This window comes from Peromyscus eremicus, chromosome 2 (assembly GCF_949786415.1).
Source record: "Peromyscus eremicus chromosome 2, PerEre_H2_v1, whole genome shotgun sequence".
Lineage (NCBI taxonomy): Eukaryota > Metazoa > Chordata > Mammalia > Rodentia > Cricetidae > Peromyscus > Peromyscus eremicus.
In genome coordinates, this window is record NC_081417.1 from 49,357,460 (window position 1) to 49,645,817 (window position 288,358).

A 288,358-nucleotide genomic window follows, 5' to 3' on the forward strand; every position below is an offset into this window, starting at 1 on the left:
CATTTTCAGATTTATTCATCCAAAAATATGAACATGATCAATTAAGTGGTGCTAAAATAATCATTGTACTGAAAACTAAAAACATCATAATCAAAGATTTAAAAGAATGTAACAAAACAGCTGAAATACTAGTATGCTATGCAGGCTTGAAGTCACAAGCCTCTAGATCCTGTCCTCAGGAAAGAGGGGGCTGAGGCTGATAGACTGAAAGGCAGCCAGGCAACAAAGGTCTTGTCTTTACATTTAAAAATGAGAGGCTAGAGGGAGGACTCAGTAGGTAAACATGCTTGCCTTCAAAAACAATAATCTGAATTGATCACCAAAACCCAAACTGCGAAAGGAGAGAACTGACTCCTACAAGTTGTCCTATGAACTCCACATGTGCACTGTGACTTTTCTACCTACGTACATGCACGCAAAATAAATAAATGAATATTTTTATAATTTACAATAAGGAAAAATTGAAAAAACAAATGTCACGTGACTGTGAGTATGAAAAGATTTTCTGGACAGGAAGTCCCTGCATCCAAATTGTAGTTCTTACACCCAAAGAGCATATGATATTTTATTCATTACCTAATTTTCTGTACCTCAGCTTCCTTATGTGATATATACAGAAGTTTCTGTGGTGTCAGAGTTAATATATGTAAAACTCTTTGGAAAGTGACAGGAATACTGTAAGCTTTATACAAGGTTCCTAAAGTGATAGCTATAATTGTCCTTTATTATGTAAAGGAAACAAAAAATAATAGAATATAAGAATGCTGTCAATTTTAAACCTTTATAAACTTTGAATATTTAATTTTATTTAAAGAAATATGTAAAATATAGGATTAATATGTACATACATGTATATAGTAGCTTACCCCAGAAGACACATTTAAAATAAGTAAATACATTGACACTGCATGAGAGAAATATGCTTAAACTTGCCGTGGTGGCACTGATCTCAATACTTACATGAATTAGAAAAATGTAGGAGAATCAAAAAAAGCTTTGAGGCCAGCCTGATCTACCTCTTCCCTTTGTCATCTGTGGAGCCTGGATTCAAGGGACCCCTAAAAAACCTAAAAGAAACTGAAACACCTGAAAAAAAAAATCTGCTAACAAACATAAAAAGTAGAAATCTCTTTAGATGCATAGAGCTTTACACAAGATAGACTTTGAATATGATTTTTCCCAGAGGCTCAAGTATTTGAATTCTTGTTCCTCACCTAATGGAGCTGTTCAAGATTAATTTTGGAAATTTTAGGTGTGGGACCTGGATGGAGGGAGTGGGTCACTAGACAACAGCTCCAATTAGGTTCACTTCTAGCTTGAGCTCTCTCTGCTTCTTCATTTGTGGATGTAACAATTTGCATCTCAAGTAGCCACACCTTATTCAAAAGTAAGACCTGTATATCCTAAATCATGAGCCCAAACGAGCCCTTCCTACCTTAAAGTGTTTCTGTCAGGTAGATGAGTTGATAATGCCCAGATCAAAACATGAAGACAGTAATTGATAAAACATAATGAAAAGGACATGAGAAACAGACAGTACCCAGTGAAAATATATCATGTGTATCCAATTGAGGTTCCAGAAGATACATGAGGGAGAATGAATAAGTAATGTTTGAAGTAACACTGGCCAATAATTTCTGGTAGTAATAAATTATGTAGGAATGCTAAAGCAAATATTCCTAGTAACCATGTAATATAAATAAAACCTTGAAATATCATTACAAAACTATCAGACGAGCTTGTTACCTATGCACTCCTCTGGTCCCAGAAGCTTCTCAGGAAACAGGAAAGACAATGGCTTGAGCTCAGCAAAGAGACCAGATTGGGAAGTTCAGCGAGGGCCTATCCCAGATTCCTGGAAACCCCCAATCATATTAAATGTTTTTGCAGATTTAACTGTAGTATTTGAGTTCTGTGAAGTCACAGATGGGAAATACTACTCTGTATTTACTCTAACTTGAACTCTTCGTGATGTTTATGGACACTACCTTCCTATCACACCTTACTTCTTTCTACTACTAGTCTCTAAATTCCCACAGTTTTATAAATTGTTCTAATTTAGTCCTCAATGAAAAATATAACTAAGTCCGACTTTCAATTGCCAAAACCAAGTTATGAAGCACCGTTCCTATCTTAAACATTTAATAATTCACATTAAATGAGTTAACTTTCATTTCACCTATTTCCATATGGTAATAAATTAGTTGAGTCAATGTCGTAATACTTACTATATAGCCTAGAATGATAAAGAAATCATTATGTAGCCTAGGATGGCTTTGAATTTATGGTTGTCCTTCCTAGCATCAGAGTTATAGGAATATGCCACAATGATGGGTTAAATCCTTAATTATCCATTTAGCTATTTCTTCAAAGATCGACTTTTGAAATAATTCAACATTCTTAAGTAGGGGTGGATACTTATTTGAGGGAGATGTTGTTCAATCTGCTATAGAAGATAATCAAACAAATAATTTTACTTGAGTGTAAATATTTTAACTATGTCTTTAAAGACCATAAACACATGGTGCTCATTTGGTAGATAATCATAGCCAAACTGAGGAATATCACATACTTTAACCTGACATATTCTTTTATAAATTAGTTTCATACTCATATTATTTGAAGCGATGAATTAGAACAAGTATCTGGAATGCCAGACATTTTGTTCTTACTTAGAGTGACTGGTGCAGTGTGTGCAGGTGCATTTCAGGGCCAGTAAAGGCAGGTTACTGGCAGCATAGCACATCCTCTGACAATATTCCTACTTCCCACCAAGTGAAAGTTGAATAAACTCCCAAGGAAACTGAAGTCATAATATTTACACATACTGACATAGCACGTATCTCAAGACAACAGATTTGTTAAAGAATTTGTATTTTTTCATGAAGAATAGAAAATAACATCCCATTTAAAAATAAAAAAAGTGTTATTCATCAGGAAGAGGGCAGAGGTTTTTTAAAAGTTGGTTATGTACAACGAAGCACCCAATACAGAAAATAGCACACACTTTCATATTGGATATGACTTTAAAAACACATTCTTCTTAATCCTTTAGAAAGCTGACGACCACTTACTTATTCTCAATCTAGGGGTCCGCAGTAGACTAGAGTGGCTGAGTATTCCTTTCCTGTTATGAACTTATGTAAACGAGCTAGTACATACAGATTAAGCTACTTTTAAGAGTGTTGGAAATGTAGTTCTTACACCATATGCTTTGTATAAATCCTGCTCATTATGGGAGCAATAAAACATGAGGCTGAGATACTTCTTTATTGAATAGTTCATTAAATCTCTGTATGGCAGAGCAGAAAATCAGTAAGCATTCAAAGTAATTTGTGCCTAATTTACTTAAAGTATTTCTGATTTCCATTTGTAACTAATTGATAGTGTCGCAAGTGAATGTAATGATGATGAAGCTGCCTTAGAGTGTTATGTTAATAATTTATTAGGTTGCTTATATATTATAAGTTGAATAACATGCCTACATTTATTTTAAAAGTCATGACTTACTATTAATAGCATTTTGTTTTAGAGTCAGTAGCAAACAACAAAACTAGATATAAGGTTGACGTTAATTTGCAATTTTATTTGTTGCAGCTCATTGTGGGAAAAAGTTCCTGAAATAACAGAAAATCGTGCTGACAGGTGCCTATCCAATTTTTTCCCTTTCACTTCCAGATCTAAGAAAAGTACATTCTTATACTTTCAAAATTATTCTCCAAATAATAGCATCTTAGCACTTTTTCTTTTTTTAAACTTGGTTGTTCACACCTAGCTCGATTGCTAGAGTTAGTGGTTGTGGTTAAAGTAATTTCTGACCAAAGTCCTAATGGAATAATACTGAGATCACATTTTGACCATCAAGATATTTTACAGAACTTTTCTAAGATTTAAATGGTGAAAACACTTAAGAACTTTGGCAAGAATTTTGACATTGCTACATTACTCCTGGTTAGCTTTATGGCTAAGAGTCACTTTATATAATGTGTTCCTATTTTAAATCAATGTATTGAAGTATTTGGAGTAGAAACAAGAGGATAACAAGGTTCAGACATAGGACAGGTAGCAGGTATTATTCTACAAACCTTTCTTTTGATTGGATTGCATCCAAAAGGTCACTCAAAATGGTAGAACCAGACTTAAAAAGTTCATATGCTGATTAGATACAATTTGATGCCATGGCTACACTTAATCACTTTAACAACCAGTAGTAACTAAATTGAATTCATCACAGTTCTTGTGTACTGTGACCAAACATCTGACAGAAACAATGTAAAACCATAAATGGTTAATACAGTCTCTTTATTATAGAGGGTCCAGGATATCTGGAAGCAAATAGGAGTACTTGCACTATCAGAAGTATGCTCAGACCATGGTAAAATTGTTATTTATGGTGGCAACAAGTATTCAAGGCTAAATTAAATAAAATTTCTACTTATCCAATAACATACAGAAAAAGACATTTTAACGCATGAATGCAAGTTTTTATTGACTACATGGCTTTTTAAACAATTGTGCAGTGGTCGAATATTTATTGTATAGCTTCAAATATATGAATAATAAGCAAGCAAGATTTTAAACAAAAACATCACAATAATGAAAAAAGTGTAAAGTCATTGGTGGTGGCAATTGGTTCATTCTGGGTACGGGAGAAAGGGATGGAGACTGAAGTACCAGATGCTCTCAGCACAGTCCATTTTTATTCACTGTCAGGAAGATTTTTATATATGTTAAATTCTGTTTGTCTTAAAAATCTATCATGCTTCTTTTCCTTTTATGATTACATTTTATATATATATATATATATGGTAACTTGTCGGGGTTTCAATGCAAAATTATAACATTTTTATAAGATTCACACACAAAATCATAATTTGACAAACCAATTCTGTGAGTTCAAGGCCAGCCTGGTCTCCAAAGCGAGTTCCAGGAAAGGCGCAAAGCTACACAGAGAAACCCTGTCTCGAAAAACCACCAAAAAAAAAAAAAATAAATAAAATAAATAAATAAATAAATTAAGTGAATCATTTTTTCATTGAGTTTATAAATAGCAATATAATTTAAATTACCACTTGCCCATTTTATAAAAGTAAATTTTACTTGTTATTGCTCTACATACATATTTTATAATGTAATAATAAAATGTATAATGTAATACAACAACAAACCCTTTCCCTTTGAAGCTTTCTACAGCACCCTAGAAATATGGGGTGCTGAAAGCTGTTGGTGTTTTTGTCATCAGATTTTTAAAGACAATTTTCTAGAAAAGACACTTCCAAACATCCTTATACCTATCACTATGGACATAAGTGTTTCCACACTAATTTTATTTATTTATTTTACTTACTTTGTTCTGTGTGTGTGTGTTTGTGTTTGTGTGTGTGTGTGTGTGTGTGTGTCTGTGTGTGTGTTTGTGTGTGTGTGTGTGTGTATAGGATGGAAGTCAACACTGCATATCTAGCTCAGTTGCTTCCCACCTAATTTTTTGACAGGGATCAAAAATCTCATCAATTCACCTAGGCTGACTAGAGAGTGAGCCGCATGGATGCTGTAGGATGGTCTGTATGTCAAATCTGTTGCTCTGATTGGTCAATAAATAAAACACTGATTGGCCAGTAGCCAGGCAGGAAGTATAGGCGGGACTAACAAAGAGGAGAATTGAGAGAACAGGAAGGTGGGAGGAGACACTGCCAGGCACCAAGATGACAAGCAGCATGTGAAGATGCTGGTAAGCCACGAGTCACGTGGCAAATTATAGATTAATGGAAATGGATTAATTTAAGCTGTAAGAACAGTTAGCAAGAAGCCTGCCACGGCCATACAGTTTGTAAACAATATAAGTCTCTGTGTTTACTTGGTTGGGTCTGAGTGGCTGTGGGACTGGCGGGTGACAAAGATTTGTCCTGACTGTGGGCAAGGCAGGAAAACTCCAGCTACACATGGAACCTTTTGTCTCTGCCTTTCCAACTGTGTAATGGTTGGTGTGCCTGGCCACATCTGGCCTTTATACAGCTTATGGTATGTGCAGCAAGCTCTTTACCAACTAAGCAATCTCCCCAGCACTTGAATATTTTTATAATTTTAATTTAATAAAAACATAATGTCATTACATTTTATCAGAAATGAGAAAAGGCATTAGAAAAACCTGAATTTAAAGACTATTATGGAAAATTTTCCTTTATTAAATTGTTTGAAAGCAGCATAAAGTATGTTTGTATAGTCTTAATCTCACTGAAATCTTTCATCTATTTATACTGTGTATTGACAGGTCCACATGTAAACCTTGTTATATCGCACACCCACTAAATTGCTTAAAATACATGCCAGTAAGTATTGGTTAAGTATTACTAGAAAGGTTAGTTAAAATACATATTGAACAGCATAGTGTCTACTAGGGAAGAAATATTTGTAACCCCAGAGCTAAGATTGTTTATACAGCTTCCATAACAGATGTGCATGTTGGGGATTTTTGATTCACAGTGAAACATGTCTTGAGTGATTTGGATTAAGTTTTTTATCTGTATTATTGCAATGAATAAGTCAAAATTGTGACATAAATTTAATTTTTGCAAATTTTAATTTGTTGAAAATGCCCTACATATTTGAACAGGAAGATACCCAAATGAACTCATAGATACATACATAGCAGTAGAAGGGAAAAGTTTTAAGATTGTGCTTTTGACACTTAAGAATTGTACCATAATATGAATACAAATGAAAGCCAATGTAATATTATTCTATTCATGCAGATTTCAAATATGTTTGGATAATTAACAGTGCATAAAATGTTATTAGTTTGATTAACACACATTACCTTTCTATGTTTTACATATTAAAATCTGGTAGAGTTGGCAATATTTTACTAATTCTTAAACATTGCATGCATCAACACAGGAAAATAGGGGCAATTGCTTTGGGGAACTTTACTGTTATTTTATTTTGGGGCAATGGACATCATACTTGGTATTCAATAAATATTTGTAACACAAATGTAATAACTATGGAAAAGTTTAAGAAATAATACATCACAGCAGGCCACCTTCATAAAATATTAGATATCTCAAAAGGCTCCTGCTAAATTCTTTAATGTGAATTCTTTGGGGGTGCATTAGTCAGTTTTTGTTGCTGTGATAAAATGCATGACTAACGCAGCTTATATAAACGCAGAAGAGTTTATTTGACTAATAGTCCCAGAAAATTAAGAGTTCATCATGGTGAGAAGTATCACAGAAAGCACCAGGCTTGCAACGAGGGAAAGGAAGATGAGATTCCTATTTTCAAATGCAAGCTGAAACAGAGAAATGAACTAGAAGTGGTATGAGACTTTTAATCTTAAAGCCTACCCCCAAGTGACAATCTTCCTCCTGTAAAGCTGTACCAGGTAAACCTTCCCAAACAGCATCAGCATCTAGGGAACATAAGGCCAAGCCTGTGAGGGATATTTCTTATTCAAACCACCAAAGATTATTCTCTCTCTCTCTCTCTCTCTCTCTCTCTCTCTCTCTCTCTCTCTCTCTCTCTCTCTCTCTCTGTCACACACACACACACACACACACACACACACACACACTTTCTCTTTCTCTTGCTTCTCCTGCTTTTTTCATATTTAGCATATGATGCATCCCTAGGAGCTCCTCCACGTTATCTAAACTAGATCAGATGAAAACTGTTTCCCATCTCAAGTGCAAGTTTGCTAACTTTGCACCCTCCTCCTCTTTGTCAAATCGTAAATCCAAAAGTCAATTTTCCCAGAAACTATTCATGATTTTCTTAATGACACCATCCAACCATCCATCCCAAACACATACAAGATTCTTGATGTAATGTGGACATTGCAACTTTGCCAGTATCTCAATATCAGTTATGAAAATACCCCAGAAAGGAGTTATTTTCATAGAGCAGAATGATGCCTTGGGTGTTTGTAAAGGTGTTAGGAAAAACTGTGACTTTGGTACTTGGATGATGATGGAACAGTCAGAATATTACAGAAATTATATTAAACCTATATAAAAAAAAAAACATGCTTTCCTGGACACTTTAGGCTTTTTACCCAGTTTACTGGGTTTCCTTACTCTCTCTTTAAAGTCTCATTCCCCACATGCAGCTGCTTGTCAGTCATGTATCTGACCTCCATGCCAGCTTAAAAGGCATGGCTTCTCTTCTCCTTCTGCTCTGCCTTCTCTTCCTCCCCCTCATCCTCCTCCTGTTTTTCTCCTCTGGGTAACTGTTGAGGATTACCGCTTACATGACATTAGCTTTTTCTTGTGAACTCTAATAAAAGCCTTTTTGAAATGAAAAATAAAACACAACATAAAAAATTGTTGAAGAGTTCAGGGATAATTACTCTTAATAATTTAATGTATTCAAGAAACTTAAGCATCATCACATTACTTACGTTTTATTTTCTTACAATAAGATTTTGTCATTTTGCTTCTCATTATTTAATTTAAATGCTTGAATTTCTTCACTTTTAGAATCAGTCATTTGATAGTCTCTGAAATTTTCGTAACTATTACTTCTTGTTGTCACATTGGGAGAAATTTTAGCAGGTGTATTTCTTGTTTCTTGCATAGGGTTCATCTCTTCCCGGCATTCTCACTAGAAATGTGGTTCACTGATTACAGCATCCATTGTTCTTTTTTCCTCCATTCTGCTCTTTCCATTTTGTCACACTTGCTTTTCTCTTGGCATTTAGTTTGTAAAGTCCCACTGATCTCCCAGGAAGGACACGGAATCCTCCTCCTCTATTTATGTCAGTTCTAATAAAGGAGTCATCCAAAATAATATTTTATTACATTTGTTTATTTAGTGTGGGCATGTGTGTGTATGCCTGTGTCTTTGTGTGCCAGCCATCCCATGAATGTGGAAATCCCAAGGCATCAAGCAAGAGTCTATTCCTTCCTCATTGTGGGTCTCTGGTATTGAGTTCTGGTCTTCAGTTTTGATAGTAGTCATCTTTACCTACTGAGCCATCTGGTCAGTCCTCCTATCAGCTGTTCTTTAGTTAAGCTATTAATTAAAAAAGTCTAGCATTTTATTCTTATTTTTAGTGGCTTTTTCTCTGCTTCTATTATACTTTTGTTCATTCATATTATGTACCCATTTAATTAGAGCCCTTGTTATTACTATTTTACATTTTTTCTAGTAACCCCACACATATACACACCATATCTTTTTCATAGCTGATTCTGTATTTCAAGCTGTGGACTCTTGCTTGTCCCCTTGTTTTCCTTGGCTTCCTCTCTCTACCATTCGGCAAGCCTGTTTTTAAGACTGTGTCCTATCTAGTAGTAGAACATTAACACGCTCTCCCGTGCTGCCATCTCGGCCATGGTGTTTACAAGTGATTTTGTTTAAATCCTGGGCACTGTGGATGCTTTATCTAGCCTTTTTGTTCAGGGAAAAAACTACAATGAGGTAAGAATGGTGGGAATGCTTTTTTTTTAACAAGGAAAGTTTCACAAAAGTTTAGGTTGTTTGCAAAGACAAATCTTTTTGTTGGAGACAGTTTCTTGCTGTGTTTCACAATACTTAATCTCTGCTTGCTTGATATTATATGATAATGCACAAATCATAGTTGTGGGAATATATGAGGGATCCTGGATGCAAAATGAAGGCCCTGCTATGTCTATTATACTCTTTACACAATAGCACTGATCTGTCTGTATTTCTACCATTGTGTTTATTACACGCAACTTTCTACTAACCTGAGGAGACATCCATGGTTTTAGCAGACAAACCACTGCCATTTTCATATATGAGTATGTTTTCTAAGTTTTGTGCTGGAAACTGTTTTTTGTTTGTTTGTTTGTTTGTTTGTTCGTTTGTTTGTTTTTGGTTTTTTGAGACAGGGTTTCTCTCTGTACCTTTGAGCCTTTTCTAGGAGTCACTCTGTAACCCAGGCTGGCCTTGAACTCACAGAGATCCACCTGCCTCTGCCTCCCGAGTGCTGGGATTAAAGGTGTGCACCACCACCACCACCACCACCACCACCACCACCACCACCACCACCCAGCTTAAAAACTGTTTTAAGACTGGTTCAAGAAATGTCAGCTGCTTATCAATTTTTGATCATTTTTCCCATTTAGCAATGGTGTGAAGACTTTAAATTCTCCATGGGCTCAACCAGACATTGCATGCCCAGCACATTGGATTTTTTCATGTTAAATCTTCCTTCTTCATTCATACATATCAGTGTTTTTATACCCTGTTAGACTTGTATCTGTTTTGTTCCTTATCCATTCTTGATGACGCTACAAAATCTTATGGTCTTGGGATGTCAATGTGGCTAAAAGGTACAAAATGTGAAAACTTCTATTCTTAATCCTCAAATTTTCCCCAAGTCACAGGTTCATCCACTCAAGAATGCTTTATTCCTTAAAAATAATTTTGTATTTTCATAGCTGTGGGTCTGCAAAAATGGTTTATTATAAACTTTGTAATGAGACTAATATCAAATCTACAGCTTAAAAGATAAATCAATAAAATATGTGAAAAAATAAGACATGCAATGTGGCAATGTCTCTGAAGTCATTTGTGTCCACATGGTTAAACACTCATTTTCCACAAATATTTATGGGTGAAATGAGGACTCATATACAACACATATATGGCTAACTACATGTATTTATTGTGACTATTCATTCATATTCATTTCAGAAAGTTAGTCAATTTTGAGAATATTTTGAGATCAAATATTAATTTGTAGCTGGGGAGATGGTTCAGTTAGTAAATTATTTGCTATAAAAATGTGAGGAATAGCCCGGCGGTGGTGGTGCACACCTTTAATTCCAGCACTCAGGAGGCAGAGGCAGGTAGATCTCTGTGAGTTAGAGGCCACCCTGGTCTACAGAGCAAGATCCAGGACAGGCACCAAAAACACATGGAGAAACCCTGTCTCGAAAAGAAAAAAAAAATTGTGAGGAATAGAATTCAGATATTCAGCACACATGTAAATGTGGGCTTTTTGCAGTTCTGTAGTCTCCGCCCTGGAGACAGATGGATCCTGGGGTCATACTGGCCAGCACTTTAGCAAAATCGGTGAATTCTAGGCACAATGAGAGATCCTGTCATATACAGTAAACTGGAAAATAATGGAGGGTGTGGTGGTATTGTGTTCCCCAAGATATTGTGCACCCTAATAAACTTATCTGGGGTCAAAGAACAGAACAGTCACTAGATACAGAGGCTAGAAAATGGTGGCACTCACACCTTTAATCCTAGCATTCCAGAGGCAGAAATCCCTCTGGATCTCTGTGAGTTCAAGGCCACATTGGAAACAGCCAGGCATGGTGACACACACCTTTAATCCCAAGAAGTGAGCCTTTAATCCCAGGGAGAGATGACAGACAGCAGAAAGGTATATAAGGCATGAAGACCAGGAACTAAAAGCATTTGACGGGTTAAGCTTTCAGGCATTCGAGCAGTAGTTCAGCTGAGATTCATTCTGGATGAGGACTCAGAGGCTTCCTGTCTGAAGAAACAGGATCAGCTGAGGAATTGGCAAGGTGAGGTAGCTGTGGCTTGTTCTGCTTCTCTGATCTTCCAGCATTCACCTCAATAACTGGCCTGGGGTTTGATTTTATTAATAAGACCTTCTAAGATTCGTGCTTCAGGAGGGCAGCAACAATCCTCTCCCTCTAGGCTGCTACATATGCAACTTATTTGTACATACATGAGCAAACACACCCATCCACTCAAGACACAAACCACACAAGTACACACACATACACACACATGCACACATTCATACAAATTTAGGCACACACATACATACACACACACACACACACACACACACACACACAAAGAAATGAAATCTTATTTTTTTCTGTGAGAATTTGATTTGTTTTATATGCTTCGTATATACTTTTACTAAATAAAAATTATCTGTATTTTAATGCTTATAACTACCAAGAAGAAATTTCTGTATTAAAAATAATATTTTTCTTTAAAAATTATTGCTGACGATACAGGAGGATATGTGTCAAGAATGACAGCTTATTCTTAAGGAAACTGCAAGACTTTGGTTAAAAGTAAGGAAAAGTAATGATCTCTGAAAATCATGAATTAGCAGGCTTATGCTATGAAGACTTTTCAAATCCTTTTGTTTCAAGTGAACCACTATATAGTTTTTTTGGATACAACATGTTCCTTTCTGTTATTTTTAGCAAAATGGATTCCTTGCTGTGATAAGTAGAGCAATTGCTAATTTAACCTCAGAATGGATTCTACCAAAGCAGTCAGTCTTGTTTTCACTTAAGCTGTTGAATATTGCTCAGTGCTATATATAGTCTAAAGTGTTGTGTCCAATGCTTTATCTTCTTATACAATGGTATTAAAATAATTGAAGCAACATTATTTTATGATTAACATCTTTCTGAATTAATCCTCATAATCAAACTTTCAAGCAGAGATTGCAGGACCCATTTTATTGACAAAAAAGTTGAGTACCATAGAAAGTATTTGAGCCAATGCACCACAGTCATGGTATGTCAAGGTAGTATTTAACCTGAATTCTTTGAAACTATCCTTATTTTTTCCTTAACATTAAGGCCTCTTATTTGATTTTTTGTATGTTCATGTTTGTATATTTATATTTGCTTGATCACAAATACAATTATATATATATATATATATATATATATATATATATATATATATAATTTGTTTGGACCTTATTATATTAATTAGGGCAAAAAGAGAACATAGTTCAAACACAGACACTTCAAATACTAACAGTTTTAATATTAGTTGTGACATAATTACAGGCATAAACCAGGACTACATGATGCATGTGTTGTACACATGTACACCACTGCATGTGCTCACTCTAACATGTGAAGGCCTCTAGCAACAAGGTATAGCATGTCTTAATTGAGGGAGAATGTGATATGGTGATAGAAACCTGTACTTAGTCATCCTATTGGATAGGAGCTCAGCAATGTGCTAAGATACATTGCAGCTTGGTAAGAGAGATGGTCTCTGAAACCTGGGGATCCTGATAGGATTTACTCAAATCCACAACAATTGTAGTTCCAAATACAGAAATACTGTTTTTCTGATATTTTAATACAACAAACTTTCTTTTATTTTTAAAGGAACAATGACACAGGAATTGATTAAGTAGAGATAGTTTTACAAACGTTCTAAAAATAAGCTCACTATCAATGATTGAAATGGCACTTACTGAAGTTTTATCACAATGATGGCTTTAAGTGACTTAGATTAGTTGTTTTTGACAAAATAGAAGAGCAAAACACTACTCGATTCATTATCTATGAATTTTCCATTCATATTAAATCAAGGCAATTTTATCAAGCAAACTAGTACAATTTGTTTGAAACAGCCTTCATGTTTGACAAATTTTAAAGCTTCCTTGCAAATACCTCAGATTAAGTCAATAGTTCAAGAACAAAAAAAAGTCTCAAGCATTGGAAAATAGCTCTTAAAATTCATGTTTTATTAAGTAAGTTTCTACATAGAAATAAATGGGGAAAATCATTTTGTTTTCAACCTTAGTAAAATGAAACTTCATTAAATGACACCAACTGTAAGATTAACTTCCCTGAGAAAAATCAAATATTCTAAGACTGTTGAATCATCCTTCCAAATACACTGACAAAGAAATAAAGGATATTGAAAATTATATAACAGTATAAGCAAAAAAAAAAGGATGTATAGGTTCGTGGAGAATTTGAGAAATTGCATTTAAATATGTTTTCCAGTGTGGTAATACATGGGCTTATACGGCAAGAATATCTTGAATTATAAGACATTGTGTTCTACATAGAGAGTTCAAAGCCAGCCTGGGAAATTTAGATAAAGTTCTCTCACTTGTCGAGCATATAGGAGGCTCTAATTTCAATCCTTACCACTGTGGGGAGGAGGGAAGCAAACAATATTAATTTTTCTAATCATCCTTTTATATAGCTAATTCTGCTTTCTAAAACAAGTTCAAGGAAAATCACATTTATAATCTCTATGCAGTAAATACCACACACATGACAGAAAACTACATTTTGAAGTCCTTTGAAGATTATTTCAGTACATAGTTTTCAAAATCTGGGAGGTCATCTGAAAAAAATGCTGACTATTCTAACCAGAAAATAATATCTGTGCAATCTTCTCCCTTCAGAGATGTAGTGTGGGCATGCAGACCTAGCCCTTCCTCTCTGAATGGACTGTCTTTATTTAACAACTGACCTCGTTTCTGATGTTGACTATAAGTTGCAAATGGACAGACTCAAACATTCTTATAATTATGGACTAGATCTCATAAGCTTAACTTTAATGTAGAGGAATTATTGTTTTGTAAAAAAAAAAAAATGCCAAATAGAAAATGTAGTCAGTACATAACTGATTTTCCCTCTCCAGGTAAACAAACGCATAAATCAGAATGTACATAAATGTGTCAAGATTGAGAGATTAATCTCATAGTTAACAGTATAATAGGAATGTGAGCCCTTTATATATCTCTTTTTTCCTGCTCATATAACTAAAAATATATTCTTTTATTGTTTAGTGTCATTTTAACAAGAATGAGAAAAGTTTCCTTTTATTGAAAAGTTTTTCTTTCCCTCAAATAATATATTCTGATTCCATTTCCACTCCTTCTGCTCCTCCCAGTTTCTCCCAGTTGCCTCTCCATTCCAATCCTTCAGCTTCTATGGATAAATAAAACATAATAAGGTAAAATAAAAACAAACATATCAGACTAGGACAAAACAAACAAACTCAAGGAGAAGAGCCCAAGAGAAGGCACAAGAAACAGATAAAGATGTAAAGACTGACTGCTTTGCACACTAGGAACTCCATAAAAACACAACATTGGTAGCCAAAATATATACACAAAGAATCTGTAGTGTTTAAAAAAGAGAGAGAGAGAGAGAGAAATTAAAAATGTATAAATAAAATAAAAATATAGTTTACCCCCCTCCCCCCAAAAAGAAGCCCTCACATGATATAGTATGAGACAAGGAACCACCAAAGGTACCACTGAAATGGTTTGCTGTCTACCTTTAAGAGTAGATTGGTGAAGCCACCCAGACCATGCCAGACCTTTCCAGGTGGGTGTGGCAGAAGCCAGAAAGCCATCTGGGCTGCACTATTAAGAACAAATATGTGATGGAGAGGTGGGAAAGATAGACAAACAGAGTGGTGCACGCACTGTGGGGAGAGGCAGAACTGGAGAAGTGACAGCGGTGACAGGGGTGAGAGAGGGCTGAGGTTGTCAGTGGAACATGTAGTTGCCCAGTAAGGTCAGCAGGGTGGAGCTTACGCAGAAGCAGACTCAGTCCCGAACACAGCTGTCGCATCACCCCAGCTTTAGGAGGCCCAAGACGAGAAACGGTTCAGTCTCTTGACTGGACCTCCTCGTGATCCTCCTGATGTCCCTGGAGGCCATGTTGATGTCTATGATCCATGCTGCTGTCCCAGGCTGCGATGAAGTCCAATATCCATGTGGATGTACACAGTCTGTCACTGACTCAATTCTTCTTGATGTCCTTGGTGTGCTTTGTGAGGCCATATTGATGTGAATGGCCTGTGTAGCTACCTGAGGGCATATTGAGGCCCGTGGTCCCTCCTGCCCGAGAGGGTCATGAGTGAGTCGGTGGTCCTGATACAGCCAGGTGGCCGTGTTGACATCTGTAGCATGTGTTATCAATCAAGGCCATACAGACATCAGTGGTCAGTGCTGCCACATGAAGCAAAGTTGATGCCTGAGGGCTGTGCTGCAGGGCAGGGGCCATGTTGAAGTGAGTGGCCTATGTAGCTGCATGGGGTCATGATGATGTCTTTGTTCCATGCTGCCACTGATGGCCACGTGTGGGTCAATAGTTCTGATGTATCTAGAGTATGGGTTGATGTCTGGGGCCTTTGTTACAACCTCAGGCCATTCAGATCTTCCTAGTCTGCACTGTGGCCTGAAGTCATGTTGATGGCCGTGAGCAGCGCTGCTGCTGAGGGGCAAGCTGATGTGAGTGGCCTGTGTAGCCGCCTGGGGCCAGGATGATGTCCACAGTCTGTGCTGCCTTATCTGGATCTGTGGTCCTGAGGCAGCTAGGGGCAGTGGTAGTGGTCTGTGCAGTCAACAGAATCCAGATGGAAGCCCATGATCCATGCTCCTGTTGACTGTAAAGAGCAAGAAAGCTAGCTCTTCTTGCAGCGATATGGATGATGACTTCAGATGCAAAGTTGAGAGACAAACGGGAAGGACTTCTGTGACAAGCCCTTCCTTACTCCACACTCCATCCCCCAAAGTAGCAGCCTAAACAGGAAGACATCAAAGACAACTCTTAAAAAGTTTGATAAGTATGCAGAAGTGTAACTCTCCACAATTGATGGTTTCCGGTGGGGGTGCCAGAGGAAAAGGACTCAGTTCTTTTTAAGGAGCAGGCTACTAAGGGTTGGACCATGCTCCAGTGATCATAAAGAAAGCACAAAATAGACTTATCTGTTTTAATTACTCTTATTTTTAATTTTTTTTGGGGGGTCACAAGGGTGGGGGAGGGCAGACACTGAAGGACTGGAAAGTGAGTGTGATTGGAGTACATAATGTGAAATTCCCAAAGAATCAATAAAAATATTATGTTAGAAAGAAAGCGTAGATTGTTTACCCAGTGGTACTCCCTTTAAGAAAACTAAATTTTCATTTGCAAGTGGTTATCAATTGGAGATAGCTCTTGATTTACTCAAGGTTCTCCTTTACATTTTTCGAAAAACATTGGCTTACCTATAGGCAGAAATCAATAGAAAAGTATTGTTGCAAACCAACTTCTAATTTGTTTTTAGAAGGGCACTAAGCAGTTTTAGGAGTGATCACTCAAATCCCACTGGGAACTAAGTGGTTTGCAGAACGAAAACCCTCGTATTTCCATGAGGTCCAGTGGGCAGGGAAAAAAATCTTAGAAAATATAAAATAAAAAGTTGGAGATAAATTCATCCTAATGTATTTCAAAGTGACATGTTATGTTGATATTATTCCCTTTAGCAGCATATTTTTCTCTTCTATTAATTTTCCATGTATAGCAAAAACAAACTCAGACAATTCAGAAATAGAAGCATGCAGCCTTGGTGCAATTCTTTCTATTGGATGAGACAACACCTGGTCTTCTCATTAATAATGCTTTTTCATGCTAATTTACAGCTCTGAGATATAGATTGCAATCATACTCAGTACTGTACTTGTCAGTTGTTCCTCCTTTTGCTATGTGTTCAGGTCCAGATCAACATGGCGTGGCACTTCACTTTAACTATGCAGCTTGAAGAGTTCTTATCATAAATACCTTGCTGTGCTAATCGTGGGGAGAAAGCTGCATTGCATGTCTGGGTCTTTGAAGTAAGTAGAAGCTACAAAGACGATCTGGAATTCTGAGAAGTATGAGATTCAGTCCACATTTGAATTGCTCAGATTATATTTTAATGGAAAATGAAGCTTGAAAAGAAGAAATAGGGCATTCTGTCAGAGTATCTAGTTCAAAATGGTGGTCACAATCCACCAAGCTTTCCTAGTTGCTTCCAGCTTTAAAAGTTTTATTTTCAATTTAAATATTAGACTGTGCTGAAGCATGAAAATCCTCCCCACAGGCTACAGTGAAATAATGTACTGCAATACTAATGATTATATCTGGGAAACGGTTCCTGGGATGTGTTCCTTAAAGAAATGGATCTTGAAAGAGAACAAGAATATTGCTCAGCCAGTGAGATGGTGAAGAACGGCTGGCTGCATCTTTGAAATGGGTATTGAATTGCTACAGACTGCATGAATGCAGGGAAATGAAAAAAAAGTGATAGTATTATAATTCCCTGCATGAATACTGTGGAAAGACTACTTAAACTGCAAGCTGTGTTAACTTCCAAAAATAGAGCATGAAACCTAACAGATGAGAGATGCTACTTTTATTATTTCTACATTTATTTGATCATATAACAATGCATGTATAGGAGGGAAAATCATGCACTTAACTTTTTATAAATAAACCCTTTCACTCAGTTCAAAATATCTCATGTAACATTGAGGAAAAGAACACCAGTATGGGAGACTTAGATAATCAAGGGGAAAGCTGTTCAAATACAATCATCCAGACACTCAGAGTTCTTCACTGACAGACTTACAACATGCTTCTAATGAAAGAGAAGCCAATATCTACTACTGATTTTTTAAAGATCTTTATAAAATAAGGAGTTACAAAGAAATATTAAATGAACAAATATATATTTATCTGAATATTTTTGACACAGAAAACTATATACAATAATGTACTAAATACTTCCATCATTCTTATTTGCAGTACAATTTTAAATCTAATTATGACTTATAAAGGGCATACATGAATGGAGATTCATGTAATGGGATTACTTTTATTCATTTGTGCTTAAAACACCCTTTAATTATATGTTTACCCTTCCATATTGGAATATCATTATTTCAAAAATTTCTCATAATCAGATATATGGTGCTATGTAATAATATATTGATTTCACAATTTGCATATTATTTTAATTTTTTCTTGACTCTGACTTTAATAAAGCCCTAAATAACATAATGTATGCTTTAGTATTTCCCTCAACATGGTTGTAGAATCATTCATGCCATTATATAGTATAAGGACAGATACAAGTTCATTTGACATAAATAGTTCATTGTATGGTTGTAACACAGTTATCCACTATGCTATTGTTGAACATTCTTTGCCAAGTTATAACAAAAAGTGCCAATGTAACCATTTTATGACCCTGGAATGGACATATACATGTACACTGCTTGTAAGTGAGATTGCTGTGTCATATGATATGCAAATGAAAAATTTAGGGGATGCTGCCATATCTCTGCATAGTAGTAGAAAGATTCCAGTTTCACTTGGAGAATAAAATTAAATTTATTAGTAAAGTAATGTAATTAATTAAATGTCAGTATATGAAGAGTTAAAAAGAAACATGCATCTAGGAGGTTATAAGTCTACCTTCTCAGGTATGGCTGCATAGTTTCTGACCTACCTCTCCATTTGCACTAATTTTTATAGTTCTATTTCAATGGGCTACATTATATCCCTCTGAAATGATTTCATAATGGAAACACTATAGATCTTATTTTAGACAGAGTGACAATTTGGCTTTTCATTTATTTGGTTGTGTTTTACGTAATTATTGTGGAGGAAGAGTGGATATAATTACTATTTTAAAGAGTTCAGAGAAAATACAACTGTCAAAACCACAAGAAAATCCATATAGGAGACACTAGGAATTATAAGACAATATTGAGAGAGTTAAGTTATTTCTGTGTGTCATAGGATACTTCCAGCATTTCTAGGATATTAAAGTCACCCAACTTTTTAGTACCTAGTCTATTAAACTATGATGTCTTTGATAGTTTCCGTGTCCATTTGCAATTGAGTAGGTATCTGATGAAGTCATTCAGGAAACAGCTTTTCATTGAGCCTGATATATTCTGAAGACAAATGTTAAATAAATTAAACTTCAATACTATACTCAAATTTTTAAAAATTAAACTAGAATTAACGTTACTAGATGGATTTCGAATATAATAGTGCAGATTAATCATTGCAGCACTGATACATTTTAGGGTTTTAAATGTATGGAGAAAGAGTATGATACTGAAAAATGAAAAAACTAGGACAAAGTGGATTTTTTTCTTTCTTCATACAGTACTTGTGCAGTTATGATGACCTCATTTGGAGTGTAGGACCCCTAGGTAAATGGTAAAAAACAATAGTCAACTTTCTGCCCTCTGGAGAGTAATTATTAGAGCAAACTCTGTAATCAGCACGATGGAACATATGGTAGCTAGAGGGCTTCATCCTAGTTATGAGTGTTGATAAATAGCCCAGGGAATTCATGGTGTCCACACACAGGATAAAGCATCTACCCTTGTCTACACTCAAGCGATGATGCTCCAAGCATTATTTAATGGCTGGTTGTCTAAGCACTCAGTTATTTCAAATATTAAAACATACCTTCTAACAAATCCTTAGACTCTGTAAGTCATTAGATATCCAAAATAAAATAATATGAGATTATATATCCTTTTTTTTTTTTTACTTGGCCATTTGGTCCCTTCTTTCTCTGTTTCAATTTTGGAAAGTGTATTTCTAAGTGACATGAAAATAGGAAGTGGAGTACTAGTGCTAGAAAAAAATATGTTGTGAAAACAATTGCATTTGAAAATTAGATGAATGATCATTTAATGTTCATTACACAAAAATCTGCATTGTTAAGTCAGAAATAAATAGCACTACAGTATCATATATGAACTATCCAAAATCTTGTATAGCAAAGAATCTGCTGTTATCATTAAATTAGTACATGCAAGTAAATGGTAATGTTAGCGGTAACAATATGTTCTAGGCTGAGGACTCACAGAACAGATTCTATCCAACATTAGCCAGATGGCTTGGGAAAGGAATCTTGTGTTCATGTCCTGGCTGTCCAGGGACAGCAGGAAACCCCAACAGATCTGTGCTCTGTGCCCTAAATCTCTGCAGAATTCAACTGTAATTCCTCTGCTAAAAACTAGTATGTTATTTTCTTTATGTGCCGTTCTATAAAAATTTCTTTAGTTGATAAAGCAAAGAAGTTTGACTCACTATGAGCTAAAATCTGAAAGCATAAATGAATCTCACTTAAAAAATATATCACTTAGAATATCAATAACAAAAGGAAATTAGCTACTTTGTATGGGAGTTGAGGATGCCAAAGAAGGACACAATCTCTCAATCATATTTTTGACTACCAGAACTAAAAGTTTTCATCCATTGTCCACATCACAAAGTGGAAGAAATGGTAAAAGAGATGATGGCTGTTTCATATTTGCCCTAAACTTAAAAAAAAGTAGCATTTTCTTACAAACAGTTTTCAAAGTCATGATGTATGCTAATTTGTGTTGAAATATTTTATTTTCTGAAGATTACGAGACAAAATAAACTCAAAGTAGAATAAAGGCAAACTTCATGTGATACAATAACTTCAACCACAACAACAAAATTACATCAACTGATATGTCCATTATCAAAACTGGAAATAGACAGAAAGAAATAGGATATTAAGTAGCTTTAAATGAGAAGGAATAAACACAGGGAGATATAGACACATATTCATTCTATGTATACAAAGTGTATTATTTTCAGCACACATTGTACTTGTGTTCCTAAATTTTGGAAGACACATGTAACACATACTTTTTGAATACCAAATGACCAAGTAACAGTGTTTCTTATTTATATGCAATCATTTGAAAGCCCTCTTAAAATAAGTTCTTCTATTTTCCTTTGGGTACATCTGATCACATCTCTGCCTTATTGAGTCCTGGATTTGGATGTGATGAAAATTGTTTGAGAGTTAGTGCAGGAATGATTGTTTTTGTGAACTCCTTTGGGATGAAAAAAACATATTTCCTTCCACAAATGGTATTCACTCAATATTATTATGAATCTGTTATGAACAAATAATTCAGTCACCAATAATGAAATAGGTTTCTGCCCTAATGATAGCTATATTCTGGGAGAAGGCACAGTGTGTAGGGAGACTCCGGTTCTTACATGAAGTGAATTATTCACTTTCACCAGTGTTCTAATTTGTTAACTGTTTTATTTGGCATAAAAGAAGTGAAAAAAGCAAAAGGTGAAGATAAAACAGTAACTTCCTTCATCCTTCCTCCCTCCTTCTTTCCCTCCCTCCCTCCCTCTTTCCCTCTGTCCCTCCCTCCCTCCATCCTTCCCTCCTCCATCTCTTCTCAATGCACCTTCTTTCCCATTCCTTTGACTGGTCAACCCCTTCTCCCACCCCCGCCTTTCCCACAAAGTCTTTTGAAGTAGCCCTGCCTGACCTCAAACTTACAATTCTTCAATTTGCTAGTCAGGATTTTCAATTGCATGGCCATGTGTCTGCCTTATTTTTATAGAAATTAAAAACTTTATTTTATAGAATTAAAAAAATCTATTAGGATTATAACAATAAGATTTCCTTAATTGTGTAAACACAGAAAACAATTTTTGATGACTAATTGCTTTCTTTAGCATGGTAGATATGGGATTAGAAAACTTCTAAAATAACATTTCAAAATTAAAACTTCCTCTGAGCATTTTAACCAGGTATTTTCCAACTGAAAATACAAAGGGCCCTTTTTTAGGACTGTCAAATTAATGTTAAGAAATAGTTCATTACCTATATTTTTCAATATTTATTCTTTCAAATTCAATATAATTTAAGATGAATTTCTATAAGTAGGTTTCTTGTAATCAGGAATTGAATAATACTTCCTATTTCCTATTTGTAATTAATGTTTATGCTCCTGATCCTAGAAATACTAGCTTGCCTACTCTTGAGTAAAGAAATATTAATAGATATAGGAGGGGTATGCATTGAATTTTTAAAATGATATAATTGCCTATTTGAAGGGAAAATAGAAAAGTCTTGGGCAAAACATGTGTTCTCAAGATTTTGCTGTTTGTTTGCTTTGAAGAGATTTGTTACTATTTGTGTACTAATAAAAACAGAAGCAGCAGCATAGTTAGTAATACAGAAATGAGGCAACGTATGGCAGTCAGTGGATACACAAAGCACTGAAAGTATAAGATCAGTATGATGGTTGCCTAGGCAAAATATAAATTGACATTGACATTTCAGTGAATATTTGTGAATTCTAGATTTTCATTATTTGGAAAGTCTTCAAATTCCAATGTGAATTTGATATATAATATATACATTCCCAACTCTTCATGTCTGGGGAAGAAGTTTAGCAACATTGTTGTTGTTTTATTTTGTAGAGAAAGATACTTGCCTTGTGTCATGAGAAAACAAGTAGATAGGGATGAGAGGAAATGAACAGGTGTTGGAGAACATTAACCCAAATGATGGGTTATCGAAGGGGATGTTAAAACACACATTGTATGAAAGAATACAAGAGAATTTTCAGGGTTAAAGGTTTCATCATGAATGAAGTTGAGGGAATGATGGAGAGAATGGGATGGTGTTGGGAAAATATATATATATATATATATATATATATGTAAAAGCCCGTTTGGAAACCCACGTCACTAAGTTAGGAGAAAGTTAACAAGAACAGGGTTTAATATAACAGTGAGCGTGGAGCCAAGCGGCCTGCTTCTACATGTGCTCACTTGCTCTTGTGAAGTGTGACCTTTATCAGATGCTGGCTCTGTGTTCTTCAACTCTCATCTTCTAAAGTAACCATCTTTCTATACCACTAGTGTTCAAAATTACTCAGGATGTGGTATTTACCACAGCAGAAGAAAATGAATAAAGACAGGAATTGATACTATGAGTCTTCTCATAGCAAAAGTTTGAAAATATGTGAGTCTTTGGACAAAAGCATAATGAGTGGAAGCTGAAAGAATTTGTAAAATGGCAAGGATTAAGAAAAGCTATAACATACCAGGCAGTGGTGGCATATGCCTTTAATCCCAGCATTTGGGAGGCAGAGGCAGGTAGATCTCTGTGAGTTCAAGGCCACCCTGGCCTACAAAGTGAGTTCCAAGACAAGCAGCAAAGCTAAACAGAGGAACCCTGCCGTGATTAAAAAAAATCTAGCCAGGCGGTGGTGGCGCACGCCTTTAATCCCAGCACTCGGGAGGCAGAGCCAGGAGGATCTATGTGAGTTTGAGGCCAGCCTGGGCTACCAAGTGAGTTCCAGGTAAGGCGCAAAGCTACACAGAGAAACCCTGTCTCGAAAAACCAAAAAAAAAAAAAAATCTATAACATCACTAATGGGCTTCTGAGGGTGATTATAGTAAGAACCCCTAAGATGGGGAAGTGACAAGACCCGTGCCTTCTTATAAATTAAGAGGTTAAAGCCAAAATGGAGGGAAAATTATGATAAATAAAGTATCATTTCTGATGGAAAATGTTTTGACCTTGTTAAATGTTAAAATGGTAAAAGCTTTAGTAAAGTCCATATTTAATTTTAAACGTTTAGCTGATGTTTTGCGCATATGAGGTGATAAGTAATGTTTCAATAAATGTATTCATGTGTAATGTTTAAATCAAGTTAATCATGTTTATCTACTCAAACACTTACCATTTGTTTTTAGTGTTAGCTTTCAGAATTCTTGGTGTAGCTCTTCAAATGCAGTGAGCATTATTTTATCAGTAGTCATCCTACTGTGTGATGCAATATTCCCAAACCTTTGGTCATTGATCTCTAAGACTTAAGACTCATCTAGCAAACTTTACACATACCTCGCCTTTTTAGTTCTCATCTTCTATTGGAGACCACTTTACATTCTGATTCCATGAAATTGTTCTTTGGAAATTCCATAGGGAAGCAATCATATGAAGCTTGCTTTTCTGTGCCTGGATTGTCTCAGTTAATATAATGATCCCTGTTTCTCTTCTGTTGTTTATCGTGCAACTTTTAGTCTTTTTGCACTGAGTAGTATTCCACTTTGTGTGAATCATGTGTATGAATTCATTTAACAGTTCATGAGAACAGCATTTAAATTGTTTCTCTTTCATTTTAATTTGCTGTCCAGTCAAACCACCAAACCAATGATATTCCAAACATTTCCCTTCCATGAACACTGTTTTCACAGCCACTTGGAGCATGCATTTCAGGAGGAAGGAAAAACATTGCATAATGATTAGCTTTGCAATAAGTTAAAGGAAGGCATGAAAGGACCATGAGACATCGCCTATGAAAGCAGCCATCCTCACTGAGCACAGGAGATAAGGCCTAGCAGGGAGAACTCCAAAGGTAATAAAAATATCCTGACACATTAGGCAATGCTAAGTTCAAATTTTCTCCTGGACAGTCATGAGGGAAGCTTTACTGGGTGATAAATAACAAAGAAATCAACATAAAAATGTCATGAGACCTACTAAGAACAAACTTCTGTGTGCAATAAAAATCAACAAGTGTGTTAAGCACATATTTGCTTTCTGGATCCTCAACATTCATATGTCCTTTAATGGAACTTTAATCCTTAGTTGTTTCAGAAAATGAAGGAGGTATATTCATTGACCTGATCAATAATAATGTGTTTATCTTACTTTCACATATTGGAAATAAGATTGTAATTTTATAATATGCAAGAATTTTTTTTCCTTAACAAAACAGAGTTTCTCCATGTTATAGCTCCAGCTGTTCTGAAGCTCACTTTGTAAACCAGGCTGACCTAGAACTCACAGAGATCTCTTTGACCTGCCTCCAGAATTCTGGGACTAAAGGCATGTGCTACCATGCAGGGCAGCAAGAAAGTCTTAAAGTACTCTTGGATAGGTATCATGCATGACATTGTTGCCCTTGCCTGCATCTCATTGACATGCATAGACCAATATGGCACTTGGACTTTTCAAGTAATAAACTAATTAATGCTTGTGGAGAAAAAGCATGAATACCACTTGGGTATGAAGCTTCTTAGATCTTTTCTCACACAATCAAGATAATTATCAGGTTATTAGAGATTTGGGAAAAAAAACAGATAACACCAATAGAGGTATCTTGCATTATACTTGTGATACTGTATAGAATGATATTGTTTTTAAAACATTAAAACTTTCTGATTTATAACTAATTTTAAGTCAGATCCCAAATAAGAAGAATTTATTATAAAAGCTTTAGCCAATTTGTCTCTTGTCTATAGGCAAAACTGTGATAACATGCACATATAAATTAGGCTTAAAAGACATTATAAAATGAGTGTAATACAAAAAAATCTTAAAAATAATAGTACATTGTATAATAGTTTACTTAGAAGTATGTTATTTTTGTAAGTACCGGCATAAGTTAATACTGTGTCTCTTAAACCTGAGCAGCTTGTACTTGAGGAAATTATCAGTAGTCAAGGACTAGGACTGAAGAAGAATGATGCTAGCAAGTGTGGTGATTGCACAGCATCAGCGATGTCTTCATTTGAATTAGTGAATGTATATGTGTACAGCGTTTGTATGTGAGTGTGTGCATCTATAGTGTATATACATGTGTAGCTGAGTGTTCATGCACATGTGTTTATATATGTATGTGTATGTGTGTATATGTGGTACATATAAGTAAATGTCTGTATGGTGTGTGCATGTGTACATAGTGTGGAGGAAGACAATTTGTACATGTATATGTGAGTGTAAGTATATATGTGCAGGTGTAATGTGTAGTTATGTAGAAGTAGAAGGTCATACAGCAAAATGGCAGCTTTAGTGAATTCACACATTAAGTTGAAATACTGGAAATACTGGGCATCTGTTAATACATACCATCTGAGATCCAAAGATTAAAAAATAGAAATATATGACAGAAAATGCCAGAAGAAACCTCTAAGACACTGAAAAGTCACTAAATGGTGGATGATATGATTTGCTGCACACTTTGGAAACTTGTATTTTATTTGTTTTAAACAAATTACATGAAGTATCTTAGTACGTTAAAAATAATCATCATAATTAAATATTAATAGGAACTTTTTGTGAAGATCCTTGCATTGAGGAGAACAAAGATAAATAAACATACATCTTTATGTGCACAGTGTTCATTGTGGAAGGCTATCTTGGTAATTATTGACAATAGTTTTAGACTAAATAAAATGATTTTTCTGTATAGTAACCAATATAAAACATATTAACTTTTGATAAGCAACATAACTCTTCTGAAAGAGTAACAGTTTCAACATTAATATTAAAGATAACCTTGGCAGCATGCAGAGAGGATGACGATTTCAGTAAAACTTGGGTGAGGCAAAATACGGACTGTGAAGGCACAAAGCTAGGGTTGAGGCAGTGGTTGCTGACAGGATGTCAGCGACAAGGACTCACAGATGACACAGTTTAAAGGCTGGGAGAGAAAAGGAGCGCTGCAGATTTTCCTATTTCACAGGCAGAGCATGCTCTGGGTGCCTGGGGGTCTCTTACCTACTGTAAGAGAGAGGAAGATGATCGCGTCTCCTTTCCTGACAAAACTGGAGGCTGTTCGGGTGATTATCTGCCATCTGTTGTCTACAGCGGTTCACTGCTGAAGAGTCCTCTAAAGGGGGAGAAAGCTCATTCACGATGGAAGGTTGAATGTACATCCCGAGGTAGCTGAGCAAGTGCCCAGCTAATCCCCTTTGCACACAGGGACAAGCCTGCCACCAGCTCTAATTGATTCTGAAATGAATCTGTATAGAAAATTAGAAGGTTTTGGATTCCCATGTGCGCTTCAATAAAGAGCCAGGATGTTAGCCTGACAGCTGAATAGATTCAGAAATGAAAATCTGATAAGCGGCTTAAAACTGTACTTAAGTCCAGCAATGACTTGAATGCCTTTGTTAAGGGTGCATTGTGTGTTGTCACCTAGTTAATTATCTCTGAAGATGAGTTCCTGCGCAGGAGATGTGCCATTCTTCTACGGCGTTGCCTCATCACATATTTATTAACCCCAGCCCACCTCCTTCCCCACCTATCATTGCTGGAAGGCAGAAGGGAAGGATTAGGCCTCCTCGGCAGCTCCTCGGTGCTGTCAGTTCACTGTGCCAAACTTCAAATATGAACTGTTGCATGCCCTGTCACCAGCGCCGCTTTTCACGTCTTCATTTGCAAATGAGGAGCTGCCAGTGTTGAGGCCTCCTGTTTGCTTGTGGCTCCAGCACATGAAAAGCAAACACTGTCACCGCTGGCTACTTTGTTTATCCCTGGGCAGATAGTATATGCCCTATTTAGAGATTTTCTTCAAACCATTTTTTTTTCCTCTCTTTTCCTTTTTAACTAACCGAGATAGATAGTCACAGAGCTCCATGTCTTCATATTTTATTCAGAAAGCCGTCTGCAGCTTACAGAGCTTGCGCTGCTTTTGATAGCTATTTTAAACTGTATTTTTAAAACCAATTTGCACTTTTCTGGTTTATAATCTTTCAATTTATTTCTCCTAAATAACTGTAGGTTCATTTCTTGATTTATGAGTTTAAGATTTCTTACTCATTGATTTTTTTTTTAAATAAAGGATGAATATTTTCTGACAAACGAAAACAAAGAAGTAAATTTTTAAAATATAATACATTTTCAAAATACTGTTCCTGGTTTATTAAAGTTTCATCTTTTCAAAATTAGTTTGACAATGTCAACACAGCAAAACAATTGAGATGATCATCTCTTATTATTACCTTTTCCTGCAAGAGAGCTTAAAACCCATTTCTGCATGTACAGAGCACACCCATGCCTGCATATGAGCTACACAACAGTCTTTAGCCTCATATGCTGGTCACCTAAATGACAGAGTGCTAGTTGAACTTACAGTTAATAGAAGATACATTTTTGCTTTCTAAATATAACAAACTCATGTTGTGTACCAGGACAATAGTGTGAAATGAAAGAGAAAAATTTAGAGAAGAGTACTTGGTGACTAGGAAATCTGAAAGAACAGTAGACAGTTAAGAATAGTGGATCTGAGAGAGGTGTGTGAGTGTGCGTGTCCCTGCGCGCATGTGTGTGTGCGTGCGTGCGTGCGTGTGTGCGTGTGTGTGTTTGTGTGTGTGTGTGTGTGTGTGTGTGTGTGTGTGTGTGTGGTGAGTATGTGTGATTAAAATACATTAAATGAGATTATTAATGACTTAATAAAAACATTATTAAAATAATCTGCTTTCTATCAGATCTTCAGTGATTCTTATTCCCTATAACACAAAGGTCAAGTAAACATTTTGCTGCAATCTGTATGTTAGTATATTTGACTAGGTTGGTTAAAAAATGGATAAGAGAATGAAATAATACCAAAGGGACTATCTATTCAGATAGTATGCCAAGACAAGCAACTGAAAATGATGAGAAAATATGAGGGATATAGCAAGTGACATTAAATTGATACCAATTCTGCTTTTCTAGGCTGTTTATGTGATCATCAAGGACTGTGTCTCAATTTGTAACAAAGAAATATATACTAATTAGAAAGGTGAGAAGAAAATTGCCCTGAAGTACATCACTCTCACTGGGATTTACGTGGATTTTCTCTTAGGAAAATAGGAGACTTGTAGTCTATACCACAGAACAAGTATACCTGTTGATCAGATAGGGTGATGAGTGCAGAGATTAAAGACAAAGGAGTTTGGAATGGGGACTTAGCAGCACTCCAGTGTCCGTGTCCATGCTTCCGGAATCAAAGCATCAGCCCTGGGGTTACCTTGTGTCTTCTACCCAGCAATTAACATTTCCTACAAACATTCTGTGTCACAGACTTTTTATTTGTGGTAAGGAAGGCAAGCTTACGGCAGCAAATTGAACTGGCAGCCTCCTCAGCACAGTCAGCCCGATGGGGCAGCTGCTGAGCCGGCAGAGGTGAAAGTTCTATGAGACACTATCATTGTCTTTTTCACACAACTTGGACTATAAGACTTACAACTCTTTGCTAGTTTAATCCCTGAGTCTCGTTATTGTGTATCCTCTTTAATTGTGTGTCATTTTCTTTTCAACGTCTGGACAATAGCTATACTGCCACTATTATGGCAATATTGAGCAAAGAATGTCAGTTTTGCTCACCATTTTATTTTCATAATTGTTAAGTGATTACTTTTCCTGTTTGTATAATTTGTCCCTTTTACACATTATGAAACCATGTTCTATAAATTTAGGTACCATTGTTCTGAAGTTTAATTTTTTTGAGAATGATTTTTTTCTGATAATTTTAAATGTGATCTGTGATGATCAATTGTTGCCTTACAGAATACTTTATGCCATGACCTTTGTTTTGAAAATTATTCCTTAAATATACAGATCCAGGTCTTGATTATACAGGCTATAATGGTGCAAGTGTCAACAATTGCGTAGCTTTCTTCCAATCAATAAGAAAATTTCTCTTAACACACAGCAGGCTTTATTTGTATAATATGAACTTTGTACAGGTCACAATGTTTTAAAAGAAAAATGAGAGAGTTAACATCAAATCAGGCTGGATGGAGACTCATGAAACACAAGGCATAACACAGCATTAGCAAAGATACAGGGGAAGAACCTTTTTTTTTTTTTTTTTTTTTTTTGGTTTTTCAAGCCAGGGTTTCTCTATGTAGTTTTGGTGCCTGTCCTGGATCTCACTCTGTAGACCAGGCTGGTCTTGAACTTACAGAGATCCTCCTGGCTCTGCATCCCTAGTGCTGGGATTAAAGTCGTGTGCCACCGCTGCCTGGCTATCAGGGGAAGAACTCTTAACTGAGATTCACAGGGATCCTGGTTCCTATCTAGTCCTCCTGTAGGAGACTATCTTGGAAGTGCAGAGAGAAGCAGATTCCTCAGGAAAGAAATAGTGGCATGAAAATAGAAGTTTTTTCTACAGAATAGGAAATGGAAGGGTGAATCAATTAGAAGTTCCCCGTGAAATTTACCTTTCTCTGTGTGGGTACATTATTCTAGTCACCATCCTCCATATATCCTTCAGCAAGTCTTAGCAGAGGGAAGTTAACCATGGGCATCTTTTCTCAGTCTGAAAGAAACTGAAATATAGGTGTAGGAAGCAGAGAAGGTCAAAAATACAGCTTTAAGTTTGTATAGGAAACTAATTTTTTCCCATAAATTTCCTAGAGTAAACACTGGCTTTGTTAAAAAAAAAAAAAGGAAAGAAAAGAAAAAAAAGAAAGAAAGAAAAAAAAGTTATTTTGTTAAAGCAATAATTTCTGTGTGTACCCCAGGAAGAGAAGAGTGGGGTACCTTTGCAAGCCAAGTCACTGCCTCCTGCTGTGACAACAACCTCCACTCCCTGTCTTCTCAAGTACTATGGTTTCATCAGGAGTAGAAATGAGTCATTGTTACCTTCCTTCTCTGATAAACTAGGATTAGAAGAGACAGATTTTTCACTTAACACATCAATATATTTTCATTATGACTAGCAATTTATTGCTCTTTCAATATTCTCATCAGTTACCTTAAAATACTCTCATGTGCAACATTATTTTTCTCTGGTAGAAGATTAAGATGAATGATCTGAAAGCATATGTTGTAGCTCATACTTATGGGAATTTCTCGAGAGCATTTAAACTAGTTAACGTGAACAGAAGAGCATTATAAAATTAACAGTTACACAGTGTATATAAAAATGCATTGTATTGAAATTGTGCATTGAAAATAAAGCTTTCTGTAACAATGAAAGTCACAGAACGTTGTCATGTGTCTGGAAGTGTTTTAGTGAAGAAGTAAATAAATATAACCTGAACTTTAGTACTCCATTGAAGAATGCAAAGAAATGGCAGTACCTTTTCTTTGACCTGGTGTTGTTTGAGCAGGGGAAGTAAAACAGATCTGGTAAGAGAAAATGTCTTTAGGTATATATAGTAAACAATTATGAGAGATTTAGTGAAACTGGACATTGTTACAATATGGTAATGGTCATGGAGAGGACTGTTTGAAAAAAATTCAGTGAACAAAATTGGTGATGTATAGTGGAATGTGTGTTTTTGTATTATCAAGTACTACAAGTATAACAATTTTTCTGTACGTAAATGGAGCTTAACTTGCTTTCCTGTATCAGGAGTCAGCAAATAATACTTAGACAATATTTTAAGGGATTAATAACATACTCTGGCAAAAATCCAAACTTAACATTTCAGTAAGAAAGCATCAAACTTGATGAATTAAAATAGGTTGGAAATTGTTATTATAAAGGAAAAAAAATTAAAAAAAAAAGTTGACAAATGCAAAAACTATAAAGACAATGTCTGTGAAGCCTGGAATCCAAGAAATCAGTTTCAAAAGAAAAAGGTATAGGGAACTTGACCAGTTTTCAATATAAAAATAGTATTCCAGTATAATCCTGCTTGCATTTATTGGTTTAGAACCATCACAGTTCTGAAACAATAAATAAACTGGATAGAAAGAAGCTGAAACAACAAAAACCACAATCCAGTTGTCAGGAGAGACACTTAAACCCAGACTACTCTGCTGACAACTCTGGTTCTTCTGACCAAGTTTCTGTTTCCACGATGAGGCATTGCATCCTATGTTAAAACTCTAATGAAACATATGCTCCAATTTCTAACTTTTCTGGACACTGTAAATTTGGAAACAGGTTCATATTTTGATTGCCAAGAATGACACATCATGACTGGTCATGGAAGCAGGTAGGCCAACTTCATATCTTCACCTAATCCTTCTCTTCTCCAAGTCCAACCCCACAGTCTTATGCCTGGTTCTTCAGCATACAACATGGTGCCACTTCCCTTCCATTTTAACCCCATCTCTCACTGATCTCTTAGAACTTCTCCAATCTTCCCCTGATTCAACGTGTTATCCAAGCCACTAACCCTAGCAGACATTCCCTAGGAGCTATCATGCTACTGCAGCAAGGCAATCACGCAGCCTAACTGGGATTATCACCTCTTTCCCCTCCCCTCCTAATCCAATGCCCCAGTCTCACTCCATCTCTGGAGCAGACTACTTCCTGCAGCATCTCCCTCCTTTCTAACCATATGCAGCAAACCACACAGACTTTCTCCTCCAACCTTGCCCCACATCCATCTGTTATCTCAGCCACCAACTCCAGCCGGCATTCTCTGGAAACCCTCCAGCCAAGCCTATCAGAGAAGGAAGTAGGTCAGTGAAACACACAGGTAAGCTTCACCTTTTTTGCTCTCCTTCCTCTCCTCGGCATCTAATATCCCAGTCACATCCCCAATTCTTCAGCAGACTGCTTGTTGTGACCCTTCCTTACTCTCTGACCCAATTCGCAGGGGACACTATGAAAAGAGCAAATCTAAGAATAATAGGACTAGAGGAAGAAGAAGCCCAAGTCAAAGGATAAGAAAACATTTCAACAAAATCATAGAAGAAGATTTTTCTAAACTAAAGAAGGAGATGTTTTTCAAAGTATAAAAGAAACACAACACCAAATAGAATGGACCAGAAAAGAAATTCCCCTCAGCACGTAATAACAAAAAGAACTAAGCATGTAGAATGAAGAGAGATTATTTAAAGCTGCAAGAGAAACAGACTAACATATAAAAGAAGCCCTCTTAGAATTATAACAGACTTTTCAATGGAGACTCTAAAACACAGAAGGGCCTGGACAGATGTGCTACATACTCCAAGAAAACACAGATGCCAATATGGACTACTATACCCAGAAAAATTTCAATTACAATCAATGTAGAAAAAATGATATTCAAAGAAAAAAAAACAAATTTAAGCAATATCTACTTGTAAATCCAGTTCTAGAGAAGGCACTAAAAGGAAAACTCAAGGAAAACTCAAACCTGGAGAAGTTAAAAACACACAAGAACAGAACAAGGAATGAATAATCCCAGATTAGCAAACAAAAAAGTAAACACACACACACACACACACACACACACACACACACACACACACACACACACGCCAAAATAATAGGAATCAAGAAAGACTGCTAAAAACAGCTAAATGACACCTCTCAATGTCAATAGTCCCAATTCCTCCAATAAAAAGACATAGACCTACAGAATGGGTATAAAACAGTCCCAAATCCTTTGCTTCATCAAGAAGTACACCTTAACATTGAAAATAGATATCACCACATAGATGGAAAAAGATTTTTCAAGTAAATTAACCCAAATAGCAAGCTCTTGCAGTCTTTTTGGTATCTGACAAAACAAGCTTCAAGCCAAATATAACATAATAGAGATAAGGAAGGACAATAAATATTCATCAAAGGGATAATCCATCAAGAAGGCATTGCAATTCTTAACATCTATGCACCAAACACAAGGGCACACAATTTCATAAAGAAACACTACCATAGTTTAAAGTATATATTGAACCTTACACAATGATAGTGGGAAACTTCAATACATTAAGTCTCACCAAGAGACAGGTCATTCACACCAAAACTAAAAGAGAAATTTTTAAGCCAACAGATGTTATAAACCAAATAGACTTAATGGATATTTACAGAACTTTTCACCCAAACAAAAAAAATATATACCTCTGTCTCAGAGCGTCATACAATTTTCTCCATTGACTACATGCTCAGACACAAAGAAAATATCAAAAGATACAATAGAATTTACATAACACCCTGCATCCTATCTGACCACCAAATATTAAAACTGAATAACAAAAATAGAAAAAACAAAAAGTTTACAAATTCATAGAAACTAAACAACTCCCTACTGAATGAAGAATGGATAAAGAAAGAATTTATAAAATATTAAAGACTTTTTCAAAGTGAATGAAAATGAATATTCAATATAGCCAAACATATGGAATACAATGAAGCCTGTTCTAAAAGCACATGTACAGCATTAAGTACCTGCATAAAGATTTGGTAAGATCTCACACTAGTATTGTAACAGCATACCTGAATACTCTAGAAAAAAGAAGAAATCACAACCCAAAGAGTAGAGAGCCAGAAATAATCAAATTCAGGGCTGAAATCAATAAAATACAAATAAAAAATACAAAGAATCATTGAAATAATGAAGGAATCTTTGCCAAAGTAAGTAAGATTGACAAACCCTTAGCCAAAGTAACTAGAAGGCACAGAGAGAAAATCCAAATTTAAAAAATTAGAAATGAAAGGGAGATACAACAATAGATACTGTGGAAATCCAGAGAATCTTAAGAACATACTTTGAAATTTTTACTCCAACAAATTTGAAAATCTGAAAGGAATGGATAATTTTGTTGGTTATCTACTACTAAAGTTAAATCAAGATAAGATAACAATTTAAACATAATTATAATGTCTAGTGAAATAGAAGCAGTAATTTAAAGTCTACAGACAACAACCAAAAGTCCAGGGCTAGATGATTGTAGTAAAGAATTCTCTCAGGCTTTCAAAGAAGAGTTAATGTGCATACTCCTCAAATCACTCCATAAAACAGAAATGGAAAAACCATTGCACAATTTGTTTTATGAAGCCACAGTTACCCTGATGTAAAGATGGAATGATCTCTCAAGCTCATGGATCAGTAAGATCAATATTGAGTAATCTGATATCCCATTAAAAGAAATCTGCTGAATCACTGCAATGTACCATCAAAATTCTAACACAATTCTTCACAAATATTAAAAAAACATTCAGCTTCACATGGAAACATAAATTCCAGTATGTCTAAAACAACCCTTAATAATAAAAGAACTGCTGATGGTATCACCATCCCAATTTCAAGTTGTACTACAGCGCTATAATAATAAAATCATCATGTTATTAGCACAATGTTGATAATGGCACTGAATCTGAAACTCAGACATCAATTCATGCACCTATGGGCACCACAGATTTTTGGTAAAGACAGAAATTACACACTGGGAAAAGGCAGCATATTTTACAAGTAGTGATAGTCAAACTGGACTGCAACACATATGAGTCCAAATAGATCTGTGCTTATCACTGTGCAAAAACTCAAATTCAAAAGATTCAAAGACATGAACATAAAACCAGATACACTGAACCTGATATAAGAGAAAATTGGGGACAGTATTGAACTCATTGGTACAGGGAAAGACTTTTTGAACAGAACAGGTTTAGCACAGAAACTAAGATCAACAATTAATAAATTGGGACCAAAGGAAAGTGAAAAGCTTCTGCAAGGCAAAGGACATCATCATTCAGACAAAGCAGCAGCCTATAGAATGGGAAATATTTTAAAACAACTCTACATATGATAAAGAGCAAATATCCAGCACAAACAAAGAAACAAAAAAATAACCTAAATAATAAGAAAACAAATAACCCAGTTTAAAAATTGGGTACAGATATAAACAGAGAATTATCAAAATAAGAAATTCAAGTGGCTAAGAAACTCTTAAAGAAATGTTCAACATCCTTATTCACTAGGGAAATGCAAATCAAAAAATCAAAACTACTTTGAAAGTTATCTTAAACCTGTCAGAATGACTAATATCAATAAAACAAGTGACAGCTCATGCTATAGAGAATGCAGAACAAGATGAACACTCATCTATTGCTGGTGGGAGTGAAAATTAGTACAGCCACCATGGACATCAGTGTGGCAGTTACTTAGGAAGATATGAATCAATTTACTCAAGATCCAACTATACCACTCTTGGACATATACCAAAAGGACACTTCATCCTACCACAGAGATACTTGTTTAACCATGTTCATTGTTGCTCTATTCCTAATAGCCAGAATTTAAAAAAAAAAAGAAAAAAGAAAAAAACTAGACTTCTCTCAACAAACGAATGAGTAAAAAAGTGTAGTTTTACATAATGAAGTTGTTATGCAGGTGTTAAAAAACAAAGAAAGAAAGAAATCATGAAATTCACTACAAAAAATCATCCTGAGTGAGTGCCCAGACCCAGAAAAACAAATATAGTATGGCTTTGCTTATATGTGTCTATTAGTTGTTAAGTCAATAATAAACAAGTTACAATTCATAGAACCACAGAGGTTAGGTATAGAGTGAGGCACAGAGTGGGGGGGGTGAAGATTGATATTTTAACAAAGGGAACTACTATAGTATGTAGATGGATGGTATGTGAGGACTGAAATGGGAAGATCAAGTGGAGAGGGGGAAGAGATACCGAGAAGACAGTTGAAATTAAAAGCCATTTGAGAGGTAGAATGGGAATATGATACAGTTGAAATTATTTTTGAAACATACATATATGAAGGTAATTTAAATGAAATTGCCAAATAATGGGGGAGACAGAGCCCTAATTGGTCAGCCCTTGTCACCAAATGAAGACTCTAGTACTGTCATTGGGTTGTAGCTAATCAAATTGTTGGTGAAAGGGTTTCCATGGGAACTACCAAACAACTCAGGTTTTGACAAGACTACAGGTTGATCTATAGAAACTGAAAGCAAAGTCCTGTTGATCCAGACAACACCTACACATTTCTTTGTACATGGGAAAATCGAGCTCATGCTCATATATTGTGGTTACGCTTACAAGGTAGTATCTTTGGTACAGGAATGTACACTGTATACTACCAATTAAGAAACGTAATTAGCAACCTTGTCACAAACACTTTGATGTATAATGGTGTCCTACCTAGATATATGCTAGTTCATTAGTGGCACATAACCTGTGGGAGTAACCAACCAATACCTGGTTTGACTGAAGGCCCACTGTATGAGTTGGAAACCACATGAAACTGCTTGAGTGACCAAGACCTTGAGAAAAGATATTTCAAGGACCTAGGGAAAAATCAAATACTACTATTCTTTTTTTTTTTTTTAATTTTTGTTTTGCAATACAATTAAGTTCTACATACAGGCACAGATTCCCTTGTTCTCCCCCCTCCGTCCCCCCCCCCCCCCGCCTTCCCCCCAGCCTGCCCCGCATTCCAATCTCCTCCAGGGCAAAGTCTTCCCCACAGACTGAGATCAACCTGGTGGACTCAGTCCAAATACTACTATTCTTAAAAGAAAAAAAATACTAGCAATAAAATGACTCCTTATGATATATTCATGTATCAGAGCCTTGCTCAGTCATTACCAGAGAAGCTTCTTCTTGCAGCAGATGGAAACAAATTTAGAAATCCACAGCCAGACATTGTGCAGAGAATCAGAGACCTTAAAAACACTCAGCTCTAAACCAGACATCTTCATCAAATTCTTCCTCTCAGGGCTCGAGGAACTCTTAGGATGAGGTCGCAGAAAAAAATGTAAAAGCCAGAGGGGATGGAGGACCAAGAAAACAACCCTCAGGATCAACAAGATCAACACATATATAAACTCATAGAGACTGAGGCAGAATCTACATGACCTGCAGGAGTCTGTACCAGATGATATCCTGGAGCTGAACCAAGAGTACACATGCCTCTATCCCTAACTGAGAAGCTATCTCCAATATATAACATCTTGAAAATGAAATTTTAAGTTTATCTAAGGGAGTCTTACTGTAGAAACAAACTACCCTTAAGGGCATAGGCTATATGCCTCGCAGTAGATGGCTAACAAAAAATGAATCAAAAGCATCTTTGCAGGTTCTTTACCTCACTATGTTGTGTCAGGGCTTTTTCTTTTTAAAAGATATATTTTTAAATTTTATCTAAATATTTTTATTTTATTTACATACATACATATATAAAATGACTTCTAATTTAGTGCTTTTAAGGGATTTCTGAGTGTAAGAAAGAGTCAGGCTTTGTTTCTTGTACCATCTTTCGGACTATGTTTCATCTGTTTGTTTTTTGCTATCCTGATGTGTTAGGTTGAGTTTTATCTTTATATATATATATATATATATATATATATATATATATATATATATTCCTTGGTAACCTGTCTCTTTTCTAAGGAGAGACAGAAATCTATTGGGTCCAGATGGAGGGGAGCTGGACAAGAACTGAGAGGAATTAGATTGAATGGGAACCATAATCAGAATATATTATTTGAGAAAAAAATTATTTTCAATAAAAAAAGAAATGTCACATCATGAAATTGTGGCAGGAAATCATTTATTCTGATGGAAGTATCTTTTACCTTTGGAAAAGTCATATAATAGGTTTTGTCTTTCTACATGCTGTGAAAGATGTACTGTTCTTATATCTAACATTAGAACACGGGTAGTTTTGTCATGAGTGAGTAAGTACTGCTCCTTTTTATTTCATTTTCAAGTCATGTTATGGATAACTGTAATATTTTAGAACTATATTGATGACTGTAGATGTAACTTAGGATAAAGATGATTTCCTACAACTTGCAAGGTCCCATGTTTACCTCCAATGCTGAATCAAAACATGTGTGATCTTTTCCTGATTACTACATAGTAATATAAATTTGAGATAGTAAAGAACTGCATTTGCTAATTGACTTCCACTGATGCCAAGTCTCCGCACTTCTAGACTGATATGCTTAAAAGAAGAAGAAGGTGTGTCATCCACATGACAACTAATTTGCACTTTGCCTTATGCTGTCAAATTCTAACTTGTCCATTTTCAATTTTATTACTTCAGAACTGGGGCTGGAGATGTAGCTCAGCCTGTAAAATGCTTGACTTACAAGCATGGTGACATTAGTCTGCTCTCTAGAACACATCAAATCAAAGAAGTCCTGTATGGTGGCACATATGTATAGTCTCAGCAAGAAAATATATAGACAGTGGAAATCCTGGGGTTTTCTGGCCCACAAGCCTCTTTGGTAAGCCCTAAGCCAGTGAGAAACCCTTTCTTAACAAAAAATCAAAGTAAAGAGTGTCTGAGAAGTAATACCCAAATGAAGTCCTCTGGCCTCATTGTACAATTCCACACATGTGTACTCACACTAGCTCACTCACATACATACATGCACACATGTAAGAACATATATAAATAATAATCATAACCATTATTATCATAATAAGCTTTTAATTTTTGCACTTATGTTCCGGTTCCGGGCTCCTTTAAAATTGGCTAAGCTTTCTCTTTGCAGGTCCCTGTGTACATGGATATTTTATGCAAATGAATCAATGAAACAGATATTTGAATACTTGGAGAATATTTGCAAAGGAAATTTAGAATTATAACAGCCATTTCCTTACTTCACAATTAGCAAACTTTTTTACTTGAGAACATGTTTGAACAGAAAAGGAAGACACTGTAATGAGAACATTTTTTATGTTTTAAAAGAACTAAGACTATTACAAACAATGCCGATATGAACATAGCTGAGCAAGTGCCCTTGTGGTATGATTGAGCATTCCTTGGGTATATGCCTAAAAGTGGTATAGCTAGATCTTGGGGGAGATTGATTTCCAAATTTCTAAGAAACCCCCATATTGATTTCCAAAGTGGTTGTACAAGCTTGTATTCCCACCAGCAGCGGAGGAGAGTTCCCCTAGCTCCACATCCTCCCAGCATAAGGTGTCTTCAATGTTTTTGATCTTAGCCATTCTGACAGGTATAAGGTGGTACCTCAGAGTTGTTTTGATTTGCATTTCCCTGATAATTAGGGATGTTGAGCAAATCCTTGAATGTCTTTCATCCATTTGAGTTTCCTCTGTTGAGAATTCTCTGTTTAGTTCTATAGCCCATTTCTTAACTGGACTGTTGGACATTTTGATGTCTAATTTCTTGAGTTCTTTAAATATTCTGGACTTCAGTCCTCTCTTAGATGTGGGGTTGGTGAAGACCTTTTCCCATTCTGTAGGCTGTCGCTTTGCCTTGTTGACCATATCCTCTGCTCTACAAAAGCTTCTCAGTTTCAAGAGGTCCCATTGATTGATTGTTTCTCTCAGTGTCTGTGCTACTGGTGTTATATTTATGAAGTGATCTCCTATGCCAATGCGTTCAAGACTACTTCCTACTTTCTCTTCTAGCAGGTTCAGAGTAGCTGGATTTATGTTGAGGTTTTTGATTCACTTGGACCTAAGTTTTGTGCACGGTGACAGATATGGATCTATTTGCAACCTTCTACATGTTGATATCCAGTTTTGCCAGCACCATTTGTTGAAGATGCTTTCTTTTTTCCATTGTGCACTTTTGGCTTCTTTGTCAAAAATTGTATGTTCATAGGTGTGCGGATTAATGTCAGGGTCTTTAATTTGATTCCATTGGTCCACATGTCGGTTTTTATGCCAGTACCAAGCTGTTTTTATTACTGTAGCTCTATAGTAGAGCTTGAAGTCAGGGATCGTGATGCCTCCAGAGGTTCTTTTATTGTACAGGATTCTTTTGGCTATCCTGGGTTTTTTGTTTTTCCATATGAAGTCGAGTATTATTCTTTCCAGGTCTGTGAAGAATTGTGTTGGTATTTTGATGGGGATTACATTGAATCTGTGGATTGCTTTTGGTAAAAGTGCCATTTTTACTATGTTAATCCTGCCTATCCATGAGCACGGGAGAGCTTTCCATTTTCTGACATCTTCTTCAATTTCTTTTTTCAGGGACTTAAAGTTCTTGTCATATAGGTCCTTCACTTGCTTGGTTAGTGTTACTCCAAGGTGGAGCTCCAGGAGTCCAATTGGTGAGAAAGAGGAGGGTTTGTATGAGTGAGAATTGTTGATACCAAGGTTGGATAAAGCACAAGGACAAATAGCCAAACCAATGGAAACACATGAACTATGAACCAATAGCTGAGGAGCCCCCAACTTGATCAGGCCCTCTGGATAAGTGAGACAGTTGATTAGCTTGATCTGTTTGGGAGGCATCCAGGCAGTGGGACTGGATCCTGTACTCAGTGCATGAGTTGGCTGTTTGAAACCTTGGGCTTATACAGGGACACTTGGCTCAGCCTGAGAGGAGGGGACTGGGCCTGCCTAGAGGGAATCTACCAGGTTGAACTCAATCCTCAGGGGAGTCTTTGCCCTGGAGGAGATGGGAATAGGGGGTGGGCTGGGGGGAAGGTGGGGGGAGCAGGAGTGGGGAGAACAAGGGAATCCGTGGCTGATATGTAGAATTAAATTAAATTATTTTAAAAAATAAATTTAAATAAATAAATAAATAAATAAAAACAAAAGAAAAAAAAGAACTAAGACTACTCAATAGGGAGACCTTTATATAAAACGAATCTGCATGTGTTATGAGTGGCTTGTTTTGTTGTTGCTGTTATTTATGCTGTTTTATTGGAGACGGTGTTTTACTATGTAGATCAGGCCAACCTCCAAATCATGGAGATCATTCTGTACCTTCTTCCAATGTTCTGGAGCTGAAGGCATGTACACCACACCTAGCTGACTATGCTGTTACACAATAAAAGGTTTTTTGTTTGTTTGTTTTAATTTGACACTTTCTCCTATTTTCTGTTACCTGTGTTTCCTCCTTTCATTCCCTTGAAAAAAATGCACACTAATCTAACAAAATATTTTTCTGTAATTTTGTGTTCAGTTTAGAAGCACATAGTCCAAGTAGAGAGTAAAGCTAAAAGAAAATAATATAAAAAAAAAACATTAAATTGTGTAATTTTGTGAGTTCCTTACTGGGAAGCCAAGAGGTCCAAGAAAAACTGTTTACCAGTATATTCTGGCTACTACAGTCTTTTCATTCATACTTCAGTGATGTTCCCTGGTCCCTGGGAGTGACAGCATATGATGTACATGCCCCACTTGTGGATGAGTAGTATGCAGTCACTTATTTCCTTACTTCATAGCACTGGGGAAGGGAAAAACAGAAAGAAATGCCACTAAACTCTGTATCAAATACTCTGTCCATAATTAATGTAACTGGGGCTGTTTTCTAGAAAAAAGTGTTTCTAGAAAAATGTTCTGGATAAATAAGAATAACTGTGGGTATATTACAATTGATTACATTTTTGCCTTATTCTGCTGTCATATGTTTCAATGGTAACAAGGAATTATTCACTTACTTGCAACTTACAAAAGCAATGTAGTTTTACAACATCCTGAGTAAATATTCATGAAAAAAGCCAAATATTAAGTTAAATGTAAAAGATAGTATGTGTATTATAATTTTCATGATCAGGGTCTAATGCTATGATTATCATTTCATAAATTACTATTAATAATATCCATGCAAGTTCTGCCAGCATCAAGGTTACAGATTTAAAAAATCTTATAAAATCAAACACAGAACATTCATATTGATGTAATACATGTGTAGAGTTTTAGGCCATCTCATTCCATACAGATATTATGTCTAACTCTATATTCAACATAGATAATTTCTGCAACACAAAGGTCCTAAGATCCCTTGGAACTCTGAATTCTCTTGTCATGTACATTATCATTGACCCAAGGATTTTTTATAATGTAAAATACTGCAAATATTTGCACATAGTGATGCATATGATATTATTAGAACTGCAATCATACATTGTTTGAAAAGAATATTATTGTAATGTTTACAAGCTCATTTCTTAGCTAAGATGCCTGTCTTACTGAACATGTATAAGGATGGCATGTGTTGTATTTCTTTTGTTTCTTAATGGAATACAAGGAATTAATCTTCCCATACAACTAAAATTGCAATGAGTAGATTCCATTAATATAGAAAACTTAAGTTCAAATTTTTGTACCAGCTTTAAATCTTTCTCCTCTATTGACAGAGTAAATTACTTGCCAAACAAATATGAGGATGAATTAAAGTTATTTTTTTCCTTTCCTCTTTCATATTACTCTTCAACAGTTTCCCCTACCAGATGAAGATATAAAGAGAAATGGGAGTCACAAATTGTCCCATTGCTGAAGAGAGAGTGGGACAGTATCACTGAATGGTACTGGATAGTTCCACTTTCATGACATGCTAGTTTTCATCACTAAGCTCTCTATGAAATCAACATGTGTTCAGGATAGTACTCTATTTCAAGCCCTACCCTTTTACCAACACACTCTCTCTGTGGAGTATTAATGTCTCATATTGTTTACATAACTCCACTTCTCCACCTGCATGAAAGACAACTTTCTTCTATTTGCTTCAAGCTTCTTCTTTTAGACTAAACATTATACCCTCTTTTTATTTGGGAAGCAAAAGGAAAGTCTTTTATAGGAAATATTTTAATTTCTAAAATAATTTTTCTAATGCTTCAAATTGTCATGGTCTCAGAAAAAGTTGAATCACAAGTGCATTTGAGAATCTCAAGGACCACAAGCCTAGCCTGACATCCTATAGCAAGGATTGGGAGATTTTGAATCTCTTTTTTTCTGTTTCATTAAAATGTGTGTGCCTATATCATGGCAAAAGAGTCCACTCCAAGGTTAGGAGATGTATATGTAACTAAACATTTTAACCTTGCATAACTCTGTGAAATTATAAATACTATTGAACACTATATATACTTTATCTTTGAAACCAATTAAAACCTTAAAATAATGTTTAAGATTAAATTTATCAGTATTTCACTTAATTTACAGACATTTAGTGGATCTTTCAAAATATGGTAATAAAGCACTTGTATATGAAGTTAGGGCTTTGTTTTAAGTTAGTTATTTTTTAGTATGACTAGAAAAGTTGCAAGTTGCAAAGCAAGTCCTAAATCCAGCAGGTTCAATGTCACTGCATGTTTTGGGGTATAACAAAACCAAGGTTGGATAAGAGTATGTTCAGTGGAGGAAAAAAATGGTTTTTGTTAGTGTGATCACAATTAACAATTAGAAAATTGTTCTATATGTCGATATCTAATCCATGGGGTCATAAATCACTAAAGGTACATGTAGAGCTTATATTATATTATATTAAGTGGTCTTTGGTGTTAGATCATAGATTAGTTCCTAACTTTTCAGTTATGCCTGTTGTCTAACTTTTCTAGTTATGATTAGAAATGTTGGAGGTTGAAATTGCCATACCCAAACTTCTTTCTTTAACAGTGATGGAATTACTTCTACTATACACAAAGGTTTTAAGGATTATAGATAGTATGGACAAGAAACAAGATACATTATAGTAGTTACTTTCAGGTCAGTATTGTTTGAAGATGAGATTACAAACAAGGAAGAAAATAATTCCAAAGGAGAGTTGAAGTGAGTGAAAGCATAGGTAGAGTTATGCTATGACATGGGCATGTGTGGCATTTGGGACAAACTGCCATACATATAAATCTTATAGTTCTAGTTCCATTCTGATGTTACTGCTAATGTAAGTTACCATTCAGCTCCCAAATTGTAATGTGGTGTTGGGAGTTTCCAAAACACATTTTTTTTTGTGGTTAGGGTACTTGCATTCTCCAGACCTCCTGTATAGACAAAACTGCTATTTGACAGCCTTTAGCCACATTAGACATTTCGAATGAGCAGGATGTGAAAGGAATAGTGTGAGAGTGAAGCTGCTGGCTTCGTTCTGTAGTTACACTGAAAGTAGTTAAATGCTGGTCCTTTCCCAGACAAAGACTAATTTCAGGCTCTCTTAGGTGAAATCATGGAGAATAGTGATGGCATTCAACAATTTTATCAGCCACTAGTCCCTCACCCTCTTGGTGGTTTTAAATGAAACGAATGCATCACAGAGTGAAATTATTTGGACAGATGTCAGAATATCCCTAAAGAAAAAGCCCAGCCTACTGTGAAGGACTCCTCAGTTACCAAAGGCATACACAGAGGTGTGCAGACAAATCCTGTTACCCGGTAATGGGATTGATTTGCGTGTCCAGACGTGGGCTAGAAATTGCAGTTCTGCACAAGACATAGGCAGAAGAGTGCTTATGTGGGATGAAATTCTGTCTCTAGGAAAGATGGAATATATTTCCCTAAAGTCATTCTGAATCTCTCTCTAATAATTTGCTTGAAGGAAAAGAAAGTCTTTGCTGACACAGAAAATACAGGAGCTTCTTGAGCTTAGCCCTTTGAAGCAGTCTACAGCAGGGAGAAAGCACATGCACAAGAGAATCTACAGAGAAGAAGCCTGCAAAAAAGGATGGAATTCTGGCTAAAAATTACCTTTGATTTTGGCTAAATAATGAATAGAGGTCTGCAGTATTTTAATGTAAGACATTTTTTTTATTATGGAGACAGTGCAGCATTTTCAACAAAAAGATTTACCCCAGAATATAAACAACAAAACTGAATATTAATATATTTTCCTAATACTCAAAGGTTTATCTATAACTATTTACCCACAATTGTCCTAATCTAAATTTATGATGTCTTTTATTAGAGTATAATGCTTTTCTTAAGTGAAGTGTTTGTATTTAATTCTCTGATTGCTGAATAGCCAATGTCATGGATGTTCCCAACAATGTTGCTGTGTAACTGTTACTATGAACTGTATGAGTGGATGGCTATAGCTGAACTTACTCCAGGGTTCTCATTGACCAAACCTTAACCTCAACCAAATTACTTTTATTGATGTAGTCCTAGCATCTATTTCAGTTCCTGGTATGTCATACATACTAAGAAATAAATATAATGTTAAAAACATTATCCTACTAGTTCTTCCTTTCTGGAAAAAAATACTTTTCCTAACTACTTATCACTTAGTATGATTCCAAGTTTGTATCTCTGGCTTTCTGAATATTGATAATAATTTCAATACTTCTAGTAGGTAAATACTTTCAATTGAATCCTTCTAAAGTAACCATTAGGGAATGTTGGAATTGTACAAATTAAATGATCCTCTACAAATACAAATTAAGACGAAATAGAAAACCAGTACAACACAACCAATAAATATGAGAACTAAGTCAACAAGAAGAACAACAACAATGACAAAATCTTTAAGAAGGATGATATCCCAGTTTGCTTCCTGTTGCTATAATACACACATCATTACCAAAAACAATTTGGGGACGAAAGGGTTTATTGGGCTTATATTTCCATATCACTGTGTATTGCATTCTTTATTTTTATTATTAAGAAATTTTCTATTCATTTTACATACTAACCACAGATCCCTCTCTGCTCTCCTCCCAACCCCCCAGGCTTCCCCTCAACCCTTCCCCCATTCCCACCTTTTCCAAGACAAGGTCTCCCATGGGGAGTCAGCAAAGCCAGGCACAATCAGTTGAGGCAGGTTCAAGCCCCTCCTCCCTGCACCAAGGCTATACAAGGTGTCCCACCATAGGCATTGGGCTCCACAAAGCCCACATATGCACCAGGGATTGATCCAGGTCTCCCTACCTAGGGGCCCCCCAAACAGTTCAAGCTAAACAACTGTCTCTCATATCCAGAGAACCTAGCACAGTCCCATGGGGGCTCCACAGCTATTGGTCCACAGTTCACGGTTTCCACTAGTTTGGCTGGCCGTCTCTGTATGTTTTTTTCATCAGGAACTTGATGTCCGTTGCTCATAGAATCCCTTCTCTCTCTCATCAATTGGTCTCCCGGAGCTCACCCTGTGGATCTCTGCATCTGCTTCCATCAGTAACTGAATGAAGGCTCTATGATGACAGTTAGGATATTCACTAATCTGGTTACTGGAGTAGACCAGTTCAGGCACTCTCATGACTATTGCTAGTAGTCTAAAGTAAGGTCATCCTTGTGGATTCCTGCGAACTTCCCTAGTACCCTGTCTCTTCCTGTACCCATGAAGTCTTCATTTATTGTGGTATCTCTTTCCTTGCTCTCCCACTTTGTCCCTGTTCTAGCTCAAACCTAAGCTAGCTAACAAGGAGGACCCTAAGAGGGACACATAGATAGCCCAACAAAGGAGATCTACATGAGCAAAATGGGGGCGGGGGGGGTAATGGAGGGCAAGGAATGGGGGAATGAGAACATAAGGAAATGGGAGATTTGAGCTGGAACAAAGCTGGAACGGCCTGCATTCTTATACCACCCAATGGAACTGTACCTTCTCACATCCTTACATGCCATGCTACAGGCAATTTGAGAGAGGCGTCTTCTCAACTGAGATTCTTCTTCCAGATGATTCTAGCTTGTGTCAAGTTGACGACAACAAACTAACAGGCACAGGTGGTAAGGCAGAGCATAGAAATAAAACTTACTGAAGCCAGAAGCAACCTTGCACATTGAGTTTGAAAGGTAGCATTTTGGTACAGAGGGAGCCTGAGAGGAATTAACAATGTCATGGTAAAAATTTCTGTGGAGTCTAGGTAAAATTTCTTTAAAATGACAAATGTTTTCTGAATGGATAATCTCCTAAATTATAACTATAATTATAAATGAGCATTGCTTTTTTATTTTTTGAAATTTTCGTATATATAGTGCTTCTATACTGTTCCCCCCCTCTCCATTTAATTCCTCGAGTATTCTTCCCAGTGCTTCTTAATTTATGTCCTCTAATTCTTTAATCATAGTTTTTACAGATGTTTATATAGGTGCCTTTATAAGAACAACTTGCCTATACCAATGAATGATGCCCATATGTATTTTGGGCTGATGTCTTGGAATTATCTAGCTTATTAGGGGGCTCATGCCCATAGAAGACTATTCTCCTTCGCTCAACAACCATTTATTTTCTGTTGCTGTTCTAGGTTGAATCCTTGTGAGAATTGCGCCATTCACGCTGGTTATGGGAAGCAGAGTAATCCTTGAGTGACTATGTAAAGACTGAATGAAGTTCTGAATGGATTTGTAGTGTTGATATGGAAACAGCCATGTCAGAGACATCAATGCCTCAGAATCATGAGACTTGACAATATCTTCCCTTGGTGAAGTTGAGAAGGATGACAAAGACTTCTTCTGATCTAAGTACAAATGTTGACAGTGTATGCAAGTACTATTGTTCACAAACAATTGACCAGTTTGTGCAAAAAGTAGCAAGTGCAACTTCCTACTGGACGATGGTATCTTGAGACTGCTTCTCTACAGAGACCTCCTACTGAGATTAACTAACTCCTTCTCTTTGTGCTACACTTCATAAATGCCCCGAGGTTCCAGGTTGCTTGTGTAGTGGTGCCTCTCCATTAGAGTAAGCACAACTCGCCTGATCACCATTTTTTTGTATGTGTCTGTTCTTCATTTCTTCCACATCATTGTCAAGTTGCTAAACCCAAGCTGTGCAGAACACAAATATTGCTGTGCAATTGTTGTCATGGTTGGAGTCTTGTATAGGCAACCAGATTGTTGAAATTTTCTTTTGGTAGCTTTCTTTCTCTGTCATCTGTCGAGCACTATCTCACAACACAAGTTTCATCCTAGTCCTCTGACTCTTGAAATATTTCTGCACTCTCTTTCAAGATTTTCCCTGAGCCTTAGGTGTACAGGATGTGTTGCAGCTATATCAGTTATGGCTGGGCATAACACTGTCAATTGTTCTCTGCATTTTGATCAGTTGTGGTTCTCTGTCATGATCAGTATCTGCTGTGAAAAGAAGAATTTTGGTAAAAAAAAAAAAATGAGAGCTATGTTTATCTGTGGTTATAAAGATATGTACTTAGAGTGCAATTAGAAATTATAATGGATATTGTAAAGTGATAGTAGTAAGTTCTCTGTTATAGGAGAAAAGCAATCTGTAGCCCTGTGAATTGTAATGCCCATGTAAACCAACAGGGGACAGAATGACAGTCTACTCCTCAAGGTTCCTTAGTGGCATTTACGTTGCGGAGCTAACTTGTATCAAGGCCTGATCAGCCAGAATTCATACCTAGAACTGTGAAATTAGTCTACTATCTGTAGCTGGTAAGACCATGAAATCTAGATGTGCTTTGCTTTTGGAAAGATTTACTTTTTCATTTCCACTTAGGGTTTCTTAGTTGTTATGGGCAGTGGAAGAAATTGAACAGCCTTCAAAATGTTTCTTATGCTTGCTTATATTAAGGTCCCCTGAATTAGAACATTGAATGGTTATGCAAATGTTTGAAATGTTTTCATCTAAGCATACATGTCTCTGTAGGGATATGTCTACTTGCTTCAGCTAGCCTAGGATATCCTGAAGCTGGAGTTAGAGGTAATTGTCAGTGACCTGACTTGAATGATGGAAACCAAACTCACATCCCCTCCAGAAGCAGTGCATGCCCTAAAATGCTGAACCATTTATCCAGCCCACTTTTAAAATATATGAAAATATACAATTTTTATTTCTTTTGTAATTTTTTTAAAATTTGTTTTTTTTTATTTTGGATCCCAAATATAGTTTCCTCCTCCCTCCTTTACACCTACTCCCACTCTCCACCTTCCTCTCTGACCCTCAAATCCTCTTTTCCTGCATTTCTGTTCAGAAAAAGAAAGGCAGGCTACCCATAGATATCAATAAGACATTGAGTGTCTGATTTCCAAAATAACTATATAAGTTTGCACTCTCATTAGCAATGGGGGAGTGTTCCTCTTGCTCCATGTCCTCACCAGCATGAGTTGTCACTTGTGTTATTGATTTTAGTCACTGTGAATGGTTTAAGATGGAATCCCATAGTTTTGATTTGCATTTCCCTGGTGGCTAACAATGTTGAACATTTCTTCAAGTGGTTCTCAGTCATTTGAGTTTTCTCTTTGAATTCTGTTTAGATCTGTGTCCCATTTTTTTTATTTGGATTATTTGTTTTTTTATATCTAGCTTATTGAGTTCTTTATATATTTTGATATTAGTCCTCTATCTAATGAGGAGTTGGCAAAAAATCTTTTACCATTCCATGGGCTGCTATTTTGTCCTAATCATCCTATATTTGCCTTACAGAAACATTTAGAATTCTTTCACAGCCAACTAAGTAAACCTGTCACATTTATTGTTAGCATAGAATTCCCTAAGAATGGAATTGAAAGATGTTTAAAAGATAAACATTACTGCAATTTACTGTATTAAAAAAAAGGAAATTGAGTGTCAAGTAGCAGTAAGACTAAGCACATCTCCTTGTATTAAGGATTGGAGGGAGCAACTCAATAAGAGAAAGAGAGTCCCAAAAGCCAGCAAAAGAGTCAAACACAGCCCCTGCTCCCACTGTTAGGAGCCCACAAGAAAATCAAGCTACCCAGCTGTCACATGTATGCAGAGGGACTAAGTCAGTCCCATGCGGGCTCCTTGGTTATCTGTTCAGTCTCTGTGAGCTGCTATGAGTCCAGGTTAGTGACTGTGGGTGCTCTTATGATGTCTTTCTTTCATACCTCTGGCTCCTGCAATCATTCCTTTTTCTCTTCATCAGGATTCTGCAAGCTCTACCTAATGTTTGGCTGTGGGACTCTACATCTGTTTCCATCAGTTACTGGATGAAACCTCTCTGATGACAATTGGACTAGGCACCAATCTATGAGTATAAGAAAATACTATCAGGCATCATTACTTTCACAATTTTGTTTCTTAGGTTGTGTTTGGTTCTGTCTTAGGTATCTAGGTCATCCAGCCTGCGAGTCCTGGTGCTCTAGGCAGTGTGAGGCACGAACTCACTTCCCTGGCATAGGTCTCAGGCTGGACCAATCATTGGTTGGTCACTCCCAAAATCTGTTTCACCCTTACCCCAGCATATCCCATAAGTCAGACAGACTGTAGGTCTAAGGTTATGTGGCTGAGTTGGTGTCCCAACCCCTCCAGTGATAAACTTGCCTGGTCACAGGAAGTAGCCAGTTCAGGTTACATAACTCCTATTGCTTGGAGTCTTAGCTTGGGTCCTTGTAGATTCCTGGGAGTTTCCCTTGCACCAGAATTCTACCTGACCCTGAAATGACCCGTTTCTATTCAGCTTTTTCAGTAATCTCTGTCCCCTACACCCATACGATTCCTCCATTTTTTAATTAAATTGGTTTTCTGAAATACAGATTCTTGAGTTCTTTTTTTGTATTTTGGAAAGCAGCCTGCTGTCTGATGTGGAGTTAGCAAAGATCATTCCCATTCTATAGGCTGCTATTTTGTTCTATTGACAGTGTCCTTTGCCTTACACAAGCCTCTTAGTTTCATGAGGTCCCACTTAATAATTTTTAATCTCAGGGCCTGTACTATTGGTGTTCTATTTAGGAAGTTGTCTCCTGTGCCAATATGTTCAATGTTATTTCAAATTTTCTCTTCTATCAGGTTCAGTGTGTCTGGACTTATGTTGAGGTCTTTGATCCACTTAGATTTCAGTTTTGTTCAGGATGAGAGATATATACCTATTTGCATTCTTGTAAATTCAGACATCCAGTTAGACCATCACCATTTGTTGAAGATTCTTCCATTTTTCCATTGTATAACTGTGGCTTCTTTGTCAAAAATCAGGTGTCCATAGGCCAGTGGATTTACATCTGGGTCTTTGATTTGATTCAATTGATCCACCTGTCTATTTTTATGTCAATACAGTGCAGTTTTTTTAATTAAGAAAATTTTTATTCATTTTACATACAAACCACAGATCTCCCTCTCTTCCGTCCCTCCTCCTTCCCCCCCCCCAGCCTTCCCCTCTCATCCCATCTCCCATTCCCTCCTCTGACAAGGTAAGGCCTCCCATGGGGAGTCAGCAGAGCCTGGTACATTCAGTTGAGGCAATTTTTATTACCATAGCTCTGTAGCAGAGTTTGAGATCAGGGATAGTGATACTTCTGGCAGTTTTTTTTTTAATTGTAAAGGACAGTTTTAGTTATCCTGTTCTTTTGTTTGTTTATTTGTTTTTCAATATGAAGGTGAGTATTTTTCTTTCAAGGTCTGCAAAGAATTCTGTTGGAATTTTAAAGGGAATTGAATTGAATCTGTAGTTTGATTTTGGTAATATGACCATTTTTACCATGTTAATCCTATTGATCCATGAGCATGGGGAGATCTTTCCATCCTCTGACATATTCTCCAATTTCTTTATTAAAAGACTTCAAGTTCTTGTCATACAGGCCCTTCACTTGCTTGGTCAGGGTTACTTAAGATATTTTATAATATTTGTCACTGTTATGAAGGGTGTTGTTCCCTTTTTTCTTCCTCATCCTGTTTATTGTTTGTATATAGAAGAGCTACTGCTTTTTTCTCTTTTTGAGTTAATCTTGTATCCAGGAAATCACTAAAGATATTTATCAGCTGAAGTAGATCCCTGGTATAATTTTGGGTGTTGCTGACATATACTATAATATCATTTACAAATATGGATACATTAACTTCTTCCAAGTTGTATCCCCTTGATCTCCTTAAATGTTCTTATTGCTCTAGCTAGAACTTTAAGTATTAAATTGCATGGCTATGGAGAGACTGGACAGCCTTGTCTTATTCTTGGTTTTAGTGGAACTAATTTTCTCTCCGTTTAATTTGAAGTTGCCTATCAGCTTTCTATATAAGCCTGTATTATGTTTAGGTATATCCCTTATATCCCTGATCATTTGGAGATTTTTATCATTAAGGGGTGTTGGATTTTGTAAAAGGCTTTTTCAATATCAAATGAGATGGCCATGTAGGATTTTTTTCTTTCAGTGTGTTTATATGGTGAATTATATTGACAGATTTTCATAGATTGAGCCATCCCTGCATCTCTGGGACAAAGCCTATTTGATAATGGTTCATGATCTTTTGGATTTGTTCCTGGATTTGATTTTTGAGTATTTTCTTGAGTATTTTTGTATCAATGTTCTTGGGAGAAAGCAGTCAGTAATTTTTTTCTTTGTTGAGTCTTTGCATGATTGGATATCAGGGATTGAGACCTCATAAAAATAATTTTTTTTCCTTTTTTTTTTATTTTTATTTTGCAATACAATTAAGTTCTACATACAGGCACAGATTCCCTTGTTCTCCCCCCTCCTGCCCCCCTCACCTTCCCCCCAGCCCGCCCCTCATTCCAATCTCCTCCAGGGCAAAGCCTTCCCCACAGACTGAGATCAACCTGGTGGACTCAGTCCAGGTAGGTCCAGTCCCCTCCTCCCAGGCCGAGCCAAGGGACCCTGCATAGGCCCCAGGTTTCAAACAGCCGACTCATGCAATGAGCACAGGACCCGGTCCCACTGCCTGGCGACCTCATAAAAATAATTTGGCAATGTTCCTTCTGTTTTTATCTTGTGGAATAATTGAAGTGTAGAGTAGTAGTATATGTTATTCTTTGAAAGTCTGATAGAATTCTATGCTAAAACTATCCTTTGTGTTTGGGAGATATTTTTAATTAACATAATTTCTTTATTGATTCTTTGGAAATTTCACATTATGTACTCCAAACCAGACCCTTGGCAGCAGCTTGGGCCCTGATGCCACCATGGCTTCAGGTGGCAGCACAGGCCACTGAGATCAGCATGGTTCTAGCAGCTGCAAGTGCCTTGGACACCAACAAGGCCACAGGTTTGGCCCAGACCCTGGGCTTCTGTGTGGCCTTTGGTGGCAACATGGCCTTAGGACTTCAACACAGACCCCAACTATTTTAGGACCATGGATCCAGACATGTTACTTGCCACCAGCCAAGCCTGGATGTCACCATTGCCCCAGGTTGTAGTGCAGACCACTCAGATCATGGCTCTTGGACTCCAACATGGCTCAGTTGGTGGCCCAGCCCTTGGGCATCCACATAGCTTTTGATGGTAACAGGAGCCATAGATATCAACACTGGCTCGTGTAGGAGCACAGACCTAGATATTGCCCTCAGTTGCAGCTCTGGCCCAATTGTCATCATGGCATGAAGTAGCAGCATCATAGACCACCAAGATCTGTATGGCCCTAGTTGCAGCATTGCCCTTAGTAACAAACATAGTCTCAGGTGGCTGATCAGACCCTGGACAACCACACAGTCATTAGTTGCCACAGGCCATAGATTTCAACTCAGACCCTGGCTGCTATAGGGCCACAGACCCAAACATGGTCCTCCTCAGCAGGGCAGGCCTGGACAACACCATGGCTCTGGGTGACAACCCAGGCCACTCAGATAAATATTGCTCTAGCAGTGGTATGGTACTTGACCCTCTGACACCTACATGGCCACAGGTGGCGGCCCAGACACTGGCACTCTTGTAGTCCTTAGTAGCAGCATAGACTATAGAAGTCAACCCAGACCCTAGCTGTGATATGATCATGGACCCAAACATGGCCCTTGGCATTAGCCTGGGCTGGACTTCATTATGGCCATGGGTGGCAAGTAGGCCACCCATATAAACCTACTCCTCACTTTCACTTCTTCCATTCTTCCTCTTTCCAGGTACATGAACTGTTCTCTTTCTTTCTCATTTCTCCACCACAGTTTGCTCATCATAATGGCATCCACCCACCTGGTGGCATAAGCTCCAGGTAGGCCTGCAGAGGTCTTTATACTAGCCAAGGCTAGCCTGTGGGTACCTAGCACTCCACTGAGCCAAATTGTATCATCCAGGTCTATTGGTTCAGAGACTTTTAATGACTGCTTCTATTTCCTTAAGGGCTACAGGTATATTTAAAATGTTTGTAAAAATGATCTTGATTTAATTTTGTAAAGTGGTATCCATGAAGAAATTTCTTTTAAATTTTCCAACTTTGTGGAGTACAGGTTTTTGAAAACTGACCTAAAGATTCTCTAGATTTCTTCAATGTCTGTTGTTATATTCCTCTTTTCATTTCTGATTTTGTTAATTTGGATATTCTCTTTTTGTCTTTTAGTTAGTTTGAATAAGGTTTTGACTATCTTGTTGATTTTCTCAAAGAACCAACTCTTTGGTTCATTGATTCTTTGTATTGTTCTCTGTGTTTCTATTTTATTGATTTCAGGCCTCTATTTGATTATTTCCTGCTGTCTACTCCTCTTGAGTGTGTTTGTTTCTTTGTGTCATAGAGGTTTCAGTTGTGCTGTTAAATTGCTAGTATGAGATCTCTTCAAATATTTTATGGAGGCATTTAGTGTTATGAACTTTCCTCTTAGCACTGTTTTTATCATGTCCCATAAGTTTGGGTATGTCGTGCATTCATTTGCCCTGAATTCTAGGAAGTCTTTAATATCTTTCTTTATTTCTTCCTTGACCCAGTAGTAATTTAGTAGAGAATTGTTCAGTTCCATGAGATGCTAAGCTTTATGTTGTTTCTGTTGCTGTTAAAATCCAGCTTTAATACATGATGGTCTGATAGGATACAGGGTGTTATTTCAATTTTCCTGTATCTGTTGAGATTTGCTTTGCAACTGAATGGATATGTGGTCAATTTTGGAGAACATTCTATGCAGTGTTGAGAATAAAGAATATTCTTTTATGTTTGGGTGAAATATTTGTAAATGTCCATTATGTCCATTTGGGTCATAAAGTCTATTAGTTCCTGTATTTCTCTGTTTTATTTTTTTCTGGATGATCTGTTCATTGGTGAGAGTATAGTATTGAAGTCTCCCACTATCCATGTGTGAGGGTCATTGTGTGATTTAAGTTTTAGTAGTGTTTCTGTTAAATACTTGGTTACCCTTCTGTTTGGCATATAGATGTTAAGAATTGAGATATCATCTTGTAGGATTTTTCATTTGATGAATATGAAATGTCCTCCCCCAAATTTTTTGGTTAATTTTGCTTTGAAATCTATAATGTTAAACATTAGAAAATACCAGGTTGCTTCTTGAAGCCATTTGCTTGGAAAAAAAGTCTTTTATTTAACCTTTTACTTTGAGATAATATCTTTGATGTTGAGGTGTTCTTTGTATGCAGCAGAAAGATGGATTTTGCTTTTGCATCTATTCTGTTTGTCTGTGTCTTTTATTGGGGAATTGAGATCATTGATAATGAGAGGTATCAGTGATCGCTAATTGTTAATATCCCTTATTTTGTGGTAGTGTCTGTGTGTGTACGTATGTGTGTGAGTGTGTGTGTATGTGTGTGCGTGTGTGTGTTTGTATATTTCCTTCTTTGGGTTATACTGGTATTAAAATATTTATTGCCTGTGTTTTCATCAGTATAGTTAATCTCCTTGTGTTGGAGCTTTCCTTTTGGTAACTTATGTAGGGCTGAGTTCATGGATAGATACTATATAATTTGAGTATAACATGAAATATCATGTTAAATATCATTAACATCACATTTCTGGTGATTGAAAGTTTCCTGGGTATGGTAGTCTGGATTGGCATCTGTGGGCTTTTAGAGTCTGCAGCACATCTGTCCAGGCTGTTTTGACTTTTAAAGTCTCCACTGAGAAGTCAGATGTAATTGTATTAGGTCTACCTTTCTGTGTTATTTGGCATTTTCCTCTTGTAACTTTAAATTTTCTTTCTTTGTTCTGTGTGTTTAGTGTTTTGAATATTATTTGGAGAGGGTTCTTTCTTTCTTTCTTTATTTGGTGTTCTATAAGCTTCTTGTACCTTTATAATCATGTACTTCTTTAGGTTAGACAGTTTTTCTTCTATGATTTTGTCAGCACTCGGGAGGCAGAGCCAGGCGGATTTCTGTGAGTTCGAGGCCAGCCTGGGCTACCAAGTGAGTCCCAGGAAAGGCGCAAAGCTACACAGAGAAACCCTGTCTCGAAAAAAACAAAAACACAGAAAAACAAAAATATTTTTGGGCCTGTGAGCTAAGAATCTTCTACTTCTTCTATTCTTATTATTCTAATGTTTGGTCTTTCCATCATGTATCAGATTTCCTGGGTGTTTTGGGTCAGGAATTTTTAGATTTAACATTTTCTTTGACCAATGTATCTATTTCTTCTATTGTTTCTTCAACAACTAAGATTTTCTCTATCTTTTGTCTGTTTCTGATGCTTGCATCTGTAGTTCCTATTTGTTTACCTAGATTTTCCATTTCCAGAATTTTCTGTTTTCATTTTCTTTATTGCTTTCATTTCTATCTTAGATCTTGAACAGTTTTATTCCTTTCTGTCAACTGCTTTTTTTCCTGGTTTTCTTGACATTCTTTAAGAGATTTGTTGATTTCTTCCAATATTTTCATATTTGTTTCCTTGATTTCTTTAAAGGATTTATTCATTTCTTCTTAAAGAGTTTGGTTTTAAGATCATTTTCTTATGCTTCTACTGTGTTAGATTGTTCAGGTCTTGCTATTGTAGGATAGCTGGACTCTGGTGGTGACATATTGCCCGGGCTCTTGTTGTTTGTGTTCTTACACTTACATTTAGGCATCTGGATTTGGAATGAATACAGGTCTAGGAGCCAACTTCTAGATTTGTTTTTGTTTAATGGGTGCTTTCTTCCTTTGTTTCTGTTTCCTTTCTGGTCTTCTAGCTGCTGAAGTCTATTGTTGAATAGAGGGTCTGCACCCACAATGGGGACTGGACTTTTGATGGCCTGGGTGGCTTCTGATCTAGCAGGGAGCTGCTGTCTAAGTTTGCGGCTTGAATTCTGGATATACATGTGGTTTCTGATCTGGCCGGGGTCATCTGGGGTTGATGATCCTAGCATTGCTTCTAGTGGGATAGGAGATTTCTATCTGGTTTTCAGGATGATGGCCTGGCCTCTAATAGGTTAGAAAGTTTCCATCAGATGTTGAAAAAGAGTATGGTGATGAGGAAAGGAAGGGCTGTTGAAGTTATGCTCATGGATTATGGGTAAGGTTTGGGGGCAGTCTTATCTGGGTTTCAAGATGTTGGTCTGGCCAATAGTGGAGGAGGAGGTTTCACCAGAGGTGTGGGCTGGGATAAGTTGACAGAGGAGGGGCACTTACATTATCATATTTGTAATATTTTCATTACAAGCTAATTTGACTTGAGGTTCATTATATAACCACTTCACAGAGTGGCAGACTTCAGACAGATTACTAGAGCTAGATTTTCTTTTAGGCACAAATACATTTTAGCAATGAACATGCCGGATAACAGCAAGAGAAACAGTTATGAGTTTAGGCTTGTACATACTGTAATTCCAAAGAGACTGGTAAAATGAGTCTTTGAAAATTAAACTATCCTTAAATTGTGCTTTTTCCAGAAATTCTGCAAGTGTTTTTCCTGTTTTGCAGGAAATTGGGCAGTTGACCTCTATAAATCACCATTTCTTTTACACCAGACTTAGCATTTTTTTCTTTTATGAATTCTGTTCAAATTATAGATATTGTTATCACAGAGAAGATCATTTAAAGACCATTTTAAATCTTTTGCTGAGTTCAAAAAATGCTCAAAATCAATAGTATTTTCTCATATCTTCACTCTGCATTCGATTTAATAGCTGAAGTGGCCACATTTTACATCACAAGAAATTTATGTTCCTAAAAGTCACCTTTATCAAAAGAAATATGCTGAGGAGGCCTTATTTTTATTTTGAAGCTTTATTCTGTTTGATTTACATCATGCAAACACTGATTTCTGTATAGTATATCTGGAAAATGATGCCTTAATTTGTAAAATTATGAGCATAATAGGTTATAAAAGAATTTTTACAGAGCTTATTGAATCCTTATTCTTTTCTTGTTGAATAAAAGATGGGAAATAGTTATACACTCATATGTCAATTATGGGTATATGTTTAATTTTGTTTACTTTCAGATTTTTTCAATTACACCATTTCTCCCTTCTCTTACCTCTCTCCAAGTCCTCTTACATAGCCCCCATCCCTGCTTTCCTTCAATATGCCTTTTTTATTCAAGAATTATTATTGCAAGCATGTATTTGAATATACACACCTATTCTTATATATAATCTGTTGAATCTATATAATGCTGCCTGTATTTTTCCAGGGCTAACCATTGGAACTGGACAACAAATTTGTGTGCTCTCCCCTGGGAAAGACTACCTCTCCTGCTCCCGCTTTACTCAGTTGCCTATAGTGTGTGTGTGTGTGTGTGTGTGTGTGTGTGTGTGTGTGTGTGTGTGTGTAGGGTTGATGTCTCATGGGCTTTTCCCTGTGCAGTTTGGCAGGTTCATTTGTGTCACCCTTGTTCAATTTGCATTTGACTGGACATGCTTGTCAGGCTTTATGGGTGTAGCTTCTATACTTGCTAGGAGACATGATCTCACAGCAAATTCCCAACTCCTGTTTTTTTTATAATCTTTTGGTTCCTATTTCTGCAATGATCCCTGAGTCTTTAGTACTAGAAGATTTTGTAGATGTCTACAAGGAGACTGGGCTCCACAACTCTGCATTTTGATTGGTTGTGGTTTTCTATAGTGGTCTCTATCTGTTTCACAGTTTCTTCATGAAGAGTAAAGACGGCACTTATATGTAGTTGGCTGTTTGAAACCTGGGGCCTATGCAGGATCGCTTGGCTCGGCCTGGGAGGAGAGGACTGGACCTACCTGGACTGAGTCTACCAGGTTGTTCTCAGTCCGCGGGGAAGGCTTTGCCCTAGAAGAGGTAGGAATGGGGGGTGCCTGGGGGGAAGGTGAGGGGGGCGGGAAGGAGGAGAACAAGGGAATCCGCGGCTGATATGTAGAACTGAATAGAATTGCAAAATAAAAAAAAAATAAATAAAAAAAAGAGAAACAAAACTTTAGAAATTATTGTTCGAAACTAGGTTGATTTCATGAATTAGTATTTGTAGATTCTCCTCCAATAACGATGATTTCACTAGAAATGAGCTGTTCACTAGGTTTCCAGCCATTATACACATCCATAGGTCACAGACACTTGTTTGCAGGACACATGTTTTCACTGATTCTTGCAGATTCCAACACCAAAGGCATTTTGAGCCCATCAGAGTAAAGCATGTTCCTTGCATCAGCTGTGGCATGAACCTCTGCTCTACCCTTTTCCATAATGAACAGCTACAGAATCACAATGTTTATTCTCTTGTTAGCTTGCACCAAGTTATGTGTTTTAAATCATACATATTTTTCTATCAAGTCAGAAATACACGTAAGTGAAGAGAAACATTTTGTCATTCAATTTTTTCCTTTGAATTTATGCTTAAGCACTAATGTGCATATGTTATCTTTGTTACTATTTGATAACAATGATTTCTAATTTCAAAAACTGAAACTTTTGAGAGTTATGTTAATTTGTCCTGGAGACACTTTTTTAAAATCTGGATTTTAGTGAAAACTTCTAAAGATTATCTAACTGTACTAATTTTTGTTGTAAAGAGCAATATTTTATTTTTGTGTAATAAACATAAAGCCTTATGCAGATACATTTTTACACACACAACTTTCAAAATTTATGGCATTAGTATTATAATAAAATATCTCATTTGTTTTACATACACAAAGTATATTCTGCTCCAAGTGAAATTCTTTCCCTTAAATCAATTGTGTTTTAGTGTGCATTCTATTTCACACTTGGTCTACAGCTTTGGTGAACTTTCTGTGATTGTGTTTTGTAACAAATGAGATTTAGTTTTTCCAATGGCCAAACACTCAGCTGTGTGAAAATACATACAGTAAAAATCCTCAAGTAAATCATTGAAGCCAGATTAAAAGTTTTTAACCTCCCCCACTCAGCCAATGTCAAAAGAATTAGTGAAGACAACCAAATCTAAGACTAACTGCTAGGACTATCAGCTCACAAAGAGTACTGCAAGGTCAGAAATCCATCACCTTCTGGCATTGATATTGGTCTCCAAAATAGTAGCCTGATATAAAAAGAGTATGCAGCATAAGAATATCCATGTTTCATTGGGGGCAAAGTTTTCCCGACGGAGAGAATTTTGTTTTTTAAGTCACTGCAGTCCTTGGTGTTGTAGAGTGAGTACTTAGCTCTCACTTTATCGTCATCTTATTAGTGGGCTCTTTGCATATCAGGCCGTGTGGCCATGTAGATGTCAGATCATCAGGAAAGTTTGTTGATGTGATGACTATGTACACCTGTGTCCATTCATTTAGTGAAAGAGACACACTTTGCCTAAGCACTATTGACAATTTGTTAGTTTTTGTTTATGAATGATGTGAAAGAATCATACTGGGTTTCATTAACATTATTTTCTGTTTATTTATTTTTGAATGAAGATCTCACACTTCTGCCCAATTCATCCTGGAGCTCACCATGGAATCTCTCTTGTTTACAGCTTGGGATATTTCTGTCTCAGCCTTCTCAGTGATAAAATTAAAAGCATCTACCACCATGCTTTCACTCATTAACAATTTGAATTATACTTGTATTTTTAGAAGGAAAAGGCACTTCTGCCATTGTTCATGTTCTGTTTGTTACCAAAGATTTGCTTCCAGTGGCAGTAAATTAATACCTAAAGTAACTATGATATAAAATAAATTATATTTTTAAGCAAAACTTGAAAGTCATGAGAAATCATGTAAATTTCTATAGTGACTCACATACAACACAAATATGAGCTTTGAATCTAAAGTAAGTTTTAATGAGTTATCTCTCAATTTAAAATAAAAAATTAAATCATCAGGCAGTTTAATATCATTTAAACTTAATTCTATTAATAACTTAAAAACCAATAGAAATATATGTTAACTGTTGTTTACAATTGTACTATGATTCATAAAATATTAGTTGGAACATTTTATATTTTTGCTAGTTGTCTTTTATTTTCATTTACCACAAATGAATTAAAAATATATAAACACTAACATACCATTTAAAAATACATAAATTATGAAAATTTGTTATAAATCTTATAGCTCATTATCTTAAAAGTGTGTTTTAACTACTCATGTTTTAACCATTTTCAGAGCATATAACTTTTGCACAGTAGTGAATTTTATCATGCCATTGGCCATTGTGCATATTATGCGCTTACCTGCTTTTCAGCCATTCCATTACCTTTCATAGAATAAAAGGTAATATATATATATATATATATATATATATATATATATAGAGAGAGAGAGAGAGAGAGAGAGAGAGAGAGAGAGAGATTAATATAAGTACATCACTTCACTCTTCTCACCCCTCCCTCCAAATTTTTCTATGTTCCATCGCTTACTCTTCTTAAAATCAATCACTTCATTTTCCCCAACTGCTGCCAAGACCTCATCTCTTCTTTGATTTGTCCATTCTGCAACCATACAGTTCCTTCTGCATGTGTATGCCCTCCTCTCCCTAAACTTCACAGTTCTACCTTGTAAGATTCATTTTAATCACAGAAAAAGACTGATTGTTTTACTTTACAAAATTTACATTCATCTCAAGGATTTTCTACTCCATAAATTGAATGTATTCAAGAGTAATATGGATTAAAGTTACTAAGAAAACATAATCTATGTTTAAATGATTCACTACATCTTCTAAATTTAATGTCCAATTCCACTTCTGTTTTGATGTGCAAAACTATAAAATTTATTTGGAATTGCCTTTGTGAATCTATTTTAAACATGTATTTTTCTTCTTACTTTGTTATTGAGTACATTAGCTCCAGTTAAAAATACACATAGGAAACTTATTTTGTCCAGTTTTAAAATTTGGCAAAAAACATTATTCGGGAGAAAACACGCAACTACTGTTGATCATTTAAGCTCCTGAATGTATAATGCATATTTGGGATTAGCATAACAATGTTAGCTAAGGGCAATGTAGCATAAGAGTTTTCATTTTTAAGTCATTTATTTGAATATAAATCAGATCTCCAGTGAGGTATCTCTCAGTACTACCAGAAAACTATTTCTGAGCACAGTAAAAAATGAACTGAACCCTTCTTCATTGCTGGAAGTCTCATTAAAATTCACAAGGATAATACCAGTTTGTGTTGACATAATGACAATCACAAAATTCAAGTGGCTATAAATAGTGTAACTGCTACTCACTGTTTACTTTCTAGTAGAGGGTTTAGTTTATTTGATTTATTTAAAGTATTTATCAAATCTTAACCATAAATCACATAGGATATTATAGTGATGGTGACAAAGTACTTACCTATAAGTTATCAGTTCCCAGAGTGAGGTAACTAAAATTTCAACTACAATCTAATGTCTCTATTCTATTTTAAAGCAACCACATCTTTCTTTTTAGATATAAGAAGAGAATTACAATATGGTAACATTTGGCTACTTTTAATTCAGTTAGAGTGATAAACAAAAAATAATTGAATTTGCTAGAAGAATTCTTTTAGGTCCAGCAGATAGAATTTTGGAGACAAAGGTCATGCCATAGGGAAAACAGCCTGAGCATCAAAATCTAAACACTGAACACAAAAGAAATACAGTTTTTTTTTGTTTCATTTTTTTAAAGTCTTGCCTATTGAAGGCTTCTCACAGGAATGATCCTAAGAACATAGTGCCAGGAATATGAAAATATCTACAGAATCAATTTTTTAAAAACCAAATGTTCATAGGCTTCCAGTAGCAGCTTTTATTCTTTGTGACCAACTTATTTTTCTAAAATATGGATACAATTATTTATTTCAAAATATCTATTAATTATTTTTAGCCTGTATAGTTTTTTCTGCAGATCTAGAAAATAGATAGATAGAAGAGACTATCACTATTTTCAAATATCCTAGAGTTCACAAAAAAAATATTTCCTGAGATATTTCTGTTGCAGTAGCTTTTAAACACGTATGCTTCTAAACTGTTGAAATGTTAAAGCCAATGAAACTATGCTGTCAAGTCACAAGAGAGCCACACCCAATGCTTAGCATCAGAAGTAGATTGTTTATCTCAATTCAATTTCAAGGTAATGACTACTAGTTTAATTTTATTTTACCCAAAATTCATACTGAAAAAATAACAGCATAATACCTACAAATAAGATTGTTAGAGTCATTTCAATTATACTGATTATTATCAGAATTCATGAAAGATCTCTCATCCACTCATTATTGTGAATAAACAGCATGTGTTGTACCTTTCTAATGACATGTGGAGAAATAAACCTGCAACATGGTCAAATAATAGTTTATTTAGTTTAATAATACGACTTTCTAAACTGTATTAATTAATAAAAAAAAGCTGGAGCCAGATACTGGGGTGAAAGCCGAGAGATCAGAGGAATAGGACAAGCCATAGCCAACCTCACCTTACCCTCAGCCTCCAGAGAGAGCCATTTCCTGTATACTCACGCCTATATCTTTCTGTCCCTACCACCTCACTTCTCTCTGCCCAGCTACATCACTTTCTCTTTCTGCCTAGCTCTGTCACTTCCTGTCTTTCTGTACAGACCTCCAGACCTCTATGGTTAACTAGTTTTAAAATTTAAGGTGTGTACCACCCCGCCTGGCTCTGTTCCCAGTGTGGCTTTGAACTCACAGAGACCTGGATGAATCTTTGCCTCCCAAATGCTAGGATTAAGGACATGTACTACCATTGCCTGACTTCTATGTTTAATATAGTGGCTGGCTTTTTCCTCTGATCTCCAGGTAAGCTTTATTAGGATGCACAATATATTGGAAGACACAATATATAACCATAATTAAGCTATTGTTAGGTGGAAAACTGTGTCCATTCACTATTTTGGAACTATATTTCTTCTGGAATTATTTAAACACGTGAAACGAACTCTAGGCACCTGTTAAATAAGATTCAACCACATTCATATTTCCCTAGATGAACTGTGTTAGAAAGAAGTTGATGGAAAGTATAGTTTTGACCTATTGTAAACATTGAAACTTTGGAGGTAAGTATAAAAATAATGTATTTTAAAGTGAAAACTAAAGCTTCAGACTTAATTTCCTCATTCTTCTTCACACTGACACACACACAAATTTATACATTACAAGTATATCATAAAATATTATAATAACTGGATCAACAACAGGGAGGGAGAACAAGGAATAGGAGACCATGGTAAATGAAGACCACATGAGAATAGGAAGAAGCAAAGTGCTAGAGAGGCCCACAGAAATCCACAAAGATGCCCCCACAACAGACTGCTGGCAATGGTCGAGAGACAGCCCGAACTGACCTACTCTGGTGATGGGATGGCCAAACACCCTAATTGTCGTGCTAGAGACCCCATCCAACTACTGAGGGATCTGGATGCAGAGATCCATGGCTAGGCCCCGGGTGGATCTCTGGGAGTCCAATTGGCGAGAATGGGGAGGGTTTATATGAGCAAGAATTGTTGGGACCAAGGCTGGATAAAGCACAGGGACAAATAGCCAAACGAATGGAAACACATGAACTGTGGACCAGTGGCTGAGGGGTCACCGACTGGATCAGGCTCTCTGAATGAGTGAGACAGTTGAATGGCTTGGTCTGTTTCGGAGGCATCCAGGCAGTGGGATCGGGTCCTGTTCTCATTGCATGGGTTGGCTGTTTGAAGCCTGGGGCCTATGTGGGATCCCTTGGCTTGGCCTGGGAGGAGGGGACTGGACCTGCCTGGACTGAGTCTACCAGGTTGATCTCAGTCCGTGGGGGGAGGCTTTGCCCTGGAGGAGGTGGGAGTGGGAGGTGGGCTGGGGGGAGGGGGGGCAGGAGGAGGGAGAACGGGGGAGTCCGTGGCTGATATGTGGAACTGAATTGTATTGCAAAATAAAAATAAAAAAATAAAAAAAAATATTACGATAAAAATATCTAAATGTAATTCATACACATATGAATATATATGATGTTAATTACACACAACCATTATATATACTGTAAATATATGGATCAAAAGGAGAATATAATAAATATTATTTAATGAATCCCATTTTGCCACATTTAATACTCTCAATTAGAACTCAATGATTTATACAATAATGGTGTCATCATTCAGTAGATAATATTAAAAGATAGAGAAATTTGTCCTTATGTATAGAATTACAAAAAAGAAGGTTCTTCATCTTTAGAGCAATGCTGTCATCCCTCATTTACACTAAACATCCTCTGTGTAACAAACTTGTCTACTCATCTTATATGCAGTATATTTGTATTTTAGTGATAGAGATTTACATAAGAAGAACTTATTCTGTATGTTTCTCTGTATGTTATGAAGCTAGGTCAGATTATTAAGAAGTAATTCATAAATCAATGGAGGATTAAAATATTTATTTATGAACCATTTGTTTTTGGATAATTTCCCTGAATCCTTGTTCAATATCCATCCACCTCAGACTTTGTTTTCCTGGCAGAGCTCTTTTTGTTTTGTTTTGTTTTGTTTTGTTTTGTTTTGTTTTGTTTGTTTCTTGTTGCTCATTGGGTGTATTCTTTAGAGATTCTTGGCTTATCACTCTGTTTCTTTGTCATTCACAAGCCACAACCTTGGATATTTTGCTTTGTCCAGTTAGTCCTTTCATTTAAGAAGCCAAGTGGCAATATACACTCCTGTAAATATGCCTGTATATAGATAACAGATCTGTTTATTCATGTCTCATATCAACCCGAAATATGATGGAAATTGTATCTTCCCATATCAACAGAATGATGTGGCTACTTTTTTTCATTGCATTATTTTCTCCATGTTTCTCTCATATTTACTCTTTACAACAGTAACTACATGCCTTCAGAACCTTCCCTTTTTTTTGCCAAGAATGAGAGATTTTCAATTAGTTGGTTGCCACTGACTGATGTGTGAAAAGAAAGGTATAGTTACTTTTCTCTTCATTTAGTCTAGTTAATATTTGTCCCCATGTTGTTTCTGTTGCCTGGAAGACCTTGTATCCCTATTACCTTCTCAGGTTTGTCTTTAACACTTAATTGCTATCACTACTAAAAATAAATTACACAAATAAAATCTATAAGTCTTGATGATAGTAATTCACTTTTGAGATGTATTTAAGGAGAATAAAATTATTAAACATATTGTATTTAACCCTTAATATAGATTTATGTAAAACTTCTTTGTAAATATCTTGAGCAAGTAGGAGATGAGAATAATGAAAGTTAAATCTTAAGGTTTTATTCACCTGCCTTGCATATTGCAGTGGTGAGGATTAATCAGTTGTACCTCTCACTACTTGTTTATGAATTTATGCAATAAGAAGTCCTACTATATGTCATTCTTATAACATTTAGAAGTATGATTAGTGTAAAGACTTTAGAGCACTGATGAGCACATATAGTTAGAATAATTGTTACAATGACATTCTTTAATTGTTTTTAAAATATTAGATGGTGTATACATGTTGAACCAAAGATTAGCATTTATATGGCACAGTCCCTTCAGTTTTGAGAATATTTAGTTGTGATGTAATGGGAAAAAAATGATTAACTCTACCCAACTGATAAAGCAGAACAGAGTAGGTACTGTCACTGGAAAGATGCTTTTCTCAACAGCACTTCATATTTCCTTGCTACATTGTCTGTAAACCTTACTCATCTGCACATCCTTGGAGACTCAAATAAGTATATTCCATGAAAGTAATGCACACTCAGCATGCATGCATACACAGATGTTCCAGCTGTGTTGATGGTAGCAACCATATGTTGCCTGTTTCACAGGGGATGCTCAAGACCTCTCGTCTTTGCACAGTAGGAGTAATTGGGTTCAGTGGGAAGCATGGCTTTCCGTGATGGTGCAACGTATCAGGTGAGAATGCAAATGAGCTGTAAATAAAAGGAAATCACATTTGCGGTGCCTGATGGCAGAAATGGTATAGGAGGAAAAGGATCATTAATTGCAGTCAGAATGTGTGACAAGAAACAATCAGACGTAAGCAATCTAAGGCATGTGAAAGGAAAAAGAACACCCAGTGCAAACTAAGGAAAATACTCAAGTTACTTCAGAAAAACATGGACTTAGTGAATGGTACTTTTTAAATGATAAAATAATTAAACAAAGCATAAATACAATTATAGAATGACACTGACACTGCTGGAACTTTTAAGGAAGGGAATAGCTTTCAAATCATTGCTACCTACATAGTAATTCAGAGTCAGGAACTAAGAAATATCTATAGGAAAAGAAGAAATAAATAGTTCTTTGAGCCAGAGACGAAAACAGAGAAATAGCTGCTGTTATGCACTGACTTCCTTGATGACAGTTGCATATTGAAAAGGAAACCTTCACCAGGAACTCACAGCATTATAATTGTGCATACGTTGTCCATTACTCAGTTATACAGAGGTCTCTCTAAAATTTAGATTTCTTGATGTAGATGTAGAACATTAATTCTAAGATTTATTTGGAGTGTGGTTCTAAAGGAACTGACCAGATTTATAATGTAGATAAGGAATTACTTAAATTCCCAGAGCCTATGACTAGTCACCACACCTGTGCATCTCTCCTGGCTGAGCATTAGTTAATAATATTTATAAAGCAAAACACATCTTTCTGATATCTGCAAAAACTGCACATTTCCTTTTTTCATCATTTTTTTTCCTTGAGAAGTCTTTTCAAATTTTCCTTATACTTTATTCAACTAATAGCAAGAAAATGTAATACTGTTAAAAACTGCATCCATGCCTATTGGAAGTCAGTCATATGTGGATGTGAATACAGAAAATAATGAATTTACTATGCTTTATTTGAGAATATAAATATTGCCTCAGGTTAAATTGAACATGTTACCATATTTCTCAATTATTACTGACAGTGTATCTGTTAGTGATGTGATAAGCCCATTATTTATTGATTTGGTTATAGGATGAAATCGGTCAATAGGTAGTACAGAACTTATCAAGCTTAGTGAGCCTACTGTCATTCTGCTGTGTGTGAGAGATGTGAATCCAGAGTGTAGATTATACCAGAGAAATGATGGATTTGTTTACTTTTAATTTGAGACAGGATGCTTGAAATCTAGGAATGAATTAACATAATTGCTTTAAACAGCATTAAATTAATTTGTATTTCGTGTCTGGCGAAATATATGAACATTTGGACACATATATGAAATGTGGACACTTACGTTCACAAATAAAATTGTATTTGAATACAACCACAACAAACATCTGGGTATTGTTTATAGACACTTTCCCAGAATGATGCCAAAGTTAATTTGCTGTGTCAGAAAACACATGTACCATCCAACAAAATTGTACTGACCTTTTTATAGGATACATGGAGTCAACAGGTGACTTATTCCTTATCAGGCCTAGTGGCCTCAGTGTAATTCTGTGGGATATGATGAATGTGAAGAATGGGTGTAGACAAGAAGAGAGAAGTAATTTATTGTCCCGAGAAACCTCAATGAAGGGGGTCATGACACCATCTTTCAGGGACTTCTTTTCCTACTCCATTGTATCAGAGCAACCAGAAACTTCTATCATTCACTTTGAGACTCCTACAATGTCTTTCATTTTTTTCCCTCTCATTTTCAACTTCATAGACATTAAGATGTAAGCCTATGTACTTCTTAACAGGATATTTATGTTTGTTTGCGGATAGGAAAATAATGGTGTGTCAACGCTCTGATGAGCACAGGTCATCCATTACGGTCCCGCTACAGCCTGAGTCCATTAGCGCCAGGGTACGGCTACAGGGCAAGGCTGTTTCATCTTCTAGGGGCCATTGGTCATGTACCCTTGACCTTCGAGAAAGTCGCTTTGAAGAAAGGGTGGAAGTATATGGAGAAAGGTTATATTTGCAGGCCACACTTGACCAATTAGTGGGACGGTGCTAAGCTTAACGAACAATTATACAAATAGACAGTTTTCCCTATCCCTGAAACCCTTCTAAAAAAGAAAGGGGGTAGAGAAAACGAAAGTCATGAGAAAGTGAAATGCCCAAGGATCAAAGCATACTCAGCTGCAACTTTAAGAGAACTGAGAGAAAGATAGTTACAGTATTTTTGATCTAGCGCCACAGCTTAAGACGGGGCTTCTGGAATTTGCCTTCTTTGTTCTTTTGGCTTGAAGGTTTTAAATCTCTGAATGATGATCTTTTCTTTGCTTTCTATCTGTTCTTTCCTGAAAGACAGAGAAAGAAATTTATGCCACAGCAGGCATGTTTTCCTGAGAGGCGGTGGCTCCTAGCAAGGCTTATTAGAAAGTGCATCCACTCAAACATGGCAGTCTGGTATGGATCCTCTTGTGATGTGTTCAGCATGAAGTGCTCACGCAGATTCTGTCCTTGAAATCCAAAGGCTTTTTAAGATGACAATGATATTGTCTGACCTACCAAGTGTTCAGCAGCTCCTCAGTCACTTGATCTCCTCTTGATGCTATTGAACAAAACACTTCATGTTTTTATGTCCTAGTTATTGGTCAGTTACAAGTATTTAGAGGCCTTGCCAGAAGCTATAGCCTTTCTTTGAGGATCTGTGATATGCGGTGATTCTGCCCTCAACTCACCAGCATTTCACCTGCTGCTGTCATATTGACAGCAAAGGGCTCCCCCTGAGGCAGACAGAAATGAACGCTGTCTTGTTAAATATACTTCAAGTTTCAAGGAAGGTTCACAACAGATCCTTTATGAACTGGAAACACCTATTTTTTTTTAACTAACAGTATATTTGTATTATTAAAATTTAATGAGACATCATGTATAACTAGCCAATAGAAATAGAGAAAAATGAAAAGATGTTGCTGGAAATTGAAAGTCGTTTCCATGAACACACCCAAACTGCTGAAGCATAAGGTGCATACTCCTCCTGTCTATACAGCTACCATTTCATTTAATAATAAGCTTGCTCCGCAGATCATTAATAAAAGCAAATAATTCTGTTAAAACTCTGGAAAAATCAACATTTAATTTGAAACTGTTAAGATATGTTCCTTTATTTTATCTTTAACTCATCATGTGACATGAATACCAAGTTGTCAGGAATTATAAACTTCTACAAACCCAAGGCCTAACTCAAAAATTACTACTAAATAATTGTCTTTTACCTTCATTTCTTCCTTGGCTACTCTTTTCTTCTAATTAATGTTATAACAGTAAAATAAATTTTAGTTTATGATGCCCATGACTTTATTCCATATTTATATGCACACTTAAAGTATTTTGATATACTTCTTTTGATGGCTATTAAAATATACATTACTGTAGGTAGCTATTTGGTGAATGGTTTCTGAACACTCAAGATTGATGTGTTCTTTGTCAAGTAATTGAAGCTTTCATATAGCTCCTTACTTCTGGGTAAATATGCAACATTTATTCAAACTACTATTTTATTGACCACTCACTCCTTGTCAGTGTTCATTTTTTGTTGTTCCTGCACTTTTCTTATCACAAAAAAAACCTCTGCTGATATGAATACTGCTTTCTCCCCTTCTGGAAAAATTTGGAAGATTTTATTATTTTGTGTTCCTTTAATAAGTAGTACACTGCCACGCCAGTATGTGGCCATATTAGATTGTAACTGATGTCAAAATGCTTAATATAGTAACTTGTGGTCCTTAATGCGGGACAGCTATTTTTGTGTCCTCGCCAAATTACTTAATACATATTTTCTCCACTCTTTGGTATAATCAGACAATAGTTGATGATTTAGGGGAAACAAAATGGTATCAAATGTGGCTTAACTTTTAATTTTTCTGACTAATGATTTCATTGAGAGTATTTTTGTGTGTTAATTTTAAAAACTTGTTCCTTCATCCATGAATTATCTTCTCCTGTGACTTCTCCTCTCTCTCTAGCTGCATTATTCTTGGAAGATTTCCCTACTGTTTTGATATCTTAAAACATGTGTCCCTCCAAAACCACTCAAAGAGTACCATGGGTACCTGACATCTGAAACCTATTAAAACGAATAGTAAACTTTAAGAACCTTAGGCAGAAAAACAAAATCATTACATACTTTATTCTTGGTTGTAAGAGTTGCCGAGGAACCAAAATGTTTCATGTCCTAAAGTTAGGCAGTAAAATGTTATGGTCAGAAGTGTTAATTTATTTTAAGGAAATGCTTATTGATAAAATTTTTATTTATTTTTATTAATTTTATGTCACTTATAAGAAAACATGAGATGACAATACATTCTTGTATTGAAAGCTAATTTGGATTGAACAAATAGCAAGAAGGAGATAAAATATTTTAAATCAAAAGCTCATGCGTATGTTTATGCCTTGTGTTGTGTCTGTGCTTAAATTAAGTCCTTACATGATAAAAATATTTTCCAAAATATGCCTCTTTCTCTAAAATTCTCTATTTAATCTCCCTCAAAGTCATAATTTTTTCACTGAATCATAAATGATCGCAGGACATGGATTTAGAATTGTCAGTGAGTGGGTATCAGTATTTTGAAGAGGAGAAAATCACTTAAACGTCACTAAAAGTATGGCGTTTGTTTCTTAATATGTGTGTCTGCAAACCTAAGTTTTTAAAATATTTTTAGTTTGAAGAGCCCAAATCCAGTACAGCCTCAAAAACCTGTACAGATAAGAAAGAATACTTTTTTCTTCATTTTTACCTTTTAACTTGCCATGAAATCTCTAAAAAGTTCTTCTATTTTTTAAGATATCCTGTTTCCATTTCTTCCCTATGTTCAGAATTCAATCTGTTATCTTTTTTTTTTCTTGAAACAAAGGAAAAAAGTTACAAAAGTAATACTATTTATTTGAAGAGCGATTACATTTACCACTAAAGTCCTAGCTGTGTACCTTTAAAGATATCTATCAACACTTAAAGTTTTCCATTATAATATCTTTCGTAATCAATTACAAAACGTGCATGCAATGCACATAAGCATTTTCAGTTGCTTTAAAGCATTCTTCAAAATACACTCAAATAACAGACATTATAACAGAATTTAGAAATATATGGAATTCAGTTATTAAAATTTTCACTTCTAAAGTATCATGAATGAGGCTACGATCAGAATTTGAGAAAGACATGCTCCCAGTGTTCCTTTGCACCACCATGCAACTGCAGTGGGAAACAAGTTTTCAGTCTTCCACCAAAACGCCAGAAACAATTATGTATTGAAAACTGCAGTTTCAAAGAGAGAAAGAAAGGGAGAAAGGGGGAAGGAAGGAAAGAAAGAAGGAAGAAAGAAACGAGAGAGAGAAGGAAGGAAGGAAAGAAAGAGAGAGAGAGAGAGAGAGAGAGAGAGAGAGAGAGAGAGAGAAGAAAGAAAGAAAGAAAGAAAGAAAGAAAGAAAGAAAGAAAGAAAGAAAGAAAGAAAGAGAGAAAGAAAATGGAAGTTTCAGGAGAGAACTTAGCCAAATTTATCACTATGCAAGGTGGAGAAAAGGCTTCTAATTTTGCTACATTAATAGTAATTTAAATATGTGGGATTCCGTCTTGAAATGAAGTATAAATCAAAAGGTTTAATCTCAGTGGCTGCAAAATGAAAATACAAATCCTGAAAAGAAATGTTAGCAGGTTACGTTCTGAGTGTGACTGATAACATTAATTGCCGAGTAATTTGATTGACGCTGATTTTGCAGTATTCTTACTTTGAAGGACTCTGCAGTTTGTTTTACAATGTGCAGATTTGTTTTCAAAGTGTAACCTATTCTTTGTGAACTTCTCCAAAGCCTTCACGTGCCCAAAGAATCAGCAGTTAGCATTTTCTGCTTGAAGAGTCAGGACATTTTATTAATACTTCACTGCCTTGAAGAGACTTTTGATGCTGGATAGATTCACAAGAAATTTAAAGTCAACTTTAGTAAAACAATCTCAGGATTACGGTATAGGCTTAAAGATTTAATGGGTAACTTTTCAGCCTGAATAAGTTTAATTTTGACTTACTTTATGAATACAATGACAGTTTTAATATTGTTAGTAATATTTTATCATCAGTCAATGAAATAATTAATAAAATCTGTAGTTCTTCTGAAATAAGGTTGGGTTGAACTACTGCAAGGGGGAATGATGGAATTACACTGAATTTAATGTTCTAGCATATAAGCATTCCTGAAGTGTCAGTACAGATACAAAAGATCAGAATAGAGTGAAGAACATGAGGTTTCATGAAAAGAGAAGACATTTGGACTAAATAAGAGTAAGGCAAAGGAAGAGATTTTTAAGTAATGAATCTGGATAAACATGTCATTTGAATGCTTCCCATTTGAAGCAGAAGTTTTCTGATAGTCATCTTTCAGGATTCAGGAACATCAGATTTGGTAGCAAGGATGCCATTTAGTACACATGCAAGACACTTACCATTGATAGCAAAGTTGGTGATCATTTCATGCTCTCCCAAATGTCTTGATAGACTAATCTATTCTCTATTAATTATATCCATTTGCTGAGAATATACTTCTGTTCCAACTGAAAGCTCCAAAATTATCAATAATTGTTCACTGTATGATGTAGCTTAATAGTATCGATTTACAGTCAAACAATTGAGGATTAGAAAAGAAATATTGGAGCCTTAATTTTCTGATTTTGTTCTTACAGTTATTAACCAATACCAGAAAATATCTGTTCATTTCTATATAGAGACCAAAAATAATCAAAAATAAATGAGTCAGTTCTCATTTGAAGTATGCACTTACATTCCTAGCCATCCATTTTATAATCCTGCTATGTAGGTCTCCAGCCAATCAACAATGCAACGACCCCTTTCTCTGACATAATACTTTATTATTGGGAAATTGTACAAAATGTTAGGAAGTCACACTCGCTACCAAGACTTCCCAGGTCTGCCATGCCCCCATGTGCCTACCCAGAAAAAAAAAAAAAAAAAAGAAAGAAAAAATACACCACTTACAATTTGTGTTACCCGTATACTCATTGGAGCCTGGTCAAACTCTCAGTCTCCAGTCCCTAAAAAAAAAAAAAAAAAAAAAAACTAAGTCCATCCCTACCTTCCCCCTGCACTGTTGCGAGAAGATGTCATCTGTGAAGAGCTACACTTCGACATCCCTATCATAATTTTTAAGGTCTCACTTCAATGACTTCCTGTCTAGACTGTTTCTTTTATGGGGGTGAGCATGGGTCCAGAGGTGGTCACAGAAGTCTTTAGCATCTTTCATTCTCAACTAAGAGTCTGCAGTAGATTCCACTGTAAAAATTAGCTTCCTTGTCCATAAGAGCCAGATGAAACATGGATCATGGATTTCCACAGAATTTCAGGTGACAGCATAGACCATGGACATCAACACAGACTCAGGAGTCAGCACAGACCAAGGACACCAACATGATCTCTGGCTGCATCATGGACTACAGACATCAACATGGCTTCTGGCAGCAGCATGGACCATGCAGGTCTTTCAAGGAGGCCCAATCCAGAAAGTGAACCATTTTCCATCTTGGACATTCTGTCATTGCTAAGAGGCGGAGTGATCTTACAATTGGGCAGCTCATTTAGGGGCAGGGCCTGCCCAAGCTCCAGGCTGTTGGATGCTACCCTGTCAGCCAGCCCTACTGTTCTAGTTCTCTAGTTCCACGTCTCTTCCTCTCACCTCTTTTCCTTGGGTATGTACCGCTCAGTTCCGTAAATACTGGATTATCCGGTCTTGGATATCGTGTTGCCCAGAATCAGGGTGATTTTGCAGCTGGGCAGGGCTTTTGGGCTCAGAATCTGCCAAAGCTCTAGGCCTCCACACTCCTTCTCTGTCCTTGGTGCATACTGCCTGGTGACTTAACACACATGATCTTTGTGCTTGCTACCTGTGGGCATCGCTGTGGTCCCACAATCTCCCAGCAGGTGAAGGAGCGGTAAACTGCAGCAGCTCAGCCAAGTGGTAGGAACTTGAAGCAGCTAATCACATATCCATAATCAAGAGCAGAGATTAATGAATCAAAACATTCATGTGTATTCTAAGATCAACCACTGCTTTTCGTTCATTGCAGGGTGTAGTCCTTGAGATGGTGTTGCCCACAACCAGGGTGGGTCTTATCTCAATGAAAAAAAAAAAAAAAGGAAATCCAAAATAGGCAAGCCCAGAGGCCAACTAAATCCCTCTTTGAGGCTTCCAGGTAATTAATTATAGATTGTGTTGTAACTAACCATCATACCCTGTACAGCAGTTTTCCGTTTTTGTCTTTATCAGAAACACCAACCTCATTCATATTGATGACTTTCTAATTAATTCTGCATGATATCAGATGTAGGGCTGCCTCTTCCAAAACTTCTCTTCTCTTTGGAGACACAAGATATTTTTCAAATATAGCTCTGAGCATAACATAGCATATCAATATGTTCCATGTGCTTACTGTACCAGAGCTGAATGACCTCCTTGATGTTTGAAGTCATTCATCAACTATCTAAAGATTAGTATAATTTCCATTTATTATTTCTAGACTGGATAATTCAAGAGATGATGTTTCATCGCTTATCTATAAGGGTCCTGTGAATCTTTTTTCTATCTTGTCAGCCTCAGGATACTTTGAATGATGTTTAATGTTAGATTTATTTATTTATTTATCAAAGAAAAGAAAATAGTTATGGTATATATTATATTGCATATTGAAACTAATAAAAGTCTTTTGTAATATGGTTTCATGTATAAAATGAGTTTCTTTATGCATCTTTGTATTTATTTAGTTAGGTTGTACTAGATTTCTTTCTTTTCTTTTTTTTTTTGTTTTGTTTTGTTTTGTTTTTCGAGACAGGGTTTCTTTGTGTAGCTTTGCGCCTTTCCTGGATCTCGCTCTGTAGACCAGGCTGGCCTCACACTCACAAAGATCCACCTGCTTCTGACTCCAGAGTGCTGGGATTAAAGGCATGTGCCACCACTGCCTGGCTAAGTTGTACTATATTTCTAAAAGCTTAATGTATGTTGCTTATCATATTAGTTCCTTGCTACAATTTTGCTTGTTGTAATGTATTTCTGACTTTCCTTATATCATTTGATAAACCCTCAAAAATCATTTTAAAATAATTTTTTGCTTATTTTTTATTGTTCTTGGTAAATTCATATTTTGATGAGAGTCGCTCTTCCCCCAACTATTCCAAGAATCTCTCTACCCACCCTACCTTTGAGGCCACTTAACATAAAAAAATCACATGCCAAGTGTGCTATCCTTATCTTCTCATTTGTGTGGTTATCCAATGGAGCATGAACAATCTACCCGGGGTTATACCGTTAAACGGAACTGATTCTCCCTCTCCCAGCAGCAGTGGGGCTTTCTGTCCATTATTTGTCCACTTGAGCTTATGACGTTATTGTACATGGTGTCACCAACGCTGTGAGTTCATCTGAGTAACTGCCCTGTTGGGTCAGGGAAAAAAGAATGATGTCTTGTAGTCCACCATCTCTGGTTCACAGAATCCACACCCTCTACTGCAATGATCTATCATCTTAGAGAGAAGAGAGTGTGATATAAATGTCATATTTCTGCCATCTTTTTTTCCCACCATGACCACGTGGATCATCAAATCAATGAAGGATCTGAACATAAGACCTGATACCCTAAGTATGGTAGAGCAGAAAGTAGAGAATCTGCTTGGCCTTGTTGGTATAGGACAGAAGCTTATAAACAGAAACTAGTAGCATAAACATTAAGAAAATTAGTAGATGGGACCCTGAAAAAACTAAAAAGCTGTGTAAAAAAAGGACATCCTCATTCAAGACAGGAGGAACCCTACAGAATGGGGTAAAATCTTTGCCAGATATATATTTGACTGAGAAGTAGCATGTAGAAGATACAAAGAATTAAAAAAGTAAACATAAAAAACAATATATATATGGAAATAGATTCTTCTTTCTTGCAATACATCCCAGCCACATTTTCCCCTCCTTTCACTCCTCCAAGCTCCCCCTGAAACTTGCCTCTGTCTGCCTTCAGAAAAGAGCAGGCAAAGATGTACTACAAAATTATTAGAAACATTGAAAACTGCTCAACAGATTTAATCTCTCAGCTCCATCCTTAGCCATTAGAAAAGTGCAGTATAAAAGGACAAAGATCAATATGAAAGAAGAAGGATTAAATGGGATGGAGGATATGAGGATAGAGTATGGAATTTTGGGAGGAGTAACTAATAATGAAGGCTAGGTGAAAAAGACAGATTGAAACTTACTACTGTAGATATTTCCTAACACACACACACACACACACACACACACACACACATATATATATATATATATACACATACATATATATTTGTACACACATATATACACATAAAAATAGTGGATGAGGAGTTACCCTAAAATGGGGCAACAGTGCCCTTGTTAGACATGCCAGGAGTGCATTACTTCTTTTATGGTTGTTGTCAAGTGAATTCCCCTAGACACCAAAATGTGTAGGCTATTGCCAATACCTTTGTTTGTCCTCCAGATCTTGATAGTAAAACCGTATTGCTCAAGGCACCACTTAGAATCTGACAGAATTGAGATACCAAGCCAGCACTGCCTTGAAAGCTTCACTGCAACAAAAAAGCTTTCACAGCACTAGAGGATTCTCTACATAATACTAGAGGAGAAAAGTTAAAGTCATCTTACCCAACTCTGAACTCCTAGAGTTCCAACAAAGAGCAGTTTGTTAAGGCCTTTCCACTGGTACAATATTGTCATGAATAGTATAGGAGTAACCAATAATTTTCTGATTGCATTTAAGGGCTACTCCACTAGATGGCACCCATTTCTGATACCATTATCAAGCAGAACCTCTATAAGACAGACAGGTCATAGGCCCTAGGGGAAGATCCTCAACCATTCTGCCAAATGGATATAGTAGTAACTTGCCTCATAATGAACTGTATTCATGGATTATTGCACCTCTCAACTTTTATCAGAGAAGCTTCTTATTGTAAGAGGTAATGAATAACAATGACTCAAAAGACAGGCTTTTACTAAAGATTATTGAACATAAAAGTGTTATTTGATGAATTCTTACTGTCTTTGTATACAACATTCTTACCACAATGTCAAATAAATGTATGAAATCCTGTAACTCTCAAACTCATTATGAATTACTAGTGGTTTCACAGAAAAAAAAAAACCCTTTCTCTTTTCCAAATACAATGTTGTTTATTTTTTAGTGACCATTATTAACAGTATATATATATACATATATATGTATATATATACATATATATGTGTGTGTGTATTCATATGAATAAGAACTCCATTTAAAAATATATTATGCTGAAATACTTATGAATGAAAAAACAATAAAAGTCTGTCATAAATTGATCAAATCATCAAAATCTTACAGCTTAAACCAGTTTTTTTTCAAAACTAATGATGACTTGTTCAAGCTTCATGACCATCTCTAGGTGTTTGAAATAAATAGCTTCCTATTAATTTGTAAATATACAGCTATTGCATGCACTCCATTGTGAGTCTGCATGATTGTTTCTTTGTTGATTCTAAATCCAGAAATAGGCACCAGTAGGCTGAACTATTGTTGTGTTGCCAGCTGCAGCTGCACATTCTCAGAAATAGTGAGGAAAAGACTGAAAACTACACTAGAAGAGGTCCTTATGAAGGTCTGGATGTTGTCTTGCATTTCTAAGGATCCCTGTCAAACCACCTGCACCTGGATTCTCAAGAGGCATACTTGATTTTAGATGACAATAGTGTTGTTGTGAAATTTCTTTATCATGGGTACATAGAATATTTTAGCTGCTTGGTGTTATTTTTTGTTGTTGATATTATTTCTATCTTTACTTGTCTTTGAAGTTAGCAAAGAAAATCAGTTATGGCTTTTTTCACAAGGCTTTGGTCCTAAATTTAATACCTCTATGTGTGCATGCCTGTGCTTATAATAAAGTTCCACACTAAGAGCCTATTTTTTTAATGAAAATGATTGAAACACAGAAATTTCTAAGCATGTTGATTAGGAAAGAGAAGAAGAAACACATTTGTATTTGTATTTTGTGATTTTTTTTTAATTATCATGTAAAGGAACAATTTTTCTTATCACATTTCCATACCTCCTCTTGTTCGATCCTGGTTCCTGTCCCTCCCTGTTCTGTCTTCCACATTGTGCCTTTCAACTCCAGTGTTACCATTTCCATTTGCTGTCATGTGTCTAGGGCCCTCCCAACTTCATTCCTGTAAAAGCTACTTCCTCTCCTCAGCCCATACCCGAGTCACTCCAATAAAATATACTTATAGAAGAGTATAGTGATACATATGTATGCAATATAAAAGTACAGAATATTAGAATCTATGATTCAGCTATTAGAGAAAAACACAATATTTGTATTTGTATTTCTGAGACTGTTGCTTCACTTAATATACATTTCAGTTGTATCCATTTTCTTGCAAAATGCATAATTTCATTTTTCTTTGTGGTTGAATAAAATTCCATTTTTCCATGCACCACAGTTTCATTTTCCAGCTAAAGGCTAGTATGATTCAATTTCTGTATATTCACATATTTCTGTGTTGATGAAAGAGTTATTTGGATATATATCCAGGAGTGACGTAACTATATATTGATTTTCACAGAAGCTATACCAGTCTGTTTACCCCCATACAGTACAAAAGGGTTCCTCTCTCACTGAATCCTTGCCAGGGTTCATTCTCAATTGTTTTCTAGAAAATAGATCCTTTGTGCTAGTGTGAGATGAAATTGCCAACTATTTTAATTTGTGTTTCCCTAGTAATTCAGAATACTGAGCACCTTAAAAAATATTCATAGGCTATTTTTTTCTTCTTTCGAGAAGTGTTGTTCAAGTCATTGGCCTGTAATTTTATTGACAATTTGGGATTTTTTTTTTCATTTTAAAATATGTTTTAAATTGAAATAGAATTGTATTATTTTCTCTCACCCTTTCTTTCTGACTTTCCCTCCTAGTACCTTCCCTCAAACCACACCATTTTCATATTGATAGTCTCTCTTTTGTATCCTTTACTTTGTCTTTTATTTTATATTAATATATAGATTTTTTGTACTTTTTTTCTTAATTTAAGCCAAAGGAACTATAGAGAGAAAGGATAAGGAGGCAGGCCTTGGGTTTATTTAGTAGTGCCAGATGTCTTAGGTATAATTAAGGTTATCATTTCTGTTTTTATTTCTGTGGACCGTTCAGCCAGTGAATACACAAAAAGTGATTAAATTGCATAAGACACTCCCAAAGCCTGAAATTTAATATGCATCAATAATCTTCCAGTGAAAACTGTTACTTTAATAAAAGTATTTTCCTAGGGAGAATTTTAATGCTATTTGTTATTCAATTGGTTTATTTTATTGAAAATGTATTTTTTCATACAATACATTCTGATTTCTGTTTCCCCTTCCCAACTCCTCCCAGTTCCTCCCTATCTCCCTTGCCATCCTGAGTCACACCCTATCTGGCTCCCCTTAGAAAACATAAAAGCCCAGCCTGGTCATTGTAATGTGAGTTCTAGGACAGCCAAGGCTGTTACACAGAGAAACCCTGTCTCAAAAAAAAAAAAAAAAAAAAAAGAAAAGAAAAAAGAAAAAAAGAAAAAGAAAGAAAGGAAGGAAGGAAGGAAGAAAGAAAGAAAATGAGCATCTAGGGCATTGGTTCTCAGCCTTCCTAACACTGTGACCCTCTAATACAGTTCCTCATGTTGTGAAGATCCCCAACTGTAAACAGTTTTTGTTGCTACTTTATAACTGTCTTTTGTTACTGTTATGAATTATAATGTAAATATTTTTGGGGAGCTAGAGGTTTGCCAAAGGGGTCACAACCCACAGGTTGAGAACTGCTGGTCTAAGGACTAATAACAAAATAAAATAGTCAGAATAGAACTAAACCAACAGTCAGAATTAAAGAGGCAGAGAAAGCCACGAGAAACACCTACAGATGCAGAGACACATTCTTCTGCACACACAGGAAACCCATTAAAACACAATATTGGAGGCCATAATATACATGTAAAGGACCTGTAAGAAAAAAAGAAAACTTTTATGAGACAGAGAACCTCCAAAGATGCCACTGAGTTCCTTTAGTTTCTGATACCAACTGCTGTCCTTGGGGACTGCCTTTAAGAATGGTTTGTTTCCCTAGTGAGACTCATTTGGAGAAAATTTTTCATTTGCAAATGGTTATGAGTTGGAACTAGTTTCTGGCTTAGATATAGGGTGTATGTGCCCCCTTTTCAGCTCTAGGATGCCATCTAGTACAGCCCTGTGCAAGATGCTACAAGCTCTGTGAGTTCACACATGTGTTGGTCCTACTGTGTTTAGAAATCCTTGCTTCCTTGATGCCCTTTTCTAACTCCTACACTTTTTCTGCTGCCTCTTCCAAAGGGTCCTCTGAGACCTGAAGTGAGGAATGTGATGGAGACACTCTGTTTAGGTCAGAATGTTCCAGGTGCTCTCACTCTCTGCATATTGTCAGCCTATGTATCTCAGTATTTGTTCCCATCTCCTGAGGGAGGAAGCTTCTCTGATGGTGGCTGAGCAAGAGACTGATTCATGAGCATAGTGAAATGTTATTAGGAGTTATATTGCTAAGTTCCTTTAGTATAACAATAATATTTGGTTGTCCCTTAGGTCCCTGGCCTATCTAGTCACAGGTTCTTGGCCATGCATACAGTGTTGGGTATGGGTTCCATTTCATGCAGTGGGACTTACACAAAATCAGATGGTTACTCCCACAATATTCACAGCACTATTCAACCAGCTTAACTTGCAGACAGGTCACCATTGTAAATCAAAGGGGTTTTGGCTCACTTGGTGAGTACCTTCCTGTACGGAAGACACTAACACTTACTGGTGTGGGCTCTATGGGGGCACCAGCTGGGCTTCTGCATGTTCAGGGAGTTGTGTAGGTGTTGTCTTCATCAGTGGGTCCTCGCCGTTATGGAGACAACTGAGTGTCTTGACAACAGCATGTGTTGTTTGGAGATTCCTATGGGACTCTTTTTTTTTTTTTTTTTTTAACTTTATTCTAAGGGAACAAGTTCTGATTCCAGTGCACAGAACTGAGTCACATTCCAATTACATCTTAATGATAATTGTCTTTGTAAGACAACAACTTAATCACCTAACATAACCACAGCTGATTCTAAATCAGTGATTCCAACATGCAGCCTACTATCCATATGTCTTTGAGTGTTCCATAATTTTTCTGAATCAGAATTCCATTTTTTTTTTTAAGTTGGGAAGGAAACAGTTTATTTGGCTCACACTTCCATATCACCTTCCATCATTGAAGGAAATGAAGACAGGAACTCAAACAGGCCAGGAACCTGGAGGCAGGAGCTGATGCAGAGGCCATTGAAGGTGCTGCTTCCTGGCTTGCTCAGTCTGCTTTTTTTTTTTTTTTTTTTTTTAAATTTTTATTTTGCAATACAATTAAGTTCTACATACAGGCACAGATTCCCTTGTTCTCCCCCCTCCCGCCCCCCTCACCTTCCCCCCAGCCCGCCTCCCATTCCAATCTCCTCCAGGGCAAAGCCTTCCCCACAGACTGAGATCAACCTGGTGGACTCAGTCCAGGTAGGTCCAGTCCCCTCCTCCCAGGCCGAGCCAAGCGACCCTGCATAGGCCCCAGGTTTCAAACAGCCGACTCATGCAATGAGCACGGGACCCAGTGCCAGTGCCTGGATGCCTCCCAAACAGATCAGGCCAATCAACTGTCTCACCCACTCAGAGGGCCTGATCCAGTTGGTGACCCCTCAGCCATTGGTTCATATTTCATGTGTTTCCGTTTGTTTGACTATTTGTCTCTGTGCTTTATCCGACCTTGGTCTCAACAATTCTCTCTCATATAAACCCTCCTCATTCTTGCTAATTGGACTCCCAGAGATCCACCTGGGGCCTAGTCATGATCTCTGCATCCAGATCCCTCAGTAGTTGGATGAGGTTTCTAGCACGACAATTAGGGTATTTGGCCATCCCATCACCAGAGTAGGTCAGTTCGGACTGTCTCTCGACCATTGCCAGCAGTCTGTTGTGGGGGTATCTTTGTGTATTTCTGTGGGCCTCTCTAGCACTTCGCTTCTTCCTATTCTCATGTGGTCTTCATTTACCATGGTCTCCTATTCCTTGTTCTCCCTCTCTGTTGTTGATCCAGCTGGGATCTCCCACTCACCCAAGCTCTCTTTCCCTTGACCCTCGCCCTTCACTACCCCCACTCATGTCCAGGCTGTTCATGTAGATCTCATTCCATTTCTCTGTCATTGGGCGATCCCCGTGTCTTTCTTAGGGTCCTGTTTTCCAGGTAGCCTCCCTGGTGATGTGAGTAGCAGTCCAGTCATCTTTGTTCCACATCTAGTATCCTGCTATGAGTGAGTACATACCATGTTTGTCTTTCTGAGTCTGGGATACCTCACTCAGGATGATTTTTTCTAGATCCATCCATTTGCCTGCAAACCTCATGATGTCATTGTTTTTCTCTGCTGAGTAGTATTCCATTGTGTATATGTACCACATTTTATTTATCCATTCTTCAGTTGAAGGGCATCTAGGTTGTTTCCATGCTCTGGCTATTACAAACAATGCTGATAAGAACATAGCTGAACAAGTGCTCTTGTGGTGTGGTTGAGCATTCCTTGGGTATATGCCCAAGAGTGGTATAGCTGGATCTTGGGGGAGATGGATTACCAGTTTTCTAAGAAAGCGCCATATTGTTTTCCAAAGTAGTTGTACAAGCTTGCATTCCCTCCAGCAGTGGAGGAGAGTTCCCCTAGCTCCACATCCTCTCCAGCATAAGGTGTCTTCAGTGTTTTTGATCTTAGCCATTCTGACAGGTGTAAGGTGGTATCTCAGAGTTGTTTTGATTTGCATTTCCCTGATGATTAGGGATGTTGAGCAATTCCTTAAATGTCTTTCAGCCATTTGAGTTTCCTCTGTTGAGAATTCTCTGTTTAGTTCTATAGCCCATTTCTTAATTGGACTGTTGGGCATTTTGATGTCTAATTTCTTGAGTTCCTTATATATTCTGGATATCAGTCCTCTGTCAGATGTGGGGTTGGTGAAGATCTTTTCCCATTCTGTAGGCTGTCGCTTTGCCTTGTTGACCGTATCCTTTGCTCTACAAAAGCTTCTCAGTTTCAAGAGGTCCCATTGATTGATTGTTTCTCTCAGTGTCTGTGCTACTGGTGTTCTATTTAGGAAGTGGTCTCCTATGCCAATGCGTTCAAGACTACTTCCTACTTTCTCTTGTAGCAGGTTCAGAGTAGCTGGATTTATGTTGAGGTCCTTGATCCACTTGGACTTAATTTTTGTGCACGGTGATAGATATGGATCTATTTGCAGCCTTCTACATGTTGATATCCAGTTTTGCCAGCACCATTTGTTGAAGATGCTTTCTTTTTTCCATTGTGCACTTTTGGCTTCTTTGTCAAAAATTATTTGTTCATAGGTGTGTGGATTAATGTCAGGGTCTTCAATTCGATTCCATTGGTCCACATGTCGGTTTTTATGCCAGTACCAAGCTGTTTTTATTACTGTAGCTCTATAGTACAGCTTGAAGTCAGGGATCGTGATGCCTCCAGAGGTTGTGTTATTGTACAGGATTCTTTTGGCTATCCTGGGTTTTTTGTTTTTCCGTATGAAGTTGAGTATTATTCTTTCCAGGTCTGTGAAGAATTGTGTTGGTATTTTGATGGGGATTGCATTGAATCTGTAGATTGCTTTTGGTAAGATTGCCATTTTTACTATGTTAGTTTTGCCTATCCATGAGCATGGGAGATCATTCCATTTTCTGACATCTTCTTCAATTTCTTTTTTCAGGGACTTAAAGTTCTTGTCATATAGGTCCTTCACTTGCTTCATTAGTGTTACCCCAAGGTATTTTATGTCATTTGTGGCTATAGTAAAGGGTGATGTATCTCTGATTTCCTTCTCTGCTTCTTTGTTCATTGTATATAGGAGGGCTACTGATTTTTTTGAGTTGATCTTGTATCCTGCTATGTTGCTGAAGGTGTTTATAAGCTGTATCAGTTCCTTGGTGGAATCTTTGGGGTTGCTCAAGTATACTATCATGTCATCTGCGAATAGGGAAAGCTTGACTTCTTCCTTTCCAATTTGTATCCCCTTAATCTCCTTATGTTGTCTTATTGCTCTGGCTAGAACTTCAAGTACTATATTGAATAAGTATGGGGAGAGCAGACAGCCTTGCCTCGTTCCTGATTTTAGTGGAATTGCTTTGAGTTTCTCTTCATTTAATTTGATGTTGGCTGTTGGATTGCTGTAAATTGCCTTTATTATGTTTAGGTATGTTCCCTGTATTCCTGATCGCTCCAAGACCTTTATCATGAAGGGGTGTTGGATTTTGTCAAATGCCTTTTTAGCATCTAGTGAGATGATCATGTGGTTTTTTTTCTTTGAGTTTGTTTATATGATGTATCACATTGACAGACTTTCATATGTTGAACCATCCTTGCATCCCTGGAATGAATCCTACTTGATCATGGTGGATAATTGTTTTGATGTGTTCTTGGAGTCTGTTTGCCAGTATTTTATTGAGTATTTTTACATCAATGTTCATGAGGGAGATCGGTCTGTAGTTCTCTTTCTTTGTTGTATCCTTGTTTGATTTAGGAATCAGAGTAATTGTAGCCTCATAGAAGGAGTTTGGTAGTGTTCCTTCTGTTTCTATTGTGTGGAACAATTTAGAGAGTATTGGTATTAACTGTTCTTTGAAGATATGGTAGAATTCTGCACTGAAACCATCTGGTCCTGGGCTTTTTTTGGTTGGGAGACTTTTAATGACTCTTTCTATTTCATTAGGGGTTATTGGTCTATTTAAATAGTTTATCTGGTCTTGATTTAATTTAGGTATGTGGTACCTATCCAGAAAATTATCCATTTCTTTTAGGTTTTCCAGTTTTGTGGAATAGAGGTTTTTGAAGTATGACCTGATGATTCTCTGGATTTCCTCAATGTCTGTTGTTATGTCCCCCTTTTCATTTCTGATTTTGTTGATTTGGATGCTCTCTCTCTGTCTTTTGGTTAGTTTGGATAAGGGCTTGTCTATCTTGTTGATTTTCTCAAAGAACCAAGTCTTTGTCTCATTAATTTTTTGTATTGTTCTCTTTGTTTCTAATTTATTGATTTCAGCTCTCACTTTGATAATTTCCTGGCATCTATTTTTCCTGGGAGACTTTGCTTCTTTCTGTTCTAGAACTTTCAGGTGTGCTGTTAAGTTACTAGTGTGAGATTTCTCCAGCTTATTTATATGGGCATTTAGTGCTATGAATTTCCCTCTTAGCACTGCTTTCATAGTGTCCCATAGGTTTGGATATGTGGTGTCTTCATTTTCGTTGATCTCTAGGAAGTCTTTAATTTCTTTCTTTCTTTCTTCCTTAACCCATTGGTGATTCAGTTGGGTATTATTCAGTTTCCATGAGATTGTAGGTTTTCTGTAGTTTTTGATGTTGTTGAAATCCAACTTTAGACCATGGTGGTCTGATAGAACACAGGAGGTTATTCCAATTGTTTTGTATCTGTTTAGATTTTTTTTTGTGGCCAAGTATGTGGTCGATTTTAGAGAAGGTTCCATGGGGTGCTGAGAAGAAGGTATATTCTTTTTTGTTAAGATGGAATGTTCTGTAGATGTCGATTAAGTCCATTTGAGTCATGACATCAATTAAGTCCTTTATTTCTCTGTTAAGTTTCAATTTGGGAGATCTGCCCAGTGGTGAAAGTGGGGTGTTGAGGTCTCCCACTATTAATGTGTGGGGTTTTATATGTGATTTAAGCTTTAGTAATGTTTCTTTTACATATGTGGGTGCCCTTGTGTTTGGGGCATAAATGTTCAGAATTGAGACTTCATCTTGGTGGATCTTTCCTGTGATGAGTATGTAATGCCCTTCTTGATCTCTTTTGATTGATTTTAGTTTGAAGTCTATTTTGCTGGATATCAGGATGGCTACACCCGCTTGTTTCTTAAGACCGTTTGATTGGAAAGTCTTTTCCCAGCCTTTTATTTTTAGGTAGTGTCTATCTTTGAATTTGAGATGTGTTTCTTGTATGCAGCAGAAAGATGGGTCCTGCTTTCGTATCCATTCTGTAAGCCTATGTCTTTTTATAGGTGAATTAAGTTCATTAATATTGAGGGATATTAATGTCCAGTGATTGTTCATTCCTGTTATTTTTTGGTGGTAATGTGTGTGTACTTCTCTTCGTTGGGGTTTACTGCTGTGGCTTTATCTATTGCCTGTGTTTTTGAGGGTGTATCTGACTTCCTTAGGTTGGAATTTTCCTTCTAGTGCTTTCTGTAAGGCTGGGTTTGTGGATAAATATTGTTTAAATCTGGCTTTGTCATTGAATGTCTTGTTCACTCCATCTATGATGATTGAAAGTTTTGCTGGGTATATTAGTCTAGGCTGACATCCATGGTCTCTTAGTGTCTGCATTACATCTGTCCAGGTCCTTCTGGCTTTCAAAGTCTCCATTGAGAAATCGGGTGTTATTCTAATAGGTTTGCCTTTATATGTCACTTGGCCTTTTTCCTTTGGTGCTCTTAATATTCTTTCTTTATTCTGTACATTTAATTGTTTAATTATTATGTGGCGAGGGGACTTTTTTTGGGGGTCTAGTCTGTTTGGTGTTCTATAGGCTTCTTGTATCTTCATAGGCATTTCCTTCTTTAAGTTGGGAAAGTTTTCTTCTATGATCTTGTTGAATATATTTTCTGTGCCCTTGAGTTGGTATTCTTCTCCTTCTTCTACCCCTATTATTCATAGGTTTGGTCTTTTCATGGTGTCCCAAATTTCTTGGACATTTTGGTTCATGACTTTGTTGGCTTTAGTGTTTTCTTTGACTGATGAATCTATTTCTTCTACTGCATCTTCAACGCTAGAGATCCTCTCTTCCATCTCTTGCATTCTGTTGATTATACTTGCATCTGAAGTTCCCAATCATTTTCTCAGATTTTCTATTTCCAGCATTCCCTCTGTTTGTGTCTTCTTTATTTTTTCTATTTCCCTTTTCAGGTCTTGGACTGTTTCCTTCATTTGTTTCATTGATTTTTCTTGATTTTCTTTCAGTACTTTATTGTTCTCTTCCAGGACTTTATTGATTTCTTCTAATTTGTTTGCCCTTTCCTCTAGTTGTTTACAGTGTTCTTCACATTTTTTGTCTTTTCTTCTACACAAGCCTCTAGCTTCTTCATGATGTCATTCATAAGGCTATTTTCTTCTGCTTCTTCCAATTTCTGATGTTCAGGTCTAGGTGTTGGAGGAGGGCTAGGGCCTGGTGATGGTGTATTGCTATTCATTTTGTTGTATGTGTTTCTGCCTTGACGTCTGCCCATCTCCTTGTGGTTCGTTCTTGGCCTTACCTGCACACTTGGTTCAGACAGAGCTGACAGATTCAGGAAGTCTCTCTCTCTCTTGTCCAGATGGGAGCTCTATTGTCCAAATTGGAAGTCTGGGGCAGGATGGGAGCTCTTTTCCAGAAGGGAAGGGAAGTCTGGGGGAGGATGGGATCTCTCCTCTCTCTCTCTCTCTCTCTGTCTCTCTCTCTCTCTCTCTCTCTCCTCCAGAAGGGAAGTCCGGGGCAAGATGTGAGCTGTGGGCCGGCCTCTAAGTCTCATGAAGAGGCTTGGGGCTCGGGCGGATGAGCGTGGGGGCAGGACGTGGAGACTGCAGGGTCTGCCAGGGGTCTTGGAGAAGGGGATCCTTCCTGGTGGGGCTAGAAGGGAACCTGCCCGGTGGCCAGAACCTGGGGCCAAGTTGGGCAGGTCTTCTCCAGAGTGGCTGGTGCCCAGGGATGGGGTCCAGGGCAAGCTAGGGCACTCACCTGTGCTTCAGAAAGCGGGACTCCTTTTGCAGACATCTCGATTAAATGTATTCCACTCCTGATGCCGGTAGTTTCATTTGGTGACAAGAGATGTCCAGTTAGGGCCAAATCTCCCCCATTATTTGATGATTTCCTTTAGACTTTTATATGTGTATATATTTTAGGAAGCTGCTACTGTACTAGGTTTTCTTGCTATCCCTCAAATGGCACATTATTTTAGCCATTTCACCCTGTAATCTTTCCCTTCCCTCCCTGTCTCCACTTTTTATTTGCCAGCCCACCATATTCCATCCATCCACAACTGTCTATTTTATTCCCCTTTCCTAGGGAAATCTATTTGTCCTCCCCTGCTCTATAACCTCTGTGGTGCTATGGGTTGTAGCTTAGATATCACTGACTTACAACTACTATCCATATATAAGAGAATAATACCCTGTGTGCCTTCCCATGTCTGGGTTATCTCACTCAGGATGATTTTTTTCTAATTCCGTGGATTTACCTGTAAATTTTATTATTTAATTTTTGTAATGTCTGAGTAAATGTGTAAATGTACCACATTTAAATTATCTTTTTTTTTTTGGAGGAACATCTAGTCATCAATCCTATTCCATTGATTAGCAGTCTGGTTTTTTGTTTCAACAGCATGCTTTTTGTTATTAATATAGCTCTATAGGACACTTTTAGATCAGAGTTGCTGATGCCTATAGCATTTCTTTTCTATTATTTGGGAGTGTTTTTGCTATTTTGGATTTTTCTGTGTTTTCGTAGGAAACTGAAAATTGTCCTAATTTCTGCATATAATTGTGTTAACATTTTGATGGGGATTGCATTGAACATGTAGATTGATTTTAGTAGGTTTGTCCCCTTTAATATATTAATACTACCTATCCATGTACATGGAAATGTGGGAGTTTTTCAGTTCTTTATATATTCTAGAAATGACTCCTTGTCTGAATTAGAGCTGACAAAAACCTATTGCTCTCCATTTACCTTGCTTATACCACCATTGGCTGTGTGGAACTTTGAAATGCTATGTAATGGTGTTTGGCTATTCTTGAAGCTATATACTATGCTGCTAAGGTTCTATTCGGAAGATTTTTGTATTACAAGTATCTAGAAGTATTTAGTTCAGCATCTCAGGTTTTAAATTATCCTCTTTGTTCTACTTTAAAATGTTCTGACTGAGAAATAATGATCTAATTCCACTCTTCTACAGGTGGGTATGCATTTTTCCAGAACTGTTTGTGATTGGCTATGATGCAGTGCTGAGTCCGTCAATCAAATGACACATTTTAGTTTTGTTTTTTTTTTTTTTTCTAAATATGAGACATTTGTTCTCTGTGATTTTCTTTGCTGATCTTTAATTTGTTCATCCTGATGCATCATATACTTGTAGTAAGACATTTCTTTCCACTGCTTTCGTTGAGTAGTTAGAGATAATGCTCTGAACTGTGAACTGTTTCTGTTACATTTTAAGGTAAACAGTAACAATACTGAAAGTATTTATGTGATGGATTTCATGACTTCTGTATATTGGTATTTTGACCTGACTTGAAAGGATAGCCCAATTTATGCACTTATAATTTGATAAAATCAGAACATAGTCAAACTCACTTTCCAACATGATAAGATCTGTCATCATTTTTCTGAGCAGTTCAGCATCATTAACAGCTTGGGCTGTTTCTTATGCATCTGATCAAGGAGCTGTTCCTGTGGTTCAGTTTTCACCAGTGTTGATGGATAGAAATAATTTTTTCCTCTCTGGTGTCACACCTGTTGAGATAACTAGTTTCAGGACATGGATGAAGAGAAGGAGGTTCTAGAACAATGTACTGAAGAACTTTTAAGTCAAGAAACATTTGGACATACCAGTGTGGATTGCTCTTCAAGTAGCAGTTTTCCATTTTTCCAGTATAAAAAGCCACATGGAAAGCACAAAGAAAACAGGCATTAACCCAGTAGAGGAGTCTAAAGTAGAAGAGACATCAGAGCACTCTGTCACAATGAGCATATTGCCACCTTGAGCCTCAGTAAATCTCTAGTTAATCTGAGGGTTAAGGTTATATTTTTTTAAAAAATAAAACCCAAAACTCCACAATTTGAGCTTGTGTACAAATTACAATGGGAGAGAGTGATGTGGGATGGTCTGTATGTGCTCTGATTGGTCAATAAATAAAACACTGATTGGCCAGTGGCCAGGCAGGAAGTATAGGTGGGACTAACAGAGAGGAGAATTGAGAGAACAGGAAGGAGGGGAGAGACACTCCCAGCCGCCACCACTGCCATCAACATGTGAAGATGCCGATGCCGGTAAGCCATGAGCCATGTGGCAAGGTATAGATTTATAGAAATGGATTAATTTAAGATATAAGAACAGTTAGCAAGAAGCCTGCCATGGCCATACAATTTGTAAGCAATATAAGTCTCTGTGTTTACTTGGTTGGGTCTGAGCGGCTGTGGGACTGGTGGGTGACAGAGATTTGTCCTGACTGTGGGTCAGGCAGGAAAACTCCAGCTACAAGAGACTATATCATTATCACAGTAAATGTAGTTGAATTGAAAGTCCTTTAAAAAAATCATCCTTATAGTTCAAGTAGGTAGTAAGTTGGATTTCATTTGGGATTTACACTGAGTTTGTATGTTTCTAACTTATTATATAAAGTAGCTCTACTGTAATAAGTATTTTTCTTATATATTATTAAATACCAAATATATGTGGACAAAAGATCTCATGTCACTTAGAATACAGACCTTTGGGAATGTCTATCGGGGATATTTGCTTAGTTTAAGTGAGGTTTAAAGACAAGACCATTGTAGATGGCATCATTTCTTGGAATGGGATCATAGACCATATAAAAAGGGGAAAGTAAGGTGAGCACAAACTGCTTCTTAACTGTGGATATAGTGTGATTTTTAAGGTTTTATGTAAAACCTTAACTTCTGCATATTTTATAGGCTTAGTGATATTTCCAGAACAATTCCAAATTCCACCAAAAGAAAAATCAAAGACTCTTCTCACATAAACTTCCACCAATGTCTTATTCTGTAATTTGTTTGCTCAAATATGTTTTACAATGTCTAATACTGCATACTCACGAATACCCACATATATCCAATTTTTTTCTGCTCATGTGACCCTGTGGCTTTCATATAAAACTAAGCATTTCTTTTTAATAACTGCTAGTTTGTACCTCTAGCCAGAAGCTATTTGATATTGTTAGTTACTGAGATAAGAAGGGCCTGTGTTCCCTAAGAGAATAGCTCATGATAACTTGATCATCCTCTGGTGGAAGGCTACAGACATAAATATATTTGGTCAGCACAAATTGGTCTAGATTGAGGAAAAAAGTGAAAAACAATAAAAACAAAATAATGGTAAAGTTGGTTGGTAGGAGAAAGAAGTGTGGATCTAGGAGGAGTTGGGGGAAACAGAGTGAATAAGATAAAAACATACAGATTTCTCAAAGATCTAAAATAAACAAATTAATTAATTAAGTAAAGCCCACATACCTCTCTGTTGTTTTTCCCTTTTGCTAAGATAAATCACCATATTTGAGTCAATTTCAAGGACAAAGGAATTTTTTAGGCTTACAAGTCAATGTAATAATTTATACGTTTAGAGACCTTACAGCAACAGATTGAGGAATCTGATGCATCCACAGTCAAAAAGCACAGATAAATGAATGTTTGTGCTCCTACCACTTACTCATTTTTATTCTCATCAGCATCCCATCCCAGGGAAATACTGCCCACAGTGAGTACATCTTCCCACTGTAAGCCCCTCCTCTGAGGCACACAAGTGGCCAAATCCCTCCCCTGATTTTCTCCACCTGCCAGGTTCCACCCACAGAACACTCTAATTGCCCTGACAGACCCAGCTCCCACCTTACAGGGTAAAAATCCCAAGCTCTGGACTAGAAAACCCACCAATCCCCACCCTGTAAATCTCCACCCTGGAAAGCTCTGTTTCCAGGAACCACTATATAAACCTTGTCTTCTGCTCAGTTCTCTGGTGCTTCTCACTCAGGCAGAGACAGCCATCCTCCTGCGTTCTTAGTAAACACTAAAGCTCAGATGGAAAGGATTCCTGGCAGCTGGAAGTCAAAGAATACCACAAAGTCACACTGCACAACAAACCTTACACAAGATTTATTGGGAGGGGGAAAAAAAACAAGGGGGTGGCTGCCACTGCTCTAGCAAGAAACAGAAGCAAACTGAGTAGGATAGAGGGCTTATATAGAGCCTCTTGGGAAGGGGATGGAACTTCTCAGGGTGGAGATTGGTGGAATTTCATGTCCAGAGCTTGGGCTTTTAGCTCTGCAGGGTGGGACCAGTGTCCAGCAGTTAAGACAGAGTATTCCGTGGATGGAACCTGGTAGTTAGAGGTCCTCAGGGGAGGGGCCTAGCCTTCCTGTAGCTCAAGGGACTTACATTCCTCCCTCCTAATAAATCTCTTATGTGAAGTTTGTTGTGCAGTGTGAAATTTGGGTAGGCTTTGGTTCCTGACTGCCAGGATACCTTTCTCTTCAGAGCTGTGACACTGATACCCACCTCAACCTAATCATAATAAAGTCCACCAGGGTTCCCTGAAGCTTGTTCCTAAGGGAGTCTAGATCTTAGAAAATTTGCAATTGTGATTAACTCTTTTCCACCATCTCTAGGTTCTCAGAATTCTGATAAAAGGACAATGCATCTTAAATTTATTTTCACTTAGTCAAATCTGTCAAAGCAAGTACCCCATTCCAGATGTGACACCATGCCCAATATTGAAGCATTCTGGAAACAGGTAGGGGAACATCATTGCATGTTGCAGACACAACTACAGTGGCCTTTTAGACTTAATAGACACACAAAAGACATTTTTACTTTGTTTAAAAAGTATGTATATATATAATATATATTATATATATATATATGGATTATACTCTATTTGCATTCAGAAATGAAGTTTACTATATTTTGTTCCATTTTATTTTATTTCCAATTTTTCAATTCCTGGGTTAATCTTTTCTGAGAGAAAGTAGCTTTATATATAAAAAAGTAAAAATGACATTTACCACATACATTACAATTATTTTCCTCATTTGTTTACTAATCCTCCATGCAGGTAAATGGAGAAGACAGGGGGTAACTCTGAGTCTGGGATCTTCAGATCCAGGATTCCGATAAATACAGATCTCTAGTCCCCAGGTCCTGTACCTGTGACTAGATACACTGTCTTACAGCTGCCTCCAGTGCTGACTCCTGTGCCTTGTTATGAGTGTGTTTGTATTTAAAGGATAAATATTACCATTTAAGATCACCTATGTCTTTACCAATTTTATGCCACAAAACTTATGACACATTTTGTGTTTCATTGTGACTCTCTATAACACAGATTCCTTGTATAATGACAAAAAGTAACTTATCCAAATATAGGCTAATATGTCTATTTGGTTTAAAGATGTTTTCTAGAATTCATAGATCTAAAACCAATCCCCCAGTCAAGAGCACTGAGAGATAAGAGCACAGTTCAAGTGATTAGGCTGGGGAGGCTCAGCCCAATGTGGATTAACTGCACTATCACAGGAACTGCTACTTCAAGAATCATTTTTCACATAAGCAAGTTTGGTTCTCAGCATTCCTGCACTGAATGCACTCCCATTTGTCTTTCCTTCTTTTATTTTTCTTCACCCCTTTTTATAAGTGAGGTAACACACAGGTGTTTGCTAGCTGGTGACTCCTGGATCTCGGAGTCCCAAGCATTCAGAGCTATAAGAATCAAATTTTTGGATATTTAGAAATTATCCAATCTGTGATATTATCTCATAGATGAATAAAAAACAAAAGAAATCACTCCCTTTATTTCGTCTTCACTCCATTCTTCTCTACTACATGCGAACAATTTGTACCTCAAGGATGGTTTATGCTTGATTCCAGCCATTTTCTATTTTTTTTTCCTTTGGATTAAATCCCAAACCTAATGGAGCTTTTAGAAAACAAAAACACACTAAGTTGAATACCATTTGAAAAACATTGGCCTAAATAACTATAAACAAATAATCAATAGCTTTTCTCCAGATTCCTTGCCTTTACATTATGTGTGTGATGTAGCCAAATATTTTGTAATCATTTTGGCCATCCAACTGAACGAAAGAGCTCTAATTTGTTGTCAACTATGATTACTGGTATGAATTTTATGGTTGTTGATATTGATTGTCAAATTGACAATCTCTAGATGGGCCTAAGAAACGTAACTTTAGGTATGTCTATGCTGGAGTTTTTTGATTGCATTGCAATGTAAAGACCCTCCCCAACTGTTGACAGCAGAACTCCAATGATCTGGTTCCCAGACCGAATTAAAGGATAAGAGGAGTAGAGTTCTAGAACGCATCTAAGTCTTCTCCCTAACTGCAGATGCAATGGGACCAGCTGCCTCCTCTTCCCTGCTGTAAGGGACTCTATCACCAAGTTTATAACCAAATAAATACTTCCTCCATTAAGTTGACTTTATCTGGAATTTCCTCACATTAATAAAAAGTAACCAATAAAACAAATGTTTATATGTTTGCCCAAAGAGGAAAATGTTTTGGATGAAGTTGATGGTATACATGAGCTTGTAAATGTAACTGTAAGTTGTGACTAGAATCTGAGCTATCCCCTGAATTCTCACATGTTAAAAGACTAGTTTTTAAATGGCAGGTTTTGGGGAGTGGTTGGATCATGAGAGCTCTCTATGCTAAAGTACCATAGGATTTAGAAGATAATGACCTTCTGGATACAGGGTATAGTCAAAGGAAGTAGGTCAATGTGTACTTATCCTAGAAGGTATTCCTTGAACTTGGGTTTGCTTTGACTTCTTCCTGGCTGCCGTTAAGCAAACAGCTTTTTACTACAAAATACCTGTGCCTTATGTTTTAGGCCTTGCCAGCTAACAATACCAGACATATGGGTCATGGACTGAAACCTTTGAAATTATGAGACCAAATGAATATTTCCCCTCCAATTCCTTGACATTGTGCATTGTGTTATAGCATCAAAAGCTAACATAATATTTGTGAGACAGGTTTTTTTTTTTTTTTTTTCGGTTTTTCGAGACAGGGTTTCTCTGTGTAGCTTTGTGCCTTTCCTGGAACTCACTTGGTAGCCCAGGCTGGCCTCGAACTCACAGAGATCCGCCTGGCTCTGCCTCCCGAGTGCTGGGATTAAAGGCGTACGCCACCACCGCCCGGCTGTGAGACAGGTTTTTATTCTATAAAAGGCACTTTCACAAAAGTGGGTCATAGCTTTAAGGAAACACTTTTTTTTGTTTTACATAATGTGTACTGGCAGGATAAATGAAATTGTTCATCTTTTCCTAAAAATTATAAAAATAAACACATAACCCTTTACATAAAACAAAGTAGCATGTATCTTTAGTTCAATAGGTAGCAAACACTTAATCAGGAAACAAAATAACCTTCTAATAGGTGTCTAGGGGGAAAAAGGAAACAAACAAAAAAAAACCAGATCCAGTTGAGTGATTTCTTATTGAACCAGTTTGGTTTTTATGCCAAACTTACTTAGAAAATCACTCTCTCTTTAGGAAGTTAGTAAGCAGCTGGAGAATGCTACTTAATTATCCCATTAGTGCTTGTGTACATAGTGTCTAAGTCAGCCAAAAGATGGAACAGTGCTAGAGTTTGTTTCCATGTACGAACACTTCCTGTGCCCAATTACATGGTGAAATTAAGGTAATGCACACTTGTCTATTATTTACAACCTTTTTCATTGCTACATTGCTGTTTACAATTTGGGAATATGACACATTGGCTGGACTTGACTCTTAGGTACTAAGATATAATAACCTCTCCCAACAGTGTTTAATAAAATAAGTTGAAAGAATTCAGATGGATTTTTATACACCTATTTTAATGGCAAGAGTATTTAAATTTTAGTGTGAATACAATAGTTGTGATTTATTCTGGTTTTCAGATGAGCCACCGGTTGCCATTTCCTAATGAAAAGCCATTTCCTAGTTTCAGGGGTTTTTTCAGATATACTCACAGGTTTTACTATGAACAGCTGTTGAAGCTTTAGATTCCTTACTTGCTTGTATATAAATTTGAATTTTCTTTGAAACTTAAGCATCGGCTGTGGAAATATCTTGAAGACTATTAAAAACACAACGAGTGCCCTCATGACCTTGATCCTCTGTGAAATCTTTGGCAGAGTATGGCCAATTATCAACCAGCTACAGAAGATAACTATTAGTTTGCTTTTTACATAGAAAACAAATACATTAATTTTATTTAATGTATATTTATGATCTGGACTGCATACATTTTCTGCTTGCCCCTGAATCCCATACATTGAAATTCTATCTCCTAATGTAATAGAATTAAGAGGAGCAGGCTTTGGTAGCTTTGGTATGTAATGTGTTCATTCTGCTTACAGATCCTTTACAAAAGGGTCACCACAAAGTTTTCTGTATCTCCCTACCACGTGCTAGTAATAAGGGATCAACAGCAGTAAGGAAATATAATAAAGATATAATTAACTTCCATGATCTTATGCCAGCTACTTCCTTCTTCAGTGGAGCTGTGAATTTCAGGTGGTTATTTCTTGTCCATTTTAAAAAGATATTATTAAAAGATGCATTGTATATAAATGTAGGAGTGAGAATAAAAGAATTGCCCAGCAGAATGAAGCCATGTGGTGCTCTGTTCCTGGGTCACCGGCCTGCAGAACTATAGAAACAGATTCTGTACTATAGAAGCTTCCCAGTATATAATACTTTTGCACAGCAGTGAAATTCTACTATAACTAAAAGCCTTTTCTGAGCCTGTGAGTTCTGTGTACCCAGCCAAATGCCAGGAATCTGAAGGTGAGACAGTTGCAGACTTACTTAGACTGGTAGTTTTTTGTTTGTTTGTTTTTTCTTTCTTCTTTCTTTTTTGCTTGACTTCTCCAGTAACAGTCAATGTGCTGAAAAGATCTGCATTTCTTGAACAGCATTATTCTACCTCATTTTCTTAATGCTACCCTATAGGTTTGTCAGTATCCCTTTTATCGACTCCTTCAGCTTAAATTAAATTTAAGCAAACATATATTGTTCTCTGGGAATATTATTAAGTCATAAAGCAAACTTCCATGAACAGATAAAATATACTTTTGAAGTTATTATTAAAGTTTTATTGTGAGAGAAACCTTGCAATCTTGTAAGGGAACTAGTTAATTAAACAGAACTAACTCCTAGGTAGGAGGAAAAGGAAGGAAATCAAACTAAGTTGTCTTCTCTCATCAATCCAGGTCAAGTGCCCACCTACAGGTGTTCTTAAAAGGTCTCTTTTTGACTCATGATGGCTATCTTTCTCTAACAGTTCTTCTTGCCCATGAATTTACTCAGGAAGCAGGATCTTCTGCTATAGAAGCAGAGAAACATATAAATTAAATAGCTAACCCTGTTTCTTCTCAATACTTTTCTCCCACCTGACATTCATGTTTCTTGAGAGTTGTGGCAACCACTGAAAGAAACATCTGTGGTTCTGATACTTCCCATTGCTACCACCATTCCTCTCAGGAACCAAAACGGCCTGTGCAAAATCCAATTGCTAGATAGTGGAAGTGTGGCTATTTCAAATACAAGAGGCTATTTCCCTTCAGGTGCTCTCACATGGAAGGAGCACACTTGTGTTCATTTTTCTGTGTCTCAGTTGTGAAGGAGACTTGTGGACCAAAGCAACTGAACCTTAAATTACAAAAATTGATTGCTCCATGGGACCTGCCTTCTCAAATGACTGGCAAGAGAAATTGGCTTCTGGAAGTCCCTTTAACTTCTAAGAACTATGAGATAGGTATTCCAAGTCTGATCAGACTTAGTTTCTGCTCTTCCACTCTATTCCTCACTTGTTAATACATGTGAGACCTTAGTCCACATGGTGGCCACTTACTCTAGGTCTCAAATAATTTATTAGAAATAAGCTAGAAAATAAATAAATAAATAAATAAATAAATAAATAAATAAATAAATAAATGAAAACGCTGCCATGAATTCTACTCATGCCATGTTTGAATCTCTTTTCCTAATTGAGAAAGACTACAAGCATGCAGAGCAAGAGAAGATGTGAAACCACTATACACTCACGTGAGTTAAGGCAACTGGAAACACAGCATATAAAACTATTCAGGTTTGAGTGCAAAGTGCACCTAATAGGCAGCAATTGACCAAAGAAAGGTTTCAATCTCAGTTAAACTTAGGGAAATAATAAATTTATGATGTTTACTAATAAGACCATATGTGACTCAAAGGGAGTTTTGTGCTTTATTCGTAGAAGGGTTCCAAGGCAACTTCAAGTAGCCAAATATTGAAGTTTCCCACTACAGTTAATTGTTTACTTAATATATAACCCTGGAGAGAAGAGAGGCTACATAAAATCCATGACTCACCAGGCATCATGGTGCATGCCTTTAATCTCAGCACTCAGGAGTCAGGGGTAGGTGGGTCTCTGGCAGTCGGAGGCCAGCCTGGTCTACAAAGCAAATACCAGGACAGTGAGGGATGTTATGCAGAGAAACCCTGTCTCAAAAACAAACAAAAAAACAAAAAAAAACAAACAAACAAAAATTAATGACTTTCTTCTCCATTCCATGACAGAATATTAATTGGCTTGATCTCACGAGAATCTCTTAGAGGTCATCTCAGATGTTCTGCATTAAGAAAGCAATGATCATGTCTATGGAGGGAAAAGTTATACTACATGTTCTGATTATCAAATACATGGATTTTTTATTTGAATTTTTATGCCTTCTGTTGTCATAATAACTATAATTTTGTGTCAAAATGTCCTGATAAATAGGTTCCTCTTTTTACCGCTTTTTGAAATACCAAATGGGTCTCAGTAAGATCAGAATGTGAATATCTATGTCATAGCTCCTAGAAGATGATTTAATTATGGTCCAGACTGTAATTCTGACTTCATGTTCATTATTTATAGAACTGTAGGACGCTTTATCACAATACTATCCATCTAGAACAATGTCAGAATACAGAAACCTCTCATTGCTCTTACAATGCATTACACTTAAAAAAAATGTACATGCAGTGAAAGTGTGTATGATTGCAAATTTAATGTATACAAAACATTTCATTTGCATTTACCAATGTATTGCAGGTATTATATTAAATATCAGACTTTCTTATATTTATGTAATTACTACATCTAAATCATTATTTCTTTGATGGAGTCACAAGAGAATTGTAAAGGATATGTATTGACTTCTGAAAAGCACACAAAAATTATTTGAGGTTTCCAAGTAAATAATTACTTAGTTTCTTCAAAAGGTGTAACAAAGGGTTTATTGAGAACTTTATTTTAATATGTAAATAATAAAAGATTGCCTATACCCTAGCAAGCTATCAGCCTGACAATAAAGTCCAAACACACCACATAGATGTTCATGATTTGAAGAGCAGTCACAAAAACCATTTATGAAAAGTACTAACTCAAGTCACACATCCCAGAATGAGGCTCAGCATTTAACACATCAGCTTTTCACTCAGAACTGTAGAATCTTCCTGTAATGAATTTCTGTCACTTGCCAGTAGAATAAAAACAAAATAAAATAAAAATCAAATGAAGTTAAAATAAATTAAATTAAACTGAAATAGAGAATAACAGTTTCCATCAGAATGGTAAAACATTCCAGCCTACAACCAGACATCAGAACAAGGAGTGGAAACTCTCCCAGAAACCAGAGCATAAGACCACAAGCAGCACACTGTAAAGTTTTTTACAGTGATGACCAACAGCACTGCGCAACTCAATACGCCTTGGAGCGTTGCTGGATGAGATCACAAGACAAGAATTTAAATTCTGACGGATTCATAGATGGCAGCCAGTGGTTACGTTCTCTTTACACACAGGATGGTTTACAATAAAGTTCATGAAGCAGAAAAGTGGCCGAACACGTTTGTCTCTAGGTGACTTTAAGAGAGAGGGGAAAAAAAGAAACAGTAATTCAAAACGCTTTGCTTATGACAGGTTTGAGACTTGTTTCAGAAACAATAACCTCTTGTTCTTTTTTTTCTTTCATGGTTCTTCTCTGAGACCCATTTTTAATGGAAACCTAGATAGTCAAGGAGGGAAGATAAAGAGGAAGTGATCCAAGAACCCCAGTGAGCCAGCCTCAGCCTGCACTGTGTGAGGGGGAAGTGGCCTCTGACAGCTGTCCATTACTGTGTGAGGAGGGAGGTGACCTATGACAGATGTCCATCATTGTGTGAAGAGGGAGGTGGCCACTGACCATTGTCATCCATCCACTGATGCCTTCTTCTGAAGGAATTTGCAAAGCAAGAATTCGTGTAGAAACACAAAAAAATTAAACTTGTAATTTTTTTGAGTATTGAACATTGTTCATTCACTGAAAATATATCAGCCTTACTAATGCAGAGGAGACATTCTCCATCACATTGTAGAAACTAACGGCTTATTCAAGAAGAAACTAGAATTGCCAGTTCCATATTCCGTGCCATTAAGCAAGGCAATGAAAATTCAACTGTACAGTTTATCCAGTGAAAAGAGGGTAGTGGTCATATTTATACTTTCCAAAATTACTCTAGTAATTATCAGTTCCTTGCAGTGTTTATATTACAAAATTGTTTTTCATAAACCGCATGCTCACAATAGTTCTCCTTCATGGCTCTCTAGTTACTGTGTAAAGATTTTTTAAAAAAAAAATCTAGGAAAACATCAACCTGAAAATTTCTTCATGTTGATATATTTAGTTTGTATTTAATTGAGGCAGTTATGAAGAAAACAGTCTATTTATAACATAAAATTCTCTTTGTAAATACATTTTTTATGTTTAAATTTATGCTAAATACATATAAATCTAAAACAAGGAACAAATTTTACCTACATATATTTGAAAGGATAGCACATAGAGTTTTGATTTCTTTATCCCTGTTTAATGCTGTTTCTTAAATTGCCTAAAAATGCTGGCTGCTGAGAGTGGCCTGGCTAACACTGTCATTTAGAAGAGCATTGAAATGTGCCCTCAGCTAAGAAAGTCACAGGTTCTTGCTTCTCCTTCTACTCCTGCAATCGGGAGTTTGTAATGGAAATGACAACACACCATTAAGTATAGCACTAGCTTGCAGGCATCGATATAAATATCATTACAGATTAAAGACCTCTGCAAGAATTCAGGCAAGTAGGATTAGCAAATAAACCATTAGAGCTGGAGATGGAATTCTGATAGGCCCAACAAAGCAGAATGGCTGCTAGAGTCTCAGTTTTGTTTATTTCCCAGAATGGCAATGGTTCTTGTTAGTTTGCAAAGTGCCTCGTACGTGAATCCAATGGCTGCACAGTGCAGCCAAGGGTTGTGGAAGGATACCTGAGGTTATGAGGGAATCAAGCAATGAAAAAAGAGGCTTTTGTCAATGTATTGGAGTTGTGGCACAGGTCATTTACAGAGACTGAAATTTCAGAGCCATTAAGTATTGTAACAGGATCCTGGACAATGTAAGGTGGATTCTTTTTTTCTGCATTTCATGGCCTTGGGAGATCCTTTTATCAATCCCAAAGTATTTAAAGACTCCTATGGCAGTAATTGTTAAAAGCTCAACACTATTATTTGGCTAAACATTTACCACTAATACACACTTGATGCACACAGACACAGTTATGTGCAGTCCTTGGAATGTTCACACCCTCCTATGTAAAATTTAGTGTGATCTAATTCAGAGACATTGCCTTTATGAGGCTATTTTGTCCTGAGGACAACATTTCCTGAATGGGGGAAAGCACCCCTATAATATGGTTTTAAATGACTCCCAAAGATTCCTCTGTCCCAGGTACCATCACGGATCTATTAGGATTGGAAGAACTTGTAAGAAATAGGAAGCAGTGGGGAGTCCTCATTTAACATGACCTCACAGAGCACAGAGGATGCATGACCTTCCTATTTCTGTCTTTCTCCTTCAGGTCACAAAGTGACTGATTTTGTTCCATCACATGTCTCTGCTCTGATGTTCTGCAAGACACAGTATCATCAGACACTGATATCTAGAAGGTCTCAGATTGGAGAATAACAGGTAAGTTTCTGGTACAAATGAGCTACCTAGTTCATAGTATTTTGTTATACAAGAAAGGCAATATAGTATGTGGTCTGTGTGTGAAGGTTTGCACTTACAAATATGTGTATGTGTTCCTTCTAACAAAATATGTTTCCTACTCTGCCCAGCTTACTCAGACAATGACTTTATTTCTCTTGGGTTATGATTCATATAAGCCAGAACATTTTCATATTAATGACATATAAAGATTTAAACTGCATCTGTGTCCATCTTGACTTTTACATGTATTTACTTCATGGGGGATATATTAACATAACTTTTCCTGCTGTGGTTTCATGTGCTTAACTTCTACCCACTACTGAGCCATGCTGTAATACAATCACTCTATGAGCATGACCAATCTCTATACAGAGAAAATATTACTTGTGTGAATTTAATGTTTGTCTTGTTCTGATGTCTAAAGTTTCTGTACAGGATATCTGTAAAAGAGAGTTCAGAATTCTTTCTCCTTTCTTTCAGCACAGCACAGGTGGTGAATCAAAAGAAAACAAAAATGGAAGGAAGACTTCTGCCAGACACTGAGTTACTTCTCTGGATCCCTCTCTTTAAGGAAATTGAATGGCATACTGAGAGCAATGGTTGACCCTTGCACATCTGCAGCATAGGGACACAGGAACTGGTGGGGAAAACTCAAATAGAGCCACTCAGTGTAGTGCTTTGACTTACAGCTTTATTTGTTTTTCATTATTTTTCTTATAAAAGAAATTAGATAACAAAAGAAATTAGGTCAACAATGGCTTCCCAAACTCTAATAATGGCAAAAATGACGCCATGAGAAAATTCTGAGAAAAGGTGAACAGTATGACTGAAATGAAAAGCACTGGTCTATGGAGGTCACAGGATAGGCGGCAGCAAGACCAGTTAGAAGCAACCACTCAGTAAATCTAATTGTCAAAATGATAACAGAGTCATGATGCTTAGCAGCAGGCTACAACTGGTCAGGACAAGAAAACAGCCATGGATGCATGGCTGACAACAAGAAGAAACCTGACCACTTAGGGCTCCAGCTTTAGAGATAAACAGAGTGAAGTAAGAACTGGAGCCACAGACTGAGTGAGAATCTCCATGGCGGGAGTGATGCGTATGACTGCTGTGTGCAAACATTTGGGAAGAGCATGCATTTTAGTTTGTGACGGTCAGAAGCTTAGGGGAAGTTAAATTGTTATCTTTGACGACTAGAAGACCTTATTTTGGCAAAATATAAGTGTTACTTCTTGCCAGACAATTACATATGTGTTGAGTTCCTAGGAGGGCATGGTGTATATCTGATGAGACATTAAAACAGCCATTCTAGACCAACCAGATGGCCCAGTGAATAAAGAAACCTGCTGCTAAGATGAAGACTTATCCCCAGAACCTACAGAGCAAAAGGTGAGAACTGATTATCCCTGACCTCCATACTTGAACTATGGCAGAGGCATGTCCACCTACCTACACATATATACAAAACAATAATTAAAAATAAAAATTAACAATTATTAAGTAAAACAACATATAGTACTTGTATATCTCAGGCATTGATCCAAAAGTTTTGAAATTAATTTTTCCTTTATTTATTAATTTCAGCAAGGACATGGAGACATTATAATCAACTTCTTCATTTACAAATGTAACCTCAGTGCCACACCCAGTATGGGCTTTGGTGTTGAAATGAAACAAGTCTGTCATAGTCTGTGTAGGTGCATTATAGGTCACCTGTGGGAGCACTAAGAAGGAACACAATGCATAGCCTTTATGAAATGATGGATAAACTCCTGGAAACAACCAGGCGAAGTGTATCATAGAGTAGTGGCCAGACAAACATAGGGCAACTTGAAAGTCATTCTTCAGTGTTCTTATCCCACATATTTTTTATTTAAGAAATTATATATATATATATATATATGCACATATTTAGATACATAGATATATGTTATGCTCTCAAACTATACTTCATATATTATAACTTAAGATCATACTTATTGATGATGAAGGTATAAAATAATTCAAATGACTTCATTAATTCTGGAAACAGTTTGTTTTTTTACTATACTATTTTATCATATTGAAATGACTTCTAACCTTAACAAGTCTTTCCTGTCATGGATAAGAATGGGAAAATGTGCATGAGAGGTGTGCCTGCTTCATTATTCCGCTACATTTTAGTTTTGAAGTTTAAATTCTCATACTGTCTTGAAAAATTCTAAATAGACTAGGGTATTTTTTAGAATTATGTTTAATTTATTCTAGTTAACAGTCAAGTTTATTTATAGATTTTTTAAAAAAAATTTAGACAGTATGACTTACTTAAAAGAAAAATCATAACATTTAGAATATCTATGATTGAAGTTGGTGTGCTATTGAAAAAAGGAGTCATGGAGACTTGGAGAAAAGATGAGTGTGGTGGAAAGAAGACAATAGCCTTGCAAGTATACAGAGATTTACTGATCATTCATGTAGGAGGGAGGCCTCCTGTGCCACTTTCATGGTATCAGTATCAAGAACACATGGCAGCTCCTATGATGGTGGTTTAAAGGGCATCTGACATGACAGCAGTGATTTTTAGTATCCTACTACTGCAGTTAAATTCAAAGGTTGTACTCTAGGTTCTGTGGTTATAACTGGCTACAGGACACCAACCTCATTTCAAGAATTTGGGAGAAATGTAAGTCTGAGGCCAGACAGAAATATTCGAAAGTTGAAAGAAAATGATTGTCTTCCTTGTCTTGCGACAAAATATTGTTGAAAATTTTCTGAGTAATAAAAGGTAAAGATGTCGGGCAATGGTGGCACACGTCTTTAATCCCAGTACCCAGGAGGCAGAGCCAGGTGGATCTCTGTGAGTTCGAGGCCAGCCTTGTCTACAGAGCATGATCCAGTACAGGCACCAAAATGACACAAAGAAACCCTGTCTCAAAAACCAAAATAACCAAAAAATAATTATAAAAATAAGGTAAAGAAAAGAAGAAAGACTATTTAGAAACAATGCAGTTTTCTACTTAAAATATGTGAGGGCTGGGGCTGTAGCTCAATGACAGAATAGTTTCCTTATATGTGTATATATATATATATATATTTACATACATATATGTATATATATGTATATATATGTATATATATGTATATATGTATATATATATATATATATATACATGCAACATTGTGGACTATTCCTTTATACTATGTTAATATATGACACTGTGATTGGTTTAATAAAGAAGCTGACTGGCCAATACCTGAATAGGATAGGATAATATTAGGTGGGAAAGCAAAACAGAGAATTCTGGGGAAGAGAAAGGCAAAGTCTGAGGAGTCACCAGCAGATGCAGAGAGAACCAAGATGTACATGCTGTACTGAGAAAAGGTAACAAGCCATGTAGCAATGTAGATAAGAAATATGGGTTCATTTACATGTAAGGGTTAGCTAATAACAAGCTATTGAGATATTGGCTGAGCATTCATAATTAATAGTAAGACTCTTTGTTGGTTATTTGGGAACTGGCAGGTGAGAAAGAAACATCTGCCAACACAACATCAATGATATTATTACCTGATTGCATGCTTAATAATTAAGAGTTAATGAAGACGAACATACTAGGATATATGTCAATAATACTTTAACAAAAGTAAGGTAAGTAAAATTTGAAAGTGATAGAGATAGGAATAACAGATAGTAGTAACAAATGCAAGAGAACAAAAAGTAAAATTATTAAAATGTTGATTGATTCATTTAATCAATTGTATAACAATAATAAAGTTTACATTCTTCTTCACAACACCTGATATACAACTAGTTAATATGAGCTGTAACAAGGATTAGAAAGGAAAACTTAAACAAACAGAGTCAACTAATTTAAGAATTTTACAGTGTTGGAAGATAAGCAGGTATGAAATATATTCATGTTCATGACATATACATATGTATTCATCAAGCCCATGTACCATTTCCCTTTTCCAATTCCTTTACCATACCCCCAGCCACTATTATCTTCCAACTTTATTTATTTATTTATTCATTCATCCCTTTATTTATTTATTTATTTATTCATTCATTCATTCATTTATTTGTCACTGAGTCCATTCATCACTAGAAGTGTGGATATTTTTGTGGGACCATCTTTTGAAGTAACATAGCATGTCAGGGGCCATATTCTTGAAGAAAACTTTCTTATGAGATTTTGTAAATTACCAACAGCTCTTTAGCTAGGAGTGAGACTTCCTGACTTCCTACCACCATGATGGGGTTTTATCTGTCTTTACGTTGCAAAGAACTTCTGTGTATGTTCACAATAACTACCAGTACATGTGTGCTGCCATGACTGGGACATCCTAAGACAAGACAACAGTGTCTGTGGGTCAGTAAAGGGGGAAGAGATCAACCACTCCAGAGGTGGTTTCAGGGAACAGTGTTGCTGTATTGCATGTCAGAAACCATGTATATAATGGAAGTCTACTGGCTGTGATTGGTTAGCACATTACCTTGGATTGCATAGGGAGCACTCATGCTGCCAGGACTTCTATGAAAAAGAAGCACATTAAAGGAGACTTGGAGAGTTTATACTCAAACTGCAGGCCAGTTAGTTGCTACACATGTTAATTCAGAATTCAGTGTTCTGACTTTCTGGGGAATGGTGTGCCATGCCTCTTATTCAGAAGCGAAATGTGCCAGGTAGGTTCCCAGCCAGGACATGCCTGAATTTTCTCCTACACATGTGGACATCTGCCTTGTGTGTCATGAAACTAGTTTCCTGTAGTCATCTACCACTTAGGCATCTTACATTCCTTCCAACCCTGTAATGTTTACCTATATTTTGCTAGTATTAATAAAATCTCAGGAGTCAGAAATTGAGATTAAAAACCTGATAAATCCAAGGAACAGCAGAAGAATGATTAGTTGACCCTACTTTTCATGGTTTCCTGATCCAAAAGCCTTGGAAGTACCCCCCAGCCCCTTCTTCTCTCTTCTTGTCCCTCTCTATCCAACTTCCTCAGTACTCTAACATCTCTATGGATAATCCTGGTCAGCCGATTGTGTACTCTGTTCTTGATTCAAAAGGCTTTATGGGCACCATGGAGTGGTAGTGCAAACGATTCTCCTGCAACACACCCCTGCTTTATCCATATTTCCTGAAGCCTTTAAAGAGATGTCCCACTGATGGTTGAGTTTCTGTAGTCTGTTATTCTCTTCATGTTGAAGAGCTGATGAGTTAGGAGTCTCTGTGTTAACTGCTCTCTACTGATAAAAGGAATTTCTATTATCAGGGTTGAGGTATGTACTACATGTCCATTTAGCAAACTAACAGTAGTAGCTCCTCCCACATGGCTGAAGATCTAACTAGTCAAATGTTCTTCACTCTGATAATGGTACAAAGGCTTGAGTTCTATTGTGAGGAGTAGGCCTGTACTCCAACAAGAGAGTGGTTTGTTATTCCTAGGGCATTCCTGTCTATATTGCATCAGTGGGTATATGCTATCATGTGATAATTATTGTAGCTATCCAGTTAAAATCTGGGTAAGAATAATAATTATTTTCTCCTCTGGTAGCCTACCCAGTTCATTCTAGCATAATGAAAAATATCTAGTGCAGATGAAGTTTCAATATTCTATGACTCAAGCATTTGATGTCTTCAGTAACTGGGTTTCACCATCAGATTATAGAAGGTAATCAATATCAACAGCAATAGTCTGTAATGCTTTGGGATCTGTGCTACTTCACTGACCAACAACTCCAAATGAGTTAACTCATTCCTGAAATTAGGGTTTTTACATGATAGCCTATGATGTCTAGAAAGGTCATTGTCCCTTATTATAGTACTAGTAATTCTAGCTAAATTCTTTTTACATATGTGTATATGTAAATTTTAGGATGATTCTACAATAGTAAGTTTCAAAATGAGTTTGTCAAAGTTCCTTAGTATTAGTTATGCTTCCCTATAAACTCTCCTCTACTATGACCCCCTATTCTCTACACCAACTACTTCCTCTTTGTAAACAGAGACTTTTTCTGTCCTGCCCCATCTTGTAGCCACTTCCAAATAATCATGCAGAGGCTTATATTAATTATAAATGCTTGACTGATGGCTCAGGCTTATTACTACTTAGCTCTTACATTTAAGTTAACCCATATTTCTTATCTATTCTTTGCCACATAGTTTGTGATTTGTTACCTTATTTTTTATACATTTGCTTCCTCAGTGGCTTACTGGCATCTCCCCAACTTTGTCCTTCTTCATCTCTGTCTTCAGTTTGTACAGCCTAATCTAATTCTGCCTCACAAAACAGTTTTATTTACCAACCACTGAGAGGAACACCTATTCACATCATACAGAAAGACCATCCTACAGCACCTCTTGTTCCATTAATTCCTATTCCCTTTAATTCCACCTGAGTTCTGCTTCTTCTCTCTTAAAGGAACCCCATTCCTATGTTGTATCAACACAAATCACTCAGTCTCTCACATAGGGTTCAACCTTTTAGATCACTGCTATATTTGCTTATTTTTCTTTCTCAGAATGTCATGGATATATCCTTGTCCTTATTCTTTCACTTTACTGGGATCCCGAGACAATGACAGACTGACATAAATTTTTGCCAGCCAGTGGAATCCCGTGCTTCTTCTCTATTTCCAAAGAAAGAAAAAAGTAATGGGGTAGGGAGTAGGAGGTAGAGCAGGAACAGGAGCAGTAGGAGAAGAAAGAGGAGGAGGAGGAGGAGGAAGAGGGGTGGAGAGAGGAAGAGGAAGAGAGAGAGGGGGAGGGAGAGAGAGAGAGAGAGAGAGAGAGAGAGAGAGAGAGAGAGAGAGAGAGAATCACCAGTCCTCTGAAAACGCAGGGCATAATAACAACAGTAAACACAGTTATCACTCTGTTATATTTGATTTATTTATTCAAAGTAACTCAATCTCTACATGCATTCAAAATTTTAATTATTTTACTTGTAAGAAAAATCAGTTAAGTGAACTGAAATAATTTTCCCAAGATTATATAATATGTTATTATGTAAGCTCAGTTTTGATAATTGACCAATCTGATTTAAATATAATGCTTTTGATGTTATACTGTCTTCAACTTTAATAATATTCTGGGAAGCAAATGAAATTGCAGGTGTTTATATAAGCAAATTATTTTATTTATAACTTAAATTATTATAAACACATAATACCACTATGCAGAGAGAAAATTGAATTCTTAAAATTACAGTATTAAGAACAAATATTATGAGGCATACTATTCTTAGATACACATAAAAGGTACACATCTCTCAAGGAAGTTCAGAAATTTTTCAAGTAACACCAAGTGATTCTAAATTTTATCTATAAGTGATAAAAATAAGGTAATTACTACAGGTTTGAAATATATGTACCGACTCTAGTAAACAGGAAAAAAGTAACACTATTGACAGCAGAAGAATATTAATTATTAAGAAAGCACAGTCATTTGGTTTTTCACTGAGGGTCTCCACTATAGCTGTACATTATTGGATGTTTCAGCAAAAGATATTTTCTTATTTTAAAAATGATAGTGTGTTACTACAGAAAAGCTATCCATACAAACAAAAATACTATGATGTTACAATAAAGTCTCTGAAACTCTTAGATTACATTGGCATCCATTTTTGCATTTTTTGTGAATATGTGGATAAACTTTTCCTAACAAAAATCTACTTCTTATTTCCTGTTTGAAAAATTTCTGACAAAAATTGCTGTAGAAAAGAACACTTTTAACATAGATAATGTGAGGCAATATACATGAAACCTTCAATTCTAGCTACAAAAAGTTTAGTTTTTACCACAAGCACACTATACAAGAATGACTCAATAAATAGCTATTCATTCAGTGATATAAATTGCTCTAAAAATAATAAAAACCTAAAGTTTCAGCTGAAAATGTGCACAGGATCCAGTGGAAAGACTGATGAACAGTCCTAGTGGGAAGATTCCCTGGCCATGCATTAAATCTCCCAGCATGCCAGGTCATTTTGGAATGGCATTCTTTCTAATTAATAGCTACTCAGAGTAGCTCAATCCAATCTCTTTCTTCAAGTTCTTGTTACAAGCTGATTGTCGTCTCTGAGTAAGCCGGTCTAATGAACATGCTACCTTTTTCAAAGAGTCTGTTATATTTATTCCCTTTATTACATGGGATAACTTAAGGAATCTGCCCTATGTGGTAATTCTGTAAGTGGATTAGGTGTGGTTTTCTGATATATTTCAGAATTGTGTGTGTGTGTGTGTGTGTGCACATGTTCTCATGCTCACATACACACATACAGAAACGTGTGTTTGCTCTGGTTTCTAAGATTTGACAAACTACATCTCAACAATTAATAACTTCAAGTAATTTTTCTCCTAAAGTAGAGGTACTGTAAGATTTACAGCATATGTAACAGTTGTGTTCCAATGGACACCCCAAAAATGGTGGAAATAAATCTATAAGAGAGACATGGAAAGGTTGGGCTGTACAAACTCAAAAGGGCCAGTGGGATTCATCAGCAACACTAAAATATAACCAGGGACAAGAGGCTGTGGTGCTTAGCAAGAGGAAGCATACAGTCATTACTGGTTTTCAAGGTAAGGAGGCAGAAGAGACAGGCAGAAAGTAAAGTTACTACTAATGTTGTTTCCTGACGCTGTGTAAATTGTGTGATAGAGAGCTGAAATGTCACCCACCAAAGCACGTAAGCTGTATCTGACACAAGGAGATCTGGATCACACTGAGAAAGAGGGACGCCTGTTTAGATTACAAAAACATATGATTCCTAAATATTCTCCTCAAGCTGCTAGAATATAATCCTGACAAATACACTTAGAAAATGTATTATTTTGTTTATTTAATGTTCTGGTTTGTAATGATATAGAAATAATTAATCTTAAAATGAATATTAGGAGTAGGCAGTTAAAAGAAAATTAATAACAAGAAAAATTTACTCATTAATACATGTGAAATACTGTATTAAAAGCGAAGAAACTACTCTGAAAGCAATTTAATACCAACATAAGAAATAACTTTTAGATGATGTGTTATCCAAATTCTCACAGTTGAATATAAGTCTAATAATTTGGATTAGGAAAGAGATAAGTATAACTATTTAAATAATAACCACAAAGATTAGACTATCAGATATTGCAGTAACTATAACAAAATTAGTTATAGCAAACCATAAATGTCATCAAATTATCTCAGAAACCAAAGGAAGAAAGCAGCATAATGGTTGATATGATACAACCTAGTCAAGGAAGATTATACAATATAAAAATAGTATGGCCTATGTTAAACTTTTCAGTTTATAGGTGAAATGGTTCATAGAATACCCAGTACTATTAAGGAGAACCATGTCTTATATATACTTTTATGGAAGTATTGCACTAAAAAGCCTTAAAAATATTTCCTAAGAGCATTTTCTCAAAAAAAATTTATAAGCATGAAAATACTAGCCCAATGACAAACACATGTCAACAAGAATGCCAAAAGACAAAGGATATTATAAAAGGAGACTTGGAGATAGCAACAATCAAGATATTATTTATACATTTCAGTTATTTTCAGGTGAGTGATGAGTAGTAAAATATCCCATTCAGATGTTTTATAATAAAGATTAGGTTTTTATAATAAAAATTGATATATTCCAAGAATCTGAATCATTAATTAAACTTAATATTTTACAATGGGATTCTAAGTACTAGAACCAGCACTGCTTGTTGCTGTGGGAGTTTCTGTATGTTACGTGTATTGCTTTGATTGGGTAAAAAATAAAACACTGATTGGCCAGTAGCCAGGCAGGAAGTATAGGCGGGACAAAGTGGAGAAATTTGGGGGAAGTGGAAGGCTGAGGAGGAGAGACCTGCCAGCTACCGCCATGACAAATGAGATGTAAGGTACTGGTAAGCCACGAGCCATGTGGCAACTTATAGATTAATAAAAATGGGTTACTTTAAGATAGAAGAAGTGGATAACAAGAAGCCTGCCATGGCCATGCAGTTTATAAGTAATATAAGTGTCTGAGTGATTATTTTATATGTGGGTTGTGGGACTGCGGGGGCTTGGTGGGACTTGGAGAGAAACTCTCCAGCTACAGCTTGTATACAAAACAAGCTTAGAATATTATATGGAAAAATACTCTTGATATGAAAATAAAATTTCCTGTGAACATACTCAGACTAATGCTGTATGCTTTATTTCAATAAGATAACCACATCAATAATATCAAGCTATGATCTTTGCTTAATAACCAAAATGTAACAGGAAAAAAAAAAACTTACCTAAAAGACACTTTTGGGAAAGATGACAATTAGAAGTTCTCTCTTATGATCCATTATGGACAAAAATAAGGACAAAAAGAGAGAATGGACTGGAAGGAAAAGAAATAAATGGTGAGATCTACAGGATCTCTCATGGAACAGCAACTAGAAACCGCAGACCAGTGGCTCCCACCAGTGCTGTGCTACTGGCACCAGACTGAGGTCAACAACCACCAGGGAAGGGCACACAGTCAACACAAGGACTGGAGAGAGACTGACAAGACCGAGAGACAGGACTAAAGACTGGACACTAAGTGGTTGAAGAGATGGCTGGAGGATTTCAGCTAGATACAGAACTGTGGTATGAGAGACAGAAGAAGGGATTCTCAGGGAATATCCTGGAGTGAAAAGCCTGAGAAGGATTCTTTCCCAACTCTATCTGAGCCAAAATAGTTCAGGGATTCACAAGAAACATGCGACCGTATTTTGTGATATCCTTGGAGGGACATGAGTACTTTGAGGTAAAATCAAACAAAATCTAAAACAACTCAAATCTCCTACCTGGAAAAAAAATACCCAGTACCAATGGTAAACACAAGCAGTGGATATACACAACCTTTAATAAAGCATATCACTGATAGCCTTGAAGCAAACTCTTAGCTTGTGGGTAGTAGGTCTCACTCTAAAGAGCCCCTGGCTATTGCCCTGTGGATTTGTAACTCCCACCTTGCTTTACTCCTTTTCTGTCAATTCTTTCTTTTGTAGGCATAGTTTATTCTTGTTTATTTGTATTTACTGCTAGGTAATACTGGTATTCTCCAATTTCCTGTTTTTTTTTTTTTTAGTACAGCAAATTCCCCTGAAATGAGAGCTGAGCTATAAACTGAAATGAACACTGTTCACTAAGGATCACAGAAATAAATAAAAATAAATAAATAAAATGTAAAGGAAAACTTAACAAACAGAGGATAAATCCATTCTAACAGATATGTAAACCACAAAAAAGAAACATGACCGCCTGAGCCCCAAGCCTCTTCCTGAGACTTAGAGGCCGGCCCCCAGCTCCCATCTTGCCCCGGACTTCCCTTCTGAAGCACAGGTGAGTCCCCTAACTTGCCCCCGACCCCATCCCTGGGCACCAGCCACTCCGGGGAAGACCTGCCCAACTTGGCCCCAGATTCTGGTCACCGGGCAGGTGCCCTTCTAGCCCCACTGGGAAGGATCCCCTTCTCCAAGACCCCTGGCAGACCCTGCAGTCTCCACGCCCTGCCCCCATGCCATCTGCCTGAGCCCCAAGCCTCTTCCTGAAACTTAGAGGCTGGCCCCCAGCTCCCAGCTCCCATCTTGCCCCGGACTTCCCTTCTGAAGCACAGGTGAGTCCCCTAACTTGCCCCCGACCCAATCCCTGGACACCAGCCACTCCAGGGAAGACCTGCCCAACTTGGCCCCAGGTTCTGGTCACCGGGCAGGTTCCCTTCTAGCCCCACTGGGAAGGATCCCCTTCTCCAAGACCCCTGGCAGACCCTGTAGTCTCCACGCCCTGCCCCCACACCCATCCGCCTGAGCCCCAAGCCTCTTCTTGAGACTTAGAGGCTGGCCCCCAGCTCCCATCTTGCCCCAGACTTCCCGTCTGGAGGAGAGAGAGAGAGAGAGAGAGAGAGAGAGAGAGAGAGAGAGAGAGGAGAGCTCCCATCCTCCCCGAGACTGCCCTTCTGAACAAGAGCTCAACAAGAGCTCCCATCCTGCCCCGGACTTCCAATTTGGACAAGAGAGCTCCCATCTGGACAAGAGAGAGAGACTTCCTGAATCTGTCAGCTCTGTCTGAACCAAGAGTGCAGATAAGGCCAAGAACGAACCACAAGGAGATGGGCAGACGTCAAGGCAGAAACACATACAACAAAATGAATAGCAATACACCATCACCAGGCCCTAGCCCTCCTCCAACACCTAGACCTGAACATCATAAATTGGAAGAAGCAGAAGAAAATAGCCTTATGACTGTCATCATGAAGAAGCTAGAGGCTCGTGTAGAGGAAAAGACAAAAAAATGTGAAGAACACTGTAAACAACTAGAGGAAAGGGCAAACAAATTAGAAGAAATCAATAAAGTCCTGGAAGAGAACAATAAAATACTGAAAGAAATTCAAGAAAAATCAATGAAATAAATGAAGGAAACAGTCCAAGACCTGAAAAGGGAAATAGAAAAAATGAAGAAGACACAAACAGAGGGAATGCTGGAAATAGAAAATCTGAGAAAACGATTGGGAACTTCAGATGCAAGTATAATCAACAGAATGCAAGAGATGGAAGAGAGGATCTCTAGCATTGAAGATACAATAGAAGAATCAGTCAAAGAAAACACTAAAGCCAACAAAGTCATGAACCAAAATGTCCAAGAAATTTGGGACACCATGAAAAGACCAAACCTACGAATAATAAGGGTAGAAGAAGGAGAAGAATACCAACTCAAGGGCACAGAAAATATATTCAACAAGATCATAGAAGAAAACTTTCCCAACTTAAAGAAGGAAATGCCTATGAAGATACAGGAAGCCTATAGAACACCAAACAGACTAGACCCCCAAAAAAAAGTCCCCTCACCACATAATAATTAAACAATTAAACGTACAGAATAAAGAAAGAATATTAAGAGCAGCAAAGGAAAAAGGCCAAGTGACATATAAAGACAAACCTATCAGAATAACACCCAATTTCTCAATGGAGACGTTGAAAGCCAGAAGGACCTGGACAGATGTAATGCAGACCCTAAGAGACCATGGATGTCAGCCTAGACTAATATACCCAGCAAAACTTTCAATCATCATATATGGAGTGAACAAGACATTCCATGACAAAGCCAGATTTAAACAATATTTATCCACAAACCCAGCCCTACAGAAAGCACTAGAAGGAAAATTTCAACCTAAGGAAGTCAGATACACCCTCGAAAACACAGGCAATAGATAAAGACACAGCAGTAAACCCCAACGAAGAAAAGTACACAAACATCACCACCAAAAAATAACAGGAATGAACAATCACTGGACATTAATATCCCTTAATATCAATGGACTTAATTCACCTATAAAAAGACATAGGCTTACAGAATGGATACGAAAGCAGGACCCATCTTTCTGCTGCATACAAGAAACACATCTCAAATTCAAAGATAGACACTACCTAAAAATAAAAGGCTGGGAAAAGACTTTCCAATCAAACGGTCTTAAGAAACAAGCGGGTGTAGCCATCTTGATATCCAGCAAAATAGACTTCAAACTAAAATCAATCAAAAGAGATCAAGAAGGGCATTACATACTCATCACAGGAAAGATCCACCAAGATGAAGTCTCAATTCTGAACATTTATGCCCCAAACACAAGGGCACCCACATATATAAAAGAAACATTATTAAAGCTTAAATCACATATAAAACCCCACAAATTAATAGTGGGAGACCTCAACACCCCACTTTCACCACTGGACAGATCTCCCAAATCGAAACTTAACAGAGAAATAAAGGACTTAATTGATGTCATGACTCAAATGGACTTAATCGACATCTACAGAACATTCCATCTTAACAAAAAAGAATATACCTTCTTCTCAGCACCCCATGGAACCTTCTCTAAAATCGACCACATACTTGGTCACAAAACAAATCTAAACAGATACAAAACAATTGGAATAACCTCCTGTGTTCTATCAGACCACCATGGTCTAAAGTTGGATTTCAACAACAACAAAAACTACAGAAAACTTACAATCTCATGGAAACTGAACAATACCCAACTGAATCACCAATGGGTTAAGGAAGAAAGAAAGAAAGAAATTAAAGACTTCCTAGAGATCAACGAAAATGAAGACACCACATATCCAAACCTATGGGACACTATGAAAGCAGTACTAAGAGGGAAATTCATAGCACTAAACGCCCACATAAATAAGCTGGAGAAATCTCACACTAGTGACTTAACAGCACACCTGAAAGTTCTAGAACAGGAAGAAGCAAAGTCTCCCAGGAAAAATAGATGCCAGGAAATTATCAAAGTGAGAGCTGAAATCAATGAAATAGAAACAAAGAGAACAATACAAAAAATTAATGCAACAAAGAGTTGGTTCTTTGAGAAAATCAACAAGATAGACAAGCCCTTATCCAAACTAACCAAAAGACAGAGAGAGAGCATCCAAATCAACAAAATCAGAAATGAAAAGGGGGACATAACAACAGACATTGAGGAAATCCAGAGAATCATCAGGTCATACTTCAAAAACCTCTATTCCACAAAACTGGAAAACCTAAAAGAAATGGATAATTTTCTGGATAGGTACCACATACCTAAATTAAATCAAGACCAGATAAACTATTTAAATAGACCAATAACCCCTAACGAAATAGAAACAGTCATTAAAAGTCTCCCAACCAAAAAAAGCCCAGGACCAGATGGTTTCAGTGCAGAATTCTACCAGATCTTCAAAGAAGAGTTAATACCAATACTCTCTAAATTGTTCCACACAATAGAAACAGAAGGAACATTACCAAACTCCTTCTATGAGGCTACAATTACCCTGATTCCCAAACCAAACAAGGATACAACAAAGAAAGAGAACTACAGACCGATCTCCCTCATGAACATTGATGCAAAAATACTCAATAAAATACTGGCAAACAGACTCCAAGAACACATCAAAACAATTATCCACCATGATCAAGTAGGATTCATTCCAGGGATGCAAGGATGGTTCAACATATGAAAGTCTGTCAATGTGATACACCATATAAACAAACTCAAAGAAAAAAACCACATGGTCATCTCACTAGATGCTGAAAAGGCATTTGACAAAATCCAACACCCCTTCATGATAAAAGTCTTGGAGCGATCAGGAATGCAGGGAACATACCTAAACATAATAAAGGCAATTTACAGCAAGCCAACAGCCAACATCAAATTAAATGGAGAGAAACTCAAAGCAATTCCACTAAAATCAGGAACGAGGCAAGGCTGTCCGCTCTCCCCATGCTTATTCAATATAGTACTTGAAGTTCTAGCCAGAGCAATAAGACAACATAAGGAGATTAAGGGGATACAAATTGGAAAGGAAGAAGTCAAGCTTTCCCTATTTGCAGATGACATGATAGTATACTTGAGCAACCCCAAAGATTCCACGAAGGAACTGATACAACTTATAAACACCTTCAGCAACATAGCAGGATACAAGATCAACTCAAAAAAATCAGTAGCCCTCCTATATACAAAATGGACAAAAAAGCGGAGAAGGAAATCAGAGATACATCACCCTTTACTATAGCCACAAATGACATAAAATACCTTGGGGTAACACTAACCAAGCAAGTGAAGGACCTATATGACAAGAACTTTAAGTCCCTGAAAAAAGAAATTGAAGAAGATGTCAGAAAATGGAAAGATCTCCCATGCTCATGGATAGGCAGAACTAACATAATAAAAATGGCAATCTTACCAAAAGCAATCTACAGATAAAATGCAATCCCCATCAAAATACCAACACAATTCTTCACAGACCTGGAAAGAATAATACTCAACTTCATATGGAAAAACAAAAAACCCAGGATAGCCAAAAGAATCCTGTACAATAACACAACCTCTGGAGGCATCACGATCCCTGACTTCAAGCTCTACTATAGAGCTACAGTAATAAAAACAGCTTGGTACTGGCATAAAAACAGACATGTGGACCAATAGAATCGAATTGAAGACCCTGACATTAATCCGCACACCTATGAACAAATAATTTTTGACAAAGTAGCCAAAAGTGCACAATGGAAAAAAGAAAGCATCTTCAACAAATGGTGCTGGCAAAACTGGATATCAACATGTAGAAGGCTGCAAATAGATCCATATCTATCATCGTGCATAAAACTTAAGTCCAAGTGGATCAAGGACCTCAACATAAATCCAGCTACTCTGAACCTGCTAGAAGAGAAAGTAGGAAGTAGTCTTGAACGCATTGGCATAGGAGACCACTTTCTAAATAGAACACCAGTAGCACAGACACTAAGAGAAACAATCAATCAATGGGACCTCTTGAAACTGAGAAGCTTTTGTAGGGCAAAGGATACGGTCAACAAAGCAAAGCGACAGCCTACAGAATGGGAAAAGATCTTCACCAACCCCACATCTGACAGAGGACTGATATCCAGAATATATAAGGAACTCAAGAAATTAGACATCAAAATGCCCAACAGTCCAATTAAGAAATGGGCTATAGAGCTAAACAGAGAATTCTCAACAGAGGAAACTCAAATGGCTGAAAGACATTTAAGGAATTGCTCAACATCACTAATCATCAGGGAAATGCAAATCAAAACAACTCTGAGATACCACCTTACGCCTGTCAGAATGGCTAAGATCAAAAACACTGAAGACACCTTATGCTGGAGAGGATGTGGAGCTAGGGGAACTCTCCTCCACTGCTGGTGGGAATGCAAGCTTGTACAACCACTTTGGAAATCAATATGGCGCTTTCTTAGAAAATTGGGAATCCATCTCCCCCAAGATCCAGCTATACCACTCTTGGGCATATACCCAAGGAATGCTCAACCACACCACAAGAGCACTTGTTCAGCTATGTTCATATCAGCATTGTTTGTAATAGCCAGAACATGGAAACAACCTAGATGCCCTTCAACTGAAGAATGGATAAACAAAATGTGGTACATATACACAATGGAATACTACTCAGCAGAGAAAAACAATGACATCATGAGGTTTGCAGACAAATGGATGGATCTAGAAAAAATCATCCTGAGTGAGGTATCCCAGACTCAGAAAGACAAACATGGTATGTACTCACTCATAGCAGGATACTAGATGTGGAACAAGGATGACTGGACTGCTACTCACATCACCAGAGAGGCTACCTGGAAAACAGGACCCCAAGAAAGACACAGGGATCGCCCAATGACAGAGAAATGGAATGAGATCTACATGAACAGCCTGGACATGAGTGGGGGTAGTGAAGGGCGAGGGTCGAGGGAAAGAGAGCTTGGGTGAGTGGGAGATCCCAGCTGGATCAACAAGAGAGAGGGAGAACAAGGAATAGGAGACCATGGTAAATGAAGACCACATGAGAATAGGAAGAAACAAAGTGCTAGAGAGGCCCACAGAAATCCACAAAGATACCCCCACAACAGACTGCTGGCAATGGTCGAGAGACAGTCCGAACTGACCTACTCTGGTGATGGGATGGCCAAACACCCTAAATGTCATGCTAGAAACCTCATCCAACTACTGAGGGATCTGGATGCAGAGATCTATGACTAGGCCCCAGGTGGATCTCTGGGAGTCCAATTAGCGAGAATGAGGAGGGTTTATATGAGCGAGAATTGTTGAGACCAAGGTTGGATAAAGCACAGAGACAACTAGCCAAACGAATGGAAACACATGAAATATGAACCAATGGCTGAGGGTTCACCAACTTGATCGGGCCCTCTGAGTGGGTGAGACAGTTGATTGGCCTGATCTGTTTGGGAGGCATCCAGGCAGTGGGACCTGGTCCTTTGCTCATTGCATGAGTCGGCTGTTTGAAACCTGGGGCCTATGCAGGTTCCCTTGGCTCGGCCTGGGAGGAGGGGACTGGACCTACCTGGACTGAGTCCACCAGGTTGATCTCAGTCTGTGGGGAAAGCTTTGCCCTGGAGGAGATTGGTTTGGGGGGGGCGGGCTGGGGGGAAGTTGAGGGGGGCGGGAGGGGGGAGAACAAGGGAATCTGTGGCTGATACGTAGAACTGAATTGTATTGCAAAATAAAAATTAAAAAAAAAAAGAAACATGAAATAGTGGACAATTCAATAAGATCTCACAATAGTCTAATTATGCTTTAATGCTGAAACCACAGGCACATAAGGAGAAGGCTAAAATTCCATGCACAAAATAAATTAAGTCATAAGTTAAAAAAATGGCCATACATATAATTTAAAGAAGTAAATGAATAAAAGAAGACCATTTACTTATAGCCTAGAAAAGAAACAAGAATGTGGATGAAATGATCAGCAAAGGCAAAGGAAACTCCATCAAAAACTCAGTAGAAAACAGTACCAACCAAGTAAATGAAGCAGAAGAAAACTAGTTGGGATGGAGGAAAAGATTGAGACAATACATCAATTATATGTATGCATTATAAACGTACACAGATATGTATATATATACATATGTATATATATGTATATATACATATACATATATATACATATGTAAATATGAAAGAAATATTTTTTTAAGTTGATGGAAAATAAGAGCATTTATGAAAAAGCATGTGCTTAGGAACTCATGACAATGAAGCTACACTGTAGGAAAAACATCAAACCTTCTGGTAAAAGAGGAAGAAGAAAGAGAGTTTATTCATAGAAGTAGAAGAATAAATTTCTTATAAGGAAAAGAAGAAGAATGGAGAAGTAGAATGGAACATACCATGTTCAAAAGAAGCAAAGCATAAAATCCCTGATATTAATAAAGGAGAAAAAGGGAATTAATAAGAATCCATTTAACTAGAACAACCAACAAAACCATAGGAATTACCAGCCTGCCCTCTTTAAAAACCTGAAGTGCAAATAGCTACAACCCACCATTTTAAAGTATAAGGAAAGCTGAATAGGTTATCAAAAAAAGATCCATCCATCTGTTGTCTCCAGGAAATACACGTTAATGACATAAACATTGACCAACTGAAAAATCAAGGATAAAAATCAAGTACCGAGTTAGAGGAAGCTGAAGAAAAGAACTGACATAGCAACTCTAACGTCTGATAAGTACATTCCAAAACAAAGCTAGCCAGAAGAGATTAAGAAGGTTCTAAATATGAATAAAAGGATCAATTCATCAAGATGTTATACAAATGCTATAGCTCCTAAATTCATCAAGAAAAAACAAAAATGCATGAGAGGGTGAGAGAGTTCTTGATACAATAATATTGGGTCAGCTCAATATCCTGCTGTTATCAATAGATTTACCATCCAATGTAATATTTAACAAAGAAATTTCAGAGCTCAATAATCCTATAAATCCATTTTATTTAATAATATATGTAGATATTTATTCCAACAGAGACAACATAGATTCTCAAGTGATCCATGGAATCTTTTCAGAACCTGATCACATTAAGTGTCACAATGAGAGGAATAATTCGTTATAGCTCATATAGTTTCTGTAGAATACAGCTAAAAACCATCATGAAAGAACATGCAAGAAGTATATTAATAATGGAGATATAATGATATACTTTCAGGTGACTAGAGAGCCATTAATAAAAACCACAGAGGATGTTTTTCAAAATTCTTAGAATCTGTGTAAACAATAGCAACATTTACCAGAATAAATAGCCCATAAAACACTGCACTCAAAATCAATTTAAAAAATCATTAACATTTTTATATATGGATGACAAGCTTGTTGAGAAGGGAATTAGAAAAATATTCCATGCTTGACAGCTTAAAAGTGATTCCTAGGAATAACCCAAACAAAGGAGGTGAAAGAGCACTATGAAGAAACCAAAGTACTGAAGAAAGAAACAGAGTAAGATATCAGACTTACAAAAATTTCATTCTCATGGGTTTACAGAAATAATAGCTATATTGCCCAAAATGCTCAATTATTCACTGCAATGCCCCCATAGACCTACAAAGAAACAACTAAAATTCTTCCAGCAATGTGAAAGATCCTGAATAGGCAATTCAATCACAAAAGACCATTGCCTGAGATAACCTAAAACCTCATCTCAAACCGTACTACAATAAAGCACTACAATAAACATAACATGTATATACGCACACACACACATATTTAGAGAGAGAGAGATGTATTATGTGGTGTGTGTTGTTAGGGATATCATAAAACTAGAAAAAATTTAATGAAAGAAAAAATGAGATCTTTAGTAAAAAGATAGATATATAGTACAGAATATTTGTGAGTAGTAGGGGTGGGTTGATTACTATTGGAATTTGAAAATGGAAACAATGATAGTGGGTAAGAAATGGTAAAGGAGAAATAATGTGAATAAAGTATGCTTGGAATGACTATAATAAAACATTTGACTTCATATGATAACATAAATAAATACAATTTTAAAGAAAAACCATTAAAATATATCTGTAACAAACACAGCACACAACTAAGATATATCATTGAACTGAGATACTATTAATCACATATCATAATAAAAACTATAACACATGTAAGTCTGTGTATAAATATACATATATGGTTTAAATGAAGTTCTCTCATCTTGGCTGAAAATATTTCCCCAAGAAACTAAGTCCAGCTAACAAAAATCTGAACTCCAAGCATGAGAAGGCCTCTTTGAGTTTATGGTCAGAGTTGTCCAAAAAACTCCTAAAACATTTCAGCATATTGCCATTGCCCTTTGTAAACTCCCAGAGATAGAAGATAAGTACCCAGCATTAAGATACCATGCACTTCAGACACAGGCCCTAGAGGGCCTGAGCTAAAACTGACCTGACAGCCTTCTCTCTGAGGACTAGCTTTCATTGTACTAGAATATAAGACCAAATGCTAAACTGTCTTATTAATAAAAATCCAGAGCCAGTTATTGAAGTAAAAACTGAGAGATCAGAAAAGCAGGAAGTTTACAGCTTGGAGATCCTCAGCCAAAGAGACCTATTTCCTGTATACCCATGCGTATATGCCTTTCTGTTCTGCATCTAATTTCCTCTCCCCACCAAGCTACATCACTTCCTGTCTGTCTGTACAGACCTCCAGACCTCTATCATTACTGCTGGGGGTAAAGGCATGTGTCACCATCCCTGGCTCTATTCCCCAGTGTGGCGTTGAACTCACAGAGATCCGGGTGGATCTCTGCCTCCTGAATGCGATGATAAAAAGGCATGTGCTACCACTGCCTGACTTTTATGTTTAACATGGTGGCTGGCTTTTTCCTCTGATCTTCAGATAAGCTTCATTAGGGTACACACTATATTGGGGATGCAATATATCACCACACTAGAAGGTGTCATGCAAAATTCCAAAGGAACAACCAACAATCCTACCCAAGTATGGCATCTCTGAAACACAATGACAAATATGACATGACAACCCTAAGGAACTGATGTGGCATGGCAATCTTGGGAGTCACAACAGTAATAAACATGATAAAATGGATGAGGGGAAAGGCCATGAGGTCTCAATCCAAAAAACAGAACTTCAGGCAACTAAGAAATTCTAAGAGTGTGAGAACTGATTTTCCCAATGGAAGAACACAGGAATTGGTTATCCAATTTTAAAGGGTCAGCTTTGAAAACATCTGTACAAGTAACATTATAATGACTGTGCAGGTTGTATTTATATATTTAGGAATATATATACATATATGTATATGTATGTAATAATAAATAATGAAAAAATAAAGATCGTAATTTTGAAAAGGATCAAGGAGGAGTATATAGGAGTGTTTGGAGGGAAAATTATGCAGTTCTATTATAATCTCAAAAAAGGAAAAAAATAAATTTTTAAAAGATACAGCAATTGAAATCAATTTTGAAAACTATTTAAGAAGTGAAAAATGCTCACCATGGATGGAAAAACTCATCTATAGTGACACAAACACAGAAAAACTTCCAAGCCTTGGATTCATGCACCTGTGAACTTGCAAACTGTAGTCTAGTATTCTATTGGATGCCATGGTCATTGATGTTTAAATTTTTCTTATTTATATGTCTGAACAATGTACAACTTAAAAACATACATATTCAATGTGCAATAGCAAAGTGTTTTAACAAAAAAGCAAATGATACTTATTCATTCACCCATCTCTAGTCTCTTTATTGTTTGGAATTACATTATTAGTTTTAGTGTAATGGATGCATTTTTTTTTCTCTAAAGGGCTCTGGAAGCAGCTGTCTGAGCCAGTCCCAAGTGGATATGGGCTCGGTGGAGCCTGGAGCCAACCACGATGTGTCTATATTATTGAATATGCAAATGCATTTTAACTCATATGCTTTTGTTTCCTTGGTTTAATGAAATTAGCAGGAAATTGAATTTAAGGAGCTAATAAAGATGTTCAAAAGTGTGGTGGCTTTTCATGGAAAGAGGAGTCTACGCTAGAACCTGTTTGTTCAGAAACTTGTTCATTTCAGCACTGAACAAAATACGTTGACAGCACTGGCAAGAGACAGGACTGGCAAACAATCCACGCTATACAACTGGATAAAGGAATTACTGCTTTGATATTTCTTCCACAGCTCCTGAAGCATCTTTGGAATCAAGGTCAGAGATTGTGTACTGAAAACAAAAACAAGAGCAACAGACTTTGTCCGTACAGGAGCATCCCTGTGATTAAGAGCAGCAGTGAGATTGTAGAAACAGCGCCTGGCAGTTTTTGTATGCTAATTAGATAAGAAGGAAACTAATGCAGTTTGTGATAAGTAACTCCTGAACTGGACCACAGTTTTTCCTGCTAGGTGCTCAAAGGCTCCCCAAAGGCTTTCCAATACACTTAAAATAATTACACAGTTCATGCATTCACACCTAATCTGGTGACCACATTTTTCATCAGTCCAATTTTCTAAATATTAAACTGTGCTTTTTTTTTTTTCTTGTAAATCTCCCTGCTCCTCTGACTGTGGTCTGCTGCTGCACTTACATTCTCATTTCTATAATTTATTGTTTTTATTTATCCCTGTTGTCCCCGAATGAGAGAACAAAATATCTCAAATCTGCTTATCAAAGGAACCACTACCATCATACATATATTCTATACTCCACTGTTGAGTCATTTTTTTTTATCAGTTTGGCCTAGATATTTTTGATGTTCAGGGTTTTTTCTTTATTTATAAATATCATCTACTACTTCTTATTGTCTTTATTTTGAATTACAAAAAATGAAATTAGATAAAATTTTACAGCCATCATGTTAAATCATTATGGTGTCATTTAATATCCTCTAAATAAATGAATGTAAAAACTCAACAAAAATATCAAATAAATTCATTTTAATTTAATTCACAACTCCTTTCTTGCTTGCAGATTTATTCCTATTCCTGTATTTGTAGAATCTGAATGTTCTACTATGATTGCAGTAATAACCTTCCTCCTCTGCATTCAACTCGGGAGTACCAGCCATATGGGAACTATGGGAACCACAGTATGAGCATCGGAACACTCAGTGTTACCTAGTCTTCCTCTGTCTATAGCGTACATGGAAATTAAATGTGCCTGAATTATATCTACACAGACTTCTATTAAGTGAAGTATCTTCTAGGAAATAGTGACATTTCTTAAACAAAAACAGAAAAATTCATTGGAACCAAGGAGGCAAGAAACAGCAGAAAGATGTTCATGTAAAAGGCTAACAAAGGGCTATCTGTAATCATTAAGCAAGATAAACACAGCTTGGAAAAGAGGTTTTAAATGAAAATTTTGATTTCTCAGGCTCCACAAAAATCAATCTTTTAGGACATTTCTATGAACACTGGATGTCAAGTGATACCATTCATTGTGTTTTCAAAAGTGAAACATAGAGTCAAGGATGCAGGGGAGGGGACATTCAGCTTTGAGAAATTACGTTTTTGCAAAAGTTGTATGGTATCCTCCTTTGTAACCTTTCAATACCTTTTCTTCTCATAGCAAAATCTAAAAACAATATAAAATTAGAATAATTTCTCAGATTTTAATTTGATAGGCTCATTTTGTTATCCTGCCCCATCCCCCAGCATGGCTATTTAAAAACCATTTCAAATCCATTGTGAAGTTTCTCACTTGGGAAGAATAGATGCTTTGTAATTTATAAAAGGAAACTTTCTCCCCCAAAGAACAATCACATCCCATTGTTCATAACATTTATAATCATGTGTGGTTATGTACAAAAATCTTGAAAAATACTGCTTTTCTTGGTTTATTTAAAGCTGCCAACAGCCCAAGCTTATTAAGATCAAGGCTAAATCACTGCGGTGAGCAAAGTCTCAAAGATTTAGTTGAATTGTCACAGGCATAAGAATAAATTAAAATGTAAAACTTGAACTCGGGAGGCATTTAAATGATCAAACTGAAGCATTAATTCAGGATAAACCTAATCTTAGCAGCACAGGAATAAGGCTTTGCTAGCATGACTCTTTCAAGAATCAATAAATGTTACTGAACAATATTAAGTGATGTGTTTAACAGTCCAAGTATTAATACACTCAACCTGCTTTTCTCAAAACAGAAAACTTGATCACATTGGATAAAAGCAGCCAGATACATTACAGCATAAATTAAATTCATTTTTTACAGAGACTTTTCACCGAATAATCTTAAAGATCAAAATTAATTTTTCTCAATTAAGAAAATCATTTCATTTGATTATTATACTATTTCAACACAAAAATATTAATATTATAAAATCTAAATAGGCCATCCAGACTTTGGAAATTCCTTGTAATATTATCCCCTGGTAAAAAGATTCATTACTAATGGTTAGTCATTTTTTATAGTATTAACACACAGGTTTACATTATAAAGAGGAAACTAAAGGCACACTTTTCTGTGGCATTCATTTGAAAACAAAAAGATGTAATATATTTGGAAATGTGTATTAAATACTTTCATGATATTTATACTTAAATGTTAAGAAATTCTATATTTATTTGATGTCATTTTATAACTGTTATTTCATAAAAAAATTAGCAATTTTTTGTTTGATTGTGGTCTATATTTTACTTTGTTTCTCATTAAAATGCATTAGACTGTAATCACCTTATGTCAGAGTTTCTAATTGTTCCATTTTTCATAGCATAGAAACAAAGTCACCCACAGACAAAATAAAACAAGACTGTCAAGAAAAACACGAATAGCATCATCCTCTCCTCCCCACTCTTAACCTGGGTGCAGTAACCCCACCTGTGTAAAGCTCAGTCTTCACTTTTTGGTACACTTATTACTTTGGTTATTGAAATTCAGTGCATATTTGTTCCTGGCACTAGAATCACTCCACTCTTCTCATACTTTATAGAACCTCTAAGTTGACATTGCCTTTCTCAGTCTCTTAAGTGTGTCCATTATGTCTGTTTCTCAGCCTATAAAAAGGGAGTTAGAGTTGCACACATCTGGAACTCTGACAACATTTGTTCATTATTATGAAGACAACATCAGAGAGAGGTACTCTTGGTCAGCTCATCCATGACACACCAGTTCTTTCATATCCTTGATTTCATAAGTGATATATACTATTCTAGTTATCAAATCTGTTTAATGTGATTGTATGCATTAATAAACACATTATGCAAATAGAAAAGATAAATCAATTAGTTTAATATGTACATTAAACTCATTGAAAATAAAATAAATGCTAAATTATTCAGCAATGTATATATTAACTTATTAAAACTCTAATATATAAACTTAATAATTATTTGCTATTTCATCTAATGTTTATTGAATGTCCTAAACATTTTAATAGCAATGGATGAATAGATAGAAAAATCCATGCTACTCTGAAGTGGCAATGAGGAATTATGAAGAAAATTATCTGTAAAACATAAACAATGGATTGTGTTTGAGTAAGTAAAATAAGTAAAGAAGACAGTCAATATTATTAAAAGAAATTCTTCACTTGGAGAGGAAAGGTGAATAATGTTCTAAATTTAAAAAAGAATGTGTATTAGTTATTTATCTGTTGCTGTGATAAAATATCACAACTAAGGAAATTTGTAGAAGAAAGCCATCATTTTAGTTTATGGTTACAATTGGTTAAAGTTGGTAATGGCAGGGCCGAGGCAGCAGGTGTGATGTCAAGAACAGGATAATGAGAGCTTATATCTTGAGCAATAAGCATGAACATAAAAAACAAACTGCAAGTAGGGGAGGCTTTTTAATCTCACTACATGTTCCATGTGATGTCCTTCCTCCAGCTTAGGTGAATCTCCTAGACCCAAACAAAGGACTGAGTGTACAAGTGCCAGAGACTGTTGAGGACATTCCTCTTCCAAATCACTACAGAAAGTAAGTGAAGAAGGCACACAGAAAACATTTTCCCTTACTAAAGAAACGTTAGGTACAAAAGCCTGTGACAGAAGGAAATCTGGTGTGTTGAAGGTGTAAAACAGTGACTGCTCTGATTGATATGAAAGAAAAAAAGTTCATAGGAAAATAAGAGAGAACAAAGATACACTGCTTATGTTCGTTTGCAAATTAAAAGAATTTATCTTCTAAATAGCTAAAGCCCATAGAGGTTCATTGACCTGTTCTGAATTACTTTTAAGTAAGGTCACTTTGAGTAATTTTAGAGAAACCAATATAAGAAATATTGCTTTCAAGGTTATTGCATTATTTCTTCCTTCAGAATGATACCAGGATGTTGGAAGAAACAGTTCTACATGATAAGATCTTGTCTATCTTTAGATGACAGACCAGATTTGTTTATAAATTAAATGTGGCCTACTGCCGATAGCAGGAAACCAAGAATTATTCCAGGGCTTTGGACCAAGTAACTTCCAAATATAAAGAGGGGAATCTGAGTAGCTGAAGGTTCTGGGGAGATGGAGAATGGAGAATGTTGGGTTATGAGGTATATTAGTGATCTGGGTAAAGCATGGAAAATGTGATACATATAGATATATATAGATGTGGGAACTTAGATTGAGAGACTAAAATACTTGACACATTGGGTACATAAGGGGTTAATTGCCTAGCTTGTAAAGATTCTGGATCAACCCCCAACTCAGCAATACAGACAGACAGACAGACTGACAGACAGACAGTCAGGAAGCAATGAAGTCCCTGCAGCAGTCAGGGTAGATTAAAATATAACTAGTGTTAAAGTATTTTGTTCAAATGTGGAAACTGATGATGCCACAGATGTACTTGGTAGCAAAGTCTTGGCATGAAAATTTTAATATATAATAAGTCTCTATAAAGTGATAGAAGATTCTTTCTGATTTGATATGTAATGATTTGAGAGAGCAAAGGGAATCACCTTGGAGTTTTCATTATATCTGGAGGGTCAACTCAGGGTGATGGTTCAGACAGTCAGCTTGGTCTTGTCTGTTCAGAATCTTCTACAACATGACAAAAGTATTTCCAATCTTTGTTAACAGTTAGATCAGCCAAAGTGGTGAAGCGGAATATGATATAAGAGATTTCAAAAAGTTATCACTGGTCATATATTTTTAAATTGTGTAGATATATATCCACCAGCTTTCACCCTGAGAGTCTGTATGAAAAATGAGTTCTGTAAAGAAATTAGGAATAAACTCTTAGAGCCAACTCAGAGATGACAAGTGGGAAGAAAGTGCATGAATTCCTACTGGTATTTCCTTATCTGATTTTAAGATGAAGAAGAACAAGGAAAATGAAAATATTAGAAGATGATGTAGCGATTTAGTGCCTTACAGCACCTACCATCTGTAAAGGCTGAGCTTCATTGTTTAACATGCTAGACATCTGTAAGTAAAACATTCGCTTGGCACTTTTAGAGCAACATTACAAACAGCATACTTTTTTTAACTGTATAATTTCCCCAATTGTCATTGAACTTGAATTACACAGATACATTTTTTCCTACAATAAAATGACTGAGATACCTCTCAGTACATAGCATTCTATTAGGAGGTGAACACATTTGATGACATCGAGAAGAAAGATACACTCATTAGAGAATGCAAACAGTAGCAGTTTTACTGGTTTACTGGGTACAATATCAGGATTAGTTAACAACAGGTATTTTCACAACAGTGCTTTAAAAAGTCTCTTACCTTACCTTTATTTGATGTCCCATGTTATAAAATAGCAGGATGCCATGTTTCCTCCTACCACCTGCCCAGATATACACTGAGAGCGAGACGGTATCTAGTCCCTCGTCTAAAACATCACATAAGTATTAACTAGTTTCACATCATGTGAAGCTGCTAGCTTTTAACAGACCAGCTCTGATTCAAGCATTAGTGTTGCTATTTTTTGGATATATTTCCCAAGGTTATTGTGTTAGAAACTCAAATTTAACTATGTTAAAAGTCGAGATCTTTACTAGGTCATAAGGATTATGGTCTTAAGAATGAATTAATGTCATCAACATGGTAGATTTGTAACTACAAGAAAGACATTAAAAGAAAGGATGCCTTGCCCCATTGCCTTTCACGTTTTCTGGTTTTTCTTTCTTCCATCATGGAATGAAGTAGCATGGCTACCTTTACCAGATGTAAGTATACTTAAGTTGGATTTTCTTGTCTCCAGATCTATAAAAAGAAAGCACTTTACTGGTCAATTACCCTGTCTATTGTGTTTAGTTACAGGAAAACATAAAAGACAAAGGCAATTATACATCTCAGAATTATCATGTTTCCCATCTTTATGTATGTAAATGATTCTTACCAGCAAGAAGAACTCATGCAGAGATGATTCAGCCAACATACCCTTCAATATCAAATGAAGGCTTAGTAGGAAGTACAATCACACACACACACACACACACACACACACACACACACACACACCATAGGAAGAATAATGATCAGATATTTGCAAACACTTAAATTTATATCAAAGGGTGAGAAACCTCTATATTTTGTTATAGTGAGTAATTCAATGTATTATTTTTAAAAATTAGTACATACATTTTATCTAGTGTGTGTGTTTATATGCATATAGCTTTATTTTAGCAGAAAGTTCATCAAATGATATTAGAATTCATATTAATGAAAACTACACATAAAACCAGGCTGAAAATTATGGCAAGATTTAGAGATGAATGAGCATGAAGGAAAGGAATAGACACATAACATGATGAAAAATCCTTGAGTTGTAATTGTACACTGTAATAGACAAATATGTTATAAATATATACATATTTAACACATTTGTCTATATATATAAATATATATATATTTACAATATGTTATATATATATATATGTTTACAATATTTTTATGATGGAAATGCTTTTAACAATGGAAATAGAGGGCTGAGAAAATTTGTATGCTTTCCTGATTTGAAAGTGTAGGTTGAATGAAAATAAATTAAGAAATGAACTATGTGCTATAAAGGTCAAGAGAGGCAATGCCTCAGTCATTCACTGGCAAGATTTACTGATGGGCACAGGAATAGGAGGAAGAGGGACAGAGGTGGGTATGAGAATTTTTTCTTGCTGTATAAGTTCTGGCTTCAACCTAATGTCTGTGTGAACATAGCAAACTCTTACATAAAGCAATTGCTGAGGAGCCTGCCATCCCTCCTGTGGTGGCACCAGGCTGTGAACATCAGAATATAGATGCTGCTATACACTACTAAACCAAAATCTTACTGACCTGGTTCTTTCTGTCTCCATGGAGGTAACACTATATTTTCTACAGTTGACAATTAAAGGTAGAAGATTAAAAATGATCATAATATATTGAAAATTTTGAGTTTCATTTTTGTTTATTTATTTGTGTGTATGTGTGTACATGTGCATGCACTCACCATAAGACACATTGAAAATCAGAGGACAGCTTGAATAAGTCTGTCCTAGCCTTCTAACACATAGGTTCAAGGATCCACTCAGTTCATCTGGCTGAGTGGCAAGTGTCCCTATCTGATGATAAACCTCTAACCCTATTGGTTTTATTTATTAGACAAGGTCTGTAATTTTACATTTTCAGGAGTAAATGCAAGTATTATAAAACAGTAAAAACACAAGGAAAGACATTATAATGAGAAGAATAGTCTTTAGTTGAAGTATTATTCTTCAAAGAAGAAATAGTCAGTACACATGCTTTACTAAAGTGATTTACGTGCATATTAGAGTTACAGAGAAAAGTGCAAGGACAAGGACAAAACAATATTCAGTCTCCTTGGGAGAATCAAATTGGAGAAATATGGTGTGTGTGTGTGTGTGTGTGTATGAGAGAGAGAGAGAGAGAGAGAGAGAGAGAGAGAGAGAGAGAGAGAGAGAGAGAGAGAGAGAGATGAGCAAGAGAAGAAGAGACAGAGAGACAGACAGAGATGGGGGAGGGAGGCCAGCCCTGTTTCTAGTCATCTGTAATGAGCACTTCTGTTAGTAGGAATCAGCATTGTCTTGGTGTTTACTGAAGTGGAGAGAGCCAATTAAACAGCAGGGACTAGAGCCCAAATTACTTGACCATCTTCACCTTATGAAACTCCGGGGGAACAAGCAAGAAATTAGCTCAAAGAACAGAATATTGAACATCCAAACTACCATTGTTTGGAGAATTTTACTGCCTGCCTAGAAAGTTTTTCCATGATGTACACAAAACACCCATTGTTGATTAACAAACATATTGCATTAATATCAGTTGACTCATCACAAAACCAGCAATATTAAGTATATTTATAACTTGTCCTATTTTTTTTTTATTTAAAAGAATAAACCAGAAGGAATCGAATGCCCGAGATGGTCCTCAGGTGAAATTGCTAGTTAACGAGGTGTGGTGAATAGTTTCTTTAGCCAGAGTAGAAATCTGCTTCCGAGTGCTGGCTGCTTCAAATGAGCCACGCAATGATGAAATGAAGACAGGAAAAGACCCTTCTGAACAAGATTCGGGGACTCTGGTAATGCCCTCAATGACATTATGCACATTTGCTTGATGAGACCATTTCGACATTTCCTAATTTCTACTACAATTTAACAGTTACAGCAGACCTGGTTTCATTGAAATTTGTTGTGAGGTTAGTAAGGAATTCATTCTACCTGCACTAGACAAAGGATTAAAGTACTCATTTTGACTTAAAATAGCTGTGAATCTTATTACCTATCAACATTAGACATTTTTGTCTGTCGAAGAAGACTTTGTGAATCATTTCCCCATGAGGGGTTAAAAAGTAATGTTAGAAAATAAAGATAACTAATCCTCACTACAAATCATAAAATGACACCCAAAAAATTAAAGAATATTATGTTTTAAGAGGCTTTTGAGTTCAACATTTTCTCTGATAAGTATTTGATATTTGATGTTCTATGCCTAAATAATGTGTAACATCTCTAATTATATTATAATTTTAATTTATTTCTATTATATGCAGTAGAAAGTTTTAGTTTTATTAATCAACTAGAGAATGCTTAATGTCAATAACCACAAATAAAGCCAAATAATTGTGTCCTTGAATTTACATTTATTGAATATTTTGAAAACTGTTCTTTATTCCAGTTCTTGAGATGTATGGGTGACTTTTCAAATTTTCTTGCTTTATTAGTTTTAGAGATTTTTGAAATATAACATAAATTTGTATATGAGAAGTTTTCATTTTAACCAGGCAGAACAACACATGCCTTTAATCTCAGCACACCAGAGATGGAGGCAGGAAGATCTCTGTGAATTCCAGGCCAAATTGGTCTAAGTAGGAAGTTTCAAGCATGCCAAAGTTATACAGAGAGATGACAAAGCACTTAGCACTTTCTGATCTTGCGAAGGACCTGGGTTCAGTTCCCAGTATCCACTACCTTCAAGTCATTTCTGCTCCTGTAAGTAAGCCCTGACTCATAGTCCTGTAAGCAACCCCAAATAAACTCATTTATTCAGCAAGGTGGATGTAGGTGGTAGCCATAATTTGATCTGTTGCTGACACTTTACTTAATTAGACAGTTCTACACGTCTCCTAGGAATGTTATAACACAATAACATAGCAGCTAAGAATTATCTAGAACCCCATTTCCAGAGGGTCTGATACCCTCATCTGGACTCCACTGGCAACAGCACACATGCATTGAACATACAAAACACTCACACTCACAAAAGCTAAGTAGAAATACAATTGTAAGTTAAATTCAGAATTTGCAAACCATACCCAGCAGATGCCAACAAACTGCATTAATATAGGAACTCTGTTAAGAATACTTCATTTTCAAATAAGGACAGCATAAAGTTCTTCTGGCAAGTTGCACACAGCAGTTATTCTCCTTATTCTCTTCTGAGAGTGTGTCTATAACAGTCTATATAATTTGCTCATGAGTTAAAAAATGTTTTTCATATAAAAAATTTAGCATGTAAGTCTTAGAAATACAACTTAAAACAAGAAATTTCAATGTAAGCATTTAAGAATTTCTAGACTCTTATATTGGTTCATTACTTCCTCCTGGCTCAGCTCTGACTAACATATTATCAGTTTTATGGTTCAGAATCTCATCAGCAACTCATAGTCTACCCTCACTAGTTTATTATCATAGCATCATTTAAAGAATTTAAACATTGTTTCTCACCAACCCACTTACCAGACAGAATTTGTTTTATAAATAACAACATACCTTATGCTATCATAATTTAGAAATAATGTGTCCCTTACAAAACTCATGTGTTAGTGTCTTTGTTGGCAGCTGATGGGGTTTTCAAGGACAGTGGATCACGATCATTAATGGGTTCATATCTGACTTGACTGCTATGAGTTAGAGAGTGGTTAAGAATGTGGGTCACTTGGGAGAGACCACGGAGGGTATAACATTTCCAGATTTTCCCCTCTGTCTGCCTTTGTCCAGTGTGAGGTAAGTATCTCAGCTCCACTGTAAGCTTCCTTTTTCTTCACGTCCTCCATGGAAACACAAGATCATGGATTGGTACCACTGAAACTATTAACCAAACATGGCATCCCATAAATTGATTAGTTAAACATTTTTTTTTTTTACAGTGACAAAAAAGTAACTCGTAAGGATAAATAAAATAATACCCAAATAGTGTAATTTTTTACAATATGTTTTTACCCTGGTTGGTATCTGCTTGATTATTCATCTTTAATATTAATCTTGATAACAAAAATGGAATTAATAATTAAACCTAGAAAATAGATTTACATTGGAACTGTCCAGACAATGGCAGACCATGCTTTTAAAGGTCTTAGATAAGTTGTCATGGCAGAAATCAGAATTTAAGGCAGATAGCTATAAGGGAATTATTTTCCCTTATTAAGAATTAAATGTGGAATTAGTATATGTGTAGCATGAAGATGTAGCATGAATCTTAGACAGTCTTATTAATAAAATCAAACCCGGGGCCAGTTATTGGGGTGAATGCTGGTAGATCAGATGCAGAACAAGCCACAGCTATCTCACCTTGCCAATTCCTCAGCTGGTCCTGTTTCCTCAGAATGGAAGCCTCTGAGTCTTCATCCAGAATGAATCTCAGCTGAACTGTGCTGCTCCAAAGCCTCAAAGCTTGACCAGGCCAAATGCTTAACCAGCCAAATGCTTCTAGTTCCTGGTCCTCATGCCTTATATATCTTTCTGCCTTCTACCATAACTCCCTGGGATTAAGGGCTCACACCATGGGATTAAAGGTGTGTGTCACCATTCCTGCTCTTTCCAATGTGGCCTTGAACACATGGATTTCTGCCTCTGGAATGCTAGGATTAAAGGTGTGTGCTACCACTGCCTATCCTTTATGTTTAATATTGTGGCTGTTCTGTCTCTGACCCCAGATAAGTTTATTAGCATGCACACTATTTGGGGGAATACAATACCACATGGGAGCCCATGATGTTTAAGTTTTATGTTGGGGCTGGAGAGATGGCTCAGTGGTTTAGAGCACTGGCTACACTTTCAGGGGAGCAGGGTTCAATTCCCATCACCCACATGGCAGCTCATAACTGTCTGTAACTCCAGTTCCAGGGGATTTATAAACACCCTCACACCAATACACATAAAATATAATTTCAAATTGAGCAAAAATTAAGGAAATAGTAATTTTCAGGTAATGTTCCATTTCTTTTTTTCCCCAAAGGAGTTGAGTTGTGGGATTATTGGGAACAAGCAGAAGTTTACAGTCATTTGGAGAAGGGAGTATTGAATCACTGATTCTCCACAACACAGCAAGGAACTGTCCTATTCATCCTTACCCTGAATTCCATCCAATGCTATCACTAGAGAGAAAAATAAAATCCTTTCAAAACCACCAACTAGTTTTCATGCAAGTTGTTCATATATATATATATATATGTGTGTGTGTGTGTGTGTGTGTGTGTGTGTGTGTGTGTGTATATGCATAGTGTATTATAATTGTTACATTTATTACAAATTTATATGTGAAGAGACAGATTTTGAATATATGTTTTGATGAGTTCCCTTTTATAATCTATGGCTTCTTTTACAAAATGTTTAACCAAATCTAAAATAAGATCAAAGAGAGGATCATTAAAACCTACATACAAAATCTCTTTCTTAAGATTATCATGATACAGACACAGGATTGCTTTTCAGAATGATCTTCTAGTTTTTAAGCACATCTTAGACCTGAACAATAGAAAGGGGTGTGGATGTTGCGAAAATGTGTACCAGAATTTCCCAGGAATTTTTTCTTAACTGCAGACAATTAAAATAATCCAAAACATGCTTGAATGCCTAACATTGTAGTACATCAGAAAATGCATATCATAGTGAAAGAATTTGTGCTTAAGAGCCTTTCTGTATCATGAGTCTCATCACTAGAATCATAAAGCTTCAGAGATTGAGTGATCCATAAAATTCATCCTTCCTAGAATGCCACCCTTTCCAATCTCTTTATGATGTACTAATTTACTGGACAATATACTAGAAGACGATTGCTCTAATTCACCTTAATACCTCCAATAATGAGAACTCATTACCCACTAAGGAAGCCTCTTTAATTTACAGACAGTTAATGTGTCCTGTGGATAATTTGGAAAGTCTGTATGTGTATAAGAGAGAGAGAGTGTGTGTGTGTGTGTGTGTGTGTGTGTGTGTGTGTGTGTGTGCATTCATGCAATATTTGACCCTATTTCTTTAAGTATCTTAATATTCTATACCATCCTCATGTTACTTCCATTCATATAACTTGACTTGTTTATTTATTGGAATGACAAAATACAATCCAAATAATTAATATATCTTGATATAAAATCAAGAGTTTGTTTTTTTGGTGGGGCGGGGGAGTGTTTAAAGGCTCAAGGAATTAGTAAAAACATTTACAGTGTAAATGAGAAATTTAAGTGACATTTCTAGCTTCTGAAGACCTGATCACTATTCCTAGTCCTTAAGAAAGAGGAGTATGAAAATGAAGAATACTTTGATGTTAATATGAGGCCCTGAGGTATTCAGCTATATCCAAGTCCAGGGTTTTTGTTATGAAATACATAAACAATCTGAAAACTGGGAACTCTTGAGTAATCTAAATACAGTAAAAAGAAATGATCTTTCATTTCAATCAAGATTAAAATTTTAAGAATCTAGATCTCCAATCTCCCTAGAAAAAGAAAAAAATGAAGCATGCAGATTGTGTTCATGATATAAAGAGAATATATGAACACAGAAATGTGGTAAGAGTTATGGACTTGGCTGAAGGCTGGTTTGGGATTTATGATCCTGAAATCAAAGGGAGATCAATCACTAAAAGTACTGTGTTTAATATTCACACCCATGTGTTTCGACATGTTTCAGATGGATCAGAAAATATGGATATTGTCAGGTTAGTAACACACATGGGCAAAACTTTTTAAAACATAGTGTAGATATTGCAACCATGTCATACATAGTTGTATTGAATGAGGTTTATAAAATAAAGAAATGGGGAAAATTAGTCCTTTCCATTTGCTGGAAAATATTGGGTAAATGACTTGTAATTAACTTTGAAATTAAAATAATTTAAAATTGGGTCACCAAAACATGTTGCTATAAAACTAACACATTCCATAATGGAAGAGTATAATTTTAGGGTTTTTTTATTAAGAATATTTGAAATGATATAGTTTATGACTTGAATATAGGTGTATATTGACATGCTACTATAATGAATTCCAGAATCTTTCTAGAAAATGCTTTCTTCCATAAAGCAATAAATGGTGAAGGAGTAACGGATTGGAGGATAACCTGCACCTGTGTTCTCTAGAGGGTATAAGCTTTATATAACTATATATCTGTACAATTTTATTTTATGTATATATATAATTGTGTATTTTATATTATATATATATATATATATATATATATATATATATATATATATATGTTCACAAGAGCAGAGACTTAGAAAGATATCATTTCATAGGAATTTAACATGAACTGCCAGACTAGCAATTTCTGTATAGCAATAGTGCTGTTCACTTATTATGAGGACAATTATGAGTGTATGCCTATTATTATGAGGGAGTTGTGAAAGTATGTATATGGAAGTATGTCAGGCATGCACAAAACACTGACTACTCATTTGTTACATGTAAAGGTCATGCAAAGCAATTATACTCAGTTTAAGCAACAATGAAAAAGTCATCGTGAATGTGTTTGAAACTTATAGTTTCAAAAGTTAATATCTTAAAGTTTCATTACTTTTACTATGCTGTAGCATTTTTGGTGAATTAATTTTCACTGGATACTAACACAGAAACGGATATTGTAACAAATGGACAGACATTCTAGCACAGATGTTCTAACAATAGACAGATGTGCTAACACACAGACAGATGTTGTAATGTATGGATAGATGTAACATATGAACAGGCATTCTAAAACATGGACAGATGTTTTAACGCACAATCAGATGTCCTAACACATGGAGAGTTTTTCTAGAAAAAAAATCACAGTTTCTGAAATCTTCAGTTAGCTAAAAAAAATGAGTAATTTTATCAGCCTTGAATTCATTCAGGTTAATAAAGAAATAATACCCTTAAGATAAAACCTGGCTGCTTATCATTGAGTTACTCTTCCAGTGTTGAATTTTTCATTTTCTTTACTAAAAACAAGGAAACTTTGCCTAAAATATACCTATATACTGTGACTTATTCAAAGTTTAGTGAATCTTTCTATTCAGGAAAAATGAGTAAAAATAAATTAGTGCTAATATTTATTTACCTAATATTTCTTTTCTACTTTAATTGTTCTTTATTAATTTATTTATGATGCTGGGGACAGAATACAGGCAAGCATGCTAGCCATGAGCTTCACTTCCCCTTAGTCCACATTGAGGCTAGTCTTGAGAGTCAAAGGACATTAAAAGGAAAGGATGCACACTCCGGAATGAGCTTTTGAATATGACTTTCAGCACATCATAAAGCACATGGCCATGGTCAAATTTTAACCCCTGATTACATTTTTTTTTAATATTTGAATCAAAATAATAAACCAGTGAAGTTCTTGGGAGACATATGTGGTGTTTTAAGTAGGAACGGTCCCCATAGACTCACATATTTGAATGCTTAGTCATCAGGAAGTGACACTATTTGAAAGGATTAAAAGGCTTAGGAATTATGGCATTGTTGGTGAAAGTGGTTCATTGCATGTAGGCATTGAGGTTTCAAAAGCCCATTTGACTCTCTCTCTCTCTCTCTCTCTCTCTCTCTCTCTCTCTCTCTCTCTCTTTGTCTCTCTCTCTGCCTATAGATCAGGATGTAGCTCTCAGCCGTTCTTCCGGCATCATGCTTGCTATGCCCGACACCATGCTACCTGCCAAGATGCCAAGATGATAATGGACTAAGCTCCTGAAACTGTTAGAGAGACCATGATTAAATGCTTTTCTTTGTAAGAGTTGCAGTGGTCATGCTATCTCTTCCCAGCAATAGAACAGTGACAAATGCAGGATACAATAATCCATACAAGCTTCTTTCCATGGATTTAAGTATTGTATGTAAGGTGAAAAATATTTATGTTTGGATGAGCAAGGTGTATTTAGAATTGCAGTTAAAATGCTAAAGGCCTGTATAATCTGTCACACATGAACACTGACAAAAATGTTCTCTAAATATTGAAATAAGGGAGCTAGAAAGATAGATTATTTATTAATATCTATATTATTCTTCCAGAAGTTCCCAGAAACCAACCCCAATATCTAACCACGTATTTAACACTGACACCAAAGTCTGACCTCCACTGGCATGTTCACTCATGTGTGCAACCCTTTAACATATACATTCACATGCATAATTTTAAAAATAGATCTTAAATGATACTGAAATTAAAAGAAAAACACTTAGAATCATGGCCTATGTTGATTATGAATGGAAAAATAATTCTTCATAACTGGTTAACTGAAATAAGAGTTTGGTTTTAAAATTTTAGTGGCATATATACATTGGTGCTAATCAGCTTAAGACTGGTTAACAAGCAGAAGACCATGTTGGTATTGGAAGCCTAAATAACTACTCAGTGATAATGAAATCATGGTTTTTGGGGGAGAATCAACAACCACTTATTTACTAAACCAACATAATCTTTAACAACCATCTCTAAACATTTGTTCTTAAACCCACAGGTAAGTATGAATCAGTGAATCAAAACACAGAGTTATGGAACCCAGAGCCAATAGATACATCTACAAAATTCTCCAGTACCTGAGGCTCAGAACATTGTGGATAGAGGGATAGAAATATTCTAAGAGCCAGAGGAACAGGGAGTTTAATGTCAAGTTGATCCTCTAGGATTGTCAGAAATGACACCCATAATGTCTCACCAAGATGCTTTCTCAAATACTAGCAAAGAAGAACAGAGGTTAAAACAATGGACATACCAAACTGGACAAGGAGAAGTTCATGAGACTAACCCTACACAAAACTATAGACAATTGAGGAAAACTGGAAATGGGAGATGTCTTTTCCAGGAAAAGTACACCAACTGGTTTTCCAGTGCCAAACTGTCACCCCTGAAAACAAACGTACAAGTAACATTATCTAGAATGAACAGGTTGCATTTAAGAATATAGGTGTATGCATGCAACACTGAAAAAAGAAGCCATGAATCTGAAGAATGGGGGCTGTATACACATATTCACACATACACACACACACACACACACACACACACACACACACACACACATTCATCATACATACACACACATTCATCACACACACGTACACACACGTACACACACACACATTCATCATACATACACACACATTCATCACACACACACACACACACACACACACACAAACCACTAATTGTTTTTAACTTAAATATTTGAGAATTTTGGACAAGAGTATTCATTTTTATCTTTCCCTCTGTGCTTACCAGGTCCTCCCATATTATATATTTTATATATATATAATATGGGAGAGACATGAGTTATTTACTTAACTTTCTGATATTCTTAAAGCTCTACATACAGTAGTTCTGTCACATTAATGGCACTACTTTGGTAAGAAAATTTCATGCAAAATTGCAAAAGTTCTGCTTTCTTCTGTCCATTTGTCTCTGATTTCTCTAGATTGTTGTGTAATATTAACTTTTCACCCAGTATAACCAGTGTAGTACTTTCTGCTTATTTTTTCAAAATATAATCTTATTTTATAATAATCTGATGTACTATTATTTCTCTCCCCTCTTTCTTTCTGTCTTTCTGTGTGTTTCTGTGTGTGTATGCATATGTACGTGTCTGTGTATTTGTGGATGTGTCTGTGTGTATATGTATGTGTGTCTGCATGTGTCTGATTGTGTATGTGTGCATGTATCTCTGTGTGTATGTGTGTCTTTCAACCAAAGATTATGTATTGTTGCTAGAGTTTTCCTGCCTGGCCCACAATCAGGACAAATCTCTCTCACCCACCAGTCCCACAGCTGCTCAGACCCGACCAAGTAAACACATAGACTTATATTGCTTACAAACTGTATGGCCGTGGCAGGCTTCTTGCTAACTGTTCTTACAGCTCAAATTAATCCATCTCTATAAACCTATACCTTGCCACATGGCTCGTGGCTTACCGGCATCTTCACATGCTGTTTGTCATCTTGGCGCCTGGCAGTGTCTCTATGACTCAGCCTTCCACTTCCCAGCTTTATTCTCCTCCTTGTCCCGCCTATACTTCCTGCCTAGCCAATGGCCAATCAGTGTTTTATTTATTGACCAATCAGCAACACATTTGCCATACAGAACATCCCACAGCAATATGTATCCTAGCCTGCCTCAAACTCATGATTGTCCTCCCTCCAGCTTCCCTGTGCTGAGAGTACAGGCATGTGCCACCATGACTCTCATTAGTAACTTGTGGAGCCCCCATGGGACTGGATTAGGCCCTCTGGAGACGAAAGATGGTTGTTTGGCTCGAATTGTTTGGGAGACACCCAGGCAGGGGGATCGGGATCTGTTCCTGGTCTATGGGCAGTCTTCTGAAACCTGGTGCCTGTGGTATGACAGCTTGCTCAGACTTGGTGCAGTGGGGAGGGACTTGGACCTGCCTAGGCTCAGTGAGCTGGGCTCTGCTGACTCCCCATGGGAGACCTCGATTTGGGGGATGTGGTTATGCAGGGTGGCTTGAGAAAGAGGGCTGGGGGGGTGGGAGGAGGGAGGAGGGGGGAATCTGTGGATAGTATGTGGAGTAGAAAATTTCTTAATAAAGAAAAATGAAAGAAAAAAATAGTCAAGATCATGTCTTCTTTTGTGCCATAGCATAAATTGTCTGCTTGACATAAATCTAGAAACAGTGAAGAGATGGTATAAGATGAAGAATGGAAGCTGAGTTCCAGCAGGTATTCTTCATTTTCTGCTTCTGGGTGCTGTGTGGAGGATGACAGTAACCCCCACCTTTTGATTCTGTGATTTCTATGTCAATATAGATTGTCATCGGGATCTGCATTTTATCACAGCAACAGAGTAACACACTAAGATATAGAAGTTAAAATTATCTCCTTTGTTTTTGTCTTAGAATGTGCTTTTAACATGTTTAAACAGAATTAAATCATCTGTTAAATGCCAAATGGCACAGCCTCACATAGTATCTTTTTATTTTTGTTATTCTTCTCTCATACATTACATTCCTACCACAGGTTTCCTTCCCTCTATGCCTCCCAGTCGCTCCCCCTACTCCCCCTCTCCCCCTCTCCCCCAGATCTACTCTTCCTCCATTGCCCTCCAAAAATAAAAATAAAAATAATTCTAAAAGGAGCAGAATTCCCAGTGATATCCACCAAACATACCCTAACAAGATAAAAAAAATACTAGGCACAGATCCTCATATCAAGGTGTTTGGCCCTGACCCACTTCCTTAGGGAGCTGTTGCCTTGTTTGCTGATCTTGATCAGATGTCTGCCCTGTGCAATTCCCTGACGGTTTCCTTCCTCCTAAACAGCTTACCAGAGGTTCCTTGTTTGTGTATCCTCCATATTGGTGTAAACAGCTAGAATGCAAGAATGTAAAATATCTGTAGCAAAGTTCTGCCTCTGGGGTTCTTCCACTGTGCTGTAAGCCTATATTTAAAGCTTCTTCCCTCCTTCAATAAACGGCATTCTACTGAGACGAATGACCCCCTTTCTTGTCTCTGTTTTAATCCTCATCTCCTCGTGTGGCCATGATGAATGGGTAGTAGTGGGGGTGCTACATCAAGGCTGGACCAGGCAATCCAGTAGGAGGAAAAGAGTCCCAAGCATAGGCCAAAAAGCCAGAGACACCACCTGTTTGGATGTCAAAACAGAATCCCAATGCTGTGAGTCTTACAAGAACACCAAGCTACACAACCATAAGGTATATGCAGAAGAACTAGCCACACCCTAACAAGAACTGTATTTGTTACTTCACTCTCTATGACTCCCTTATTTAGTTCTGTGAGCTATATTTCCATGGTGTTCTTGACCACTCTGACTCCTACACTCCTTCCTTGCCCTCTTATATGGGGTTCCATGGCTCTCCTCAGTGTTTGACTGTGGGTCTCTGCATATTCTCTCAATAGTTGCTGGATGAAACCACTCTGATGACAACTGGGCTAGGCACCAATCTATGAGCATAGCAGAATATCATTAGGAATCATTTCATGGAGTCATTGAGTTTTTTGTTTGTTTGTTTGTTTGTTTTGTCAAGATAATGTATCTCTGTGTTGTTTTGTTGCCTGTCCTGGATCTCCCTCTGTAGACCAGGCAGGCCTCGAACTCAGAGAGCTCTGACTGGCTCTGCCTCCTGAGTGCTGGGATTAAAGGCATGCACCGCCACCACTGCCGCCACCACCACCGCCCTTTTTTGTTTATTTGTTTGTTTGTTTTGTTTTGGGGGGCTTAGGGTTTGTTTGTGTTTTTTTTTGTTTTTTTTGTTTTTTTTTTTTTGGACAGTCATCTTTGGTTCTTTGCTAGGTCTCTGGGCTGTCCTGCCTCTGGTTCCTGGGCATCCAGGCGGTATCATATGTGGGCTCCCTCTCCTGACCTGGGCCTCAAGTTGGACCAGGCATTCTTTTGCTACTCCCATAAGTTCTGTGCCAACTTTTCCCTGCTATATCTTGTAGGCAGGGAAAATTGTAGGTTGAATGTTTCATAGCTGGGTTTGTGTCATAGTCCTACTGCTAGGATCTTGCCTAGTTATAGAAGATGGCCAGTTCAGTATCCATATGCCCCATTACATTGAAATTTGGGGCCGGGGGTCACTCTTGTAGATTCTAGGAAGATTCCGCTGTACTAAGTTCCTACATTGTGGTGGTATTGTGTTCCCCAAAATATTGTGCACCCTAATAAACTTATCTGGGGTCAAAGAACAGAACAGCCACTAGATACAGAGGCTAGAAAATGGTGGCACTCACATCTTTAATCCTAGCATTCCAGAGGCAGAGATCCCTCTGGATCTCTGTGAGTTCAAGGCCACATTGGAAACAGCCAGGCATGGTGAGCCTTTAATCCCAGGGAGTGATGGCAGAAAACAGAAAGATATATAAGGCATGAAGACCAAAAACTAGAAGCTTTTGGCTGGTTAAGCTTTCAGGCTTTTGAGCAGCAGTTAAGCTGAGATTCATTTGGATAAGGACTCAGAGGCTTACAGTCTGAGGAAAGAGGATCAGCTGAGGAGCTGGCAAGGTGAGGTGGCTGTGGCTTGTTCTGTTTCTCTGATATTCCAGCGTTCACCCCAATATCTGGCTCCAGGTTTGATTTTATTAATAAGACCATTTAAGATTCATGCTACACTACACCACCCCTCAATTCCAGTCATCTCTCAGTAGTCTTTCCCACATCCTGGCAGATCCCCCCTGTTCTCATCTCCACCCAACCTCAGTCTAGCTGAAAACTCTATTCTATTTCCCCTTTCAGAGGATAGCCATTTCTCCCAGCTTGAGCTCTCCTTGTTACTTAGCCAATCAGGGTCTGTGGATTGTTGCATGATTATCCTTTGTTAAACAGCTAATGTCCACTTATGAGTGAGTACGGACTATGTTTGTCTTTGTGGGTCTAGGTTACCTCACACAGGGTGATCTTTTCTAATTCCATCCACTTGCCTGCGAATTTCATGACATCATTTTTTTTCCTAACAGCTGAGTAATATACCATTGTGTAAATACACCACATTTTCTTTATCCATTCTTCTACTAAGAGACTTCTGCATTGTTTTCATTTCCTGGCTATTACAAATAAGGCCACTATGAACAGAGTTGAACAAGTGTCCTTATGATAGGATGGAGTGTCTTTGGGTCTATGCCCAAGAGTGGTATAGTTGGTCTTGGGATAGATTAATTCCTATCATGGCATTGATTTCCATAGTATCTATACAAGTTTTCACTCCCACCATCAATGGAGGAGTGTTCCCCTTGGTCCATATCCTTATCAGCATTAGCTGTCACTTGAGTTTTTTTTAACTTAGCCATTCTGATAGGTGTGAGATGGAATCTGAGAGTTGTTTTGATTTGCATTCCCTGATAGCTAAAAATGGTGAACATTTATTTAAGGGTTTCTCAGCCGTTTCAGATTCCTCTATTGAGAATTCTTTGTTTACATCTTTACCTTATTTTTTAATTATATTGTTGATGTATAGTTTCTTCAGTTCCTTATATATTTTGGATATTAACTCACTGTCAGATGTGGAGTTGATGAAAGTCTTTTTCCATTCTGTAGGCTGTCATTTTTTCCTATTGACAGTGTCTTTTGCCTTATGTAATCTTTTCAGTTTCGTGAGATCTCATTTATTGATTGTTGTCCTTAGTGACTATACTATCAGAGTTCTGTTCAGAAATTTGTCTCCTGTGCCAATGTTTCCAAAACTATTGCCCACTTTCTCCTATGTTAGTCTCAGTGTATCTGGTTTTATGTTGAGGCTTTTGATCAACTTGCACTTGAGTTTTGTACAGGGTGATAATAGGAAACAATTTGCATTCTTCTACATGCTGACATCTAGTTAGACCAGCACCATTTGTTGACGATACTTTTTTTTTTTTTCAATTGAGTGTTTCTGGCGTTTTTATGAAAAAGCAGGTGTCCATAGATATGTGGATTTACATATAGGTCTTTGATTTTATTCTATTAGTCAACCTGCCCATTTTTATGCCACTACCATGTGGTTTTTATTACTAAAACTCTGTAGGACAGCTTGAAATCAGGGATGGTGATACCTCCTGATGTCCTTTTATTTACAGGATTGTTTTTATCTATCCTGGGTTTTTTGTTTCTCCACATAAGGTTAAGTAATTGTCCTTTCAAGGTCAGAATTTAAAGAATTTTGTTAGAATTTAGACGGATATTTTGTTTAATCTGTAGATTGTTTTTGGTAGGGTTTCATTTTTACTTTATTAATCCTACCAATCCATGAGCATTGGAGATCTTTCCATCTTCTTATTCCTTCTTCAATTTCTTTCTTCAATGACTTGAAGATATTTTCATATAGGTCTTTCAGTTGCTTGGTTAGAGTTACTCCAAGATAGTTTATATTATTTGTTGATATTGTGAAGGGTGTTATTTCCCTTATTTCTTTCTTAGCCTCTTTGCCATTTATGTATAGAAAGGCTACTGATTTTTGAGCTAAATTTGTAACCAACCACTTCACTATTTGCTGTAGGTAGGAGTTCACTGGTAGATTTTTTTGAGTATCTTATAAATACTATCATATCATCTACAAATAAGCATGCTTTGACTTCTTCCTTTCCAATGTATATCCCCTTAATCTCCTTTAGTCGTCTTATTGCTCCCACTAGAACTTTAATTACTATTATGAATAGATAAGGAGAGGGTGGACAACCTTGACTCATTCCCCATTTTAGTGAAATTGCTCTTCAGTTTCTCCATTTACTTTGATGTTGGTTATAGGCTTGCTATAATTTGCCTTTACTATATTTAGGTGTGTCCCTTGTATCACTAACCTTTCACCATGAGGGCTATTGGATTTAGCCAAAGGCCTTTTCAACATCTGATGATATGATCATGTGTTTTATTTTTCTTTCAATCTGTTTATCTGGTGGGTTACATTTACTGATTTTCAGATATTGAACCATCCCTGCATACCTTCATCTTTTAGATAGTTTAGATAAGGGTTTGTCTGTCTTGTTGATTTTCTCAAAGAGACAACTCTTTGTTTTGTTGTTTCTTTTTGTTGTACTCTTTGTTTCTATTTTTATTAATTTCATCCCTCAATTTGATTATTTCCTGCCTTCTATTCTTCTTGGATGAACTTCCTTCTTTTTGTTCTAGAGATTTCATATGTGTTGTTAAGTTGCTAGTATGAGATTTGTTCAGTTTCTTTTGTAGGCACTTAGTGTTATGAACTTTCCACTTAGCAATACTTTCATTGTGTCTCATAAATTGGCGTATGTTGTGTATTCATTTTCACTGAATTCTAGGAAGTGTTTAATTTCTCTCTTATTTCTGCCTTGACCCAGCAGTCATTCAATAGAGAGATGTTCAGGTTCTTTGAGTTGTTATTATTGTTGTTGAAATCTAATTTTTATCTGTGGTGGTCTGATAGGATGCAGGAGGTTATGTCAAATTTCCTGTATCTGTTGATACTTGTTTTGTGATTGAGAATGTGGTTAATTTTGGAGACTGTTTAATGAGGTGCAGACAAAAAGATGTATTTTTTTTGTATTGGAGTGAAATGTTCTGTAGATATCTCTTAGGTCCATTTGATTCATCAGGTATGTTAGCTGCATTATTTCTCTGTTTATTTTTTGTCTGAAAGACTTCCCCATTGGTAAGAGTGAGTGGGGTATTGAAGTCTCCCACTATCAATGTGTGGGGGTCAATGTGTGATTTGTGAGTAGTGTTTCCTTTATAAACATTGGTGCTCTTGTGTTTAGGACATATATGTTAAGAATTAAAACATAATTTTGATGTATTTTAGTTTTGATGTATATCATCTATCTTTCCCTGTCTCTTGATAAATTTGGGGTTGAAGTCCCTTATGTTAGATATTAGAATGGCTTCTCTGCCTTGTTTCTTGGTCCATTTGCTTGCATAACCTTTTCTAACCCTTTACTCTGAGGTAATGTCTGTTCTCAATGTTGAGGTGTATTTCTTGTATACAGCAGAATAGATACTATTATATATCCATTCTATTAGTCTGTATCTGTTTTTTGGGGAATTGAGTCCATTGATTTTCAGAGCTATCAAGGACCAATGATTGCAAATTCCTGTTATCTTGTTACTGTTGTTGTTGTTGTTGTTGGTAGTGGTATTAATGTGTGTGTTTGTGTGTGTATATGTATCTGTATCTATGTGCTTCCCTTCTTTTGGTTTTGCTAGTGTGAGATTATTTATTACCTGTGTTTTCAGGGTTGTAGTGAACCTCCTTGGACTGGAGTTTTCCTTCTACTACATTCTGTAGGGATGGGATGGTTTTTGGACAGATATTGTTTTAATTTGACTTTAGTAAGGAGTTTTCTCCATCTATAGTGATTGAAAGTTTTGCTGGTATAATAGTTTGGGCTGCCATCTGTGGTCGCTTGGAATCTGCAGAACATCTATCCAGGCCCTCTGGCTTTTAGTCTCCATTGAGAATTCAGATATAATTCTTATAGATTTGTCTTTATTTCTTGTAGCTTTTAGTATTTTTTCCTTGTTCAGTAGTATGTTTAGTGTTTTTATTATTATGTGGTGAGGGGACTTTCTATTCTAGTCCAATCTATTTGGTGTTCTGTAAACTTCTTGTACCTTTATAGGCATAACTTTTTTCAGGTTAGGACAATTTTCTTCTATGATTTTGTTTAAAATATTTCCTGGGCCTTTGAGCTGAAATTCTTCTTCTTATATTTCTATTATTCTTAGGTTTGTTTTTTTCATACTGTCCCAGAATTCCTACATGTTTTGTGTCAGATTTTTTTTTTTTAGATTTGACATTTTCTTTGACTGATGTATCTATTTCTTCTTTCATTTCTTCAGTACCTGGGGTTCTCTTTTCCATCTCTTATATTCTGTTTGTGATGCTAGTATCTGCAGTTCTTATTCACTTACATAGAATTTCTGTCTGCAAGATTCTATTTGCTTGTTTTTCTTTATTGCTTCTACTTCCATTTTCATGTCTTGAACAGTTTTGTTTATTTCCTTCAACTGTCTGGTTTTTTTATTGCTTTCTTTAAGGAATTTATTCATTTACTTCCTTTTTTGTCTTTTCCTCAATTTCTTTCAACTTAGTTTATTTTCATATGTACTATGATGATTTTATCTTAATGTTGTTTTAACTGGGTATACTTAGAGATAAGCATTTAAGTATAATTTTTCAAATACTACTAATAGTTGACCTTTTTCATATATTTGTTTTATTATTTTTTTATTATTGAATATCATGCCCTGAAAATTCATGTAATGCTAAGAGCAGGTGAAGACATTCTTACAAATAGCTTGAAAAATAGAATGATGTGAACAAGAAACACATCAGTTATACTAACTAATAATAAAAGCATAGAACTATTGCAGTTCAGTTTTACATTTACTTCTTCAAAAATACAGCTGTCTCCTTACAAAGTGCCCATCTCCTAGTACATTTATATTATGCACTCACCTGTCAGTTCCTCAGTCCACAAGGTGTGTAAAAACCTTGTTCACTTTATGGTTGCTTTTGCCATACTGCCTTAATTCAGGGTAGCAAGAAAATTCCCAAGATTGATCTCTTTATCCATTTTTTTTCACTAGTTTTGTGATCTAAGACAATCATTTGATTTCTTTCTGACTTTTTTAATCTGAAAAGCACTGTAAAAGTAAAACATATTATATAGATAGCATTTTTAGTTATGTCTAAACATAAAATCATAAAATACAGGATTAAAAAGACTTGACACAAAAAAGTCATCATTTTATCACTTAGAACTAAAATCATATATTTTAAATATATTATTTTCTACTTTGAGATACCACTAGTGTATTGATAAATATTCAATGAATTATAAACCTAAAATCCACATTAAGTGTAAATACTTCAGTAGAACTTCTGCCTATTTTATTAAAGGACAACTATTAAAGAAAAAATTCATGAATTATAAATAGAAAAGGGAGGGTATATAGGAAGGTTTGCAGGGAGAAAAGTGTGAAATGATGTAATTATATCATATTTTCAAAAAATTAAAAAAAAATTAAAAGGGATAGTTGTATGTCAACAAACCTTTCAACTGTCTCTGATATATTCTTCAGTTAACCAAGGACATTTAAAAGACTAATTTAATCAATAAGTAAACATAGAAAATGTATGAGAAAGATGAGTTTCTTTAACTCCATAAAAGATTACCCAGTGAAGATAAAATAATTTTCAGAAACTGGATGGAAATGGATATTATGCATTATGTAACTGGATGAAACTATTGTACAAATTGTTAAGCAAAGTATCCCAGACTAAGAAGAAAAATAATAGTCCCCTTTTTCATTCCAGTGGGGATCCTAAATTTTAATGTTTGTGCACTTACAAATGTGTGCTTGAGAATATAGTCATGAAGTGGGAAGGAAACTATGAGAAGTGGAAAAAAGAAATTGCAGAAGAGTTGGGATGTAACACTATTGTTTACTTTTCACTCCACATATTTTCAAACTATGTATAAGAATGCACTTCCCTAATCCTAGCATTGGATGATTTAGATATTTAGATACCAAAGGTATCAAAAATTTTTAAAAAAGATATCTCAAAGAGGATAACTATTACTATTATGTCAAACATTGTTTACTATCTTTTGTAAACCACCAGTTTCAAACAGAACATTATCATTAAGTCTCTGTTAACATGTGCTATCATACCTACAAAGCTGAAATATACAAAAGAAGGTAGTAGAGAAAAAGAACAAAATATAAAGTACAGTTCAGTAAATTAGCAGTGATTATATGATATCCCAGAGTATAAGTTTTATGTATGGACAAAGAATGAAATTTATACTTTCAAATGTGTTTTAGAAAATTTAAAAGAGAAAAATAGTAAACAGCTTCTCAAACATAGTTTAAAAATAGCATCAATGCAAAGCAGTAAAATAAATGATAGCATTTTAAATGAATAAAAAATGATTATCCATACAGATGACAAATTATTAGTTAGCTGTTTTATACAAAATACCTTAGTGGAAGAAATTATTATTTATCTACTTTTTCTTAAAATCTGCAAAAGTAGTTTAGAAAATTAGCAATTAAACTTCACATACAAGAGTTGTACTAAACTGAAGCTAAAACTACTCTGATTTAATTTTTGTCAAAGAAATTTAAAAATAGGAGTGAAAAATATTTCTTATATATGATTAAGACAAAGAAAATCATTAGAAAACAAAATAAATTTCTTATACAATGAGAGGAAAAAACTCACAGTTTACAAAAGGCAATGTAGTAAAAGTCCAACTAAGTTATAGTAATTACATTATAGTTTGCAAAAAAATTAAGTAAAAACATATATGAAGGTATAATTAAATTGTTATAATATTATTTAATATTACTAAATAAAGCTGCCCTGAACTGGAACTTTATCAATCTTAGTTTAGAAAATCGTATGAAGACATGCATAAATTTGGAACATTTAAATTTTACTAATTATCTTTCTAGTGACAAATTTTTAAAGTACAAATAAAACTTTCAATAATTTAGCTATAGAAAATTGATACAATGTTGATTATAATTTAAGTATCAACTCTTGAGATTTCCTTTCCAAGTGGAGACTTGATATGTTACAGTATGTTAATACCATATTGGAAAGGTGGGGCTGCCAATTATTCATCTTTTCTTTTCTACTTCCAAATAGGCCTTATGTCTATTTTCTGCTGTATATTTTTTCTTTTTTATATTATTAAGAAATTTTCTATTCATTTTACATATCCAACACAGATCCCCTCTCCTCCCTCCTCCCATCCCCCAGCCTTCCCCTAATCTATCCCCCATTCCCACCTCTTCCAAGGAAAGCTTCCCAAGGGGATTCAGCATAGCCTCAACTGAATTTTTTTTTTTTTACTCTGTGTTGGTTCTGTTTGTTCTGATTTAAAAATGTGTCTAGATATAACCAGTTAACAAAGTCATATACTAGACCAGACATGAGTCATTAAGTCCTTATCTGGATATAACTTGAATATGATAATATTCAAGGAAATATTTTCAGACAGTATGGTCAGATGAATGCAGAAATCTGATCATCCAAATGACAACAGTTGTCATAAACATCAGTCCTGTAGTAAAGCAGTGTCAGTCTTGTGTTGGGAAAAAAGCTCTGTAATCTAGGCCAACATGTAGCTTATTTTTTTCTTAGTGTATTTAACCCTTGTTTCTCCACAGTTTTTAGTCAACAGTAGATCCCTAGTTCTTACAATGCTGACTTCCATTCATAAAGGACAGTTTGTGCTTGAGAAGATGTTGAGAAAGAGGAACACTCCTCCACTGCTAGTGGGAGTGCAAACTTGTACAACCACTTTGGAAATCAGTATGGTGGTTTCTCAGAAAACTGGAAATCAATCTATCTTATGGCCCAGCAACACACTTGGGCATATAGCCAAAGGATGCATGATCCTACCACAAGGACATTTGCTCAACTATGTTCATAGCAGCATTATTCATAATAGCCAGAACCTGAAAACTACCTAAATGCCCCTCAACTGAAGAATGGATAAAGAAAATGTGGTATATTTTGACAATGTTTACTCAGTGTAAAAAAAAATATGACACTATGAAATTTGCAGGCAAATGGATGGAACTAGAAAAAATTATCCTGAGTGAGGTAACTCAGACACAGAAAGACAAACATGGTATATATTCACTCATAAGTGGATATTAGACATAAAGCCAAGGATAACCAGTCTATAATCTACAACACAAGAGAAGCGAGGTAACAAGAAGGACCCTAAAAGGGACATGCATGTATCCCCTAGGAAGGGGAAATAGATAAGATCTCCCAAGTAAACTGGGAGCACAGGGCAGGGGTTCTGGTGGGGAGGGATGAGAACATGAGGGAACTGGATAGTTGAGTTGGCAGAGGGACAGAGAAGGAGAGTAAGGAAAGAGATATCTTGATAGAGGAGCCATTATGAGGTTAGGGGGAAACCTGGTGCTAGGGAAATTCCCAGGAATCCACAAGGATGACCCCAGTTAAGACTCCAAGCAATAATGGAAAGGATGACTGAACTGGTCTTCCCCTGTAATCAGATTGATAAGTACCCTAATTGTCATATATCTTTCATCCAATAACTGATGAAAGCAAATGTAGATGAAGCAGATACAGACAGAGATCTACAGCTAAGCACTGGACAGAGCTCCTGAAGTCCAGTCGAATAGAGGGAGGCGGGATTACATGAGCAAGGAGGTCAAGATCATGATGGGGAAACCCACAGAGACAGCTGACCCAAGCTAGTGGAAGCTCATGGAGTCGGAAGGGGAATCTACATAGGACAAAACTAGGCCCTCTGAATGTGGGTGACAGTTATGTGTCTTAGGTAGTTTGTGGAGCCCCTGGCAGTGGGACCAGGATCTATCCCTAGTGCATGAAGTGGCTTTTTGGAGCCCATTTCCTATGGAGGGATATCTTGCTCAGCCTAGATGCAGGGGGGAGGTATTTGGTCCTGCCTCAACTGGATATGCTGGACTGTTGAATCACAAAGGGAGGCCTTACCCTCTCTGAGGAGTGGATGAGGGAGTAAAGTAGGAGGGTGGAAAAGAGGAGGGAGGGCGAACTTTTAAATAAAAAAGGAGAAAAAAGGGCAGAAGATATGGGCAACAAAAAATTTAAAAAGGAAAAAAAAAGACAGAGGATATGGGCATCCTGGGGGGCCAACTACCTCTTCCCTTTCAATGAACTTTCTATGAATCATCTAATAGCTTCTATTTGCAACCCATTGGTCATACAACTAAACAAATGTAGGAACTGTGATTTCAATTTATTTTGTAATGAGGAAGGGAAACACCAGTGGTTTCAAATACAAAAGTGAGCGGGTTCTGGTGTTGTGATGACCTAGATCTTCTACCCATGGCTCAGGAGTCTACTATTTCCCTTCGCAGAGGATGTATCTGGCTTTTTCTCACTCTCGACAGAAATGAACATCATTCAGGAAAAACTAACATGATGTCTTCTTAAGAGATTTTAATTGAGAGTATAGTTAGTTACTATCAACTAGTTTTTAGTAAAATGAATACAAATTCCTTTGAACTCAAGTACTTAATTCCTGCTGTTCATTGTCATAAGAGGAAGTTATTGTTTCATCTATGCAAGACAGTTAAATATGTGTGAATAAGAAGTAATTTTAGAGAATACAAAGTAGGTAGCATGACAGTACATTTTATGGTGAAAATTTAATTTCACAAGAATTTTTTTTTTTTAACAAAAAAAGGAATCATCGTGTGAGATACTGATTGATTGGTTCTCTAAGTTCACAAACCAGTATTTATGAAAGGAAAAGATGAGTTTTCACAAAAATACCTTTCCTGACTGACTTTAACAACTTCTATTTACATTTATTTGTTAGAGCACACATACCTGCTTTGCTTAAGTGTCCTTAGGTGTGTCAGATGTGTGCTTGGTGCCTGTAGAGGTCAGAAAAGGGTGTCTGATCCTTTTCTACAGAACTGAAACTATGGGATTTTGAAAGCTGCTGTATAGTTGTTGGGAACTGGACATGTGTCAGCTGTAAAAAAAATTAAGTGTTATTAACTGCTAATGCATCTATCCATCCACTAAGTTACCTAACTTTTTAATATATATAACTCATATCTTCAGCTTTAGTTGTACAACAATTGTGACTTTGTCTAGTAAAAAAATTATCTCTATGGCTTTATTACGTGAATCAAATCATGCTTGATTACTGTTCATTGTAAATATAAAACATATTCTCCACTAACTGTTTTCTTTGTGACAGAGTAAGAGACATCGGGTCAAATCTTTATGGGAAAAATTTCTGTTCATAAAGAATAAATACACTTAAATATTTTAAAATGAAAACTTATGCAAATAATTCTTATTTCATAAAGATATTTTCTTTCCATGAATATGCAATTCATTTTAGAATGTTCAATATTGTTGAGTGTATGTTCCCTTGCGGGGAATGTTAATGTGTTGTACAAATGGAAAAGAAGTTATGGAATTTGTAATAGGAGATTCCTATTTGAATCCAGAGGCCAAAGTTGTTATTTGTGGGCTTCAAAACAACTGTCTGATCCAGCAAATTCTTCTCTCTACAAAATGGAAATAATTATGATATACACAGAGGATTCTTAGCGGATTAAGTGTAAATATTCAAACAGCATTTAAACAGAATATGTAGTTCTACACACATATTTTTAAACTTTACCCTCTACTTATGCTCTCTTTCCCCTTTTGTTCAGCACATTGACTTATTCAGCTTAATTAATGTAATGCTTAAGCTCAACTTCCTCCAGAACTTTACCATAATTTCACTTATATATTAGCAACATTCTGTTGCCATTTCCTAGGAAGGAACAAGGGAGAAAGTTAGCCTTATGCATGGGTCGACCAGGCTGGTGCTCACCGAGCATATGGGAAGGCATTACTCCATTTCTGACATGAAGGGATCAAAAGCACAGTGGACAGCATTTTCCCATATGGCTTCCCCAGATGCTTAAGGTTTATGAAACAGCTGTTTCAGTGCATGCACAGCAAGCTTCCCACTCTACCCTCTTCTGATTGTTGATGCTTTGTACTGTCCCCAGTGGATTTTGTTTCCTTACAACTTGCCCTATAAATTAAGAATGACAATTAGCACTAGTCTATAGACTTAGATAAAGGGGAAAAAAATCTCTGAAACTAAAAAAAAACCTGCTTCACACCAGTGATACATACAGTATAAATCTTAGGTTTCATGAATGGTGGAGCCAGAAGGGTCCTTTGGGAATGTCCAGCCATCATTCACATTTTAAATATAAGGAATCTAATGGAAGATTTTGTTATACTACATATGGTAATCATTCTAAAGCTACTAAATATGCAATGAAATTATAGAGAATTTGCAGACTCATTTTGCATTACCATATTTTGTATATGTGTATCTAGCTATTACTTATAATTACATATTTATTTCAAACTCAACAAACTTTGATAATCTACAAAATAATACTTTTATAGTTTATAATATTTTGTTTCTCTCTTTTATGAATACATTGTTCCAAATTTAGTGTCTATGATGTTTTAAGGACAGATCTTTCTGGGGTTCAGGCCAATCTAATTTTTTAATGTGAATTTACTCTATCAAATTAAAAGTTATTCCAGAAAACTTTGATTCAATCATTTACCCATTCTTGATACATTTATTCAGTTCCCTGAAAATCTTCAAAATATTTATTTTTGTTCTAGTTTGTTCTGGACACTGAAGATGTAGACACTGAAGTAGTAGTTCAGAAAACTGGTTGTGTAACTTACTTGTCTAAGTTTGAATTTTGCCTTTAATAACATCTAGCTGAAAGACCTCAGCAATTTCATTGACCTCTGTGAATCATAGCTTTCTCAGGTATAAAATACTTTTAGTAACATAAGTCTATACTTCTTATGAGTTATGAGAATCAAAGTTAACTTATACACAATTTTATCACACTGTCTAGTGGTTACTGCCACTGAATAAATGTATGCACCTGGTAAGTGACATCAAAACATCCTCACTTAGTAACAGATTCAAAAATTATATTACTACACAGAAATTCATAAAAGAAATTCTCAGAATGGTAGGTACATTATCCCCATTCAGTGATGAATGGCTGGAGGATATGACATTTTGCACTGAAATGTTCATCCTTGAGTTACATTTTGTGAAATTTCCACAGTTACTTCTTTAGTTATTTCAGAGAATCATATTATAGGCAGTGAATCTTACAGGTAAAACAGCATATTTGGGTTTTACAATAATTACTCTAGGAACAATAGGCAGGAGACCTTAAATTTGTCTTACAATCAAGTGTTATAAAAGGAAAACACTGGTGTGGCTACCAAAAATGTAAAAAGGTCTTTGCCTAGATTGGTTCTGAAAGATATATTTACCATGAGAAACCACAGGGCATGGAAAAACATCTCTCCAAAGAATAAAAGGCAGGCATCATTCATCTACTGAAAATGGCTGGGTGACTTTTCAAGCCCAGTACTCATCTGCATTGGTATACGGAATGTCATGTGTAGGTTTATGTCACAGGAACTGTGTCAATTTACAAGACAAGAGTAAACTGTGGAAACATCATGCTACCATTCTAGCTACTGCTGTTGATATCAGTATTAAATCCACTACTTCCATTCAAGGATTCTGCTATTTTTCATACTATCTGTAGTATTGCAATAGGACACCATCCAGCTATGACACTAGTGAATTATAACTATGACCAGCATGGCAAGTTATCCCTAAGGGTGTAATTGTGGCACTCATGTCTTGGTTGTAATCAAGAGCCATCTAATTGGGCTCAATGCCCACTCAATAATGTGGAAATCATAGCTATTACAAGAAAATAAGCCAAATACTCACAGCTAGTGAAGTTGGGATCTTAGAAGACAATATAGTACAGTCACTTTACTAGATCATCGTAATTCCTAGCTGCATTCAAAAACTTACAAGAACAGATAAATGTAACTCTGTGCTTCATCAAAGGAGCTTCTCTTTACAGCAACTGGAAACCATTACAGAAAACTACAACAGGTCATAATGCAGATATCCATGGATTGTGGTTTAATTCCAGCCCCAATGGACAAATCTACAGCACAACACTTGCACCTAAAGACCACGAAACATTTTTGAAGATGGGGTGTAAATATAGTAAGAGTGAGAAGATCAGGAAGTCTTCTGTGAGATTCTGGATCTTGGAAAGGACAGGGAAACCATATCCATAACACCTCAATAATAGCTCCCTAAATACAATCGGAATGATTACAGTATCAATAGATATGTTTACATTGTAGAGGGACATATCACTGGATTCCATCCTAGAAAAAGAACTACAGGCAACTAATGGCTGATGAGAGAGGAAGAACTATCCTCTTACAGGTATAAGTCCAATAATTGGTTAATTGGTTATGCAACACAAAGTGGCCAGCCCTTAAATCATATACATAGAAGCCACACTAAACAGACTCAATATGTTGTGATATATATACTCACACACACACACACTCACACACACACACATATATATATATACATTACTCATAATTATATGTGATTATAACATATATATTATAACACACACATGTGTATTACAACAATAATTAACAAACAGCTATTATTTTGAAAAAGAGTGATGGGGGAATGGGATAGTTTGGAGGGAGGGGGACATGTGAGATATTGTATTGACGATAGGAGAGATAGAAGAAATGATATAGAAGAAATGATATAATTTTATTTTAATTAAAAATAAAATATAAAAAAATTAGTTAGGGGTCCCTTTTGACCTGTTATTGCGTATCTAGCACTGACTGAGACAAAAAGAATATATAGCACATGCTTTAATAATCTCAAAAGAAGGTGCTTACTAAATATATATAGTTACCTAACATATATATAAATAATTCCACTTAAATTTTCACCATTTATTTCTTCAAACTATAACCCTGCCCTGTCAAATCCAACTCCATTCCAGGAAATACTGATACATTACCTTACTTTTCTCTGAAAACTTACATTGTCTTAGAGCAGGTTAAGACATATTTAATTGCAATGAAACAATAATGAATAATCCAAACATGGCAGATCAACCTATTGCACAGGAAATGATGACAGCTGTTTCTGTAGGTACACACTGCTTGAAAATGTGCTTCATTACAAAGTAAAACAAGTTCAATTTAATACAAAAGTGGAAAACAATGAAAGGTCATCACATTAAAGTGTCCAAAGCATATTAATTCCTTCAAAGAATGTTCTAGTGAATTGGGTCAGACAACGAATAAATTGAGTTAAGTACTACACCTTGAAGCTCCAATAATAATGTAAGCTATTTAAAATAACATTTTAAAATTTGATTTTGTCATTATCTATATTTGAAATAATTATATCACGGAATCTGACAGGACTTCTTTAGTTCATATAATCATTGCTCTTTTGTAGGAGCTGATCAATTTCAATATTTTCTCATCATAAATTTATTTTTATCAGGCAACACTCTTAGCAAACTGTTTAAGATACGTTTGATTTTCTTTGTAGAAACAAAAGAAATAGGCAACTCCATGCTACATCCAGGTGGTGTGAAGGTGTCTATGCTTTTGAAATGAATGCACCAATCTGACTTGCACTGAATTCTTTATCCTTTGACTGGCTACCTGGTGCTTTACAAGGTCTAAAAGCCTCAAAGCTTTAGCTTGAATGGTGCCCAAACATAAAGCAGAAAGCAGCGAGTTTGATCTAAAATCCATAAAATCAAAAGTTTGACTGACCACAAACCCTACATTTTACCATCTAACTGTGAATTGCAGTAGGAAATAAAGTATTGCTTTTATTTCTTTCATCCAACATTTTGAAGGACATTTGAGGACTTGATTTATGGTTTTGAGAACATAAGTGTGGATGTTAACAAGTAAAGAAAAATTCAATCACACAGTTGCATATGCTTCTTCAAAGGCATTCCTTTAGTCCCCAGTGCTCCTGTTGAACTTTTTGATTAAATGGTTATGCCTAGATTATATGGCCCTGGGAACAGAATTCTTTCCAGTCCAAGGTTTTCAGGAATGTGGCTTTAGCAAAATTACCCTATGTTCTAAGAATTTTATCACATAAATGTTATATTATTTAAAGTGTAGATGATGGCTATAATGTCATACTAGAAACTTCCTGCAGATTGCATTTAAGCCTCAAGACATAAGCATATATGAAATAAGCATGTTTGAGATACAGAGAATGAACAGACACACATGCCAAGTTTCTCTTACAGGAGAGCACATCATTTTGCAAATGAGGTTGGAAAGAAGATTTCACTGTATAAAGAAGAATAATTTCACAGTTGTGGCTGGAACAGGTAGCCTGTGCACACTTCAACAGAAAAAAATTCACACAGCAACATCTTAATTGATGTAATTTTTAAAAATACCACCTTTTGAAACATCTCCATAAATCTCTCATCAGTTTACTAAGATGGTGGGCATATATTCTAAGACTTACAGACATGCTTTGTTCTGCTTCTGTTGGTCTAGATTTACAATTTTTATCCCCAAAACTAATTTTTAAAATCTATTAAGAATAAAGCCAGAAAAAAGAAAGAAAGAAGAACTGGAAAGAAAAGATACTATGTTGGGTCAGGGAGATTTGAGCAAGATATAGTAAGAATTAAAGAGGATATTTGTAGTCTTAGAAGAGCCCATGAGGAACTGGTCTGAATCCCATATTTGCATCTGTATAGTGCTCCATAGCTGCCAGTGACCTGACCTGATGGATAGATAGGTGTAATTGACTGATAGAGGTACAACAAAATTGCTCAAGATTAAGTCTCAGTAAATAATTGAGTGCCTGATGTCATACTAGAAACTTCCTCCAGATTGTAGAAGATATTAGCAAGACTCTTCTTTTTATTTTGTTACAAATATTTGCATTACATTTCTTAAAATGTGAAATAATATGACATACCTTTTAGCATTTCATGATTTGTGTCTCTTCACCTCTTCTCCTTATTAAATGACACTGGGTCACACTTTATGTACCGAAGATGATGAATAGAATTATGTCTGGAAGAGGTCAGGAAGATGGAGAGTTCCAAAGTATAGTATGAGATTAAAACTGTTCATAATTGTAACATATAAATATATATATATATGTATATATACATATATATGTGTGTATATATACATATATATGTATGTGTGTGTGTATGTGTGTGTGTAGATAGGTAGATATGTAGGTATATTTGTATAAAACTACAATACCCAGGTCCCAAAATTTATAGCAATGGGGAAGCTCACATTATTCACAATGACAGAGTCCTTAGGAGAGAAGCAAATACTTTGTATCACAACTAGTTGTTTCCACTGAGGTTTAGTTCATTCCACTCAAGAGTTTCACTTGTAACTATATGAAGTATCTCACTGAGACTGTAATTTTGTAATTTCATGATGTCTGTAAAAGATTAGCATTGCATTATCATGAGTCTGCATAATGCAAATGAACGTGTAATGTTATATTCCATAAGATCTTAAACAATAGGGAAAAGCATTCTGGAATATTTAAATAGATAAAAGATGAGTTCAAGTTAAATGATCTAGTAGCTTACATGAAATCCTTGGATGCATTGATTCATTAGCAATATCTCAGTGCTTGCTATGGGCAACATACTCTTTATTTCATTACAATGTAAAAGTGGCAATTCTCATTTTACAAGTTAAAAGAGAACACTAAGCCTTAGAGACAAATTGTCCTCTGAGGGTATACCAAAAGTAAGTAGAAAGTAGAAAATTCCCAATTATATCTGGCTTGGGTATTCATGACTTTTAATCTGTCATATCACCCATACCTCTTCACCATAACTAATTTTCTGCTTTTAAAGATATATTTTTAATTATGTTTGTGTGGGGGAGGAGTATGAAAGTGCAGGTATTCACGGAGGCCAGAGGCATTGGATCACCCTGGAGCTGGAATTACAGACAGGTGTGAATCACTCAATAGAGGTGCATGAAGCCAAGCTCTGAAAGAGCTCTAAGCACTTTCTTGTTTGTTTGGTTTGAGTTTTGTTGTTTGTTTGTTTGGGAGGGTATATTAAAGTATTGTCTTTACTGAGTACATAATTTAGAATTAAGTAAATTTATTTCTATTCCTAGATTTTATTCCTAAAGAAATACCTATAAGAATCTCTACGAGAGAATATTGAAACTTCTTAAAATGTTAATAAAAATTCCATATCATCTTTTTAAAAGTTTGGTAGATGCACTCAGTGCTGACAAAATTTTTCTGAGTAAACAGTAGATGAATTAACTTCAACATTTCACACCACACTGTAGACCACATATTTAAAAAGGGAATTTGCCTCCTAGATACTTAGCAATTTCATTACAAGGGATGGACTTTTCTAAAATACAGAAAATCTTAGGCAACAAAAATACCAGTGGTCTCTCAAATACTGCAGTGGTTCAGGGGTCATAACTAGTTATATTTTCTTTTTCATTTATTTTTTATTATTATTTTATTACTTAAAACAATTTTAAATATAAATATATTTCAAAAGTATTCTTCCCCTCCCCTGAGTCCTTCCAGATCCTTCCCATCCATTTTTATGTTCTTTCTCAAAAACCAGACAAAGATCCAATACAATGAAAAAATTCTGGAAACCAAGAAAACAAAACAACACCCAAAGAGAAAAACAAAACCAACAAACTATAAACCAATAAAAGCACACACATACACACACACAAACACACACACACACAAAAAAAAAAACCCTGTGGAGCCTTTTATATGACAGTCAACTATTTCTGCACATGAAGCCTGTCTTGCAGTGGTTGATATACCTAGTTTCACTCCAGTGAATAATACTGATTTTTCCTCTCCCAGGAGTTATAAATGACAGTTCAGTTTTTAACCTTTACCATACTGGCTAGGCTTTCATTCACTCATTCATTCATTTAAAATTAGATTATTTAAAATATAATGAGATAAAACAAAAACATAACAAACTTGGGAAAGACAAATCAACAAAAGGAAAAGAGGTCAAGAGAAGGCACAAGCATCAGAGACCCACTTGTTTGAACACTCAGAAATCCCATAAAAGCACTAAACTTGAAGCAATAACATAAGCATAGAGGACCGGGTATAGACCCATGTGGGCCCTGAACATGCTGTTTCAGTCTCTGTAAGTTCATATGAGCTTTGATCATATTGATTGAGAAAGCCTTGTTTTCTTAATTTCCTGTATTCCACTGGCGCTTACACTCTTTCTGTATCTTTTTTCACAGGATTCTCTGAGCTCCCAGGGAAGGAATTTGATGGAGACATCCTATTTAGGCCACAGTGTTCCAATGTCTCACTTTCTGCATAATGTCTGACTCTGTCCCTGTTCCAGTTAGACCATCTTGTTCCCTTATGTTCTCATCCCCCATCCCCTAGCCTCCATTGCCTCCCCACCCCCAGTTTACTCATGGAGATCTAATCTCTTTCTTCTTCTCAAGGTGATCCATATGTCCCTCTTAGGGTCGTCTTTGTTAGCTAGCTTCTCTGGAGCTGTGGGTTGTAGTCTGGTTATCCTTTGCTTTATATCCAGTATATCCAGTGAGTACATACCATGTTTGTCTTTCTGAATCTGGGTTACCTCATTGAGGATGATTTTTTCTAGATTCATCCATTTGCCTGCAAACCCCATGATGTCATTGTTTTTCTCTGCTGTGTAGTACTCCATTGTGTATATGTACCACATTTTATTTATCCATTCTTCGTTTAGGTTGTTTCCAGGTTCTGGCTATTACAAACAATGCTGATATGAACATAGTTGAGCAAGTGCCCTTGTGGTATGATTGAGTATTCTTTGGGTATATGACCAAGAGTGATACAGCTGGGTTATTTTGACAGTGATCAGAGTATATTCCTGTACCAAAGACACTAAAACGTAGGTGTGAAGGCTCTTTTCAGTGCTGTTCCCTACTTTCTCTTTTATCAGATTCAGTGTATCTGATTGTATGTGATGTCTTTGATCAATTTGGAGTTGAGTTTTGTGCGGGGGAGAGGGCGTAAGTATGGATCTATTTGTATTCTTCTGTAAGTAGCCATCTAGTTAAACCAGCATCAAGTCTCTTTAAATTTCCAAAGTTTTTTTTTTCCTGTGGTCTCCATCAAAATTAAATGAATGAATGAATGAATGAATGAATAAACAAATAATAAATTACATACTTTCTTACTCCAAGGTGGAAGAAGCAGGACATAGTCACAAGCGAAGTAAAATGAAACCGAAATCATGTGAAAAGGTCAGTTTTGGAAATCTGGGATTCAATCAAAATCTTCTGAGCCTTAAAGGGATCCATTTCTCTTTGAAGGGATCCAGGTCTTCCATTGGCAGCACACACAGCTTTCTTCCTAGACTAAGTCTGGCTGCATGCTGCTGCTGCTGCTGCTATACCTAGTGGTCATCTTATGGTACCAGAATCTGCAAAATGATAGGGTCCACACTGCACCTGGACTGCTCCTCCATCAATAGGCTCTCCTAGGCTCTCTCTTCAGGCAATCTGCCCCTGAACCACAGTGCAAAGACTCAACTTTTCTCTATGAGCCCTTCATCCCTAGGATTTCCACTGTTACTCAGTCTACACTTTTGCCAACGATCTATACTGGCCTCTGGTATCAAGCCTCCACTACTTTTTATATCCTGTTCATTTCTTTACGGTCAATACTACTTACAAAACAGTTATACTCTAAAGTTAAGGTGCCAGGATGAGCCTACAATAGATTAGGTCCACCTACGACATTCATCAATCCAGAAAAGACCCAAAGGCTTGCCCACTGGAAAAACTGGTAGGGGCATTTTCTCATTGGAGGTTCCCTTTTGCACAATGCATATGGATTGTTTCAAGCCTGTATTAAACTAGTATTAAAATGCACAAGAGAGATTTTATGAAATTAAGAAATGGTAGGTACAGGAGGAGAAGTATGTGAGTTGCAAAGGCTGTAATGAATTTTGCCAATGGAGAGTGCCCCAAAATGTCTGAAGCCAATGGGACGTCACTCTGCTAAACAGAGTCATTGAAATCAGAGGGACTTAGCATTGGTATTCAGTTGACACTGTTATTGATTATTAAGCGTTTTTGTCTCTTGATTCTCTGTGATAATCATCAGAAAGAGTTGCCTAAATTGCTTTTATTCACAGGTAATTAAATCACTCTACCTCACTTTGAGCTATGAAAGGAGATTACAGTATTTATCTTGTCTAATAAGGCAGAAAACAGTAGTAATAAGCCTTTACAGTGTTTCATTTTTTATTACATAGATTATCAGTGGAAGTGGAATGGAAATAAAAATATTTAAAAGCATAATATACAATATGAAATAACTTTGTCAAATGCCACTTCATCATCCTTTCTCCTACATGAATATATATATTATATGACGTCCTCTTGAGACACAATGATTACAGTTTATTACAAAATAATTGGATAGCTGAGATATACTTTCCTTTGATATATGAAACAACTAGTTGGTTTTGTCATTTTTAACAATCACTACATTTTGCACGATATGATTAATTTTTACTGTCAATTGATAAAACCTGGGTTCTTTTGGGAAGAGAATGTTAAAAAGATGTGATCTAGATCTTGTGGGCCTATGGGCATATCTATAGGAAGTTGTTTTGATTGCTGATATGAGTGAAAAGACAGGCTGTGTGTGTGTGTGTGTGTGTGTGTGTGTGTGTGTGTATGTGTGTGTGTGTTTGTCATAAAGTCATGGGCTGGGCCCTGAACTTGAGAGTGAAAAAAACCGGTGCACCAAGCAAGGGTCCATGTGTCTTTCTCTACTCTTGATTTTGGGTGTGATTAATTTCCTGCCTTGATTTCCCAGCAGAAATGGGATTGTAAGTCAAATAAACCCTGCCTCTTCTCAGCTGCTTTTAATGAGGAAGTTTAATCACAGCACCAGAAACAAAACTAGAACATGTACCTTAGTAACAGGAATTTTCTTAACACTGAGAAAGTAGAAGTTTATACAACTTCTGTTTGTGATAAAAGTTCAACTGCTTTAATGAAACTGACTATTGCACTTTTGGTGTTGAACATGAATGTTGTATAAAATTGTTCTCTATCTTGTGTTGTAAAGAAAATATTGCTCTCTTATGCATTACACTTTTCATTCTTTCAATCTCAATTTCAGTTACATCGCTTTCATGGAGGGCTTGTTTTTCTGCAACATTGCCTCAGTGGTGCTTTTTTCTTCAAGTCTGCTTAGGTTCTCTTCATTTGTAGAGCACTTATCTGTTGCTGGGTCCTAATGGCTCCCTGGTGGTGGTGATGAGAAGGCACAGTGTCAATGACACAAACACACGGAGTCAGGTGAAGGCAAATAACAGACTCATTTATTCAATAACAGGGAAGGCCTTATATACCCTCCTTTCAACACCCAGTCTGCATCCCAATCAGTGACATAGCATGGTCATCCCTCATTAGCTTGGCATGATCAGGAACTCTGACAGTACCTGGGAAGACCCCAGGTTGGCTCATAAGGAAGTATATTACACACATGCCTTGGTAACTTGGTTTGAGCCAATTTCCTGGACCCTATGGGCTTTTCCTACTACACTTACCCTATCAAGTGTGTTGAATAGTCTCTTCTCCTCTGTATTATGAAAGTTCTTTAAGAAAATAAATATATAGTTTTCATTGTTTTACCCCAGGAACATTGTTTTACAGCTAAATTATAATATGTACCCTAAGCCTTACATATAAATAAGGGTGAGAAAAAAAACTGTTAAGAGAAATGAGTAGGGATTGGGCTGGGCGGTGGTGGTACATGCCTTTAATCCCAGCACTTGGGAGGCAGAAGCAGGTGGATTTCTATGAATTTGAGGCCAGCCTAAGCTACAGACTGAGCTACATGGAGAAATCCTGTCTCAAAAAAAAAAATAAATAAAAGAAAGAAAGAAAAAAAAAGAAATGAGTAAGGATTGTTGGAATAAATTAAGCTGAGTAAAATTAAATAATTAATATCAAAAATTATTTTGTGAGACATTTGATAATGTCTAGAGTCCAGTTTCTTAAATAATGAGTTGCAATTCCATGTTGAATCATGTGATAGAAAAAGATTTCTGAACAAGAAAGAACCAAAAATTAATTCTAAATCAAGCATGGCACGAATTCCAGGGTTTTTTGTTGAGGTTTGTCTATGCGGTCTCTTGCTGCTTTACTGCATGCAGCCCTGATTCAAACCATGCATGTGCAGTTTCCACTTTGCATATGCCCATTACATCACCCAAAACCATATGCCTGAAAGACATCAGCTCAAGTCTGAGACTGTTGTGAATTTGAATAGCAGTGGTTTCACCATGTAAAGCTTCTGCTGTTACAGAAGCAGGTTTAGTTACAGAAAACAAGATTGTATGCTTTCCTACCACCTTTCTCAGCATGTATCAAATTAGTGCATTATTAAATTCTATCGTGTTAGTATGTTTGATTTCAGATATGGCTGTTTGAGTTGTTGATTTGACTTTTTAAAAAAATTGAATGAATTTTAACTTGGGATTAAGTCAGAATTTCAAAGGCTTCTATAGTGTCTCTAATGTACTTCTGCCATTTAATGCTACATATTTATTATAAGTGGCATTATTAGTATTGAAGGTTATGAAATTTAATAACAATTAACTCTGAAAATGGTAAAGGTACTCTGTTCTCTATGGTGTCAAATATTCAAGCACAATTTAATTCTTCATTCATAATAGACAAGTACATCATCCATTTAGTGTATGAATTTTCTTTTGTCTTTAATGAACTATAAAATTGTATGTTCATCATGAAAATTTAAAAATAAATTTCTTTATTACTTTTACAATTAAATTTTCACTTGTACATTTTATATTAGCGGTCACATAAAATTTTCTCATCTGAAAGGGGTTGACAATTAGAAGTTTAAGTAAATTCTGTTTAGAAGCACTACATCTTTTATTTATTTTATCTTCTCACCCCTGTTATTGAGAAGCAAAGTTTACTATATGAAATTCTAACATGTATTCCAAAATACAAAATTTTATATAATTTCAGAAATCTAAAATGTATGTAAGAATGTTTCTTTGATTTAAATTTAAATATGATTTACTGGAATCTTTAAACAAATTAATGTACACTGAAAAATATTTTGTAAATCAATACTCAATGCATTCAAAATTCCAATTATATGCCTCATAATTGTAGAAAAAGAGTAATCCCAAAATCCATATGGAACTATATACACATTAAAAACAAAATCCCAAAAACCTGGATAGACAAAATCAAACCTAAGCAAAATGAACAATGCTGGGTGTACCATGATACCTAATTTCAAATCATATTATTGTGCCTTAGTAACAACAATAACTTGTCCTGACAGCAAAAGCAGACATGTAATTCAACTGAATACCATTCGGAACCTAGAAATAAATACAAATTTGATTTTTTACTAAGATTCTAAAATTATACATCTGAGAAAATATAGCCTCCTCAATAAATGATGTCAGAAAAACTAGGAATCCATGTGTACAATGAAGCCAGATCCCTCCCTCTTTACATGTAAAAGAATTAACTTAAATCAGAATAGCAGGCCTTAATATGTAACCTAAAACTGAAACTACTGGAGGGAACATGGGTAAAACATACAAGACTTACACCTAGGCAAGCCCTTTCTGAAAAGGACTTCAGTACACTGGGAACAATTTCAAATACTGAGAAATGGAGTTAGATGAAATTAAAAATATCTTACAATGAAAGAAAAATGAAATGAGTGAAGAGTTAGTCTGTAAAATATGAGAAAAATTGCTAGCTGTTGACCTGTTCTGCCTAGTTTACTCAACTTTATAGAAGTTAAATTAATCTTGGACGAAGGAACCTCAACTGACAAAATGTCTCCATCAGACTGGCCTGTAGGCAAGTCTGTGAGACATTTTCTTCATGAATGATTGAAATGGGATTGCCAAGCCTCTTAAAGATAGTGTCACTCCTTGATGAGGTGGTCCTGGGTTGCATAAAAAGCAGCATAAACAAGAGAAGAAAAAAACCAAAAGCTAAGTGCCAAAACTCTAAAAATTTCAATAAATAAATAGGTTACTATATTGAACAGGTAGTTCTCAAGGGTGATGTTTATAGATGGATAAAAAATACAGAAAATCCATATATAAAATAGGTTCAATATTTTACAAGGCTGTATACAAATTAGAACTATATTAAGATTCCATGTACCTCATTCAGAGTAGCTCTGCCTGAGGAAATAGACAACAAACCTGGAAATTGGTAAAATTTTATACATTACTGGTGTAAAAATTTGTCCAAGCATCATAGGAATCTGTATGGAGGTTTCTTAGACAGCTAATAATACAACTTCAGTATGGCTCAACTGTATATGCCTGGGTATATAACTGAGGGACTCTAAATCACCTCACCACAGGTAATCTTGCATATTCAGGTTTATTGCAACAAAACACACAATGGCCAAACACTTGGAAACAGCTTTGGTTGCCATTAAGAGACAAATGGATAAATAAAATGAGTCACTTATACACAAGGCATTTGTATTTAGCCATAAAGAAGAAAGTAAACTACTACTAGCCTATAAGAGAGAATTCACAGAGATGAATAGAGATACCTAGAGGTACAATTTTTGTTTGATAACTTCTCTCTGTTTGTAGTTTACTACTGATAAATAATAATAATAATAATAATAATAATAATAATAATAACACTATAGCCTTACAGAGAGTGATTGCTTATGGTAGATTTTCTTGTAGAAACATTCTTTTAACTCTGTACAGAATTTTAAGGTGAGGTAAACACCATGGAAATATAGCAATGTTTCGTAATCAAGTAACAATGACTTATTTTTGTTAAACTGTTACTTGCTATCATGAATCAAATATTGTTATACTTTGTAGTATTAATAATTAGAGATTATGATCTAGCATAGCATGCAATAATTAAATCGCACTCTTAGGTCAGACCACACCTTTCTGAAAATTCACTGCCTTCTCTAGTGAAGTGTGAGCTGTCAAACTTTGTTCAGAACTGTGATGAAAGTTAAATGTTTGTGATTAGTTTTAATTCATTATAGGCTAGAACTTAACAGCAAGAAACAGAAAATATCACTTGAGTTGTAACTACCTTTGATTTTTTTCCACTTCATTTAACTTTACATGGTTTTTAATGTTGAGATACAATTTTTCACAGGAAAAACAAAGGAAAAAGTTAAGATGATTATGACTTTTTGCAAACACGTAAATGAATTTAGCTAAATTGCCTAACTATTAATTTGGTTCAGTAAAAATAATCAACAATGTAATTGCTTTACTAAATTAATTCATCAACTGAGGTAATCAAACAGGCAGCTCTAAATCTCACTCAGGAAAGGACAACTAAGCCAGGAATAATATTGCCATAGTTAAAACTCCAGAACAATATTTTATAAATAGAACTAATTTATTTTTACTGATATACTTTATCTATCTATCTATCTATCTATCTATCTATCTGTCTATCTCAGATATAAATGAGAATTTAAAATCATTTAAAACTATGATTTAAAATATTAATATTAGAAAAAAGCATATATTTTTAAAATATTGATATATCACAGTTGTGGTTTTTAAAATAAAATATTAGAATATAAGTTTGACTTTTTGGAGCATATCTTTCCAGTACTGTGTCTGACTTCCCTTAGTTGCTTTCCCAAATTTCATCAGTCGTTTCATCATGTCCATCAGTGCTTTCCTTTTGCTGTGATGTAGTCTCAATAGAATGTGTGAAAGAAGCATTTACCAAAGTATAAGCTTTTTCACAAGCATGCGTTGTTGTGATCAACTTTCTATATGTTAGAGATGTTTAAGTAGCATGAGTTTCAGAATATTGAAATGAGAACATTATAGATATTTTCAATAATTATTTCACACATTTTAATGTTGTATTTGATATCTATGATAATTTAGAAAATTCAAAAAGTCACTTTAAAAATCTTTATTTGGTTTTGAAATAGACCCTAACACTGTAGCTAAGTCTGGATTGGAAATAAATGTGCAGCCCAGGGTGACTTTGAACTCCTGCCAATCCACCTGCATCAGTCTTCCAAGTGCTGTGCTTTAATGCACGCTCCCAGATGATTTAGCTATAGACAAAGTATTTATTAATCTTTATTTTTCAATATTTTAATTGAAATTTATGACAACAATGTAATATAATTTCCTGGGTTCCCCTGTAAAAGTTTACAAAGAAGTATTTTTTTTTTCTTAACTGAAATTTCAGTAGCCCATTGTTCAGATTATTTACTTATCAGTTGTCATTCAAACCCTTTTGGGGGGTCTTTGACAAAAATGAATGGACTCTTAACATGTGAGTACTTCTACATAGCCAGACAAGAAAGACAAGGTTGGAAGATTTGTGAGAGCTTGAGGCCAGGTAAGAGAATGGCAGAACTGTTCCTCTTACACATGATAGGATGACTGAATTCATGAACTCACAGAGTTAAGACAATCAGCATTCTAGCACAGAGTATAAAAGGAGCTCATGAGCCTCCACACCTATCACTTATCTGAGGATCTATTTGCCATAGACAGCTTCTGCAGACAGTCAGGTTTGTTGTTGTTGTTGTTGTTGTTGTTGTTGTTGTTTTGTTGTTATTGTTTTTGTTTTTTCTTTCTTTTTTTTCCCCCCGATTGTTTGAGAGTATAGCACCTGGTAAGTTGACAACACTCCAGTGGATGGCCTCACACCGAGAAGTTTATTTCCACCATATAGTACACCTAATGGGTCATTAATTAAATTAACCAAAGGAAGAAGACATAAAGTTAGGGGTGGGTGGGAAGATGGGCTGGGTTAGGGGAAGTTAAGGAAGGAGGTGAGATAAATAAGATCAAAGCACATTGTGTGGCATTTGCAAACCATTCATGAAAATATTTATTGAATAAAACTGTTATAAGACTAGCATATATAAAGACAGCAAATTGTTTAGTCTTCATTAAGGTTCATACTTTTGATTATTGATGACACATATTCTTTCACTGAGTATCTATCTTTCTTTAAAAAAACTGACACATTTTGTAATAATTTGTTCATAGTAATTTATCTTAAGTAAGTCTATATTTATATGATTTGTAAGAAGCTATATAACGTTCTTCTTTTAGAGTTTATTTCATCATATTTAATTAAACCAAAGTTTTGTGTGTGTGTGTGTGTGTGTGTGTGTGTGTATAATTGTTAATTATGGATTATTTTATTTTTTTATTTCTTTCAATTTTTGAGTTATATTTCAGTGCTTATTGCTGTGTTACTTCTGATTTGTTATTATTAGGATAACAGTGATATATTTCAGATACTATAATAATTTCCTAATTGAAAATTTGAAATATGTATATTATTTAGTGCCTATTCTTTATAACTCCAAATTTAACAGAGCCAGATGTATATTTTTCCTTCAAATTTCCATAACAAAAACTGCAATTTATATGTTCAAGGTTCTCTTGATTAAATATGTGATTGTATATGCATAAATTACACAGTGTACAACATGGCATCATAAATCATTTGGAAGTAGACATAGTGTGTCAAGTGATTTTATGTATCTTCTAATTGTTCATAAGAGTAGGAGTTAGTCTTTAAGTCTTTGTCATAGTCCCCTAAAATGTTTCAATAAGTATTCTAAGTCAAATTTTTTGATAATTATAGCAGAATTGTGCCTTCCTTTTTCTTTAAAAACAGTAATAAGAAAATACTTTTTAGAATAAATATGGCTATAACCTGAGGGGAACTATTAACAATGACCATCATTTTTATTTAAATTATGGGAAACAAAGGCTGATAATGTAGTGTGTCCAAAGCTACAGACACTGGCAGCATAGAACCATGATCATGGATCTAGAAGCTTTTTTTTTTCAAACACAAGTATTCTGCATAGCCTGTAAGAGTTATTGATGGGGCTGTAGAGATGGCTTTTAGTGGTCAAGAACATCTGATGCTCTCATAGAGGACCAGGATCTTATCCCAGTAGCCACATAGTAGCTCACAACATCTGTAACTTCAGTCCCAGTGTACCTAATGCTCTCTTCTGGCCTCTTTCAGTACCAGAGATGTACAAGCTGCACAGACAACACATTCACATGCATAAATTAAAAATATTTTTTGTTAAAAGAGGTCTATTTATAACCTTGAGAAGATTAATTGTTTCTTTAACTTTTTATTCTATTTGATATAAAATTACTTAATTTCTTTTGATTGAAATGAATATATGTATTAGAAAACTGAGTGTTCAATCTGAAATTTTGATAGATTTTGAAGTAAAAATGATGATTTTAATTAAAATATGTAATAAGTTATGAATCAAACATCTTTATAATTCTAAATACATCATCACAAGATCTGTGGAAGATACTAGCTAGTCTGTGCCACAGTTGTTATAATGTCATATCTACTCTTACTGTTCTTTATGGTAACTGTTAATAAAATACTAAGGTTGCATATGCATAGGCAAATACATCTTGATACTTATCCTGACACACTAATCTGGAGAATCAATATTACAATATCTATTAAAAATGTTTTACATATCAATGCTTTATTACTACTTTATGTGCTTGTTGCAACTCTGAATCACATAATGTTTAGGGATATAATGATACTGGAATGGATGAATTATATTGTCTAATAAAATAATACCCTAGAAATAGAGAATCATTCATTCTAATAAACAATTATATTATAGGCAGTTAGATAATTTGTGGCCTTTCCAACATAGAAGAACCATTGTATTTACACAAATAAGCCTATAAGATAATTGGATAATTCTTTGTTATTTTGGTATCAGAAACAACACAAAAACTCAGAATTGGCTCAGAGTAAATTTGAACAAAAATTAGATTTATAAAAAATATTAAATGAAGAAAGAGAGCAAGATAACACTATCATTTTAATAATGGTTTTAAAACTTTAATATTGTATTAGAATTAAAAAATGGCTACATAAGAAACAGAATAGAAAAAATGGGGAAGAATAAAGAAGAGTTAAGTAGTAAACATTCAAAGAAAAGAAAGGGAAACCAAGTGTCACATTGCTTGAGTTGGAGAACAGATAAGTCTGTCAAATGGAGAGGTGGACAAGAGACAGTTAGAGCCTACTTGAACTGACAGGGTGAAGCACAGGAAGGGCCAGTTGACGAGGGTTCTCAATAGCTGTCATGAGTGGAGAGTCGGTGGGAACTCACTCCAGCACTGACAGTGTTTGCTCAGGTGTCAGGTGAAAGGTTGGGGAAGTATGAAGAAGGTTCGATTTGATTCACTTAGTCAGGACCTGGTCTCTATAGAACTGTTTCAGATATCTGTACCTTACATCAGACATAGCCTGGAAATAAAATAAAAGAAGCACACAGTGAGAAGTCTGCTTCCAGCCTAGAAAGAAAGAAGAGAAGGAAACAAAAGTCATAGAAATATCAGAATTCGTTTTGTTTTGTTTTTTTCTTTGTCTTATTTGCCTTTTTATCTTGATTGTGTTTTGCTTCATATTTTTCTTTTCTTTCTGTTGTTACATTTATTTCTTGTCTTTGGATTTGCTTGCTTTTTTTTGAGAGAGAGTGTGTTAGATTGGAGTAAGGCAAGGACATAGAGTTTGGTGGATAAGGTTGTGGGAAGGATCTGAGAGGAAACAGGGAATGGAAAAAAAAAGCATGATCAAAATACATTATATATGAAATTGAATTTTATAAAAAAATAATCTTTTTATATACCCTATGTCCAAAGAATGCATGAAAACTTTAAAATATAAAAGCAAGAACAAGAAATATTACATTTTTCTGAATAATTCAGAAAAAAAGGGCAGGTTTGCAAAGCTGCATAGTGGCCTTATGAGATGCTAAGCTATCAAGCTGGAATTCTGGGAAGGAAAAGCCTGGTGTCTGAATAATGGGATAAATGCCCTGCCTGTTTCTCAATATGCTTGTGTGAGCCTGTCTTCTGAGGGTTGGTTCCAAAGTCAGGTAGTTGACCAGCCAAACTGATATTTTAGATGTGCACTCAAGCTTGAGATTTCATTCTCTTCATGAGTATGAACTAGTTTTCACTCAGTGGGCTTTCAGTGCTCTGTGAAATTCCTGCCTCCGCAGCAGGAACCCTAAAGTCACTTAAGAGAGGGATTGAAACTGGGGGATACCTAAAGCCTGTTTTCATTCTGAAAATATAGAGATCCAGTACTAAAGCTCTCCAACCAGCAGGGACTATTAAGGTATTGATTGGAATTCAACCCTGATTGACTTACTGAAGCATAGAGAGACAAGGCCATGATTGTTTTACCCTACAAAATCAAATGATGTTATAATCTGATATTATAATCTTAAGAAGTACATTTGAAATAAATAGAAGAAAATATCTTCAAATTTTTAGCATAAAGTAATAAAATAACGAGAAGATAGGTATGTCAAATCGAATTTAAACATCACACAATATATCCATGTATTAGAACATTATGTCCTGCCCTTTGATATATATTTTTATCCTTTTACATATCAGGTAACCAGGTTAATTTTATTAATTAATTAATAACCTAATCAATAGTTTATTCTGTTCTCAGTTTTTTTAATGTTAAAATATAAAGATTTTCCATTTAATGATACCAAGAGAACAAGATTGAAATCTTAAATAGACGTTTATTATCTTCAGATTCAGAGGTATCAATCAGATAGATGAAGTTGATAAAATCACATCTCTACATAGTAGGTATGCAGAAAGAAATAATTGAGAAAAATCAATCTTAATACCAGAATTGCCCAAGCACAACTTCTACAAGTTTATACTAACATAAACTTTAGTATTTAACCTTTATGTCTGGCTGTTCCTTTCGTAAGATTAAGAAGAAGACTCATCTATCTAGAAATATGGCTTATTATGTGATTAGACACACCTGGGTTGGAAATATTGCCCTTCATTTAGTCCCTCAGGCAAGCTGCTTAACCTCTTTAAACTTCTGTCCTTATCTGTAAAATAGGGTATTTATAGCACAAACCTCAAGATGCCATAAGAGAAATTTAACAAGAATATATTGTGCATATTAAGTGTTCACTAAAGGTTAGCCATTACTGTTAAGAGCGTCAAAACAGCCCACAAAGCTCAAGTTAGTGCTTCATTGGAATCTCCATTTGCAATAGAGTTATTATAACATCATTTCTTCTGGACTTGATGGCCTGTACCTGGAATTACCCCACTTAAAAATAGCACAAAAAAATGGGATGCATGTCAAAATATCTTACTCGGGGCTAATTTTAGAAGAAAATATAAAACAATAAATTAAATATATTTTGCAATTTCAGAATTCCTAAATCATCCAATCCTGTGTAATTTTATTTCTGTTTTTAACTGCAGAAAATCTTCAGCACTATTGGCATAAAATAGCAGAATGTCTCTCTGTTCTAGTCATATACATTTTTATTAACCTGAAACTACATTATTATCATCTTCAGTATTGTCCTGCTGAATTTATATGAGAAATACATGCCAAATGTCAACATTAGATCAATATTGCATAGAAAGTGGCCAAGAAGACAACAAGAACTTATTTCCTAAATAGATTTAATAACTAAAAATTAGTCAAACTCAACATTTTGAAAATATGTTGAATTATAATTATCTACAGCATAAAATATGAAATAAGTTCAGTATAACATTCAAAATCTGTTTTTTTGTAATGATTCTATTACTTCACAATCTGAAGTAAGTACTTATCTGTAGATGAATTTCTAAACAGTATTATTAAATAAGAAACACAGAGGCAAATACAGAGGTAATAGCCAAAGAGATCAGAGCAAATAGCCACAACTAGCCTTAGCTTACCACCACACAGTTGCTTCCACAGAGAGAGCTTCTTCCTGTCTAAACTGAGCTTTTATTACCTTCCTGATCTGCCTTCTCATTGGCTCTAAGCCCAGCCACATGACTTCCTTGTCACTGCCTGTCTATACAGACCTCCAGGTCTCTATGGTTGGTACTGAGATTAAAGGCTCCTGTCACCACGCTTGGCTGTGTCCTTGACCACACAGAGGCTCTGCCTGCCATGTGATCGGATTAGGGGTGTGTGCTACCACCACCTGACTTGTGTTTATGGCTTGCTGACCTCTGATCTCCAGGTAACTTTATTTATTAACATACAAATATCACATTTCAGCAAAAATAAAATATCACCACACTTATCACTCCCATCACTGTGGGATAGTTGAGTAATTTCTCAAATTTCACAGAAATTAAACCATGTTGTATGTAATATTTATGCTTTGTTTCCTCATTGTAATTTATACTGTGTCCTTTATGGGTATTTTGTTCTTTTCTCATGATTAGCAATATTGATTACATGCATGGAGCACATGTTAATACCCTTACCCAATGATGAATATTTGGGCTGTGTCCAGTTTGAGGTTATTGAAATTGAAGATGTCATTATCACTTGTATATAAGTATTAGTATGGTCATGGCTTTATTTCATTCATGTATATGTCCAGGAATGAAGCTGCTAGCCAAATAGAGCATTTTGTTAACATTTTAAAGAAATTTTTAACTCTTTTCTAATATTTTATAAAATCAGGCAACTTAACTATAGGTTGGTGAGATTTCTAGATTTTTCATCTTTAAAACAAGCATTCATATGGTCAGACACTTTTATTAATTTATCTTTTATATTTTTAAAATGAAATAATTATATAGCTTTTCCCATTTCCTTTGTTCCTTCCCATCCTTCCCCTACAATCCCTTGCTAAGTCTGAAATTCATGCTCTCTATTTTTTTGTTCTTGCATACCTCTCTTTCTCTCTCTATGTTGTCAGACTTTTATGATTTTGGTTTTTCTAAGTTGTGTAAAACATTATGAATTTAATTAGGCTACAGTTTCTATTTTTTTTTTTTAGATTTTTTTTACCTTCTTTTTTTTAATTAAGAAGTTTTTGCTCATTTTACATACCAACCACAGATCCCCCTCTCATCCCTCTTCCCACTTCCCCCAGCCTTCTCACCCCAACCAACCCCTCATACCCTCCTCTGAAAAGTCAAGGCCTCCCATGGGGACTCAGCAAAGCATAGTACATTCAGTTGAGGCAGATCCAATCCCCTCCCCATTGCATCAAGTCTGTGCAAGGTGTCCCACCATAGGTAAAGTGCTATAAAAAACTAGCTTATGCACCAGGACTAAATCCTGATCCTACTGCCAGGGGCCCCTTGAACAGACCAAGCTACACAACTGTCTCTTTTAAGTAGAGGGCCTAGTCCAATCCCATGTAGGCTCTACAGCTGTTGGTCTAAAGTTTGAGTTTCCACTAGCTTGGTTCAGTTGTGTCTGTAGATTTCCCCATCATAATGTTGATGTACATCATTGCTCATAGAATCCCTCTTTCCTCTCTTCAATTAGACTCTATCATGGTGATAAGGAGAAACCTCTTGCTAGGGAAGTTTCCAGGAATCCACAAGGATGACCCCAGCTTAGACTACTAGCAATATTGAAGAGGGTGCCTGAGCTGGCCTACCCCATTAATCATATTGGTAAATATTCTAACTGTCATCATAGAACTGTCATCCAGTAACTGATGGGAGCAGCTGCTGAGATACATAGCCAAGCACCAGGCAGAGCTCCAGGAGTCCAGTCATTTTGTTAACTTCTGATGAAGAAACTTAAATGTTTTTAAATATTTAGATCATTTTGTATTGTATTTCATAGCAACATTGAGCAGAAAAAGCTGAAAGTTCCATATAACCTATCAGGTTTTTCCAGCATCAACACTCCATACTAGAAGAGTGAAATTAGCATGGTCCTCTCTGCATGAAACTAACTCCAAAATCTCACAGTTTACAATGGGGCTCACTCTTATTGGTCTACAAGTCTGGTTAGTGTTGTGACTCTGTTCAATTTAACATATCCACCTTTATGTAACAGGTGCAGAAGTTTCACTCTCTCCAAAGGTCAAAGTTCACTATGCTCCATTTGTCCACATTTGCTCTACCTTACGTCTCATAACCCCTGATCTTTTAAGGTCTCCATTGCTTGATTTTTTTTCCAGATTGTCGTAGTTAGAGTCTTGTAGTTTGCAGCCTTTTCAGACTGAAGTCTTTCACTTGATAATTTAAATTTAATTTATTTATATCTTGGAATGGCCTAATAGAGCCTGTCAGTTCAGCACTGGATCTCATTGTCTACACATAATTGGCTTTATGTATCTATTCATTGTCTGAATAATAACTTAGTTGCTTGTAAGTATTTACAACCATAAATGTTCAGAAGGAGTTTCAAGTATTTTTATAATGAATGACTAGTTACATTAAATATTAATTAAGCATTTTCTAGATGTCTTTTACTTTTAAAATGATTTTTTCCTTCTTTTGAAGCTTTTTCTTGAGGTACCACATATTAATGAAATTGGTCATTTTAGCTGTATTGTTAATTAAAACAGAGTTGTACATTGATTGTGAGGGCACAGTTCTTATATGTTTATTTATCCCAAAAGTTTACTCAAACCAGGCTATAGCCAGTATGTGTAGTCCCAAGATGCCATCCCTAATGGTCCTAATGGCTGACTTCATGTCTCTATCATTTTTTTTTGGCTATTATCTTCATATGAATTCATTGTAAACTGTGTAATATTTTATATCTTATTTCTTTTTCTTATAATAATATATTTTGGCCTTATAAATTTATGGAATGTTGCCTCTTTATGTTACTGAGAAATGTTTTATGGTATAGCATATTATATATTCCTTTATTCATCTACCAGTTAGTGTCCTGAATGAACTGACTAAAATTTTGGCTAATTTGAGTAAGAAAGCTATGTAAATTCACAAAAATGTCTTTTGTGGAGCTATGACTCTAATTATATTGAGTAAATATAAATAGTTGGTTGTGGTGGTTTGAAAGAATGTGCCCCTAAAAGGAGTGGCACTGTTAAGAAGTATGGCCTTGTTGGAGTAGGTACGGTATTGTTGAAGGAAGTGTGTCACTGTAGAGACAAATTTTGAGATCTTATATATGCTCAAGCTATGCACAATATCTCAGATCACTTCCTGTGTCTGTGAGGCAAGAAGTAGAACTCTCAGGTTTCTCTCCAGCACCATGTCTGCCTGCACACCAACATGTCCCACCATGATGATAATGGATGAAACCCCTGAAACTCTAAGCCAAGCCAGTTAAATGTTTTCCTTTATAAGAGTTGCCATGGCCATGGTGTTTCTTCACAGCTATAAAAACTTTAACTAATATAGAAGTTGGTACCAGTAATTATGGTACTACTGTGAAAGCCTAGACCATGTTTTTATTTGGAGTAATATATACTTGTGGATTTGGGGTTAGAAAAACAGTGGGATATTTTAAGCACTCCTTAATGGACCATGCTAGTATGAGCACGGATGTGTTGCTCAGAGTTATTTTAATTGTGGGGGCCTGGTTTCAGAGCAGAAGAATATAAACATATGGCCTGGAGATACTTTTTGTGATATTTTGGTAAAGAACATGGCTGCTTTTTGCTCTTGTCTGAAGAGTCTATCTAAGGCTAAAAGTGAAATGTTTTGAATTAATTCCATTGTCAGAGGATATCTCAAAACAACCTAGTGTAGACTTTGTCAAGTGGTTATTAGTGGTAATTCTAATGAAGTTTTATTATGAAAAGGAACAAGCAGACCAGGGTAAATTACAAAGTGTAAAACTTCAAGGAGAAAAGGAACACCAGAAGGTGGAATGGAGCTAAGTCATGTGTCAAAGAAATAAATTAAGAAATAGAATAATGGAGTGGTGACTTCAGATCAGGATCCCACCCAGCTAAGTTTCTATTGTGAAAAAGAATTAAAGAAAAGTTTAGAGCTGGGTGTGATGGTGTACATCTTTAATCCTAGCACTCTGAAGGCAGAGGATAGAGGATCTCTGACTTTGAGGCAAGCCTGATCTATAGAGCAAATAAGGCCAAGGTTAGGCAGTGAAGATAACCATTGAAAGCGGAAAGCCAGTGAAGATGTAATTGATCCAGGCAGCCATGATCAATTGGTCCCAGAAAGCAGCCTTGGCAGTTTTGACCAAATGATTCTGACTTTAGAGTTAAAGAATCTGGAAAGTAGTTATGGAATTTGCCTCTGTGACTACATAAATCCACTTAGGCCAGGCATGTGTCCTTGAATGGAGGCCTACAGAGGCCATTAAGTGAAGCTGTGAAGATGAGGCCTGGATTGTCTTGGAGACCTCAAAATGTTGGTGATTCCAGAGCTGTGGGGTATGTGTAGAGAAGAGCTGCTAACAGGGAGTGGAACCAGCCCAAGAGATTCAGAGTTTGGAGTTTGGCCAGCTTGTTTTTGGTCTTTCTTTGGTTCAATATTTCCTTACTATGCTTGCTCCCTTCCCTGCATTTAGGATTGGTAAAATGTGTCCTGTGCCATTATCTGTTGGAAGTATGTGATAGCTTTTTTATTTTGATTTTATAGGGAATTGCAATTAAGAGATTACATGAATCTCAGAAGAGACTTTGAACTTTGAACTTTAAATGAGTTTCATAATGACTATGAGACTTTTGAAACTTGACTGAATGCGTTTTGCATTATGATATGGCTGGAAGCCTTTGGAGGCCAGTGAGTGGAGTGTGTGGTTTGAAAGAAAATGTTCCCCAAAGGGAGTGGCACAATTAAGAGGTGTGGCCTTGTTGGAGTAGGTATCATTGGAGGAAATGTGTCACTGTGGCTGCAGGCTTTGAGATCTCACATATGTTCAAGCCATGTCCAGGGTCTCAGATCACCTCTGGCTTCCTGTGAGCCAAGATGTAGAACTCTCAGCTTCCTCTCTGTCACTATGTCTGACTGCATGCCACCATGTCCTACCATGATGATAACAGACTGAACCACTGAACTGTAAACCACCTAATTTAATGTTTTTCTTTATAAGAGTTGTCATTGTCATGGTGTCTCTTCACAGCTATAGAAATCATAAAAAAGATACTGGTAGTGGATTCTAATATTTTATACAAAGTCTTTATTTAACCTTAACAAATTGCCAAACTGCTACCCAATGAACTATTACTTTCCATAAACCTAAATGTGCTTAAGTAAGTCACATTGTCTACCTCCTGAACATTTCATGTCAACAGTTTACACAATTATCCTCATTCTTTTCTTTCTTTTTTTTTTTTTTTGTTTGTTTGTTTTTCGAGACAGGGTTTCTCTGTGTAGCTTTGCGCCTTTCCTGGAACTCACTTGGTAGTCCAGGCTGGCCTTGAACTCACAGAGATCCGCCTGGCTCTGCCTCCCAAGTGCTGGGATTAAAGGTGTGTGCCACCACCGCCCGGCAATTCTCCTCATACTTAAGCAGTAATGTTATCTCATTAGAATTATAATGACCAAAAGTTTTGAGCCGTAAGTCATATTCTTGTTAGCATTCTGCACATATTATTTTATTAAATGTCTCTTTAAATTGTTTGTCAAAATTATAGCCACTTCACAGTGTTGTATATGACATTTAATTTTCTTTCCCATAAAACATAAATATGTATTCTTTTTATTAATTTACTCTAAGAACTAATTTTTGTTATATTGTCATAATTTTCCCAAACATTTTCTAAATCATTAAAATACATATATTTAATTTTAATATATTTTAATGTACTTGAGAATGTGTTTTGGAAAACATTTTGAATGTGATTAGACACAGTGTCCTACAGTTTATCCAATATTTGCTAGTATTGTTCAGAATGTCTATATTCCTACTGAGTTTCTTTCTGATTGTTCTCTAAGGTATTGAGGAGAATATTGGTCCCTTCATTAATCTGCACTGCCCAGTTGTCTATTCTTCTTGGTCAGTTATTGAATAATTTGGGTTAGGATTTGTTAAGAGAATGCATTCCATACTGATAATCTGAAATACAGTTCTTTTAATTATAGTGAAATAGCCTTCTCTTTTGCTATTCATCTATCTTTTCTATAATATGCATATCACATTGATAAATCCACTTCAGATTTTTAAGAATTTTTTATCCTTTTAAATGATTTTGCTTTTAGCACTTCATGTCATGGAATTTAGCTCATGTCTCCTGTGGAAAATACCTTGTTGTTTCTTTCCTTTATGCATTTGATCATTCTCTTTCTCCTGAGTAGCATGTGTAGTCCATTAATTTTCAAAATTAGTACATGATTTGGAATTTTGTCTCTTTTATGTTTTCTATGTTCCCCATCATTGTCCTTTCATTCTCTTCTTTTTCATGTTGTGTTTAGCGAATTTAAAGAAATTGATGACTTTAATTACTCTACAAAGTTGAATACATTTATTGAACACAGATTACACATCAGTAAAGCTCTAAAGAGTTTTAAAACTCATTCATTATCTATAACATATAATTATTTTCACTTATTCATTGCTTAGCTATCCTAATAACCATTCGTATGTTTATTTCTTCCAGTATTAAACTATGATAAATACAATTGAATTTCTAAAAATCTTGTCGTTCAGTCTTTGTGTTTTCTGTTGAGATTAGGGTTGCATTTTTTTTTGTGCTGGTTCACTGATGTATAATGGATTTTTAGCACTTATGCTAATTTAGAATATTTTTTAACAATGCTGACTCAATGGTTATTTTGTGGGTGTAGGTTGATATCATTATATTTCTTTGTAGTTTTGTGGTTGGGGGGATATTTTAGACATTTTAGATATTTCTTCAAACTCTGGATCTGTGTCTAAGAAAAAAACCTTACAGTTCTCTTTTCAGTCTGTTTGGTATGACAAAAAAATCATTTGGATTAGATAGCTTCTATAATTACAGCCTCTCACATACTTTTTTGGATTCAATGGCAGTTAAAATATTATATGATTTAGGTTTATTTATCATGACAATGAATATTCTATTTTATTTTCATTTAGTCTGGTACTATTTAGCTAGTTATCAAAGCTTATTTATGCATGTTCAGAGTTGTATCTATGTAGTCAGGTTCTGATATGAACCCAGGAACTAAGGAACAACCTTACAAAATCTTTTTCTTGAATCTCAGTGCACTTCAATCTTCCTCTTCATTTTATGTTTCACAGAAGCATCATTTGCTTGGGCCTCTGGCTTAATAGTTAAGATTTCCTCACAAAGTTTTGAACTCTTTTCTGGAATAAACCCAGTTAAGTTAAGGTAGAACTTCCTTCCCAACATGGCCATGGTATTCCACCAGCTCTGGGAGCTATCGTGGGTCTATGCTTTTATCCAAGCAGCGTGTAGCCCCAAAACCTCTTTTTTTGTTTTGTACTAGCAAAGTCTAAATCCATCATGCAGCTTAATGTGCCACTTGCAGAGGCCTCATTCCTGCCATATGCAGGTCAAGTGCACACGCCAGGAACCCACAAGTAGCTCAAACCAGCAGCTGCCGCTCATTTGAGAGAGACAATTAGGAAGCTGTTTTTAGCTCCGTTTTAGAATCTTTTCTCAGGTTTTAGGTGGAAACTCTTGCCCCACTGTAGCTGGAGAATTTTTCTCCAGCTCCCGCCACCAAGTCCCACCAGTCCCAGAGCCCACTTATAAAATAAACACACAAACTCTTATATTATTTAAACTACTTGGCCATTAGCTCAGGCCTGTCATTGTCTAGCTCTTACTCTTATATTTAGCCCATTTCTATTAATCTTTACTTTGCCACATGGCTCATGGCTTACTGGTACCTTACATCTTCCTTGTCCTGGCGGCGGCTCCAGGCAGTTTCTCTCTTCCCTTCCTGTTCCCTCAATTCTCTTCTTTGTTAGTCCCGCCTATACTTCCTGTCTGGCTATTGGCCAATTAGAGTTTATTTACATATAGCGATATCCACACCACCCCATGTTGGGCGCCATTTGTAGCTTGAGTTTTCCTGCCTGGCCCACAGTCAGGGCAAATCTCTCTCACCTACCAGTCCCACAGCCACTCAAACCCAAGCAAATAAACACAGAGACTTATATTGGTTACAAACTGTATGGCCGTGGCAGGCTTCTTGCTAACTGTTCTTACAGCTTAAATTAATCCATTTCTATAAATCTATACCTTGCCATGTGGCTTGTGGCTTACCGGCATCTTCTCATGCTGTTTGTCATCATGGCGGCTGGCAGTGTCTCTCTGACTCAGCCTTCCACTTCCCAGCTTTATTCTCCTCCTTGTCCTGCCTACACTTCCTGCCTAGCCAATGGCCAGTCAGTGTTTTATTTATTGACTAATCAGCAACACATTTGCCATACAGAACGTCCCACAGCACTCTTTCCTATTCCAAACTGGATCAGTATTGACATTTTTATAATAAAAATTCCCTCACTGTAAATCCTAGAGGAAGAATGCTTATATTTTGCTAAGAATTACCTAATTTAACTTAAGTATCTTTCTTATCATAAGGTACTAATGTAAACGGAATTTTGACACATTTTTATCTTGTAATTTCATTACCAAAGTGAAAGTGGACTAACACAGTAGAACAAACAGCATATTTTCTGGTTAGGAGAAGAAACAAAATGGTATTTCCAAGATACGGAAGGGAACAGTTTGGGCAACATCCATATATAATGAACAATTCCCTTCTTAATGTCAGTTTCTTTGTCTAAACCCATACACAGATAATAATGATTTAAGTCAAGGTGAAGTTACAGAGTAAAATTTGATGGTAAGTATGTGTTGAGAAAAGAAAAATGAATCAAAATGCTAGATACTGGAATGTCAATCACTGTACCATATTGTGATAACTAGAAATTACTGGTTTTTAAATTTATATAAAAAATTCACATCTGTCCATCATCTAGTGATATAATTCTTCAAGTATTTGTAAAATTTTCTTCCATAAAATTAGCCTAATGAGCAGTCAAAAAAATTATGAGTAAATTAAAATTAAGTCTTTGTGTTTAAATTGTCCGATTTCACAGATTTAGAAAGGACATTATTAGTGTAAAAAACATATTAAACAAAACTATTTAATTTTGTTGAGCCTAGTATTTTCCATTCATAGACTAAAATGTTTTTTGTCAGCTAATAGTCAATAAATTTAAAGAAACTAATGTTTCTTAGAATACACTTGGAAATTACTATTCTTTTGCAATTGAGAAGTTTTTATCATTAATGATTTTTATAATATTTGAGCAACATAAGTCTATGGACAAATAATAGAAAGGACAAGATATCCCAGGTCAGCAGGCAGGCAGAGCACACAATCAGGATTTGCTGTGCCTTTGAAGGATTCATCAGGAACACTCACACTGGAGAGGGACACCAGCTTTACTCAATCCTACAATTTAAAAGATCATAACACCAGTAGCACAGACACTGAAAGAAACAATCAATCAATGGGACCTCTTGAAATTAAGAAGCTTTTGTAGAGCAAAGAACATGGTCAACAAGATAAAGCAACAGCCCACAGAATGGGAAGAGATCTTCACCAACCCCACATCTAACAGAGGGCTGATATCCAGAATATATAAAGAACTCAAGAAATTAGACATCAAAATGCTCAATACTCCAATTAAGAAATGGGCTATAGAACTAAACAGAGAATTCTCAACAGAGGAAGCTCAAATGGCTGAAAGACAATTAAGGAATTGCTCAACATCCCTAGTCATCAGGGAAATGCAAATAAAAATGACTCTGAGTTATCACCTTACACCTGTTGGAATGGCTAAGATCAAAAACACTGAAGACAGCTTATGCTGGAGAGGATGTGGAGCAAGGGGAACTCTCCTGCAATGTTGGTGGGAATGCAAGCTTGTACAGCCACTTTAGAAGTCAATATGGTGCTTTCTTAGAAAATTGGGAATCAATCTCCCCTAAGACCCAGCTATACCACTCTTGGGCATATTCCCAAGGAATGCTCAATCATACCACAAGGGCACATGCTCAGCTATGTTCATAGCAGTGTTATTTGTAATAGTCAGAACCTGGAAACAACCTAGATGCCCTTCAACTGAAGAATGGATAAATAAAATGTGGTACACATACACAATGGAGTACTACTCAGCAGAGAAAAACAATGACATCATGAGGTTTTCAGGCAAATGGATGGATATAGAAAAAATCAGCCTGAGTGAAGTAATTCAGACTTAGAAAGACAATACATACATGGTATGTACTCACTCATAGGAGGATACTAGATATAAAACAAAAGATGACTAGACTGCTACTCACAACTCCAGGGAGGCTACCTAGAAAATAGGACCCTAAGAAAGACACAGGGATTGCCCAATGACAGAGAAATGGATGAGATCTACATGAGCAAACTGGACATGAGTGGGGGTAATGAAGGGCAAGGGTGGAGGGAAAGAGAGTTTAGGGGAGAGGGAGATCCCAGCTGGATCAAGAACAGAGAGGGAGAACAAGGAAAAAGAGACCATTATAAATGAAGACCCTATGGGAATAGGAAGAAGCAAAGTGCTAGAGAGGTCCCCAGAAATTCATAAAGATATCTCCATAATAGACTACTGGCAATGGTCGAGAGAAAGTCCGAACTGATCTACTCTGGTGATTGGATGGCCAACCCCCCCGACTGTTGTGCTAGAACTCTCATCCAATGACTGATGGAAGCAGATGCAGAGATCCACGGCCAGGCCCCAGGTGAAGCTCCAGGATTCCAATCGGTGAGAAAGAGGAGGGATTGTATGAGCTAGAATTGTTGAGACCATTATTGGAAAAAGCACAGGGACAAATAGCCAAACTAGTGGAAACACATCAACTATGAACCAACAGCTGAGGAGTCCCCAACTGGATCAAGCCCGCTGGATAAGTGAGACAGTTGATTAACTTGAACGGTTTGGGAGGTCCCCAGGCAATGGGACCGGGACCTGTCCTTAGTGCATGAGCTGGCTGTTTGGAACCTGGGACCTATATAGGGACACTTTACTCAGCCTGGGTAAAGGGAGAAGGGGACTGGACCTGCCTCAATTGAATCTACCAGGCTGAGCTGAATCCCCAGGGGAGTCCTTGCCCTGGAGGAGATGGGAATGGGGAGTGGGCTGGGGGGAAGGATGGGGGGGCTGGAGGAGGGAGGACAGGGGAATCCATGGCTGACATGTAAAATTAAATTAAATTATAAAATAGATTTTAAAAATTGATGGGAAAAAAAAGATCGCACATTCTGGAAAACCCTCCACATGTACACCCAAAACAGCCCTAAGTTAACCACCCAGGTAAACCACAGCATATTCACATTTATAGAAACTTATATATCACAGATAAAATCATAGTAAAACACAATGAATCAGCTTAGTATGATAAAATTTCTGCCATAACTATACTCTTCTCACCAAAATGTTTATTTCAATATCTGTACACAATTATTATCTAAATAACAGATTACTTGTGTTTCACAAATTATTTGCAAATACACTTCTGTGTTCCAAATATTACCTAAGTTACTATGTTGCTCCTAGCTGGCCTGTCTCCGTTCCTGTTTCCATTCTGTCAGAACGTTTTAGCCTTTGCCTTTTGTGTCTGATACTCATGAACAGTGTATATGGGGTAGAATTTCACAGTTCATAGTGGGTGATCATTCCTCTCTCGCTTTTATTTTGTGTCCATATTGTTTCTTCCAATTGTGACTTGGAATTCCTTCAGCACTAAGAAGAAATTCTATCTGTCTGGTATCAGTTAGTATTTCAGGTGTTGTATATATGTATTTAATCATTCCTCTCTCTATGTAGCTATTAATGTTTGACCTATTTTTGACTTGTGAAGAGTTTACCCAAATGTAGCCAAAGGTGTTAGTTAACAAGAAAAAGCTATGTTCTGTTAGTAAATAAAGACAATCATTGTGTTTTTATATAACAGCATTGCAGCAGACAGCTTAAGCCCCTTTTGCTGACATTGTATCGCACCAGTATTTCAATCTGCAGCAATTGCTACAGCAATAAATATACTTTGTCTGTTACATTGGAGGTGACAAACTCCGCCTAAGATGTTCTTTGGAATTTGTTCATAATAATGGGTACATCAACGTTAAATAAGTATTATAACTGTTTTAGTTTTTTTTTTTTTTTTTTTTTGGTTTTTTCGAGACAGGGTTTCTCTGTGTAGCTTTGCGCCTTTCCTGGAACTCACTTGGTAGCCCAGGCTGGCCTCGAACTCACAGAGATCCGCCTGGCTCTGCCTCCCGAGTGCTGGGATTAAAGGCGTGCGCCACCACCACCCGGTTGTTTTAGATATTATTATCAAGCAGGAAAGTCTTAATCACCCTCCACAAATAAAGAGGGTAGAAACCATTTTTCCCAAAATACACACTTTACCATTTGTTACTCAAACATTATTTTCTATATTACTACTATATGAATACACAAATCAGTAAGACTCACCAAGAAACTAAATAGTAGCTTTTATAAAAATAGTTTTCAAGTGTTGGGCAACTTTTACAGTGGAAATACAACTTGACTTATTAGAGGAAAATTTAATGAGTAATTAATCAAGACAATGTTATGTTTTATGACCAATTACTTTAGGCTAAACATTATTGCCTTGTTTCTTTTAAACTTGTTTCATAAGTAGATGATACTTTACAGAAAGTGTCATTCTCTATAGCAAAAGTAGTTATCTCGTGTGCAAGGATCATTTGAACATCATTTTTACCCAATTAAAAGGTTTAACCATGACAAATTTTTAGTTTTTTTCTAAAATCTGGTTGCTGAATAATACCATTATTTTAGAGGTAAAGATATTAATTGAGGTTAAATCAGAAGTAGAAATTAATTTTCATGAACTAACCTTATTATAACCACTGTTCATATAATTTAATAATATACCACCTCCATTTGGGGAGCAAAAAGGACACAGCAGCAGTTATGTTTTGTATTCAGAATGATCATATCAAATCTATAGCAGTGTGCTATTTGTAATTTTATCCAAGAATTTGTGTGATGGAAAGTTAACAAGGTGACTTAAAAGATGATTACAATAAGTATAATCAGTGTTACTTTTAGTCTCTAATTTTAACTGAAGTTACCAGTAAAACAAGTTTGTATTCCTGGATTGTGCCTGTTAGATTTTTGCCAACTCAACACAAATAGTTGCCCAGGAAAATGAACCTCAACTGATGAAATGCCTGCATCACATTGTCCTTTAGACAACTCTGTGATATGTCATCTTGATAATGATTGATGGGCAAATGCCCAGCACTCTGTAGACAGTATTACTCCTACACAAATGGTCCTGGATGATATAGAAGTAGGCTGAGTAAGCCATAAGGAGCATGAAAATGAGCAGTACCACTCTATAGCTTCTGCATCAGCTCCTGCCTCTAGGTTGCCACCTTGAGTTCCTGTCCTGACTTCCCTCTGCTACTGACTATGACCTAGAATTGTAATATAAATAAACACTTCTCATCTCAAGTTGCTTTTGGTCATGGTATTTATCACAGCAACAGAAAGCAAACTAAGATAATGATAAAGAAATTTACTTAAGAATTATTCTTATTCTGGAATCAACACTACTCCAAACAACCTCATAAACACACACAGCAATTTATTTTTTCGTAAAGATTTGTGTTATAAAGCACAATGTCTTCTATATTTATTAAAGCTAGAAAGCCCAACTATGTAGTTAGATGCTTTCTCCAGTCCCGCCCAGGCCCACAGCTGCTCAGACCCAAATAAACACACAGAGGCTTATATTATTTTCAAAATATATGTCCTAATGGCTCAGGCTTCTCACTTGCTAGCTCTTACATCTTAAATTAACCCATTTCTATAAATCTATACTTCGCCATGTGGCTTGTGGCTTAATGGTACTTTACATCTTGCTTCTTCTGGTGGCAGCTAGCAGCGTCTCCCCAGCTCTGCCTTTCTCTTTACTCTCTCTCTAGTTGGAAAATCCTGCCTTACCTTATTCTGCCTCACCATTGGCCAAACAGCTTTATTTATCCACCCATCGGAGCAACACCTATTCATAGCATACAGAACGACATTCCACAGCACCTTTCCAAACCAAAAAGAATATATGGTACAAAAAGTCATTAGCACTGACAAAAGGCATTGGCCCTAAAAGAGATTTCAAAATTTCTTGGGAAAGCTAATGCTAGTTTTCAAGGTAATTGTGATCTGTTGCTAGTCAAATGCTGGTGGTGGAAAATATTTTCCTTAAATAAGCTAACTATTGGGAATTCTTAATTCAATCTGAAAAATATTTTCTTTGATATCCAAATAATATGTGATCAAATAACTGAAGAGTATAAGCTAGTCAGTGTGACCCATATAAAGGCTCATTAAATGCATTGTTGATGAGTAAAGTAACCACTACAAAGTAATTATGGAAGCTCATTCACCCAGGATAGCTGAAGTATTATTCTCTATGGCCTTGAATACAGATGTTCATAGCTCTCTCTGTCTACACTCCTGGTAACCACTATACTATTCCAAACTTCATAATCTCAAGCTTTTCACAATTCAAATATAAGTGAGGTGATGCAGTGATTTTGTTTTTATGTGTTTGCTCTATATCACTTACCACAGTGCCTTCCAGGTCTAAGCATGTTGTTGGAAAATGACAGAAACTTTCCCTCTAGGGTAATGGTGAATACCATTCCAGTTTGTGTGTGTGTGTGGGGGGGGGGGTGTATTCAGCCCTGTTAGCCATCTGTGGGTAGATTTTCACATATCTCAACTATTGCTAGCAATGGGGCAATATAATTGCACATTTCAAAATGCTTAAGAGTATATTTTACACACTTTAGTCACAAAAAAATTATGTGAGGTGATATATTTGATAACTATCCTGATTTAATCATTTGCATAGTAGATATATATTAAAACATCACATTTTTAGAAACATGTAATTATTATTCAATTAAAAATGAAAATTGAAAATTAACCATCCCAAACATCAAGTTAGATTATAGTTTAATCTCTCTTTCATTTACATTGGAAAAAATAATTGTGGATTTATCAGAAAAAGAAAAATGGAGAGCAAAGCCCCCACCCCAGGCCATTCAGCTGAGGTCAGAGGAACTGAGCAAAAAACACCAACCAGAAGCCTCCCAGCACCATAATTGCTGGACATTTGGACACTATAATGATATCTTTCTGATGAGGAAGCATGGCCCAGCCCAGCATCATGGAGAACTGGGTGGGACAAGAAGACCCACACACAGGCCTGGGGTTCTCTGCCCTTGGCTCCAAAGAAAACACAGGCTCACCTAGTACCTTGCAGGGCCAGACAAATGGGTACTATTAAAGTGAGCATAGCTGTGGTATGGTGTGGTATGGAAGAGAGAGAGAGAGAGAGAGAGAGAGAGAGAGAGAGAGAGAGAGAGAGAGAGAGATTGGTTCCGGTCCTGTGGACAGATGCATATCCTAAGAAACAAAGAGAGTTTGAAGTGGTGAGGAAGCTGACCCCTTGACCAGCTGAAACACACCAGAAAGAGAGCCCTTTACTTCGTCTGAGCAGTATACCAGAGATGACCCTGTAGATGAGAGCACAGGTAAGCGAACCCTGAGAACTTGTGAGTTGGAGACCTAGCCTCATCCCTCATCTTCTGTATGGGTGGCATGGGCTGGGGAGAGATGTCCCTCCCCTATGCCACCCATCCATACCTAAGGCAGATGGGAGATTGGACCCTGAAGTAGTAAGAGTGGGAGAGCTGTCTGTTGGCGAAATTATTAAGGCCACTCCACATAGTTAAAAAGGGAGGTTTATTTTGTGGGGTAACTTACAAGTGAAGGGATAGTTTACAGGGTCTGGGAAAGGTGTGGCACAGTCCGGCAGTGTTCTCTGGAGAACTCTGTTCAGTCTACCTCCAGTGTCCAGGGTTCAGGAACCAAGAGAGCCGGCACATCCGGATCTCGGGTCTTCAGGGTCCTCCCTTGGCCCGCCTTGTAGGTGTGACAGTTCCCGAAGCCTCAGTGGGGGTTGGAACTTCCAGATCAAAGCTGGAATGGCTACCCACTACATCTGTCCCTTCCCCCCCATAAGCTGCAACACTCAAGAGAGCTTGCCCTGTACCTTGCCTGGCCAGCACAATAAAACCAACCCTGTTGTCACAATGTGGATGACTCAGCATGGGAGATATAACCCCACCCCTCATCTTCCATAAGGCAGCATGGGCTAGGAAAGATGCCCTACCCACCCCCATCAACACCAGAGGCAGCTGGGAGAGCTGGCCCTGTGTTGGTAAGAATGGGAAAGCTGTTCCTGATGCCCTCCAGCTGCAAGTCTTCGGAAAGCAGACCCTGCACCTCTGCAGGCAAGCACAATAGAGCCAACCCTGAAGTAATGAACAAGGGAGAGCTGTCCCCATTACTCATCTGTCTTGAGGTGGCATGAGAAAGGGAGAGTTGCCCTCCTCCCTGCCCCCTTGTCCATCAACATCTGAGACAGGTGAGAGAGCTGGCCCTGTGATTTATGAGTGGAAGAGCTGCTGCCCCTGCTCTCCACCAGCTACAACACTTAGGAGGGCAGACCCTGCACCTCACCAAGGCAATAAAACAGAGCCAATCCTGTTAGTGCAGGTATGGATGAGCCAGCCCCAAATTTGTGAGCATGGGAGAGCTGTCCCCATTACTCATCCTTCTTGGGGTAGCATGGACATGGGAAAGATGCCCTCCCCTGCCCACCATCAATGCCTGACTCAGATGTGAGAACTGGCCTTGAGATCACAAGAGTAGGAGAGCTGTCCCTGCCCCCAACCAGCTGCAACACTTGGCAGAGCAGACCCTGTACCTTCCCTGGACAATACAGCAGAGTCCACTCTATTGGTGGAGGTGTGGGTAAGCCAGCCCTAAAGTAGTTAGCAAGGGAGAACTATCCTTATCAACCATCTGCTCTGTGGCAGCCTGGGCAGGGGAGAGTTGACACCACTCTCCCTGTCCATCAATGCATGAGGCAGGTATGGGAATTGGCTCTGACATCACAAGAGCAGGAGAGCTGTCCCTACCCCCCCCCCCCACATCAGCTACAACACTTGGGAGAGCAGGCCCTGCATCTTACCTGGGTAACACAATAAAGCCAAACATTTTGGCTGAGGTATGGGTGAGCCAGCCCTGAAATTGTAAGAATGGAAAAGTTGTCCTCATTATTTGTCTGTTAGGTGGCAGTGTGGGAGGGTGAGAGATGGCCCCCCTTATCCCTTGCCCTTTACCATCTGCAACAGATGAGAGCACTGACCCTCCCCCTTACCAGCTGAAGCACTCAGGAAATGGGCCCTGCTCCTCACCTAGGCAGCACAGCAGAGCTACCCTTTGTTCAGAGGTCAGAGTGACCCAACCCCGATGTCATGAGCAGGGGAGAGCTGTTCCTATTCCTCATCTGACATGTGGCAGCATGGGCAAGGAGAGATAACCTTCTGCCCATCTCTCCCTCCCCATCAATGCCTGAGACAGGTGGTGGAGCTGTTCCTGGGGTCATAGGACTGGGAGGGCTTTCTCTACCCCTTACCAGCTGCAGCACTTGGAACAGTGTCCTCTATACCTTCCTTGTATGACACAATAGAGTTGGCCTTAACAGTGTAGGTGTTGTAGATCTGACCCTGAGAGTGTGAAGGTAGGAGAACTGGCCCCACCCCTCACTCATTGCTATAAGATGTGAATTAGCCAGGGCAATGTTAGAGAGCTCACCCTGGTGGTGAGGACAGAGGAGAACTGGAGGGAGAACCAACCCTGCAGCTGCCCAGACCCAGAACCAGAGTTATGACTTGGCCCACCCCAATATCTACCTCATCTGTAATCTGCTAGAGTATGTGAAGGGACGTGACCCACAGACCCAAAGCTGCAGTAGTATCTCTATGACACGGGGCCAGAACAGGATATCCAAGAAGAGTCCTAGTGAGGGCCCAGCATTGATGGTGTAATAGAAACCAGAGGCCTCAAACCAGACCACTGACTCTTTGCAACAAACACTTGCAAGTAAAGACATAGAGACAAAGGGGTTTACTGCATATACCACTATGTCACACTGCAGCTTCCACTTTTAATTTTTCTCTTTTTTTCCTCATAATTTTTTTTGGGGGGGGCAAGCAGAGGGTAGATGCAAAGGAATGGGGAAATGAATGAGATCAAGATAAATGATGTAAAAGACACATAGAATAAATAGAAAAGAAAAGAAAAAAATGGAGATGATCTGAACTTTCAAAATATTAAGTAATTCCTAGCAGAAAAGATTCCTGTATTTTTCTTCTCTCAAAACTGTATGAGCATAGGTTACTTTCCATATACAATTTAGCAATGGAATTAAAGAGCTCAACTGAAGCATATGTGGAAGTGTTGTATTTTCAGTAATATGCTGTCATTCCTTAGTGTGAAGTCCTATATTCAAAGCATATAGAATGCTAAACAGCTATAAATGACAAAGTGTATGATGCAACTATCAACAGTTAAGCACAAAAGAAAAGGCTAACCACCAAAGTCTCCGATTTTTAAATCTGTAGATAGCTTGAAAATATCCATACTATGTTCAATAGGATTTGCAAGATGCCTCCTTATTGCAGTGACTGGAGTGTGTTATACTTCTATCTGATCTAATATCTGAATAATGATATATCTTCCCAAGAATTTTGAATAGGACTGGAAATACAAATTTTAAGCAGGATAAATTACATGATTTCTGCTGTCTCCTAGGGCCAAAAACTATCCCTCATTCGTCTGCTTTGCTTTTTTGTTCCTTTTTCTTAAATTAAGAAAATAATCTGAGTAATGTATTCATGTGTCAGAAGTTGACATGAGTCGTCTTCCTCTGTTGCTCCCCACATTGATTTTTGAGGCAGTGCCATTCATAGAGCCTGGACATTACTGTTTCAGCTAGACTGGCTGGTTAGCAAGCTCTGGCCTCACTCCATCTAACCACCACTGAGGTGTGCAGATGTGCCATCACATATGGCTTTCTACATGGACGCTACATATCTGGACTCATGTTTTCATTCTTGTTTGGGAAGCATTTTTCCTAGTTATGTTCCCCCCCCTCACTCTTTCTCCCCTCTCCCTCTGTTTCTCTGTCTCTCTTTCTTCCTTTTTCTGATACAAGATCTTGCTGTGTTTCTCAAGCTGGTCTAGAACTCATTGTATAACCCTGCCTGGCAGACCCCAAACGTGAACCTCCCGTCTTTCTCTTGGGTGTTGGGATTACAAGCATATGCTGCCATATCTGGAAAACAGTTCTTTTTGAAGTGAAAATATCTTTGTAATTTCTTGAAAATAGAATTCAAATCAAAACATGACAGAAACTCTGAGAAGCAAAGTTATCATTATCAGTATGTTCTAGGAAAACTTCTAATTATAAAACTCTAGATCTTTGTTGTTGTTTTGTTTATAACAGATTTTTTTTCTGTTTCTTTATCCAAGCAAGATGCTGCCCAATCACTTGTTGAAAAGTTACCTTCTAAACTAAACAGTGGGAAAGACTCATCTGGAGTTCATATTTCTATCAGTTCTTTATGTATTCTATTCAGTCGGACAAACATTAAATTTTCATATCATTGTGGTGATACATTGTGTACTCTAATAAACTTGCCTGAGGATTGGAGGACAGAGCCAGCCACTAGATTAGACATAGAGGCCAGACAGTGGTGGCACACACCTTTAATTCTATCACTCAGGAGGCAGAGATTCAGCTCTGTCAGTTCAAGGCCACACTGGGAACAGAGCCAGGCAGTGATGGCACACACCTTTAATCCCAGTCCTGGGAAGCACACACGCCTTAAATCCCAGGAAGGGATAGCTGGTCAGAGAAAGGTATATAAGGCATAAGGAAACAGGAACGAAAGCAGTTTAGGTAAGATTCTTTTAGATGAGGACTCAGAGGCTTTCAGTCTGAGGATTCCTGGAAACATGATCTGCTGAGGAGTTAGCAAGGTGAGGTTGGCTGTGGCTTGCTCTGCTTCTCTGATCTTTCAGCTTTCATCCCAATATCTGGCTCTGGGATTTTTACTAAAAGACCATTTAAGAATTCAAACAATGTATCACAAAACAATTTTAAGACTCAAACCTAGATAATATAAAGTTAAGGTCTGAATAACTGGACATTAATTATTATATTATATTATTTAATTTTAACTATATTATTTGATTTTGAAGACTTCTGCTTTTAGCTAAAAAATATTCCACAATATGTATCTTTAAAATTGTTTAAAGTCTTGTGAAATGGTATTTCTTCTCAAATGCACTTTTGACTATTCTTCAAGACAGAAAGAGAAAGGCAACAATCATTTAAAAGCACACATCCACTAGTTTAAGCCATTCGAATTAATCACCCTGGGAAGTTTTCTTCCCTCTGCAGTCAATTGAACAACTTACTTATGGAGCTCTCTCAGATACAATCCTTTTGCTTCTCTTTGTGCCCCGCTGATAGCATTTTACAGGGGATTGCCAACATGCTGAGTGCTTGAAGGCTCTAAGCTTAGATCACAAACCTAAGCCAAAATGTGTGCTCTCAGGAAGGTAGACTCCTATCTGCTACAATACTAAGTATTTCAAGTGAGTCCTGTAAGAGTGACACCACCTTGCCAGGATTTCCTTTTATGAGATCTTCTTAATGCTGAGCCCCAGGAAAAGATTCTCATGAGCAGATTACTAGTGTTCAAAAGCTTGCTAAAGAACATAGCACAAATCCATGTTGTGTACATATTCTGCAGCCAAAATCTCAGGTCTGTAGATGATAACCTAGAGATGAGAAGATAATTCAAATAATGTCTTCTCCCACCCACCACTCCATTAAATAATTGTTTTGCTTTGCTCTAGGTAAGGATGTTTGGAGCAGCATTCAGATGCTATTTCTATAACTGCACGGCAAGGTAAATCCTTCACATGGAGATAAAGGCCTCAGATAGCACACTCTTTATGTCTAGGCTTTAAGACTTCAACTGGAAACTTTTGTTGTCTTTCTGTTCAACAAGTGAAGCCAGTTTATAGGCTGCCAAAAGACCTTATAATACGGCAACCTAAGAAACCCAGAAAAATGTAGCATGATATGTAATTGAACTTCAAAATTCAGTTGCTGTCACTACCTGATCATAAAGAAACAAGGCAAGTGCATTGGAAATAATATCAACAGATAGATATTTTTCTCAAAATTCTTTGGAGGTTAAACCTGAGTTACAATTCCATTCATGAAAGCTATAATGTTGTTGAAGCAACTTAGTTCATATTAGCCAAAGTAGCCAGGCAATAAAAATTACAATTAGGAAAGATTATTGAAACTGACACTTCAAAAGGGGATGTTGATTTGATAAGTTTTTAAACCCATATCTTTCTACAAGCAGCTCATATACATGGCTTCTAATTTTCATTTCTTCTTAATAGTTTCTGGCATTCAGGTCCTCCTTTTACTTTCACTGTTAAGGATTCAAATATTCAATTAAATTCAGTAGCATTAATGATACTACAAAGAGCTTTGAAGACTTAAAAAAGAATAGTCCTTGAGGAATTCACTTTTAATAATGTGTAAGGGAGAAAAATAATTATGATGATAACATAATGATACATATGGACTACTTCAGTGAAGTTAAAAAAGCTTAACTGAGTTTCAAACATGTACTAGAACATCTAAATCACCAGAAAGTATCCTGGCTTACAAAGGTGAACAGAAAGGGAAATGCAATGAAAACAATATTTAAGGATTAGAAGTTGTGATTTTATCATATTAATTGCTGATAATGATGGCACGAGTGTGAACGTATCTGCATATATTTGAGCTTAGTGAATTGACTTATGTAGCTGGAGTTTTCCTGCCTGGCCCACAGTCAGGACAAGTCTCTCTCACCCACCAGTCCCACAGCTGCTCAGACGCAACCAAGTAAACACAGAGACTTATTTTGCTTACAAACTGTATGGCCGTGGCAGGCTTCTTGCTAACTGTTCTTATATCTTAAATTAACCCATTTCTATAAATCTATACCTTGCCACATGGCTCTTGGCTTACTGGCATCTTCACATGCTGCTTGTCATGGGGGCGGCTGGCAGTCTCTCTCCCACTCAGCCTTCCTGTTCTCTCAATTCTCCTCTCTGTTAGTCCTGCCTATTCTTCCTGCCTGGCCACTGGCCAATCAGTGTTTTATTTATTGATCAATCAGAGCATACATTTAACATACAAACCATCCCACAGCAGACTTAGCTTTTCAAACTACAGAGAAAAGACTGCAGAATCTCAGAGGACAGTACAGTAAACACAGTACAACTTCATGTCATCATGTGATACCTTTGTGACCCCAAGTTTCTCCTTCTTTTTGGCTTTAATTCATGTATCATCAAAAGGATGGGTAGTCCTTAATATTTAAGAACAAATGGTGTGATAAAGAGTAGACATAACCTTTAACATCTGTTTCAAACACTAAACAAATAAATGTGTATATTCAGAGTTTTCAAAATACCTGATTTTTATCATGTGAATTATTTGAAGAACATGGGTGCTTTCACTGCATCAATAAAGAAAAACTAAATTCTGGGGTGGGTGGGTACTGGGAACGTGTAAGGAAAGGATGAAACATCGAATGTACTTTCTCCTAGATAAGATCACAAATCCAAATAAGACAGTATACTTCTACGTAATGTGAGGGGATGAAATAGGCCACAGAATTTTGTGCTTATTCCAGTTCCTTGAAATTTCAGGCTTGTGGGTTTGTCTTTTCCACTAGTAACAGAAAACATGCTGTAGGTGATATCTCTCTTGTAGAAGAAACAAATAGCAATTGATACTTCTCTGAAATGTCAGGACTATGAACAAGTGTGGGACTCATGCTCACTCGGACAGATCATGACACTTCTGAAACAAATGATGCCCACTCAGTTCTTGTGAAGCATTGTTAGGTGGATATGCACAGCTGGGGATAGCAAAATTCTCAAGGAAACTAGAATTATGAATGTTTTTATAATATATAATGTCTTAAATGTTGAGTTGAAGAAACAAAAACCAGTTACTTCCAAACATCCTACTGGACAAATTGTACCTGTTGAACTCTCAAATGAATGCTGAATTATTATTCTACTTGATGCATCCCTGCAGGTTTGTATGTTCACTTCTTGTCTACTTATGTTTCCCCTGAAACAAAAAGACAACAAGAACCCAAGAGGTGTGCTTATTTGTTCCATTCTGAAATGTATGTTCTCAAAATCTGATAGAAGCAAGAGGAAAAGATGTCTTAGTTCGGCTTCTATTTCCATGATGAAAGAAAAAAAATGACAAGGAGCAACTTGGAGAAATAGAAAGGGTCTATTTTAATTTATGATTTTCATGTCACACTATATTTCTATTTCTGAAAGAAGTTCAGGTAGAAAGTTAAACAGGACAGGACCCTAATGCAGTAACTGAAGCAGAAGCCATGGAGGAATGTTTACTGGCTTACTTCTCATAGGTTTTTCATCCTGCTTCAATAAAGAAGCAAAAAGTACCCACAGGCTTGTCCACAAGCCAATCTGATGGGAGCATTTTATTAGTTGAGGTTTCTAATTTCTGAATGGCATTAGCTTATGCCAAATTGACAAAAAAAGAAAAAAAAAGAAAAAAGAAAAAACTAGCCAGTACACAAAGATTTTAAATGGGTAGATATGACATATCAGTCTTTGGACACAAATACAACAAACTAAACCATAGCTCAGATTAAATCCATACAAAGTTTTTGATGTTGTCAGTTGAAGTAGGGTTGAAAGGATATTATAACTTTCTAAAAAGTTTTAATATACTGTATTGTCAACAATTTCTATGTTGAAGTTGCATTTTGTATACAAAGACATTAAAAACTCATGGAACCTTCATTAGAAACTGATTCCAAATTTTATTAGAAGATGAATGTAGAGTTCTAGGGTTATTAAATCATGTTGAAGGGGTTCCTGTTTGTCTAGGGCTTAGTGTACATACACTGTTGGTCTGCTGTGTACTGTGGGCATTCCAGTTTTACACAAATTATGAAGAAAACAACTTTTAGAGTCTTGGAATTTATGTTATTTCACCATAAAGTGTCAAGCTGTATTCTATCTTCCAGGCTTATTGTGACAGATCAGGTACTGAAAGGATGTTAAAAACATTGGAACATACATTCCCATTTGAAATGACCCTACAGCAGCCCCTTTGTATTTAAAATGTTGCATGTCTTACTTAAGGTGACAAGTGATTGGACATGTTAATTTTCTTTGCACTAAATTCAATTTGTCATATACTGAAAATAAAAATACCGTACATAACACACATAACTAATAAGGTAAATGGCTGAATCAAGTTGATCTATGGTATTTTGATGTGATCATAGGCAAATAAGAGACAAGCTAAAACTTATTAAGACTTTTTAAACTACGTTCCTCTTCAATTTAGATACTCATCATTGAAAATAATGCCTAATTTTTTTATTTTATTCTTAGGATTGAAATTGTACTAAAAATATAAAAGTGAAAGGTATTCTCATTCAATTTACCTCATTTTCCCTGATCTCTAACTTAGCAATTAGTTGATCAACTTCTAATAAGACTTCATTGAGTCTGGAATTCACATCTTATCAATTTCTCAGTTTAATGATGGGACATTAATCCTCTTGCAAATTCTCTCATTTCCATCTTATGAGATAATACAGTCACAGCTTGTACACTTGTCTCCACAGTCATTTACTGAACTGATGCACCAGGCCTGGTAAACATTCCTTAATGCCTTGCTACTCAAAATAGGATCCCTGGACCAACAATAATTTGGGATCTGGGATTTTATTAGAAAAGCGAAATCCTGAATCAAAGCATGTGTACATTAAAGGTCAAAAGTTCTGATCACAGAAAAAACATGATGTTCTCTGAGCTGTGCAGTAGAATTCTCAGATAACTGTGATTTTTATAGTGTTCATGTTGATTGATAAATTAATCTATGGAACCTCAATATTGTGACTAAGATTACAGCAAATAAATTATGAGTTATATCATAGGCAAGGAAGGCTGAATATACAGTTGTTAGAATTATACTTTTAAATTAAAAATCTTCTATCATATTGAAACAATCATTGAGTCTATATGGCTCTGTGATGTCATAACTATAGTTTTATCATTGATGCTTTTTATGCTGACCATGACCCTCACACAAACCTAAAGTGGTCAATGAGAGAGTCATTAAAACGTGGAATAAATAGTTTAGTATGAAGAATGGACAATGCATTTATTAGATATTAATGAACCAATTATATAGCTCAACAGCTCAACAGTAACTCCCTCTAGAGGATGAAGTAGAACCTACTCTCTATTTTATGATATTACATGATACGATATTAGGATATTGTTCCCAAGAGTGAACTCTTTAGTCTTTATCTTGATGACCTTTAAGGTACCTGTTGATGTAAAGAGACACATAGTAACTTTCTAAGAATTTTCTTGAAAGTACATTATAATGCACCTGTCAAAAGGTCTAAGTGGTTGACCTATGGAGAAAATAAAATAATGTTGAAATATTATTAAATATCTTCTTTCTTTGATGAGCTACTAATAGGCAAAACCACCCACATCAATTTCTAATAAATCTTCATTTATAGAAGGTGCATACTCACTGTGTGAGTTTACCATACATATGTTAAGACTGTGGAGCCCTTCATTCTTCAGCATAGAAAATTAATATTTCTCTAAGATGATCACATATCTAACTTCTGTACAAATATGACACAGTGTGTCTATATAATATGCTCATGAGAATAAATTTTAATGCGTTCATGATATTAAAAATTTGTTTTGTTTTTTCACTAAGAAATCAAGAATTTTAGAATAATTCTTAAATAATATATTTTTATATATTCATATATTTTACTATATATGTAAATAGTTGCCATTGTTTCTGTAAGCAAATGATATTCAGGCTACACTGACAAAGTAGATTTTAAATGTGTAAAGTGTAGCCGTGTTCAGACTCAGAGAAGACACATCTCAGTTTTCTCTGGATTCCATCATCCTTGTCAGATGCTTGTATTATCTTATGTAATAAGTCAGGATAGTAATCTTTCACTTTCCTGATCTGTTTTCTTTCCTACCTGTCAGTATTAGACATAAATTAAGTCATGTTAAAAATTCATCCTCAAGCCCCCTAAGGACTCTGAGTTAAACTAAACAGGCACTGGTGATCTATTTTTATGAAAATATATTTAATAAGTATTCAGAAATAAAGCTCTCCATATATAAAACATTAGTTTTAGCTGGGCAGTGGTAGACTATGCCCTTAATCCCAGAACTCGGTGGCAGAGACAGGCAGATCTCTGTGAGTTCAAGGCCAGCCTTGTGAACAAAGTGAGTTTAAGGACCACCTCCTAAGCTACACAGAAACTCTGTCTCAAAAAATCAAAGCAGAAAAAAAAAACAAAAACAAACAAACAAACAAAAATTAGTTTTAATTCTTCTCTTAAAATAATCCTTAGTTAAGCAAATTTAAGATAATCTTGGACTTGACCTTAGAGGGTTGTAACTCAGTGGTAGAACACTGAACTAGCATGCCTGAGGCCTGACAGTCTATCCACAGCATTACCAAAGCAGAAAAACTTAATTTTAGTTTTCTTAGTATATATATATATATATATATATATATATATATATATATATATGTGGAGTGGGGGGTGGGGGGAGGTGCCTACAGGCTTTATAGCCAGGAGAGAAACAATCTGGGGAGAGAAAAGTGAAACTCAGTTGAGCCTAATATAGGTAACCAGTGCTGGACCAAGATTTAGTCTGACCACCAGCTTTCTTATTTTTGCCACAAATCTGGAAAAAAAAAATCTGATAATAATTAACTCAGTCCCATGAATACAACAAAGCTTAAGACATGTTTGCATTGAAGCTTTTTATGAAGTACATATGGCTTCATTCATAAGATGGATTCTTGTTGACTTAGAAGCAATGCTCAAGATAAGGGTCTAGGGAGAAGGACTGAGGCAAACATAATGCCTGTGGGAGTCAGGATTTTGCCTTGTTCTAAGATAAATAAAAATCACTTAGGTGGCTCAGAGGTTAAGAGCACTGCTTGCTCTTCTAGAGGTCCTGAGTTCAATTCCCAGTAACCACATGGTGCCTCACAACCATCTGTAATGAGATCTGGTGCCCTCTTCTGGCCTGCAGTCATACATGCTGTATACATAATAAATAAATAAATCTTTAAAAGAAAGTCACTTAGGCTGTTGTGAAGTACAAGTGACAACTCTGACAAGTATGAGTTTTATGGACTAGAAGAAATTCTCAAGCTGTTAGGTGGGAAACACTCTGGGATAAACAAACATACTATTCTGGGGGATATGGGTGGATCCTGATTTAACAGGTAGGAAAAGATTACCAGGTTGTAAACTGCATTTTCACCCAGCATTCCAGAACAGCCAAGTAGTGTCTCCCTCTAGAGAGATCAGCTGTGTGTTTAACTTTTCCTGGCTTCTCTAGTGCTTATCTGTGTGCATAAGAACTTTTCCTTCTACATATATGAATGTAAATTTTGGAGTAGATTTTTTTTCAATATATTCTAATTTTTTCTTCCTAGACAACAGATTCTAAGTGGTAAAACTCATTTTACTGAAGTACCACTGTTTCACTGAGTGTTTTTATGAAGTAATAAAAGTATTATTCAATCATAATTCAAAAACATAAAGTAGACTAAATTATTGTCTTATTTTATTATTCATATACTGTGCTACGTTTTCAATTTTCCACCCCCTTCTCTTTCCTCTTTAGACAAGAACAGTCCTCCAAGAGATAACAGCGGAACAGGACTAAGCAAGGTACAATAAGGCAAGGCAAAAACTCTCACATAGAGGGTGAACAAGACAACCAATGGGAGGCGAAGTTGAATTTTAAATACATATTTTTATTATTTTTACTTACACGTAGTATGTACATATATACATGTGATTATGGAGCCTGAGGAGGCCAGAAAAATGCATTAGTTACACTGGAACTGAAGCTCACCAAGATAATTCTGAACCTCCAATGTGGGTGCTGGCAACAGAGCATCAAGTGTCCTTGACAGCATACCCATATCTCCAAACTCAACATGCTCTTCTTTTAGTGTTTATCATAAACAACACAAACATTACTAGTGTGAAAAACCACAATATGATGGGTTTATATCTATTAAGGAAAGGATTGCTTGTTGAAGAACAAGCAATTTCAAAGGCATGTAATGATCTTAACCAAAGAAACAGTAATTAGTAAAGAGAAATACAAGTTACAAAGAAAGAACCTTTAAATATCATCCCTATAATATCTTCAAATTTTACACAACTCTATTTATTACTTTATAGAAAAAATAAATAAATTTTAGAACAAATAGAGAATGAGAGGACAAAAGTGATATTGTTTCGGTTCCGTGGTTAGACCCAGATACAGATAAGATGTGAGCTTGTAATATTCCGGTTGGATTGCACTAAAAGCTGTCAATTTTTCACCACAGTGCCTCTCCACTGACCCAAGTTATGGCAGTGCTTGTTCTAAGTCCTAGGAGGTATTCTAGGAGCTTTGGGAATACTTCCTGTGAGAGGAATTACAAAAAAAAAAATTCATGAAAGATGCACTCCACAGAACCGCCAAACTGATGTTTTGAATGAGCAACTCTGATACCAACATTTTAACAAGAGAAAAAAAAAAAAAAAAAAACAGTTTTTGTTTTTGCTGTTAAGTTTAAATGTGACACAGCAATATGTGATTCTTAATGATTTCCAAAAAGTAACCAGGTAGGTCTACAGCAGTTAGAACCGTTAAGTCTATTTTTCAGGAAAGTCACATATTTCTTAAAAAAATTACAGCACTCTAAAGACAAAATATAAGAAAACAGCTCCAAATATAAAATAAAAATCTACATTAATTCATTTCACACTTTTCAGTATTATAAAAATAATTAGTTAAATACAATTGTTCTAAGAACTTCCTCATATTCAAATAAAATGTCCTATTCTTCATTTTTCAATGGAAGGTCTAGAACCATCGTTTAAAATGTTCATTGATCAGCATGTTGACACAGACATACATGAACAGAGATGGAAAACTCCTTGGCAGGAGCAACACTGACACTCTCTGAGTCTGCAGGGAAATTGTGAGCATAGCGAGTCCAGCAAACATCCCGAAAATAATGTTGACACAAAATTAGAAGATAAGAAAATAATAATTTCAATATATCCTAGTCAAAATGCCAGAAAGTACAGAATTACTTACCTTAATCCTTAATCTTGTACATACATACACATACATACATTTGTTTGCATTCTAAGGTTCTAGATGGAATGATGGAAAATATAATTTAGATTTTATTTAATTTGATACTTTATTGTTTTATGCATTCTTTTATTAATTGAGAATCAATTTTCAGACAATATATTCTAATCACAGTTTCCCCTCCCCCATTTCCTTGCAGATCCTCTCCATCTCCCCACCCTTCCAACTCTATACCTTCTTTCTCTCCCTGTTTAGAAAACAAAAAGGCAAATGAAAGAAGTAAGGAAGTGAAAAGCATGAGAAACACATACACACATACACACACATACACACAAAAAAGAAATAAAAAAAATGAAAAACTCGTAGAAACACAAAATCAGAAACCATAATATATAAGCAAAGACTGGTAAGGTTAAAAAAATAAAAAATGAAGCATTATGTGACAAAGAAAAAAAATCTCCAAAAATTCTATTGAATTTGTTTTGTGTTGAGTACTAGAGCTGGGCATGGGAGTCTGCCTTTAAGTGTGGTTCATATGCACAGTGAGATTCCATTGGAGAAAACTAATTTTTCTTTTGTAGGCAGTTGACAGTAAGAGAGTGAGAGATTACTTCTGGGTTAGAGATGAGGGCTTATGTCCATGTCCCCTCTCAATGCTGGGATGCCACCTAGCTGTCTGGATTGGACATGTGCAGACTGATTGCAAACTGCCACAATCACTCTGAGTTTACAGGTGCATCAGTCCTGCTGTGTTTAGAAAGCTTTGCTTTCATGGTGTCCTCTATCACCTCTGGCTCTTACAATCTTTCTACCTTCTCTTCCACATGGATCCCTATCATCTGAGGGGAGGGGTTTGATGGAGACATACCATTTAGGACTGAGTGTTTCAAGGTCTCCCTCTGCACATTGTCTGGTTGTGGGTCTCTGTATTAGCCTCCCACCCCCTGGAGGAAGAAGGTTCTCGGATTATAGCTGAGTAAGACACCAATCTCATTCCAAGCCTGGTGTGGCCATTGGGTTCCTAGGCAGAGAGTATTTCTATGTTTAGGCAGCTGACACAAAGGAATAGGAATGGACCAGAACAGGGACTGAGTGGGTCCAGAGCAAAAGTAATCATCTTTGTCATGTTTTATAGTGGAAAGTTTTCAATTATTCTTCATTCAGTATGTGGCACACTGACTTGCTGCAAGTGCCCTTAATCACATTGGGGTATATTCTTCCTATATAAAAGTTACCCAAAATTTTTATTAGAAAGAATTACCAACTTTTATTTTTTTTAACTTTTTAAAATTTGTTATTTTATTTATTTATTTATTTATTTATTTATTTATTTATTTATTTATTCTCTTTTTTTTTAAACCCTACAGGTCCTTTGAATATATTTTATGGCTTCCACGTTTGTGTTTGTGATTCTGGAGTGTGCAAATGAATGTCTTTGCAACTGTATTTGTTTCTTGTGCCTTTTCTTGTTCTTTTTTTCTTCCTGCTTGTTTTGTCGTACTCTGGTTTATCTTATGTTTTATTTTATTTTATTATTATATCTTAGAAGCCTTTTTGTTTTCTAATGTGAGAGAGCAATGAGGGAGGTGTTATTCAGATGGGAGTGGAGGTAGGAGGAACTGGGAAGAGTAGAGGGAGAGGAAACTAACTAGGAGATATTATATGAGAAACAATATTTTCAGTGAAATAAAAAATGATCATTTCTAACTATCACTTTTTTTTGTTTTGTAGAGATGTGGTAAGAAATTAAATGTGCACCTAGAACAATGGTTCAGCATTTAAGAGTGCTTTACTGCTTTTGCAGAGGACCTGAGTTCAGTTCTGAGCACTCACATCACGTGGCTTTCAGGTCCCTGTAACTCCCGTTCCAGAGAATCTGATGTCTTCTAGCCTCTGAAGGTACTTGCACATACACAGTGAACATGAACTCACATAGGCACACAAATAACATTAATAAAGGTAAATAAATCTTAAAATATAAAATCAAATGGAATTTATTATAAAAGTTCCTTGACATAGTTTGTTGTTGTTTATTTTGTCTTCTTTTGTTCAGTGCTTCTTTACTAACACTAGCATAATGCAAGGAAATTGGTTTAAAACAAGATTCTGAGAACTGGGAGCAAGATGCCCAACAAGTAAGATGAGCTAAAAAAAACCTGTCTATTCATATGTAAATTTCTTTGAACATCTATTCATATGTCAAAGTATCTTGACAAGAGGTTAGCCACAAAGTCAGAGAATGAAGTGTCTTGTTTTAGTATGATAATAAGAAAAGATTAAGGAAAGAAAAAAATATTATCTGATTTACCCTCTTTTAAGTCCATGTGGTACAACATGTGGAAAGAAGAAAATGCATGTAAGCCTTAGATTAGGAACTCCCGACTGGGCCCACCATAATGAATCCCTACCAAGGAAACCCTACAGTTTCTGTCCCCATGTCTGAGCCTCTGGACATTCTTTATCAAGGTGGTTAAAGTATTAGCACCAAGCTCTCTCCAACCTAAACATCATCTCATGTAGCAGGACTTTAGGGACAACATCAAAGATTTAAGCACAGGAATTTGTCTTGAAACTCAGTGCCAAGCCTTCCACAGAAAGACCCAGAACCTAGAAGAACTCAGAGGCTGTTTTTAGACAATATTCAATGGTAGAGCTTCAGTGAGTTCCAGAGAGGCACAACATGTTTTGGCCTTACTCACCACCAGACAGACATGATTCTGTTGCTAATCTCAGAAACTGCAGAGACCCTTTCAACTGAGTTCCCTGAAACAATGAGACTTAGATCTTACCTAATTTAGCATTATCCTTAGCTGCCAAGGGTCTGATTTCTTCATGGTTTCTCTTTTAACTCTGGGCAGCAAATAAGGACTAAGGCATTTAACTGTGATACATTGAAGAAAATGGGACACAGAGTAGCATTGGAACTCAGTGTTAGATTATTTGAAACCAAATACTGCATATCCTAGTAGTCTCTAATCATAGGCCAGTGTCTACAAATGGAGCATTTCAACACATAGAAGTGCCAGGTTCTCGCCGAGAACCCAGTAAATCAGACTTGTATTATAGCCACCATTATTTCAGCCTGGTTATAGACACCTGAGGCCAGAAATCCACATGCACAGAAGTATGGCCCTAGAATTGTTAAGTCTTAATTTTGTCCTTGTGCTTGTTTAGTTTTCTTTCATTTTTCACTGCTAATGGCTTGTTTTCTTCAACTCCAGCATTATACAATACATAGAAAGTGAATGCTAAATGGACATAAGAAAAAGGAGATACCAGCCAGGCTATGGTGATACAGGCCCTTAGTCCTAGCACTCAGGAAGCAGTGGCAGGCAGAACTCTGTGAGTTCAAGGTTGGCCTGGTCTAAAGATTTGAGATCCAGGATAGGCTCCAAAGTTACACAGAGAAAGCCTGTCCCAAAAAACTGAATATATATATATGTATATATATATATATATATATATATATCAAGTCACTGCATTGGATTCTAGGGACATTACTTGAGCACGGAGTCTGACAAATTCCTCTAGTGCCCAAATACATTCAAATGAATAGGCAGGAAGCATTTGAGGACTTTTTCCCAGAAACATGTTCATGAACTAGCTGTCTTCAGAAACTTTCCACACCATTCTATACAAAATAAATATATATGGGATGAGAACAAATCTTGGTTTGAGGTGGCATCTAATATTGAGATAGCAAATCATAACAGTGGACTCATGGCAAACATAATTTAAATACCATGTAGTATTGAAAAACTCCAAATATATAGTAAAGGAAGTAAGTGACAATTTTTCCTAGGAAATGCACAATCATACTAGGGAAACCAGGAAAAAAAAAAACCCATTTAATGCTTCAGTGAACAGATAGCGTTTTATGTCAATAAGAAGTAAGAATTATCAAAGCATTATTATTTCACTGGATAAGCAAAGCAATGTCTCAGAAACCAAGTACATAACAACTGGTATCTCCAAACTGATAGATGCAGAATTTCAAATACCTCATTTAAAGAAACTTGAGGGGCTTAAAGAAAACACAAAAACATACCTCACTGTTCATAGGAGAAACTTAATAAAGAAATATAAAGTAATTTTTAAAATTGCCACGGAAAACCTAAGCTAAAGTTTGCATTGTAGGAAAGCAAAGGGGTGGTCAAAGCAGGAACAGTAGTGCAAACGAAACAGACCATGAATGAGGCATGCTCAAAGACAAGATATCTAAGCTGTGGGGAACAAAACAGACTGTGAGTGAGGCATGCTCAAAGACAAGATGTCTATACTGTGGAGAACGAAACAAACCGTGACTGAGGTGTGCTCAAAGACAAGATGTCTAAACTGTGGGGAACGAAACAGACCGTGAGTGAGGTGTGCTCAAAGACAAGATATCTAAAGTGTGGGGAACGAAACAGATCGTGAGTGAGGTGTGCTCAAAGACAAGATATCTAAACTGTGGGGAACGAAACAGATCATGAGTGAGGTGTGCTCAAAGACAAGATATCTAAAGTGTGGGGAACGGAACAGACCGTGAGTGAGGTGTGCTCAAAGACAAGATGTCTAAACTGTGGGAAACGGGGAATGCAACAGATCATGAGTGAGGCGTGCTCAAAGACAAGATGTCTAAACTGTGGGGAACGAAACAGACTGCGAGTGAGGCATGCTCAAAAACAAGATTTCTATACTGTGGGGAATGGAACTAAAAAGAGGGATCCAAACACACCAAAAAAGAAGTTTGAAGTGAAGTTGAGGAAGTATGGGTACCTTAGGCCAGCATTAAAGGAGCAAATGTAGATGGTACTTGAGAGCAAAATAGCCTGGACACTAGCAGGAGAAAGAAAGCTTAGGTGAATATACACTAAGAGAAAACATGCAAACTTAGAAAAGGATAAAATGTTTTAACTGAGGGATGTTAATGTCACCAGTCAGACATAACTCCAAGAAGTCTATTCTAAAAGACATTATAATCAAAATCTCTAAGATTAAGACAAAGACAGGATTGTCCTCAATAGGAAAGAGCTGAAAACTTTCTTTCCAAAATCTGGAACAAGACAGGGAATCTCATGTTTCACCTTTCTTATTCAATATACTACTAGAAGATCAAGCCACTAGCATTTAGAGTACTGGAAGATACTATTTAGACTCCTGGGAGAAAAAGTTACCAATAATCTTCTATGGATGTGAACCCTGTGAACTACAGAAATTACTGTACACCATGGATACACATGACACACCATGGATACAACAGTGGGGTAGTTAATAGATTTCTAGTTAAATTTAATGTAAATTTGACTAAGAAATAGTTGGAGGAGTTCACAGGTCCTAGTCCTGAACTGACTATTAATTTTCTGATAAATGGTCATAAAATCAAATCAGTGGTTCTCAACCTTACTAAATGTCACAGCCCTTGTAGTGGGTAGCCATTCCAGCTTTGTTCTGGAAGTTCCAACCCCCATTGAGACTTCGGCAACTGTCACGCCTACAAGGCGGGGCCAAGGGAGGCGCCTGGGAACCCGAGATCCGGATCGGCGAACGCTCTCTTGGTTCCAGGACGCTGGATGGTGGAGGTAGACAGAGGAGAGCTCCAGAGAACACCGCTGGACTGTGATACACCTTCCCCAGACCCCGCGACCTACCTATCCCTTAATTTGTAAGTTACGCCATTAAATAAATCTCCTTTTAACTACGTGGAGTGGCCTAAATAATTTCACCAATATCTGGCGCTCACGTGGGGCAAATCCCAAAAGCCTGGGTGGCTCCTGCCCTCAGCCTCCTCCCCGGCTAGCGGGTACCTAAACCCGCCTGCAAAGTTCCATATAACCAGGGAACACCTACACGGTTCCATTCCCGAAAAAGGGAGCAGCTAGTCCGGTCTCAGCTCCCTAGCTTAGCCCCGAGACCAGCGAAAGAGGCACTCCCCAGCTTCCTGAGTGCACGCACGCCAGCTGCGGCTCGGCTCAGCCATCTTGACTCCAGCGAGCTGCAGTCAGCCAAGATCACCAGCAGGCCCTGCTTTGGAGCTGTACCATCGCCACCTGCTGGCTGAAAAGTGCTACTACACCCCCCAAAACCACGAAAGGTAAGTAAAAGTACCTGATAATTTTACACCTTAAAATTGACTGACAAATTTTGAGTAATTCTGGTAATATGGCTGACAACATTACCTCACAAGAATTTGAAAACCTTTTTGCCTGCATGATGAATAACATCTTCCTGGAAATATACGACCTTCCTAAGGCATATCTGGCCTGTACCATTTTGGCATTCATCGTAATAATTCACACAGTGTTCAAACACTGGTTTAAAAACAAGAACAAAGATGAGTTATTATTGGGACTGATACAGGCTTTAAGCGAGAGCAATGACGGCTTACAGAAAAAGATTCTATCTCTGGAATCTGCTTTAATGGATAGCAATGAGACCTTAGAGAAAAAGATTCTCTCTCTGGAATCTGCTAACCAGGATTTACAGGCTTTCAAAACTAACAATGATGGCTTACAGAAAAAGATTCTATCTCTGGAATCTGCTTTAATGGATAGCAATGAGACCTTAGAGAAAAAGATTCTTTCTCTGGAATCTGCTAATCAGGATTTACAAAACAGGCTTGTACCAAAAATTGATCTTATTGATAATAAATGTGAATATTTAATGGACAGAACACTAACTCTCCAGACACTATATAAGGAAGAAAGATTATCATTAATTGATAAGATAAGGTCCATGGAATCATGTGTTTCTGAGGAACATAAAAACTTCTATGATTCCATGAGAAATCTGGAGTCCCTTGCCAGAGAGGAGGTTCACTCCATAGAACAGACCCTAGGTGCTCGTTTGCAGGCCTTAGAAGAAACTCTCAGTAAACATGACAAGGGACCTAATAAACAGAAGGGCAAGACCATAGAGGTTGTAACATCTCCAAATGGCTCTCACACAATGGCTTATCCTGTTATCATCCATGAGAAGCCAGCGGATGACACACACCCCGAGCCATATAATACATATACATTACAACCAATTTCAACAAGGGACTTTAAAAATATAAAGGAAACAGTAGTTACGTATGGGATACACTCCACATACGTAAAACAATTGTTAAATTCATGGTCTACCTCACATAGAATCATCCCAGATGACTGGCATCAGTTGATTTCAGCTGTTCTAAAATATAGTCAGCAGCTACAGTGAAAAAGCTGGTTGAGAGAAGAGGCAAAAAATTTAGAACAACAAGGTAAACTCAGAGGTTTTGTGATCTCCCAAGATCAAATACTTGGTGAGGGATGTTTTGCTGACAGGAATGTACAAGCCATTTATGATGAACATACAATATCCCTATGCCGTACAACAGCTCTAAATGCTTGGGAAAAAATTCCAGAACCTGGAAAACCAACTGAGGTATACACAAAGATATTTCAGGGACCGCACGAACCCTTCACTGATTTTTTACAAAGACTGAACACAGCTATAACAAGAGCTGTATCAGATAAAAAATTAAGAAAAGTATTAACTGAGTCCTTGGCATTCGACAATGCTAATGCAGAATGCAGAAGAATACTTACACCATTAAAGATCAGATCAGCTCCTTTGAAAGAATGGATTCAGTATACTAATGGTGTTGAGTCTCGTAACTACAGTAATGAGGCTTGGATAGGAGAGACAAATCCCAGAGGTGAAAGAAGGCCCCGTGTTACCAAATGTTTTAAATGTGGTACACCAGGTCATATAAGTAAAAACTGTACATGGGGTACTCCTAGGAGTAATACTCCTTTTAGGAATAGCCTAAACAGGAGACCCCAACCACCTCCCGGATTATGTAGAAGGTGTGGCAAAGGCCGACATTGGACCAGTGAGTGCAGATCAAAAATAGATATACGAGGTAACCCTTTACTGGCGGGAAACGCCTCAGGGGGCCTCTTGCAGGCCCCCAAATCAAATGTAGTACGAACATTCCCAGCCACTGTGGAAGAAATTCCTCTCCAGGACAACTGAATAAACCACTGCCTAATGTAAAAACCGATACTGCAATGGATGATAAAACAGCTCTGATGGATGGATCACAGTTTACAAAGAACACTATAAAACAAATATTTTGGCAGACTTCCATAAATGGTCAAAGACCAAAGCTTAGAATTCGAATTAATGGCCTGGTTATGGAGGGACTGGTAGACACAGGTGCAGATGTGACTATAATTACACCAAAATCATGGCATCCGAATTGGCCTCTTCAAGAGGTAGATGTCCAACTTTTAGGGATTGGCACCCTATCTCAGATAAAACAGAGTTCGAGATGGGTTGAATGCATAGGGCCAGAAGGACAGAGAGGAAGACTGAAGCCATATGTAGCAAATGTAGCAGTAAATCTTTGGGGCCGAGATCTGTTACAACAGTGGAATACCCAGATTAAAATTCCTACACTTTCAGAAAAAGAATACAGACCAATGCATGTTTCTAGGAATAATATCATCGCATGCTATAAAAATCAGGCACCAACCATTCAGGCTGTTCACAAACAGAGCACAACTGCTGTTGAACTCTCAGAAGTACCAACTGCCTTACCTTTAAAATGGCTAACTAATAAACCTGTCTGGGTTGGACAATGGCCTTTGACAAAAGAGAAGCTACAAGCTTTAGAACAGCTGGTTCAAGAGCAGTTAAAAGCTCAACACATTGAAGAATCTACCAGCCCTTGGAATTCTCCTGTATTTGTTATTAAAAAAAAGTCTGGTAATTGGAGAATGCTGACAGATCTGAGAGCTATTAATAAAGTAATTCAGCCAATGGGCTCCCTACAGACTGGGATGCCCTTGCCCTCTCTGCTACCTAAAGAATGGCCTATAATAGTTATTGACTTAAAAGACTGTTTCTTTACCATACCCTTACAAGAAAATGATAGAGAAAAATTTGCCTTCACAGTACCTAATTATAACAATTCTCAGCCAGTCAAGAGATATCAATGGAAGGTCCTCCCACAGGGGATGTTAAACAGCCCTACTTTGTGCCAATACTTTGTGCAGAAACCATTGGAGATAATTCGTGTAAAGTTTCCACAATCCATAATTTATCACTATATGGATGATATCCTATTAGCTGATCCAAAGTTAGATACATTAGAAAGCATGTTTGAAGAAGTAAAAAAAGTTTTGCCTCACTGGGGACTGCAACTTGCTCCTGAAAAAATACAAAGAGGAGATTCTATTAACTACTTAGGATATAAGATAGAGCTACAAAAAATTAGACCCCAAAAGGTACAGCTAAGGAGAGATCGATTGAAGACTCTTAATGATTTTCAAAAGTTATTAGGAAGCATTTCCAACTTACTGGGTATCATGGGAATACCCAAAGATGGACTACAAAATTTGGCTAATACTCTAGAAGGGGACAAAGAATTAAATAGTCCAAGAGAATTATCATCCGAAGCTGAGAAGGAATTGGCTCTAGTAGAAAAGACAATTCGAGAAGCACATGTGGATCGTGTGGATCCAGAACTTAAATGCATTCTTGTCATATTCCCCTCCAGACATTCCCCAACAGGTATTTTGATGCAGAGGGAAGATATTATATTGGAATGGATATTCCTACCACGTAAACCAAATAAGAAATTAAAGACTTATATAGAAAAGATCTCTGATTTGATTCAAAAAGGTAAACTAAGACTTCGCCAGTTGACAGGAATGGACCCAGCAGAAATTGTAGTACCTTTAACTAATGAAGAAATTTCATCACTATGGAAAGATAATGAATACTGGCAGAGAGCCTGCAGTAACTTTTTGGGAGAGATTAACAACCACTATCCCAAAAGCAAGAGAATAGAATTTATAAAGAAAACCGAATGGGTCCTTCCTCACATTGTACGACAAAAGCCAATTTCTGGAGTCCTCACATTCTATACTGATGCAAATAAATCAGGGAAAGCAGGATATAAATCAGGAGACTTAAGTAAAGTGGTACAAAGTCCATACAGCTCTGTACAAAAGGCAGAACTGTATGCCATTCTTATGGTACTGATGGACTTCACAGAACCCCTCAATATAGTCACTGACTCTCAATATGCAGAGAGAGTTGTTTTACATATTGAAACTGCTGAATTTATTCCTGATAATACAGAATTAACTTCATTATTCATACAATTGCAGGAAATCATCAGAAAAAGGGAACATCCTATATATATAACACATATCAGATCCCATACAGGTCTGCCAGGACCTCTAGCACAAGGTAATGATGAGATTGATCAGTTACTAATAGGTAATGTGCTAGAAGCTTCAGAATTTCATAAGAAATACCACACAAATAACAAAGGTTTGAAGAAGGATTTCTCCATCACTTGGCAACAGGCTAAGGATATTGTGAAAAAATGTCCTACTTGTTCCATCTATAACCAACTTCCATTACCTGCAGGGAGCAATCCAAAAGGTATACAAAGAAATGAAATTTGGCAGATGGATGTGTTTCATTTTGCAGAATTTGGAAGATTAAAGTATGTACATCATACCATTGACACCTATTCAGGATTTCAATGGGCAACTCCTATGAGTTCTGAAAAGGCTGATTCTGTGATTACACACCTATTAGAAGTTATGGCCATCATGGGGATACCTGTACAAATTAAGACAGACAATGCTCCAACATATGTCTCCAATAAAATGAGACAATTCTTTGCTTATTACAATATAAAGCATGTTACAGGTATACCACACAATCCCACAGGCCAAACAGTCATAGAAAGATCCAATCGAACTTTAAAGGATATGCTAAATAAACAGCAACAGGTAACAATGACTCCTAGAAATAGATTGCATAGTGCTTTATTAACCTTGAATTTTCTCAATGCTGATGAGAAAGGAACAACAGCTGCAGAGAGACATTGGACGACAGACAAAACTCCCGAGCTAAACCAACCGGTTTATTTCAAGGATGTGCTGACCTCAGAATGGAAACCTGGATATGTTCTACGTTGGGGAAGGGGTTTTGCCTTTGTTTCTACAGGAAAAAAAAAGCTATGGATACCAACAAAATTAATAAAAATTCGATTTGAACAGGAAAAACCCCTTGATGAGGTGAAGTAAAAGATCATCCACCAATGTGACATCTCTACAAGTTGTAAGAAAAATTTAACAATCAAGGTTGGGGTAGGGTTCTGTTTTTGTCTTTCCAGGATAATGGAAATACCCATCTTCCAAAAATCATAAGGCCTTGGATATCCGGATGTTTACAGCAGAAAGAAAGAATCTATTGGTACCAATCTACACACGGTAAAATCTCACTGTCTAACATCTATCTCTCTATTAATATAGAAAAGTTGTGGTCCCAATTCAATTATAAGCCAAGCTGGCTTTGGAGATGGAATTGGCTCACTCCTTCTCTAAACCCAAGCACATTGCTAAAAGAAAAGTTTGAGAGATTCTTCAGTACCATATCAGAAGAGCCCTCTGGTGTGGGACAGAAGGAAACCAATAAAAAGGGACCATTGTCTTCTAGATTCTAATTCTCTCCATGCTTACTCTTGATTTCTCAGAATCCTTTCTTACATGCTATGTCCTCTTTAAATCCAAATCTTCCATTTTGATAACAAATAAGTTTTTCTAATAGCAATCTCAGAAGTCTCCAGAAGGAAGATGGGGCCCCAACAACAACTCTACCCAATCCAAAATGATGCCATGGTAATCATCATCATACTACACTTCTTACCAGAATTTCAGACAATCTTACCCATTACTCTAAGACTTGCTGCAGAACCTACAGTTAGTCTAACTGAAATTTAACTATCTGCGCTTTCTCACAGTACCCAACAGAGATAACATCACCCCCTAAACAACAGAAAGCAATTCTAAGAAAACGACGCCCCTTCTCCCTTAGGTTTCATAATTCTCAGGGTTATGGATGATGGTTACAGGGTTGGGGGTGGAAGGAAATATTAAACTCAGTACTCCCAAAAAAAAAAAAAAAAAAAAAAAAAAAGGAAAAAAAGAAATGGAATGGATACGTATAAGACATTATGGTAGATTATTGTGTATACTAGTAAACAAATTTAGTAAAATAGCAGCCTTAAATAATTTGCACTGTAATTTGCACTGTTATGGATTCTTATATGTTGATACAAATGTAAACTATTTTTATATTCCTGTTTAAGATAATTTGTATATTGATACAAATACAGAACTATACTTGGTATAATGTACATATATTTCTACTCTTATTTGAAATGTTTGTATATTGATACAAATGTAAATTTATATCTGTCATACTTTATGTATGTTCTACTTCTGTTTAGGATATTCGGTATATTGATATATATTTAAGATTATTGTCATATTGCATATCCCACTACATACTCCTACCTCTGTTATAAATATTGATATATATTTAAGATTATTGTCATATTGTATATCACACTATACACTCCTACCTCTGTTATAACATCTTGTGTATTGTCACAACTTTAAAGTCATCGTTCTTTACCATACACTTGCTTATAGACTGTCTACCTTGTTTACGTGAAGCCTTAGTCCTTAGGTTATTTCAGTAGATAAGACTTGTAGATTTATAGTCACCTATGCTTGTCATCTCTATAGTTACGTTAGTCAGGTTATACAGATTTACAGATACATAGGTCAGATGGACAGGTAATCTTCAAACACTTCATAGACCTAGAGAATATGGCATTTAAATAACTTAGAATTCTGTTGATGCGAGACACAATTGCTCCTGGCTGCACCAATTTGATCCCGAGAGAATGTTGGGCTTCTAGACATTTCCATTTGGAAGTTTGTCTTCTTGGCACAAAATGGCCTACTGGGCAAAGAACTGCCCTTGCCTCGACAGCTGACAGTACAAATGCAATGCTATCCTTTCTGGACAAGCGGGACACAAGGAAAGCGACCACTGTACTCTGCCAAGACAGGGTAAGATGGTCTTTCAGAATTCCTGCTTCTGAAAATGGTCTGTCAGATACTTTAGGCCTGTAGCCAATTTGAATGCACCAACAATGCTGAGAAACATTAGGTGATTGTCCAGGCTGCCAGCTGTCTCGGTCTACTCTCGCAAGATTCCCGAAAGTTGCTTGCATCCATCTACCATTTCTCAGGTACCATTATATTCCTTCTCAGGTCTTTGATGGGATTGAAGACTAGCAGTTATAGTTACAACTTAGTAGATAAAACATATTAAGTATTAGATTCAGGTTCTTTAGGGTAGGACACCTTTTGGAATGATCTTTGTAACATGCCATTTATCTATGCTCTATACTTCTCTGGATTTTAATATGTGTTTCTTGCTTGATATTGTTTGCATTGGTTGTAGTTCCATCTTATCTAGGTCATTATCCCTCATTATTCCTGGACAATATTTGATAACCATTCCTTTGTATATAGTATTGTATTAGGTTAGAACCTTCTTATTTAGACAAAAAGGGGGAGATGTAGTGGGTAGCCATTCCAGCTTTGTTCTGGAAGTTCCAACCCCCATTGAGACTTCGGCAACTGTCACGCCTACAAGGCGGGGCCAAGGGAGGCGCCTGGGAACCCGAGATCCGGATCGGCGAACGCTCTCTTGGTTCCAGGACGCTGGATGGTGGAGGTAGACAGAGGAGAGCTCCAGAGAACACCACTGGACTGTGATACACCTTCCCCAGACCCCGCGACCTACCTATCCCTTAATTTGTAAGTTACGCCATTAAATAAATCTCCTTTTAACTACGTGGAGTGGCCTAAATAATTTCACCAATAGCCCTTTAATACAGTTCTTCATGTTGTGGTGACCCCAAACCATAAAATTAATTTGTTGCTGCTTCATAACTGTAATTTTGCTACAGTAATGAATCATAATGTAAATATCTATTATGCAGAATATGTGATATGTGACCTTTATGCTGGTCACAGGTTGAGAACCACTGCTCTAAATTCCTATCTCTATAAAGCTCTTATACCTTACTAGATAATGTGTGTATGTGTGTGTGCTTTGTGTGTGTGTGTGTGTGTATGTGTGTGCTTTGTGTGTGTACACGTGCATGCATATACTCACCCAAAGGATCACTGTTAAATCAGAAACTCACAGCTGGTTAAAGTGCAAATAATCAGTGCTAGTGAAGTGCTCAGTCACAAGTCAAACCTCTCTAAAAACCTTAGGGACTATTAAGGAACTAGAGGCCAAAAAAGATAGTAAGAGCCCAAGGTCATAGAGGGCCAGACTGAAATAGTGCCTTCTGGAAATGTCAGGAACACTACCTTCATTGACTTATGATAACAATGTTTGTCTGAACAAGCTCAAGCCAGTCAACAGTCTAGCAAAGAGATGTCTGGAGCTCAGGAATCCCCCAAACTAAGAAGCCTTTGACACTTGAATGCTAGTGGGGGAGGGATAGTTAATTTTGTTTAATGACATAGCCCTTGTTAGATCAATCAGTCAGTCTCCAGTGGTTGACTCAACATCTGAAAGTATGTGGACAGTGCATATTGGACTCAATAGACCATTTTAAGGAATAAAATAAAAAAGGGAATATCAGTGTATACATAATCTGATCAGAGGAAATGGGAAATAAGGGGAGACTCTAACTAGGGTGGAGGGTGACAAATACAGAACAAGGAGAAAGCCAATTAAAAAACAGATGTCTGGAAAAGATGACTATCTGCATAATAATAATAATAATAATAATAATAATAATATGTTTGTGTATAAATACACATATACGATTTAAATGAAATTTTCATCTGGGCTGACAATGCTTCCTCTAAGAGCCAAAGGCCACTTATCATAAATGTCAACACCAGGCATAGGAGGTCTCATTTGAATTGTTGCTCACAGTTGTCCAAGAGCCTCCTAAAACTTTACAGCCTTTGCTATTACCCTTGATTGCTCCTAAGAGTTGGAAGGTAACTCCCTACTGTTTAAGATGCCGTGCACTTCATACAGCTTGAGCTTATGAAACCTCAAAGCCCACCTCCAGTGACATTCTTCCTCCAACAAGACAACACCTACTCCAACAAGGCAATGCCTCCTAATAGTGCCACTCCCTATTACGGGGGACATTTTCATTCAAAGTATCATATTATCCAACTTTATGTTCTCCCTAACACACAGGAAACAAAAGCAAACAGGCAAATAAGCTGTGATCCAATTACACTATCTCAGAAGAACAAAAGGAACAACAGCTTTCAGAAACACCCTGAAAAACAGGTTGTGCAAGTGATGTACCTGGCAAAGGGCAGTTGCCCAGGATATGCAATAACCCTGATTAGTTTCAACAGCAAGTAGTAAATGAACACTCTTATTAAATATGCAAGTGACTGAAATAGATGTTTCATAGAGGAATGTATGTAAATGAACAACACACATATCAAAACAGCAATTCAATAGCACTAACTACCAATCAAATGCAAATATGAACCATATTGAGAAGCACCTAATCCAGGAGTAAGGTTTACTATTGAAAACACAAAAGCTAACTATGCTTAGAAGGTGGGAAAAAGACAATCCTTCCTGATAAAGTGTAAAATCAGTGCACTCTTTAGGATGGATTTTTCTTCAAAATTTAAAACAGAATACATTCTTCAAAAAAATGTCTCATGTATACACATCTGGAAGAAGTTGAATTAGTTTACCACAGGCACATACACCTCCAAAGTTCACTGCAGAAATGCCTACTCTTAGTAATCTAGATAGAAAAACAACTTCAACATTAAGTGATGAGTGGGTGAAAAAGAGAAATTTTTGCACAATGGAATATTACTTAAGAATAAACAATAATGTGATCCTGCTATTTGTAGTAACAGGTTAGGCAAAGTTCTAAAAACATGTTCATATTAATTTAATGTAAGTGTGTGTGTATGTGTGTGTGCAAAAGGTACAGTGCAGACTCAGAAGACAGAGGACAACGCACAGACTGTTCTCTGCTTCCTACATATTGGATTCTGGTGTAGGGCTCAGATTCCCAGGCTTAGTAAAAAGTACCTATATCTCATAAGCCATCTAGCCATCCTGACACTAGAGATCTATAGTTCAAAGAAGCAAGGAAGGTCCAGATTGACAAGAGATACCTCAACTCACTGGAGAGGAAATGGTGAAAATTTGATCTCATACAAACTGATAGTCAAATGATGGCAGCAAATATGAATGAGAAAAGAAGAGAGCTAATGTGAGAAGAAAGCTTCCTTCCTACCTTGTACATTGGGATGAATATAGAGAATGATAATTTATTACAAAAATGTAATAATCTAGTTCAAATGTTTTTACATGTTTTCACTATAAAGAAGTGATAAATGCCTGAGGAGATAGCAATGTTGACAAGCATACAATGAAAACATCATTGAAAGCATGCAAAGAGCCTCATCCATATGTATAAATTCTGTAATTCTGTATCTGTTACAAAATGTTCAAAGAGGACAAAAATTTTCAATATTCATATTGCTAGAGATTAAAAGTATAAGTAAATTAGTTATAATAAAACAAAAAGTATAAACTGTGCTGTCCACAGCTCTTGAAGCTGAGGTTCAGTGTGTTGTGTGATATTTTGATTGTGTTCTGACAAATAAAGCTTGCTTGGAGTCAGAGGGCAGGGCCAGCCACTAGCTGATGAAAATTAACCATAGAATGTTTGGAAGACTGTAGAGAGAGTAGACAAGAAGTAATTTGGTGTTGGTTTTAATGCAGTGGCGCTGTGTTATTCATTAAACGGTGCTGTTACTGTGTGAGAAAGACCATGAGGCAAAACAAAACCCAGTATCAGAGCATTATGAGTAGAAGGGAGGGACAGAAGAGAGTGTGACAAGCCTGTGGAAGACATGTGCACAATGAGAGGGCAGGGAGGTGAAGGAGGAGAGAAAGAAGAGGGGCCTGTGACCTGCTTCTTAGGGATTTCCCTGCACATGTGCATATGGGCTTACAGAGATATGCCACACATGTGACTAGATTGCATGATCAGGCTGCACACAAATTACACAATCAAGCAGTGCACTGATTACTTAGAACTTAAGGCCCCTTGCTTGGCTACTGTACTGCAAATGTTCGGTCATGTAGTTCAGGGGAGCAGCCAGGAATTCCAACACTTGGGCCTTTTGGTCAGAGGAACTGAAGAGCTAGGAAGCAACTGTGGATGCTCCCCTACTTCTCTGATTTTTAGGTTTATACCTTGATGTCTGACTCCTGATTTTTATTGATAAGATTAATTAGAATAATGTTTCATCAGTGAATTTAGGTTGTGTTCATATGAACAAAGCTGCTTCAATATGGTGTGGTGTGCTGGTAAGTATATAATGATTTAATAGCGGAAGGTACCTTGGTGGATTGGAGCCATGGGATGCCACAAAGTCACACGATGCAATGGAACTCACATGAAAGGTTTATTGGGAGGGGGTGTGCAGAGGCAGCCACTTGAGAGAAGGGAGAAAAGACACTTGCTTTTTATAAGGGGATGTAGTGTAAGCACATAGAGAGAGTGAGCCACTCAGTGTCTGTATAGGCATGGTGTCACAATTAGGCTGCTGCTGATGACTTGGTCCCTGAGAGCAGGTCAATGTAAATGCCTGAATGCTAACATTTCTCTGTTGTATTGTATTCCCCCAAATATTGTGCATTCTAATAAACTTATCTGGGGTCAGAGACAGAGCAGCCACAATATTAAACATAAAGGACAGGCAGTGGTAGCACACGCCTTTAATCCTAGCATTCCAGAGGCAGAAATACATGTGTTCGAGGATACAGACAGGCATGGTGACTCATCGCGCCTTTAATCCCAGAAAGCAAGCCTTTAATCCCAGGGAGTGGTGGTAGAAAGCAGAAAGGGTTATAAGGCATGAGGACCAGAAACTAGAAGCATTTGGCTGGTTAAGCATTCAGGCTTTTAAGCAGCAATTCAGCTGAGACCCATTTTGGATGATGACTCAGAGGCCTCCAGTCTGAGGAAGCAAGACCAGCTGAGGATCCAGCTAGGTGAGGTAGCTGTGGCTTGTTCTGGCTCTCTGATCTTCCAGTGTTCACCCCAATATCTGGCCTCAGGTTTGATTTTATTAATAAGGACTTTTAAGATTCCTGCTTCATTTCTCCCTTTGGTTTATTACAAAACATGAGAAAATAATAAGGGGGATGGTGAGGAATGGATGGGGGCCTGCTCTTTTAGATTGCTTCCTGTTGTCAGGGGGCCATAGACATTTTCAGGGTACTGTTGGTTCTTACCATCAGGGCATATTTGGTAGTCAGAGTAGCTAGTGGTTGGCAGTCCTGTAACAATAGTTGATTAATTGTTTGATTAGATATTTTTGACTTTGTTATTGAAGGAATGTAAAGAAGAAATTGATAAAGCAGAGTGTGATTAGTAGAGACTGAAAAACAAGGAAGGGTCAGGAAAGGAAGTATTTACTTCCATATAGAGTTCTCCATCCAGTATAGTCAAGCATGGCTGCCAAAGTGAAGACTCATTCTTCTGAAACCAGGGACAAGGTAGTTGATCACAGTGTCCTCTGAGATTTAAGGGCACAGGTCCCTTTTTTATTTTATTTTATTTTATTTTATTTTATTTTTTTATTTTTTTTTTTGGTTTTTCAAGACAGGGTTTCTCTGTGTAAGCTTTGTTCCTGTCCTGGATCTCACTCTGCAGACCAGGCTGGCCTTGAACTCACAGAGATCCACCTGGCTCTGCCTCCCAAGTGCTGGGATTAAAGGAGTATGCCACCACAGCCTGGTAGGCATAGGTCCTTTTTAGTGTGATATGTAGAAAGGAAAATTGTCTTGAGGCTGGGGAGTAAAGGGCTTAAGATGAGGTAGGTGAACTCATTGAGGAAGGCTTTCAAGCTTAGAGGCTGAGGTTAGGGACATTGGCCTGGAGAAGAGAGAAGGAGATTATCATTAATTCTAAATGCTTGCACAGTAGCTAAGGCTTATTACTAACTAGATCTTAAACTTAAACTTAAATTAACTCGTAATTCTTATCTATGTTTAGGCATGTGGCTTGGTAACTTTTCTCAGTATGACATTCTCATCTTGCTTCCTCTACATCTGGCTGGCGACTCTCCTTCTGCCCTTTCTCCTCCCAACATTCTTAGTTTGGTTGCCCAACTTATACTTCCTGCCTGGCTACTGGCCAATCAGTGTTTTATTAAACCAATTCCAGTGACAAATCTTTACAGTATACTAAAGGATTAATCCACAGCATCAGGGGTCTTCAGTTCCTGGTCATCAGGTTCTAGGGTGCAGTAGGACCTTTGCATTAACAAAAGTTCTGTCATACAGGGAAGATAAAAAGATCTGCATGAAAATTATGAGGTGAAGGAGATTGTGGAATTTATGAGGGACTAACTACCTTTTATAGAAAAAAAAATTCTCACAGAAACTAAGTGGAGAAAAGGTGTTTTAAAGAATTTATATTAGCCGGGCGGTGGTGGCGCACGCCTTTAATCCCAGCACTCGGGAGGCAGAGCCAGGCAGATCTCTGTGAGTTCGAGGCCAGCCTGGGCTACCAAGTGAGTTCCAGGAAAGGCGCAAAGCTACACAGAGAAACCCTGTCTCGAAAAACCAAAAAAAAAAAAAAAAGAATTTATATTATTCAAATTTATGCCAGCATTTAATTGGAACATACACCCAAGTTGAGACTGCAGATGAAGTCTGGACAATATTGAATGACTGGCTTCATAGGTGCACTTAACATTAGCCTGACCCTTCTCCTTTGCTATCACCATGGCTTGTTTCTGTAAAGAGGTTTTCTCTGTGCCCTGGGTGTCACTTTTCCTTTTCTGTAAAACTAGGAAGAAGGGAATTCTGTTGTGGAATATTATTTTAAGCTGTGTTACTTTTGTTTATTTTACATTTGTTTAACTCTGCAAAGCTTTGTTATTGTGCCTGTCTAGAGCACCTGGTGGTCTAATAAAGAGCTGAGTGGCCAATAGTGAGGCAGGAGAAAGGACAGGTGGGGCTGGCAGGCAGAGAGAATATTTAGAAGGAGAAATCTGGGAGAAGTAGAAGTAGCCAGAGAAGGATGGGGACTCCAGAAGCCAGCTACCAAGCTACACAGTAAGTCACAGAGTAAGGGTAAGATTTATAAAAGAAAGAGAATGAGAAAAGCTGAGAGGCAAAAGGTATGAGGGGTATTTTAAATTAAGGAAAGCTGGCAAGAAACAAGCCAAGCTAAGACTTGGCATTTATAAGTAAGAATAAGTTTCTGTGTGATTTATTTGGGAGCACCCCCCCAAAAGAGCAAAAATAAAAAACAATATTTTGTCTTACCAATGTGGTCCTTGAACATCCATAGTGCTTGAGAAAGCTTAACAAAAAGAGAGAGGATATGGCTGTTTTAAGAATTTCTGCCTGCTGGTAAGCCCTTGAGAAGATAATAAGTTAAGTAGAAAAAAAAATCTAAGTAAAAATGCCTCTGACAGTGCAAGCATTGGCATTCTAGAGTTCTAAGAAGGTTGAATGCAGTTCCTGGTTAGACAAACCTCCCAGTAGCTGTGAATTTAATGCTTTGTTTTTGTGACCTAATGAGTGGGTGGAGCCAGCTGAGAGCAAGTGTTGAGGATCCAGGTGTAGGTTAAGGGTTTGCTCATATGGTCAAAAAAGGCTGAAGATATGTAGTAAAAGAGGTCCAGATCTAAAAACCGCTGAACAGTTTACAGTATGTTTAACAATGTGCACAGGCTGAAGAAAAGAAAAAAGAGTATAGTCATAGAAAAAATAAATAATTTAAAAAATAACCAAGTTTTTAAAGATAAAGTAAAAGTAATATAAAAGAAAAAAGCCACATAAGATGGGAAATACACAGAGAGTCTGGATCCTGTATGTTTTTGTGTTGATTTTGAATTTTTCTTTTGTTTGTGGAAAAGCAAAGGATAGCTGTAAAGAGACTTAGAATTGGAAGAGGGACTGTTGAAATAAATCAGCCTATATCCTTTAGGAATGCTTCAACTTTTAAAAAGTCAAAAAATGTATTTCTCAAATGGAAATAAAAATGCTTTGAAGTTTTATTCCTACAGGAGATGAGAGGCTGTGAATTCCTTAAGTGTTAATATGGATCAGGTTTGGTCAGGCAAGACCTCCTGAAATTTGACAGGTGATACCTATCAGCAAAGATTACTGCTGGTCTTCTCAATATTTGGCCATTATCTCAAATTTTTTCTCTGGGACCCAAAAGATACTTCATCCATAGACAGCAGGAAGCAGTTTGAAGAATACTATGCCCACATTCGAAGAGATGGGTTTGGTGGTCTTTGGTTAGTTGTTGGGTTATGGATGTTTGTTTTCATTTAGGAGAATATAGTACATTGATACAAATTTGGAGTTATTTTTGTTATACTGTGCATATGTTTCCACTCTTGTTTAAAAGACTTTTGTATATTGATAAAAGATTAAGGTTATTTTTGTTACAACATATTGTATGTATGTTTCTATTTTGTTTGAGATATTGTGTCTATGCAGTCCATTTGAAAATGTAGGGTGATGTTCTGGGTTTTGAAAGCTATTATTATAAACTATATAGGATAATTAGGAAACATAGGTTAGTGGTGAGCCATTATAACAATCAAAATTGTGGATATTTTAGGGGTGCTTTCCAGATCATATAGAGATATATTTTCAATCGATAGATGGTCTTTAACCCTTCAAAGACCTACAGAATATGGCATTTAAAATGTTTTGTTAACTTAAAGTTTTTCATGACAATGAGACACATCTGCTCCTGGAAGCACTAGTTTACTTCAGAGAAGATGATGGGCATTGAAGAAACCCTTTATGGAGTTTACTTTCATTGTGGCAAGGTTAGCCAGTGGGCAAAGAAACTTTTCTTACCTTTGATATGCTGTGCAGACTGAACATGCAAGACATACTGGAAAAAGACTGTTGAACTTTGCCAAAAAAGATAGGAGAGTCCTTCAAAATTCTTGCTACACAGAAGAGTCTGGCACACATTTTCTAGGACACACAGGAAAGAGATTGCTGAACTTTGCCAATACAAGGCAATCTGAAAACTGTGCTAGATATTCTGGGCCTGTAGGCTGAAGAAGGATGCCCCAACATTGCAGAGGATCTTTGGGTGACTGTCCAGGCAGCCAAATGTCTCTGTTATTAGGCAATATTACACCCTTCTTGGTCTTTGATGGAGTTGAAGACTAGATAGTTATAGTTACAGTTTTTCTTAGTTATGATAGAAAGTAAGTTAAGTGTAAAACTTTGAATTCACTAAAATAGGATAGATAATGCATTATTTTTCTCTGAATATGATGACTACAAATGGATAGAATATTGTAAAATTAATTCTTGATAACTGTTTTTGTTGTATATTGTTATACTATTTTAAAGTTTAAACCTTTCTTTTTATTTAGACAAAAAGGGGGAAATGTTGGAGAATATTATTTTAAGGAGGAAGACTCCAGGGGCCAGACTACACAGCTACACAGCAAGCCACAGAGTAAAAAAAGCCCAGAGGCAAAAGGTATATGGGATAATTTAAGTTAAGGAAAGCTGGCAAGAACCAAGCCATGCTAAGGTCAGACATTTATGAGTAAAAATAAGCCTCTGTGTGATTTATTTGGGAGCTGAATGACAGGCTCCCCAAAAGAGCAAAAAAAAAATCCCCCCCCAAATGATGAAATTCACTCTCAGACTCTGCTGGAAGATGGGCAGCTGCATCCACTGCAGGTCTGAATCTGTACCACTGAGGTCTGTACTCACAGTTTGTGCTTTTTCTTTAAAGAAAAATGAAGCTCAGAGCTTAGCCATTAAAAGTTAAGTCTCAAAACCAAAACGGCAATAATTCTTTGTAGGTTTGTTGTGAAAAATCCCACTACATTTCTGACAGCTTTCTAGTCAAAGATAACATTTTTAAAGGTTGAATTGGCCCCCTGCGTTTTCCTTAACTAGACACCTGAGAACAAAACACCAACTGTTAAGCCATCTCTTAGTCTGTGTGCATGAGACTTCATCCATTAACTCCCTGCCATGAGATTCTGCTAGCAGGAAGCCAGAACATATTAATTAAATGCTTCAGTTCATAATTTAAATGCTTAGATTCCTTTGCCTCCAAACAGAATGTCCAGGGCAAAATGTTTTAGGGTTTTGAAAAGTAAGAAAAGAAAGTGATTTTCTTAAAAAAAAAAACTATCGTAAAAAATGTATGATCTATATAAATGTGGATATTAACAAAACAACATAAAATTAGAGCCAAAAATATAATAGGCATATGTTCTGTAACAAAAAATGTTTTGAGTAGATTCTATAAAGCTAACTGAATTTGCTTAGGATCTCATTCACAAACTAGACAGCAGCTCAAAGTCTAAAGTTGGAAGAGCCTGATACAGGGCTCACTGAAAAAACACATGCAATTTCTAGATCCCTGGGACCCACATAGTAGATTTTCTCTGAACTCTACATGTGTACTATGGTACCTGAACATGTGCATGTGCTCTTGCACACACAGACACACAGACATACAGACACACACACACACACACATGCACACAGATTATAGATAAGTAAATAAATGTTTAAAATGTAATTTAAAAAAATAGCTGGCTTTAGAAGTTAAAAAAATGGTACATCTCAGTAACATAGGAATTTTTATTACAGGACATTCCTCCACTCAGAAGTATGTCATCTACATGAAAAGTCTTTATGTAATCGTCATTCTTTCATAAGGTCTATACCTTATGAATCAACCACTATGTAGTAGATGTGACTCTGAAGCCTTTGCCAAACTTTTCATGAAAACACAGGCTTTCTTTTTCTTCTTTCTAACAAAGTTAGTATTAAAAACTCTAGGAAATTTATTTCATATGTGTAGATGTCTATGTCTATATAGTTTGAAAACATTTATTAATGAGTTACATGCTTTTTTATGTGTGTAAAGAAAATTTTATCCTTAACAATGAACTGTATCCTCAGCTTTCTCCGGTGGAACTTTTAAAAATGTGTTCTGGTTCTAAAGAAGAAAAAACAAAATCAATGAAGAAGTAAGACATGCTCCTCAAGAGCAGAGGCTGACAGCATGGTGTTCTTCCCTGAGCACTTCCTGACACAGCTAGATAAATAAGAACAGGGAACTGATGCTGCACAAAGAGGTGTATCAACTGAAAAATATTTACTGTTCCTATTAAAAATGAATTAACCCAAACAGACAGCCTTTTAATTGAAATCTTTATCACATTACCTTCTTATTTAAATGCAAATGTACAATCCTTTTTACAAACTAATAGAAATCAGAAAATGAAAGGTGAACTGCACTTACTAATGACTCCATCATCCTGGGCAATCCAGGTCTGATGTCATGTGAAATGCTGAAAGCCTCAGATAGACTTTCCCAAAGTTCACTGCATTTTGCCAGTTGCTTTAGCAATTTATAGATTTTTTTTCAAATATTGGGTTTTATTTTTTAGGCTAAGTGATATGTGACTTTTTTTTTTTTACTGTATTGGAAGAATAGGAATTTGTTTCTTGAAGCTGTTTTCTGAATTGCTATAATGTAACGTATTTTAAGATCTTTTTCTAAACAAAGAATAAGAGATGTTTATGTTACAAACATAGAATTATTTAAGCTTTGACAGAACAATATATATATTACATACTGAGACCAGACATAGACTGAGAGGCAGCAATTTGTGAATCACTTCATGGCTCCTGATCTAAGGAATTAATGAATGAATTTATTGCCTTGAATTCATCAATTTAAAATTAAATTCTGAAGGAGGGCTGGCACCTGCATTTGTAAAATCATCATCAGATTTCTTTGAATTTTATGGCCATGAAATTCTCATTTAGTTACCATAACATCCTTTTGAAACTTCCTAGATTTTAAGAGTTATGAGATCTGAATCATCAAAGCATATTCTTACCTCAAGTATTGTAGGGAAAGTTACAGAGTACTGGCTTCTGAATTACAGGTCACATTGAGATTTGGTACAATGTGCAATGATCAGTCAGTTTCATATTTATTTATGGCAGCTTCCTGAATCATACACCTCTTGCCCATTCTTTCATCATTTGGCCTGCATGTACAAGAGTGCATTCTCTTAGTGAGGAAGAGAGAGATTCAGAATAAGACAGCATATGCTCTTGGAAATGAATATCTTAGAGAAACACAGAATAGTACTAACCTCAGACATCTACAAGACCCTTAGAACTCAATATATTTCAAAATGGCCTATCATTTATTAAGAAATTGGGTACTGACAGGCTAATATCATTACCAAACCCAAATTATTAGAAGATCCAATTATACATACTATTTAGAAAATAATTATAGTAGAAATCAACTTCTGGTTGTCCATCTTTGGGAGCTTTCTTAGAATCCACAGTACTCTTTGTCATCTTTGTAGGAGCCCTTAAGTTCTACAGCATGCAGTCAAGGAATAGGTAGTTATGTGTTCCAGAAATCTGGACCTGGGAGCTACACACAATCAGCAGATCCTGTGAAGGACTCTTTGCCTCAGAAACTACACTGCAATACCCAGGCTTTCCATTCTACAGTTGTTGGTGTACACCACCTGGAGCCTTCCCAGCTATGCTGGAGGAATATGTACAGATGTTCTGATATCCAGGCCTTGCCAGCAGTAGCTTTCCTATCCTGGATATCTGGTGTGATTTACGCAGTATTGGGGCATAAACATTCATCTATGTAGCTCTCAATTTTCCTAAATTTAGTAACTTGCTCTTGGGTAATTTGGTGACCTCCCCAATATTGTCTCCCTTGAATTTCCATTCTGGCGAAATTTGCAAGTTATTTCTTGTCCACATGTAATGCACCAAACAAAGAAATGAAAGTTTTGCTTAGCTTGACTGCAGTACACCACAATTTACTTAAGAAGATAAAATATTTGAGAGCTGGTGAAATAATTCAAACCATTTTGTCTTGCAGAGTGCGCTAGCTTTTGTTCCCAGTAGTCATACAGATCATCCAGGAGATCTAACACCCTCTTCAGACTTCACTGGTGACAGGTATTCATTACACATACACATGTAGAGAAAACTTTTTTACATGTAAAAAAGTAAATAAATCATTTTTTATTAATTAAATGAAAGCATTTGATTCTAGGAAAAATATGGAAATATTTACCACATGAAAATCTCAAAGTTGATGTAAGATTTATATACTTGTGTAGCTAGCACAGCTTATTTTATAAATAATTGTTTATATTTTAGTAAAACAATATTAGGCAATCATGACTAATAGGAGATTCTTACTCTTGATACAGTCTTTAGGGGCCAATGTAAAGATATCTTTCCATAACACTTCAGGAAGACTACAATCTTCTGTGTCTGTTATGGAAGATGCAAAATATTTTCTGCCTTGAATCACTGTCTCTGGAGGTCAGAACAGCTGCTCAATTTGCAAAGAGATGACTTTGCTGTGTCTGCTAACTAGTGTTGATAAGTCTATCTCAGTATGTGTCCTTCAGCACTTAGCAAAGGTCAAATGTGAAAAGGGGTCATATGAATGAAAGATGATATAAAAACAAATTTGTGTTTGTGTCTGGGCCTATGTGTGTACATATATGTGTGCAGATGGGAGTGCATGTTTGTGGGCTGATATATCTGTACATGTACTGGGTTGCCCATGTGTAGATAATTTGCATGTGCTAATGGGCTTGCTGGTCTTCTGTGCTGTGCATTTTATTCTGTCCCTAATCCATTCTATTCATTTCAAACTGTTTTCTAGTGCAGTAACTGTCTCATAAACTAAATACAAAAGGGTTTTTATTAGATATTGTGCAAGTTTTGATGTAGTTTAAATGCATTTCCAGTCACATGCTAGAAATGATCTCAGTGTAGCAGCATTGAAGTGGTGAAACATTTAAAAGATGGGTTTAGTAGAATGTGGGTAGTTCATTGGATTTGGTGCACTATGAAGTATTAATATAGGCTTCATAAAAGCTGGTGAGTTCCAATAAGAAAGGATTGCAGTAAAAGATAAAATCTAGTCCTTGAACCTTCCTCTATGTCACCTTCTTTCCAGTGTGAGCATACACTATGACACCTTTGGCCAGGAGGTAACACAGTTACAGGCTCTTACCAGAGCTCAATTGTTGCTGATGTTATTCTTTTGAAACTTCAAACACTAAATATGCTAAATAAACTTCTTTTAAATTACATTTCTAGGCTCTGGTATTTTGTTTAATTATCACATATCAATTAATATAGATATACTTATCTTAAATGTTGTAAATGTTCATAACTTATCTTTCTTGTTTTGTTCACATTTAGCTGTTCTACCTGTTGAATATATTAAATATCTATTTTCTGAACATATTTTCAAATACATACAAAAAAGAGCATGTAAAATACTAATTCCCCAGTGTTTTCTGTCCAGATTTAGCAAAGCTAATTTCCTGCTTTGATTCTTTACTCACAACTCTCTTCCAAACTCATTGTAGTAGAGAAGGTTTCTCTCCTTCCATATATAAATTTTCAGACCTTCCATAATACTATCTCTGAAGATGGCAGGATACTTCTATGCCAGAGCATGCTGCTCAAAATATGTATCATATCAGCATTTGCACAAAGACTGAAGTATTTCCTCAGTGTTGATTCATACTAGGCCAAACTTGCCATCACCTAACTCCCCAAATCTTTCTCTTCTTCCTCCCCAAATCTCCTTTCCTTCTTTTTTTTTTTGTTTTGTTGTTTGATATAAATAAAGGTCCAAATATACTAATAGCACTGGTCTGCTGTCATGATCCATGGATATATTTTATATTCCTTTTGCTGTGGCCAATCCTTCAGTTTTCAGCTCCCTACCATTGGGTGGAAAATGTTCATTTATCTAGCAGAATTGTGTTAATTGTGTCTTCCTGACATTAACTGTTCTGCAGCTCCATTGTTACTGAGCTATAAGGATTCCTCGGAGAAGTTGAAGGAATTTTGGGTATTTTCCTGTATTCTCATCCAGGGATATTAGAATATCAAATATGTTTCCTTAAAAAGACATTTGTGAATGGTTCATATTTTCATCTTTTTTTTCAGTCACTTTTATATATTGAGGATTTTCTTGCATCTGAATTTATTGATGATTTTCTTTTTTGTCTTTTCTAGGTGAAGCAAATATAAACTTTTGTGCTGGAATTCCCAGAGTAATTATTTACGTTAATTATCAAATTCCATTTTGTTTCCATAACTCTGTCTTTAAAAGATATGTTCAAAAGAGTTGTCAAGTTATGCTTTTCTTACCTTGGAAAGACATAAAATTGTCTTTCCAAATTACATATGCTTTATTCACTCTTTTTTGTTAGCACATCTTTCTGGGTCTCTGAATAGAAATACTTCATCTAACAGGCTGTTATTACCAGGGCTTTTCCTCCTGCTCACATCCTCCTGGTTGCCCTTGTTCCCTTGTTAGATGTGCTTATTTTTTTTTCTTCCAAAAATTTGAGAGGGCTCATAATAGTTCTCCTCTAGCTGCCTTCACCCTAAGATAGTCTAAGCGAGATGTTTGATATCTAATACCTAATCCATCTGAAGTCTAAGGATGTTCTGAAATGTCAGAAAAAGCTGTTCCAGATCAATCTGTACACTGGTGAGGAAAATTTCAGGAACCTTTGTGTCTTTGTGTTGGTGGGCAACTATTGAGTCACCTGATCTTTGTAAAGCTTGGCATTCTCAATGTATCTTCTCCCTAGTGCCCCTCCCACCCCCCCAAACCAGAGAAGGAGTCTCTGCTCTAGCATCTACCAAGAACAAGCTATCATTTTGCTTTGGTGAATAAGAATTAGAGCAAAGGGCCCCTAAAGGAACCTCTGAGATAGAGTTAGTGAGCAGTATGTTTATGCAGATATTTCATACAGAAAACTTTAAATTTATTTATTCCCTTGATTTTTAAACCACACCTATATCTATTAAGGATTTATAAAGTTGTGTATTAATGTAACACGTCAGTACATGGCCCACCCCTGTATTTTCCGTGAAATAACCTCTGTTAGGCTTTCCATTGTCTTCTTGGATTTAATTTTTAAAGAAAATAATATATAAAAAAAAACCCAAACATTTGGAAAATGGCCAGAGATTAGTAACTTAGTTATCATGATTTTAATGCTGGTTCTGAATTCTGTAAGAGGAAACATTCGTCATTTGTCACAAAATAGCAATATTAGGATTTGTCCAAGTAATCTACACACGTAGAAACATCCCAGAAAGCATCTGGGTTCAGGAGCTCAGATCAGTCTTCTTGTTATATGCAAGTTTCTTTTACAAGTGTCCCTGACAGGGAGAGCGATGTGCCTGACTATGGGAAGGAGTCTGGATCCTTATATTGCTAAGTCCTCGGGTGATGAAAAGCGGCACATGGAAGATGATACTTACACAGAAGTAAGCTGAAGCTGATTTTTTTTTTTCTTCCTGGAAATCTGGTATATGCTGAATAAGCCTTTAATTTGATCTTCTTTAAATGCACGCCTCAGCTGTTCAGCAAAGAGGGAGCTGACAAAGGGGAAACCCGTCTCCAACCTCCAGCACTCGTCTTTAAGAGGTTCTTTTCTAGTAAATGGCAGTCTATTAAGGTTCTTCCAAGACTTAATCAAAGCACTGCCCAGAAATATCTGCCACGGTGTGAACAGCTCTCTCCTTTCGCTTTAAGAGCCAGCATCTCTAATTTATAGCTCTCCTGGTCCTGCTAAGCCTCCCCTGGGCCCAGTGTGGGGCTTCTCACTCCCTGTGGTTCTCAGTGGCAACAGGAAGTCTAGGGGGAGGCTGTAGAGCCAGGCAGCAGGCACCGATGCTGTCAAGATTGCATTACTCTCTTCTCTGTAAAAGAGAGCTAAATCCAATTGACACATACCGAAGTAAACAGGCAGTGACATATTTGTAGACAAATTGTCATACTGTAGATCATCCACAAAACAAATGGTTTTTGATTTGCACTCAAAGATTGGGGAAGAAATCTGCCAGCACTAACAGCTGCTCCCCTTTCAAAGGAAACAAGCAGTTAATGAAAAAAAATTAATTTAAAAATAATGTTCTACTGCTGCAAAAATTCCTTAGGGGAAATATTTAACACTGCTCAAAACTAAAAGAAAATATACTTGTTTCAAGTCCTATAGAAATTTCTTAGTTTCCCTAGGGTCTAAGCTGAGTTTTGAAATCATGTGAAAGTTTTGTAGTGTTGAAACAATATTTTTAAAAAGTAATAATGAAATAGTATAATAATATATCTAAATATTTTTCTTATGATTCTTTTCTCATTCCTCAAAATTTAATACTGTCCCTAAAATAATATTGAGTTTCACTTTTCATGTCATCTTGGTGACAAATCCTTTTTGATGATTAAGGTACATTCTTGTATCCCTGGCAACTTCATAGAGTCATCTGGAAATTACTATGAAAACTTCTGTCCATCAACATCCGTAAGACCCAGTTATCCCAATAGTGACTGATTGTGCTTTATGCAAAGGTTATATCATCATTTATGTCCCCGTTCTTTCTTTCTTAAACCAACCTCAACTGATGCACTCAGGCTACTATAACAAAGTACCAGATGTGGGCCAGCTAAAATAACAGATAGCAATTGATCACCATTCTTGAACTGGTAAGAATGAGGTCACAGGGCCACTGTGGCCAGGCTGCATTGAGAATCTATTTCTTGGAGAGTACTTGGTTGATCCTCTCTGTACCTTCAAACGGGAGTCAGAGGAATAGAAGACAAGAAGGAAGATGCGACATTAGAGCTGTGATGTGTCTTCTTCCTCTGCTGAGGACAGTGATACCATTGTGAAGTGGCTCTACCTTCAAGATCTCAGTGAAGCCTAAGTAGACACTAAATCCTCATCCTCTCCCACTGTTGCTAGGTAGTTATGGCAGTTTAAAAGAAAATGGCCCCCAAAAGGAGTGGCACTATTAGGAGGTGTTGCTTTGTGGAGTAGGTATGCTCTTATTGGAGTAAGTGTGTCACTGTGGAGGTGGGCTTTGAGGTCTCATTTATGCTCACAATATCAGCCAGTATATCAGACTTTGTGCTGCCTGTAAGATATAGGACTCTTAGCTACTTGCCTAGCATCATATCTGCCTGCACACTGCTATGTCCCACCGTTGATGATAATAGACTGAACTTTTTTAATTTTTTTATTTTATAATTTAATTTAATTTTACATATCAGCCACATAATCCCCTGTCCTCCCTGCTCCCACCGCCACTCCCCCACCTTCCCCCCAGCCTACCCACCATTCCCATCTCCTCCAGGGCAAAGACTCCCCTGGGGATTCATCTCAACCTGGTCGATTCAGTCCAGGCAGGTCCAGTCCCCTCCTCCCAGGCTGAGAGAAGTGTCCCTGCATAAGCCCCAGGTTTCAAACTGTCAGCTCATGCACTAAGGACAGGTCCCTGGCCCAGTGCCTGGGTGCCTCCCAAATAGTTCAAGATGATCAACTGTCTCACTTATCCAGAGGGCCTGATCCAGTTGGGTACTCCTCAGCTATTGGTTTATAGTTCATGTGTTTCCATTAGTTTGGCTATTCATCCCTGTGCTTTTTCCAATCTTGGTCTCAACAATTTCTGCTCATACAATCCCACCTCTTTCTTGCCGATTGGATTCCCAGAGCTCCACCTGGGGCCTGGCCGAGGATCTTTGCATCTGGTTTCCTCAGTCATTGGATGAGATTTCTAGCATGACAGTTAGGGTGTTTGGCCATCCTATCACCAGAGTAGGTCAGTTCAGGCTTTCTCTCACCCATTGCCAGTAGTCTATTGTGGAGTTATCTTTGTGGATTTCTGGGGACCTCTCTAGTGCTTTGTGTAGCTAGAGTTTTCCTGCCTGGCCCACAGTCAGGACAAATCTCTCTTACCCGCCAGTCCCGCAGACACTCAGACCCGACCAAGTAAACACAGAGATTTATATTGGTTATAAACTGTATGGCTGTGGCAGGCTTCTTGCTAACTGTTCTTACAGCTTAAATTAATCCATTTCTATAGATCTATACCTTGCCACATGGCTTGTGGCTTACCGGTACTTTACATCTTCCTTGTCCCGATGGCGGCTGGCAGTGTCTCCCACACCCAGCTTCCTGTTCTCTCCCTTCTCCTCTCTGTTAGTCCCGCCTATACTTCCTGCCTGGCCACTGGCCAATCAGTGATTTATTTATTGACCAATCAGCAACACATTTGACATACAGACCATCCCATAGCAACTTTGCTTCTTCCTATTCTCATGTCTTCATTTATCATGGTCTCCTTTTCCTTGTTCTCCCTCTCTGTTCTTGATCCAACTGGGATCTCCCACTCCCCTAAGCTCTCTTTCCCTCGAACTTTGTCCTTCATGTCCGGGTTGTTTCCCAAGACCCAGCTATACCACTCTTGGGCATATACCCAAGGAATGCTCAATCATACCACAAGGGCACTTGCTCAGTTATATTCATAGCAGCATTGTTTGTAATAGCTAGAACCTGGATACAACCTAGATGCCCTTCAACTGAAGAATGGATAAATGAAATGTGGTACGTATACACAATGGAGTACTACTCAGCAGCAAAAAACAATGATATCATGAGGTTTGTAGGCAAATGGATGGATCTAGAAAAAAATCATCCTGAGTGAGGTAACCCAGACTCAGAAAGACAAACATGGCACGTACTCACTCATAGAAGGATACTAGATGTAAAACAAAGATGACTAGACTGCTACTCACAACTCCAGGGAGGCTACCTAGAAAACAGGACCCTAAGAAAGACACAGAGATCACCCAATGACAGAGAAATGGATGAGATCTGCATAGACTGAACTTCTGAACTGTAATTGAGCAACCCCAATTAAATATTTTTCTTTATAAGAGTTGCCGTGGTTGTGGTGTTTCTGCACAGCAATAGAAACCCTAAGACAGAAGTGAAAATGAAAGGGACTAGACTGTTTGCATGCTGGTGAAAATGACTCAGCATTGAGAGAGAGCCTGATGGAGAGTGAAAAGATGGGAACTAGGAAAAGAACAGAGCCATTGAAATATGAGGAGAGATGGGTCCCATATAGAGAACAAGTGATAGAATTTTTCTTTGCCTGAAGAAACTGGGATGTTTCATCTGTGTCATAGGAAGGATAAGAGAAATCAGAATGGATCCTGGGAGAATGCGAATTGCTTGGCAGAATGATAAGGGATGTGTGATATATCTACAAGACAACAATGTATTCTTCCAAGTCAGCATCGACTCCTGGACAGACTCATCAATCTATGAACAGTTCACTTTTATTTAGTTGCTTTTAATAACAATATGCATCTCTAAAAATAGCACACAATCAAAAGCATTAGCAATGACCCTCATCTCACCAAATAATACACCCCACTCCTGATATCAACCTTTGTCTTAGTAAGGGTTTCTTTTACTGTGAAGAAACACCATGACCACAGCAAATTTTTTCTTCTATGTTTTTATTAAGAAAACTTTTTCATTCATTTTACATGCCAATCAAAGATCGCCCTCTCCCTTCCTCCCACATACACCAATCTCCCTCTCCCAACCCAACCCCCACCTCCCCCACAAGAAGGCAGGCACATCCAATAGGGGCAAGTCCAAGCCCCTTCCCCTGCCTCAAGGTTGTGTGAGGTGTCCCATCATAGGTAGTGGGCTCCAAAAAGCCTGTTCAACTGTCATCACAGAGCTTTTCTTCAGTGACCGATGGAAGCAGATGCAGAGATCCATAGCAACTTTTATAAAGAAAGAACATTTAGTTGGGGTGGCTTACATTTTCAGAGGTTTAGTCAATTATCATGGTGTGACATGGTGGCATGCAGGCAGACATGGTGCTGGAAAAGTAGCTGAGTGTCCTACACCTCAATACAAAGGCAACAGGAAATGGTCTGTGACATTGAGCATGGCTTAAACATATATGAGACCTCAAAGCCTACCTCCTCATTGACACACATCCTCCAACAAGGCTATACCTACTCAAACAAAGCCACACCACCTAATAGTGTCACTCCCTGTGAGAGCCATTTTCTTTCAAACCATCACAGTAGTATATGGTGTTAATATATAAATTTGAGTGAATTATATACAAATATTGGGCCCATGACTTTATTGATTATATACAACCTGCTATTCACTACTGCCTAACTCCAGAACTGATTATTCAGTTCCCTCTCTCAATGTTTCAAGGCCACTCTTGATTGTCTTTATTGCATTTATTTTAACTGTGGTTGGCTAAGTAGCCAACGTAATTGATTTATTTAAATCCATTGTAGATATTTAGATCAAAGTTTAAGGACAACTACAAGCAGTATGTATTGAGACTGAGCATTTAACATGACAAAGTAAACCTCCAGGCAACCTGAGTAACATTCTACACCAAAGAAACCTGTGGGTCTTGACCCCCTTGGGATAGAATGACCTTTTCACAGGAGTTGCCAAAGACCACCAGAAAATACAGACATTTACATGATGATTCATAACAGTAGCACAATTACAGTTTTGAAGTAGCAATGAAAATAATTTTATTGTTGGGGAGGGGTCACCACAACATGAGGAACTACATTAAAGGGTCACAGCATGAGGGAGGTTGAGAAACACTGGTCTAAGAGTTGCCACCTCATCGGTCCTTATTCACTATCATACAGAATACATCTCATCTCAGAAGCCAAGCTCCTCTTGTTTCTCACTGTAGTAAGTTATAATAAGTCCATTGGATTTTGAACATTCATTCATCCATCAGATTAGCCAAATGTGCAATTTAATATTTTGTAACTTGTACCATATCCTTTAATACTGCTACTTAATGCCACCTTTTCTCAATTTTTAATCCCCTTTCCCTATTTAATGCCATTATGACTGAATACTCACTCTAGTTTATCTGCAATCACTGCTTCCCATAATTTATATTGCATAATATTTGTCGTTTTGAATTATTTAAAACTTTAAAATATTGAGAGTATATATTTCATGTAGTGTTTTATTCCTAAAATAAGAAAGTGATGTGTTCTATAGAGGCATTTCAGAAATTAATTTTCTTCCACATTTCTATTATTCTAAATATTTGATCCCATATACAGTACTATCTAATGTTTCATTCTCTGGAGTTAGGGACATAATGCTTGTTGAAATATGTGAGCGCTAGAGAGACCCCCTGAAACCTTTGGAAGTTATCATTTGCCATTTCAGAGAGCGAGTGCATTTTTTTAAAGGCAAACCAAGTCTTGCTGCCATTCCTGTGTCTCCCCTTTACACTTCACAGACAGTGATACTTCCCATCCATGTATCTATCCTTGCTTCCCTTTAATATAATATAATCTACCCTTTTTTTTTTAATTTTTATTTTGCAATACAATTCAGTTCTACATATCAGCCACAGATTCCCTTGTTCTCCCCCCTCCCGCCCCTCTCACCTTCCCCCCAGCCCGCCCCCCATTCCAATCTTTTCCAGGGCAAAGCCTTCCCCACACAGACTGAGATCAACCTGGTGGACTCAGTCCAGGTAGGTCCAGTCCCCTCCTCCCAGGCCGAGCCAAGGGACCCTGCATAGGCCCCAGGTTTCAAACAGCCGACTCATGCAATGAGCACAGGACCCGGTGCCACTGCCTGGATGCCTCCCAAACAGATCAGGCCAATCAACTGTCTCACCCACTCAGAGGGCCTGATCCAGTTGGTGACCCCTCAGCCATTGGTTCATATTTCATGTGTTTCCATTTGTTTGGCTATTTGGACATGAGTGGGGGTAGTGAAGGGCGAGGGTCGAGGGAAAGAGAGCTTGGGTGAGTGGGAGATCCCAGCTGGATCAACAACAGAGAGGGAGAACAAGGAATAGGAGAACATGGTAAATGAAGACCACATGAGAATAGGAAGAAACAAAGTGCTAGAGAGGCCCACAGAAATCCACAAAGATACCCCCACAACAGACTGCTGGCAATGGTCGAGAGACAGTCCGAACTGACCTACTCTGGTGATGGGATGGCCAAACACCCTAATTGTCATGCTAGAAACCTCATCCAACTACTGAGGGATCTGGATGCAGAGATCCATGACTAGGCCCCAGGTGGATCTCTGGGAGTCCAATTAGCGAGAATGAGGAGGGTTTATATGAGCGATAATCTACCCTTTAAGTTTACCTAAATTAATGTGCTAGAAATAAATTCTTCTAAGTTTAAGGTCTACCACGATATAAGTAATTGATGAGTGAGTTTTCATTATCCAATAGGAACCAAGCATTTGAAAAAAAAATGTAGAAGCAGTTGATGTTAAAAATTTTTGTGTTTGTATTTAAGAGGTAGTATTTGAGGCCTAATTCTCCAATTTATTTATTTTTTCAGGGGAGGGGCAACACAAAGGATTTCAGTTACTTCATCTTCAATTTATTATCTGTAAAATAATGATGAGGAGAAGGGAAGGAGGAGGAGACTGATCTCTATAGAATCTAGGAAGCAGTCAATATTATACTAGGTTTGCATTCAAAACATTCTGTTTCACAATGCTGTGTGCGGAATGATAGCTGTTATTATTCCTTTATTTCCCCTACTCTCTACCATGATAACTAGGGTGTCTCTTGAGAGCGATGAGCTGGAGTGTTTAAATTGGTTCTGGGTTTATCTTAACAAACCTCATTGTAACAAAATCAACATCACCTATAGGCAATCGAGGGCTCTTTATAATCAAGTTTGAAAGTTTGTTGAAATAAAAAAAAGGGGGATGGACTGTAGAATTGTGTGAGTTCCTCTCAGTCATTTATGACCAAGGGCAGCAATGTCACTTCTGGGACTTCATGAACAATGTTTTAATACATTCTGCCACTTTGTTTCCCCAGAAATTCTATCACCAATTAGCTTATGGAGAACAGCATTGTTCTTTTCTTTTTTGTATTAATTGCTAAACTGAAGAAACACGTCACAGAGGCCCTGACACCAGGGGAAGAATAGACTGATGATATTCACACAGGTATGTGTCAGAGGGCTGCTGTACACAAGGTTATGAGAAGGTACTGGCCCTGAGACACATGGGCAACAAGAAAATAAGGAACTTGTTAAGGTCCGTGATGAGTAAGGGGTCCTGAGAGATTGACAGCGTGCTCCAGTAACAGATGATGACCCCCAGGCAACTTCAATTTAAGTCTTCATTCTTATTCTGTCATCCTGTGGAATAGCTCTCTGACTACATAATGCTTCAGTTTCCTAAACTGTCCAACTCACAGATCATGTAGTATGATTAAATTAAGTGTTATACATATAGATGATTTAAAGCAATATTATAGCTTACTCATATTTGATACCATTACCGACATTCTGCACATCTGACATTAAAATTCTTAAGGGAAATGGATGTTATTAAAACCTTGGAACAGTAAAAGAAATAAAGCTACTATCAATTCTTAGAAAGTGAGATCCAAGGTAGAAGTTGTGGGCAAACACAAATAAATAGGTTAAGTGCGTCAAAATGGCATGAAGCATAATGTGGAAAAAAGTATTGTCAGCTGTGCTGGGAATGAAGGGGGAAGGGGAAAAGAGAAGGCAGGACACTAGGATAATTTGGGAGCTAACTTGGAAAAGCAGTTATCTCCCAAGTTATCCTAGTTATCAGACATACCAACTTCATTATTTACACAGAGGAGATAGTGCTCTGAATTCCAAACATTAATATGTAATGCGTGTTTAGGAAAAGGGACTGGGTATTACCATTGTTTATTTTTTCACTCAAAGTATCTGCCTTTTATTTTATCATTTAGATGGAAAAAAAGGTTCCTGGAGGCTTGAAATGTGATATAGTCAGTTGATAATTTAAATTGCTAAAGAGTGTTCAAATTTAAATTATTCATTGGGAGTAGTCTGGTTTCATACAACCCACAATATTTACCTGAGGTCAAGTTGACCACAGGAGCCTTCCGTTTCCCAGGTCTTTATAACACAACTCAGAAATCAACTTTGCCCTTTTGCCTTCTCTCTCAGTTAGAAGCTATCATGCCATAAAAGAATATTTCCCATTTCTTTCTAATTATGAGCATCAATATAAAATATTATAAGATTATATGCACAGAGCCTCCTGAGTGCTTAGTCCATGCACGCTTACCTACAACCTTGTCACAGGGTTCTCAAAGGGAGTAGAGTATACTAACAAAGAAGGATGATGGGAACATCTACATACTTATGCTGTGTGTTACCGGAGAGGCAAAATGAGCAGGACAGCCGCTGTCCCCAGGTTCTCAGAGTAGCACAGAGGTCCATGGATCTAAAAGATAAATGCTCAGTTCTCTACATAAGCGCTAAGAGTACAGAGCCAGTGCAATGCACAAAGGAGGTAAAAAGTTCCCGATGCCATGAGTCCTTCACACTTGTCTTAGACCCTATTAACAGAATCTTTCCAACCAGCTGCAGGCTACAGTAACAGAGAATAGACATAATCATCTGATTCAATGAATATATCGAGGAATGCAAAAAGACCTGCTTTTATTATTTTCCAAAGTTAAAACTCACCTGAAACATATCATGTTGTGTTTTGTCATGTTGTAGTTCTGTGTTGAGCCCAAAGTTACCCAAACATTGCACTAAGTACCTTTGGAACGAGACATCCTTGAGAGTATCTAGCTATCAGTAGACCACACTTCATAATTCACAAAGGACAATAAACTACTTATTGGCCTGTATAAGCATCATTGTCCTGAAATAACCAATACAACAAGGACAGTGTCTAAAAATAAAGTGTAAAGGACCAAAATATACATTTTTAAATGTACACTGCTTGCTCCCCTCCCCCCTCTCTCTTTTTCTCACTCTCTCTCTGTTGAGTAATATTTTTATTGCTACTCTATCACTATAGTTATAATGAAACTTTGTGACACTAATAAACAGGAACATTTAAATTCTAAATGTGTTATTTTAGCACTTTTACAAGATACTTTGAATGGAACTCACATAAATTCTCTAAATTCATTAATGTATACCAATTTTTCTTTACATCCTCTACTTCCTATCCCAGCTCCTTAATGGCTGCTTATAGCATTGAAATGTTGATGCCTCTCTGTGGCTCATCTCCAAAGGCATTATGAACTGAATTTGCCTTTTGCATTCTCATTTTTAAGGATTTATGGTAGGATGTAGTGGTGACACATGGTGACTTCCACCAGTCTGGAGCACCAGCTGGTGGTTCTTGGTTGTTAAATAATCATCCAGATTTTTCTTTTGTCATTTGGAGAAAAGAGAGATTAATAATACATTTTGAATTAGAATTAAAAAATAATAATGCCCTTGACAATACATTCAGAGGGGTGAAATTAATCATTACAGAAAAATTCTCATCTTTTGTACAGATTGGTTAAACTGATTAACAACCAAGGACCAATGTGCTCATTACTTAAGCAGGTGGACAAAAAAAAAGCATAAAGTAGGAGGAGATGAGGTCATTAGAACACATTAGGAGCAACTCTGGGCCAGGCTTTGAGCATACCCACTTGAATTGTCCACTGCAGTATTTTTATATATTTGCTGAATTATTAATTAAGAGCTTATAGGTGCACACTTTCAGTATTAAATATTGCTTTTATTTTCGTGTCAGCATTTTCGTAAAAGTTAAATAGATTCAAATAATACAACTATGGTTGTTTCAATAAAACTTTACAAAGATCTTCCAAAATTACCCACACAAACTTACAATAACAATATCATTAATATTCTATTTTAGAAATCAAACAGCCTAGATATTAAAAACACATTTCAGTCACAATTACAAAGTTAATAAAAGGCAGAATCAGGATTGAAAATCTGTCTCATGAAACAAACTAGCTCTGAGACATTAGCCTGCAGGCAAGGGAATTGACAAGATGGTTCACCCTGATGACAACAGAACTTGATTTACTTTTAAAAAAAGATTTCATTTTCTTTGTAATCATGTGTATGTGTGCATGTATTTGAGTATGTGCCATGTGTGTAAGTGCCTGAGGAGATGGCATGCTCTATTTTACAGAGCTAGATTTACAGGCTGTTGTTGTAAGCCATCTGATACTGGTGCTCAGAACTTAAACTTGTGTCATCTGTAAGAGCAACATGTGCTCTTAAGCAATGAGACATCTCCCCAGTCTCTCTGACCTCAGATTCTTGTCATTTCTCCTGAATTCCAAGGCCCATGTTGGCACTCTTAACATATCTATAACACATATTTTGAATTAAGTAACACATGTGTTCATCATTTCACAACTAAAAGGTTACTTTTTATTTTGTAATTAAGAAATAGATAAAACTGAAAATTAGTTAAAAAGTCTTCAGAATTTCTTAAATATGCATGAAAATTTTAAAAATTACTATGTTTAAATGTATTAAATGCAGTGCATAGGATGTACTTTGCTCATTCTTAGCTCCTAATACTGTCTTTTGTTTCTTTTCTCTCAGTTAGTGACCTTCATACCCTCAACAATCCCATTCTGTATTTCTGTGTTTCATAGAGAATCTTGTAAATGGTTCTTAAAAGCACAAAATCAAGGATCCAAACAACAGCAGAGTATTTTTAATGCATTTTTCTGGGGGTAGCAGTAAAAATGGAGCCCAGGGTTGTTGGCCAAACAGTCTAGTCCAGCCGGTAAACTCTGTGTTCAATGAGATATGTGTTCCAAGAAGTAGAAAGGGGAGGTATAGTGGAAGTTACCCTGTCAGCCTCAGACCTCCACACATGCGCATAGACAAGCAGATCCACAGATGTGCACACACATGCATATGCTACATGCACATATGCATTCCTAAAACAAATAGCATTCAAATGAGGAAAATAGTTTTTAAAAGGTAAGAAGCACAATTTCACACATGGACAAATTATACACTGACTACTCTCAGACACACACACACAGCTATTCATTCTGTCTTCTCCCCACAGTTTTATCTCTCATATTCATGTCTGTTGATTCCTTTGTGACCTATTGAGCTTAAACAGGACTGTCAGTGTGACTAAAAGAATGGAATTATTTCATGGAGCCCATTGAGCTCAGTAGTGAGTACACACTTAAAGACAATGACTTCTCTTCTTCCTAGAATCTGTCTAAAACCAGTAATTTCAAAGGAAAGAGTAGGAACCTGAGTTCCTCTGCTGTCCGAGATATTTTTTACTTCTTACATATTTCCTGCCACCTCTTCCACAAGGTTCCTTTGTCTGGTATAGGGCTGGCTGAGCACACAAGGAACCATCACTTATTTTCTACATAAACATCAGCCACATGTCTCTACATTCGCCACTGTGTAAGCTTCCTAAATAACTCAGAGCAGATTTTGTCTATAGATATAAGCATAGATGACTAGAAGCCATTTTCATGCCATGTCAGTTAAATGAAAACAGAGCAATAATCCTGTCATTTGGCCCTATGATTTCCCCAGACCATTTGTTAGCCAGGCTTACAGTGACAGGCATAAGTTTTGTCCATTGGGGTGGTGCTCCAATCCAGAGAACTGCCGTTGGTTACCCAGAACATTCACTCCTCAATTGAACAGGTAGAGAAATACTGCCTCGGGATTTGGTCTTTGGATTCCAAGTCTTAAGAGCAGGGTGAGACCAATGACACTTTTTCTCCTCTAGCAGCCAACATAACACCCTCAGGCTCTTGAAATCCAGCTAGCAAGTTTCCATCTCAGCTCCAGCTTGCTTTACTTATATCCTGTGACTGAGGTGTGTGGCATCTTCCACAATGTGAACATATCCTTTAGTTAGGTAGGAAAACTAAGCCGACTGATGAGAACCTATATATTGAGCAGGAGGTTGAGGGGCATGGAGGGTGTGGAATGTATAGCCTCCTTGACAAATCCTTGTGAAGGTATCTTGCACCTGGGAATGGGGATTATGGTCAAGTCATTGCTCCCAGGAGCAGCTTCTCCCACCACATGGCAACCCCACTGATTATTTCATCTGTGTTTTTGTTTGGATTACAAGATAGGAAGGTTTCTATATGGAAGGATAAATTTTTCATCTAGGATATTTTTTAGATTTCATCTAGATTCATTTAGAAAAAAATGAATAAAAAAGATATATATGGGTTTGGGATTTGAGTGATCACAATACAAATGTTTTTATATTTTAAGAAATTATGAAACTCTCATTCAATAAATTGAGTTTAAAATGAATTATATTTTTTCAAATGTCAAATTAAAATGATGATGATATTGCAATTATATTTTAATGTTTCAGAACATGTTAGTTTTAAACTTAGATGTGTTGAAAATGGAAAAAATTATTTTTCTTACTATACAAGATCATTGAGAATTTCAACTAATGTTCTTATCATATTCGCCCTTCCTGAGATCTTCACAGATCTGCTGCTCTTTTTTTATCAACATACCTTTGTACCCTCTTTTTCTTTTAAACTCACAAAGTCCAACTTGTGTACCCATTTATTTATGAACATGCAGCCTTCCACTGGAGCATGGTTAACCTACAAAGAACCACACATTTAAAGAAAAGTGACTACCCCATCTTAGCAGCTATCATACTCCAATAGCTCCTTAGCTATGATAGGATATTGGGACCATTTCATGTCCCCATGCTGAAATGTTGTCTGGCTTGAACTGATTGATGCAGGATTGTGCATGCTGTCAAAACTCTATGGGTTCCTATATGCTGCTTCTCTGTTGTGTTTGGAAAACAGTTTCCTTACCATTGTGTACTACCTCTACTTCTTACATAATCTTTCCACTCCCCCTTCCACAATGATTGGTGAGATTTGAGAGAGAATGTGACATGCATGTCTCATTTAGGTCTGAGCTCTCTGCAATCTTTTATTCTCTGCACCTTGATCATTTGTGGTCTCTGTGTTAATTGCCATCTACTACATAAAGATGTGATGATGAGAATTGAGAGATGAATCAATATATGTGTAGAGTGTTAAGTCATTAGGAGTCAATTTAATACCTTGTCACTTTAGTAGAATAGTATTAATGTTCTCTTATAGAACCTGTCGTCTTGGCCCCAATGATGGTGCCAGGTATGGGTATCATTTCATAGAATTGGACCTTAAATCCAACCAAAAGTGACTCATTACTCTCATGGTGTTGGTGTCACTGTTGTATCAGTGGACATGTCTTGCTGGAGCCCTCAGTGTTGACATTCCTAAGGTTCATAACCAGGTAATACTCATGAATCCTTTTCTCCTTCAGGTAAGTTTGGTGAATCCTGTTCTTTGGTAACATGTATAGGTCCTTCCAGCCTTATTAAAGCTAGTCAGTAGAGATGAAGCTTCCACATCAGTATCAGCTTTATTTCTCCATATTCTATTATTAAACTATGTGGAATCTTTAGCAATCAAATCTACCTGTCAGTTTCTGAGGTGAGGGAGAGCCAAGAACAATGGCAATGGACAGTAATGTTTAGGGTACAGGTCTATGGGACCTCACTGCTCAACTATTCTAAAAATGCAACCGATTCCTGAAACTGAGCATTTTGTTAGTCTGCTGTATCCAGTAGGGACATTGATGCTCTGATATAGAGACTCCATTTAAAGTATTTTTATAAATGTATATGTATATATTTTAGGAAGAGTCTACATCAGTAGTAAGTTTCCCACATGAATTTTTTGAATCATGTTTAGCATTATTTATTTTCTTCCATAACCTCTCCTCTATCCTCTCCTCTCATTCTAGCTTAATAACATCCTTTAAGTCACCTATTATAACATATACAAAAAAAACAGAATGTTAACTTCTAAAAGAAATGGAATTCTTGTGCATTCTACAATGTGGATGAACTTTGAAAATTTTCTGCTGAGTTAAATAAAAGGACTAATATTCTCTATGTTTCAACTTACAAGATACACTTAAATAACTAAATTAAAGCCTAAATGGGGAAAATACACCTATGATGGGTCAAAGCTTGGAATGAGAAGCTATTTCCATTAGCTGGAAATTCTTTTTTGCGCTAATGAATCACTCTAGAAAAGGTTGTGACGATGGTTACATATCAAAGATTAATTGAGTTGAATTGCATAATAAAAGATGTATAAGTATTTATCTTGCTGCATATATTTTACTGGGTTTAAAAATATGGATTGATTACAGTTCTGCATTGAGTGATGGTGAATTAGTTTGCATTACAGTATTATATGCCAAGAACTGCAAGCTTACATCACAATCTGAAATGATAATATATATATATAGCAGGAGAAATCAACCATATATAAATCATTGAAATAATATAAAGCATTGAAATATGATTAGAGAAAAAAGAGCTAGATACAGGAAACAAATCAATTCATTAAATAAAAATCCTACCTTATATGAGACTCATCAGTGTTCAGATTTTACCTAAGGCATCTCCCACTGTACAGAGATGATGGCTTGAATTCAAGCAGAAAATTGGCATGTTGGTCTTAGAGAAGATTGAATCCAAGTCTGTAGCAGAGGTTAGAAAATCAGAGGTAAAATGCAAAAAAAAAAAAAAAAAAAAAAGAATAAGCCACTGAAGCTGAGATAGAAAATATGCAAGTAAACTCCACCCATACGTTTGCAGACTTCTGAGTCATACATACTCACAAAATTCTAAGCTCCCAGAGAAAAGCTACACCTGCAAAGTTGAGAACTGAGCAGTATCTTGCTCACAAGAAGAGGGAATTTAATGTTGGATCCAAGATAGCTTCCTGCATGCGTGAGAGTTATCAATATCCAATGGAAGATAACTAAATATGGAATTGTTATAATATATCCCTACAGTACTCAGAGTAGCATCAAACGTAACTATTCACACTCTGAGAAATTAGTAACATCCATTAAGACTACTAAAAAATTTTAATGACCTAATAAGTTATGCCTACTGAACAGGCCTATGATGCTCACTAATCGAGAGGCCAAATAAGGAAGGTCACAAGTTCAAGGCTTGTTGTGCTCACTAGAACATGAGAGTTGTAGGCCAACCTGAATTAATTACCAAGATGCTGCCTCAAAATGCAAAATAGAAACAGGGCTGTTGATACAGCTTAGTGGTAGAACACTATCTGACCTGAAGTTCTGAGTTCAGTCCTAAGTAGAGTAAACAAATAAATCCAGATTGCAAAATCTAAAAATCTAATGGAAATAGTAAAAATGTAATCATATATTTGTACAATTAATAATTTGATTTAACTTTTGCAGAGAGATTATTTTTATGAACAATAATCATGTTGTTCAATGTGATTAGTCATCAGGAAAATGACTAGGTAAAGTACTATATATTATCAGTATATGCTTAGTGCCTAAGACCAAAAATCTGCACTCCCAAGAGTTAATGGGATTTAGTACAACCAGAACCTGTATACTATGTTACTAGAAGTATAAATAAATATACTTCTGAATTTACATAGGGATAGTGTTTTTGCTTTTTAGAGTTGACTAGGTACCATTCCTGTGAAACTATAATTTTCTTCCTAACTATACATAAAAAAGACAAGCAAAATATATTTCCACAACAGAGAGGTTCAAGAAGACTCATAGCTTCTTTGGGAAAGAATTGCAAAAATATGTAAACAAGCAGAAACATTCACTAATTAGTGGGATATATAATTATATTGTAATTAGTTCACAAAATATGGAAAATTGAATGAATGCCAATGCATAGTGATAAATACATGAAGGCTTGTTTTAGCAAGATCTTTGAGAATCTCACAGAAAATGTATACAGTGAAGGCTGGAAAAGGAAACTAGAATAGATTTTATGGAAGATTGTGGCGTGTGGGAATGAATTGGGTGGGGAAGAGAAGGAGAGATAAGGTAGAGAGAGAGAGAATGTGGGAAGAGACAATTGAATTGAAGGCCATTGGAAGTATGAAATGAAAACCCATTGCAGTGAAAACTGCCTAAAATATATGAAGGTAATCCTATTGAGGTCTCCTAATAATGAGGAGACATTCTCAACTGGCCATCCCTCATCACCAACTGGGATTTTCAGTACAGTGACTAGGCTGCATTCAATTAAGTTATTGGCCAAGGATATCCCATGCAAACACCTAAAATTAGACAAGCTGTTCTAAGAGAGTAGGTTACTCTCTGCAAGTTGACGGTGGAATTCCATTGCTAAGGACAACACACACAGGTCACTGAACATGAGATAGTCAAGCGTGTGCCTGCATCTGGCCTTCACCCCTGTGTTCTAGGGATTTTGGTATGGGAAGGTACTTGGCAGGCCACCAGAAAAGAAATGTGGACCCCATCCAAGCTACAAAACCTTTGGTCTAAAATCTGTCCTGCCTGAAAAAATATACTGGGGCAATGGTGGCACAGAACTTGTGGAGGTAGCCAACCAATGTCTGATTTGATTTAAGGTCCACTCCACATGATAGAATCCATACCTGACACTGCCTGGGTGACCAAGAACCAGAGACTAGATAGTCAGGAGATCTAAGTTAAAATAAAATATTACATAAAATAATAAAAGTCTAAAAAATATAAAAGTATAAAAATGATTGTTAATGATATTCTGCTATACTCATAGATTAGGGCCTTAGCCAGTCATTCAGAGAAGCTTCCCCTGGCAATGAAGAAATCAATGGATGTCTAGGAAAAGTACTTATTTATTAAGGAATAAAATGGGGATCACACTCAAGAATACAAAACGAGTAAATGGGCTGCTGAATCAGCTGCCATTCTGCCCAAGGGCAATGGGGACCAACCGGAAGCCACTCTCTGCTGCTTGATCCAGCTTTGACCACCCAAGAGAGTGCTCAATCTCTTCCTCAGCTCATAAGCAATCATGTATGCAGACAAGACAACACTCTAGGGCTTGTTACCCTGAAGCCATTGGCTGAATGGTTTAAATTTCTACAACACTTCCCCCCTTTTTAAATCTAAATAAGAAGGTTCTAATCCTAATAGAAAACTATGTACAATAGGAACCATCATCAACTGTTGTTCAGAAAGAAAGAAAAGGTAATAACATAAACAAAAAGGGAACTACAACCTACAATAACAACATCAAGCAAGAAACACATTCTAAATGTCCAGACCATAGGTAATTGGCAAATTACAGAGATTACTGCAATAGCTGTCTTATTCTGAAGAGTCTAAGTCTTGTACCCAATATGCCCTTAGCTAAGATACGAGAAGATTGTAATTGTAACTATATAGTCTTCAACCCCATCCCAGACCTGAGAAGGAAAATAATATTACCTGAGTAAGCAGAAAGTGCAAGCAAGCAACTTCCAAAAACTGCAAGAAGTGGTAGAAACACTGGCTGCCTGGTCAGTCACCCAGTGTTTCTCTGCAATGTTGGGGCAGCCAACTTTGGCTATAGGCCTAGAATATCTGACAGTTTATTATCAGAAGCAGGAAAATTTGAAGGACTGTCCTATCCTGTCTCAGCAAGGTTGAGAAGTCACTTTTCCTTGCTTCCTGCTTGTCCAGATTGGACAGTATGCTTACTGTCAGCAGCCTAGGCAAGGGCAGTTCTTTGCCCAACAGGAAAATTTTGTCAAGAAGAAGACAAACTACATGTGGAGTGTCTTCAATGTCTATCATCCTCTTGGGAGTAGATCAGTGCTGCCAGGAGCAGTCCTGTCTCATGTCAACAGAATTTTAAGCTATTAAAACATTTAAAGGTCATATTTGCTATGTCTTTGATGTGTTTGAAGATTACCTATCTTTCTGAAATATATCTTTGTGTACCTAGAAAACCTAACTAACATAACTATAAATTTGACTATTATAGATAACTATTAATCTGTATTTTAATTTCACATTACATTTTAAATGATTGCATAAACACAATATATTAAACAAGAGTAGAAATATGCATACAATATAATAAAATTGACTTTAAATTTGTATTAATAAACCAAAATGCATACTAATGTAAAATATGAAGGTCAATAGTTGTTTTTTGGATTAAAGTAGATTCAATAGTCTACCATTTTATCCTATCATTTTTATATCATAAATTTCAATATCATATCCCCCTTTCTTCCTTTAGAAAGTGATTGACTATGACCAATAATAATTTGTAACCAACCCCCTAAACAAAGACACACATCCATAATCTATTTTGGGAAATCTGGGCATAGTTTTCTAGACTATTTCCTGTTGTTTGGGGGTTCTGATAATCTTACAAGGATCTTGAGAACATTTAGATTTATGGTCAAGTCCTTACTGGGGTGTTTTGTGTGTTTGGTCCATCTCAGCCAGCAGCCTTGAAGCTGTGGATGTTGAATCACCTGGGCCATCATTACCATCAGAGACCTTTCAGGGGATCTTGCTCAATCAAACCATATTAACCTGGAAGTAATCCCTAGTTTCTCATCTTCTGTGGAAACAAAAATAGAACCTCTTTCTAAAGCAACATATACATAGACCTAAATTTCAAAATCAAGATACCTTTAAAATATATATGTTGGTTTAACTTAGTAGCCTCCTTAATCAAATATCTCTGTGCCGTTAGCTCATTAATAGTAAAAAATTCAAATAAAACATAATAATATACATAATCCAGACTGTATTTTTCCATCTTTACAATGCTTTTTTAATATTACTTTTATTGTCTTTGTAAAGACTTTATTTATTTATTTATTTTGTTAATTTCAGACAGGGTTTCTCTGTGTAGCTTTGGAGACTGTCCTAGAACTTGCTCTGTAGACCAGGCTGGCCTCATACTCACAGAGATCCACCTGCATCTACCTCCTGAGTGCTGGGATTAAAGGTGTGTGTCACCACTACCTGGCCTAAGAATTTTTTTAAATTATTTTTATTTCTTTCTATAACTGCTTATACTCTTTTTCCTCTCTCTCCCAAGACTCCATACATTTTTTAAGCATACTGTGACCCATTTAGAGGTTTCTTTTTGTCTGAATCTGTCTTTGTTGTGTATCTGTAATCTTTTTCTGATCATTGCTTTAAACTGCTAAACAGGCATTGTCGTGATGTTTTAATTGTGCTAAAACGTGATTTTATTTGTATGTTAATAAATAAAGTTTGCCTGGAGATCAGAGGTCATTAGCAAGCCAGGAATAGAAGTCAGGTGGTGGTAGTACATGCTCTTAATCTGATCACATGGTAGACAGAGTCTCTGTGTAGTCAAGGACACAGCCAAACATGGTAACCTAAACCTTTAATCCCAGGACCAACCATAGAGACCTTGAGGTCTGTATGGACAGGCAGTGATGAGGCAGTCATGTGGATGGGCTTACAGCCAATGAGAAGGCAGAACAGAAAGGCAATAAAAATAAAAAGTCACACAGGAAGAAGGTCTCTCTCTCTCTCAGGGGAATCAATAGCAGCAAGTGGTAAGCTAAAGGTAGTCTTGGCTCTTCGCTAGTGCTCTGATCTCTTGGACTTTTAACTCTTTATTTGGCTCCGTGTTTCTTATTTAATAAGACTGTTTAGAATTTCATCTACAAGGCATGGCTAGGATCAAAGCTACAGCTTTGGCTGCTGGCTCATCCCTGTTTGGCTTCCCCAAATGGCAGAGGTACCCAGGAGAGTCCTGTTTACTCCCCTAACTCTGGGGTCTATACTGCAAACAGGTAGCCTGCAGTCGGACCACAAACCTTTTTTGATTATATGAGTAAAAGCTAAATCTGCCATGCAGCATGCTGTGCAGCTTGGGGATGCCTCTGTTTATTGCAGCAGGAAAGCTGTGCTCAAGCCTGAATGTCATGATGTCTCTGTACTGCTGCCTACATAAGAGATACTGCTAGGAAGCTGTTTTTTGGCTCTGTTTTTATCTGTTTAGAATCCTTTTTTTTAGGTTTTATGTGGACCCATGCCACACAGTGGGTGCCAAATAATTCAAGAAATCCATGGTGAGCCCAGTTGGTAGAGCATGAGACTCTTAATCACAAGGTAGTGGGATCGTGCCCCATGTTGGGCACCATTTTTACAAAGACCTTTTTCTGTCCTGCCCTGTCCCATGGCCACTTGTAAATGATCATTCAGAGGCTTGATATCAGTTACAAATCATTTGGCCTATTTTTCAAATGTATTACTAACTAGCTCTTATAACTTAAATTAACCCATTTCTATTAACCTATATTTTGTCATGTGGCCATGGCATTATCAGTCTGCTGGTATCTTGGTCCTGGGTGGCTGGATGGCCTCTGTGCCTGACTCAACCCTTCTTCTCCCTGTATTTCTGCTCAGATTTCACATCTAGCTCTGATCTTGCTTTACCATAGGCCACAGCATCTTTTTTTATTAACCAATGGGAGCAAAACATATTCACAACATACAGAAAGACATCCCATATCAGTCTGGCATCAGATGAGAATAGATGCAGGGACCCACAGGCAGATATGTAGATAGAGCATCTAAATGGGATGTGTCCATCAAAATCTTCTCTTCATTGTTCAGGGAATCTCGCATAAAAGGAGACAGAAAGAGTGTAAGAGCTAGAGGGGTAGAGTACACCAGAAGAAGAGGTCCTCTGAATCAATTAAGCAACAAGCATCTGAACTCACAGAGATTGAAGCAGCAAGCACAGAGCTTATGTGGGTCTGCACCAGGCACTCTGATTATATATTATAGATTTTAGCTTAGTATTTTCATGGGAATCCTGTGTGTGAACAAGTGGGTCTCTGATTCTTGTGCCTGTTCTTGGGATTCTTCCCCTACTGTTGGTTTCTTTGTCCAGCTTTGATGTGATTATTTTGGCTTTATCTTATTATAATTTATTTTATTGTGTTTGGTTGCTACTTCTTAGAAACCTGTTCTTTTCTAATAAGAGACAGAAAGGGAGTCAATCCAGAGGAAGAGGGAGGAGGCAAGGACCTTGGAGGCATGGAAGGAGTAGAAACTATAATCAGGATATATTGTATGAAATAATAAACTATTTTCAAAATAAAGGGGAAAAAAAAAGAAGACTGAAGAATAAATATTGGAATGTTCTGTGTATTCCAAAGGCTTATAGAAATGCAGGTATGCTCAACTTGTAGAATATTTAATAGTTTAATATTAAATAAATTTTATCTCAATACTATTTTCTAAAAAAAAACCTAATGAATAATTTAAATTTTTTCAGCAAAGATGAACATTCCTTTAGGAAAAAAATAGATCATTAATTAATTTTCTAAAGAAGATAAATGAATGGCCTTTTCAAAAAAATAGAGTATATAAGTAATTCAAGATAGTATGTTTCAGAGTTTGTAAAACAAATCAATAGCACATCAATATTTTATACAGTGGTGATGGAAGAATAAATAGACCATTGCATCTTTTTAGAATAAATGAACACTATTTCTAAAGGCCCATTTTGCAATTTAAGCCCAAGAATGAGAAAACTTAAATCAACTCAATTTTTGACATATTTATCTAATGCCTTTACTCAAAGATGTATTTGAACAATAAACAGAGATGTAAGTACAAGAATTTAGATTCAATAGTAAACCACAACAATATATATGGTATTATCATATGTTGTTTTCTTCATATATTAAGATGCATTAAAGTCTTTCATTTCACTAAAGGAATTATTTAATTGAAACAATCAATGATAGAGTATGAATACTATTTCTGGAGGAAAATATGACCGCCTATAACAAAATGGTAAATAAATTTGAGCTATTTCCATAGTGCATACTGGTTAACAGCATGTTAAAAAGTACTTTAACTAAAATAAAAATACTGCATATATGTTCAGAAATGCACAAGATCCTAAAATGCTTTCTGCCGTGTGATTTTCTTTTGTCCATGTGGAGATAACAAGAAGTACTCTAACATTCCACAGTTTTATACTTCTTTGCTGTGCAGTTGTGTGTTTTTAGTACACAGCTGGAAGCCTTGACATGAGGAATTTGGGGCAGGTTCTATCCTCCACTCCCAACAACTACTGAATGTGCTGTTGGGAAAAACTGCACGAGTTTTCAGTAGCCTGGTTCTTGCCATTTGTTCATGGAGTTCTACTGCTTGGTTTCCTGTTTCATTTTCCTTTCTGAAAAGCTACCTTTGTCACTGCCCCAGGACTGCTATCAATCATAATTTATCACAATCTTGAGATGAATTCCAAATATAGACTAAACATTTTTCAATTCTCTGTGAATGATAACTTAGAATAAAGCCTGAGACAATTCCAGGTACATTTCCTTAGCTGGTGACAGGTTCTTACTCTCACTCAGAGGAACGTTCAAATTATGTAGGAAGCCAGCTCTATTTTAACAAGTGACATTTATTGACCATCCCAGTATTTAAAGTCACATTGATGATTGCACTGCATGATCTGACTTCTACACACACTCCATGAAACATTAAAAATAAGAGGATGGAAATTAATATTCATTAATCACCTGATTCTGTCAAGCACAATGCTAAGCATTTCTCATTACTTTTTTTTCAAAACACCACTTGAGAGATTATAAAGACCACGTTTTACTAAACAGACAACTGTAGTACAAAGAAAGTAGAGAATTACAGACTGTACAGAAATAGCAAGAGATAGAACTGGTGCTTGGATTTTAGTATTTGCCTTCAGGGATCACAATCTTCTGCTGAGATATGCTGAATTAACATGTGTATAGAATAAACTTGCATTGGAAGGCAATGAAACATGGCAGTCAGGACCCGTGTTCAGCCCACAAACTTGACTGAATGCTAATTACTATACTTTCTAGTTATATGCGTATATTGTATCTAGAGGTAAGGAAAGTTATTTAACATCTATAGGCACTACTGTCTTTACATAAACAATAGTTAATAGTTCATTTTTAAGGATAATTTACTTTTTCAGAGGATAAGATGTTAAGAAGACAAGTACATGATCAAGCCTGTCAATATTCTAGCATTAATGAGGAAGTGATTCTTTAGGTCTTACCCCTAGCTGGGGGAGCTCTTAGTACTTGATGGCTGATAGTAATAAAAAAGTCAGTATTCTTCATGGATACCACCACTCTTTGTAGGTTGCCCCATACTCTAATGAGTGATCCAGTACTCATTCACACACAGATAACCCTAGACTCAATGAGGTCCTTCCTTACTTCCCTGTTAGTATGGTAAAACACTGACCAATGAGAACCTAGGGAGGAAAGACATATTCTAGCTTACAGGTTCATTGTTAATGGATGTCAAAATGGATTCAAGGCAGGAAACTAGGAGCAGGGACTGAGGTAGAGATAATGGAGGAACACACTTGCTGACTTGCTCTCCCTCACTTGCTCAGCTACCTTTCTTACACAGTACATACATATTTGCCTAGGAATTGCACTACCCAAAATCAGTTGAAGCCTCTTCCATAAATTAGCAATTAAGAAAACGCCTCACAGATGTGGCCACAGACCAATCTGATGTAGGCAATCCTTCAGTTGAGGTTCCCTCTTCCCAGATAACTCTGTTATGTCAAGTTGATACCTGAAATGTTATAAAGAAGAAAGTAAGACGAGAAAGGGGAAGAGGAGGGAGCAGGGGGGAGGAGAGGAGGACTTGAAGCTTGGGATATAGGAGAGAGAGGAGTGCTCTGGGAAGAATAGATAAGAGATGATAGCAAAATACAAAATATACTGTCTATGTGTATGAAATTAACAAATTTCATATATTTGTTAATATGAATTCATTGTATTTCTTTAACAGGACATTCTCAAAGAATGTTTTAAAATGAAACTAAACATTTTAATAGTCCATAGCATACTGTTTTCAGTGTTTTCCTCTTAATGCTTAATTAGTTTCTGCATCCACTTCCATCAGACACTGGATGAGAGTTCTGTCATGACAGGGAGTTTGGCCATCCAATCACCATAGCAGGTCAGCTCAGGCACTCTCTCAACCATTGCCAGTAGTCTACAGTGGAGGTATATTTGTGGATTTCTGGAGACTTCTCTAGCACTCTGCTTCTCCCTGTTCCCCTGGGGTCTTCATTCATCATGGTATCTCCCTCTCCATTCTCCCACACTGCTCCTGATCCATCTGGGACCTCCCTCTCCCCTAAGCTCTCTTTCCCCTGACCCTTGCCTTCCATTACCCCCCACACCCCCAGTTTGCTCATGTAGATCTTATCATCTAATTATCTATCATTGGACAATCCCTGTGTCCTTCTTAGGGTCCCCAAGTGGAGCTCCAGGAGTCCAATCAGCAAGAGAGAGGAGGGATTGTATGAGTGAGAGAAGTTGAGACCATGGTTGGAGGAAGCACAGGGACAAACAGCCAAACTAGTGGAAGCGCATGAACTGTAAACCAAAGGCGGGGGAACCCCCAAGGAGCTGGACCAGGCCCTCTGGATAAGTGAGACAGTTGATTAGCTTGAACTGTTTGGGAGGCCCCCATGCAGTGGAGCCAGGACCTGTCCTTGGTGCATGAGCTGACATTTTGGAGCCTGGGGCCTATGCTGAGACACTTTGCTCAGCATTGGTGTAGGGAGGAGGAAACTGGACCTGCCTTGGCTGATTCCCCAGGGTAGACCTTGCCTTGGAGGAGGTGGGAGTCGGGGGTGGATTGGGGGGGAGAGTTGGAGGGTGGTAGGAGGGAGGATGGGGGAATCTGTGGCTGATATGTGAAATTAAGTTAATTATAAAATAAAAATACTATAAAAAAGAAAAAGAGATGAAGAACCTCCAAAAAAATACTTACTTAGTTTCATCCTTATAAATATTGGTTTTGAAACTAGTAAAGTCTTGGTTTATTTTTGGAGGACAGAATAATTTTGTGATTTGTTTTAAAGAAGCACTATTTATAAGTATTTTTAGTTAAATAAATTCTGTCAATATCTAAAACTATTACAAACTGTTGCTAGAACTTTACAAACTGTCAAAAGAGAGAAACAATCAATAATCCTACTAAATATGATGCCTATGAATCACAGCAATGATCAATAAGGAAAGATATCTCTAAAGATGCATCAGTGGCACTTAACATGTTAGTACCCAAGAATTTTATAATTGGTCAACTCAACAGGAGGGAAATAAGAAATAGTGTTGGAAACCTAATTAACTGCAGAGGGCTCGTGAGGTCTGTGGTGGTATTGTGTTCCTCAAAATATTGTGCACCCTAATGAACTTATCTGGGGTCAGAGAACAGAACAGCCACTAGATACAGAGGCTAGAAATTGGTGGCACTCATGCCTTTAATCCTAGCATTCCAGAGGCAAAAATCTGTCTGGATCTCTGTGAGTTCAAGGCCACACTGGAAACAGCCAAGCATGGTGATTCACGCCTTTAATCCCAAGAAGTGAGGGCAGAAAGCAGAAAGGTATATAAGGCTTGAAGATGAGGAACTAATTCTGGTTAAGCATTTAGGCTTTTAGCAGCAGTTAGCTGAGATCCATTCAGATGAGGACACAGAGGCTTCCAGTCTAAGCAAACAGGATCACCTGAGGAATTGGCGATGTGAGGAAGCTGTGGCTTGTTCTGCTTCTCTGATCTTTCAGCATTTACCCTAATACCTGGCTCCAGGTTTGTTTTTATTAATGAGACCCTTTAAGATTCATGCTACAGAGGTCATTAGTTTTAGAGAAGAACTAGTACTACCACATTAGTGAGCAAGAATAATTCATACCTAAGTTCTAGAAACACATTTTTATACTCACATATTAGTATCTCTCTCACCCTCATTTAAAAAGCTTCTAGATAAAGACCATTACAGAAAACAACACTTTGCCAAAAATGTAGAGAAACACTGATTATAGTGTGCCAAGTCTACCTGATGCATCCATAATGTAACTCTTCCACTAGAAGCCCTGGGAATTTCATGGAAGAGGGTCAGAAAGATTATAAGAACCAGAAGACCAGGAAGTCTGCTGTGAAATTATGTCTTCTAGAAATGATAGAGAAGCTTTAGCCTTGATAATTTAACAATGTGGCTACCTACCAAGACCTGAACAAGGATAGTACCCATATATTATAACATAGTATAGAGGAATCTCACGGAGTACCACTCCTGTACAGAGTTACATGTAACCAAGGGGTGCTGAGAGTTAGAAAATAAACTTTCCTAGAGATGAGCCCATAATTGGTTATCTACTAGCAAGTGGTCAGCCCTGAAATCACATTCAAGCAATACTAAGTAGATGCTTCAGTTATAGTTACATATTATTCTATTCTTTTGGCAATTTTGCATGAATCTATTTGAGTAGAAAATATAATTATATGCACAAATCACTACATATTTTTAATGAGAAAAACTATAAAAGCTGATTCAAGATTTGGTCCTTGCATATTCCTTAACGAGTACTTAATAAGAATTACAGCACATCTGTACTGTCCTTCAAAGATAAAGATTTTCTGTAATTATGTTTCTAAAGAACTTGACTGAGGTTTGTGGCATTAAGCTTATTATATGGTTTAGTATTTTGAGGAATATACTATGAAATTACAATCAACAGTAAGAATTTTTTGTATTTATGCATAATATTAATTCAGAACTTTCCCAATAAGAAAACATGTTTCCTTCATTTATATATCTATTGAAAGTAAGTGACATTCAATGAGTAACTAATGCAACAATTATGTAATGATTATATTTATGAATAATCAACACATGAGAGGGAAATACTTGGCTGGTTTCTGAGCTATGAGAAAGGAGGGCATGATGGGGATAATCACTCTAACATAGTCAAGATAAAAGGAAGAGCCTGGGGCTGGAGAGATGGCTCAGCGGTTAAGAGCACTGGCTGTTCTTCCAGAGGTCATGAGTTCAATTCCCAGCAACCACATGGTGGCTCACAACCATCTGTAATGAGATCTGGCGCCCTCTTCTGGCATACATAATAAATAAATAAATCTTAAAAAAAAAAAAAAAAAAGCCTGGTGGTGGTGGCGCATGCCTTTAATCCCAGCACTTGGGAAGCAGAGGCAGGTGGATCTTTGTGAGTTCGAGGCCAGCCTGGTCTACAGAGAGAGATCCAGGAAAGGTGCAAAGCTACACAGAGAAACCCTGTCTCGAAAAACAAAAAAAAAAAAAAAAAAAAAAAAAAGGAAGAGCCTGTGCAGTGAAAAACATACGTGAAGCTTCCACAGTGTTTAAATGACAGAAGGACACTGATGTGGTCAAAGACACTTGGACCAATCCATGGCCATGCAAAGTCCTTGCAAAGACCTGGAGATTCTACCCTGTTAAAGTTGCATGTAGCTCCGTATGCTTTGTTGTTGGAACAAAAACTGCTCAACTAATTTAATAGGGGACTTTATTGAAATGTGATTTTATTTTGTTCCCTTTGTTAGAAGCAGAAGGAATAGAGGTTCCACGAAAGCTGACATGCAGATGGGGACAATTAGAAGAGTGTGAGACACAGCACCAGATGGACCTATCAACATCTGAGACATAGAAAATAATCTGGTATATATTCCATCTTGTGCAGCAGTGGATGCCACTGTTAGCCACTGAAGCAGGAGGGCTTTCTTTGAAGTAGTATTCTCTCTCTATCAACAGTGTTTCTTTGTCCTTTTTCATTGTTACATTCTTTGTTCTTCTTGTTTTAGACAGAGTCTCATACAGCCCAGTTTGGCCTTCTTCTCCTGAGTCTCATTATCTCTGTTTCCCAAGTGCTAAGATTACAAGTATGTGTCACCATTCCTGAATATCATCTAATTCTTCATTGGCATCAATATCCCATAGAACATCTTCTGATGATGAATTAATCTATGTTCCTCAATTTCAAAGATCAAAGAATTACTTACATAGAGGCTGTTTTAAGCAAGAATAAAAACAAAATGAAAATTTCTGGTTAGAAAACAAGTTTTCTTGACACAGCTATCCACAGGTGTTCCCTTGAGAACATGAAGGCAACTTCCTTACAAAAAAAAATTCAAATTCTACTGATACCTACAAACTTTAGTTGGTAAGTCACAAACATTTGCATCGGTAACTGAACTTGAAAGAAAATGGAACTTAAAGCAGTAACTTAAAACAACTGAAAGGCAAGAAAGGCTCTTCCATCTCTTTACCCTTGCAACATTAGGTTTACATCGTGGCCTTTGTTCTGATTACCATTGAGGGCTAGTAGGAGTTTCACTCATGATGGGGCATGCAGAAGGCCCTGGCACAAATGCTCATCCTCCACTTGATGTTGGATAGGTTGATAAACTGCATGAGAATGGAAGGCTTTACCAAAGGGATTTGAACACATAGTAAAGGATGATGTCTGCGAGTCATGGGGAAACTGAGCCAGAGCAAGTGGCATTTCCTGAACCAGCATGAACACCCTTATAAAAAATAAGCATTTGTTGTCAGTCAGCAAATGTTTCAAAAGGCCTAAATGAAAACAGAAAGGCTCAAGACTTAATTTTAGAAGTCATTCAACATTCATGTAATAATATTCAATTGACTAGATAATTTAATGAGTCCAGACTGATTCAATAGTTAAGGAATTAAAGTCTAGTACTTTGGAGAAGGGGCAAATAGTCTTTGTTACCTTTAATATTAAGCAGCCAGTCTAATATGTCAAGTGTTTCTAATAAATGAAAGAGCACATCCAAATGTCTTCTGTTCCCACTTATCTGTTCTAATTTTTATTAAAAATATCTACAGTGAGATTTGCCTGAGTCCTAATGAATATGGCCATGATTCAATTAGGATTTTAAAGGGACTCCATACATGTTCATAAACCATAAGTTCAATAGCAGGTAATTATGACAAACTAAAATTTAAAGTCAAATTTTCACTACAGCAATCCAATGCTGAAAACAGATTGAAATGCCAAATGATGTTCAGCTGAGTTCTGTCCTCAGATAACATTTTTCTAACGGCAGTTTTTGCTTTAGAGAACAGCAATTAGAAAATTACATATGCCAGGAAAGAGGCCGGAAAATGCTGGAGATTCTGCCACACCATTGTTAACAAAGACATACACTCTGTCTTTCCTTATTAACGTCTTTAAACTGAGAACAGCTGAAAAGTATGGCCCATTCAATGTGAAATTATAGAAAAGCAAAAGAGCCTTTGATAAATGCATTTGAACAAGTATTATTTTTTCACCTGTTCATGTGGAGAACATCTGTGGCTTTTTGGCAATTCGTATTTCCACTCTAAAGGAATCTCCTAGTTCAAAGACTCATCCTCCCTGTAACTGTTTGTTTGAAGTGTTCCCTAGGATCTCCTCAACTAGGGGTAGCCAAATGATTTTGGCATATGGGGAATAGACTCATTACAAATTGAGTCTCTGTAGTCAATATTGTATGTCTTGGGCTGTCACGATCTGCTCCTAGTTTTTTAACCGCGTTGAACGTGAAGCCTTACAGTTCAGCAGCAATGCCAACTTCACAGAAAAATACAAGGGTTAGTATAGCACAAGCATCTCTGCATACAAGTTCTCACATGAAAAAAAGAAGATGATGATTAACTGACAGCGATTAGATAATAGGAAACAGAGAAGGCATGCATGCTGGGAGAGCGAGGATTTTTAGATATGCTTAATGAATGTGATTATAACACCTCATTATGGAGACTGTCAGTAGTAAAATGCCACTTGTTCCTTAAAATCTGTTTATGAAAATGTGTTTAAAATCCCTTATTTCAATTTGCAACTTAAAATATTATGAGTCAAGCATGCAAGATATATCCTTTCTAAGGGTCAGATGTGCAGAGTCATTGCAAAAACTTTCAATTTAACATGAGTTCAATGAAGCCCAGCCATTATCAGTGACAGAAGCACTTAACATCCACAGATACTAGCTTTCACAAACCCTTATAATTATCACAATTCTCTAGACATCTGCTAATGATCATTTAGAAACAATCATGCACTTCCTGCAACTCATATTAAATAAATATTAGCGCATGTTGAAAATACTGATTTCACCCTGAATTTTTATATTAAATTGGAAGAGACTTCAAGGAGTTTAATATTATAATATGCATTTATTGGGTTCTTTTTTTTGTCACAAATTATTCCACAAAGAATCACATAAATAATCATTCTTAATTTTCTGTTTCAAATAAATAAAAGCCAGAAAGTATAGAAAAAAGTAGAGATTTTTTAAAAGATAAGACTGTTCAAACACAGGAAAGAGGGCCATCCTTGCTGAGGTACTGACATGGATTGAACTAATTTTGCCTTTATGAATAAATGGTGTTAATCATATCATTCCTCCTTTAGGTCCTGGGCATTTCAGCAGAGTATACTTGTTCAGGAAAGTTCATAATTGGGCCTGGTATACTAATAGAGCTTTAGTTAATACACTCAAATTGTGACAGGAAATCCACTGTAGTTTTCAAATGAAAGAGGAGCCATTTATATGCTTCCTATTTGATAAAGTAAACTGTGTATGTTTAATATACTTTATGATTTAGAATTCATAATCTTATTTTTAAATATACAGTTTACTTGAATTGATTCACCTTAGAAAAGCATTAAGAAAAATACTTTATACTGCCTCATAACTTTTTCTTCTTCTCCTTCATTAAAATTGCCTATCAAAACATACCTGTCCTTCTAAGTTGAAACTATAAGGTGATCAAATTAATTTCACTATATTCTTGGTGTATGGCTCTTGGAAAGTCATAAGGTTAATCAGTATCAGCATAATAATGATTGCTAACAAATGTTGATGAATTAATATATTCTAAAATTATATTTATATTAATTTAAGGGACACAAAACAATTTAAAAAGCACATGATAACTTTTTTTAGATGAGGTTTATATGCCCCAGAGTTGTCATGAAGCAAAGATCATCCTATTCCAGATTTCCAAGTGCTAGATTTCCAAGTGTGCACCACCACACCCTTTACTTCAACCTCACATACCAGAGGGAACATAGGCAATGCTTGGCAATAGCTCAAAGAGGTCACAGTTAAGAGCTCAAAGCCCCTGGGCCAGCCATGCTCTTAAGTGCATTCTTAGCCAATATAGCATCATATATCTGAGACCTTGGGCAGAGGTCTTCTTCTTATGTCAGTATGCAAAGGAAGATAGAGGAGATCTTAAAGATGATTTCCTCACCGTAACTCTGCCTAGTTAGCTTTCATCCATTCTGTCGTCCATCCATTCTCCTAGTCATCTCTAGTCACTGGACTCAACGAGTGTATAAAACTGCTGCAACCTTTTGCTAGGGTTCCACCAGCAGTTCAACAGTCCCACACCTATGTGGTTATTCTGCAGTATAAAATGAGCAGAGTAGTGCTATTTTCTGCATCTTGGATTCATGTTTAGAGTATAGTAGCTTGTGATTATAATTCCTGACATTCACTTTTGGATTGGCTCATGGACTTCTCTGACATCTGGCAGCTCAGCTCTCTCTCACAGCTTAGATGAGTGCTAAGATAATTTTTTCACATATAAACTGACTTGAATTGCTGAAATATTATTAGGACTACCATAAGGAGAATTCACTGGAACAGGGTGAGAATAGCCACCACAAATATCCACATGAAACTTATCATAGACTAGATTATTAGAGACATATTTAATAGGTAATATCGCTTGTGAATAGTAATTAGAGTGAGAAGGGGTGAAGATAAGAAAGAGACAGAAATACTTTATAGAATGAATTGTATTTCTCCATCATCCACATGTTTGAGGATTCGCTAGTATTGCAGAGTGTGACTGTATTGCATATCCTAAGTAAATAAAAGGTCATTGAGTAATTTCAAATGTGAAATGATTGGCACTCCTAAAAGAGAAAGAAATGTTAGCAAAGCCAGTTGCAAAAAGAAAACAATTTGAAGTTATGGAGAAAGATTGAAAACCAAAGACAGAATTATAAGATAAATCTAATCCTGCCTACACCTTGATATAAGTTTCTAGCCAATGACACTGTAAGAAAACAAACCATTGTTGGTTAGTCACCCTAGTCTTTAGTATGACAAATAATAGCACCGGAAAATCAGGTAATGTCTTCCTTCCTTGCTCCCCTTTTTAAATTAAGGAATTGAATTTTACTCCTTTGATATATTGAAGATGAAGGCTGGACATAAAAGTGATATGAAGAACATGAAACAAATTTTGTGTTTGACTGAATTAGAGTTTTCATTGTGCTTCCATTGGGAAGCTATGAGGACAATCTAGACTGCTCCCCTGATATTCAGAGAGAGGCTTATATTGGAGGCAGAAATGAATTCTGAAGTAACATGTAAAACATCAAAATTTTATTCAGTAATTGAAACTGTTCACAACCATCTAATCTGGGTATAGATTCATAGATATTGCTTTATATTGTTAGCTTTAATTATATTCCTATAAAATGCAATTGAATCTTCCTGAAAAATAGCCAAGATAAAACTCATGTCAAGCCTTTAAGAAGGTATGCAATGAATTTACAAGACACAAAGAAAAGGGAATCTACTTAGGATCGAAGGAAAGAGTGAATTCAGACAGCATACAAGTGTTGTGGTGAATTAATATTCATTTGACCATTCTGTGATATTTTAAATACAAATTCAATTAGTATTACAACATGAATGAAATGGTTTGGAAAGAAACCATTGATAACTGTTTATACAGTGTCAGTTTTTAAAATATTTATGCATTTGTTTATTTATTTAAGACAGGTTCTCAGTTGAGCTATTTTTGAGTTGCTGCATAGCCCACTCTGACTTCAGCCTTGAGCAGTTGGGACAGGTAAACTCCATAGTGCCTAGTTTATAGCTGCACTTTAAACAAAACATCTATGACATTCACTGAAGGAGAGCAGAAGAATTGCACACAGATCACCTGAGTGGAAACACCAGCTACAGAGGGACAGTAGTCTGGGTAGGACTTTGCCACTATAGCTTACAGTCTGGGCTAAAAGCTGTAAAACCAGAAAAAAAAAAAGGATTCATGAGATTATAAGAATATGTTTATTCTGGAGCACTTTGCTTATAGTTTTAATGAGTCTAAGAGAGAAAATGGAGATTGTTAATGTTCTGCAGTCTTGATTCTGTCACTGGTATATATGAAAACATAGTCTCAGCTATGTAGAAAAAATATTCAGAATCCCTTTAATAATTAAGTGTCCATATCATTTTTAGGTTTTTATCTATATGTATATTTTCTTCCCTGTGATTTAGTAAAGGTGAACATTTAAAAAAATAATTTTGTACTCCATTTCAAAATGATTTTCTAATTTACTTGACACAATTTAGTACATACAATTAAACATGTAACTTCAAACATTAAAATAAGTGGTGGAGGACTTGAGAAATGACCCAGTGCTTCAATGTATGGGGACCTGCTCTCAGATCCAAGCACCCCACACAAAGATTCATCTTTAATTCCACCACACTCAAGATGCAGTGGGAGGCAGGGACTGGAGAATCTTGGAAGCTTGCACGTCAGCTAGCCTGGAGTTCACATGGTCAAACAAAAGTCCTTTCCTCAAACAATGTAGAAGTCAAGGACTGATATCTGAGGTTTTCCCTCTATTCTCTATACACTCACACACAAACACTCACACCTACATAAATGTGCACACACACATACATACACACTGCATACATATACACACCTCATATGCACATAAAAATAACTAGAAAATAAAAATCATCAAAAATTTCCTAAACTCTTTCCTGAAGTCTATGGAAACCTTCATGCTTTTCATTTTACTTTTTAGACACATAAAATAGAGTGTTGTAGGCATTGATGTGGGAAAACATGCTGGCAATGTGAAGTCTTTTCAGAATTAGCCTCTGTAAAAGTCGACAACTTCTCAAGTTTTTGAAGTGTTGCATAAAAATATCAAACTGCAAAGATGCACTTCTAGAAATTATAAGTAATTTGTGCATCAAACAATATGTACAATAGTACTATACAGTAAATTAGACCAGCTGCCTATGCCTACCATTACAGCTGGTTGCAAAGTATATAATTTATGTTTCCTGCAGCACCAAATAGGAAGGATTTTTAAAACTGTGTTCATGCTTTTATAAAGAGCCTTTTCCTGTTTTATTTTAACCATTGTAGCTCTAAAGAAGTGATATTTATCATCTTCGTTAATGGTAATCTATTTATATTATAGTTGAAGGGCCTATGGTCATCTTTTAAGTGGACTTAGAGATATGTTTGTCCTTGTGATTTTCTTAAACTATGACTTTATTTTAATTTTATAAAAGGCACTGACAATGACTAACAAAAGGATATTTGGTTCAAGGTGGTCAGGCAGAGATGACCGGCCACACTAGTGGAAGCCCATGAACTGTAGACTAGTGGCTGTGGTGCCCCCATGGGACTAGACTAGGCCTTCTGGATATGGAAGATGGTTGTTTGGCTTGAACTGTTTGGGGGGCACCCAGGCAGGGGGATCAGGATCCGTCCCATGTGGGCAGGCTTTTGGGAATCCGGTGCCTGTGGTGTGATGCCTTGCACAGCCTTGGTGCTGTGGGAAAGGGCTTGGACCCGCCTAGGCTCAGTGTGCTGGGCTCTGCTGACTCCCCGTAGGAGACCTTGATTTGGGAGATGTGGGGATTTGGGGGGCTTGGGAGAGAAGGCTGGGGGTGAGAGGAGGGTGGAGGTGGTATCTATGGGTGGTATGCAAGAGTGAATAGAAAATTTCTTAATGAAGAAAAATGAAAAAAAGAATATAAATGAGGGAAAAAAGCTCTATTTACTAAAAAAAAAAAAAAAAATGTAAGGAAGCAATGCTTTGCACTGATGGACCATGAACAAGTTTTAGCATTATGCTTTTGTATTTGTTTTGCTGTTTCCTAGAGGAATGTGTATTTAATTGATAACAACCAATATGAAGTATATTTGTACAATATTCCCAGTGCTGTATAATAAACCATCTCAAAATCTGCAGAATTTAATGTAGAATAACAGTTTAGAAAAATAGTATCGAACAAACTTGTTTTGTGGTAAAAAGACATTTGTGATTTCTATATGAATCAAACATTGGACTGAGAAACAAATGAACCATGCCTTGCCTTAAATGCTTATGTTCTGTTATTTTTGCATAATAAAATCTGATATGACTCAGAAATGCCCCCTCCTCAATTTACTTGTTGAAAATTAATGAGCAATGTGATGGTATTGAGAGGCAGAAACCTTGTGAGACCTTTAGGACATGAGAGGTCTTCTACCTTGTAATCAAGATAAACCTCAGAAACAACAAAGCCTGTTGATACCTTGATTGTTGGCTTCCTGGCCTCTCAAAAAGTGACAAATAAGTTTGGGTTCCTTATGTGTCATGTAGTCAATAACATGGTTTTATACCTGTGTACACAATAACTAAGTATGATCCTCTATGTAGAAATGTTTAAGTAGTAGAAATGTTGGGAAATGATTAGGTCATGAATGAGGATTGTCAAAAACATGGAACAGGATTTCTCTGAGGCCCATGAGAGCTTGTCTGCTTCTTTTACAATCTAGATACATACTAGGAGAGTGAAACAGAAAATGAGCCCTCATCAGACATCTAATTTTCTAGCCCTTCAATCCTGGATAATACAGATTGTAAAAAGGTGGAAAATGCATTTCATATATATAACATTTTGGTAAAGAATACTAAAGAACTCAGGTCAGCCAGCAAACATCTGTATAATGGTGACCTAATCTGGAATCTAGATCACAGCAGATTACAAATCAACAGAAGCACAGATTGCAGACAGAAAATGCAAAGTACTACAGTGCCATGAGAATATAGTTTTATGTTTACTTACAAAATCAAACACACTTAACATAATTAGTATATAATAATCCATATTTGCCTAAAGACAATAAAAAACTTTACACTAGTGGAAACCTGCATATGTATGCTTATGCTACATTGTTTCCTGAACTTGGAGCAGTTGAAAAGTCCTTTGTTGGATAAGTTGATAAACTAAAGTGTTTTGAGACAATGGAATATTATTCAGAGTTCAAATTAAATCAACAATTATATCAGATGCAAGAAACATGAATGGCGATCAGCAAATGAAAGAAGGCAATCTGAGAATTGATATATTGTGTAATTATAAGATATAATATTCAGCATTAGTAAAAACTATGGAGATATTGTTAAAAATCAGTATTTGTGGAGGGTCTTGGAGTTACGGTTAGACAGGTATCACATATTAAGTTTTCAATACATAAAATGATTTTGTCATTTTACAAAGATGGCTTCATGTTATTATAAGTATGCCCAAACCAATGAATTATATAATTTAACTGTCAATTTTAGCTTATTAATGGCAAGTCAACATAATCAAGCTTTACTAAATTTTAAAATTTGAAGTATAAACATATATGCATATAACCCAACTATATTCAAGTAATTGTTATGCATTTGAAATATAGACAGATTAGTCTTTAATAAATTATATCACATAATTAATGACTATGTGAATGATATGACATGATTTATGATATGATTTATATAATGAAAAATGATTAATTGGACCCTATCTGAATTTTGCACAGCATTTTTCTGTGATTTTCCTACTATTGAAACTAAAATACAAATATGTTCAGTCATCGAAACTAAAATACAAATATGTTCAGTCATCTACCTATATATATATAAACATCATATGGAAAATTCAATAAGGTATATACTAAACATGCCATTACACTCTCATAAAATTATAATGAATCTATAATATTTGTTACACCCAGTAATCTCTTAGAGGTAGTGACCTCTTGACTATCAAATCATTGCAGCAACATTACCAGTGAATTGACAGTTAATAAGACTACAGCACATTTGATTGTGCAACATACGTAATACTTGATAGTTATCATATAATCTACTTCATTGTTTTCCTAGAGTATATTCTTACTACTTATAAAGAATAACTTTACTTTAAAATACTATTTTGTTCATAGGTATGTGGATTAATGTCAGGGTCTTCAATTCAATTCCATTGGTCCACATGTTGGTTTTTATTCCAGTAACAAGCTGTTTTTATTACTATAGCTCTATAGTAGAGCTTGAGGTCAGGGATCATGATGCCTCTAGAGGTTGCTTTATTATACAGGATTCTTTTAGCTATCCTAGGTTTTTATTTTTCCATATAAAGTTAAGTATTGTTCTTTCCAAGTCTGTGAAGAATTGTGTTGGGATTTTGATGGGGATTGCATTGAATCTGTAGATTGCTTTTGGTAAGATTGCATTTTTACTATGTTGATTCTACCTATCCATGAGCATGGGAGATCTTTCCATTTTCTGATATCTTCTTCGATTTCTTTCTTTAGAGATTTAAGGTTCTTATCACACAGGTCTTTCACTTGCTTAGTTAGAGTTACCCCAAGGTATTTTATATTATTTGTGGCTATTGTAAAGGGTGAAGTTTCTCTGATTTCTTTCTCAGCCCCTTTTTCATTTGTATATAGGAGAGCTACTGATTTTTTAGTTAATCTTGAATCCTGCCACCTTACTGAAGGAGTTTATCAGCTGTAGGAGTTCCCTGGTAGAATTTTTGGGGTCACGTGCAATACAGAAGTAATTATACTTGGCATGGTAGGGATGAAAATATTTGTGAAGTAGTACCCATAAATTATTCATTTAAGAAGCTATAGAGAAATATTTAAAGTGCATATTTATAATTCCTCAAAACATAAGTAGAAAGGTTTCTCTGAAGGAATATTTTATATTTTGTTCTTATCCTCTATATATTTTGAATAAAAAAATTCAGTTATGTTCTTCTAAAAAAATATTATTTTGTGATTCATTATCAGCAGCCTCATATACTTCCTTTCCACTACATGTCTTAATGGTTTTATTTTCTATTGTTGATTTAATTTATACTTCCTTTGGCCATCATGGCACTTAAGCACATATCCTATAAATGTTGACAGTAAGATATCACATTACAAAACTTACCTAAAATGCAATAAATATATAAAAATATACAACTATAAAAATAAAAATATTAAAAACTAAAAATATAGACGTATAAAATGGAAAATCAGTGCTGATTCTTGCTTAAAAGTAAAGATCAATGATGAAATGATAGAAATTGGTAAAATATCTACTTTATTGAAAGCAACAAGAGAGGCCATTCCAGGAAGGGAAGAAGGTAAGGTAGCTGCAGACCCTCACCTCTCCTCCTGTTCTTCCAAGTCCAATCCTCAATGGATTCCCAGCTCTGCAACAGAACACCTGCTGCAGCCCCCTTCCTCTTCTGTCACTACCTTCAATTGACCCTACAGATCTCCCTCTCCTAAGCTCCTTTCCAAAACCTGTTCCTTCATTCCCTCCCCAACCCCCAACTCTTGAAGGCACTTCCTGGAACTCACAATCACTCCAGCCTTGGAATCAGGTAGGCAAATTGCAGACCATCGCATCTCCCTCTGCTCTTCCATGTATAATCCTTCAGTCTCATCCCCAGCTCTAAAGCAGAACACCTTCTCAGCCTACCTTCTCAGCCTGAACTCATCTCCAGAGGATCACACAGATCTTCCACTAAAAACACTAAAAACTTCCTTCTCCCTACTTACTGTTTTGTCACAGCCTCCAACTCCACCAGGAATTATCTGGGAACCCACAGGCCACTTTGATCAGAGAAGCAAGTGGGGTAACTATTGATGTTTAAATCTCTTTCCATTCTTTTTTTGGTTGTTTGTTTGTTTTGTTTGTTTGTTGTTTGTTTTTGATGGTGTTTGCACCTCTTTATTTATTATTTATTATTTATTATTTATTTTTATTTTATTTTATTTTACAATACAATTCAGTTCTACATATCAGCCACAGATTCCCTTCTTCTCCCCCCTCCCGCCCCCCACCTCTTCCCCCCAGCCCACCCCCTATTCTCACCTCCTCCAGGGCAAAGCCTCTCCTGAGTACTGAGAACAACCTGGTAGACTCAGTCCAGCCAGGTCCAGTTCCCTCCTCCCAGGCCAAGCCAAGCAACCCTGCATAAGCCCCAGGTTTCAAACAGCCAACTCATGCAATGAGCACAGGGCCCGGTCCCACTGCCTGTATGCCTCCCAAACAGATCAAGCCAATCAACTGTCTCACCCATTCAGAAGGCCTGATCCAGTTGTGGGCCCCTCAGCCATTGGTTCATAGTTATTGTGTTTCCATTCATTTGGCTATTTGTCCCTGTGCTTTATCCAACCTTGGTCTTAACAATTCTCGCTCATATAAACCCTCTTCTTTCTCGCTAATTGGACCCCTGGAGCTCCACCCAGGGCTTAGCTCGTGGATCTCTGCATCCAGATCCCTTAGTCATTGGATGGGGTTTCATAGCCAGAACCTAGAAATAACCTAGATGCCCTTCAACTGAAGAATGGATAAATAAAATGTGGTATATATACACAATAGAATACTACTCAGCAGAGAAAAACAATGACATCATGAGGTTTGCAGACAAATGGATGGATCTAGAAAAAAATCATCCTGAGTGAGGTAACCCAGACTCAGAAAGACAAACATGGTATGTACTCACTCATAGGAGGATACTAGATGTGGAACAAGGATGACTGGACTGCTACTCACATCACCAGGGAGGTTACCTGGAAAACAGGACCCCAAGAAAGACACAGGGATCACACAATGACAGAGAAATGGATGAGATCTACATGAACAGCCTGGACATAAGTGGGGGAAATGAAGGGCAAGGGTGGAGGGAAAGAGAGCTTAGGGGAGAGGGAGATCCCAGCTGGATCAAGAACAGAGAGGGAGAACAAGGAATAGGAGACCATGGTAAATGAAGACCACATGAGAATAGGAAGAAGCAAAGCGCTAGAGAGGTCCACAGAAATCCACAAAGATACCCCCACAATAGACTGCTGGCAATGGTCGAGAGACAGCCCAAACTGACCTACTCTGGTGATGGGATGGCCAAACAGCCTAATTATCTCCCTCCATTCTTGCAAGTCCAATACCCCAGTTTCATGCCCAGCTCTCTAGCTGGCTTCTGATCTCATTCCCAGGGGACTTACTAAGCAGATCCTGGTATAACACCTTTCTTTACTCCCTCTTATGAAGCCCTTCCACAACACTCATCACATCCTCGTTTCCAAGTTTTAGATTTCAATAGCCAGAAATACATTTTATCTGAAACCCTCAGTGCCCACACATATCAGAGTCTCATAAGATTCTCCTAGTCAATACACAACCACCAAACCCTCCTAAGAATCAGAAGGAAATAGAAACCAAGAAACAAAACATCCACTCAAAATTAAGACAAGGCCAGATGTCAACATATGTATTTCAATCTTCCCAAAACTTGACACAATGAAAACAACAAAATCAATAGCTGCCGGGACAATATGCCTGCATGAGACCCTGGGAACCCTACCACAATAGGCTAAGAATATTCCAACATAACTAAAATACAAGTAAAAAACCTTAAAACAGCCTTTATGCATATGATAAAAATTTTTTAAAGAAAATGAATAAATCCCTTAAAGAAACCTATGAACATAAAAATGAACTGTGGAAGAAAAAGATAAAAAACTCTTCAAAACCTGAAAGTGGAAATAGAATCAATAAAGAAAATGAAAACAGGGAAATCTGGAAATGAAAAATATGGGAAGTCTAATAGGAACCGCAAAGGCAAGTTTGACCAATAGAAAACCATATCTGGAAGAGAGAACCTCAGGCATTGAAGACATGTAAGAAATGTCAATCAATAATATGTTAAATTTAACATAATCTTGGCATAGAAGATTCAGGAAATCTGGAACACCATGAAAAGACCAAATCTAAGAGTATTATCAGTAGAGGAATGAGAAGAAACAAAGGTTAAAAGCACAGACAATACCTATCAAGATATAAGAAGTATTCAGAACACCAAATAAACTTGACCAGAAAAGAATTTCCCCTTGGTACATTATAATCAAAACATTAAATGTACAGAACAAAGAAAGAATATTAAAAGCTAAAAGGGGAAAAGACCAAGTAACATAGGGAGACAGACCTATTATAATTGCACTTGACATCTCAAGAGAGATCCTAAAAGTCAGAAAGCCCTGGCGGATGTGATGCAGAATCTATTAGACCATAACTGTCATCCAAGACTATCCAGCAAATTTTCAGTCACCATAGGTGGAGAAAAGATGATATTCCATAATAAAACTAGATTTAAACAGTATCTATATACAAATCTAAAGATGGTAGTAGAAACTAAACTCCCACCTAATGAGGTTAACTCTGCCCAAGAAAACACAGGAATAAATAATCCTGGACAAGCAAAGTCAAAAAGAGGAATCACATATATATACACACACACTACGACCATCACCACCATCAACAATAACACCAACAACAATATTACAGGAATGAACAATTTTTGGTCATTGATATCTCTTAACATCAACAGTCTCAATTCCCTAATAAAAAGACACGGACTATGAGGATGGATGTGAAAATAGGATTCATCCTTTTGGTCCATCTAAGAAATACATCTTAACACTAAAGGTAGATATCACCTGAAGACAAAGGGTTCAAAAAATATTCCAAGAAAATGGTCCTAAGAAAAAGCTGGTACAGCCACTTTAGTATGTGATAAATATATTTAATATGTGACAAAATATATTTCAAAACTTTTCAGAATGATAGAGAAAGGCACTCCATACTCAGAAAATTTTACGAAGAGGGCATTTCAATTCATTTGTTCCCCAAACACAAGGGCACCCAATTTTGTAAAATTTTATAAAAATCTGTACAATTTTTTTTTGTAAAAATGTAATACTACTACAGCTTAAATCACTATTGACTATCACAGACTGATAGGAAAGGATTTCAATATCTAATTCTTGCCAATGCAGAGGTCAACCAGACAAAAACTAAACAGAGAAGTACTAGAGCTAACTGAAGTTATAAGGCAAATGGCTCTAACCGATACTTATAGAGTATTTCACACAAATACAAGAGAATATACCTTTTTCTCAGCAACTCATGGAACTTTCTTCAATATTGACCATTTACTAAGACACAAAACAAGTCTCAACAGATATAAGAAAATAAAAATAACATCTTGCATCTTATCTGACCACAAGATATAAAGCTGGATATCAACAAAATCAGAAACAAAGATTACAAAGTTATGGAAACTGGAAAGCTCTCTATTAAATAAAAATGAGTAAAGAAAAAAATCAAAGAAATTAGCTAATTTGTAACATGAATCTTAAGATCTAACAAGATCTTAAAAGATCTTATAATAAAAAATCCAGAGCCAGATATTGGTGTGAAAACTGAAAGATCAGAGAAGCAGAACAGTCAGCCACTAGTTCTTACCTCTACAAAATCCTCAGTCTCAAGCAAGAGAGTTCCTGTTTTCTCATGCCTTATACACCTTTCTGTGTCCTGCCATATTACTTCCTGTGATTAAAGGCATATGTCATCACTGTCTGGTTCTGTTTCTCTCAAGTAGCCCAGTGTGGCCTTGAACTCACAGAGACCTCTGCCTCTGGAGTGATAGGATTTAAGGTGTTTGCCACCACTGCCTGCCCTCTATGTCTAAGTTAGTAGCTGGCTCTGTCCTCTGATCCCTAGATAAGATTTATTTGGGTACACAATATATTACAACACTACTTTCTAGAATTGAATGAAAATGAATAGATAATATACCCAAACTTACGTGACACAATGAATGCTGCTCTGAATCCACTTCTTAGCACTAAGTGCTTACATTTAAAAAAAGTAAAAATAAATAAGATGGAGAACTCCCTAACCAGCAACTTAAGAGCACACTAAAAGCTCCAGAGAAAAAAATAAGAAATGATAACCAATAGGAGTAGGTGGTAAGAAATAATCAGATTCAGGGAAGAAATCAATAAAATAAAAGTAATTAGAACAGTACAACAAATCAATGAAACAATGATTTTATTCTTTGAGAAAATCAATTAGATTGGCAAATCCTTATCAAATTAACTAAAAAATAAAATAGAAGTTAAAAATTATTAAAATTAGAAAATGAAGGGCAACATAACAGTCACCGAGGAAATCCAGAGAATTATAAAACCATACTTTCAAAAGCTGTACTCCATCCAATTGAAACATCTAAAAGAAATGGGTAATTTTCTCCATACACTCCTCTTAGCAAAGTTAAATGAATATCAGATAATGAATTTAAATAAACCTATAACCACTAGTTAAAATAATACAGATCGTGAAATAGTCTTCCAACTAAGAAGAGTCCAAGGCCAGATGGTTTTAGTGCAACATTCTACCGATTTTCAAAGAAGAGTTAATACTAATACCATTCAAATTATTTAACAAAAAGAGAAACAGGAGAAGAATTGTCCTATTCTTTTTATGAGGCCATAGTTTCCCTAATATAAAGTTCATAAAGACTCAAAAAAAAAAATAGAATTGTAGACTAATTTCCATCATGAACATAAATGCAAAAATACTCAATAAAATACTGGCAAACTGAATCCAAGACATCATCCAACATGATCAAGTGGATTTCATCCTAGAGTTGTAGGGATGGTTGAATATATAGAAATTGATAAATGTAATGTACCATACAAAAAAAAACTGAAAGAAAAAAAAAACATATAATCATCTCATTAGATGTAAAAATGCCCTTTGACAAAGTCTAAACCCTCTTCATGATAAAAAAGTACTAGAGAGATTAGGAATACCAGGGACATACTTCAATATAATAAAGACAGTTTGCCGCAAACTAATAGTCAATATCAACTTAAAAAGAAAGAAACTCAAAGCAACTAAAATGAGGTACAAAACAAGGTTGTTCACTCTCTTCATTCCTATTCAATATTGTACTTGAACTCTTAGCTAGAGTAGTAAGACAATGGAAGGAGATCAGATGGATACAAATTAGAATTGAAGAAGTCAACATATATTAATTTGCAGATGTTATGATACTATGCATAAGTGACCCAAAAATTTCTGCTAAGAAATGTCTAAAGCTGATAAACATTTTCTGCAAACTACAGGAATACAAAATTAACTAATAAAAAACCATTTGCCCTCCTATATACAAATTACAAATGGACTAAGGAAGAAATCAGGGAAATAACACCTTTCACAATAGCCTCAAATAATATAAAATATCTTGTGGTATCTTTAGCCAATCAACTGAAAGTCTTTTATGACAAAAATCTCATCAGTGATGAAAGAAATTGAAGAAGATATCAAAAAATGAAAGATTTCCCATTATTATGGATCAGTAGGATTAATATTGTAAAAAAAAATGCTATCCTAACAAAAGGAATCTATAGATTCAATATAGTTCCCCTCAAAATTCCAACACAGTTCATAGATCCTGAAAGGACAATTTTCAACTTCCTATGCAAACACAAAAAGTCTAGGAAAGCTTAACAGTCCAGAAGAAAAAAGAAAAACAAATGAATAAACAAACAAACAAAAAAAAACAGTCAAACAAGCAGAAAGAACTCCTCCCCAACCAAAAAAAAATTCAGTCAATCAATCAATCAGTCAATGAAACAGACAAAAAAAAATTGCTGGAGTAATGACCATCCTTGTTTCAAGTTATACTACAAAGCTATAATAATAAAATAAAGAATGGTGTTTTCCCAAACAGACATACTGATCAATGGACCTGAAGACTTATACATAAATCCACCTTCCGATGAACAGTTGACTTATGATAAAGAGTCCAGAAATACACACTGGAAAAATACATAACATCCTCAACAAATGGTATTGGTCAAACTGTATGTAGAAGAATCAAAATAAATGCATAATTATCACCCTGCAAAAATTAATTGCAAATGGGTCAAAGACCTCAAAATAAAACAGGAAAAACTGAACCTGATAGAGTATAAAGTGGAGAGTAGCTTTGAACTCATTGACACAGGAAAAGTCTTAATAGAATGCCATTGGCAAAGGTACTATAAGACTTCATGAAACAATAAGCTTCTGTAATATAAAGGACACCGTCCTTAGAACAAAGCCGCAGCCTACACAGTGAGAAAAGGTTTTTACCAACTCCAGATCTGATAGAGGGTCAGTATCCAAAATACATAACTAACACAAGAAACTAGATGTCAGGAAACTATATATTGGGAAAAAGAAAAATAATTATGATTTGGGGGTTATACTAGCAAATGTCTTTTAACTGTCAGGAAACTGAAAATATCATTGTGGACATCCAGTAACAGTAGATATTTAAGGAGGTCAGATGATCAGTGGGTGTTCAGCCAAAGTCTGACTTAGTGTGGTTTGAGTGGGTCCTTGAAATACTCATCCTGTTCCCCTCGCCCAGTGTCAGAATGCATTTTTGGGGTAGATACACTTAGAAGTTAGAAAAATTCCTCACATTAGTTCCTTGAATGGTGGTTTGGAGGGAGGAGCAACAGGAGGGTGATGGAGATGAGGAGATGGAGAAACATAAAAATACAAGTTGTTTGCAAATATTATAATGTTATCTAACACATATGCTGATTAAAAATAAGCAAAAATGTTTAGGATTGTAGAATATGCTTGAAACCCCAATTCTAGGGAGAAGACAGAAGACTGCCTAGATCTAACTGGACAGAGAACTTAGCTTAGCTTTCTTGGCACATTGTATGCAAATAAGAGACTGTGTCTGAAAAAAAGTAAAAATAAGAATAAAAAGGAGACAAGGATACAATAAGGCAAGTAATGCATAAGGAATAAAATGTAATGTTTTCTCTGGTTTCCATCTGCACTGACATGCAAATGCAGAAACATATAGTCACATAGAAACACTCATACACAAATGAACACATGCAAACACACAATATCTCCCTCATATCTGCTCTCCCTGATTTCACAAGTACATGCTTTTGTATATGTAATCTGATTCCGTGAGGATAACATTAGTGAAAGTCTTCATCTGCAAAGTTCAGACATGGGGTACAAGTAGTCTGAGTGGGTACACTTACAATACCAGCTTCTGGAAAAAAAAACAGATGTTTGGCCAATACCATTTCTTAATATTGGTTAGATAAATATTTTTTATATATATATGTAGGTAAGAAGAGTCTTTTAGGAGTCAGCTGCATTGAGTTGTATGACAAATATTGCTACAAGTGATTCTTAAATAACCAACCTGTACTTGTGGATGGGGAGCAAATTCCATGTCTATAGAAGGCATGTTATCCAATCATATTGCTCTTTACTTGTCTCTGAACTTGTTAAAAACACATATGCTATTTACATATCTCTCAGTGGATAAAAACTTATATGCCAATAAAGTGAATGTGAGCTTCCAAGCAAAAAAAAAAAAATGTGAAATCACACGATCCAATCAGGTAAAGCTACCCTTAGCAGAAAACAAACACAAAAAAGTCAATGCTTTGGATATTCTGATAACAGTTCTCAATTGATCTGACAGAATCACAGTAATAAAATCAGTATGCTACTGACACAAAATTTGAAAATGAATGGGGCAGAATAGAGAGAGGGGAAATATTGATTTAAATATTACGGCAACTCCCTGTAGTTAAAAGGGAGGTTTATTTTGTGGGGTAACTTACAAGTGAAGGGATAGGTTACAGGGTGTGGGAAAGGGTAGTGAAGTCTGGAGGTGTTCTCTGGAGAACTCTGCTCCATCTACCTCCAGCGTACAGGATCCAGGAAACAAGAGAGCTTACCCATCCAGATCTTGGGTCTTCAATGTCCTCTCTCTGCTCCACCTTGTAGGCGTGCGTGACAGTTACCGAAGCCTCAAAGGGGGTGTTACTTTCAGGTCAAAGCTGGAACGGCTACCCACTACAGGGAAACAAACCCACAGAACTTTTGATGAATTGTAAAAAGAGTACAGTAGAGAAAAGACAGTAACCTTAATAAATAGTACTGGAAAAAGCTGAATTTCTATGGATAGAAGAATAAAACTATGTCCACACATCTAACCCTACACAAAATTAACACTAACTGTATTACAAACCTCAATTTAAGAGCTAAAGCTTCAAAAGTACTATTGGAAATCACTGATAAAACACTTCATGATAGAGGCATAGGCATAAGTGTAGAATTTTTTGAGTAAGATTTCTAGTGGCTTAGGCTATAACCTCAAGAATTAAAAAAAGGAAAAAAATATAACAGAGAAATGAGATTAAATGAAATTAAGAAGCTTCTTTACCACAAAGGAAACAGACAGCAAAGGGAAATTTTTTGATGGAAGGATGAAGAACATCACCAACTTCTCACCACACACATCACACAGATTTTATCCAAAATATATAAACACCTGAAATAGTTAAATACAAAAATATTATTTGATCAATAAATGGGCTAATGGATTTTCAAAAGAAGAAATACAAATTGATAGACCCCAAAATCTAGGGTCTCAAGTGGGTGCCCCAAGAACCCAGACTCCGGTCCAGTTGATGCAACAGCACGAGGTTTATTGAAGAAGCAGCTGTACAGTCGGGCTAACTCAGCTCCAAAGAGCAAGAGTCCTGCCTATTGCAATCACATGGGTACTTTTAAAGGAAAAACCCACAAAAGCCATAAGATTACAATTCCCACACAATTTCATTTCAATTGATTTACATCTAGAGGCTAATTTCATAAGATCATGGCCTGATCACAGGGTGATCACAGAGTGGGTACAGTCACGTCCGAATGCACATTCTTCCTGAAACCTCAAGGGAGGTATCAGGGCGGGAGTGGAGTTTACACAAAGGTCACAGTGGTTCTTCCTGGAACACTTGCAATTATCCCAGTCACAGTTGAGCACATCTCTTAACAGAGATCTCTTTACATTGTTACATTGTGGCAGGGGTGGTTGAATAATGGCGGAGTCAGGTTGCCCTTGGAACTAGTTTTCTTTTTAGTTCCTTATTCTCCTGGGGCTTGGGGGGTGTAAACCTGAAGGGTTAGGGTCTTTCACAAATGACCTTTAAAATCCTGTAAAATTTTCAACAACTTTAGCCATCACTGAAATGTAAATTTAAACTACATTGTAATTCCATTCACTCTAGTCAGAAAGGCTTATTAGAGGATCCTTATGAGGTCTACTAATAATGCAGGAGTCAGTGTCCCAACCAGGCATCTCTTCTCACCAACCAAGCTTCTTAGTATCAAGACTGAATTGCACTCAATTGAGTTGTTGTCCAAGGATATCCCAAAGAAATCCTTAAATAAACAACTCAGAAAGTTGCTAAGAATATGGATTGCTCTCCACAAATGGGGGTGGAGGTTAGAGGACAACAACTGCACAACTCATTGAACATGAAGAAGTTGAACCAATGCCTACATGGAGCCTCCAAATATACATTCTAGGGGTTTGCTGCAGGAAGGTACTCTGCAGGCTACCAAAGCAGAAACATAGATACCAACCCAGCCACAAAAGCTTTGACCTCCAATCTGTCCTGTCTGCAAAATACGCTAAGGCAATAGTGGCACAGAACTTGTAGGAGTAGTAAACCAATGTCTGACTTGAAGTAAGGCCCCCTTCACAAGACAGAACCTATACAATGGATGTATAGATGACCAAGAACCAGATATTAGATAGTCCAGAGACCTGGGGGAAACTCAAGTACTACTGATCTCAAAAGAATATCAATAAAATGACTCCTAATGATATTCTGCTGTATTCGTAGATCAGTTCCTTATTCAGTCATCATCAGAGTGCCTCGCTCCACAGCAGATAGGAACTGACGCAGAGACCAACAAGCCAGACATTATTCAGAGAGAGAGAGAGAGAGAGAGAGACAGAGAGAGAGAGACAGAGAGAGAGAGAGAGAGAGAACTTGGAACACACAGCTCTAAGTTGGATATTTCCATCAAATTCCTCCCCTCAGAGCTCAAGGAACCCTGCAAAGAATGAGGCAGAAAGAGTGTAAGATCCAGAGTGTACAGAAGACACCAGGAGAACAAGGACCTCTGAATCAAATAAGCAACGCTCATACAAACTCAGAGAAACTGAAGCAGCAAGCACAGGCAGGACCTACGTAGGTCCGCATAAGGTACTCAGCATATATATTATAACTTTCAGCTCAGTGCTTTTATGGGACTTCTGAGTTTGTGAATAATTGGGTTTTTGCTTCTTGTGCCTATTCTTCGGACTGCTTTACTTCTCTTGGGTAGCCTTGTTCAGCCTTGATGTGATGGTTTTGACTTTATCTTGCTATATTTTATTTTGTCAAGCTTCTCTGTTATTTCCTTGAAAGCTGTTCTTTTTTATGACAGACAGAAAGGGAGTGGGTCTGGAGAGGAAAGGGCAAAGGAAGGAATAGGAAGAAGTAGAGTGAGGGGAATCTATAATCAGGATATGGATGAGAAAAGACCCTATTTCAGTAAAACGAACAAATGGAGAGAGAGAGAGAGAGAGAGAGAGAGAGAGAGAGAGAGAGAGAGAGAGAGAGAGAGAGAGAAGAAAAAGAAAGCAGGCTGAGTAAGCCATGAGAAGTAAGCCAGTAAGCAGCACTCTTCAATGCCTCTTCATCAGATCCTGTTTCTAGGCTCCTGTCCTCCTTGAGTTCCTGTTCTGATGTTTTTGGTGATGACCCCTAATTTGTAAGTATAAGCCAAATATATATCCTTTCCTCCCTAAAATTTTGGTCATGGTGTTTCATCACAGCAAGAGAAATCCTAACTAAGACAAGTTGGAACTAGGATAGTGGCGTGTTGCTGTGACAGACATGACCATGTTCTTGGCAGGTTGTGGAAGGACTTTGAAACTTTGGGCTATAAAATCCAGTAAGTGTTGAGAGTTCAGTGAGTTGTTCCATAGGATGTTAGAAGATAAGAATGTTAACAGCAATCTAGAATGGGTGATTTTAGGTTGTTTCAAGTTGTCAGTGGAGGCTATTTATTGTAGTAGGTTTGGATATATGATTACATATAAGTGTGTTTGCAGGTCACAAAATTAAAAGGAAAGCAGTGGAGAGGAAGAGTTCTTAAAGGCATGAAAAACAAAGAGAGTAATAGAACACAATGCCATAGAAAATCAAAGGAGAAATATGTTGTGGGATGTTTGTTTGCACTGGCACTCTAGGACTTCCAAAAAAGTTAAACTTGAATCAGAGGGCAGAGTCAGAAATTTCTGAACTGAATTAGCCATGGATGTGTTGGAGGACCTAAGGAGTCAGATAGAGAGGCACAAGAAGAGATAAGGAGGGGCTTGGAGAGATTTTGAGTGGTTTTCAATGTAGGGAACATGGGGAGTAGTGTGAGTTGATTGTTCCACAGCTATTCTTCGGATTTATCAGATTTTTATCTCAGTTTCTGACTTCTGAGTTTTTATTAATACTAGAACAATTAAGATAAACACATTAGGGATAAACTGGTAGAAAAAGAATCAGCTGAATATGAAAGAGAGAGCACATGGAAAAGCATGGAAGAAGGAATGGATGAGGAAATATATAGCATACATGTAAGAAAATGCAACAATGAAACTCATTACTTAGTATGATAACTTAAAACTATTAATAATAATAAGGGTAAATACTACTACTACTACTAATAATAGTAATAACTGTAGCTAGAGTTTTCCTGCCTGGCCCACCTCAGGACAAATCTCTCTCACCTGCCAGACCCACAGCTGCTCAGACCCGACCAAGTAAACACAGAGACTTATATTGGTTACAAACTGTATGGCCGTGGCAGGCTTCTTGCTAACTGTTCTTACAGCTTAAATTAATCCATTTCTAGAAATCTATACCTTGCCACGTGGCTTGTGGCTTACCGGTAGTTTACATCTTCCTTGTCCTGACAGCGGCTGGCAGTGTCTCCCTCACCCAGCTTCCTGTTCTCTCAATTCTCCTCTCTGTTAGTCCCGCCTATACTTCCTGCCTGGCCACTGGCCAATCAGTGATTTATTTATTGACCAATCAGCAACACATTTGACATACAGACCATCCCACAACAAATAACAATGAATAATGAAAGCAAGTTCAGTTTCTATAATTGAAAGAAATAGTGGGAATGTGTCTGGACCCTATGAGAAAATGTGATGGACTCTGAATTCATGCGTGTGTGTGTGTGTGTGTGTGTGTGTGTGTGTGTAGGAGTAAAGTCTACTCTTCCTTTGTAATTAAGGTTCAAAGGAATGGAATGCTTCAGAAAGGTCACTGTCTTAAGAATTATCACAAATCCTTGGGATGCTACTGATTCAAACCTAGCAGAGGAGGAAAAACCTGGATTGTCAATCAACTAATGAAGCAGGTACATAAAGCCTAGAACGTTGTGTGTGTCAGAGCAGGATGTATTTAAAATGATTGACTGGAAAATTTGATGGTCTATATTTTAATACAAATTTAAAATAATTATATGTAATTATAAAATATCAAAAGTTATGTAAATTTACTCAACTTATAAACACTCACTGAAAAAAAGTAATTCTTATTTGAAAAACATGTCTCACCATTAAATACTGAAATTTATTAACTTATATATATATATATATTATCTTAAAAAAATCTGAAAACTTATTTTAACACATATATAAACAACATAAAAAACTTAATATCTTTCCTATGTTTTAACTTTTGAAATTTCTCTTCTATATTTGCTTTTACTCGCTTGTCTATCCAGGTTATCATGTCCAGTCTGTTTTCTTTTCTACACAGTAAGATTTAATATTCACTCTTAGTCATGATTGATGGTATTGAGATGATATCTCCAATGAGCCTAGCACAGACCTGCTTATTAAACTGAGTATGCTGCTGTTAAAATTGTTTTCATAGTTATTCACACTCTGCTGCTCTCTGTAAGCAATGAAAGGGTATTTCACTTTTTACAGAATAAAAGAGAATGATTCCCTTCAATCTGAAATATATAAGTAAAGAATGCTGTTTGTTGTCAGGATGGCTAAGAATAGCTGGTGTATGAACCTAGAGGATCATAAAATCAGAACAAAAAGATGTGCTTTAAATCCCAGATGCTATGCTACCTAGGAGAATTCTGAGCTGTAAGATTTATTTAACTCACTCAGAGTCATGACACATAGACTGTTCTGAA